Below are 288,358 nucleotides of genomic sequence, written 5' to 3'. Positions count from 1 at the left end.
GAATGACTTGCAGCAAATAGCAGCAGGTCTGTTTCGAACCCCGGGCCTCTGCGGGAAGCATTTGAATGTGGGTCGCCTGCTCTACCAGCTGCACCACCAGGGATGTGTAATGTACATGTTGGATGTACATTATTCTTTCAACAGATTTAGATTTGGTATCTTTACTTGCTCACAAGGAAGATGATGCTGGCGTGCATAAAAATTGTTTCGCTAGTTGACTGGCTCCATAATGATCCAATACAAACGCAATACCAACAACTCAACAGCAACAATGCATACTACGACAACAACAACCCACAAATTTGCGGTTATATAAAGTGTTGATTATGAGGGGGCTAAATTGCGGTTCGCTCCCCCTTATATTTCGAATCGCACGCCAAAATATGATTGAAAATAATAAAAATTAAAGTATTATCTCTGGTTCCGTTCTCTGGGAACAAATGTTAAAGTAAGCTGTCAACTGCTTGATAACTTCAGAGAGTTGCTAGGCGACAGGAGCGGCAAAATGTAGGGGCGTGAACAACTGGTGACGTACCAGGAAGTCCCCCGTAGACCGGACCGTCTCATTTCGTAGACCTGCTCGGTTCAGCCTTCGCGGAGAGGCTACGTCCTCCGAAGGCTGCAGCCCATCAATTGAGACACAGCCCTCATTTCAACAGAACTTAACTTTTCTGATTGAGGGTGATTTTGAACATTTTGAAACTAACGTTAAATAACACCTTTCATGCAGGTTACCTGCATCAGGGCAGCTTTTAGTATTATTTGTGCAAGATCTTATGCTTGCCTAACAATTGGTCATTTTTATTGAAACCCCCTTTATACACAGTTTCCTTATTATCAAAGAAAGCATTTGTTTATTATCAAAGAGGCATTTTATTATAAATGAAGAGACATTTTTCATTATTATTAAGGTGACATATTTTTCATTGTGAAGGAAATTGTGATATTTGTTTCTCCAAGTAAATATTTTTATCTAGTTTATCTTCTTCCCAATTAGCTGAAATCCAGGGAACCAGTACTGCCACATATTGCTTGTCTCGTTTTAAGGATGTCATCATCAATTATCGATGTGATTGTATCGGGTGTTTGAGATTTTGCTCCCCTTTTGATTTGTTGTTACAGCCTGTGGCTTTAGTGTAAACGATGTAAATGGCTATGATCGAAATGTTGTATCTCTGATCAACTCAGTGCTGACAAGATGCGGAAATTCTACTTTTTCTATAACTTCATGCAGCAAATCATCCAACACCAAGTCTAGAGGTCACTGAGACAAAGCCAACACTGGTATAATTTACAGGTAAAGCTGTGATGTATGGCGTTTCAGATGGTGATATGAACACAGGGCTGTATGTTAGAAACACCTCACCAGTCAGCACATCAGAGCTGGATGTGTCTCGTCCAGCGGCTTGCAGCTGTTGGTTCTCCCCACTGAGAATGACATGTGACTGGCAGAGCCCACTTTGCAACACATAGAGTAAATGATAGACCTACTATTATGTATGTTGAGTTTACCATACACAAGGTTATACATAATGAATCAAGTTAATATTGACCATGCGATTAAAAAATAAAGAATGACGACCATATTCTAGCTGCTGGAGACAAATAACTTCTATGTGACACAGTTGAGTCAACATGAACACTCCCAGCACTCAGTACTGAGATGTAATGGGATGGAAAGCTGCCTTTCATGCACTGCTATCCAGGCCACTGCCCTCACAGCCTGTGGTAGAAAGCCAGTTACTGTACTTTATTTAAAAAGGCAGAAAACACAGAGAGCCGGTTTTCCCCTGCAGTGGCATGTGTTTCTCACCTGATCCCTCCTCGCTCTTTTCCAAACTGCAGACGCCACAGATATTTGCATAACGTAACATTTAGACATTGACAAGGGTTTCTTTCACGGTCTAAAATCAAATTTGTTTGGCTTATTTTTAAGGACATTAACCTAATAAATGTCAGCTTTTCAGGGACAGGGAAGGAAAACAATCTTGTTTACAACTTCAACTTACAAACTGCAATGATGAAATGAACATTTCATGCCTAAAAGAATACCACAAAATGATGTCTCAGCTCGTCAAAAAAAAGTCTATGCAACAACAACAATGAACCTATTGAGAAGTATACACATCTACAATAAATTACAATAAACTGTGGTGTGTGTGTCCTTTGTGAAAGTGAGGTTGATATGTCAAAAGGTGCAACTCTCGGGTTCGGATGACTTCCTCACATTGATCATTCAGGTTTACATAAAGATGATGGAAGTTGCATTGGTTTAAAGTTCCATTAAAAAGTGACAATGAAACATCCCCTACAGGTGCAAACATTATAATAGCACATTTATGTACTGCTGGGTAGTTTCATCTATATCATTGCATTATATGCTATAAATGAATTATTTGTTTCGTATCTAAGTAACTAAATGCATCTACTCAAGTAGTGCATTCAAGTACAATTTTGAGGTACTTTAATTGAATATTTCCATTTTATGTAACTTTAATCCACAGAGGGATTACTCTTCTACTAAATGTATCTGTACATTACAGGTTGCTTTGCAGATTCAGATTAACACACAGCGTATAATCTATGTTCTAAAATCAACAAATAAAACATTATGCACTATAAATAACTAAATTGTCGGGTTGTATAAAGTAGTTAAAATAAAATTGAACAAACCTTAAGTAAATACATGTACATTGTGCTGATAATATTTATGCTTTTATAGTTAGGTAACATTTGAATTCAGGATTTTTATTGATTTGTTTTAATTTTTTACAGTGTGGAATTAATAGTAATAATTTTACTTTTACCAACATCATCATCAGAGAATAAGGCTGAGTTTTCTTAGGGCCTACTACTACTACTACTACTACTACTACTACTACTACTACTACTACTACTACTACCACTACTACTACTACTACTACTACTACTACCTACTACACTACTACTACCACTACCTACTACTACTACCACCACTACCACTACTACTGCTACTACTACTACTACTACTACACTACCACTACCACTACTACTACTACTACTACTACTACTACTACTACTACTACTACTACCACTACTACTACTACTACTACCACTACTACTACTACTACTACTACTACTACTACTACTACTACTACTACTACTACTACTACTACTACTACTACTACTACTACTACTACTACTACTACTATCACTACTACTACTACTACTACTACTACTACACTACTACTACTACTACTATTACTACTACTACTACTACCACTACTACTACTACTACTACTACTACTACTACTACTACTACTACTACTATTACTACTACTACTACTACTACTACTACTACTACTACTACTACTACTACCACTACTACTACTACTACTACTACTACTACTACTACTACTACTACTACTACTACTACTACTACTACTACTACTACTACTACTACTACTACTACTACTTACTACTACTACTACTACTACTACTATTACTACTACTACTACTACTACTACTACTACTACTACTACTACCACCACTACCACTACTACTACTACTACTACCACACCACTACTACTACTACTACTACTACTACTACTACTACTACTACCACTACCACTACTACTACCTACTACTACTACTACCACTACCACTACTACTACTACTACCACTACTACTACTACTACTACTACCACTACTACTACTACTACTACCACTACTACTACTACTACTACTACTACCACCACTACCACTACTACTACTACTACTACTACCACCACCACTACTACTACTACTACTACTACTACTACTACTACTACTACTACTACTACTAATAATAATAATAATAAACTATATTTCAATCTTATAAAATCTAAAATAAAGCACTTTCAATCAGTTTTTAAAGGAATGCTAAAGTTTTGTTGAGCAAATTAATGCAATTACATTATAATTTCTGTTTGAATTTGAACCAACAACCTTGATAAACCTGCAGCTCTGCTGTCTTCAGATAGATACTCGTCTCTGTGGTGCAGTTCCATTATTTATCAATACAGACTAAATGCTGGAGCTCCTGTGGGTATTAGACGCGGAGATCGCTGTAATCCATTTGGAAACGCGTGCAGAGAGGAGCTTTAGGACCCGGTTGATATGGGGTCGGGTAGGATTTTCCCTCGTGGAGTAGCAGCTGGACGCATGCGTCCCCCCTTCCCACTATTCTCCATCCACAGCACAGGAGCGAATAGAATGAACTTGTCGCGTTACCTGCTTAAAGGCGCCGCCGGTAGTGTGAACAGACCAACCTGCTCATGGGACAGGTAAATGCTTCTTCTGCAAAGTTTTAAAAAAGGGGAAATACGCGAAAGAGCAGGAGACATAACTAGGTGATTAATGAGGAGAAGAGTCTTTGAACGTAAAGCGGGCATTCAGGGAACGGATTAAATCCCATAGCGAGGAATCAGAGCGCGTGTTGTTGTCCAAGATGCGGAAACAACAGCAACAACAATCTGGATTTTGATCCATTGGGATATTTACACGCTCTCGCAGCAGCATGCCTTGGATCAGGAGAAGGGTGGAAATGCCCCAATTTGGAGTGACACTCAAACACCCCGAAGTTTTCCGATTGTTGGGACTATTTCTGTGCTATGCATCGGCTGGTTTTTACACCATTCCGCGGAACTAACGGGTTTGGTTTGGACCTGAGTCACTATGTCAAAAGTCATTCAGAAGAAGAACCACTGGATCACCAAAGTGAACGACTGCTTGGTTATCCGGGGCGCGTGCGCGGAGCTGAATGTGGATCTGTGCGGTGGAGCTGAGAATGGAGAGTTTCCTTATATCGGGCAAGTTAGGGAGGATGCTGTGGTGTACCAGGACGGTAAACTCTGTGAGGGGGAGCTGCTCCTGGAGGTGGAGGGGCTGCCTGTGTCTGGATTACCCCTCTATGACATTTTAAATGTTATTAAGTTCTGCAAAGATCCCGTCAGGTTGAAAACTGTGCGTCAAGGTAAGAGAAATATGAAATATAACTTGTACAAGTCCCCAGTACTGCATGTGTCTGTGCGTGTGAGATAAACACTCATGCACTAAACAGTCCCAGTGGGAGTTGTTTTGTAATTGCCATGTGGCACAGCAAATATGAGCACATAACAAAATGGTGATGTGTGTGATGTAGGGCAGAGGAGTGCCTGGTGCATGCTTGCTGCTCATCTTCTCTTCCACAGCAGCCTGGAGTTTTCAACAGGCTTTGACATGAAGCTGGCCTGACAGTCCTCCTGCCCTCATTTGTCTAACATTGCTAAAGCCACTCTGGGTCAGACCCACGGGGTCACAGATTAGGCCATTTACAGAGACTGCAAGCTCCAGAGCTTCATCTGCACACCCAACGCTTACAGCACACACCTTCTACTGCCACTTCTTTGACATGTGAACTTCTGATCTCTTACATTCTCTGCTTCAGGCTTTAAAGGCCACTGTCACATTATGTGGCTTGTTGTTTTATCTGCTGATAGTGATGTCCCATCTGCAGTTTAACAATTCACAGGGCTTTTTTCAAGGGTGGCAACTTTCATTATCGATGAATCTGTGTATACTTTTCTTCACTTAATTGACACATAAAAGCTCAAAAATGGCAATATCAACTTCACAAAGTCCAGTGACGTCTTCAACTGTCTTGTTTTTTCCAGCCAACAGTCCACACCCTGAAGATATTCAGTTTACTATGATATGGGACAAAAGGAAACCGCAAATCTTACCATTTGAGAAGCCAGAACCAGAACTCAATCAACTACTTGATTGATCAACTAATCGCTTCATCTCTACTTCTTCCCATAAAGTAATGTTGTTTGTTAACTGATGGATGCTTTGTTTGTGAGAGCGGGACACCACTCATGGGCAACTGGGGTTATTTCTGGAAGTGCTCCCTGTGTGTTGGATGAGCTTGACCCACTGCCCCTCGGGTCTGCTGCATCTGCATCTGTCTGAGACACGGCTAGAGGGAGAGGGAGAGGGATACAGCCACTGATTCAAACTTTCTTCTCCAGTGTACTGTGCATGCTTTTTGTTGTTCTTCCTGTTGGCCAAATCTGGATGTTCTGTGATGCCTGAGTGAATGTTGAAATACATATTTTTTAAATTTCAAATCAGAGGCATTTGTGTATTTCACCTCAAATGTGTCTTTTCCACACGCGCTCGCGTTCACTCCCCTCGCTCACACACTGGCACAATATTTGACAAAGCTTGCAGTCCTTCGTCTCTTGGGAAATCATTAACTGTGTTATATAACAGCGGTTTAGTTTCAGTGTAGCATCATTGCGTTTCTATTGTATTGTATGTCCATTTGTGGCTGCAGAGTGAACACTTGACCTCTGGATCTGAAGTCACGACACCTGGGACAAGAGCTCAGCACTAACACGGATTTGTGTTTGCAGAACAGGCGTTTGTTTGACATACGATCAGACCAGGCTTGCAGCATGGGAAAACAGTTTTCTAATAATTCTCCTTTGGAAGCACTTTCTACTTGTGAAGACTGCTGCAACACCTGGTATGTAGGCATAAAGTAGTCCCATGTCCTGAGCAGTCTTCATTGCTTTGTCATTAGTTTCTCACATAAGTCAGCAGATTGTCCTTGGCTGTAATTAAAGCAGGGGGATAATCTTCTATATATCTGAGTAGCTCACAAGACAAGACCTCCATTGTGCCTCACAGTCTGTTGGGCTTCCATGCAGAACCGGCCATGGATGGATCAGGTCTCTCTACTTCCCCCCCAAAGACCTGTGGGTCACATTACAGGAGGCCACATCACCTCAGTGGGTGGAAACTGTATCGGGGTGTGCAAGTAGGCAGGTCGTCGCTGTGGTATACTACAGCCCCACAGGTGTGTTGCTCCCACTGAGGAATGCAGAAAGAAAAAACACCTGAATGAAGTCTGGGCATTCCTGTGGTGGAAAGGTGGAATATTACACTCAGTGGTTTTGAGTAAACCCAGACTGTAAATAACACTTCAAATTGGGAAGGAATGACAGAAATGTGAGCGAGCTTGTTATATACAAAACAAATGATAAATTCAGTATTCATTTTGGAATTTTTTCAATAATCATCCCTGCAATGATTAGTTGACTGACAAATACTTGCCAACTATTTTTGATCTATTTAATAATTAAAGTAATATTTCATGGAAAGATTATGGAAAGTTTTATTCATTTGATTTTTGTAAGCTTTAGTGAAAGCAAAAGTAAACATTTTAGTCGAGTTTTCAGTTTTAAACTCACATTTTCAGTGACATTTGAGTTTAATTCTTCAACTTTTCTGTCCTCTGAGCATTTTAAAGGTTACAGCTGTTGCCATCTTTGTTGTGTACAGTTACCATTGTTACAGGTGTCGTTCTCATCTAATGCGATGCACTGTTTACTTCACACACACAGCGACCATGTGACTGCAGTGACACATCAGACTGACTCTGCTCAGTAAATACAGTTATCATTATAAACTCTGTTCCCCTGTTCTCTCCACGGATCATTCAGAAGCTGGATTCACTCACATGTTCACTTGTATATTTTCTTGGTTTTGGTTTAACATGAGAGGAGAAGCTAAAACGTAACATACTTATAAATTATTTGTTACGTTTGTTGTTTTTAGAACACCAGCATGCACCTGTTCCTTTCACCTCGTGAAATATCTTTGCTTCATCATGTCTCTCCCTCTGCACTCAGTTTAAAACCCTCTGGCTTATTCAAACGGAATATATATATATATATATATATATATACTCACAAAGTACACATTAACTGCAAACACACTCAATGACTGAAAGACATTCTCCTTTGTCCTCTCCAATGGGCTGGGGTCACTTCAAATGTAACAGCATAATTGTACTTTGTTTACAGAGGCCCAGGTGAATGATAAATAGCTTTAGGGAATGGCATCATTTCGAGGTTAAAGTACAAAGAGGGAGTACGTTAAGAGATACCAAGACTTTGACCTGCCAGTGTAGCTCTTACCGGTAATCATCAGTTCAATCCAGCTCACGGGTGAAAGGTTTTGTCTTTTTTTAATTTGAATGAATACCAGATAAAAGTGGTGTGCCTGTAAAGGTGCAAAGGTCGTGCATCAGGTCATATAATGTTGTTAGAAAGATACTTGTTTGTTTAAAGTAGAGCTAATTACAGTTTATGCTTTTGAGACTCAAATATGTCAAAAAACAGGTGTGAACAACACTGAGTTTTACAACTTGGACATTCTTCTTGGCATTAGAGTTTTTACCTTCTTAAGTGAACCACAAACCCCTCCAGCACCCAAATAGTCTCAGAGTTTATGGTGCTCTGATCATTTGGCCGGGTGTGTTTCTGATCTCTGGGACAAATGGCCCCTGGTCGCCTTAGATCTCGCCTTCACTTGAACCCAGCCAGAGAGAATCAGGGTTGCATGCTGGATGCCAAGCATTCCTGAGAGATGGGGCCAGGAGTTCACTGGTAAACCCTGATGAAACATCTACACTTGTATACCTCAAATTCTCCATTTTGTTACTGTTTCACGCCTCCTCTCAGGTCACTTCTGGCTTTACTCATCCCCCCGCTCACTCCTTGGCGACAGGTTTGTATAGTGATTAGGGAGACCATCTGTTTTATCATTCAAACCTTCAGGATAGTAAGCATCTGCTCTGCTGAAGTGTCCTTGAGCAAAACTTGGAATGCAACTCCAGGGTCACTATTAGCTGACCTACGTGTGGCCTCAGTGTAGGCAGCAAAAAGCAACTTCATGCAGTATCACAACACGGTTATCCTGTAGACAAGGAAAGGCAGTTAAACACAAATGTCACTCCCTTATTTAAAGTCGAATTGAAATTTGAATTCTACTTTCTCACTTTCTGTGTAAAGAAATATGAACCATTCTCTACCGTTATGCAAATATTAGCAGTTGAGCACATAAAGATGACCAGTTGTGGAAAACGTGATGGAGCAGCATTTAGCATTTATGATTGTTTAGTTTGAGGAGCGTTAAAGTATCCTTGTTGCTCCACACAGATCTGATGTTTTCTTCTGCTGCTATTCTAAGTCTCTTCAGTGAAGTTTGAGTCACATGCTTCATGTACATCATAATATTTTCATTAAGTCTCTTTCCATCGCACTTTGTTTTAATCGACACACCAACTTTTCCCCTTCAGGCAATTTTTTTTGATATTTTTAACTTACATTTTCTTTAGATGCACATGACAAAACAGGTGCATTGAAAAACACTTATTGTTGTGTTTGTCCCATATTACAAGCAAATACAAGCATTAGCTGTTTGTCTTTCATGGGTCCAGATGGCAATTAACCCGACAGTGAAAACTTAAAGCAACGAATATTCCTGTAACGTCAGTGCCTCGTATTTTACTCTGCGATACGAATCACTAGCTCTCTCTTACAGCTGACTCCGTTATGTAGAGATTGCAGTAAGTTGTGTTGCTGACATTGTGTCTCTGGTCTTTGCGCACGGTTAAGGAGGCTTACACACATCCAGTGGATGTAACGACTTTGTAGACACGCGTCTCTTCTGTTGTCCCAGAATGCATTTCTTTTATATTTTCTTAAGTGTCAAGACTTTGTGTCTTGATTTAGTGCAACCGACTGCATAACTATATCCCTAAAAAGCTTGTCAACGGCTTGCGACATGAATGCTGCGGATATCTCTTCTCCTCCTCTCTGCTTTTTACTTGTCCTTCTACATCACCGTCCCTTTATGAGCTCTGTGTTTCTGTTTTTTTTGCTATCAAATGTATGAACTCTGTGTGGCTTGTATGTTCTTATCTTTTGTTATGATCAACATTATTTGGCACAAACAGTGACAGAGTTTGACGTTGTTAGAAACTCTGGTATGGATGTCTTCAGAGGGAACTGTTTGTAAACATATATATATTTTTAAAGGTTTATACATTTACATATACATTTAGGAATTTTGCTTTGGTCTAGATCAGGGGTGCCCAAAAGGCCGAGTGTAGTACGGGTAGATCGCGCACTGTAAAAAAAAGAAATACATATATATTCCCCCAACAGAACTCTGCACCCCCTGAAATTCAAGTTTTTAGTTTTTTTCTTGCCTTGCGCATTCACATTCCCTCCTCAAATCTGTTTCGCTCCCGCACATACCTACAGTCAGAGACAGAGCGGAGGAAAGGAGAGGAGTGAACTACGCACCAGCATCCCCCTCCCCCCGTCACACAAACCTAGACAGGTAGATCACTTGGACCTGGTCATTTTAAAAGTAGCTCACACAAGCCAAAAAAGTGTGGGCACCCCTGGTCTAGATGGAGTGACTCGCTAACATTGCTAACAATGGCAGCATACCAGTGAAGGAGCAGTGACTCCACAAACAAGCAGCTCGTGTCATTTAAGCTTGAACAGACGGCTGTAATTCAGAGGTTTTGCCTCAGGTGTTTGTAACAATGAGGTTAGAATGGAACGCAGACCCGACGTGTAACAAGAAAAAAACATCAGTCCTGTGAATATAATACTCCAGCAGGCAGAGGCATTCATTGTTAATACTGCTTTCCATTCAGTTAACTGTAGCTTGTAACAGTGTTTGTTTTGTCACTTTTTTTTATTATCATACTCTATTTTGGCTGGGCATCAACATAGAGTATCAAACACAAAAACTGGCATCAAATGTCTGGTCAGATTTGTAATCTTGTTTACTTACTGTGAGATCAGATAGTTCCTGACTTAAATCAAAATTGTATTCTTTATTTCTATCCAAAGCTGTTTGTGCTTAGACATTTAACTGTCAGTGTTGTCAGATTGTGTATTTCTCATCATGCAGTTTGTTTATAAAAAAATCCTAAATGTGTGTAATGACTTCAGCTTTAAAGGAATGCTCCAGATGATAAAGGAGAGTCAATCAATGCCTGTGCAGTAGGTTCATGAAGAGAAACATTACTCCTCCACTGCATGCCAGTGACATTATCAGTATAAGCATGGACAGCCCTCAGGTCTTGTGTAGCTCACATGCATCATGTTTCACCTCTAACAGAGTCCTACATGTTCACCATGAAAGCGACAAATTGGCAGCACGTTACTTTACGTGGAAACGCTCGTCACTGACAGTATTTCGAAATGTGTTGTGTTGCAGCCCCAAAGGCATGTTGTTGCTCTACTTAAATGAAGTTCAGCTGAATTTATATCGTAATTGTCTGCCTACATGGCTCTCATTATGTGTTGATATTAAATACATAACACTGCTCTTGCTTTGAACTCGGATACCAGCATTTACCAAACTTGGAAATGCAAATGGGCTGCATTTATATAGGGCTTTTCACTGATCACTGAAAGCGCTTCATAACACATGTCAGCATTCACACACAGTGTCACACAGAGTCAGTGGCTACCATACAAGGTGCACATCAGCTCAGGATGTAGCGACATTCTCTCACGCTCACACACCGTCAGCCAGGCCATCGGGAGCAATTTGGGATACAATTTCTGGCCTCCGTCTTGAATGAGGTTTTATTGGGTATTCAGCTCATGTACATTGTTTGCATTGAATATTAATAAAAATTAAAATAACCTTTGTAGTTAATCTATCTACAGTGCCTCCACTACAGTGATGTGTGTGTGCATGTGCAATATGGATAAATAGTTGGCGCTAATTTCTTCTGTTGATCGACTAATTGATGAGTCGATCAATCGTGGCTTGCAGCTCTAAATTGAACTTGTCTCTCTAGCTCAATTTTTTCTTTTCATTCCTAACACCATGTAATATGAACAACCGAGTGAAACACTATAAATGAAAATGTGTAGTTACATCCTCATATTTTATTTAAACAATATTGCGTCACTTTTAAACACTTTTCTCTTCAGACGTGGTCGGACTACATGCCGAATGAACTAGTTCGTCCTGCCTGTCGTCTCCACCCAGCCGGCCTCATGATTGTTTGAATCCGGTGATCCAGAAAGAAAAGTATAGTGCTACAGCTTTAAGAACTCGCCATTGGATTCTCTCTCTCTCAGTCTATCTTACTCTGTCTCTCTCTGCTACACTAACATGCACGTGCAGTGACCTACACACACTCCTACTAAGTCAATCTCTCTCACACACACACACAGACACACACACTACAAGATAGTCTCATATAGCGGAGATAAATTGACATTTAAGCTGCGCTCCTCCTAGATTCACACATCTGGAAGGGATTACGCACCATTACGGGCTCCGTTTTATACACATGAATCAAGTTCTACTTTTAGTCTAGTTTCTTTGGTTTCATTGTGATTGTTGGGACCAGTAATTACACCTTCCCTAAGATGCAAATAGCAGAAACGTTCTAATTTTCTCGAAGGTCCTCTGTCATCATGCTGGATTTCACAGACTGAAGCAGGAGTTCATAATTTCTATAAACCTTGGTGTGTTGTTTAGCCGAGGTGAAAGGTTCGCAGATGATCCTTAGAGGATTTCTCATTCTGCTGATCTCTCTATCCCTCCTCCGCGGCCGTCAATCTCCAGAGATTCAGGTTGCTCATAAGCTCTTGAGAGGGCTGACCCGACCCTGCTCGGTTTACCAGTGTATAAAACGCTTTATGCACTATAGCCTGATATCCTGACACTAATAGTCACACTTTAATCTGAAAGCTTCTCACTGTATGTACTAGTAAAACATAAGAAGATGTATCAGTTTTATAACAAAATAAGTTGTACAGTAAAGCTAGAATAAGTTTGTGAGTAGCTCCAGCTTTAGCTTTACCCTTGTTGTACTTACTGACTCCACCAGTAGGTTGTGAAGGCTTTCTATTGGCAGGACGATACTTGTGAATATTTAATGAGTTATAGGGTTGCTAGTGAAATGTTGTAAGAGATTAATTCGCTCAGACTTTCTGTTTCTGTAATTGTTGTCCTGATGGGTCACACTTTATTTATCTTAACAGTGAGGAGGAAGATGAAGAGGGGTGGTTCATCTGAAATGTTTCTATGTGAAATACTTTTGCCAGAATATCCTCAAAGAGCTCATGTCTACTTCATTAAACAAAGTCCAGACTATTTGGTTTAGAAACTATGCAGCCTACAGTCCTGAGTGTACAAATACTTGCTGTTGGACAGTAAAGCAGTTTTGACTCAAACAGGTCTGTTTATCAGTCAATAACGGTGAATCAAAGCATGAAATATGATTTTATTAGACTGTGGTAAAGAGGCTGCATCTAATGATTTCTTTCAGTAACAATTAATCTGACGAATACTTTTTGGAAACGTCAGACAATAGTGAAAACGGCATCCAATTTGACGTCTTTTAGATGTCTTCATTGTCCGACCGACAGTCCAAAACACAAAGATATTCAGTTTACTGTGATATCACTCTAAAAGCATTTTACAACATTTCCTATTCTAGAGTGTAGAGAGCTTAAACATATTCATAGCATGTTGAGTCAATGGCATGTACTGTAAATGTAGTAGTCACTTTTGTTAAAAATAGAGATTCATATAGCTTTGTATATTATTCTGGTGGACTTTCTTATGTTTCCTTGGACATCTAAAAAGATGCATCTCTTCCTGTGCAGCAGAGGAAGTTCCCTAGCAAAGTGGGATAACCCTAATACTGTAGGTGTGTAGCACAGCAAATGTAAACACATTCATTAAATGTTCTTATGTTGGATCACTGTAATATGGCACCGGTTGGTAAGAGGGACACAGCTGGAGATGGTTGATATATTGCAGTAATGTGTCAAGTGAAGCTGTTGTCAATGCAGATGTAATGTCATGCACAGAGCCTTCATTATTTAGAGTATTTGTGAGTATAAAAATATGATGCTTAATCATGGTTTTTAGTCATATAGTTGCTTTGCGATAGTTCTGTTGGGGTTTAAAGAGGTGTAAACTTGACAGAGCAGTTCCACTTAACCTAAACCCGACCACATAAACAGTAGCTGGTGTCGGTAAGCAGAGCCACCTTTGATCTTTGAGGTTTGGAGGAACCCAACTAGTTTTCCCATGATCTGGTTCACAGAGTTTTCACCCTGGAAAATTTGAAACAGTTAAATCTGACAGGAGGAATGTGAGGACTGACAACTTCAGCAGGTGTAGAAGGTTCAAACACCTTCATGAGCCCTGTGTATCTGTTTGTACACAGTGTGTGTGTCCCAGCGTCCACATTATGTCCGACATTTCAGATCGTATATCTGCGTCTTGTGGCAGGTGGAAGGACGTCTCATCTAAATCAAAGCAGCTTTACAGGAACTTGCTTCCTCCATCTGATATTCTCATTACTGTCAAGAAACTTGTAGACTGTTCAGGTGTCGTGGTTTGTTAGTCACAGTAGCAGATAGACCACAACAATGAAGGTGATAAGTTGTTGTGAGGGAAGCCTCTCTGCTCTAGTGTGTCTGGCCCTGTAGCTTCTCAAAGGTGCACAAAGATGGTAGCTACTGGGGTAGTATAGTTAACAAAGCTTTAATATATGAAGAACAACATATATACTATAGTGTGTGTGTGTATATATATATATATATATATATATATATATATATATATATATATATATATATATATATATTTCATGTGTTTAGCAGCTTCCCACAGTCTGATTGATGTGTTGCATGTAAACAGCTGTGTGTGCATCTGTAACTCATCTGCATAAACCATTTCTCTGATGACTGGCACAGTGGGCTGATCAATCCTCAACCTGCCACTGTGACAGTTCTAGTTGTTTTCTCGAAAGAAAGCTGTTCTGTGGCATTTTCTGCTACACACAGGCTATACACTACCAATTGTTTCATCCCTACCATACTGTCAAATTGCTTGCGTAACCAAAGAATACATATAATCGTAAAATATACTCTGCCTCTAAATTACTTTGTTTATATTTTAAACTTGAAGGTCAGACTAAGCTGTATAATACAATAAGAAAAAACACAACACCTTTTTTTGATTCAGTCGATGTTCCAGATTTAATTTAGATAAAGTTTAAAAATACATTTTGTGAGACAGACTTCAGATTTGCTCAGACGATTTAAAAAACATCTTTAAAATAATTTTTTATCAGAAAATAATAATTTTTTATCAGAAAATAATAATTTTTTATCAGAAAATAATAATTTTTTATCAGAAAATAATAATTTTTTATCAGAAAATAATAATTTTTTATCAGAAAATAATAATTTTTTAGTGTTTTGTAAATTAATAGCTACTTTAAATAAGACAAGAGTCTACGGTCATGCTAGCGGCTCTGTCAGGCTGTACTTCAGCTAAATGCTAAAGTCAGTATGTTAACATGCTCACTGTGAAAAAGTTGTGAAACTTGATGTTTAACATGTTCACACTGTTAGTTTAGCATGTTAGCATTGTAACGTTAGCTAATTAGCTGTAACATCAATGTACCGCTGAGGGAATCTCATTAGTTTTAAAGGTATTTGGTCAAAGTGTTGGACAAATTGACATAAGATGAGAAGTCAGACGATCACCATTCATCCTGAGGGGGGCGTGTCTGTACCAAATTTCATGGTAATCCATCTGATAGTTATTCAGACATTTAGTTAAAAGGCACAATAGTGACCCTCATGGTCACACTAGAGGAAAAGTCAGAGGTCATCAAAGTCATATCCTCTGGGCACCACGGATATCTGAACCAAATGTCATGGCCATCCATCCATAGCTGTTAAGATATTTCAGTCTGGACGAAAGCGGCAGACTGACCAACCATCCCCAGAGCCAAGCCCGTAGTGTGAGAGTGCCAGAATAATGGCTGGAAATAAAAGTTGTTTTCATTATTAATAATCCGTCTCTAGAATGTGAGAAAACTGTAAAAAATCATAAATCCCCAGAACTCAAGATAACCGACAGTCTAACCCAAATATTTTCAATTTACATAAACATAAAACACAGAAGAGAATCAGAATTTGGAATTAGGTTTTCACATACAAGGAATTTACTTTGGTGCATTAATAAACACGATAAGAGAAATTAAAAATGTAAAAATAAGAGCGGATATTAAAAAAAAAAGATATTAGAAAAACTATTAGAAAATCAAAAATTGTGTACAAGCAAAATAAATATACATTAAAGGAAATACTATTAGAATATGACAAATTACTGTCAAAGAAGTACAGTATATCTGAATTTAAAAGTGGAAGCAAATATTTTTCCCTTTTACTTAAAAGATTAATTGATTTTCTTAATATTTGACTGACTTGTCGATTTAATAGACTAATCATTTCAGCATTAGTCACAATCTTCTTCTCTAACTAATTTAAAGCCTTTATAAAGAAATATCACGTCTTCCTCTCTATTTGCAGAGTCTGAGCTGTCCTGCTGTACATGTCTGACTTTCTGGTCAGGACCAAACCAACACATCACAGGATCCTTCCTAAAAACCCACATTTTCCTTCAGTCCTTTTGTCTGCTTTCACATACAAATCTACCACAATCTGACACATGTCTCCACCTATCATATCACTTGCTGTTTTTGTTCCAGCTGTGGCTCTAAATCACTTCCAGTGTAAATTTAGACTCTTGACAAAGCAGCATGATGATAGAAACATTTTTCCTGAGCTGTTGGTGACGGCTAAATTTACTTTGAACACTTAACTTGTGTAACTCGCTCTCTGTCTTATCTTGTCTTATGCTGCTTTTGTAAACCTGACCTGAAAGTGACTCAAATCTCATTGAGCTCTCAGCAGGAAAACAGTATTTTAATCTTTTATGTTTTCTCTGTTCTCAATATAGAGCTCCAGAGTGAGGTTATATATGGTAGCTGACGCTGTTTAATCAGTAAACCGTCACTGCAAATGCCATAAACTGACCGAAATGTCTTCGGATAATTGTTTTTAAATGAAGAGCAGAGACAGATGTGTATTTTTAAAACAGGCAAGATGATAAAAGGGAAATATCTGTTTCAATGAGGTATACATGGTAACTCAAACACAGTGCAGATTTGTTCTGGGACTGTTTGCAAGCTTCTGTCTGTCCGAGGGAGGGAGTGACCTTGGGCTGCAGCTGTTTGTCAGAAGTTGGCAGCATCTGGCTGCGCTGAGGGGTGGGGTGCAGCGGTGGGGAGATCGGGTGCACTGAGAAGAGAAATACTTTGTGCTGAGCAGGTCGGGCAGGGTTAGAGTGAGGACATGACTGTAATTTGGCAATAACTTGAACAGTCATTTGATTAGGCAGACCATTTAACACACTGAGAAAAAGCTAAAGCAAAGGTCATGATGATACATATGTTTTCCATTAAAAACTCTTTATATATTGTGTGTGTGTGTGTGTGTGTGTGTGTGTGTGTGTGTGTGTGTGTGTGTGTGTGCGCGCCTTGGTCTTCTGCTTTTTTTTGGGGGGGACTCTCATTTCCTCCGCTGTGTGTGTGTGTGTGTGTGTGTGTGTGTGTGTGTGTGTGTGTGTGTGTGTGTGTGTGTGAGCGAAGCCCCGCCCTTCGCAAAACAGAGTAGACAGTACACACTGAAATGTGCATATATATGTTTTTTTATTATCGTTACCTGTACCTGTTACACTGTGCCGATAGGTCTGATACTGATCAAAATCACTGGATTGAATATCGATAACTGTCATTAAGGTATAGACTGCATTGAGTGTTGAGTTTGATCCAGTATAAAATAATTGTAATTCCTTTTGTTATTCTCAATACTCAGATTTAAACTTCCTAAAGTTCCTCCACAGGTTCAAATATAAATCTGTTCACCTGACCTGTTTGCTACTGTAATGACATTTTTGGCAGTTTTGCTTGAAAGAAATGAGTCAAACAATAATTATTTTATCAATATAGTAAAATATAAAATGTTCTTTTAAACACTTTTTTTTTAGCTCTAAAAGATAATCAGTATGTTCGTGTTAAAATGTTACCACACACATAAGAAAGAAAAGCTTCTCCCTGTGGATCATACGTTTCTGGTTTACTATCTTGCATGATTTAACCAGGAAAAGGCACAAGGCCTTTACTATGTTTAGCCTGAATTAATACACATCCTTCCTTCTCGTAGGCCTTGAACTCATCACTGGCTTGAATGTGTCTGGGTAAGCGTTGGACATTGTCCAGTCCTATTGTCATCAGCTCTCCAGCTCCGGTGGATTTCTTTGTCATGAGTGTGAAAGACGTGGGAAGGAAGGAATAACTCATCGGGTTTTACCATTTATATGACAATAGCCTTGACTGTAGAGGGAGCTACAAAGAAGAAACACTGAATGAGAAATTGGATCCATTTTAATAACTTCAATGGAACCATGTTTATGTTGTCGTATCATTATACATCTGTTTGTATTGTAGTCCATCCTGATATATGGTCGCCACTGAAAGCAGGTTCTAAGAGGACAAGGACTTAACATATTGTCACATCCAACACAATGAATCGTTGCCTCATTAAAAAGCACAATTAAACCCTGCACAGGCAGAATTGCATCAAGTGGGAAGCAATGGTCAAACTCATTTTAGTAATCTCAACATTTTAATGTTAAGTGCGATGATGTAATAATTTCTGATCCATAGAATTTCTTTTCTTTTCTTTTATTCACGTTTCACATGTACAGCTTGTGCCACAGGATCCCGTTATGTAGGATTATGTCTGAGCGCAGAAATGGAAACTGTTTAAAGATGGAGACAGGGAGATGATAGTGGGGAGCTTAAAGCTTTGATCAAAATACTCAAGATATTCCTGTGTCGTCCTCGCACTCTTCCTTTCTCTTTTCTCTCTTTCAACTTTACATTACGGCTGCAACTAATGCTTACTTTTATTATCGATTTGGGTCTACAAATTGTTTTCTTGATATATAGTTTGGTCTATAAAATGGGATAATGGGTGATAAATAGCTTCCTTTTTTCCGACCAAAAGATTATCAATTTACTATCGTAGAAGACAAAGGTCACTTTCACACCTGTAGTCCGTTTTTCTTCTTTACATTTACATCACCTGTTACTTATCTCCTTATACTTCCATCTCAAATGTCTCGCAATCATCTTTGTGTTCAGTGCTATCCGGCTGTGAAGGAGAGTCTGCCGTATCCTACAGTCTGAAGGTCAGATATTTGATGGTTAGACGGAGAGCGTTTGTTAAGGATTCACAGTGTGTGACCGCAGTCCAACATCGCACACAGACACATATTCACATTTAATTTGAAGCAGTTCGACTGAATGCTCTAGTTTAGTCTCTTCACTGAGCACAATGAGGTGATCTTAGACACTCGCCATGCTTTGTGTCACTTGAAATGTCTTTCTTTTTTTAAAGGCACAATGAACATTTCGGAGAAATTGTCACAACCGTTTTATATTTTAGTCTTTGTCGTTGTGTCTTGTTAATATATAAATCCATGGTTATATTTTTTTAGGCTGCAGTTTGTCCATTTCTGCATGTTTATGTATGCACACAGTGCTTTCAAAAAAAGGACCATCTGTTATATTGTCACCCGTGGGAATAGTTGATTTACCCAAAGAATACATTTTGTTGCAAAAGTCAGAAGCAGTGTGTGGCACCCTGAGCTTCACCCTCGCAACATAACTTCAGTTTCTCTTGTTCACATACTGTGTGATTGATTGGTCGGGTGCTCTTTAAGGGTTTGATCAGAACTGTTTCCTTTTACTTGAAACTGTTTTCACTTAATGAGTAACTTGTCACTCGGTTTCTCTTTTGCCTTTTTCTTTGTGTTGTCTAAAAAAACGAAACACAACTTGTGTATGTAATGTGTCGTTACATGTTGCTGAGCATGATTAGTTTCGAAGAGGCAGGACTGCACCTATGAAGGTTTGCAGCATCATAACAACACGGCCGGCAGCTGAGATCCAAGGCCTCACTTTAGTCTTATCTCAGCTGTTGATCCCCAGCTGTCAGTCTGCTGTGTGTTATCTCTGCTCTCAGACACTTTTGATAGAGACTTAGACGTGTGCCTCGCTCTAGGTAAATATTATTTATTGCAGGTTTCTTGAACTCCACTTTAAAAACTGTAATTCGTAGCAATGTTGCCTCACTTTTCTTTAGCATATTAGTTAAATCCTCTAACAAACATGCCCAGATGGCACTTCTGAAATAGTGCTTCCTCTCAGCACAAAATTCTGGTAGCAGCATCCAGTGGGTAACTAACTGAGGAAATTCACATGACAGATTAATTTAATGAACCTCCCTGTGGGGCCTCTTCTCTGTCAGCTATCTCCCTACACACAGCTCTGCATATCTGATGGACAGCCCCTCGGTTAGAGCGGCTATTTTAGGAAACGTGGTTGTTCCATATATGTTAATTAATATTAGGTTTAACACAGCAGAGAAGTCAGATATATAGGTCACTGGATGTCCCGTCTTCGATTCTCCTTTAAGTTAACACAACTGGTTTGTTCGTGTGCCACATCAACTGCATAAGAAGCCCCTTCATTTACAACCCTCAAGGTAGAAATTAGTGGTTATCGCTCTGCTTCTCCTTTTCCACTCCTTCATGATGCATGTACGCTATAATTCAAGCCTAATGTGGTAATTTCTCGTCTTGTGTTTTATCATGAGTTTTATCATTTTAGCCGGCCGGCGATGACACACTCGTCCCTGTGGTGTGATGTGCTCCAGTCTGCTGCCGCAGCAGCCGAGGGAGGCAGGGAGGACGGGGACGTGTATCTCATCTCCGTCTCATTGCCCGTGGTCATCGGCTCCTGTGAAAGAGGGGACTTTAATCACAGAGGGGCCCTTTGTGTGCGACGGCCAGGCAGGCAATGACATTTAACAGAGGCAGCCAGTTAGAACTGATGGCATGCTCACATACCGACTGAAGCTTGATGCTTTCCATCAGCGACAGGGACGATTCAATGTCTTTACACGTGTTTCCCACGGGAGGACAAAATATACAATGGACACATAAAAATAGCTGCTTTGTGTGCAATTTAGAAACATGACACAAAGAAGTGTTTTTCTTTTACTTTAAAAATGAACCCAGGGGATAAAAATAGAGATCCTGCCATCTGGAGTCTGTTGAGTTTGGTATTCCAGTATTTCACAGGAATAGTTTCCATGTTTAGTCTTCGTTAGAATATTTTTGGGAGCAGAATTTATAAGCTGTATCTGTGTTTATCTGCGATAGAGTCCAAATCATTCAAGATTGACCCTCCTCTCAACCCTCTCCCCTCTAGCATTTACTCGTTTTGGTCTTTACAATCGCACCAACCTTTTTCTCCTCACTGCCTCTTTTTTCTTCCTCCATCCTTTGGCCTACTCAGCTATTAACACAGAGCAGAGGGAGCAGTAGGCCTGGGTTCCTCTGGTTATATTTAGCAAATGAACAGATGCAGCGCACTGGAGCGGAACATACCGCCTCTGCTCGTATGTGTGTGTGTGTGTGTGTGTGTGTGTGTGTGTGTGTGTGTGTGTGTGTGTGTGTGTGTGTGTGTGTGTGTGTGTGTGTGTGACTCTTCCTTCATACCAGTTCTCCCATCATGCACTGCTGACTCTGACTCAGCAGTACAGCACTGGAGAACTGGGTCAGAACTGGCCCGCCTGCCTCCTCACATTAAGCATCCATATGTTTCTGCATGTCCAATAGTCAAAACCAGAGGCTGCTTGTTTTAACAACCCAAATGTATTCAGTTCAATATCATAGAAGACGAAGGAGAACAGAAGTTTTCGCATTAATGAAGCTGAAACTGGAGAATTTATGGCACTTTTTTCTTTACGATCATTTCAATTATATGTTATATTTCCTTTATTGTGTCGCAGATTGTGGCAGCGTGGCCTTCATGTGCTGTGATGTTCCAAAACTAATTTCAAGAACACGGACACTGTGAAAAGTACATTGCAAAATTTGAAACTTTTTTGCATTGTAGTTAACTCTCAAGTTGTGAATTTGGATCTTAAATCATTTTTTGCTCCCCATAAGCACAAACATAGGAGAACCAAAACCCAAATAGAATAAAATAGAATAACCAGATAAAGGCATTCACCAACCTAAAAGCTGTGATACACTTTGAGATATGGTGAGCAGTCATGTAAAGTAGATTAAACTTGCACGTCCATTAATAAAATGATGCACTGACGGGAAGTTTTCTGATTCATATTGATTGATGTTTAGTCAAAAAAAGATTATTAAGAAAATACAGATGAGAAACACTTTTGCTGAACATGATGGTCTGATTCGGGGCTCCTGTCTGGTTTCTCTGAACACGGCTTTGGACTGGGAATAACATGAAAGCGGCTCTGGGTGTGGCTGGTTATGGAGGTAATTATAGAAGGAGTAGGCAGAGGACCGGTCCAGAGCTTTACAGCGGACCTCTCTGTGATTGTTGTTTTTTCCTCTCCACCCTACCACGCTGATTGCAGGGCTCATGGAAGGCGGCGACTTTAAGTGGTGAAAAGAAGCTAAACACACTGCTGTGTATCTGTGTGTGTGAGAGAAGAAGAAGGGATTGTGCATGTGTTTAATTGACATGAGAACAAAACAAGTGTGTCCCATGTTTAATATCATTATTATCACGTCTTCTGTATCGGCTGTCATGACCTCTCAGCCAGGATAATGGCTGTGTAATAGCTGGAGATTGCAGCTACCCTATCACACCAAGAAAGCTGAGTGAAACCCATCACTGAGAGCAGCACTATTTGATTAGTTTTGTTGCGTGTCTCCCGATGTTCACCTCTCTCAGACGGCCCCTCCTTATATTGCTGGATAATGTAGAGTTAAATGCTCTCATGTGTAACTGGAGTCCAGTGTTGACTGACGGGATGTCCTGAGACTCACAGGAAGCCGCTTAAACAATGGAATTTACTGTTTAAGAACCAGCATTTCCAGTTCCTACTCTGTGGCCATTATTTGGAATCGGCCAGAGGAAATACAATATTATTTGTCCTCTGGAGGAAATGCCTTCTCTTTGTGCTCTTTGAGCTCTGGGTTATGGGCCTTAGTTGGCTTTGGACAATGACTGTGAGGGCAATTTAAAGATTTAGAAGATGGCTTCAAATAAAACTGTAATTGATAGTCAGTGTGTGATATTGTGTTGTGTTTTAGTTTGTTGCTCCTCTTGTGCCACAGCACCACACCAGATACAAGCACGCAGACAGAGTGGAGCCGTCTTAATCAAAATGTGATAACGGACGAGCTTGTGAAATCCCCAACTGACCGCGTCTCCTCTAGTTCTGTACAATAATGCTTTTTGTAATATTGAGCACATCTGGATGCATTGTCTGCTGACTAATAGTGTTAAAGGAATAGTTTTACATTGTGGGAAATACATTTATTTGCCTTCTTGATTGATACCATTCTCATGAAGCTGTAGCCAGCAGTCAGTTAGCTTAGCTGAGCATAACGAATAGAAACGGAGGAAACCGCTAGCCTGGCTGTGTCTGCAGGTAACAAGATTACCAGCATCTCTAAAGCTCACTTAATATCTGGTTATATCTTTGTCCAATCTGTGTAAAAACTGTAACCACAACTCAGCTTTTATGCAGCGTAAAGACTGGAAACAGGAGGAAACGGCTTGTTTGTGTCAAGTGTTTGGGGGGTTGTTATGAGCCTGACAGTTTCTTGGATGGGACCAGTAACTTCTTCATCTGGTCCTGCCTAAGAAATAGGCTGACAATGCAATAACTTGCAATAACCCTGCAAAAAATGGCAAATGATTGTTTTTACGCTTAGTTTTTTGTTCAGATTTAACACATGTGGTATAATGTATGAATCAGTGAGCTTTAGAGGTGCTGTTGGGTGGATTATTTCAACCTTCGGGAAAAGACAGCCAAGCTGTTTCTCTTTACTTTCAGGCTTTATTCTTAGGCTGCTGCCTTCATACTGAACACACATCTTCTCATCTAACACTCGGCAAGAAAGAAAATATGCATTTCCCAGAATGTTGAACTACTCCTTGAAAGCATATCCTACATGTAGTCTGAAGTGCGCTGGGCAGTGCACCTGGCTGTTTCATGGCCAAACACCTTATCCCAACACCCTCTGGTGGGGATCGAGCTTGGGAGGGTGTCTTGTCTTGCACCATAATCCTCTCTGTCATCACTACAGGTGGTGTTTTGTTAGGTGTGTGTGTGTGTGTGTGTGTGTGTGTGTGTCTTTTAATTAGTGCAGGATTGTCTGCTGTCCTGCCTGTCATTTAACACCAAATCTATGCCAGCGGCGACAGTGTTGACCATCGCTGCACTGACCACGCATGCATGCAGACTCTTGGCTGGCATCTTTGTGCTCTTCCTCTCCTCTCTTTCACCAGCTCACTCCAGAAGCTGCTTTATGGACTTGCAGTAATTAGTCTCATACTAATTGTAGAGCATTAACTGTACAGCATTTTCCCAGAGAAAAGCTATAATTTAGGGTTGTGGCCAGTATAAACCGATATATCTATGCGTGGTCTGTTTCTTAAAAGAAAACAATTGTGTTGATAGTCTTATTTGTTACAGCTTAGTTGACAATTGTTTGTGTTTGCTATTCAACGGATGTTTACTGTCAGCAAGTGTGTTTGGTACTTTTATGTGCATTACAAACACCTGGGTGGCAGAGGTGGAAGTAGTACTCATATACTTAACTTAGGCTGGTGTAAATAAGAAAAATAATACTAAAAATACAAGTTAAAGTCTTTCATTGAAGATTTTACTAAAGTAAAAGTGCAGATATTATCAAAGAAAGGTACTTAAAATATCAAAAGGAAAAGTACTGGCCCCTTAATATTATCTTAATATTTAAATATTAGTATCACTGATGCGTAAGCAGCATTTTAATGTTACAGTTCATTGATTTAGAGATATTTGATCTATTTTATATTGGATAGTTTAATCTGCAACAACAAGTCATATTTTACAAATTCAGTAGATGTAGTTTGTTAAATTTTAATCTCAAAAGTGTCAAAGTATAAAGTTATGTTAATAGTACTTATAGTTGAGTAACTCAAAACTGTTCTTAAGGACGGTACTTTTCAGTTACAGGATTAAGATACACATCTTTGAAGTCACATTTATAGGTTTTTTCCCCCCAACCTCATAGACTTAAGATCCACCACTGGGGGGCAGCAGCCCATAATGACCACACATGGCTCATCTCATTCGCTGGTTGGCTCTGGGTTGCTGTGGTAACCGTGTCTGTGTGAAGCAGACTTTCAGTGGTGAGGCTCGGAGACACAGAGGGCAGTGTTGAGCTGGAGGACGGGAGATGAATCCCAATCAGCAGCTGAACAGAGCTACACACACACACACACACACACACACACACACACACACACACACACACACACACACACACACACACACACATACACACAGACGTTTTCTCCAATTAATGTTCACTCTCTACAAGCTTTTGATTTGATACTTGATGAAAAACACCCAAAACCACAACTGCTGTTTGGATGTCTCACACGCTGTTTTGAAATGTTTACCACCTGGCATGTTTATGTCCACAGGCATGATTGACAGGTAGTAGCAGTGACTTGTAGTGATGACAGCTGTTATGTGGTACTATAGGCTGCAGCTGCTTGGTAGTGTTTTGCTGATGTTCTAAGCAACCACTACCGTTTTTCGTTGAATCCTCTCCAAATGTCACTTGTTTTTAGAACATGTAGCATGTGATAAAAAAAAATCATCTAAACCTTTTAAACGAGCTTGCTTATATAGGATTTATTTTATTTTATTATTTAATCGTTTGGTCTATAAAATGTCAGAAAATAGTGAAACATGTCCATCCCAGTTTCTCAAAGTCCAAGGTGATGTCTTTAAATGTCTTGTTTTGTCAGTCCAAAACCAAAAATATATTATCTTTAATATGTTAAAACAGAGAAAAGCAGGAAATCTCCATATTTGAGAGGCTGAAAACGGCACTTTCTGACATTTTGCATGAAAAATTACTTCAACGATTAATCAATTATCAAAAATAGTTGAAGATCGATTAGTCAGATAATCATTTGCAGCTTTAAGCCACAAGATCACATCTTTAAAACACAGATTCATTTGTGTATGTGTATATCTATGTTTTCATATTTACAGACATATATGAGAAAATGTGTTAATCACTATCTCCTTAGATATTTGAGAACACCCCCCCCCCCCCCTCCCCCCACACAGTCCCCAAAATGAGACAGGAATGAATAACTAGATTTACGGTTATGTAATGCTGACTGGAAGCATGGAGGATGTGTATAATCCACTCTTATTTGGGTTAAACCCATCTCTCTGTCTCACTCTCTGTCTATCTGTAAAACGACAGGGGCCTCACATCCTCACACATCTCTGCTCTGCCTCATCCGGGGTTGAAAAGCACCGATCTCTGCCACACAGTCTTTTACCAGTCGCCTCCACAAACATATCAGCTCCCAGGAAACATCTCTCAACGTCTCTGGCGTCTCTGATTTTCCCTGATGGAGTGATTTCATTGTTGTGGAGAATCAAGAATATCTCCCCAAGCTCTCAATGAGCCATCTTATCATCTAGAGACTGAGTGATTGTTGGTTGTTTTCACTGTCAGACAGAAACATTTTTTTTTAGGCTGCAACTAACATTTATTTTCTCATCTTTCGGTCTATAACATGTAAAAAAAAAAACATATTAGTTGCTGGAAATTATTAAATTATGGCATTTTTGCTCCAAAAAATATATTTTTCTGTCGAATGACAGAATTGATCAGTTATCTGAACATTGTGGTTTTGTAAAGGAAAACAGGGAATAGTTGGAGTCGTTACTCCCTTAATATAAGCCTATTTTGTAAAAACCTCAGCACAGTTCAGACTATATTTAGGCGAAACGGAAAGCTATGCGTTAGCAGACAATATCCTGTATCGTATTGTATTCAAGACGAGGATCTCCATTCAATGCACATGCTGAATTGAACAATTCACTGTGTATTGTTCAAAATGTGTGGAACGCTGCAGCGCTGTGGAGCTGAGATAATATCTCCTATTTTCTCACCACATCTGGTTGTTTTTGTTGGATTTTAAAGCTTTGTTTTTCATTTTTTTTGTTCCATGCTGCTGGGAAACCACTCTAAGTGGGTCAAGAAAACAAACTATTGTTTTATTCCAAAATCTCACATACCATGTCATTCTTTCACAAAGCTGCACACAGTAATACATTGAAAGAAAATATACATTTGTTTTTTTCTGAGCTGAAAATGTATCTGTGTAACTGTGACACCACTGAAATGTTTCGTATCCAACCATAAACCTGCTGTTTGTACCTGAGAGCAATTTATTTTGTCAAACAGCTAAAACTAGTAGGGTTATATTTTTCAATTTGACTAAAGCGTGGTGTTAAATAACATCTGGTTATTTGTTTAGCGAAACAGCTATTGTGATTAAAAAATCACTTCAAAATCATTAAAAAGAAACTAAGTAAACAGTGAATGAACTGCACACACACAGTAGTGTGATTTGTAATCTCTGATCCACACGGCTTTAGTCCTCATAAATATTGAATATTTGATGACTTTCTCTTCGATGGAGCACGACACCTGGGCGGCCCGCCCTCTGCTAGCTGCACGTACCCGCAGGAGGGGGGTTGTTCCTGACAGCGGTCCTTATCTCAGGGAAAGCATCTTAGCCAGTAAAACTGACACGACGCTGAGTGCAAAACACTAATGTGTGTGTGTAACATTTTATTTTCGATGAGTTGCTGTTTATATAAATCAAAAGACCACAGACATGGAAGTGGAGCAGCAGAGGATGAATTGAGAGAATGCTTGCAAGTGTGCTGTTGTATCTGTTTTTCCTTTCACAATCTGACTGCTGCTTCCCTACCAGGGACCGTAATGATGGTCGTCAGCACTGGCTGGTTGCTAGGTTACAATTACCTGACTGTGCTTTGCTTGCACTGAATTACATAGTGGGCTGAGTGCAAATCTGTGTGTGTGTGTGTGTGTGTGTGTGTGCGTGTGCGTGCGTGTGTAACGGAAAAATACAGCAAGGTAGACTACCAACCAGTGTTTCCACTTCTGTGTAGAAAATGCCTCATACCAGAGTCAGAGTCATGGCTACGTATGAATGAATTCTTAGGATTATTATTATGTTGATATTACCACTGGGATGCAAATTTCTGTTTGTCAAATGTATCGGGAGGACAGATGCATTGTGGTCTCTCAGGCCTCAGATTTAATATTTGTTTGTCATCGTAGTATTAGATGTGTTGTTGTGTCTTTTGGGACTTCACATGATCAGTGTTACATGCTTCAGTATTTATAGTAATGTCCATGGGGGGACGAGATGGATGTGAAGCTGACAGAGGATGATGTCACCACAGGGCAGATGACGCTTTAAGACTATTTTCACTTTCTCAGTGATGCTTCAGATCTGTCTGTCTGTCCTTGTCCCTCACTCCAGTCTCTCAGCAGCAGCACTTCCTCTTAGACTGCAAGCACTTCCTGCCTCCTTCCTGCCGCATTTAGTGTGATTTTCACTCCCAAAGCTAAACCACAGCCCTAACTCTAACTTGGGAGGCAGTCAGACCCTCTATTGCTCTAAACTCAAAAGACGTTTTGGGGAAATAAGCTTATTTGTTTTCTTACTGAAGATTTACATCACTCTCATCTCTGTGCAGTGAATATGAAGACAGCAGTCAGTTAGCCTAACTTAATTTAAAGACTGGAGACTTGGTTTATAATTTTGTCGAGCCTCCGCTAGTTTCTGACCAAGAGACAGTCCAGCACATAACCACATGTAAATGGTCAAATTGATATTTTTACACTTAAATGTTGTACGAATTAAACAAACAAGACATGGGGTATTAATTAGTGAGCTTTAAAGGCGCTAGTAGGCTGATTTTGTTACCCTTGGACAGAGCCAGTCTAACTGTTCCCCCTGTTTCCAGTGTGCTAAGCTAAGCTAACAGTCTCCAGGTGAATATTTACAGTACATTTACCGGGTAGTATCAGTCTTCTCAATGAAAAATGCGAATAAGTGTTTTTTTTTTCCATTTTCAATGTCAAACTATTCCTTTAAACAATAAACTAAGCCTTTCATTGGACATTATCGCAGGGAACAAAAGAGTAAGCAATATTAGAAATGCAGAGTTTCAAGAAGACACAGTGACATGTATAATTTCTTCCTCACTTTTCACTTCCAGCACTTGGCTTTTATAAGTTATTGTAGCAGTGCAATATCTTAGTAGCAGGTTTGTGTCAGCTGGTAAACATTGGTTTCTCCCTTGTCCTTCTTCCCCTGATCTAACAATGCTGTTGAGAGATATGTGGGTGGAGGTTAAACGGTGTACTATAACACCATATCACTACGTATTTACAAAGCCACACCCACTTTGTAGTGTTCCAATCAAATCAGAAAAATAAATTCATGGAATTGTTTTTCTCCATGCCATGTATTCCTTTTCACACTGAATAGGCCACACTACCATATTAATGTAACTTTAAACCATGTAATAATTCCTATTAGTTTCCAAAATAAACTCTACCTCCCCAGTCAGCACACTGACCCTGCCATCTCAAAGCCCTGAGCCTCCGACAGCAGGCCATGGCACCTCCCCCAAGAACTGCTTGCCAGCTCCTCCCAGACATGAATGATATATTTGGAGATCATTAAATGGTCCTAAATGAGACCCTGGCGTGAGAGCGAGCTCTGACCATCTGGCCCCATTGTGAGCGTCGGGGCTCTGTTCAAACTCGGCCAGCAGCATCAGCACCTCCGATTGGATGGATGCTGAGTGAGACTAGGAATTCCAGCCAATCAGAAACTCTTTTAATTAATTACCCAAACCCACCTCAATCTCTAAGTTTCTCTTTAAATTAAGCATCCTGTTACATACTGTGTATCGTTCTCTGCTCTTCTCATGTGGTTTATTTCTTTGCAATTTGCCCCATAACCGTGTAATGAAACGGATAAAAGTTTGGAATAAATCAAATCTAGTAGGTTGAGGCTCTAAGGATGGCAGTGCCACTCTGTCGGCCTGTCGGTCAGTCCACCACTTTGGTCCAGAGGGAAATATCTCAAAAAGATATTGGATGGATTGCCATCTAATTGTGTACAGACATTCATCTTTCCCAGAAGATGAATCCAAATGACTTTGGTAATCCCCTTTCTTTACCTCTAGCGCCACCAGTAGGTTGAAGTTCTTTGGATTATAGTCAAATGGCTCAAAGACTATTTGAAGGATTCTCATGAAATTGTGTACAGACAGTCCTGGTGCCCAGATGATGAATCCTAGTGACTTTGGTGACGCACTGACTCTCTCTTCTTGCGCCACCATGAGGTTCACATTTGTTGTTTTGAGTTAAATGTCTGAACAACTATTGGATGGATGAATTTGGTACAGATATGTATTTCCCCCTCAGGATGAATTCTAATATGTTTGTGAAACCTTTTAACTTTCCATCTAGCGCTATCATCGGGTCAACATTTGTCTAAATATCTGTTAAATGAATGACATTCCCAATAGCCTCTGCTGTACTTTGTGTTTATTGTCATTAGCCAATGTTAATATGCTAACAAACTTACAAAGTTACTACAGAACCTCTGTTTTTCCAAATCACTCAGGATTGTAAACAAGGCCTGACTTGTGCTCTGTAAGTATCCAGGAGCATTTCAACAACGGAAATGTCATGACCTTTCATAACCTTACTTCTAGTCAAATGACAGCATGTAAGCAGCCAAGAGATGAACATTTCTCTTGATTTTAGAGGTTTGTTTACTTGAGCTGTTTTTGCCTGTCTGCTGTTTCCAGGTCACAAGCTCAACAAGGACCTGAAGCGCTATCTGAGCCTGAGGTTTCAGAAGTCTTCCCCCGACCACGAGTTGCAGAAGACCATCCGAGCCAATCTGTATCGCCATGCTGTGCCTTGTAAGTGAAAAGTATTATTAATGATGATAATGTGATGGTGGAGGCTTAAACCCGGACATCTGGCTGAAGAATTTAACCAGTCTTTAGCATCATTCCCTCATCTTTACTCCAATGACCCACTTTCTTTTGGCTTCTTTCTCATTTGTTTCATCTCCTCTTAATCTAATTCCTGCCTTTCAGTCACACATCATTTATTCCGTTACACTTAATTTCCCTTTCATCATTTACAATCTTCTCCAGCTCTGAAAACAGAAACAGACATACAATTTCCAAACACCGTCACTGTAGTTTTGGATACATATTACTGTCCATTAAAGCCACGTGTGTATTGGCCGTGCCAGAGCACCATTTTTGCAGCTGTCTCGCATAACTGTGAAATATACAAAAAGTGTGGCTCAAGCCAAACACCCAGCCCCCTGCCAGACTCCACAGCTGGGCTGGGTTGAGTTACATCACAACCAGTTGGATCTGAGGTTTGGTGATACAGTCCAGCTCTACTTGGTTCATGTTTCTACTGTACTCATGTCATGTTTTGCTTGAGTTGAGATGACTAAAATAAAACAGCACAGTAGTGTGTGTGTGTGTGTGTGTGTGTGTGTGTGTGTGTGTGTGTGTGTGTGTGTGTGTGTGTGTGTGTGTGTGTGTGTGTGTGCATGCGTGCGTGCGTGCGTGTGTGTGTGCGTGCGTGCGTTCCCCCCTGAGGAATTGTCTTGATTATCACACACAGTATGCATGGACGTGATTTAATCAAAAAAGGGATCATGATTCCACTTACTCCTGTTATTATGGACTGGGGCTTGGCTGTGTGTTAATTTGCATTGCTGCCTGGCTTTTAGACTAGATTCATGTATTTTTTTCCCCTGCCTCTCTGCCCTATCCCTGGCTGTCCTTCTCTTGCGCTCTGCCATGTGACCAGTAAATCTGCCTCTCTGAGCCTCCCCCGGTGCCCTGCATGGGATTATGATGTTCTGATATATTGAAAATAGATTCCTGCCTGATTATGTGATAAACATGTTGGGCTCTCGGAAAGATCACAGGACGATGGAAAGGCCTATGTGCACTGAGGACAGACAGCATTAACATCATCATTTTTCAATTATCATTGTCTATTTTTGTTGTTTTATTCATGCTATGTGAATCACTTTGGGCTGCACGTTTGTATGAAAAGTGCTTTATAAATAAAGTTCAGTTCATTTGAACATAGACAAAATAAAAATGCTAAATAAATTGTAAGGCCGTCTGAAGGGTCACTAGATTAAAGGGGGTTACATTTTAATTCTTAATTTCACAGATTTGCTTTTTTTCCTATGAAATACTGGATACATTTACCTCCTATTACCTCTATATGTACAGACTAAACGTTACATGATGGATACTTTCACCTCTTTGGGTCTGAAAGATCTCAAAATAAGTAAAATAGCTGATACTTCCACTTCGTCAACACCTGTAAAAGTCTTTCACATGAGACCAATGAAGACGAAAAAGATCCCTGCACACAATCCATAACCATTTAGGCCATAACTTGTGATGAGGATTCACAAATAGATCTCAGAAGACAAAAATGTTGGGAACCACATAAGGAATGTTGATTTTGACATTACTGTCAGGAGATTTAGTGACCCTCTTTTGCTGCTAATATTTTGCTTCTGCACTTTTACAAAAATGTTGAATAGTACTTATTTATGTAATGGAGCATTTTTACAGTTGCTACTTTTCCTTAAACCTAAACATCTGGATGCATCTTCAACCACTGACGCTTTAAAGCTAACAAATGTAAACAAAGGTTAACACTAACTTTTTCCTCAATGCTATTTATGGTGAGTGGTACCAGACTGTAGGACAAGTGGGTGCATGACGAATGTTAGAAGAGTACAATGTATAGACAACTTGATATCCTACTGTATTCTCACACCTGAGGAGGTCACTACTGAGACTATGGTTTTGGAGAAATACTGTATATATGTATAAGCAATTAAGGAAGACAATCTGTTGTCAGATTAGATTAGATGTATTTATTGCCAGGACAGTACAGGTACATTGCGTATCTCTGCATATCTTTAAGAAAAAAGGGCAAAGAAAGGCAGTTAAAAGAGCAGCGTAAAAAAATACACACTATATCAAAAATATCAATGTTTGTGTGTGTGTGGCACTCAGGCCTAAGGCCGTTTGTTCGTACTGAAGACAAGTCTAATATAAACGAGTCACAGAAGTATAGTTACTCAGAAAACGTGACTCGAACAGGAGTTAATAGTGTTTGTTGGGGACTATTTTCAGACATGAATCTGGTGCTTTAGGGAGTATTTACAGCAACAGGATGGTGTATGTGGGATTGATTTAAAATAAACTACAGTGCCCACGTTCATGTTGATAAAGGAACATGTCGTCCTGTGAAACAGTGTGGCCCACTGATGTTTTTTGTTGTTGTTTCTAAACAATAGCCCATGACACAGAGGAATAAGACGTATCAGGATTTGGCTTTACAGACAAAAAAGTATGAATAATTCTTTGTTGGTCTTTTCATGGAATCCTTTGACAATTAGAAAAAAATGTTTTATGACCACACTTATTCTGTATGAGGATTAATATTCTCTTTTAAGTAATGATGCAAAATATGTGTGTGTGTGTGTTTTGACAGTGTATTAGTCTTATATATTTTTTAGTAATGACTAAAATAAAGGCAAAAATGGGCCATACAACACAATGCTTGTCAGCCTAACACTGGAATGTTTATACTGTTCACCCCTCCTTCTCTCTCTCTCTTTCTTTCTTCCTGTCCCTCCCTCTCCCCTTTTCTTGGTGACCTACTATCGCTGCCACCTCCTGTTTATTCTCTCTCTCTCACACACACACATGCAAATATTTTCTTGGCATGACAAGGCAGAATGACAAAAGCAGTCAAATAAAAGCCACACTTCTCGGCCCTCTGTTTCCTTTGTCTCGGTGTCCCTCATGTGTCCTCCTCCCCCTCTCCTGAGCACATGTGTTGCTCCCTCTTGCTTGACTCGAACAGGTGCCTTTCCCTCCACCACTGGTCGAGGTGTTGTTTTTCTCCTTGAGGCATGTGTGTGAATGTGTGTTTATAGGATCCCCCCACCCCCTCTCTCTGTCATCCCATCCTCCTCGCCTCTCCTTCATAGCCCCGCTGCTACAGATGGCCATTGTTATCATGAACGGCAAATGTCACAATTGATAGAGAAGTCGCTCTCTCGTGGGATTCATTTCCCTCTCACGTCTACAGCTGCTGCTTGGGGATGAGTGTTATCTCGACGTTATCCCAGCATTTGAGGCCCCCCCCCACCTGATCTCTCCCTCGCTCTGTCTCTCCCTCTCTGCACTCTGCTCTGTCGTCCTCCTCTCTTCACTTCAAATCCTCCAGTGAGTGTCAGCGTCCCTGTGGCTCGGCGGTGACTGCTGCCTTCCTCTGTCTCTCTCTGTCACACTCTAGCTGCTCCCACTGTCTCCTTGCCTCTGCTGCTCTCACCCTCCATCTCCTCCTCTCTCTCTCGCTCTCTCGCTCTCTCTCTCTCTCTCTCTCTCTCTCTCTCCCTCCCCTACTGTCCTTCACTCCCTCGCTTCCTTGTTTTCCACTCCACTGCCGATCTCGGGGAAATCATTGTTGGAGACAAATTTCTCAGTTTGCTGCTCACACAAAGAAAGGGATTACGGCTCGATTTGTTGGCTCCAGGCTCGCTCTGCATCCAGGCAAGTGGCAGCTCCTTATTCTCTTCTCGTTTTCTCCTTCTTCTTTTTCTCCACTCTCACTGCCATCCGCCATCCGATGCCTGTGATGTATGCATGGCAGAGAGTGTGTGTATGTGGTTTGATGCTGTGTATATAGGCTAAGGGAATCAGGAAAGGTGGGGGTAGGGGTGGGAATTATGTGAGTGAAAGAGGGGGGCAGGCCCACTCGGAGCAGGCACGTCCAACCCAGAGGGACAGATGGCCAGTAGCCCTGGTGCTTTTTCCTCTTTTTCTAATTCCCCCTGCAGGCTTTGTGTAAGGCCCACTAGTACACAGACCTTCTTTTCAAGCAAGAGATGGCTGCTCTCCTTAGCTTGAAGAGGGGGGGGGGGTGAAGAACGGACAGGGTATAGGGAAGGAGAGGAGGAGGAGGGGGTGGTTTATTGTAGAAGCAGAGCAGGCTTTTAAGAGGAGGTTAGGATAGAAGAGGAGAGGAGAAGAGACGAGAAGCTGTGAGGGGGGTCATCAGCCTCGAATGCATGGAGGTCAGGTCCAGATGCTGCTCAAACAAAAGGGCTTCTCTGGGGGAACGGCAGGGGGAAGCGTGGCACTCGCCATTGTGTGTGTCGCTGCATTGCAGGGTGCTGCTGGGGAGCCTCATGCTAATGATGGCCATTCATTCTTGTAACGGATGAGTGGGCCCCTGCTTCTGTTTGCCTGCTTTTCACATACGCACGGTTCATATTTTGTTCATGTGACCAAATATCTGCTGTGTAAACACACGATTCGCTCTGAAAAAGACGAGGGAAGGAGAAAAACGATGGCTTCCAAGCTCATTGAGGAAGCAGGGCAAATATGTGTTTTTGCACAGTAAGTGTGTGTGTGTGTTGTGTGTGTGTGTGTGTGTGTGTGTGTGTGTGTGTGTGTGTGTGTGTGTGTGTGTGTTGTGTGTGTGTGTGTGTGTTGTGTGTGTGGTGTGTGTGTGTGTGTGAGAAGCTATATGTTTAATGCATATGTTGGTTTTTTCATTGCCATATTTAGCATATTTTAAAGATACAGTCACATACTGGCATCATTTGGTACCATTAGAATAAATTGCATCCAGGCCAAAAGGACTGCAGATCTTCCTTCTTGTTTTAGTGTAATTGGCAAGTGGGTGGAAGGTGGCACTGGAGGCTGTGGTCTCTGACGTTGTTTTTGTTATTGACAATTTACTCCAGGATCATTTCAAAGGCCTCTTATAAGATGTTATCTAGGAGAAACCATGCCAACAACACAACCTCTTTTTCTGATTCTGCACCTGCAGTTTTAAACAATCCATACCTTGAGTCTAATTTTAAATCAACTGAATCTATCCTGTTGAGAAACCCCTGTGATTGTGAACCTAAAGTGTAGCTCACAATAATATTCTTATTTAAAATCCTCATTCATGTTTCCTCACCAAGCTCATGTTAGACAATCATCCTTTGTTCTTATGAATACAGATACAGATGTGTTGACAGGATCCCCCCCAGAGTCAATTTAAAGTGATCAGTCCCTGATTAATGAGCCATTATCGTGTCCCACAACTGCAGAAATGCTTTATTTAGTCCTCTCTGTACGACTGGGGGACTGCAGTCCTTGCCTGCTCTGACCAGAGTGATGCTTCAGCCAAACTGGGAGTCCACATGGCAGAAAAACAGAGCTTGGGATTGTTGATTAAAGCAGGTGTGAATTCTCTTCACTACTTACAGATACTTCAGACCCGCAGGCTAGTGTGTCCATTTCTCTGGTAGTGAAGTAAGATGATGATAACCCTGTCTTTGATGTCAAGAAAATTAACTGTACTAATTCACTGACTGAACAAAGATTCTCTGTTAAGATCTTTTCGTCTTTCACAAAACGAATCTGTGTGCGAATGTCTTGTGATGGTTTGGATGGGGATCTGCTGTAGCCCAGATACTATAGCTCCCAAGTATTTGCGAGTCTCGATGCCTCTAAGCAGTGAGTCTGTTAATGCCAGATTGATCTGAAATCAGATACGCTTTAACTTTCTTCACTGGACTGTGTGCTCACGTGGCTGCTACCAGTACCTTGTGTTTCGACCATATTTACTTACATTGTCTTTTTCCATAACAAACCTACCAATCGACTTCAGGATTGCAGGTTTTACACTACTTCTTATGCAGTTTTTTCTTGATACCACTGTCATGTCGGTCCGCTAAATATGAAGAAACAGCCTGCAGACAGTTAGCTTATCTTAAAGACTGGAAGCAAGGGAAAACTGCTAGCATGTCATATTGGTTTGCGCCTTGTAGAACCTACAGAAAATCATCAATTTTACTCTTTGGGTTTTGCACAGGTAAAGAAAACAAAAGAAAACAACATAACATGTTAATTGGTTAGCTTTAAAGGTGCTGGCAGGCAGACTTTTTACCTTCAGACTGAGCCATGCTAGCTGTTTTCCACTGCTTCTAGTCAATATGCTAAACTAGGCTAATCTGATGGCTGTAGCTTCAAATTTAATGATACAAGAGTGTCTATGTGTATTTCAAAAAAGGTCGAAAGGCAGCTTTAAACAAAAGAATTCTGCATTATTATTTTACTGTCTAGGTTGACTACTTGTCAAACAGTTAACAGTCAATATTCACATTTTACAAATATACCAATATGAGCTAAATCTGATAAAGCATTGCACCAGTAAATTCTGCATAAATGAAAGCAGCCCACAATATGTGGAGTCTTCCCTTGTTTGTGTAATTGTGCATAAGGATGTTCTGTTGCTACAATCAGAGTTCAGCTTTGTTAATCCAACACAAACATATCCAACCTTGTTCTTCAGCTACTCAGTGGTAAAGTCTCACTTCAAATACTAACCTAGCTAAGTAGCATAAATACTCAATACCCACACAATGTCAGACATATTGCTTATCAAAACTGTATTTAGGTTATTTCAAGGTATAAAAAACAATTAATATTAATATTTTTGTTGAGTTACTTCAGAACTTTCGGTAAAGCGGAAGTTTTAGCTGTGGTACAATGAGGACATGCAGGTAGGATTGGACCATGTGAATCCAAACAGAAAGCTGCAGTCCTCTTCCCTCAGGGCAGCTCCTGGGTTTTGTGGTCAGGTTGCCTGGGCAGCCGTCCATGTCCATGCAGGTACAGGCCTGCACTGCCAGGTGGAAGCTTTCCTCTTGGGCTCTTAATCTCCAAAAATCCTAATGAAGTGCTGTAATCCGGTCAAAGCATAGTAAACAAATTTAACCTGCAACTAACTCTGCACTCTCTCATGTAAAACCAAAAACCCTGGTCATCATATTTACATTTATATCTTACCAAGCTGGTAACAACAGGAGCATATTTTTGCATTATGCGATACAGTACCCTCCTCCCATCTTCTTCTACATCCTGAATCTTTACCCTCATCTTTGTCCTGCTGCCCTCTACGCCCTGCCTTCACCCCTGGAGAGGTTTTCTCAGTCACGAGACCTGCCTAAAGCTGGCTGCTTATCAGGAGGCACCATGTGTTAGGTAATGTCAATCGTCTGTATTTATGGCTAAAATAGAAGGAGAAGGGAAGACAGAAGAGAGGAAAAGAGAGAGAGGGAGAGCACGAGTAAGAGGGAGGGAGGAAGAGTGGGCGGGAGTATGAAGGGGGCTGCAGCCATTGGCCTCAGACAGGAACTGGAGTGTGAATAGCTCACAATGGCTTAGCCTCTAAGCTGGGCTGGACCTCTAATTTGCTCTGCTTGTGGAGCTTTGAAGAAAAACGGCAGCTGCCTACTATCTGCCTGCCTGAATGAGCTCGCAAGCTGGGAACTAGCACTCGCTCACAGACAACTGGATGATCCATGGACGGTGTGGTTGGAGGAGGGAGAGCAGAATTCAGCCTGCTTGGATTTATCTTTTTAAATATTTCTGTGGAATAACGAGCGAAGAGGAGAGGAAAGCAGCGGTGGCGGTGTAGAGGTAAATCTGTGACATTTACTTCTCAACCTCGGAATGATGCCCTGGCTTCCAGGATTAGATTGGAGGAGATGTGGGTGGGGAGAATAAACAGATCCACAGAGGCAGAAATACAGAGGCAGGTGGATTTCTTTTGAGAGAGACCAGTGCTGATGCAGATTTTTGGTGTGGTATCGATGAACTAATGAGTTGTGTGTTGTGTGTTGTGTCTGTGATGATGACTGATCTGTGTGTGTGTGTGTGTGTTTGCATGTTTCTCTGCCACTTCTTTCTATCTTCCCCTCATTCTTACCTCCCTGAGTCACCCCTCCTTGTGCACTAGCTCTCTCCGCTCTGTCCCCCGTTTTTTTATCGCAGTTTTCTCCAATAAACAGTGGTTTCTTATATGTGAAAAAAACAAAACCCGCCGTCTTTTGTGCAATTTTTTTACAAGATTTCCAGCTAATGACGCTTCACATTGTATGTTCTTGCCCACTATTCATTTTCAGCCCCCCCACCCCTCCTCCCTCATTCTTCTCCCCCATATTGTAAGCGGAGAGATGGGGAGGGAGCAGGGGGAACAGCAGGAGAATAGCGGCTGGGACTCAGCTGTGAGGAGTGTTGTGGCGCGAGCTGAAAGAATGGCCTGTTGTGTTGGGCAGCAGCAGTATTGTGTGTGTCTCTCTCTCTCTCCCTCTGTCCTCTGTCCTCTGTCCTAATGGGTAACTGCATCATCCCTTTATTCAAACAATCACAGCGAGGATCCCGCAGTTCTTATAAAGAAAAAGAAAATAGACACTTTGATAAAGAAAGTAAGCCTTTCAATTCATTTAGGGCTGGGTGTTGTTTTAATGTTTTGATACCAAAGATAGCTAAACAGGATTTGTTAAGACTTTACTTTGAGAAATATAAGCATAATTTCTACTAAAAAGCTGAAACAATTAGTTGATTAATCGATCAAAATAAATCTATTTTGATAAACGGTTAATCGTTATTTTTTGCAAAACCCTCCAAATGTTACCTAGTTCAAGCTCTTCAGATGTCATGATCTGCACCTTTTTTGTCTTCTATGACTGTAAACTGAATAGTTTTGGAAACTGGACTGTTGGTCAGACAAATTAAAACATTTGAAGACATAATCTTTCACTATTTTCTGAAATTGTTTAGACAAAATGATTATTAGTTGTTTGACAACATAATCCGCATAATTAGTTGTAGCCTTAAACAAATAAACCAATGATCTTAAACAGTCAATGTTGCATAAATCCAGTCACAAGAGAATTTAGCCTAAACAAAAATAGTGTAAAGATAGCAACGTCGATAATGACATACATAAATGTGACCCGTTTTTTTGCAACACTGCAGAAAAACTTGTTCTCTTTAAAAGTGACTTGGGCTGTTTGAGGGCCTCCGCTACATTGATTCTCTCTCTGTTCCCCTTCATAAATCATTATTGGCCAGCAATCCCTTTATTGGGGGATGGAAGCGCTGATTGAACACAGCCCCAACACTCAGGACGTAATACTTACCTTGGTCTCCGGGTCAGCTGATCAGGACTGAGGAAACAGGTCCAGTACCTCAGCAGCTACAGACTTCTAAAGCCTTAAAGCATGAAGATGAAGTAACACATGTTTTTATCAAAATAACCCATGTTCAGACAAAATATTTTGTAATATTCAGTTCAGTCATATTAGCATCACTAAAAAGATTTGTCCCGCAGACACCATAATGAATGCAAATGGACATCTATCCATAGTTTGTGGTTGAGACACTTCCATCATCTGACCAGTGTATTAAGGGACTACTTGTGTAGATGAGGCCTTAAAGTGCTGCCTCAATCAATGCTGCTCGAGTAATTGGCTTACAGGCCCAAGAGAGTTTCCTGCTAACTCTCTATGTGACTGTTGGCTTTCTCTGCCCCTCCCCTGCTCTGTCTGCTCTGAGATATACACATCATTTTCTTCTCACGTCATCTCTCAGCCTCTGTTTTCATAACACACACAAATCAACACCAAGTGTGTGTTTATCCTGGAAACACACCTCAATTTACGCTGTAGCTACGGCTTCTCGTGTTGTGGACGGGTTATTTACAAGCATTGGTGGTAAGATTTAGTTTTTGAAGAATCTATTGTTTGATTTAACGTCATATTTGTACCTTAATTTAAAAATAATCCATTTACAGTTTTTTATTACTTGCTTAGAAAATACTATAGCATTGTTTGGAATTAAGTTTTGATAAAACACACATTTCCCGGCACAGTTTACAGTCCCACCATCGAGCTAATCTCACTCTCAGGTCAGTTGCTTGTTCTGTTGCCCCCCCCCCCCCATCAAGCTCACACTTGTAACCAGCGGGGGTTAAAAACAGCAGATGTTTGGCTGAAACGGTGTGTGTCTAAGTGTGTGTTTGTCTGTGTTAGACAATGAGTGGAAGCTCCCCAGACCATCAACAGCAGGAAGGTGATATTGAGGGTATCAGATGTCAAAGGGCCGTCAGCCCCACTGTCTTTTGTTAGTACACAGGAGGGCGGTTTTTTTCACCTGGATTTGTGTTTATGTGTGTGGACGGTTAGTTATCTGATGATATTTTACACACAAAATTAGCTTCCATGGTCTTTTATTGTGGATATAATCATAAGCGGTTTGTGTGTCTGATGACGACCTGCGGAGGAGTAAAGATCTGAGGAGTCAAACAGCAGCAGCATGTGGATACAGAGGTGTTCAGTTATCTTGGCCACAGGTAACAGTGAACCAAAGTGACCCAGGGGTCAGAACAGGACATCGTGCGAGTACTGCAGAGGATGTGGAGATATATCACCTTCAGTCTAACATCCTGCTCTTCAGTTGTGTGTTTGTTTGCACAATACAAGATGGACATATAAAAAGTCAAAAAGGAGAAAATGTTCAAACAACATTTAAGTTTCAGATTCTGAAGCATGCTCTAATATTGCACACAATAGAAATCCAGTGCTATCAACTGACTTTTATGTAAATAGAAAATGTGAAAAGTGTCAGCTGACACAATAATGTGAAACACAGTCTGCAGATATTCAAATGTCTGATTTAAGGTTTCTTTTTAGGCTATAAATAAAGATTGAGGTTATTGTAAGTCTGTGCAGAGTAAGTGAATATAGGAATGTGTTGTTGCTGCTTCAGCTAACTAAGGACCAAATTCAGTACATAGACAAGATACACCGTTAACATGTACTTGTTTTCACCTGATAATCAATATCAATTGTGTTCAATAGATATATACATAACAAGACTGAGAGTCTACAGCCATGCTAGCAGCTCTCTGCTCAGGCATGCTAACATAAAGGCTAAAATACTGATGTTAAGCAGATTTATGTTTATGATCTTAGTTTAGTGTGTTAGAATGCTAACATTTAGAAAATGACCAAATCCTTCAGCCTTCCCACTCATGTGCAGAAAAATCATGTTACATGTGGATATCCCGGGCAGGCTTGGGCCACTTTCAGATGATACAAACATTCACTCGGCTACATGAATGAAATATTTAGTCAGCCTCTACAGATAACAGCTTCCCTCTCAGGATGAACTCACATGACTTGCGTCAGCCCACCAGAAGAAGGACTGCAGTGCAACTTTGTTTCATGCAAAATTTTGATTTTACAGTGTACAGTATAAGACAATGTTTGCTACATAAACGTCTATTTGTGTTTGACCTTTATGCAAACACTCAGTGTAGTAGCATTTGAGTGGATCTATTTTAGCTCTGTATTTGTGATGACAAAATGCCAGATATATGAGGAAGAATATGATTATTTGGCTGCTAACCCTGCGGATTGTAAAAGATTCAGTAGCCAGATGGCCTCAGAATCTGCTTTTCTCTGGAGCTAGATAAAATGGCCTCTAAATGTTTGCCACTAATTCTAGCTCATTAACTGCACAGGAGAAGAAGCATTCAAAAACATTTCAGAAAATGCACCTATAGATCCAGACCATTTGAATAGTTTCTATTCACTGTACATGTTTTAATGAAGTTGGAAGTGAAATGTTACTCAAATGTGAAAGAACCAAAAACATATTGTGTCCCTATAGCATAATGTAAAACATCATCTCATGACACAAAACTGGTCTTTTCCATAGAAGAAAAACACTGTGTTTTTTATGTAACCAAGAGAGAACGTGGACAATTCAGTCGTTGTCTCTGTCATGACGTGAGTGTCAGGACATTGTTGCCATCTTGTAGTTAGAGAAGGCCAGCCAGTAGTAAAGACATCTTAGTCCGTGGTACCACGCTGAGAGATGTTCTTGCTATGCTGCACTTGAAGTTGTTCTCTTCGGGGATGTTCTTCTCATACAACTCTATAGTATTCTCAGAGACGAATACATTTATGTTATGTGGATGGATAGTCACCCTTTGTTTGTTTTTTTGTCTACATTGCAGATTAAAATAGCCAGGTTATATGAAAATGACCATTGTGATTCAAATACATAGAGTGCTTACTGTGAGGTGATAACATTTCTCCAAGGTCTGTAATTAATGACTTAGGATAGCTCGGATGCTCCTGCAGTTTGTGATGTGGCAGCAGTGAGTGAGTGGCCCAGTATTAGGATGTGGGTCATAGCAGCAACTCAAACAGGCCACTTCAGGGACACATGTCCCATGCTCCGGAGCTTTTTATGAACTGCCAGTGAGGACAAAAACTGGCTTCCACAACCTGCTATTTATAGTCCACACTCTGAATACACTGTATATGTGTTTACACACTTCTTCTTTCCTTTATCTGTGTCTCTCTATCTTGTGTGTCCGTGTGGTAATGTCAGTGTGGACGCACACAACTGCACATATGTGTGTGTGTTTACTTTAAATGTAATGCCATATACATACTGCAGTTAATGTAGAGCAGAGTACAGTGGGGGGTGAAAAGTAAGCAGACATGCAACACTATACTTAGGTTTGTACTCTAAGATTTGGCTCTTTATGCCCCTCCACTTTTTATTCAGGGGGGCATAATAACATGCCTGACTGTACAATAATCCTATACAGTGTAAATTAAAACAATTCCATCATTAATTAAGATCTCTCTCTCTCTCTCTCTCTCTCTCTCTCTCTCTCTCTCTCTCTCTCTCTCTCTCTCTCTCTCTCTCTTCATCTCTCTCTCTCTCTCTCTCTCTCTCTCTCTCTCTCTCTCTCTCTCTCTCTCTCTCTCTTCATCTCTCTCTTCATCTCTCTCTCTCTCTCAATATGGTGTCCACTTCCTGAATGTTGTAGTAATTAACAACAAATTGCTATTTTTAATTATGTATTAATCTCTGAATTATTTATGTGATTATTCTGCTCATTGTTTAGTCTATAAAGTGTCAGAAATAGTGACAAATGGCAATTACAATTCACCAGAGCCTAAATGAACATCTTCAATGTGCTTGTTTTGTTTTATCAACCGTCTAAAACCCAAATATACTCAGTTAATGGTATAAAACATATTAGAGCTGCAATGATTAGTCGATCAATCAGAAAATCCCAAAGACCACCAGATGTGAGAAGATGCTCGGTGTTGTAAGGCCCCAGGGTTGCATGATGGTGGAGAACCCTCCAATTACTTATGGCCGCACAAAGGGTGACATTGCCACCACGCTGGCCAGGGACTTCCACAATGGCTGTTGGCCAATTATGTTCCTGCCTCTCCTTCCCCTCTTCGTCAGATTGAACCCAGCTTCATCTAAATGTATGAATGAAAACATTTATTCATAGGCCCTTTACATAGAATCAAATTCAAACAATCTCTAACTGTTTTCTTCTCTGAATGCCCTTATGATGGTGGCCACAGAGAACCCACTCAAATGTGGTTGCACTCTTTGTCCTGCTTCCCTCATTGTCAAGCCATGAACAAGAACATGTCTGTGACCGTCGCCCGGATTGCATCTGAAATTATGGTTCTGGTTCTTCCTCGACCTTGATATCTTCCTCTTTGGCCCATCACCTCTTACTTGTACTCTTCCTCCTCTGCCTCTCAACATGTTTTCATCCATTGTCGGTATTCACATGTGCACTCTGAACTTGCTTATATAGTGTGTTAAATCGGTTGATAGAAACAAGTGTGTACAGTTTTGAGTCGTTGTGTTGAAACGATGACAACTGTGTTGTAGTTGTGTTCAACTTTTGCTGCCTGTGTTTTGCATTTTGCAACACATTTGCATCACAGTGGGAATTGTGTTTAGAGTTTTGCAAATAGTGTCTAACTACTTGAACTTGTTTAGGGTTTTGCTAAAAGAGTGGTTGATTCGACAAATGGGTTTAGGCAACTGATGATTTGGTTCAGAGAATGGGGTTTAGTGTTTTAGCAATTGTAAAAAACTGTAATCATTTAAGTCAATTATCAGGAACAATGCGAGGAAGTGTTGCTTTTTCTCTTATATGATTGTTAATAATCTTTAGCTTCAGCCCTAAAACAGATAAAAGGTTGATTAATTTTGTCTCCATCAACTAATCAGTTAATCTACACTAGTATGTTTTGCATTGTACAAAGTGTGCGATACGTATACCGGTGCAGTGACATCGACATAGAGACATTGTTGATGACGTGACAGAAGCGAGGATACGCTTGCCTGGACACCTTTATCCCTTTAGCAGTGCTTGGATCAATACCTCTCTCGCACAACCAGCTCCATCCTTGTGAGAAAGGGAGCGAGATGCTACTCACTCAATAACACGATGCCCAGACAATATGGGAGTGGAGATGTGAGGAGAAGCAGCGAAGGGAGTGTGACGCACAACAAGAGCCTTAGGTGCAGTATGTGTTTGTTTTTGGCTTGGTTGTTAGTTAGACAGTGAGAGGTGAGAATGAGGGAGAATGTGCGAGCTGTTGTGTTGTGCGAGGGATTGCACGTGCCCATTAGGTGATTGTTTTTTCCTGTTGTGTGTCATGTGTCTGCACCGCCCTCGTCCTCTTCCGCCTACTCCATCTTTCACCTTTCTGCCGTACCACCAATTGGCAGATGCCCACTGTGATAACAGCTCTGTACCTCATCTCTTCTTCTCCCTGTGGGGACGGACACAACCTGCTGATTGACGTTGTTGTGAAGAGAGAGATAGACACTCATTGGATGTTGTGTGTTTGGTTTCTAAACTCTCCAAAGTAGCAGGGACACCTCAACCCAGGAAGACAGAAATGGAGCACTTCCTTGCAGTGAGAAATGAAGATAAAAGAAGAGGAGGAACTAATTGTGAGGGAGAGAGCTTGTATAGCAGGAAAAATAAGGAGGAATAAAGAGAGTGACAGCTCATTTTTATTTTTTATTTTGAAAGCCATATTATGGATACAGTCCAGCTGACTGACTTGCATCATTGCCTGCAACAACAGCCTTATACAGCCAGAGAGATTAAAAGGATTGTAACCTTGGTATAAACAACGCAGCTAAATCTCTGATGGTAGACACATTTCTATGGTGTTACAGTATATACTGTATATCAGTCTATATATACACTGTATTATTGCACTATGACAGCCAATAGCTGCATAAATGTTTGACAACACCATGGCTGACTTTGTTGTAAAGGGACAGGGGGTTGTAATTTGGTTACACAAAGTATTCGTGAGCAACTACAGAACACATTACATCACGTGACTCTTAATCTACTACGGGTAGGTTTATTTGTGTCAAATCTTCCTTGTTGAATTGCAGTAGTACTGTTATCTCTCTGTAGTATTCCATAGTGTTTAGCCACGCTGGCAGCATGGTGCTTGGGATGGAGATGTTGATCTGTCTCTCGCTCCACCACTTTGGTCCAGACTGAAATCTCTTAACAACTATCAGATGGATTGCCATGACATTTTGTGCAGACATTAATTTTCCCCTAAGGATGCATTTCAGTGAGTGTCCAATACTTTGGTTTATGTCTACATGCTTGCAAAACTAATGGCATTCCCATTAGCCCCAGCTGTTCTTTACTTTACTTTATTGAGGATCCCCATAACGTATTATCACAGTAACAGCTATTCTTCCTTTGGTTCCACATGAAAGACATGCCAAGAAATTAAAACATCACATTCTTGACTATCCACAATATCTACAAAACAAAATGAAATAAGAGAAAGTAAATAGATCACATTTATAATGTCACCTCAACAGTACATGATTAAATCAAATAATAAACATATAGGCATATTAAAGTGTATATATAACTGCAAAAATACTACTACTACAGCTAAACATCATCTAAGTTAGCACCACACATATAATCAACCTTCACATACAGAGTATCATGTGTCTTTTTTAAACTGATCCTCCTGGAAATGTGAGTTAAATGTAGTGGTAGTTTATTCCAGTATGACACAGGCCTATACATTACAGTTTTCTCTAAAGCATAGGTCTTCAACAGACCTGACCTCCAGGGGGTCCACGGATGTATTGCAGGGGCGTCGTGAAAGTGTTTGTAGATATAGCAAAAAAAGAAAAATATATCATTTAAATATTTTTCTTTTCTTTTCTTGTACATTCACATCCTCGCCACTGGCATGCATCCCTTCCACACTGTTCCTCATTGAGCAGTGAAAACGTTTTGAGTGAGCTGGAACATATTGAGCTCTTGTTTTGGAACACTAGACCATATTGTTGGACAGTAATTGAGGTGGGATAACACTAAAGATTGTATTACGTGTTTAATTGTAAGTATGTTAGCAAGCCAACAAGCTAAATTAAGATGCCTAACGTGGCAAACATACCTGCTAAACATCAGCATGTATGTTTTTTGCACACATGCGTGGCTCTTAGTCTTTATAATGTTTTTGAAGAAGGGTTTTGGGTTGTGCACATGTTGGAAGCTGTTGCCTACAAGTTGAATTCACACATCCTGCTGCTCCTGAGGCGTATTATTTTGAAGCTCAACACCTTGGGAGCAGCACAAAGTGTCTGAACTATTCTGTTCTCAAAGTCTGTAGTCTTTGTTTAACCGCTGTCATGTTGAGATTTGGATTTGAATGTTTTTAGTTGTCTACTTGTTTTAAAGCCAAAATAACCTTGAATAAGTAATTGTGAAGAGTCGGGTTAAATTACTCCAATAGGGTTATGTTCTCTGTTAGAATACAATTGATGAATTTCCTCTTTTGTTCCTCTTTTGTTTGTATTAACTCCTGGAGTTGCCTCCTCAATGTTTAAACTGGTACTTAAATAACAGGTTTTTACCAAATTCAGTTCTGGTGTTAACATTTGGAGGATTTAAGACGAATACTTTGACCAGCGGTGAACACTCTCAAGATTAGTATGTTTGTGTTGCTGAGGAAGACTCTATCTGTAACAAGCTGTCGCAAAACAATCTGAGCCTATCACATAATACTTCCTCTCTGTGTATTGTTTGTTGAGTTATTTATGCATGACACACACAGTACATCGGATATGGTTTGAAAACATACAGAATCAATACCTTGTAACACCACTGTAAATACTTAGAAAAGACACACACACACACACACACACACACACACACACCCACACACACACACACACACACACACACACACAGAGGCAAGCTTGCACCATTTCTTGCAGCCACTGAAAATTGCTCATAGTGCTAAACAGTACATTTAAGCCAGTGTTAGTGCCGAATTAAAATTGCATCAGTAAAACCGATGAGAGATGTGTCTCTTAGTGCTTTTTTAAAAAAGAATATTTGATGCCTGAAGAAGTAGGCCCCGGCCTGTCACATTTGATTTTCTGAAGGCAAAACAAAGTACACAGCAGAACACAGAGATCTTAATTTCACCACAGTTCAAATAAATACGAGTCAAAACATCTTTCAGTTGTGATTCATTTATATAATCATTTTTTAGAATTGTATGGTGTTTAATGTTTTAATGTGTCTGAAATACGATACAAGAAATACAAGGAGTGGAAACGAATAATGTAATCCAATGCAATAGCCATGCAATAAATGAAGTTTATAATGTTTAGTTGTTTAGAAGTGACAGAGATGTTGCGTCAGCTCTTTGGTTATTTTTATACGGTGTGTTTGTGTTGTTGTTGTGTTGAATTGCATGCATTTTCCAAGTTGTTGTGCCCACCCTCTGTGCCTAGCCTTCCCTGTACAGCAAAGTTTGGACCAAAAATGAACTTTGCATTTTGTATGCTCTCTGGATGAATAAGCGTCCAACTTGTCTCTGAACAAAGATTGCTCTCTGCTTGGTTTGGTGGTATTTCAAAACTGAAGACGTTTGTGCTTGTGTTTAATTTTTCCATTCATGCATGCACTAGCTGGTTTCTCGCAGTGAAAGAATGGAGCACATTGATGAGTGGAAGTTAGTTCATCAGAGCTGAGCGCTGAGTATGGCCCAGTCATTGTTTCTGTGGCCAGATTATATGCATTATATGCACAGTAGCAAGGAGACGAGCCTGACCTCACTGTTGCTGTCGTACACCAAGAGCATTCTGTGAGTTCTGAAGACAAGCTGCCGGGTATTCAACAGGAATTCTCCAGAGTTTATGGAGGAAAATAGCCTCTTTAGACTTTGTTCCTTTAGCAATGATACATTTATTTAAATAGGCTTTAGCAGCAGTACCTTTTATTACACAGTATATCCGAAGAGATACAGGAAAGGGGAAAAGAGAGTGGATAACATGCAGCAAAGAGCTGCGGCTCGGACTCAACCTTTGTACATGAAAAGAATATTTTAGCATTTTGATGTATGCTTATCATCGCTCAGTTATAGAAGAATGTCTCTGCAATGGGGGTGAGCCATCTATCATTACATAATCTATACCATAACACAATATAGATTTGTCTGCTATCAGAAATGGTTTATGCCATGGTAACTATCCCTTTAATACATGTGGGTGTATCAGGCCATTGTGGAGACTGTTGCAATCAATTAGTAACAGATTAGTAACAGATTAGTAACAGATTTATCAATTAGTTGTTTGCTCTCTGAAAAATCTGAAATTTCTGTTTTGTTTTTTCCTCTCAGAAGAAGAGATGCTGCTCTTGTTTGGGATTAGGTTTAAAACATTCAGGGGTCTACAGAAGAATCCTGTGTTTCTGGTTAGATTAGTGTAGATCCTTCTTTACTACAATAATATATTTTATTTTAACATCAGTGTATTATAATTTCTGGATTTGAGAAACCGTATCATTATTTTCCTGTATGTGACAATTGTCTAAAGCTGGTGTCCCCACTTCATCTTCTCTTGTTTAAGTTCACTGTAGTTAATCATTTCCCAGTAACAATGTGAGATTCTGTTAGTGGTTCCAGCTGCTTCGGCACATACAGTATTGTATCCTTGGGCATCCATGGCTGTGACAATATAAAATACTTCTCAATGTGGCGACAGATCAATGATTGCTACCACGCAAGATGTCCTACTGTGCCGAAAATATTGCAGAAATTGTCAAATGGTTGCAGAGTTGTTCCCTGATGATGATAATAATAATAATAAACTCTGTACATTTGATGCAGTATCACTCAAGTCATCATGAGGGATAACAAATGTAAAAAGGAACATTCAGAGAAATTGTTTTATGCCAAACATATAATGACGTAACATAACAGAGGTGTTCAGCCTTCAATATTCTGTAATATAGGCACACCAGAATTAGTCATCCTATCAGAGCCCTCCACTGTGGGGAATAGCCTGGAATAACAGCTCCATTCCCTGCTCAGCAGACAGCGTCATCATAGCACACTGAGCCTCAGAAACATCTCCCACCATGGGACCACCTCGTCCTATGACTCAAACTCCCAGACAACTTCATTTTCATCTCATCCTGATCCACTGAGGCGAATACCAAGCAGCACTTTGCTTGTGTGCTGCTGCTGTAAACTGTCAGTTAGATGATGAATCATGTTGTTTCTCCTTTGTTTTGTTGCCCACATTCTGAGCACTACGTCTTGTCAACTAAATTGCCTCATCCTGTATCAATTCATCTTCAGAATTATTTTTTGAAATGGCAGGAACATAAGCCTTTGCAGTGCAGTGCAGTGCAGTGCAGGTGTAGGACTGAGCAGTGCGCAGTAAAGACTTGCTTATTATCAGGTGTTTGTGGGCTGGATGTACCCTGAGGGATGCAGAGTGAGCTCGCTGCATATTGGAGAGGCTCAGGTAAACACTCGAACAAGAAAGAGTCTTGTGTTAAACATGAGTTTTCCCACTCGTCTAGAATAGAACACAGTGATGATGTTAAAGTGGTTGAAGAACGATAAACTGTAATGTATCCTTTCAAGTGTTAACATTTTTAGCCATGTTCGAGGCACATACTTAAGGATGGTAATGTAGATCCACCACCAGACTGAAATATCTCAACAACTGTTGTATGGAGATGTTATTTTGAACAAATCATTGTTCATGTCCCAGAGGATGAATCGTAATGTCTTTGGTGATGCCCTGACTTTTCTTTAAGACACTTTTGGCTTTTACAGACCTTTTACAGAGGATGCATTCTAATAACTTTAGTGATCCGCTTTTCGTCGAGCACAACAAGCAAATTGACACTTGTGGTTCTGACTGAAATATCTCGACAACTGTTTGATGGATTGCGATGATATTCATGTCCCTTCAGGAGGAATTGTAATCACTTTGATGACCCTCTGACTTGTAATAATCATCATGTTGGGATCTTCATTTTTCTTTGACTTATAACCAAATATCTGCAAAACTAATTACAATTCCCATCATATTAAGCTGTAGTTGTGCATTAGTGCAGCTGTGCATTAGTGCAGCTGTGCATTAGTTAAGCCTCACAAAGCTGCTAGTATGACCGTCGACTCCCAAGTCTTGTTATATGGTAGTTGGAAGTTGCTGTACGTCTGTTTATCATCACTGAGACCCTACAATGCTTCTCTGCTGTTTGTATTACATGGAATTGATCTCGCTTTAGAGGGGTGTGAGAGTACATTGTACCCTATGTGTATGTGTGTGTGTGTATATGTACACACATATATACACATTTACATACAAACTTGCATATAGACACTCCTGTTCTGACCACAGATGGGGCACCACTTCGATCAACCATCTGGCCTGTCATCTCATCTTCTTTTTGTAAAGACAAAGACACAATAACCCCTGTCTCTATTGTTTGGTGTCAGTTTCCTCCTATAAAGTGTTCCCACTACAAAGTAAAAACACCGCAGACCGCAGATTAGTGAATCATTAACTCCAATAGGGGATCAGTCTCGGGGCAGCAAGGCCAGCAAGGAACATTTGACTGTGGTTTACCTTTTTAATGAAATTTGAAACCAAAGGGTTGATTGAGAGTCTCATATGATTTCCTTTCAGAATTATGTAAAATAACACGAGTTTCACTGCCCCATGTTTTCTCTGGTGCCTCAAAGGAATCAGTCCTGGTTTATATTGCCTCAGACTGAAAAGCTTTTATTGTATTACAGTTAAACCTAACAACACCTAGAATGCAGTAAGTATAGCTGTTCAGCTTTGCAGTCGTAACAGGGACAATGCAGCTTTAACAATCAACTAGAGACTGTGGCTCAGGAGGTAGAGCGGTCATCCACCAATCGGAAGGTTCCCTGGCCCCTGCAGTCTACTTGTCGTTGTGTCCTTGGTCAAGTAACTGAACCCCAAATGATCTGAGAGTGCGTCAATGTTTATCGCTCCTGATCAGATGGCACCTTATATTGTAGCCACCAGTATTAATGTCTGTGTGAATGCTGGCTTGTTTTGTAAAGCCCCTAATAGGTTTACCGTTCACCATGTTGCGACGGGTTCCAACCCCTGGTTACCTGAGTAAAAGAATTGGGCCAGGGGCATAAAGTTGGCTTGTGGGACTACCCCTCTACTTCCGGCACCCTTGCTTGGACCACACCCATCTTCGAACTCAGTCTTCATTTTGCTCTCAACTACAAACCTGTAAGGTTTCGTGACTGTATCTTGCACTACTATTGCAGTGACAAAATCTGTCCACAGACAGACAGACGGGCTATTGCTGCTGGTAACAGCAAGCAAATACTATTATGTTAGTGCATTTTACAATCCTAGACTCACCATGGATTGATAACAGAATCAGGACTATTCCTTAGGGGACCTTCTTTTATTTTATCTTCTGACTTAGCAGGCAGCAGTTCATTTCCTGGCATAATGTTCGTAGCCACTCACCAGTCTTCCAATCACAGCGATGAATTACAATCACACCCTTTTAATTTCAGAGCTCTCTCATTTACTGCTTCCCCTTGGCCGGTCATCAGCTCAAAAAGCTGAATGAATGTTGGGATGCTGACTGCATTTGAACACTAAAGATACGCTACTTTAACTATATTGAACATGTTGTGCCAGGAGGACAAATCAGATGTCACCTCTAATCAACTGAAGGCAACATGGCTTGAATTGTGTTATTGACAGCCACCTTAATTTTATTTGTTTGTTTCTTCCTGTCCTTAGGTACCACCCGCCCCCCTCGAGACGGAGAGGTCCCAGGGGTGGATTACAACTTCCTGTCTGTGGAGGACTTCCTAGAACTTGAGGATAGTGGCACACTACTGGAAATAGGAACATATGACGGTAAGGATAATGATCTTAACTGACACTCCATGCGACTCATGATAGCGCAGGTGTTCCTGATTCTCTACAGATATAATGAGCGTAGCAACAATATTTTTTCCTACATGCAGACGGGCTGTAAGACTATGCACTCAGTTGATTCTGATTAGACTGTGCATGATGGGGCAGATGCATTCAGGAGACAGCAGGTCACACCACATCTGCCCCTTTCACTCTGATTAGGGCAGTGTTGTGCAGCAGCTAAGTCTCGTACCAACACAAACCTGTGTGTGTAAACATGACTGTGTGGGTGGATGTGTGTTTATTTGCAAGCCTGTGTGTTGTGCAGGGCTAAATCTGATGTGTGTGCCCGTGTGTGTGTGTGTGTGTGTGCGCAACATTAATCTGCTTGGCACCGCTTCACCTGTGTGTTGGCACGTTTCTCCCTTTCACGCAGACAATGTCAAATACCTGTCCACAGGAGTCTGTGGCCACCCCGACAAGCACAGGAAGACAGGATTATTGATCATAACTACAGTAACTCTGGAGCTTTATGGAAATATGATTACAAAGAAACACCTTTGAATATATGTACCTTCTTCTAATTTCTCTCACAGTTTTGTTATGTATTTTTTTGAAGATTATATATTGAAACATTGAAACCCTGAACAAGTTTAAAGCTATGCTGAAATCTATTGAGTCCAGGACGTCTGTGTGCAAATGTTTTATCTGATCATTTAAAATCTATGTGCTTTTATGTTAATAGATGAAGCTCTGTGTTACTGCTATTCTTGGCCAGGTCTCTCTTGTAAAGGCCCTGTCACACATATCCGTATGACAGAAACGTATGCCGCCGCATACGAAATATCGGCAATAGGTTGATATAAATGAAGGGTATGTTGTGATCGTTTGAAGGACGCAGACGTTACGCCGAACACGCCAGACATACACCGTTCCGTACTGGCAGAAACATGCCGGCGTATATGAAAATTAGCTCAAAATGTGTCAGAGTCCAAATACGTCCAACTTTTCCACAGCGGTGTTGTAGCTGACGTATACATAACTAATTAGTATGCGTATGTCAAACATTGATAGCGTATCACTTACTTATTTAAAACGTATCAGAGCGTCTGGACAACGGAGCTGGAAAAGTGTCATCTGGTTCACGTCATGCTGATGCTGGAGAACGGCTAACATGCTGAACACTAGCTGTACTGTAGAAACACGTTTAATAAGTTACTCCATCATCAGGCATCATCTTAACATAGGGTAGGAATAGGGTTATCCACTCGTTATCAATACATTGGCTGTAGGATTCACCGTCAGCCGACGTAGCCTATATCTAACGTACCTCTAACGTAGTCACGTAGGTATTCACGTACTATATTTACGTAGGTAAATATTCACCTACGTATTCCGTATTCACGTATGTCTAACGTACCTATGTAACGTCTGCATATCTTATGAAGCACACGTCGGGTACGTCCGGTAATTTTCAAACATGCTCAAAACATCAGCGTTCAACAACGCACCCCAGCGTAACACAGTGAGCTCTTAACGAACACTACTTATACCTTACCTTATATCAACGTACACCAGCGTGTTGCTGATATTTTGTATACGCCATATTTTTGTATATCTTATGCATTTGTTGGGTATTCGTCTGATACATGTTGTATAAGTAAGCGATGCTCTATCAATAGGTTAGACATGCGTATCTGTATATGTTCACTTTTCCGATCCGATGAAAAGTTGGACGTATTTGGACTCTGACACATTTTTGTATGCGCTAGCATACGTTTCTGTCATACGAATATGTGTGACAGGGCCTTTAAAGAGATCTTTGATTGCAATGAGACAAAAATGATTGTAACCAGTAAAGAGTTGACAGGAAATGAGGAGAGATGACATGCAACACAGCTGAATTCAAAATGTTAAAGGAATAGTTTCGGCATTTAGGATATTATGACTGTTTTGCTTGACTGCTGAGAGTTAGACGAGATCAATACAACGTTTATGTCTGTACTGTAAATATGAAACTATAGCCGGAGATCGTTAACTTAGCATAGAATCAAAAATAAAACTGGAAACGGGGGTGTAGCCGCTAGCCTGGCTCGGTCTGAAGCAAACAAAATCTGCCTGCCAGCACCTCTAAAGCTCACTAATTAACACATAATATCTCGATTGACATCTCGTAGACATGCTAGCTGTTTCGCCCTGCTTCCAATCTTAATCATAAACTCAACTAATCGGCTGCTGCCTGTAACGAACACACATGAAAGTCGTATTGATCTAGAATATTCTTGCCAGGCAACCAGCAGAGAATCGGCCAATAAATAAATAAATCACATAATCCCTGTAAAACAGTCGTTTTTACACTTTATTTTTTGTACAGATTAAACACGAGACATAATGTATGACATTTGGAGGAGCTGGTAGGTGGATTTTGTTACCTAAGGACAGAGCTGGGTTATCTGTTTCCAGTCTTTATGCTAAGCTATGCTAACTGGTTGCTGGCTCGAGCTTCATATTGAACTGACACGTGGTATCAATCTTCTCATCCTGGCAGGGAAGCAACAAAGCCTTTTCCCAAAAAGAATTCCCAAAATGTTTAACTATTCCTTTAATGTTAGACCACTAGATCACCAGGTTACCTCTTTCGCTCATATTTGGAAAGAATATATAAATACATGATTTGTACCATAACAGAAAAAGACTTGATGAATAATTTGTTTGTGCCAATTAGTTTGTTTCAGTCAGAAAAAGCTGCTAAAACAAGCTGGCTGTTGTGAGCTGGTCCATTGTTTTTGCTCAGTATGCTTTCAGAGTCCAGACAATACAACTCTGCAGCCTCGAACACAAACTATAACTGCTCTGCTTTCCCACCAGCTGCTTATTTCCATGATTTGTGGTCACACAGTGATCCAGCTTTATGTCTTCTCTTCTCAGCGTAAGATTAAGAGAGTGTCCCCGCTCTGCCTGTTTTTATCCCTGGCTTCCTCTCTCTTTCTCGGTTTCTCCTTCTGTGTCTCTCTCAAGCATGCTAATGTCCTTCTTGTTGCCTAGGTAACTATTATGGGACCCCCAAGCCGCCAAGGCAGCCCATCAGTGGGACAGTGATTCTCAGTGATGCAGGCTCCCAGCAGTCCACCCCAAAGCGCACCAAGTCCTACAATGACATGCAAAACGCCCGAGTAGTGCCTGCTGACGACGACGATGACGACCAGGCCACGGAAATGAACAACAGTTTTACAGGTGAGGGCGTCGCTGCACCTCTCCAGCCTCCTTGAAGTTTCTGCAGCTCTCTTTGTCTGTGCATGTGTAGTTTTCTCCATCTGTGCTGTGTTGAGTGGATGCTTGTTTAGCAGTGTCTGTGTATGCATGTGTGTGCCCGAGATTAGAAACCCAGAAGGAGAGAGATAATGTGTGTATGTTTGTGAGTGTCTGGCGGTTACATCATGTCTTTGTGATGCTGATTCCTTTTTCTATGAGCTTCCAAACACTGCCATCTGCCTGTGAGGAGGGGTGTAGTGGGGACAGAAGTAGATTACAGGCTTGCACTCATTTCCCCTCCATGCTACAGGTCTCACAACCTTTCCTAACTGTATCTTATGTTTCCCCTTTTCTTGCTTTTGCTCATTAAATTCCTTCTAGCATATGCACATGTTCATCAAGTGTAAATATTTCTGCCTCAGGTGATAATGGTATTTTCATACCACATATTTCTCAACACATTTTAGCAGACTTGTCATCTGAATGTAAATCAATTCCCGAATATATGAATAAAAAAAAGAAAATAGGTGACAATATGAGATTTTTATGCTAAAGAGTCAGTGTTTGAAATCTTTTTCTCTCTACTTTAAGCTCTATCCTCTTTTTTGAGTGCAATATATTTCTTTTTCTCTCTTGATGCTGTGAATCTATGCCCTCTCTGTGTCCCCCTGCCTACACTGCCAGAGTGTTGAATTAGCATTTGATCAAATCCTGAAAGGCCCACGGAAGTGGTGGAGGACATTGGGCTAGAACTGGGGAGTGAGTGGAGCTGGGGGGTTGGGATAGCTAGCTTTAGGAGAAAGAGGCTTATGGGCAGAGAGGTAAAACAGGGTGGGGGTCAAAAAGAGTTTGGGAAAGACTGTTGCTGAAAGAATTAGCATATTCCTGGGGCCCTTTCAGTACACTAGAAATGAGCAGGGGGGCCAGATTTAAGATAGGGGGAAGGGGAAGTGGCTGGAAGTTTAGTGTGGTTAAAGTTGAATATGTGCTAAAGAGTATCCAGAGTGAGCATCTCTGCTTATTGCATCTGTTCTTTTCTTGCATGCACGAGACATAAACTGTGTTTTTTGTTCTTTTTTGTTGTTGTTGTCGTTCCGTGTTGTGCTCCTTGTGTTACCCAGGATCTTTAGTGCGTAGTCTCTTCCCCTCTCCTTTGTTGTGCACAGGTAACCCTAACGACCAGGACGAGAGCCGTGGCGGCATCCTCCGGCCGTACCCCGCACGTGACAATGCTCCTTCCTGTGGTCTGAACAATGCGGCCACCTCCACCGCAGAAAGTGGGCAGCAGACCCTCGCAGAACCGCAGGTCTCTCCGGAAGACCCACAGGGACCTCTGCCTGAAAACTGGGAGATGGCCTACACTGAGAGCGGAGAACTTTACTTCATAGAGTATGTATCAACAACCTGCAACATTTTACAGTTTGGTCTGCTGCAACACACTCTTTGCACTGCCTGAATAAGCATTTCTCACCGTAGTTCATACCCTAGTTGGTGTTTTCTGTATTTTACCTGCACAATTATCCCTTTTGTTCGTCCAGTGGCTTGTCTTCCCCCATGATTTGGTTTTTAGGCCTCCCCAGCCAACCTGCCCAGCCCCCTGGGTCCACTGCTTTCCTGTTAATCCCTGCATGTCCCGATCTCTAAAGGAGATCACATCCTGATCACCTGACTACCTCCACCTCTCTGTCCTCTCTGCAGCACGGCAAAGGCACACCACCAGGACATGGCTGTGTATTTTCAGAGCTTGTATGTTTATTTCTGCTATCACTGATTTACAGTATGTTCTTGTTTAACAATAGAGGGAAAAGTCAGGTCATTTATTGTTGATATCCTGCCTGTGTTGCTCTGTTATTCTCATTTCTCTCTGCAGCAGGCGCCTTCTGTCCTCTGTAAACTTGCTGAAGCGGTTCATTTTCTAATTCTTATTGATGCATTCATGCACCCCTACTGTGCTTTTATATGTCTGTTTGACGGCCTGTGTTGAATTATTCTGCTGTCTTGTTTGTTTCCTCTCAGCCACAACACAAAGACCACGTCATGGATGGATCCCCGGTGTAGAGACAAAGCCTCCAGGCCTCTGGAAGAGTGTGATGACGATGGTAAGCTGCTACACATCATTTACACAATAAAAGTGTATTTACATTTACAAGTGGTGCGTGAGGTCTCATACATTGTGTTGCTCTTGTTAACTGAGTGGCGACATTGTTAATTTGTCAGCAGCGCATTTATAAAACATTGCTATGAGTTCTACATTTGCTATACAGTAAATAGTTGATTTTGAATTCTTTCATAACTATTATAACATAAAAATGTAATTCCCAAATCAACAACACACTGTTTAATAAACTCCAAATGATAGTTGGTTGTGCAGAATTCAGAATACAGATTGCCAAATTGCACCATCAAGTGGTGAAATTGAAAGTGGCACGCTTCACTTCTCTACATTGCTCAGGATTGTTTAAAAGTTGTTTTATGCTGTTTATATACGTTTTGAAACTAAGGGGTTTCTGTTTCCCTGTTTGCCTTTCTCTGGTCTTTCACTTCATCCTTTATTTGCTCTCGTTTCCTCCGACCCACCTCTCCTCTGTTATCCATCCCCTTTTCTATTCTTTATTCTGTATTCTTTATTTCATCCTGCTTTCATTTTGGAGAAGAAGGAATACATACAGAGGAGCTGGAGACTGATCTAGGTAAGATTTTTTTTTGTTTAATGCAAAGGTTATGCAGAGGATAATTAAGTTTATTAGGTTAAATAACACCGTTATGACCGGTCCATCTTTGAAGTTTGACCATGTCTGAGATGTTTTCTTCTGTTGTTCATGTTGTTTGAAATCAAAGCTTCTGAATTCTTCTTCTTCTATGATTGTTGCAAGGAATTCAAGGAGCTATTGACCAAGACCTCAGCCTCAAACTAGGCCTTGAATGTTTGGCTTTGAGCCTTTATTAGTGCTGGCTGCTCGGATGCAGACAGTCTGCGATTTATTGATTGTGAAATCCAGTCTCTTATAAGAGTGTTTACTGGACTTGGGAGAAGCCCACAGTAATACAGTAACACAAGGCAGTAATGTCTTTGTCTGAAATCCAACATCTTAACGGGAATGTATCATTTTAATGGAGTTGGATTAGGTGTCTTTGGGTGTGTTGAAAGTGAGAGGAAATGTTGGGCTAACCAGAATAATATGGTAGTATTTAGTAAAATAATTACAAGCTGACAAATACAGACGTTAGCACTTGAACTTTTAAATGTTCAGACTTTAATTGTGTTTTGAGATCTTTTAGTTATAATAAAACTGGTTGTGGGCAACAGTAGAGAGGTTTTGGTAATAATTTAGGTATGCATGTCTGTTAACTAGATACTCATAAAACAACAAACACAAGTGCTACTGGCAGAGAGGAAATCCTCGGTACCTGACAGGGAACCAATCTGGGTTTAAAACGTACTTTTACAATTGTAATAAAACAGAAAAATTAAAGGAAGGATTGAATAAGTCCTTGGCAAGTATAAATCACAGCTGCAATTTAAGAAATACAATGAAACAAAGATGTTTTAAAATACATTTTGATTCCATTTGAACATTTATGGGAGAATGTAAAACAGCTGAATTCAGTGCCATAAAGAAAGCAAACCCTGATTATCCAGTTCCACGAGTATAACATACAAACAATAAGTCATGTTCAACTCTCTGGTGCCATAGTTAGAGATGTCAGGTAATATAGAGGAATGTGATCCAGTGAAATTGTGCATGCTATAGTAAGCTATGTTTGATATGCTGAATGTTATGGAGTCAATTCAACCACACGATATCACTCAGCTCTGCTAATGACCAAGGTGAAATTAGTATCGTGTTTAATGTTGCCTTCTGTATTTCAGAGCTGCCTCCAGGATGGGAAAGGATAGAAGACCCAGTGTACGGGGTGTACTATGTAGAGTAAGTTAATCCCCTTGTTGTCACAAATTGTCCATTGCTGAACCCTCACATTGATGAGCTTTTATATATACTGTAACTGTCTTGTTTTTTTCCTAATAAATCTTTACCCCTATTATCTTGTTTCTTCTCCCCCTCACTGTCTCAGCCATATAAACAGGAAGACCCAGTATGAGAACCCAGTGTTGGAGGCGCGGCGTCGGAAAATCCTGGAGCAGCAGCAGCCGCAGCCTCCAGAAGGTGAGCGGTATATTCGAGGTTCGTTTCCTGCCCTGGCACGGCACCATTTCTTTCTTTCTCCATGTCTGTGAGTGTCATGTCTTTCTAGTTTGTCCAGTGCTCTCCCGGGTTTTGGCCAGACTGCTATTCTTCTCTCTTTTGTGACTTTACTTCAATTCCTATCAAGACATAATGGAAAACATTGTCATTCACTAAATGAAAATTTTGATTCTCATAGGGGCCGAGTAATACTAAAATAGAGCTGGCCCAAGCCCTGGTGTCGTCTTTGGTGTTTAGGTTTTAATTTACGTGATTTAAAATCATAAATGCTGGAATTCATTCTGTATTTGATCATTTAATTTGATTTACCATGAAAATGTGAGGAAGAGATTTTTAGTTTAGCCCAGAGGTTTTCAAACTGTGAGGCACGCCTCCCCAGGGGAGGGTCGTGAGGCAAAGATACTGCGTGAGCTGAAAGGGACAGGTGCATGCTGGAGCGCTGAAAACAACAGGAAGTTAGTTATTGTAGTTTGGCCCGGTGATTCGGCCCATTCATCAACACAGTCAAGAGTTGGAGCTACAGCAGCTTTGACGCGCAGCTCAGCTCAGCAATTAGGGTACTTTACCGCAATTTCTGTCAAAAATAGTACTCCTTATCGGTGTCATAACAAATCTGACATGATACACATATTCTTAGATTCAGTGTCACTTGCACCCAAGGATATCATTATAAGACAAATAAGTTCCCATAAATCTGCTTAGAAATCATAAGGATGCTCCATATAACTCCTGAACCTGCCTGAGAATCATGTTCTTTAGTTTTCTTCAGAATCACAGTAATCCAGTGATGATTGTCTGAACATCCATGGGTACATTGCAATCAGGAACAAGTAATAGCTCGTATGGCATACTTTTAGTTTATTTTTAATCAAATACAAATATAGGCTAAAAATAAAAGACGAGGCTTAATTTATAGTCCAAAACTAAATCCATGGAAACATTATACTTCCTGTTAACATCCCCCAATGAACGTAGAACAAGATTAGCACCCAAATAGAATTAAGACAAAGACTAACTATACAAGTGATGACATCCATTAATATTAACTTTTTTCATGTTGCATTTTTCAATTTTCGTTGACTTTACTATGGCTCAGATTGTCCCATCACATTGTTTTGTACTCATATTCCTGGAATACTGACACTCTCCTCTATCCATTCATATACAGATGTTTGCCCCGTGTTGAAAACCTCTGGACATACAGGCGCACTTGTCTCGATTTTGTCTGGGTGGGGGGTGGGGGGGGGGGGGGGGGGGCACAGTGTTAGACTTTGAAAACCCTTGCTTTAGCCTGAGATGTCATAAAATGTAAACTGTTTTTTTGCAAGCAACATGTATAATTTATACTGAGATCAAATATATATTTGTTTTATACTGCAACACTTACAAAAGTATCTCACATTCAATAAATAACACTAGAAGCTGAGTTATATGAAGAGCTACTTACAACTGAGGGGTAAAAATGAATCAGATGGCAAGTATGTACTGTATGTGCTTAAAGCTCTGTGTGTCTATACGTGTGTTGCTGTTAAGTGTTTCTGTGTGTGCATGTGTGTGGCATGTAAATACATTTTTGTGTGGAGTGTGTGTTGACAATGTGTGTGTGATTGTGTCTGTACAGAGTGGATAGAGGAGCACTCGTCAGCAGTGGTTCCGTTAGCAAACTACGCTCCAAACCACCTGGAGACCTACAGGGACCCGCATGTCCCACCAACTCTACCTCCAATGCCTGCAGGAGCCAAACGTAAATCTTTGTTTAATACTGTACAGTATATGCTTTCATTTAATGTTTATTTGATAGGGACAAATACAGTATACATAGAGAATTGCACAACAATTATCCAATGCAATGTCTCACAGCATTTATAGCTGCTGCTCATTTCCAAAGCCCGTCCCTACTTCATTAGGGTTGATTGCTTGATTTTACTATCATGGGTTCTTAGCAGTGGCCCAAAGATAAATCATGTGGTTTACATGAGTAACAGGAACGTTTGTTTTAGTTTACTACATCTACATTGGAAATTCCACATGTGCTTTGATATTTTCCCTCCACTTTCTGGGATGAAAACCTTTTATTTCTGCTGATTTGTTTATCGTCTTTGGACGTGACGTTTGAAAATGACTAAATTACTAAATGTGTAAGTGACAAACGAATGCATGCAGACCAAATGTTGTTAGACACATGTCAAACTGTCCATGCATCAGCAAACACCACTTCTGATAACCAGACAAACCAATCTACAATTTCATAGCCTGTCACACCCCTTAATGGTGCCTAATTTGAAGAATCACTCTTTGTCTCGTCTTGCAGATTTGTCCACATACAAGAATGCAATCTACAAAGTATAATCCTGATCTGAGAGACAAAACTACTAAAAATCTTTATTCAGGAATTGTGAATGTAGAATATGTGGATGTACACAAAAATAAGAGTTGTTTCTCCGGTGCTCTGCAGGAGGGAAACCTTTCTTTACAAGAAACCCAGCAGAGCTGAAAGGAATCTTCATCAACACAAAGCTGAAGAAGAGTCGTCGCGGCTTCGGCTTCACTGTGGTCGGGGGGTGATGAGCCGGATGAGTTTCTACAGATCAAAAGTCTGGTGCTGGACGGGCCTGCAGCCGTGGATGGCAAAATGGAGACAGGTGCAGTACATAACCTCTATCCACAGGGGACACTGTTTTCATTCAACATACTTCCACCTTCACGCCATCTATCCAGTACTACTTATGAGCCCAGTCCCAGGCTGCGGTCGAATAGTCTTTATATTGCTTAGGAAGGTTTCAAACTAAGTGAAATGATGATAATTGTAATGCCCTGCAGTTCAGATGGGTTGCAGGTTGCAGATGGTTCGATCATGTCCCAGCACAACCCCGTTAGGTTGCCTACTGCAGACACTCTAGTGTTCTTTATTCATTACACAGAATAATGGAATTTCAAACAACAGGATAATAATACTAAATAACACCAACCGTGTTTAAAAGACAATAAACAATATACTATATATTTTTCTCCTTGGTGCAGGTGATGTGATAGTCAGTGTGAATGACACCATTGTGCTGGGCTACACGCACGCTCAAGTGGTGAAGATCTTCCAATCCATCCCCATCGGTTCCATGGTGGACCTGGCCTTATGCCGTGGCTACCCGCTGCCCTTTGACCCTGATGACCCCAATACCAGCCTGGTCACCTCAGTGGCGATCGTGGACAAGGAGCCTATCATCGTCAACGGACAGGAGGCGTTTGACTCGCCTTCCAACCAGGGCGGACCCATTAACGGCATGAGGGAGCTGCGGTCGCACAGCCCCTCGGCTGACTTGGCGTCTAACTGCTCGCACGGCTACTCCAGCGATGTGGTCAACCTGGCCTCGTCCATAGCCACCCAGCCTGAGCTGATCACCATCCACATGGAGAAGGGCGACAAGGGATTCGGCTTCACGATTGCAGACAGCCTGACGGGAGGAGGGCAACGGGTAAAGCAGATAGTGGACTACCCGCGTTGCCGTGGCCTCAAGGAGGGAGATATTCTGATGGAGGTCAACAAGAGAAATGTCCAGAATATGAGCCACAATCAGGTGGTGGACCTGCTGAGCAAATGTCCCCGAGGCAGTGAGGTCACCATGCTGGTGCAAAGAGGTATGTATTACATCTTGATGTCAGATATTTGGATAAATAGATGCAGGTACTGAAGTTTTGACATGAAAGGGTGTGTGATTAAGCGCACAAAAGAATGTAATGTTGTCTGCTGAACCAACAACAGCTTGAATAGTTGGCATCGAAAGAGTGACATAATGCGAAGGCAGCAGAGAAAAGTTAGGAAGAGAGTGGGTGGCAGGTTGAAACTGATCGGACTGGATGGGATGAAACGAGGAGAGGCAAAGAGACTATGGGCTGAGTTAGAATTGCAGTCGATGAGCAGATGAGTGTGGGAAGGAGTGGGAGGCTGGGTAAAGAGGCGAAATGGATGAATGAGAGGGGAGGGGAAGAGGAGCACATTAGGTTAGGGACTCGTATATGTTATGAATACGGATGCTGCTGAATTGGACCCCAGAGACTTTGTCGCTCTTCACAATTGATATTGTCTTATGTAGACTTAATGATAATTGGGTAATGTGAAGGGTGTAACTTTTAGTTTGAAAATACTGTACCTGAATTGAATAAGTGAGAGGAGATAATAGCATGTGATAATGAAAACAGGAAATGACTGAATGTTTTATTGATTTTGATAAAAAAAATCGAGTATTTAGTTAGCATATACAGTTAGTTTTTATGTTTGCTTATGTAGTTGCACTTTATTAATGTGGATTTTTAATGATGGATGCTAATTATTTCGGGATTCTCAGCCTGTTCACAGCCACACTGCGTTATTCACTTTCCTACACAGTACACTTTTAGCCTGGAATGATCCAGAAATAAATGTTTTTCTCATTGAAATGTCAAAACAAAACAAATTGTGTAAAGAATCCACGCAGACACTGAATGACATTGGAGATCCCTCATTTGTATCCAGTCTTTATTGTTGTTAAATTGCTGTCAATGCCGGCTGACCCAGATCTCTATTAGTGGCAGGTTGGGATATGCACCTCACATCAATTATGCCCTCTAATGAGTTGACCCTGTGAACTGATGCTGGAATAGCGCTGCTGTATTGTGTTAAATGTCACCATCATTATGGGCCTGTGTCTTGAGAGAGAAACTGATACGGATGCAGAGAGAGAGAGAGAGAGAGAGAGAGAGAGAGAGAGAGAGAGAGAGAGAGAGAGAGAGAGAGAGAGAGAGAGAGAGAGAGAGAGGGGTTCAAAGAGAGCAAGAGCAAGACTGAGAGAAAATGAAGGAGAGGATAATTGGGAAGGAGGCTACAGGCAGTCACTGGACCAGGCAATGCGACTGACAGCAGTGTAGATCATCTCTTTTAGGCTTTGACACCAGCCTGTCATTATTATGAGCTCAGGTGAGAGGCTAGGTGATGAGGGGCACACACAGGCAGCCAGGTGGTCGTTAGTTGGAGGAAGGCTGAGTATTGCTTGAAATTTAAAATGGTGCAATACAAAACAATGTTTCACATACTGATTTTTTTTTTGATATATTATTTTGGATAAAATCCTTCTTTCATTATTTACAAAAGAAGCGAATTTGCCTATTTGGAGCTACAATGATCAAAGAGAGCCTGTGGCAAAATTCTGATGACATCTGACAACCAAAAGATCAACACATAATGAAGCAGAATAGACACCGCAACACCGAAAGCACTATATTTGAATAAAAAATGTTAAAAAATGGGACTTTGGCAAAGAAGAAAACCTTTGCAGAGCTACATTTTTAAAACACAGGAGCGGTGCGGATGGATGATGCGAGCTGATGACTCGCACCTCTATTTTTTTTAAATCGTATCCACACATTCATCGCAAAATCTGACATGGCTGAATCGATCTGACACAGCTTGCGACCAAGATTGTATTAGACCCTTCTCGCACATTGTGACATGCAATAAACTTTACGATCGTTGTTGGCGGTGTAAAAACGCCTTTAGTGGATCAGGTAAAAATGCGAAACACTCACTGGTCCCATTCCTCAAATGTGAGGATTTGCTTCTTTTCCCTTTTATATTATAATTGTTGTAATCTTTGGGTTTAGGACCAAAATAAGCAATTTGAAGACGCCACCTTGGCTACTAGGAAATTGTGGGCAAACAACTTATGTGATGAATCCAAAATATACATCACAGATTAATCAACAGTAGAAATAATCATTAGTTGCAGCTGTACTGTTCTTGGGACTGAGGTGTGTGCTCGGCTTTCTGTCTGAGAATAATGTGGTAACCTTTCAAGTGATTGCTAGCAGCTAGCACATAATCATTCACAAACAATAATTATGGGAGCTAAGAGAAGCGGGGTAAGTCAGCTAAGAAGAGAGAGAGTTGAGGATGAGATATAGGAGGGCCAGGGATCATGTTTTGAGAAAGTGGAGGAGGAGGATTAGAGGAGAGAGTGTGAGATTTGCTGAACAGCACTGGAAGTTCAGCAAGAGAAGCATGTATGAGAGGATTGGTTTTGAAAAATATAGGCGGAGGAGAGGAGGAGGAACGAGGTGGACTTCAGCTGGAAGAGAAGAAGTTCATCTGTGACTCATCACCACTGTGACTCTGATTTTTTATAGAGGGCACAAAGCACAAGGTCAAACAAACACAACATCTAACAATCGTTTTCCACGGGAAATGTTTTCTCTTAAAACATGTTATTTTATGTTTCAGGTAGAAATTGTTATTCCTGTTTTGCATAGTGTCACATAAATGAGATGCAAATTATTATAAATCCTTATAGCACTGACAAAATGTATCATCAAATGTGCACGACAAAGAGAGAAAAACATCTCTTGCAATACTACGACAGTTTATCCCAGGGGACAGCGTTGCTCTGAACGCAACAGTGTCAGAGTGGTTTGCTTGTGGCTAATCTCAGATAGATGCACATCCAGTTCAGAAGCTTCTCAAGTAAAAACTATTCTTATGCGTTTTGTCACAGATCTTTCACAGAAGGCTCTTTCTTCCATTACCTTAATTCTCCTTGCAATGGCAGAACAGTGCGTCTGAAATGTATAATTATAATTCAATACTATATTTTAAAGATAACAGCTGGTGTTTTCACACGCAGAGCATCTTCTCCTGTAAACGAGGCCAGGCCAGCCATGAGTCCTCCATCTTGTCTTCCCACCGTTGTTGCCATGACAATCGTGCACATCGCTCCTGTCCCCTGAGAGACAGAGAGAAAATGAGAGAGGGGATATAAAATGTTGAGGAAATTAAGCTAGAGCAATGAAATATGATGATAACAAACGACAAGGAAGAGCGAGAGGAGAGAAGGGACTACCGGATAATAGGACGATCTTATAAGTTAAAGTAAAGCAAGGACACACACTTAGAGGTTTGGCTCAACAAAAGAGAATATTACTCATGTTGTACACCTTCTAACAACAATGTATATAGTGTATAGAAAACTTGAAGGAAGGACCATTCACTCATTTTGTGTGGGCTCTGCATAGACACACCAAGGCCACAGCTTCAACGTGCTGCAGATTCAGTTTGAATAGCTTCAGCTTTTTTCTTTCCGATGCTGTGGCTCCAGGATGAAAGAATGACCACCCCACACACACACTCACACATTTGTACCCACACAACTTTTCAGGAACACACATTCTTCTCCATTTTACTTAACTTGTGCTCCGTCGTTGCTGCTGTTTGCACGTGTGACTTCTCAAAACCAATCTCTATGTGACAAAGGCATGTTTTAAAACGCTGATCAAAAGATATGAAGCTGTGACCGAGGTCACAGCTTCATATCTTTTGATCAGCGTTTAAAATGGTTTAAAATAGGTCACTGAAATGTTCAGTGACCTATGGCAGGTCACTGAACATTTCTACTGGCCACTAAAAACATGTGTCTGCCACTTCTGAAATCTATGTAGCTTGTCATGTGACACTTAGTCAGTAGTCATAGTATAGTATGTCATAACAAATATCTTGTCCTATAGTATTCTAAAAAATTCTGTCAAAAAAAGTCAGCATGTATGCAATAAAAAGTCATATTTAAGTCATAGTATATTATGCCATGAAAAAGTCATATAGTATTCCATAGTATAAAATGTGTTATAGTATAGTTGGTCATTAAAAAGTCATAATATAGAATGTGTGACTCCTTTATCACCAGTACTTTCCTGTACACACAAATTATACAACCTATTGAGCAGAACCACTACGTAAGCGTACTGTCTACTGTAAAAGAAGTAAATGAAGCAGCCTCCTCCACACTGATGCTAAGAGCCAGCTTAGGTCACCAAACAACTGACTGCACTCACTTTCACTTCCAATTTGTTTACTTCCCCTCTCATTTGAATGATAATAGACACAGTCTTAGTCATTCTGGTAGGGTTTCCTCAGTAATAATAAAATCAGCCTCAGTGATCAAGTCTTTTAAAATGGAGCAGCATTCTGTTGTGGAATATTGAACAGAGCTTTGCTGTCATTCAGCAGAGGAAAAATATCAGGATTATGGCTTATAATGTAAATGCTACGTGCGTGCCTTCATACTCTGATGTTTAAGCTCTGTGCATAAATAAATGCTCACCGTCTTCCACACCTGCCCGGGCTTTTAATACACATGTATAGCATGCAAGCATTCATGGATGCTTCTACACAGTTGCGTGTGGGCAGAACATGCAATTCCAATATTTCTTTCACCAAGCTTTAGCTGCTCATAAATGTTACATTCAGCCTCACACATATGCATCAACCTCTCAATGCCAGAGAAAGTTAAGCAGATTGAAAAACTGCATCATGCATGAAGATGCATCTCACACCGTGCAGCATGTAAAGAAGCTGTTCCAGCTGACACAGCTCCAGTGGATGAATGTAGAGTTGGGGTCAAGCACTCAATCAGTTCTTCCAATGTATTAACCATATGACCATAGTTAAGTTCAATTTATATATGTTTGATGCTAATTATGTTGACCTCAGTGCCAATTTGTTTAGATTGTCAGAGGTTGTTTCAAAGTGAAAGGTTGTGTATATTCCAGGGCTCTGTGGTGTAATTGGAAACACTTCATACCTTCTGACGTGTGTCCTTCCTGGTTCAGATACACACAAGGAAAACATTAATCAGCAGCTGAGATGTTCCACTTCCACCAGTAACTGGCACCCCATAATCTGAGGGGGAGAGAGAAAGGGAGGGAGGGAGGATAAATTATGAATTGTGTAGAGAGAAAGGCTTTGCAGCAACAGAGAGTTTTAACATTTAATGATTTTTTGCCAATGCAGCAGAAAGAGCCTAAGATGGATGCTTGCATGTTGTTGCATGTATTAATGTCGTTCTATCAATACTTCCAGTAGATTTTTCTCGGTGCATGCTCGCTGTCAGGTGTTGCAGGAACAAATATGTTTTAATATGTGTGCCACTGCTACTGCTGCTTACACCTCATATTTAACAAAGTAGACGGCTGCCACTGCATACAGAACTAGTTGATTGCCTTGGCAACAGCAACTCTTTGTCCCAATGTCATTCATGCATTCATTTGTCTATTTTGGTCTCAACATGCTTTGCTGTAGTAAGTGGCAGGAAATGGAGCATCTGGATGGGAAAATAGTTTTCTTTAAAAGCGGTGGATACTCTGTGTGTGGGGATCAGGTGGAGTCTTAATAGGTTTGTGTTTCAGGTAGAGGAACCTACATGTTGGATGAATTGTTGGCATGTGATGGATATTAAAAAAAAGTGGTTTAATTGGGAGTGTAAAAGATTCCCTACACTGTTATGCTGTGACTCCTCTCCCCTGACAACTGGCTCCAAGTATTAATATTTCATTAGCACAAATGAGATTGATCTTCTTGGTGACTCTCTACAATATGTTAACTGGTATATGAGAGAGAGAGAGAAGAGAGAGAGAGAGAGAGAGAGAGAGAGAGAGGAGAGAGAGAGAGAGAGAAGAAGATGAGAGGATTGAGGAGAGAGAAGAAGAGGGGAGGGGGGGAGGTCCAGCTCGGGGGTCGTTTAGGGGAGAAGAGCGCTCAGCACTCCGCCCTTCTATGGGTCTAAGTCCTCGTTCCCCTTTTTTCCTTCGGTCTTCCTCTCTCGCTCTCTTCCTCCCTTCTTTTCTTTTTTCTCTCTCTCTCGCTCTCGCTCTTCTCTCATCTCTTCCTCCTTCTTTCTTTCTCTCTCTCTTTCTCCTCCTTTCTTTTTTTTCCTTTCTCTCTACTCTCTCTCTCTCTCTCTCTCTCCTCCTTCTCTTCTTGCTCGCTCTTCGCTCCTCTCTCTCTCTCTTCTCTTCTTCTCTTCTCTCTCTTTTTCGTCTCCTCCTGTCTCCTCTCTCTCTCTCCTCCTTTTTGGGGGGAGGGAAGAAGGGGAAGAAAAGGCAGAGGGGAGAAGATCAGCTTCTCGATGTAAGCCTTAAGCAAAGCAGAGGAGTGGAGAGGAGAGGAAACAGCTCTGTAGTTACTCAGAAGATGTGCATAGTAAGGCAGAAGCTCAAGCTTTCCTTTGATATGATTCTCGAGCGGCTGAGCTCCTTCTCAGTGGGTAATAGTTGAGATTCTGCTGGAGAGCTCGTTTTGGAGACAGCTGGGAAGGAGACTGGATGGGGCCGGTGGGGGTGTGGATCTGTGGCTGCTTGGGGAGACCTGTAGATTTGACCAGCAATCCAGGGCTGCTGCACCATAAGTCAGCCTGTCTAATGCAGATAGATCAGTTGCTCCTCTTCTAATAGCACGGGTGAGAGCACTGAGTGGAGCGGGATACAGCACAGGGGGAGGAGATCACTTAGATTAGCGAGCAGCCTAGCGCAGAGAGAAAGCAACAGAGAGGAGGAAGAAGAAGAGGAGGAGAGCAAGCAGGGCCAGTAGCGCTCTGCTCTGCAGCAGGAACCAGGGTCCATACGTTTGTCCTGGAGAGTTTTTGATCAGACGGGACAAGGGAAGAGCACAGTAGGTCATTCATGCTCTCTCTGTCTCTCTGCCGATGTTTTGCAGGAGTGGTGCCAGCCAAGAGGAGTCCAAAGCTGGTGGTAAGTACTATAATCTTCAGCTCTTTTGTGTGTGCATGTCAGTTGTACTGAGTGAAAGGAGTGCTATTTAAAGAACAAAAGACAGAAATTTAATATCCAACTCTTGCTCTTCTGTTCTGCATCCAGAACTGCCACTGTTCCTCTTTCTCAATCCGTCACTTTGACTTCTTTCTTTTATTGTTTTCCTCTTCTTGCTTTTCTTGCCTCTGTGTTGTCATTTCTCTTTGCTTCTATTTCTCTTGACATCCCTCCATTCCTGCCATGCTGCCATCCTGTGACTGATTAAGCATAGCCTAGGCAGAACAGTGCAACAGTGACCAGCTGTTATGGAGGGCAAACCTCCACAGCCGAGGGAAGATGGGAGAGCGGCATGAGGCAAAGATAGGAAAAAAGGATGTGGATGAGGGAGGGGAAGACCAATGGGGAGATGGTTTGTCCCACAACAGTGAATCACTATGATAGCCCACAGATACAGAGGACACACTGAGGCTATCAGACAGGGAAAAGGGGGGCAATGACGGCAGAGTGAGCTGGAAGCAAAGCAGAGGGAGATCGGGGAAGCTGGAGGAGAGATTGCAACAGATTGCAATGTGACCCGTAGTTGTGACGGATAAGAGAGGACGGGGAGAGAAGCAGAAAGACCTGTTCTGTGAGCAGCTCGAGGGTCTCTTAAGGGACAGTGCAGTTATTCAGGAGTTTAAAGAGCAAACGCCGCCTCATTTTTTACAACTCATCTCAACCTGATAAAAAAAGAATCAATACAAGCTCAGAAGAGACGCTAGTGCAGCTTAAAATTACTGTCCCCCTATATCACTTCTGGAGAGCCACCGAGTCATAGTAAAAGGTCGCTTCCTCTGGACAGGCTCATCAAAAGGACAGTGATGGGTTCAAGTCTGACAATTTGAGTGGAAGAAAACTTCGTCCTGAGTCTCTTGATTGGCATGAAAAGCCCCTTAGCTGGCTGGATATTAGCATTAGGATTATTTTTAAATGGTATCAATTAGGGCTGTGAGTGTTACCTATTCAGGTCACATATCACGGAGGATGAAGGATGAAGGATGGAAGAGGGGAGGGTGCTGTTAGAGGGTCGAGTGGAACCAATAGTGGCACTGCCTAACTGTCACTTTGGATTAGCTTCCCAGTGAGGAAAAAGCCAGTTTTCCCCTCTCTGTGTAATGTCAGTGAAATGTCACGCTGCACGCGACTTCGTGTCAGCCCAGAACAACCATTTTGCCTCCAGTTCAGACTCTAAATAAATGCTCACAGTAAACTCCCATATGCAAGAGAGACTGTGCTGTCGCAACTTATTACAGAAGTCTCCAGTGATCAGATGAGAAGTCAATTTTGCATGACTGTTGTCCTCATTAAGAAGCATTACTGGAATTTTTGACCCATCTTCTCATACAGCGTGAACAGTGAGAGACTGTGCCATGACTTCTCTATCATTTCATGGACGGGTTTATTATTCATACCAGATCAAAAATGATTCAGTTGTCATATTGGCGCTCTACAGTAATTTCATTTTCTCAGTAAGGCTCATTTTTCATAAAGTCTTTTGTAATGTGCATCTGCAAGTAATAACGTGGTAATATGTTTATTCTCTGGTTGCAGAATCAGAACACAAAGATTACAGAACACCATAAAAAGGTGCCTAACAGAACAATAGCAGGCCATAAGAAATCATGCTACTCTATATGGTCTAAGCGGGTGTTTAGACCAAAAACAGCCCTGTGTTAGAACAACGTAACAGGATTCATGGTGGGGGAGTGTTGGTTTGTGACACAATGAAAACGAATCAGGAAGTTCAGTTTGAGTAAGAGATCTGTAAATCTGAAGGCTTATTAGACGGCAAAACATTGGACAATGGTGCAAACTTTTTTTGACGGAGCCCCCTGTGTCGCCAGACTGAGGCTGTATTTGTACACACACAGCCAATGTTGGTCCAAACGCAGCGTAACACTCAAGATTAAATTTGAATATTTGAATAGTTAAACAAACAACAAAAATATTCACAATACCAATCTCCCACCAACATCCTTCCATGCAGTGCAGAGATTTTACAATTTGCTTTCATGCCAGATTTGACACATTGCTGCTTCGAGACCAACCTTGATTCTATGCATTTGTTTCCTTCTACAATAAAAAAAAGAGTCATGTTATTCATGAAAGGCAACATCTTTGTTCATTGAAATTCCTTCACATTTCAATCCGTCTTTGTCTCGCAACCATGGAAACCAAAGTAATTTCTTCTCACGCCAGCAGCAGTTTTTAAGTGAGAGAAATTCTACTGCAACATCTAAAAAGATGACCTTGGACACTTTGTTTTCTCTTTGTCCTCCATCAACACTTTTCTCACTCATCTCTTTCCCCTATATCTCGCCCTTATCACTGACTCACTTATCACTCTCACTTTTTCTCTCCTCTCTGCACTCTACCTCCATGTTCTGCTTATATCCACCCCCATCCCTTACACACACATACACCTCTCCCTCTGTTTTCTGTCCACACAGCACCAGTTAGAAAGAAAAGACAGCCAGAGCAGCTCCCAGCACAGTGTGTGCAGCCATCGCAGCACCCACACCGATTCTCCCAGCCACCCACCCTCTGCCATGCCCAGTGAGGCTGTGGCTCCCACTCCTGCAGCCCCCACCCAGCCTCTGCCAGGCCTGCCCCCTCAAGACCCTGCAGATGGCACCCTCACCCTCCAGAAGAAGCCAGACCCCTTTAAGATTTGGGCGCAGTCCAGGAGCATGTACGAGAGCCGACGTGAGTAGAATCCAGTTCTAACTTATTTTAGGAATTTGAAGGTTTTGCTGACTTTGGAGTTTAAACGCTCAGCGAGGTTTATCCTCTAGCGAAATTACAGACCTTTTAACTTTCTATAAGTGTGAATATGGCCTGAGATTAACCGGCAGGAGATGTTTGATGGCTTAGACTTAAGATAAAAGCTAAAAAAAAAAAGAAAAAGCTTTTATGTAACGCTTTTATGTAATGATTTAAAAGAATTTTCTGCCAGAGAGTTTGATGAGAAGATAGATACCACTATCGTGTTTGAACGGTAAATATGAATGCTACAGCCAGCCACAGGTTAGCTTAGCTTAGCATAAAGACTAAAAACGCAGGGAAACTGAAAGCCTGCCATTATCCAAATGAACAGTCAGCCAACCAGCACCTCCAAAGCTCACTAATTACTGTAACACATTACATCTTATCACGTTACGCTTATTTTTGGTAAAAACCACAATCCTTGTCATCTTCAGACAGAGCCAGACTAGCTGTTTCCTCCTATTTCTAGTCTTAATGATAAACTAAGCTAGGCAGCTGGACATGGAATTGGTATTGATCCTCTTGTCTAACTCTCTGCAAAAACTCCTCGTCTTAGCTTGTGTACTTTTTGATTTATATTCCATTTTAATCTGTTATTTATTCTGCTTTTCTATTTAGCATTTTGAGTTTAGTACTGTAAAACATTACTGTAGGATTTTGGGACTAAACATGGAGGCCAGGCAAAATATGATTCAACAGATTTTAAACTATAATGTCCACTGATTGGATAGTTCGACTCGTTTGATGAAGTGAAAAGATTAAAGAGACATTGATTGTAATGTATAATGTAATGATTGAAATGTATATATTTTTTTTTATTGTGGAGAAGTTGCATAGAGTAAAATAACCACAGCTGTGTATACAGTGTGAATCTCCGCCTTTGTGTGTTTGTGTCTGCTAAAGCTCTTTTTATGTTTGCATAAAAAACAATTAGCTTACTGAGTCACAACTGATCCTTTGAGAAAAGGTGCCTGCAAGAGGAAAGTGTCGTTAAAAACACACAAGTGCTAGCTGATGAGTTGTGTGGTGCTATGTTTGTGTGCATGTGTCAGTCGTACGCAAACTGTCCTTGGTTTGCACTGAAAAGAAAAAACAAAACAATGAATAGCATGCGTGGACTTCCCTGCACGTCACCCAATGAAGGGACAAGACGCACTTCACCTTATAAACCACGTTGAAAAAAACTGAACATATACATTATCAGCAGCCAAACAGAACGTCTTACGCCCCGTTTAGTCACTGGAAAAACAGAGTATCCAAAAATCCAAAACTGGAACACCAAAAGTAGGCAGCCTCTCTGTAAGTCTCCTCAATATCATTTGCAGTCATGGCCTACTGTTGCATTATTCATAGGGAAACACTGTAAGGGTATCAAACCACTTATTTTCTGTTTCTGACAGAAGAGCCTGTGAGAAAGGGGAAGGATCTTCCAAAATAATGGGTTCACTCAACTGTTCTAAATTACATTGTTCAGATCTCCTGTTCTTGTACCAGTGGTGATATTAAAAAGGGACAATAGGTCTGTTATGCTGTGAAATACATCTGTTGTTGTAAAAAAGAAAAGATTTCTTTGTGACGGTAGAGTGCTGTTAGCTTTTCGCACATTGTGTGATTTTTGCCAGCCACACGTGCGCCTGCCATCCCTTTGCAGTGTTGGTTAACAATCATGGCTGCTTGTAGAATCTAGGACTGCTGCTGATTAAATATTAACTAGGCCCGGAGAGGGCTGCTTTAAGCTGCGGCTGATTGGTGTATCTGTTTGATAACCCCTGAAGGAACTGCAGCCCCTTTTTGAATCGACGGGGGAGACACTGTGAAGCAAGAAAGAGAGAAGGAGACAAAGAATGACAAAGAGGCCCAGATTCTCTGTCTGTATTTTTATGTGCATGCTGCCACATACAAGTGCACACTCTTGAATTAGTGAGTAGGTGATTCCATGCGTCCATTGAGTGCAAATGAAAAGCGATATTTCAATGGCAGGGCAGTGTGACTGAAGGCAGAGCTTTTGGGAATTTTGCTTCCCTGAATGTTTCGCTTGTTGTGGCAAGCAGCCGTAGCTTGCACAGTTTACACTTTGATCACTACTTAATGGACATGGGTCAGAGGAGGGTTGCTTACTACACTAGTCTAACCGCAGCAGTTAAATTCACACCAAGCGAGTTATCAGGGGAAGTGGAGAGCTGAAGTTAATGGGTTCACTACTGGCCTTCCGTGGGAGCCGTGTAGACAGCAGGAAGAAACGGTCTGTGCCTCCTGTGCGGACTGGCTCTGTGGGTTGAACAGACAGGCACCAAACTGCCTGTGTCCGCCCCCACAGTCTGTCCATGGTGCGATGCAAATGCATAGGGAGTTGTGTGCGTTTGCGTGTTTTGTAATGTAATCAGGAGAGAAATGGGCGAAAGTGAAGCTACAAATCTATGTGAATAATGAAAGGTTCAGTTATAAACCGCGGCTAATAATAGGGATTGCCATTTGAGTAACTTTACAGATACAGGTCTGTGAGTATGATGAAGTCACAGCATGAGACTTTGCTGCCTAGTTTGTGGTCTACAAGTGAGCACAAAGAGCCAATCTGCTCACCGAGGTAGTGCTGAGGCGAGGGAAAGAGTAGCTGTTGACCTTGCTAGCTCTCATTCTGACGCTAATAGAACACCTTATTGATCGGCGATTACACAACTGAACGTTGATTTGTGGTAATGAGAAAAAACTTGTTGATTTAGAGCAACAAGCATTCAGTGATTAGCCTGCGTTGATGCTAATCGGTCAACGCTGAGTGGAGCCAGCAGGTTTTTTGCCAGATTTGGTGGTTGATCTCCATGGAGTCCCCTCACTGTTTCTCTTGTGTATTTCAGTGCCAGATTGCCAGGAGCAAGACATCTTCCTTTGGCGGAAGGACACGGGGTTTGGCTTCCGTATCCTGGGAGGGAATGAGCCTGGGGAGCCTGTAAGTATCCCTACACCTTCCCGTCTATAGTTTGTCACAATACATGATGAATACAAATATTTAAGTACACACACACGCACGCACACGCACACACACACACACGCACACACACACACACACACACACACACACACACACACACACACACACACACACACACACACACTATTGCTTATATTAAATGAATAAATCTCTCAATGCTTTGTCCTTTTTCTAAGTATGCTTCCCAGTTGTATAAGAGTTTCTCTGTTTCGTTAGTTTTCCCTTTTCCTCCTACTTCTGTGTTTAGTCTGCCTTTAAACCGCAGTAGCAGAAAGTCCTATCACTCTAACTGGAGCTATTGCTCTCTGGAGGATCATACAGACAGCTTGTTAAGAGAAGCAAAGGCCTTACCCACAATCCCTCTGGTTGTGCGCCATATATTTGTCTTAAAAGGAGGCAGTAAGAGGGAGACTGGAAGGCAGATATTGAGGAATAGAGGGAAATAAAATGGCAGCAGGCTTCAAGTCTACCCCACAGGAGTTCGTACTTGTTGTTTGTGCCAAAAGGTGTTGCATGGTAGTTGTGCGCTTGTTTCTGTCAGAGCTTTGTGTACACGCCCACACAATGCCTAAAGCACACAAGCTTCTCCGTGGCCCCAATATGCTTCATTGGCCTTCTTGATAACTTGAAGTAATGCAAGAGTGGATTTTAAAACGCTGCTTAAAATCAGAAGAAGATAAGTCACAATTAATCATCTGGCTCTCTTGGCTGGTAGTTTAATTGATTGCAGTTTAATGACTCTACTGTATTCACGTCACTCTGTTACGACAGTGTATTAGGGCCATTGTTGATTAAAGTTGTAAACAGTTGTTTTTTTCATTAGCTCATCCACTGCAGCCATAAGCCTGCATTCAATCCAAATCAGGCATTGCAGCCAAAACGCCAGTCCTCCCATCATTTCAATCTTGGCAGTTTGTTTGGGCTGCGGCTATTATCCCCCTCCCCCTCCCCCTCAGTTTTTATTTTTTTACCTACAATTGCCCTTATACGCCGTTGTACTGTTGACTGTTGTATTTAACAGAACTCCATTACATTGTGCATTGCGTGTGCTTTCCTTTTCCAGATCTACATAGGGCACATAGTGAAGTACGGGGCAGCAGATGAGGATGGGCGCCTGCGGTCGGGTGATGAGCTCATCTGTGTGGACGGCACGGCGGTGGTGGGCAAGTCTCACCAGCTTGTGGTGCAGCTGATGCAGCAAGCCGCCAAACAGGGCCATGTCAACCTCACTGTTAGACGCAAGTCACCCGGATATGGAGGTGATGAGAGTTTAACATAAAGCTTGTGCACTTCATACATGTGGCATGCAGTGTTACATGCACACTATCTAAATGGTAAATGGACTGCATTTATATAGCGTTTTTCCAGTCTTTGCGATCACTCAAAGCGCTTTACATGTCAGTATTTACCTATTCACACGCATTTATACAAGGTGCACATCATCTCGCCAGTAGGGTTAACCATTCACACACACTCACACACCGTTGTCCAGGCCATCGGGAGCAATTTGGGGTTCAGTATCTTGCCCAAGGACACTATGACATGCTGACTGCAGGGGCTGGGGATCGAACCACCGGCCCTCCGACCACTGGACGACCACTTTACCTCCTGAGGCACAGCATAATGCACACTGCTTGCTCTTTTATGCAGACCATCTTTAACCATGACAAGGTTCCTGACATAAAAACTTGACTCTAAAGCTAATGAAATGCATGAGTAAAGGCCGTGACACACTAAGCAGATTATCGGCCGTCAGTTAATGTCGGCCGTCTGTGAGCATCTGTCGGCCTAGTTTTTTGCCGTGTGCCCCGCGCCGTCTGCACTTTTCGGCCCTGCACAAGAAGAGAAACACACGTGAGGAAATCAAACAAACGACCAAAGTAAAGAGGGAACACAGTCTCTCTTCATTTTTCATCTTCATTTTTATCTAATCATTCATATACACGGATATTTTCGCAACAACATAGCCACCTGGAATGAAGTGTTCAGCGAGAATGGTGTGAAAATGGTTGGCAAACGCTGTATTCTTTTAATGGGTGTATCATAACAACACCTTGTGTATTTGCAGTCATAGGTCTTCTGGTTTACTTTTTCTAATGACGAATACAGACTACCGCCGCCTGCTGTTATTAAGAGTTACTTCCTCTCAGCAGGCGCAGAAAGTACGTGCTAGTTTGCCGTTGGCGGTAGTCTTTGTGGTGTGTCCAAATGCAACCTTTTGGCCAAGACGCCGATGCAACAGTCTTCTCTGTCGCCTAGTTCTCAGATGTCTGCTTGGTGTGTCTGGGCCTTAATACTTGTCTAACCAGTCTGTTTTCCTCCTCCTCATCCCCAGTGTCAAAAGGGGAAGGTGATGTTCCCCCGTCGCCGGCCTCCTCCCACCACAGCAGCACCCAGGCACCCAGCCTGACGGAGGGCAAGCGGACCCCGCAGGGGAGCCAGAACTCTCTCAACACAGTCAGCTCTGGTAGCGGATCTACCAGCGGCATAGGCAGCGGCGGCGGAGGTGGCAGCGGGAGTGCGGTGGTGCCTGCCTCCCTGCAGCCGTACGATGTGGAGATCCAGCGTGGAGAGAATGAGGGCTTTGGTTTCGTCATTGTGTCATCTGTTTCCAGGCCTGACGCCGGCACCACCTTTGGTAAGTGAGGCATGCTGACCTGGAGCTATATATAGTTGAGCTTGACAGTGACTTCAATTCAGTTTGACATTCAAATTTATTTAGTTTACTATATAGGCTGACAATGTAGACTTTAAAAGGACTCAACTGTTTGATTGTTTGGGAATTTGTAATTTGTATTGGTGCATGTTCAAAGATCATTATTTCTCTCTGTGATTTATTTACTCAAACAACTTTAAAACAGCAATGTTGGTCTCAAAGCAATATTCTTCAAAGGTTACTGCATAGCACTGAATGCTTTGTTGAAAACTATTTTAAACTATATCCCTGTTTGGTAATGTTTTTGCAGGGTTCACCAAGTATAATTGAAGAATTTTGAATACCACATAGAATGCAACTTAATACTCGTTTCACAATTGTTCTGTACTGTACTATGAAATTATGAGGGTAGACTAGTACAGATATTCATTATACCACTTCTTTTTAGTACTTCCCTGCAGTTTAAAACACATTCCCTACTGTTATATTTAATTTAATTTTACAAGAGCTGAACCAAAAGAACCAATTACAAATGATTACTTCATTTAACACTTTCCCATTATGAGACGATGATTCTAACTACTGTAGCTAGCAGTAGTGAAAGCACTTGCTACAGGTCTGATGGTGCTGAATAAAAATCCACCTATCCACTGTCTGAACAATCCTACTTTTAGTTTATAGGTGTCTCCCGACAGCCTACAATCAGAAACAACAACATTACTGCTTATGAAGAAAACATAAACTATTTAAGGCTTCAACTTTTCAAATTAAAACATGTCCTGTCAAGGCCTTTTTTTGATTAAACTACACGCAATGCTTTCTAAGCCTTTTCAAAACCTGCAGATCCCCTGAACAATTGGATCTCAAGAAACCTGAGATTTGGTGCATGAAACAGCCCAGTCGGCTATTTATACCTCCAGCAAAGAGTCATGTCCACAAAGACTAAATGAACCACTGAGTAAAATGATTGATGACATCTCCTGGCAGAACTAAAATATAAGAAATATACTCATACTTATTGAATTTCCTCCACTTGATGAATAGCAGGGGAGTGCCGTTTGACAGGAGTGCGCTTAACGCCACAGACCGAGGTCACAAACCTACTATGATGAGCTTAGGGATAAAGAAATCTCCTCATGTGCGGAACACACTCCCTCAGGATGACGCTGGCTGCAGCTTTATCTCAAACACCATCATCATGGACTCATGCCTCACAGCTCCCCTCACCAATTCATTCAGCATGTAATTGTAGTCTACTTAGCACACTCCATAGCTGTCCATACCATTTACATATCACAGGGAAGTAGCAGCAGTGCATATAATAAAGTTGCTCAGGAATTGATGAGGAATTGTAGATGTCCTCCTCTAACTAAATTTGGTATTAACCTCCGAGTGATGAATTTCCAACATCAGTGCTATGCCAAGGTCACTTGTATAGTAAGCCATTATGATGATGTACTGTGGTGTTTCACAGGCAACACACAAGAATGGGTGAGACGTTAGCCACACTGACTGACTGGGAAAATGTCATTGATCCCATGGGCTAATGGTGTTACTCTGCAAAATGCAAGAATTAATGTGTTATTTATAGTGACACCAATGACAGTGGAATTCAACAACCTTGTCTAAACATCTTCTAGCTCTTATGAGGTTCCAGTTTTTTTGCTACTGCTTCACTGCGCTCCCCTGCTCCATCACCATTTCTCTTGGGACGATGAGATGAATGGATTTAGTGCTTTCATGTGCTGATCTGGGATCGCACTATAGCATCCTGTGCTCGCTCTCCTAATGGATTCCATGTGGGACACAAACTGAAATCTCACAGAGGAATGTGTTTAACTAAAACAAAAAACACAACTTGGCTCTTTGGACTGACAACCATTCTGGAAGAATCCTGAGGAGAACAAAGCCATTTCAGCTGATTCAATCTCCCATCTTTCATGGATACATAAGCAAATGTTCATCAAGTCCAGCATGGCCCATCCCCCCTCTCATCCCCTCTTACTATGACCTGGGTTTGGGGTTGTGCTTAGCAGATTGAGTATTAAATCCTGGCTACTTGCCACTCCCTGCAATGTGCCACATCTCATTATTTAGATAGAGTGACAGGATACAAGCACATTTTTCAATCAAGACAGAAGGAGGGTAGCTGCAAAGTGAGGTGATGTAATAAATATGGATGATGCAAAAGTACTGGATGGAAGAGGGGAGCGCAGGGAGGAGCAGAGATAAAGGGAGTGAGATGGAAGGAGGGTGAGGAGAACTGGAGATCCCCAGGGTCTGTTTAGAGTTTCTGTGTAAACAAGATGTGCAGTATTGAACATTGTCACTCAGGTGCAGATTGTATTTCTCGCAGTTGACAACATGGCTTGCGCCATATATAAGCTGGTGGCTGCACATCTTATCTTGGACTGATCCTCTTTAGGAATCCTCATCATTTTCTGAGCTGGTCAAGATCCCACAGTTCAATTACCCCAAAGTCTTACACTGCAGCAGCAATAGTGATCCCTGGCGGGGAGGTGTAGTCATGATGCTGTGACTAGTGTGTCGAGAGGCTGTCGAGCGTTATCCACTGTGGACCCTGACCAGTGGCATATGATTCACAGCCCATTGATTAATACGTCAGACGATAGGGCAGAGGACAGATTCTGCATTTTTCCAATGAGCTCATGATTTGGTTCCTTACATTATACAGTTTTAACCCCACTTTCTAAGGCTTCTAGTGTTTTGCATGTGTACTGATTGCCACATGTTTTCTGAGGTTAAATTGAAATGTGGTGATTTGGATAATTAACCTTTCTGTTCGTCTCTTTCTCCCTGTCTCTTCCTTTTTCTGAAATATAAATCAATACAACCAATCAACACAAATCAATCAAATGATCACCACACATCATTTTAAACACACGCAAACAAACATGCATGTTAACATAAAAGCTGGAAATGCTTGTGTGGCCATGCCCCACAAAATAGGACGCATAATCGAGGGCAGCCCGGCGGACCGCTGCGGGAAGCTGAAAGTCGGGGACCGAATATTGGCTGTTAACTGCTGCTCCATCACCAACAAGTCACACTCTGACATCGTCAACCTGATCAAGGAAGCCGGAAACACAGTCTCGCTCAGGATCATCCCAGGTGATGGTAAGGCTTTTGGCTTCCAGCCTCACATGACTGTTTCATAATGCAGCATGATGTGACTTATTCATGGATGTGGTGGGAAGGAAAGGGCACTGCTGCTTTTCACAGGAAAGAGCACTTTTCATCAGGGTGTGAACCCTGGTATCTCGGAGAGTGAGTCATTGAGTAGGAGTAAGGTGAAGTTGCCCCCAGAAAATACTGAAGCACGTCTACAAGTCTTCTCTCTCTTTCTGCATTTTGTTTATTTTCTTCACTGAATATCTGTTGCTATATTTTGGTCAGTTTGAAAGGAATAAAAACACACATTTACATCACATTAAATCAAGTGCTTCCTGTTGATGTCCCCTCAGCTTAGTTTAGGATAGAAAAAAGAACTGCAGTAATATTGCAGCACAAGCCACCTAAAGCTCCACATTTTGGGTAAAATATGTCAAGTGCTGTAACAAGGTTCAGGGTGCTTGTTACCGGCTTAGCCACTGTTCAACCAATGAAAACACTTGCGCAGCACTGTACTGTTAAGCCCTCCATAGACACAGAAAATGAAGCTCAACCGGGGAGAGAGATGTGGGAGGGAAAAAATTCCCCCACACATGTACACTAACTCACAGGCTTGTGCGTGTAAATGCACGATGTAAAGGTTGCTGGTAGAAAAGATGGCACCGCCTTGTGTTATGTGAATGATGGCATTTATTGGTGCACCTTAATCTCATCTCAAATATCATGAAAGATGTGTGTGTGTGTGGCTACAGCAAACTGTTCGCCTCAAAAAGAAAGAGAGGTGGCCGTGAGGAAGTAATATTTTCTAGGAGTAATGAGGAGAGAGTAAGTAAAGGATCCTGAGACGAATGAGTCAGGCTGATGTTCTTGCTAAACACAGACAGAGCTGTACTCCGGCCAGTGTCGGTGGAGACTAATGTGTACTGCAGTGTTCTTGATGCTGATAAGATGGACCTATAAAAAGACAAGAAAAGACAGTTGTCCTCGTTTGGTCTCCCTCCTGAAAAGACAGATGAAACAAATGATGCAAGTTTTGAGGGTTTTTCCCCCTCTACTGCCGTTATTCTTTCATGCAGTTGGGGCCGATGTTGTCCATGAGCAAATATGACAACATCACAGGCCGTTAGCATCAGGTTGAATAGAGTAGCCTGTGGGCAGTTTCAGAGTCTTCTGGACAGTAACATTTGGTTCTCCAGAGTGTCTTTTGAAGACACAGCTATGGGCAAATGCATTTAACAAAAGCGGTCACTTCATTTTAGCTCAGTTGTTTCTTTTTTTATTTTAATTTGTCCGTGCTTCTTTGCAGAATCTTCCAATGCTTCTCTGCTGACTAACGCTGAGAAGATAGCTACCATCACCACCACACACACACCTCAACAGATCACAGAGTCCAGGTAGGTCATGATGCATCCATTGTTTTTTTATATGCATAAATGTAAATATCTTTCTAGAGTGTATTCTTTAATACAGCACAATATGTTTTCACATGAATTTCTCTTCTTTTTAAAGGAATAATTCAAAGTCGAAAGGAGCTCCTCCTCCCCCACCCATACAAACCCAGACAACACAGGTAAGAATAGAAGTTTTCCCTCCATAGTTAATGATCGTCTTGGTTTTACATCAATAACCAACTATCAGTCAGGTACCATAACACACACTATAACAGTAAACAGAGGAAAGCTACTGATCATAAGTCTATATAAAGCCTTTTTTATCTGAGTTTCAAAATAATGGCACATTGTCAGACTCTCCAGGAAGGCATTCATAGTGTTGCAGTCATTTGTTCACATGAATAGTGACAGGAATAGTTGTGTAAAGAATGTAAGAGAGCTAGAGAGATTGGTTCAATTATTCCCAATCATGACGTGAAGCGGGTGTCGGATCGTTGGTTTTGGAAAGTTACAGAAATTGTCTGACACGGCTCCTTCCAAATGCCAACGTTGGAAATGTGTAGGGGAAGAGGGTTTCTGGAGCTATTCAACCCTTCCAATAAGAAGTTTGGATGAAGCATGCTTAAATGTTAATTGTACATAATTGCTAAGATTTTCATACATGCAGGGATAACGATACAACGGATCGTGTTGCAAACGGTGCACTAAGTCTGAGAGCATCATCATAGACTTAAGAGAAGCTCAGTCCCATTGCAATTGAAATAAACAGTGTTTTAGTCTTCCTGCTCTTTTGTTTCATCAGTACGACAAAGTATCAATTTATGCCATCCTATAAAAGTAGGCAGTATCTTATCAAGCCACATAAGCACGACAGTTTTCAATGCAGCAAGTCAGAGCCGTGTCTGTAAGGGGCTGTAAGGTTTCTGCGTCAAACTGGGTATTAAAGTTCAAGATTAAGTTTGCACATACAGTGCCTGTAGAGTCCTACTTGTTTTGACATTTTAAACACAATTCTTATTTTATTTAAGCCTGTGTCATATCCTAAATAGTATCTCTATTTGTCTATTACATAGAGATATCTCCCACACAAGTGACCACATTCCCACTTATTTTACTTCATCTTGAACCATCATTGTTCCTTATAAGTCTCAGATGCTCGAAGTGCATGATATTAGCAATCTTATCCATACTTCTCACTTGAAGTAAAAGTGCTACATTGTATATTCAAATGAGTGTGTGGTTTGTATTATGTATACAGCTGGTTTTGGAAGAGACCATACTTCTGTTGGAATGGAGCTTTTAAGGAGTGTGGTAAGGTTTGGGCCCAGCCCTTGTGAGGCCCTTGCTTAGTGATCTGTACTCTGCTCACAGGCTCATGTGGCATTCATTATTCATGCATTACAGGGTATTGTACTGCCATTGACATTTTGTGAGTTTTTGTGAGACATGGCTTGATTAGTCCTGAAGTTTGGACTCACCTTTTGACTCCCCTGTGCACCATGGATTAGTCACTCCTTTCTGGGTCCTCTGTGACTTTCTCTTATCTCTCCTTTTCTGTCTCATAGGATGCTGAGTTCTACTCTGTGGACCTCGAGCGGGACAGTAAAGGTTTTGGCTTCAGCCTGAGAGGAGGACGGGAGTACAGCATGGACTTGTATGTGTTGAGACTAGCGGAGGATGGGGCTGCTGTCAGAAATGGCAAGATGAGGGTATGAAACCATTCAAATGTGTGACTACTAACTACTATACATCTTGGCAGGATACATTTCTTCTTTGCACACTATTGATGAAACAATACTATTAGCTATAACGCGGCCTCTCTGTTTTAGGTGGGAGATGAGATCCTGGAGATTAATGGTGAGAGCACAAAGAACATGAAGCATTCACGTGCCATTGAACTGATCAAGAACGGTGGTCGGAGGGCACGGCTCGTCCTCAAACGGGGAGATGGATCTGTACCTGAATATGGTAGGTTTAACAGGTTGCAATGTTTTTCTCTTCCTGTAAGTAACACCAGCCAGCATTTTAAATCATATTATTGTTCCAGCTGTACGCACCACAGTCTAGAATAAAGCCTCTTATCTGCTTAGTGCACCACAGGGACATTCATATTTTTTTTTATACATATTTAAAAAAATAATTGATATTCAAAAATTGCACTGTAAATGATAAACACTTTCTGATTCATGAATTTAAACCATTGTTTCAGCACAAGATTGAGCTGTCCAATATTATTGATCAGTGAAGGAATTGTTGCCACAAAAGCTTGTTCAATGATTTATACTCTATAGGATCTGTAGCACAGATGTTTTACAGCTGAAGAAATATTCCCTCCAGAGAGCTGTTTGCCCCGCTGATGGATTATTCCTCTCACAGTATTGTTGTGTTTCTCAGCATTATTTTCTGGGGCTTAATATTCTGATGCTTTTTCCCCTCTCATATGGATTTTGATACTGTATAAAGTGTAATATGTTCTTTCACAACAAACCCTTTCTTCTCTCTATTAAGATGCACTGTAAAACAGCCTCTTGTCTGTTTTATTTGTTTTCTCCTCTCTATTCCTCCTTTCTCTCTGATTGTCTCTTGTTGCTGGGCTCTTCCTCCTCTCTCCAGCGATGATGGCTCCTCATCTCGCTGTTGGTACAATGAGGAATGACAAGATGGGAGAGCCCTGTTTCTACCTAATGGGCCAAAATCAGACCACGGTTTGTAGCCAAAAGTCTGTCCCAACCCACTCGCCCTGTCATCTTTTTCCTTTCAATTTTATCCACCGTTCCTTCCAGCTCACCCCTACCTGAATCCCACTTTGTGTGTGTTTGCGCGCAGGTGTGTTTACATAGTGTGCATGCTTTATGTCGTGTCATGCCTGAATTCAATTTAATTTAACTTCTGTGAATCCGTACACACACACAAACCCTCCCCCTCCGCCAGCCCCACACCAGTTAATATTTGACTGGGACTAATTTAATGCCACCTCACATGCTGCTACCATAGCAACCTGTCTCTAATTTGGCAGACCTGCAGCCAAACACACTCTTGTTTTTTGCTTTGAGTTTGTTCTTCCCAATGATGCACACTGAGTTGTTCACCATTTTGTTTTGAATGATTTCCTAGGTGCCTGCTGTGCCATTGATAACCCCTGCCCTACACTTGCCGATCTGTTGCACCTGCTGTTGTTGCTGACATCACCTTGTGTCTCAACCCCGCAGCCCTATAGAGAAATCATATTGAAGTGATTTATCACTTCAATGCATTTTATGTTTATAGAGCAATTTAGATGAGCCTGATTGTTTCTCTGGATATATACAAAGTATATGAAAGAGCACATGTATGCATGATTTCCATAAATCTTTGCATTGACTTTTTATCACGTCAATGCGAGAGCTCACATGAACCGACAAGGAAAGTCATGTCTGCTGAACATGAATGTCACATATTATGGATGCATAAGTATTCCTCAACCTCATTCCTCTTATAAGGTATTCTAGTCAACAAGCTTCTCTTCCTTTCTCCTCTCCTGCAGACGGCAGCAGTGACGGGCACCCTCCCTCACCCGGGGCACAAAACACTCCGGAAGTGAGAACGCTGCCACCTAACAGCCGATATCACACCTCATTGGAGTCCAGTTATCCACCAGACCTTCACAAACCATCACGCCAGGAGGAGGCTGCGCGTGGCCGAGACAGGGACAGGGCTGGGTCAGATCAGACGGACTACCAAGGCCGGCAATTTAACCCCCACCATCATCACACCTGGAATAACAATCACAGTCAAAGCACCCCTAGACAGCAGTCTCCAGAAGGCAGTAACAGCAGTAGCAGTGACAACAAGAAGAGCCGAGGCCGCAAAGTCAAAAAGTCCGAGTCGGAGAGCGGCATCTCTAAACTCCTGAAGACTCTGAGGAAAGACAGCTCGGGGAAGAAGGCCGCAGCTGCCGAGAAACTGAGGGGTCGAGAGCTCTCCAACAGCAGTTCCACTTTGGATGGGAGGATTCGTCAGCAGCGCCGCGGCTCCCTTGACCGCTCACCAACACAAAAGCGTGCCTCATCTCCTGATCGTCGGCGGGCCAAGTCAATGGACCGCAGGGCAGAGCGAGCGCGTCGGGACCATACACCTGAGAGGGAGTACGATGATGGCGGGTTCCTCGCAGTCACCCCTGAACGCAAGTTCTACGAGCGGAGGCTCCTCAAGGACTCGCAGATGCCAAGGCAAGTCAGGGAGGCCACAACCCCCGAGCGCACCAACAACAACGGGGACTCCTCGTCTCTTTCCAGGGGCCGTACATGTGATAGATCCACAAAGAACGGCAACCTCCTGAGAGACTCTTCTTCAGAGAGGAGGCAGGAGAGTTATCTGATGAACGGAACACCGGAGCGACGATACCGAGTGGAGCGTGACTCTTCCCCTGACAGCAACTACAGCCGGGATGAGTTGAACTATGCAGCAGCACCCAGACTGAAGGATTACTACGGCATGATGAAGAACAATGCTGCACACAACAATGCTGCCTACAATAACACAGGCCATAACAATAACGCAGTAGGCCACAGCCCAAACCAGCTCCCTGAGCCCAAGAGAAGGCTGTACAAAGAAACCCCCAAAGACCTCAGCATCTAGAGCAGAGATCCCCCTCGCCACTCTCTCCTCTATCTGTGCAAACTATGTACCATACACTGGAATTGGACTTCTGAGGATACGAACTCTTGTGCTTCATTTGGTCGACTAGTTTATTTGAATGATTTGATTAACTTAACTACTTGTGATCCTATCCAGAGATTCATAAAACAGCAGGAGTACAATCCTTCCATCAGTTCATACTGGTTGTTTTGTCATTGTTATAGTTATTTTGAACATAACAGAGGTTGTTGTACTATAGTAAAGGTATTGTATGTGCCTGCATATGAAATCAGTGATATTGCTTTTTGTAGGCATTGCTGAATTTAAATATTTGTTCCCTCAGAGGTATGAAACATTCTTCCAGGTGTGGTATCTTCTAACTACTAAGCTTGTTTTCAACTTGTTTTTAGATGTCTGTTCCATTCCTGAATTGCTTTACTGAACAAACTATAGCACAAGACACTGATGGTTCACAAGAGCTGTGAAAGTCACATTGGACTTCAGGCAAACATCTACATTTAAGATCTGATGGTAAAAGTAGAGTGATAATTATATAAATAATATATGACTTTTTTGCATTTGCTCACTATTTATTTTTAATTTGGCACATATCTTGAGCAAGCTTAATTCCTTGAGGACCAAGGTAGAAGTGCACACTGTACCTGGGAAAGCATGCTGTACGCTTACTTGTGTTGCATCCTTGAAATGTGTGGCAGCTCACCCTCTTTTGCCTAAATACACCTACACACTTCCGAAATTAAGAAAAGAGATCAGACAACGTAGACAACAGTGTTATTAGTTTAACTCTTGGAGTAGGATTTAAAAAAATAACTTGAATACTCACTTTGTTCCTCAGTGTGTACTGATGTAGCAGGGAAGGAACCTGACTCACCTTTAACTAGAGGCAAAACTGTTCTGGTAGGATTCTGTTGCGGAAAAATTTATTAAGCTAAATTTGTTACTCAAAAAATGTTTTAAACTGTACTTTGGATGATTCTGCATTATGCCACAATACCAGCTTAAAGCTGCCATAAGATATGATTTTTCAGATATGCCAAAAAAAAATTCAAACAAATTAATGTGTAAATTATCCCTGTGCAAGATGCATGTGTAAATTTAAGTGTAGTTTAACCACTTTATCTGATTTGTCTGAGCGAGAATAATCGATAAGAAACATGCACTGTAATCCCACAGTAATTGTTAGCCCTGTCCTCATGTTGATGATAACCACATTTGCGCACTGACCACCTCCTGGGTCCTGACACAAAGAGCTGATGTGGTTTCTTGTGTTGGTAATATATGGAGAGTCCCGGTACAGGAGACGACCAATCTGCCATGCTGAGCCATGCTGTCACGCCACTGGAGTCTGACTGCTGCTTTATAACGTGTTTGTGTGTATTCTCCGTTTTATGTTTCATTAAAGAACTTAAATATATTGGATAAACCACAACAAATGCATTGTTTGATCACTGTTGTCGCCATGGTACTGTATTAACAAAAAAGAAAAAGAAAAGAAACACATTTAAGAAGTTAACATGTTGGCCATCACCTGTAAAGAATTTTTCCAATGTAACTATTAGGAACCTGTCAAGGAATAAAATGTTGCCTTTTTCTTGTACAAAAGAGAAATTTATGAAAAACCTCAGCAGTGAGGGATGTGATATTGTGTTTATATCTCTGAAATGGACCTGATGATTTATGGGAAATATGTTGATTTACTCTGGATCAGGTATGTAAAGACATTTTAAAATGAAAGACTGTATTCGGTCAATCAGAAACTGTTTGATGGTTTGAATCTCTCTCGATGGTTAGCCTGCCTTTGTATTATAAAGCACTTGTATGCAGTCTGTGTTCTTCAAGCATTATTTCTTGCAATGTGCTCCGGACATAATGCTGTCTCTGTGTTGATAAAAGCAGTACATGTATATGGGCCAATCTTTTTTATAAAACTATGCATATATAAATACTACATTGTTCATAGCTTTATTTGACCCATGAAGCTATACATAACATTAGTCTAAGTACAAGTAGATGTGGACATATCCAGCTTCTTTCCTTGAGATGGATTACAATGTATATGTAGCTATCAAAAGAAGTCTGTGAATGCTATTTTTATTATCAAATAAAGTTTTCCATACAAATTCAAAAGGATTTCATATTTCTGCACAGCCGTTTTTCAGTAATGTCTCTGGAGAGGCTTTTGAGTTTGTTTAATCTTTTTTGATCAAATCACTCTGGTGTGTCAGTCGTGGTCACACTACGTTTTAATATGCAGCTTTGAGACTTTGTTTTATTGAAGATTGACACTGAAGGAAAATGTACTATATTTAATAATGACTGTACCATGGATTACACTTAAATCCACAACAGCAACATGGAAATGGAACAGGATAAAAAAAATAGAAGTCTATCGTATGGGCTGTCAACTGCATGGCCTTCCTTGTCTACTTACTACAACACATAATAGTGCAGTACACAAAATGTTGAGACGTAGTACAAGCTTTACTGTCTCACTCCATACATTCGCAAAAGCATGCTTTTTTAAATTGTTAGAAGGTTACAGCCAGTGCTCCAATAACACTAATCATACTACTGATAAACATCAAATGGTACAACATAATAATGATATAGTAAAAATTGATTGACCATTTAACGGACACTATATATAACTAACTATTAATATATATATAACTGGTTGCAAAAAGCTAATGGTATTTTGCCTGTGTGAACAAACATTCATAAGGTTGCCATCTTTCCAATATTCTCCAAATACCTTTATTAAGATTTTAGAGCATGTCTTTTTCTTTTGTTACTGCTACACTAAAGCAGGGAGTGATTGATTATTATTTTCTTCCCCTTTAAGCTTGACTTCAGAAGGCTCAGTGAGTATATCTGTATTCCATGAAGGCTCCGCTGGTATGAGTGTTGCTATAGCTATGCATCAAGGTCATTATGAGGAGAGATCTTAGGATGTTTGTTTTTCAATAGTCTGGTATACAGCACAACCAAGAACTGAGGAGGAGGAATCACGTCATCACACGAGTTCCCGTCAGTTTTCTTACTGGTGCAACTCATCGTAACGTCTTTCCCAAGAGTAAAAAACAGGATCATTGTAAAACATTGAAGCTATAAACTTGTGTAGATATCAAGTAGGTCTAATTGATAAACAATCTGCAATATCTATCCTCTGTGAGGGGGTGCTGTCGGAGTTCTGTGCGAGGGGGGAGTGCTGTCGGAGATTCTCTAAATCTTGTTCTACCGAAAAATGTTGTATAACTTTCCCAATGATTCATCCTTCGGTTACACTTTTCTTTTAGTTCCCCTATTGAGCACTTATTAGCTGCCTGCATAAGAACCTTTCATAAATAATTTATAACGTACTACAGTACACAGCGATGAGGACATATTTCACTTAAATATTTGTTAATGTACACTATTTGTCAGCAATCATAACTGATAACACTTTACTTTAAGTCCTCCTGTTTAGCATTTATAAGCAATATACAAACATTTAATAAATGGTTTATAACGCAATATGTTATTAAAAAGAATCTCTAAAGTATGTATTAATGTAAAGTATTTGCTTATTATAAATTATATTGTATTATACAATTATAAATCCCCCTATGAAGACATATTTTGTAATTGTGTTTTACTGTATTGTCATTTATTATCTGTATATACATCAGCCCTCACGTATAGGTGTCCACAGGAGGAGTTATAGTTGTTAACAAATACATTAATAAACATTTATATTTGTTTACAACTACATTATACTGTGTTGTAAACTATTAATTGCATGTTAAAATACTGCTTAAAAATTCTGAAAGTTAAAGTGGTGTTAATAATTCTTCCTCTGACAATGGCTTTATTATAAGGTCTATATGGTTTGTGGCTGGTATTATGGAAGTAAGTTACAACAGTATTGTTTCCATTCCATAACCTTTGCATCAAGGTGTCTCTTGATAATACCGTTATCCAACAGGTCTTTATCAGATGACAAATATTAATCACATTAATTAAAGGTGAACAACAAAGACGAAGTTGGTGTTGTGTCATGTGTATATTCATCCCTGATTAATAATGTCATAATCCTTTAGGTAGGCCAATTTCAAAGTCCAAGGTGACCTGTGATTGAAGTGAGATTACAGTCGCAATGCAGATGCCTCTACAGAAGAAAATCAAATATTATTTTCAATTTTTTTGTATTTGTAATTGTTTGTACCATTCACATTTATTCATTTGATTAAATAAACTACAATTAATTTAACTTCACCACCCAAATTGTAAGTAAAACATGAACACGATGAGTCATTTGCAAAGTGCGTTTTATTTTACGTTTGCCTTGATTACATGCCTCTACATTCAAAAATAAGCCAGTATCATATAGTATCCAACTGTAAAAGATTAACATTTTTTTCTCTTTCCTCTCAGAAAAAAAAAACAATCTCATAGATTTTTAGGTTGGATATTCTGTACATACAGGAACAACTCTGTAATGGGCTGACCTTTCCTGCAACTGTCTTTAGGTTGAACCGTACACGTTTGTAAAAATACAAAAAGGAAGTTATTTCTGTAGACATTAGCCTTCAGTCGTTTCCCGGGGGGAGCAGAAGTCTTCTTCTTGGATAATGGATCATCATGGAGCCTGCGTTGATGGCCCTTTTATGCAGGGGACACAGAGCTGGTGGAGACAGAGGAGGCCTCGGTTTTAGTAGAGGATGCTCCCTCCTCTTCCTCAAAGGGATTCTTCCCGCAGCACAAGGTGGTGATCATGCAGTGGCGGAACTGCTTGTTCATGCAGATGTAGATCATTGGATTGTAGATAGCAGAACTCTTGGCAAAGAAAGCCGGGATAGTCATGAAGACTGGTCCAAATTCAGATCCCTGATTGGTGAAGATATACCAGGCCACACCGGCATAGGGACACCAACATACAATGAAGGCGACGACCATCATCACAACCATGCGGGAGACTTCCCTCTCAGCCCTCTGGGTGGTCTCAGACTCCTGCTGGGCAGCGGCAGCCTCCTTGACGGCGCAGAGCAGACGGCCGTAGCAGAAGAAAATGACAATCATTGGAGTCATGAAGTGGCAGACGAACATGTAGATAACAAAGGACTCATTGTTGAATCCTTCTGCACGTGTGTAGTAGTCAACTCCACATGAGCACTGCATGCCCTCAGGGATGTAACGAGACCAGCCGACAAGAGGGGGCACAGCACAAGCTGAGGCCATCACCCAGGAGAAGGCCAAACCCATGATTGCGTGATCTTCCCCGAAGCGGAAGTTGCTGATGGGCTTGCAGACAACCATCCACCTTTCAACAGCCAGAACAACCAGTGACCAGAGGGCTATCTCACCGCCCAGGGTAGCAAAGAATCCTTCCAAATTGCAGCCAAGGCGTCCTAGGACGAAGTAGCCATGCATTGAGGTGTACATTGTTGTGGTGAATCCTCCAAACACCATGAAAAGATTAGCCACGGCAAGGTTCAGCAGGATGTAGTTTAGAGGGGTTCGCAGCTTCTTGTGTTGGATGGTGACGAACAGAGTGAGGAAGTTGACGGGGAATCCAAGGAGAATGAGCAGGAACATGTAGGCACCCAGGGCAGCGTAAGCTGCTGGGTTGACAAGGTAGTACTGAGGGTAATCATAAGGACTCCGGACAATGCCGGTGGTGTTTATCATAGGAACATAGAAATATGGTCCCTCTGTGCCGTTCATGATTGCGGTTTGCGGTTGCAATCAGCCCTTCCGTATAATTTCTTCTGGCTGTTCACAAGAGTGATGGAGAGGTACCCTGCTACAAATGGACCCAGGTAGCAAGGACTGGCTTTTAAAAGGTACACCTTGGATTATAACTTTCCAAATCCGTCAGCACAAAGTGATTTAGGCCACAGTTAATAGCTAATCCAGCCGCCACTGCAAACATAAGTGACCACTCATCAAGATATTAAGGTAACACCTTCTCATGCCTATCATAGAGCTATTGAGAACTGCTTATTTTAAAACATGGTACCTCATGCAAATCTTTTCGTGTGAACTGAATTTAAATTATACTATTGATGGCGACAGTTTCTGTGCACAGGAAACCATGCATGTCTGGCCTTATTTATATGAATATCCTCCATGTGCTCCCAAAGCAAAAACGTCCAGGTGGAGAGGACTGTAGACGCTGATTTGCTCTGAGCAGGTGAAGGTGATGAATTAATATAAATTAATTTCATGACTTGTAACCCAAAGACCTTAATCCAACACTAAATGTACAGTATATTCATACATTGTAATAACTATAACATCAGATGACATTTATATTCTAACAACAAAGTCATCCCAAAGTCATGTGGTTTTAGTCCAATTCTGAAAACATTTTGTGAAATATCTGAAAATAAGTGTGTATTTTAGACAACTTCAGTGAGGGTGATCACAGGTGATTTAGAAAAATATGAATTCTATTTTGTACAAGACACCGAAATCACTCAAATATTCTGGAATTCATTTTACCCTTCTGAATAACAAACAATATGCCATAGTCTTCCTGAGGACAAATTGCTCTTGAGTAGACCTACAACGATTATCAATTTCATTATCAATTAATTTGCCTTTTATAATTATTATTTCTTGATAAATATATTAATTTAGTTTAGTTTGAAAATAAATGCCAATTACAATTTCTCCAAACCAACAGTGATGTCTTCAATTTGCTTGTCTTCATGTCTTCAACATGCCAGAACTTAATTTTACTGTCTATCTGCCAAAGAATGAGTCATGAAATCCTTGATTCCTTGATTATTTCTAAATGTTTAAATGTATTGTAGGCCAAAATTTGACCCAATGCAGGTGTGTCCTGGCCAAGATAGTAGCAGAAGATAACAGAATAAAATTAAAATATATTGTGTTCTCCTGTATTAATGTGTGGTAGGAGGTCAATGTTCTGTACTGTATTGCATGTAGAGCAGAGGCAGTGGTGTTACTGGAGCATCTTAGCTGTTGGTAAAGAGCTCAGCACTTTCCTAATGGATGTTGTATTTAAGAGATTTGGGACTTATGGATGCGTTACTCTCACATGCCTGTAATGGATTTAATGTCCCACGGGGTCATTATCGCTCAGTAGGTTGTTGCCATCTTCAGATGTGATCTACGCAGGTCTTTTTTTTTATTATTCAAAATGTTGTTTATGAATGGGTAACGTCAAAATAAAGCTTTGACAATCTTTGAAAGCACATTAAAGTGTCAGTAGCTTTTATTAATATTTACATCAGTAATTGTTAGGTGTACTTTAATGCTCTGTAAATTAGCTTTATTAATACACACTGTATTAATAACCTGGACACTGGACACTCGTTGAACAGGACAGTACACAGAGATTTGCAGACTGTTACAGAATGTTTCCTGAATGCTGTAGTGGGCACAACGTGTTGCGATGTGTGAAACAGTCGCTGCGATGAGTTTGGTGATGTATTACTTCAAGAATACTTGTTAACCTTTATAATATTTACTATTGTAGGCAAATGTTTCTGAAGTGGTTAGCAGTGTTGGGCGAACAAAGCTACTATACAAATATTTTGCATTTTTGTGTTTGAAATAAGGCTAATAGAGCATTTGGTGTCGAAAGCAGTAGAAAACAGCTCATCATAACTTTTAGAGCCCAAACGTCTTCAAATTGCCTGTTTTTGACAACCAACAGTCCAAAAGTACATTAATAAAACAATTGTCATATAAGATAGTAAACGGAATATATTTGGGTATAAATGATTGATCAAATTTTGTATTACATAGACAATCTAAGTCTGGTAGCAAGTGTATGTCAAATGATTCTGTGCATGGACCTACCACTGTTATAGAAAAGTACTAGCTCACTGTTGTGCAATATAATACTCAAGTTACAATGAGTTAAAGAACCGAACAAACTAGGACCAGTAGGATTTATTCATCCACATGCGTGAGGATTACCAGATCCAGGAGGATTTCAGGACAGACCTGTTGCTGAGCTGCAAAGCCTCCCTACTCGCCTGTGGCAGATTTGTAGGTGTTTTGCTGCCCTCCTCAGGAAGCCAAAGTAAGTACACTTTTACACAAGTCCGAGGGTCTATTTGCTATTGCTACCAGAAAATCATTGATTTATACATACACATTCCAGGTCCCAGATTTAATCTTGATTGGATTTTTGATTACTTCTATCAGTATAGAAACTAACAGTTGTGGAAAGGTACACATACTAAAGTACTGTACTTAGGTAGGTACTTTTCTGCTACTTCATGCTTCTTCTCCTCTAGAGTTCAGGGGGAAATTTTAACTTTTTACTCCACTATATTTATGTGTCAGCTGAAGTAATCAATCACTTTTCAGATTAAGATTTGAAATTTAAAACATACGATTATAAAATACACAACATTGGTAAAGATTAACACAGTGGTTCACAACCTTTTTGGCCTGTGGCCCCTCGGTTAGGAACACTTACTAAACTACGTAACTGGATATAAAGTAGTTAAAACACCTTGATTAACTACAACAGTAAAATGCTGCGTACACATAATGTGGTATATAATACTATATCAGTCACAGAAGGAGTACTTTTTACCTTTAATACTTTAAGTACTTTTATCTGATAATACTTCTGTACTTTTACTTAAGTAAACTTTGAATGCATGACCTTTACTTGTAATAGAGTATTTTTACATTGCCGTATAAGGATCTAAATACCTCTTCCACCACTGGAAATAAATGATCCCTTCTCAATTATGTTCATGTTTTCATGTCTGTCTAAATCTTTGAACCTCTAAACTGTAACTTTCTGAAAACAGTTAATCCTCTTTTATCTGATTCTTTTTTGCCATTGTATCCTACAGTAGCCTACATTAAGCAGGAACCCAAAAGGGATTACTGTGTTATACTTGTGAACCCTTAAATGAACCATCTACATGTATTAAAAAACGTTGTGTCTGACTCTCTTGTTATGTTGATAAATGTTGTATAAACAATGGTGTTGGTTATGGTTTCATTGTTTGGTGAACTGCTTGATTTCCACTGAACTGAAAACAGACAGTACTATAGTGTCTAAAAAGTATCCACCCTGAGTTTATAAGTGCTTCAGACAAGAACCTCTGCAATAAATAATCCACAAAGATTCGGCCTTATCCTTATAAATAGTGTATGACTTTCTCTCCGAAGAGAAACACATGGAAGCACAGGAGATGTGATGTTACTGGCTTGAGATGTGCTAATGTGTAAAGTATACACTGTAGGCCCTGTTTGAAATTCTATCCACACCATGTAAGAATAGTCCTGACATTAGATTCAACAGAGTAAACAGCTAGTTACTGTAATGTTACTAAACTTAATCTTCCTGGAAACAGATTAAGTGAATAAATGAGGACACATGTCAAGCATGTGACTTCAATGTTCACTGAAGCTTCTGCTTCTCCTCATCTCTCCACACAGATGTGACGCAACCATGTCACATTAACACATAAAACAAGCAGAAAAGTATTTTTTCCACATTGTCTCCCATGTTTGAAGGCTCAGTCCTTATTGCAGCTGCCCAGGTTCGTATTTCACAGCCCTTTGCTGTACGTCGTCCCCTCCCTCCCCCCCTTTCCTGTCTACCTTCAGTTGTACTGAACAGTTAAAAAGGGAAAAAGCCCCCAAAAATAAATCTTTAAAAAAATAAATCTTCTTTTAACTATGCCATCTTGTTGCACCCTCTTCTTTACTAGAACATTGGCACCACCTTCCCGTTTTTATCCAATGGACCAACTCCTAATAATTGTATAAACGCAGTGGATGGAAACATTTTCTTTTGCCAATTTACTCAAGATTTGGTTAAAATGTGAGATACATTTGGATGGAAACCTGGCTCATGTGTATTTTATAAAACTTGGGTCTCAAAACTCTTGTCTCCAGAGTTAGTGTTCAGTGTTTCAATCATCAGTTCTGTTTTCAATCCTAGCTACATTTAGACACAGTAATGACTTGACAGTAACATTTTCCATTACAAATAAAACTTGTTCCAACAGCCACAGCTTTGATTTCTGAATTCAGCGTTTTTTTTCTTTGCATATGAAGATGACTGTGTTTTTTAGAGGACAAATGTGTGGGCAGAGTGTGATGCTCTCTCACTCTGCCCACAGGAACTCTCTTGCCGAGTGACCCGTAGAGAAGAGGGAACACTGTGACCACGACATGGCACATTCCACACCACGAGCTCCCACATACATTTCACACTGAGGGTTAGACATCATCAGACCCTTAACAGCAAAAATAACATCAGCTGGTGCCGAGGATGTCAAGATGTCCAAACTATAAAAACTCTGTCACACACAAGTCTTAAAATAATCTTTGATGCCATTTGGTTTATGGATTAATCTGTTGTACAACTGCAACATTGGGTCAATTCATGTACAAGTCCATCGCATCTAATTATCGTTTTAGTAATATTTGCAGAAATACTTTCCTGGCTCGAGGTTCTCAAACTGAATATATTTGGGTTTTGGACTGTTGATTGGACCAAACAAAACATTTAAAGACATGTCCTTGGTCTGTGCGAAATTATAAGGGGCATTTTGCACCATTTCTTTCTGACATCTCATTGACAAAAATGATAAATGAATTAAAAAATAATAGAAAAAATAATCAATGATGACCAAATGTTTTGATGTTTGAAGTCTATCAAAACGAAAAATCACCAAAAGCCCAAGGTGATGTCTTCAAATATAATTTTTTGTCTGAATCATAGTACAAAATTATTTTCCATTTTCTGACATGAGACAAAAAGCACATCTTCACAAAACAAAAGCTCACAAACTTTCTGGTTGTAGCCTATTAAATTAGCATTTGTTTTGATAAATGCTTTTCTTTCACATTTTCTATGGGTGCGAGATGAAATATTAAAAATAGGACAGGTGTAGACAATCAGACCGTGTGAGTAATTGGTAGAAAGGGAGCAGAGGTCCAACAATTCTTATGATTGATTACTTTCTCAATGATCAAGTTATCTGTGATTGTGGACTAATAGTTTCAGTATTGATTTCAGCAATCATCTGGTGCTCTGCTGATGATCATGGGTCGGGTATAATCACAGATAAACAATCAAATACAAAAATCAATAGGCCAGTGTATATGGTAGATAATTAGTATATACATCTTGCCAACCCAGATAGAAAATAGAATCTCCTCTCCCTGCACTTCAAAGCTGAAAACAGGACAGTAAGGCCAAAGCTTCATGGACAAAAGGCAGTCGACTAGAAATCTCTGGTGCTGCACATGCTTTTAGGATGTTAGCCAGCAGTGGGAGCTGTTAAGCTTCACAATACAGCTTGACATGAAATCGTTCACATTCAATATTATTGTGGATTCTACAGCTATCGACTGAAGCAATATTTGCATCTTGTTGCTGAATTAGTAGCAGGCCGGCAGTGTTTGAGGCTGCCATGCTGCCTCTTTTAAATACATTATTCACATTATTGGTGACTGCAGTGCTTCTTTTGAATCCTGGTGCATCACAGCTGATGCATGCCCATGTTTTGTTTTTAACTAAATCACTGTCTTTTAGACCATCACTGCTATTATTCTGTGGCGGGGGATGTGTCAGCCCGCTCAGCAGGCATAACGCGCAGATAGAAACCTTCAGAACCTTCCCTCTTATCAAAGACTGCTATTTGTCAGGAAAAGCATCCAGACCCATTCAGTTACATTCAAGTGCTGAGAAGATTAGGTCAGAAGTGTTGTTACAGCTTCATTTAATGGAGACCTGCAGGAAATCATGTTATACAGCCTTGACACCATCCACTCTCACCTGCAATTATCAGGGGGTGTTTGTCACACCGGTGTGACAGGCATCTGAAATAGATTACTGCTTTGACGTGTATTTTTGCAATTGTACATAGCTATTGATCCCTAGTGTGCAATCACATGTGCAGAAGCGGAAATATTCATGCCATACACTTCTTCAAAGAGAGTGTGAGCATATAACTTCCCCTTATTTATTTAAAAATGCCTTGCCTATTTGTGTTGAGAAATAAATAAGAAAGCCTCTCCGGCAAGCTGATGAGGAGCTTACAGTATTTATTACTGGTCAGTCAGAAGTATAAACAGAAAGCAGTAAGTCACTCTCTCTCTTCTCTCCTTCTCTGACTATCATCCGTTCAGCCTTGATTTTGCTTCTCTTCCTTTGTGTCTCTTTATGGTCGTTTTTCAAGTTCACACAACACACACACGCACACACACACACACACACACACACACACACACACACACACACACACACACACACACACACACACACAACATTCTGTCTGTGGTGACGTTTCTGTGACTCCTTCTTATCACCCATTGTTCATGTTTGACAACTGCAAAGAAATTAGCAGTCTTTGGCATGATTCATCATCTTTCAATCGACTGGTTGCTAAGGTGATGAATCCACGGTGTATGTGCAGAGTGCTGAAATCCTGTAGTGTGTGTGTGGAGAGCGGTGTCCTCATTTTGACACACACACACACACACACACACACACACACACACACACACACACACACACACACACACACACACACACACACATACACACATACACCATGGATTCATCACCTTAGCACTGACTATTTGGTGGACTAAACTGCGGGCTGAGTTGGGTTCTTACCTCTCCTGGATTGATGTTTTAGGGTTTAGAGAAAGAAGCCCCAGATGCTGTCGGTTAAATTTCTCACTGTGTGCACAAATGTCACCCTCATCAGCAAACACTTCCAGACACACACATTCACACACAACACCTCCCACGCTCTCATCTGCACACAACAACTGCTTCAAAGCCACACATATTCATCAGCCCTCTCTAAACTCCTTTTATCATAACTCAATATCCATATGCTAAACAGCCACACAGATTTTGGGGTAGTAAACTAGAGCATGGTACAGAGTGAAGGGTCAGGTTTGATCAAAGCCTGTTGGCTTTTGTCATAATGTTGGACTTGTATAGACAAATGTTTTTCTTCCTTGCTCTGTTAAAGTGCCACTGTCAATGTTCCACCTGAATCTTTCTAATGTGGTGCGCACATGTAGCCAGAGAGCCACAGTTGACTTAAATCCAGTATTACTAAAACTCATGCCAGACTAATCTTGCCAAAATCAGCCAGGACGGGCTAAAACCCGGTCCAAAGCTACTACACACCCCCAAAACCTGAGCCAACCCTTCAAATGCAGACTATATCCCAATATGTGACTGATACAACTCGCATTTGGTCTTCTTCTGCCGAACAAAGCCAAATGCATCATTGCTCACACTATGTGTCCCACCTACGAGGCGGAACAAAATAAATATTACAAAAAAGGTCTAAAAAATCTGATGATGATGATGAAATAGCAACAGTAATTTTTTTTTAAATAAACACATAACGTGACCAAACTTTTTCTTTTAGCAACTATTTTGATAATTTATTGTTTTAGGTATTTTTCAGCAGAGGACTTGTTGCTTGTTTTTAAGTATTGTAAACTGAATATGTAAGCGTCACACAAGACGTCACCGTGGGCTCTAAGAACATTTTAACTACATTATTCTCCGTATTTCTTTCATTTTGTTTAATCAGGAAAAGGATCGGCAGATTAATTGGGGATTAAAATAATGGTTCAATGATGCCCGATATCCCTTAAATTAGTTATATACTGAGCGTAACATCAGCCAATATATTATATATATATTGAATATATATGCATATTATATCTAAATATTTAATGTGGTCCTCTCTAACACTGCACAAAACACTTCCAGCAGACTGCAGTGATCTCGCAGAAACTGCAGACTGTAGGTTCACTTGTGTATTTGCGTCTTCCAACCCTTTTAATCATCTTCTTTACTATAATTAGAGTCTAATATTACAACAGATGCATCTACCACTGCCATCAGCCACTGGTATCTCACTGCCTCCAAAGGGAAGATGCACAAAAATAGTTGGACGTGTTATTATTTAACTCCTTGTATGCATGCATACATGTTTCTTCAGGATCAGTGTAGAGACAATAGCCACATAATGTGCTGTCCTGTGTGCTTACTGCGAAAAACACATTAGTTTTTAATGCAGCTTGACCCTGCAGATGCATTCACCCTACAGACAAGCTTGTCATACTTATTACTTAGGATGTATTGTAGCTATTAGGGGCCTTCCTGGTAGCACAAGGGTGGATCCCACTCTTTGTTCTTGTGACATTGTTTATTCATTCAGTAGCCTTGACAAGAGAAACACAGATGACGTTTTTTATTTAATTTCTAGACATCACAGGTCAAAAGAAATGGGGGTTTTGTCAAGTCAAGGGCATGAATAATATTTAAAGCAGCTGGAGCGTTTGAAGCTGGCACATGCTCATCAGTGTAGATGCATTAATATTAATCATGTTTGTGTCCTATATGAGTGGAGCAGTAATCCATTATGTCACTGTATTAGTCATCTGCAACATTATTTTTAATTCAAAACAAAATTCTTATTCATGCATGACTTTTTAGAGCAACTCGCCACTGCTCGTTTCCACCACAGATTAGTTTTTGGTGAACCAACATGCTTTTAAGTTTTGTGGATATTAATCATTGGGCTCATAATGTGTCGTGAATAGAGGGAAGTGGGCGATGATTAACACATTCAACAAAAGATATGCATCAGTGGAGATGCCGCCCGAAAATTTGTCAAGTATGTCTTCAATTTAGAAGAAGTGAATGGGAGATAGAGTTTCAAACATCTCAGAGAATTAACACAATTACCAATTAAGGCTTTCATTTCCTTAATGAGAGGGAGGGACTAGTGCAGACTCGGAGACAGATCAGCAGATGATGGATTGGGCTCCTGACTGGTGTGAGTGGGAATAGGCTACAGAGGCTTTACAGCCCATCTGCTTTGCAACCTGATTTGACTTCTCTAGAGAAGACATGCCATTATATTAACTTGACGTATGAGTATTTTCCTGTAGGTATGTGTGAAAATTAAAAGTGTTAGGTAATACAAGAGATAACACTAGAAATGATTAAACCCTCTTTCCACGAAAAGAGGATTTTTTAGTTTTGCTAACTCACTGTTATGAAACCCTCAAGCAAATCTCTCAAGGCTGGAAAGTCTGACAACTATATTTGAGGAGCTTCAGCTACAGTCTGAGAGTTGATTGAAGTCTGATATTTAGCCAGAGATCCCTGTAGAAGCAGAAGGACCACAAGGCCTCAGGTCTGTTTACTGAATTACATGGGGGGTCTGATAATTGGCATAGCAACTGGCCTGCTGGGAAATTGACTTCGAGTGACTTTGTCCGCATGACCAGCTAATGTAGGTGAGGAAGAAGGCTAGAAATAGAGTTGATTATTATTTTTTAAAAGGTGTTACTTTTTTCCTGAATTTCCCTCGGGATAAATAAAGTATCTATCTATCTATCTATCTATCTATCTATCTATCTATCTATCTATCTATCTATCTATCTATCTATCTATCTATCTATCTATCTATCTATCTATCTATCTATCTATCCTATCTATCTATCTATCTATCTATCTATCTATCTATCTATCTATCTATCTATCTATCTATCTATCTATCTATCTATCTATCTATCTATCCATCCATCCATCCATCCATCTATCTATCTATCTATCTATCTATCTATCTATCTATCTATCTATCTATCTATCTATCTACTTTCCAAAAATAAATAAGCACTCTCAGGCACCTGTTGAACTTGCCTGGTGCTTCTCGCGTTAAACAAGACCTAAGAGTCTACAGTCATGCTAGGGCTTCTGTGAGGTTGTATTAGCTGAGTTTTGAGCTGAATGCTAATGTTAGCATGCTAAAAGTCTTGATGAATTCAAGTAAATGGGGTCCGCGTTTAACAACAGCAAAACTATATCAAAATATCAGTTTAAAAACTCTCAAAAGACTTGTGCAGTTTAATCTAAGTATCATGTATCCAGTTGTGTGCCCACTATTTCATACTTAAAGTTTTGCTGTTGTTAAACGCAGACCCCATTTACTTCAATTCATCAAGATTTTTCACCGTTTTTGGATTCTTCGTTCACTGTAGAGCAGGGGTGTCAAACATGCGGCCCGCGGGCCGGATTGGACCCTCTGGTGGGCCGGTTTTGGCCCGCGGGAGGACTTTGCAAAGTGTAAAGATTAGTTGTTTTGATCATGAAGTAAAATACTGTTCCAGATAATTGTGACAAAATGTTTTGTGCCTTTGTAGATGCACTGTGATCTGTAAGTTGTAATGCACATGTGCAAATGATAAATTGAGGCATAATATTGTTGAAAACGCACCTTTTTTTCTTAAGGAATTTCAGGTTGTTCATAATGTTTTGTAAAAATATAGAATTTTAACATTTTCAGAAAGTACGTGTACTTTTTTGCACTAAAACGAATGTTGTCGTTATTTACAGGTTATTATGCTGTGATTTTACTGGTCCGGCACACTTGAGATCAAATTGTGCTGTATGTTGCCCTTGAACTAAAATTAGTTTGACACCCCTGCTGTAGAGGCATGAGAGAAATATAAGTATTCCTTTTCGAGATGAGAGGGTTTGTTCTTGAGACTATACATTGTTTTTTAGGAAAATCTTACTCATTGTATCTTTAACTGAAATCAGAGATTGTTTGGTTTCTCGCAATTTCCCAAACCCTACTCCTTTTTGTGATTGTTTCCATTTGTGGGCGAAAACAGGCTGCAGGGGGACCATCTGGCATCATGCATACTACTGAGCATCAACTGGCCACCTCTGGGCGAGTTTCCCTATGACGATCCTTAGAGCTCTTCTGTAAACAAAACAAGAACAATTGAGTGCTCTCAGCCAGGCTTTGAACTATGCTGCTTCTAGCATTGGCTTTGAAAATCCAGTTTTGGTTGGGCTCTAAAAAATGATTTAATAAAGGTTTTATAAACATTGTTATTGATGGTTTGACCAAAGCAATTTGAGGAAAGCACTTGAGAAAATTGGGCAATTTTCAATATTTTCTGAAATGTTATTACAATCAATTATATATATATATATATATATCCCAAAATCACAAATTTGCCTCAAAGGACTTTACAATCTGTACAAGATATGACACCAGTCCTAAGTCTGTATTTATTAAAAAATAATTAAACAAGACGGATGAATCAATAATGAAAGTAATTGTTAGTTACAGTCCCACTACAATCAAGTAAATTTGGTGGTTTTAACAATCTGGCAGGCTCACACTCTGCTGGTCATTACTGCTGCTGTGTCTGGTTTTGCAGTTTGCGCTAGCTGCTGGTTACACCTCCTCCACTTCAACCTTCGGCCCCATGTTTTGATTTGTTATTAGTCATACATTCACTGGCATCTCTTGCCTTGTGCATTATGTATATGCCATCTACGTGATATATGTGTGCTGAGTTCTGTTCTGTTACTCTCTGCATTTTCTGCTGCTTGAATGCTGAGGGGAGCATCCTCCCCCCATCAAATACATGTAGAAATCCATTTGTAGCTATAAATGGCCCAGTCTCCTTTGACGCAAGAGTTTCCACACATCATGACTAATCTATGAATATATATAAATATGACATGTAATCAAAAGAAAAAGTATTAATAATAATTTTGTTAATTTATCAGTATGTTGTTTGGACAAAAATGTATGAGCAGAAAAGCAGCTGTTAATCCTGCATTAGACACAAGACAGATCAACATTTCCAACCCTTTTCACCAGACAATGAACGTGCACGTGCACACAGATGCGCACACAAACATGTGCTTGAATCACTCCTTGCCTTTTAGAACTGATTTTTTTTCTAACAAGGATGGCTGTAGTTTTCATTTTTTATTTATTTACATATGGTGGCTGATCAAAACTGGATCAGATGAATATGTATTTGTTATATGTCAGTGCGTCTGCCTGTGTCTTTGTGTGTGTTAGTGCATGCATGTGGACTGAAAGAGTCCCTCGTCATAAATGAAAGCGGCACAGCATCTTTTGATGTTCCTCATGATTATGTACAACCACTGATGTAAGCCTGCCATTTAAGACACAACACATACACTAATGCACTGTACACATGCACTCTCCCATCTTTTTCACTGTCTGACATATAAACACACATTTGTTTTACTTCTTTCTCATCCTACTCACTTACTTAATGACACGGCCAATATAAGATAATTCCTCGTAAGTGATGTTACCAAAAATATGATCATCAGTAATCCTATCAAGGCTTGGAATAGAACTGAATAACCCAAATGCTAACATGATCATCCAGTAGAGTACTTAGTTGCGTAAGTGTTGGTACACGCAAACACAGAGTGGTTAGGTACTGCCATACTTCACCCATGCTCTCCGATCTTCTGATTCTGCTGCGGCACAGTTTAATATCTTTATTTTCAGATCGGTTTGTTGCTTGTCTAGGAAGCTGCTGGCACGACATCTCCCCAAAGCTCGGTGCTCATCCAGGAGACAGAGCTCCTCACTGTCTGGTGAAATGACAGTGTCTTACAGATCATGGCCAAACCGTGTGCTCATGTTTGCTAAGCTCAGGGTCTTACGGAGTACCAGTCTGCCCAGTTTAATATTCCAGACACCCACCATATGAGCACTTGCCAGTAACACAGCCTTGATTCATGCCTTGTTCTGGCCTTATCCTGGCTTTCAACAGGCCTGCAACAACCAACGGAGGGTTTATGCAGCATGTTCAATGAGTTTCACTGTTTGTTTAGTTCCACCAAATATGAAAAAAGACAGAGCACAAGTGTTTGGCAGGGGAACACAGCAAAGGCACTGTGATAAATCATGAGACATGAGATCATAAAACACGGCACAACAATCAAAGGGTTCCTTCATCTATCACAACCATCTGATATAGTTAACATAATTATGTAAAGATTTCAAAGACTGCAAGAAAAGAAGACCAAAAGCTGCTTGTGGGTCTTAATAGCACTCTTTAATGTCTATATTAGCACACATGAAAACTGTACAGGTAAAGTAACCTCAAATTACAAATTCTCCTTCTCTTAATATTTGTGCTTCTTTTTTACTCTACGACTTTGGTCTCTGGAGCAAGCCTGTGTTAGAAATGTATCTGAAAGAATTTATCTCCACTTAAGCCATTCCCCATGGTGGCAGCCGCCTGGGCATCAGGGGTAGTACAGTCCTTTGAAGTCAACTAGCACAAAATAAAACATTTACTCAGCTACATCGAAATGTGTTTTTCAAGCACTCTAAACTAATTCTTAGAGATGCTGACGAACATGAGCGAAAGAGAGCGATATAATTTCATTAATGTACATTTTTAACATTTAACATTTAAATATGCTTTGGCAATATATCTCCGGATTTCTGAGCAAGAGCTGAAAAAAAATTAAAATAAAGAATCTACCTAAAGCCAAAAATAAGTTCCTCAATAAGATGCTTAAACGCACAAGTAAGCATTTCAAATTGGCTGTAATGAAATTATTCATTTTGATCTTGAATGTACGTTACTTTCCAAACAAAATAAAAATGTAAAACTTAGACAAATCCGACAAATAAATCTGACAAATAATAATAATAATAATAATAATAATAATAATAATAATAATAATAATAATAATAATAATAATAATAATAATAATAATAATAATAATAATAATAATAATACATTAGATTTGTATAGCGCTTTTCTAGAAACTCAAAGACGCTTGACAGAGTGGGTGACACAATGATAAATATATAAACGAACAAACGAAAAAAGAAGGGAGGATAAGGAGAAGAGACGGTCAGTGGTTGAAGGCAGTATTGAACAGGTGAGTCTTAAGTGATGTTTTGAATGTGGTGAGTGAGGAGGAGTCTCTGGTGGTTTGAGACAGAGAGTTCCAGAGGGTGGGAGCAGCGATGGAGAAGGCTCTGTCTCCCCAGGATCTGAGCTTGGTCCGGATGGGGGGGGGAGGTTAGCAGCAGCAGAGCAGAGTGTGTCTGTGGATGAGGTCAGTCAGGTAGGAGGGGACCAGGTTATGGAGGCTTTGTAGGTCATGAGGAGGATCTTGTACTGGATTCTCTGGGTGATGGGGAGCCAGTGGAGCTTGTAGAGGACGGGGGTGATGTGGTCACGGATCCGGGAGTGGGTGAGAAGACGGGCAGCAGAGTTCTGGATGTATTGGAGTTTATCGATGATTTTTGCGGGTGAGCCATAGAAGAGGCTGTTACAGTAGTCCAGACGGGAGGTGAAGAAGGCATGGATGAGGATTTCTGCAGCTGTGGAGGAGAGGGATGGACGGAGACGGGCGATGTTTTTAAGATGGAAGAAGTCTGTCTTGGTGAGCTGTTTCGTGTATTTGTTAAATGAGAGGGTTTGGTCAAAGATGATGCCAAGATTCCGGATTAGACCTAATAAAATAAAAATAAATCTGATAAATCCTTATGTCTATTTTACAAACTACTTTAAAGTGGTGTAGGCGGTAAAACTTAATAGATGTGCAGCATCTAGATTGGACACAAGATATTTATTTCAAGAATGTGTAGTGAGACAAGGCTGCTGTTTATCACCTGCACTGTTCACAAACATCTATATTAATAAATAGTCCACCGTCTTGGAAAAATCCACAGCATCTGGTCTCATACTTCACAACTCAGAGATGAAATTCCCAAGAAATCAATAAACTTGAGTATACAGAAAGTAGATGAAAGCCTTCAACAAAGCTTGAACCATGGACTGTATAAAATATGGACGTATTTGTTTGTTCATGTTCATAAAAGTACCCTGGTTTCCTTGTGAACAAAAACATGTTATTTTGAAGTTTCATACAATGTTAACAATATACACAATAGTTGTACAAGGCTACCATACCAATAAAGCAATTTGAATTTGAGAGAGTCATTGGTTGATCCGAAGCAGCTCACAGCAAATGTGTGGCTCTGGTGGCGAAATGTAATGCACCTTGATTAGTATAATATTTTACACAAGAAGCACTGAACCTTTAACTAACTGCAAAGCTAACCAAAATACAACCATGTACCCCAGTAAAAGAACAATGTCACGCTTGGTCCTTCATCCAATCCAAATTGTAAGCAATTACACTCTTTATCTATGTGCAACAGACCAATTATAATTAAGCGCTGGACAATATGGATCAAATTCTCCATTATGGTATATATGTCATTTGAAATCAAGGTTGTGCTGGATAAAATAACGAGAGAAACGTCTGTTTTTGGCTCATCCACAAAATAAAATATCTAAAAATATCAAATACACTTCATTCCATTATTTCCAAAATTATACAATTCAATAATTACATCATTACATCACAGTTCATCATAATCGGTCCTGTTTTTTGATCTGAAAGATTTCCCACGATGGCCCAATACAAGCAGAGATATTAAGAAAGTGGGCCTAACTTTAAGTCATAGACCATGGACACCACAGCGGGCGCCACATGCATACACACAGCAAATAACACAAAACACACAAATTCAACAGCAAGACAGCACATCACAAAAGCATGCAACATAAGCAACATATAAACTCAAGAGCAGGTGTAGTCTCTGAGCATGAGACTCTTGCACAGTTTTCACATGATTTATCGGTTTGTCTCACACAGTAACTTTATATGGAAAAACACAGCATGTTTTGCAAAATGTACACGGTTTTGAAGAATAAAGTGGAATTTAGTGTTATTATATACAATATATACAAAAATACAATTAGTAGAAAATAACATAATTACATAATTAATGTAAATAAACTTTAATTTGTATGAACCAGTTCAGTTTCGGTGACGAGCAGGCAGATATGTCACTTCCGGCTGCCATCTTTGTTTAACAAGTTTGCTACTCTCCACAAACACATTAACGAAAAATTTACCGTTCCTCCTCCGCCTCCGTTGTTAACGACGATGCAGGAAAAACAATCTTGAGTCCCCAATTTAGCCTTTTACTTTTTTGACCTATACTTTGACGCATATGCTGCGTCTGTTTTGAAGAAATCACGCTGCCTCCTTTCCAAACGTTACGTGTGTATCTGTTAGACGCGCGTTTCTGAGGGTGACGCTCCATTTGGTCCGTCTAAAGACCTGTGTATGCCGTGGTAAGTGTCCTCAATCTAGCACATACATAATGTAGAAATCTTTAACTTGATTCTGTTGTTGTGCTGATGCGATAATCACAATTTAATTTAAATTGAATCAATTAGAGTGTGGAAGTCATTAGCCTTGAAAATAGTAGTTTGACAAAAACAATTCAATTTACTAGCTTTTTCTGGGGCTTTGAACCACATCTGGCCGCCTCACTGGATGGAGATTGCTCGGTTTTCATGAAGGTTTCCATACATGGGGGAAGATCATAACATAAAATTGAATGATGGTGGCCTCCTTGATCTGTCAGCCATCAGTTTACTCCTGGTGGGTGATTTTGACCCCCTAAGTGATGCTAACCAGTTTTTGTCTGGTGTTCAGTTGAAATCTCCAGAAAAGCTAAGCATGTGGACCATGATGTAATTTTTTTGTCAGTTTATGTAATCAATATTTTGCTAATTATACGCTCATTATAGGAGCTCACAAGAGATTGTGAGAGAATGTGGCTAATCCTGCCTGTATAAATTCCTTCCCAAAAGAGTAAATTCAATCAAAAAGGGATATGATTAAGCAAATGGGACTGAGCTTTTCCCCGTCGACAGTATCATATGACCATTCTTGATCTAACTATGTTAGGGTGACCTGCCCCTCCCGTTTAATGAGGTAACATCTGAAGCCCTTAATCCACGACATTCATGGAGAAGCGCCTGAGAGCCGACAGAAATAGAAATGCAAATGGTGAGAGTTTCATAACTCCTCATATAGAAATCATTATTTTTATCTGTTAACATTCGATGTGCCACATCCATTCTTGCATTGCAGTGTAGAAAATGTACGGTTTCATCAATTCAGTGTGCCTTCATTATCCTATTTAATAGCTGAAAATGTACTGAATATACAGGCAAGTTATGTTGTATACAGGCCATATCATTCATTAAACCCTCCATTGTTTTTTTGTTTCTTTTTTTACTCCATATCATTCCACCGTGGGGACTTTGAGGGGTTGGAGTTGCAGTCTCTAAGCACATGCTGCATATGAGAACCAATTAGAGGTGATTTACTGCCCGCACAGAGCAGGCAAATGGCTATATGATAAAATAAGCAATCTGAACCCCAGATGTGACTTTCTCTTTTACTGTACTTTGCAACACAGAGGGTTTATTCAGCGTCACTTTGAGGTTTATAGTTATGTTAGTGTGGTTTTACAGTTTGATGGGCTAATTTTTGCATTTATAGTTTAAAGTTGAGGCTTTGTAGCTTTGCTTTTTTTTGGTTTTTAGATCTACTACTGACCTTGTGGCTAGAAATGAGAGTGGGAGGCCAACACAAATGTAATAGCCCCTTGTGTGTTTCTTGTGATTGTGGCATCCTGTGAAAATGGTAACAGATAGGTGGGATTAGAGGGCAGACTGCACACTGTGCCCATGTGGTTCCCATCTCATCTATTCAACGTGTTGTCATTAAGTGTCTTATCTAATTACTCCCATCCAAAGTGGATGTGGCAGATCCAGAAGGCTCGTCCTCTGGGCTCCACACTGTTGATGTAATGGCTTGATGCTAAATGCACAGGGACTTGTGTACACAGACTTTGTAATGTATGGTTGCAAATATGATTAGGCGCATAATGATAGTTAATGTTTTCCGTTGCATATATTCCAGTGCAGGAAAGGTGCACATGCAGTTAATATGTAATCATTTTGCAATCACCGTTAGATTTCACTGGAGGTTAAAAAAAAAGATCAAGTGGCTGCAGTTAGACTGAATCTTTTGAAATGTGGCAGATAGAAAGCAGCACAGGATGAAACAAGGATGCCTTCTCAAAGAAAATCCTTTGCCTATCATTCCTGCGCTTTTCATTTTGGTTCCTTGAATGAGAGATTTCCACATAAAGGTTTCTTTATGCCAAAGTCTCACAAAAAAACAGTTACTTTTATTATTATAATTTTCAAGCTAAGGGTATTAAACACAGCACAGTGTAAACTGCATGTTCAGCGCCTTGTATGTATTTTACTGCACACACGTATCTGTATTATCCCCTAGAGCAGGGGTGGGGAATCTCCGGCCTCCGGGCCATATATGGCCCGCAAGACCATTTGATCCGGCCCTCGAGGTAATTCATAAACACACGCAAAAACATCACACTAGAAAAAAACCCCAAAAGAATCTAGACGGCAATAGAATAAATCGGGTGAATGACAGCTCAGTACGTAGGGAGTTGCTATGGAGAAAGATAACATATAAAGATGTCTGCTGGATGACATCTTCTTCTCTACAACATTATAACATAAAATCCCTTTGCAGGAGGGCTGTTTGTCAGTCAGGTGCTTTAAAGGGAACAGGTGGACATGGGAATATGTGAAAGAGATGGATGAGAATAGATCAGATATGGTTGAAAGATGAGGAAATGGACAGGAAAGTAAACTGATGTTACCAGAGCAAGGAGATGAAAGCACATTACAGAGCGGTTTATTTCGCATGCATGTTAGCAACGTTTGTGTAGATGCACTGTGCATCCTTAGCTTTATCTACAGCCATATAATTCTACCTAAATCTTATTTTTGAATTGTATGTTGTGATCCAAATGCTTTTTCTGGCCCATGAAAGTGGATTATCTTTGCTGCGTGACTCTCCCTCTCCCATATTGTGGCTGTGCATTGAGCCACCAGAGAATCAATGGCTCATCTCCTGAAAGCTCTTAGAGGTTTTAAGAGTTATGACTTAGTGTTAACCCCTTGGGCACCTTCATTCAGACAAGATCCTCATAGCCTCAAATCAAACACCAAACAATGGTCAAAACGGCACATTTTTTATGCATAAATTCTTGAGTGAAATGTGAAAATTGAGGCGTGATAAGAAAAATGCTTTGTCTTGATTCTTCAAAATGTCCTAATACCAAAAGTCAGCACAACAACGGTTACTTTGCAACATTTACCACTGTGAATAGTCCCATTCCTGCAGTCTGGGTGAAAATAGATGCATCATATCCATACACTGCAACTTTCTCATTGTCCGTCATTTTGATGGACAGGGACGTAAAATCTCCGTCATAATATATTATTACCCATCTTTTTATTTTATGATAATAGGGCATATTTAACGCCAATAAATTAGGTTTCATTCATTTACATTTTAAAATAATTAATATACAGAACAAGCTTTGAGATTGTGCATTTATAAGGGCATGGAGAATAAAGATGAACAGAGACACCGATTGTGCGGTCACTTTTCATGACAAACATTTCTCCGAGGGAAGTTGGAAAGACTCTCTGAACGTGGGATTTGATTCACCAATTCTTAAAAAACTCGCTTCACCAGGAGGAAATTCGAGTGACGTCAAGATCGGAAAGTGGCTAATGGTATATCATTATCGTTCAGCAGCACATGCCGAGAGCTGTATGCCGCCCGTGTTGCACTGGCATACACCGTTTCCACTTGACGGTGGTATGCCCTTGTCAGAATGTCACACCAGTAATGTCCCCTGATACATATTTCTCATAAATTTATATTTTCTGTCTTTAATAAAGGATTGTATAACGTTCAGCCAGTCTGACTAATCGATAACAGAAATTTAGAGCCAACTAACTAAGCAATCTTGTTATGTTGCCATGTTTAATTGTAGCACACGATCACACATTAGGCTGTATTAACGTCACGGAACATCAACCAGGCATACGTGTGACATAATATTTATTATTCACCATACTTTGAATGAGTACTTCTTGCTATCATTGTAGCACTATCCGCTTTGGACACCGGCATATCACTCTGATCCAGGGGCATACACCGTTTGTTTTGTTTGTTTCATACCTGGTGTTGGGTGTAATCAGTACATACACACGTTGTCATATCAGACCATTTGAAAATGGATCATAGTGAGAAAATATCATATCATATCGCAGCTCATGCTACTATGATAGAAACAAGTAGGCTACTCATTTTAAATATTTATGGTGAATAATTAATATGCCATACGTTTGCCTTTTTAGTGTTGACATGCTGTATATAATGTGTGATCGCATACTAATATTAAACAAGCCAGAAATAGTATCACTATAAATGAGTTAGTTTGCTCTAAATAAAAAATAAAAAATAATTAGTCAGACTGGCTAACAACATCCATGTTAGACTAGAGAAACTGCGCTATGTTGCACAACTTTGTCAATTAAAACAGCAACCTCTGCAACGGACCTCATCTAATAAATGCATACAGTTAAAAGAATATTTAATAAACTGGTCAAATTATTTTCCTCAACTGGGTCTCTAATAGTATAACATGTAATAAAACTGTTTTGTTGTAGCTTTATTAGATTTCAGTGAAGAGGTTTATATTTCCAGGGGAAGAAACACAGACCTTTGTCAGCTAAAAGCAGGCATGGTAATTGGAAAAGGGACACTGGGACATAATCACTCCATCGCAGTGCTGGTATGGCTTGTAAATGTTCACACTTTGGTTGCTTGAAATAGTGTTACCTGGAAATGGGGATGTTTTGTTTATATGGAGGTCATCTATAAAAAGCAAGCCCTGACAAAACTGAACACAACATGTGTCTCAGGCCACTCTTCTACCGCAAAATGTGTTTTCACCCAGAGGAAATAAGTGTTTTTCATGTCTGCGTTTGTGTATGTTGTGATGTCTGTGAAGGAGATGGCAGTTCCTTCACCCTTAGTGTGAATTGTATCTGGCCTCTGCTGAATAGTTGCAGTTTTAAAGAGGGTATTTTTGTTCAAAGTGTTTGGGCTGTGTGGGCCCCGGGAACATGAATTGGACAAAATTATTTAATCATACGGCTCCTCTAAACTTTCCAAATGACTATGATTGTGTAAGTGGAAATTATTTTTGGGCCAGTATGTGTTTCGTAATGAACATGGAAGTTGCAATATCCAATGCGGCCACAACACCAAACACTTAACAGCCTAGTGCTGTTCCCGGGGGCTTGGTTAGAGCCAGTTGTTGTGATAATTGTAACATTTTACTTGACTAACAGTATAAGTATACATTTCTCAAATGTTTCAGCTCATTTAAACCTGAATGAACAGATTTCTGGTCACTTGGGGCCGTGCAACAAGTTGTGAAGACCTTATTAGGTTGATATGGTAAACACGTTTGCAAAAACATCAAAATCATTACATTTCTTACTTTGAGAAATATTAACATATTTGTTTACAATACTACGTATTTTGTTTGAATTTAGTCACTGCTTGTTGTGTTAAATGCTTCTGTTTTGGAGCGCGTCTGGATGTCGGGCCTCCCTGTCGCAGTGACAGTGACGGATGAGAGTCTTGTTTATCAGCCGGTAAAACTGGTTGTGTGATCAAATCAAAGGGCAAGATGGATGACACAGACTCTAATAGAAGCAACACATCACTGTCATCCTCATTATCTCCCTTCTCCATTGGCCTCATCACCTCAGTATCACTGCTCTCCCAGCACAATGGGTCATTAGTCTATTGAAAGTGTGAATAATTTTCCCACTGTGGAGCTGAATCTTACCTGCAGATACAGCTGACTGAAAATAATACAACACATATATGCAACATGTATATCTGCAGGCACGGAGTCATCGATGCGTTCTATCTCACTGAACACACATGTTCACCCACAAACTCCCACACGAGCACTGTACAGTTACACCTCTTTAAAATCCTTTAGGGTTGTGGCCTGACAGCTTTGTCATACCACAGTGATGAAGGACAGAAAATCCCATGTGCCTTACTAGCAGTCCCCCAGAGCAAAGAGATTTTTCAGTAACTGAAATGGAGTATGGCAGGACACAGCTCTCCTCTGCTCAGCATTTAACATCAGTATGCTGGCATCAGATGTGGAGGTCCTCAGGGGAGTCAAGGAAGGAAGTGGTGTTGTGGGTGAAAACATGTCAGAGACACAGACTAAGAGACAGAATTCCCAAATGGGATGTGAGTATCTTGACAAACTGGTCACTATAATGTCTGATTTGACCTTTTATCTTGTTTCTTTCTTGCTCGACAGGCGATCACCTTTATGTCTAGTTTCACTGACACGAAGTAGCTCTGCCTTTCTTTTCATGAACGTTGAATCGGCTCCCTTTTGACACACTAAATAATCACGGAAATTGTTGTAACGCCATCTTACTCGGGACAAAAATGACCAGGACGAAGGGTCGCATGATGTATTTAAAAATGCAATTGATCAGGCCACAGTGTGGAAGTAGCAAAGCCCAGTGGATATGATTGTGCTATTGTACGTGTATAATGGCCACTAATGAATACATGAATGTGAATAACGTTTTTTCTCGCTGCCTGTAGCACTGTGGTCTGTATGAAAGTATTAACGTTAGCTTCCTTTGATTAGTAGGAAGTCTTTCTAACACCTTTACTTTCCAACATGTCTTCAATTATATGTCAAAGAGAAAAAAAATGATATTAGGCAGTCCAGTGGGATGAGCAATGTCTTCACATCCCTGTTAATATTTTCCGACAGTTTCCGACATGCCAAACACAACGGCCGGCATGCCATCTATCACTCTCAGTTGGATACAGCTGCTTTAACAAGGTCCAGTGTTGCGAGAGAAGCAAAATATTGTATTTATTCAAATCCATGCACATCTCCAAAATATTTCTGAAATAAAGAGCTTGTGAGATTTGTTCTTAAAAGGTTTGATACACACCTTAAGTGAGATGTTTTATCAACATCAAGCCATTTATCGTGAACTAGAAGTCTAAAGAGAGCCGCTCCTGCGCTTTTTCATGTTTTTGTTTTAACCACATTTTGACAACCGTCTTATGGCCATTCTGCTTTTTGTGGCCAAACTAGGTCCAGTTTCCCAATATTTCACAAGAAAAGCAACAATTTCAGGAAAAATAAAAAATATATATACATTTGGGAAGCAGAACTTTATCTTAAATTTTTAAAACCCTCTTAATCATCTCATTGACCCCTCCAATTGATCTGAGTCCCTACATTAAGACTATTCGACTATTCTACCTAACTGTATATAAAATAGTTAAAAGTAGCTCCATTATTGACAATCTAATAATGTAATACAGTAAGTACTTTAACTTTTGATACCTAAAGTACATTTAGCTGATAATACCATATACCAGCAGTAGGATTTTGAATGCATATAAGGTATAAAAAGTATTTTAACATTGTTATATTTGTACATTTACTCAAGTAAAGGCTCATATTATGTTATTCTGTCACTGTAAATATTATTCCACTGTAAGTGTTTAAGTACTTTTTTTTATTATTTAATATTTTTTCACCAACCACACAATAAAAGCTAATACTGCAGCAATACATATTATATAGGCTTTCTAAATAAAGAAAGCAATCTCATTCGCACTGTTTGTTCTTCCCCTTTCTTTAAGTGTCTGATTTGCTGTACCAAGATGAATAAACTTTGCCCTCCATCCTAATAATTGTTCTGGAGATAAATACAATCTGAGGAGAAGAAATGGCACGTTAGGAATGAGTGCGGCTCAGCCGTATAATCATCATCTGATGGCAAATTCTATTTTTGGCCTGCAACAGAAATGTGTGGCGAGGAATGACTTTAACAGCTACACTGCAGCGTTCCTTTGAGTCATATGGAATAGGCTCAATTTTTTCTTCTCGCATGCTTCTTCTTTTCCTTTCAGACAATCAACTATTGATCCTTTTCCCTCATTGTCCCTCCTTTTCCCTCATTTCCTTATCTTCAAGCCCTTTGGCTTAAATCATATCTTCTGCTTCCCCAGAGATGAAAGAAATGAATTGGGATGTGTGACCCTGGCAATAGACCACCACAGTTTTGGGTCTACAGTCTTTTAAACAATTTCTGGTGGCCGTTATTGAGTTACATTTATTGCATTATGTGCCCCACGATTCACAGATGTCCCACACCTTATCTGATTTTCTCTAAGTCTCTTATCAAATTAAATCTTGTCTCGGCAATAAGTGCTGTTCACAATTGATTTCCAGTGTAACCCTTAAAAATAACCAATTTATTCAGCAAGCGGGATGTCGATCAAGATAAACAATGTTTGAAGATTTCAAATGAAACAGCCATCAATATTGTTAACTTATTTATAATGTCTTGCAGGGTGTGTTGTAAGTAAATAAAAACATTTTTAAAAACGGCCTGGTTGGCAGAGAGGAGCGATGAACTGCTTTGAGCTCACTGGTACATGGATGTTATGTTGACATTTACACTCAAGATCTTTCTAAATATGAAGATTTCTTGCAGTGGCATTATAAATAAAACATTTAAAAAGAATCAGGGCTGGAGGAGTTTTTAAAGAAGAACTTCACCTAGTTTTATGTCACTTGAGTCGGCATTTGACAACAAGACTACAAGTTTAACAATAAAGAGATATGGCGGTGTGGAGTCATCTTACCAGACCTCTGGAGCCCGTTCCTTATCTCCACTTGAGGCTAACGGCTCGAAGCTATGTTTTCCACCACTATTATAACGCTTCTGATTTTCAGATTGAACTGTCAGCAGGCACGTTGCATTGTGGGTAATGTACTCGTCAGGTTTTGACAAGGAAGAAGAATGTGTGCAATAAAAAAGATAATGGAATTTGAGAACTTTGTACTTAAGTTATGACTGCAAGGATAAACATCCTTCCTCTTAAATCTAGGGTGGGTAACAGTAGAAAACAGTAAGAGTAAACTCGATTTCTTTTAATTATCCAACTGAAAAACCCAGCCAAGTGTTAACAACTCTTTTCCAATTAAAGTAGCTAGCAGCACTAGCTCCAAAGCCACTCCCCCAAATTATCATGATAAATGTAAACATCGAACATGGCTATTGTCAGTACATCAGCAGAATAATATGAAATCTTAAAAGGAAACTACTCCATGCAGTGATGAAAAACTCTACAGGGTATCTTTTTAAGGTTACACATAAACAGTCCAAATAACTGGTGCTGACAGATGTGTAAGCTTTGTGATTCACTTTCTTACCACTATGCTCCTTGGTTATTGTAGTTGACTTCTATCCTCCAGGTTTTTCATATTCTTATTCCTTTTTAGTTTTCATCAGTGAGTCTTTTTTTTTTCCAGCACAGTTGCTCATTGTTTGTTCTGATGATTCAACCAGAGGAGCTTAATGTCCATTCAAGCCCTACTCCAAAATATTGTCTTCACAGAAAATGAACATAAATTTAACTTCTGGAACCCTGAACGCCCAAAATACCTCCTCCCACCTCACTACAGAGAAGGGCACTTATCATGCCAGGCGGAGTACGCAGCGCAGATCAGTGCGTAGTTACAGATTGCACAGTGCGGTAGTAGAGCAGTGACTTTGTGCTGTATTTTAGTACTCTACCTTAATTTTCCCAGGAAAATTACTGCAGGTCTGACCTTATTGTAATCCCATGTGGCTATAACCTTGATAGAATGAATCATATATACAGTGAGTCACAGCTCAAAAGTGATGCAGTGATGAATACTGTGCATTTATATTCATAGTTATATGGATATTATCATGCTGTATGCTTTGTAAGTGGTTAAAGGAGTTGTTAGACCAAAAACTCTCCTTTTTGGTCTCCTTGCTTACTAGACATTTGAAAATTGAGGAGAAAATGTTTTATCTAATAAAAAATAATAATAATCCTGTTGTGATTTTCTCCATATAGCACCTGATCTCCCCCACCCAGAGCAAAGTATGTCAAGCCCTACCAGACAATTCTCCATTTCATTTTCATCTCCTCAAAACAGGCATGCATAAATACTCCTGTTATTCTAATCGGAGGCTGTGTGCCGCCGTATGATTGGCCGACAGATGATGACTCACTTCAACAAGCTGGTGTGGGGCTGGCAAGAAGAGGGTGGGTGGATGGGTGGGTTGGTTAAGGTGGTGGTGAAAAAGGGGGAGCAGGAGGCGGAAGTAAAGCTCTCTCCCACAGCTTGTACGCTTGTGTGCGTTGTTGTTGTCAGAGCATGCTGGTTCTCATACACTAACACACAACATAAATGGAGTCAACTTAATCTCTATACACTTTCTCACTGTTGTTCTGCCTTTCCCCAGCCATGGCTGCCTGCCTGTAGCCAGACTTGAGGAGAAACACAGAGCCTGGAGAAGAGAGCAAAAGAGAGAGAGCGAGAGAGAGAGAGAGAGAGAGAGAGCGAGAGAGAGAGACTTGTGCTTGTGATCACAGAGGCTGCAGCCCCCAGCCTTCCCTCTGTTGCTGCTACAGTACGTGTGAAAGGCGGAGAGGGAGAGGCAGCAGATGCAGAGCTGGTGTTTGTCTCTGAGACTCGGAGGAAGGAGGAGAGCGCTGTGAACTGTGCAGAGCAGAGACAGTCAGTCCTCTGGTATGTGTCCAGTGTGAGCGACTCAATCCAGTCCCTGCGCACCTCTACCTTGCACACCAGGACTCTGACACCATCCACACAAACAGGTGAGTCTCAGGAGCCTCATGATGAACTCCTATGAATAGCATTTGACTTGACACTTTGATATGATTATGATTTGATAAAAATAAGAAAAATGTATTGATTTAACAAAGATTACTGAAAGTTCTGAGGAAATGAGGTGCATCCATCATTAGTTGCTGGTGCATAGGATGTGACGAGTGGGGGCGTTTTTTACACGTATGTTTTGCATGTGTGTTAGTTTGTGTGAAGGCTTAAAGACCTCTTTGACTGACAAGGGGAAAAGATCACAGGGACTTGGGGGTAAAAAAAAATCCTCTGATAGCAGTGGATCTGTCTGATTTTATCCCTGTTTCCCCATGTGTAAATCCATGTGTTCCTGAAAGAGAAAGTGGGTGGAGTGGGAACCGTTTCAGCTCTGCTACTGTTATCTCATCTTGTTTGGAAACAGAAAAAAGAAAAAGAAAAAACACGATGAAGACAGTGCCATCTCAGATGCTGCGATTTAGACGGACTACAGTATTTGATGAATGCAGATTGTGCATACATTTCAGTTCGTAGCGTTTGGGCACAGTCATTTTAACTGTCTGCAGCTGTTTACATAAAGATTCACACAGTTTTTCTTGAGCTTAGTGTGAGCCTTTTGTCTCAACTGCGCAAGAGAACTACTGCATCCATCCCTAATTGATGTAGCATTGGCAGGATGCGATCACTGGCATAAGATTGTATCAATATTACCAGATCAAAGTCTAATCCGTAACACAATAAGGTTTTACCATAGTGGAGTGATTTCCAAAATACAGCTGACATCGAATCATAGATCCATCTAATAAGAAAGATTATGCAAGGCTCTTTTGTAATATTATGTGCAAAGGACAATGTGTTGTTTATTTGATAAGAAGTAGATTCTGTTGCTCATATGTCCACTTATACATGGCATGTCTAAAATTGTCACAGTTTTAATTCATCATATTATTTAGATTTCTTTACTAATCGCTAATCGACATGAGCTCAAACTAAATGTATCTTTATTCTGATACAAAGATGTCTTTTAATCTAACATCTGAACCAAACATTGCAGAATTCAGCACCTTCTCCTCCTCCATGTTAGTGTGTGACACTTGTCGCTTGTACCGTTGCGTCCTGGAAATGTAATTTGTGTGTAATGGCAGCTCGTCAGTGTTTACCGCAGGGAATCAGCCGGTCGGTCCAGAATTATTTCCTCCAGTGCACCACTTGTTGAATCAACTTTAGTTCTTTTTGAAGTTTGCCTGTGAAGTCTTAATCTGCCATGATTTACTTCAAGCCAGTACAATTTGCGTATGGAGAGGACAGAGAAAAACGAGGCTTTGAATAGGACCATATGGCCGAATGAGATTTCACAGAGAGACATTGTCAGTGTCTAGATGGTTTAAACCCCTGAGCCATGACCGTGATCTGGGCTACCATTGAGAGTGAAAAATCCCCTCCGCGCTTCTCTCTCGCTCTGGATGCTGCTGTTGTTTGCCTCCGACTGTCAATCTGTCACAGACTGCGATGTTGAGGAATCATCCCCAGCTCCCCATTGACCCTGCCACAGCCCTTTATCACCCTATCCTTCAAAATATCTGTCCCCCCATCCATCCATCCATCCCTTCATGTTTCTCCCAACGGGTTTCAAATGTTTGTCTCTTCACTTTGACCGAGCACCTCCCTCCCACCCCCCTCCGCTCTGGTCGCCACAGAAACGGCTGATTCAGGAAGGGTGGGCGGGTGTCTCAGAGCTCTTGCTGCTCTGCCCCATGCGGTGCTTTCACAGTACATTTCTGCTTCTGTGCTGCTTTTATGGCCCTGATATGCTGACAGTTCAGGTGGCTCAGTCAGATGTTATACAATCGTATCAGCAGCACAAAGGCAGTTTGTTCGGTTCCCACAAAGGACATGTTTGCTATTGAGAGTTGCATTTCCATTCATGTACAGTTGGAACAAACAGGGAATCTCTTCACTGCTTCTCTTTTAAAGGTTTGCTGTGCGGAATTGGCAAAGACATCATTTTATGATTCTGACGTAAATGTCTGCCTCTCGACTTGTCTACTAATGAAGCGGTGGGTTGATCTGCAGGCCTCTTTTTTGCTTAAACATATATGACACCGGGGGTCGGAGGCACACTGTGTGTGTTTAGAGACGACACTGGGGTGATTAATAATGTAATATACTATGACCAAGTCATTTAATAATAGATATGCTATGACCTTTCTCTTATATAAGCTTGATGAAGCACACGTAGAGTGATGGCAACCAGGATTTAAATGAATAGTTTGAATTGAAAATAAATTTCCTGGATTAAATGACTCCCTTCCTAACCGTGTATTAGACCTCCCACTCAAAAGAAACAAAAACAAAACAGTCAGCGACAGATATAAGATTTGCTTCTGTAATTACAGATGAATTTCTCAGAAGTGGCTTTTTGTTTTTGTGTTGTGGTTTTATCCATTTTGTTGCATGTTTAGGATAGCTCTGGTTGCCATGGTGATAGTTTGTACTGTAGCTTAAAACGCTGCCTTTTCGAACAGGAAATGAAACCTGTGTGTTGCACCGCAGTCAATTCCAAACGGGACCTCATGAGCCCGTCCTGCTGTGCCTGATTAAATTAAAATGGGAATTTGTATCCACTGAGGGGGTAATGGGGGATCCCTACTTTTGATGTTTTTGTGTTTTATTGTACGAACACATTGTTGAGTCTTTTTACGGCTTGTTATCTCAGTTTAAATTAGCAGTGGCAAAAAGTTACCTGCTGTTAATATTATTAGATTTTTTACTGTTGTTTGAACGGGGATGAAGAGCAGCAACTAGTGAGTCTGACCAATATTGATCTTAACTTGCTCAAAGCACAATTTGATCTCATCTTATTTAGTGAAATTGATCGGATTTTGTGTTTCTTTTTAGTTTTTTGAGAACAAAAAGGTGTAAATGTATGCAGGCTGCAGGGGTTTCTCCACCCTGCAGTGTTCAGCCATTACAGTCAGTTGTGACGCAGCCTAGACTCACATGGCACACTGCAGACCCGTCACGAGACACAGCCAGAACAAAGCTTACACTGTCATCCAAGAGAAAAACTCAACATGGATGATAACACAGAAGCAGCCTTTTCACAGTACAAGGACTGTAGATTGGGGCATATAGCATGACGCTACATGAGACCCGAGTGCCTCATCCTACTACTTTTTTAGGATACTGTCCCAGGTACCACTGTGGCTCCAGACGCCTCAGGTGGTATGTGTGTATGTACCTATTCGCTGTTGCATGTTAATATGCATCGTTGTAAATATATAAGGGCGGTTCACAGATGACAACAACCGTAACGTCAGGCACGTTGATGATAAATATGAGACTGCAGCCTTACTTGATGCTTCCACACACCCATAACTAAACCACAAAGGTAAGTTTATAAAAGAGGAAATCAAGACGCATTCACAATGGTTAAAAGGAAAATGTAGACTGAAGGTTTTGATACATTTCTGTACACTCTGCAAAAGTAATGATTGTTCCTGTGATGGCTAATGGTAATCTTAATAAAGTGAAATACATTTTATTGCAGAGATTAAATGCAGAGTTCAAATTAACGATTAAATATGTAATTAAAATGGAATCAAGTGCTAGACTACACTAATATGGGAACCTCCCCCCACACGTGCAGGTGACACTGCAAAGACTCCCTGAAACATAAAAAAGGCATTTGTTTGGTACGTAAATCCACTAAATGTACATTAGAGGGTTCAGTGGTGGAGCACAACAATCCCTTCCCCTTTTAATACAGCCATTATCATGCCTGTATTTGTAGGGTGGTCAGTAATGAAGAGTTTGTAGAGCATTTAAGAAGGTATGCACAATATGAAATATTCAGCCCTCTTTTCACAACATACTGTAATTAAGTTGTGCAGCAAACACTTTGAGGAACTAGAACATTTTGTCATAGTTTTTAGGTCTTTATGTTTGTGAATATTACATTTCAAACGTATTTCAAAGGTTATTACTTGAGAAACATTGTTCTTTACAAGCATCTTTCAGTATAATATTGTATAATACTTATACAAGAGGAGAGGCTCTGTGTTATAGATATAGTCAAATATAGGAACTGGTCCAGCCCCACTGTCACACACTGCTTCATGAGCAACACGATAAAAAGAGAAGTTTAAGAAGCTGATTTGTCTTCAGAGGGTGTGACACAGCCCTATAAACTAACTAAAGCTACAACATGGATAGAGGCAGTAAAGAACGTTTGTGTGAAAACAGGCAAAATAAAACTGTCTGAGAAAGATCTACTGTGAGAGGGCGAAACAGCAGCAGGTATCCTGTTGGCTATAGCATCAACATGATTTACCATGATAATAAAGAGGCGCAATTATGCATAATAAAGTTAAACCCAAGCTTAAAACTGTCTACCTGGGATTTCAGTGTATGAATAAATCCCAAGCAAACAATCACAAGATCATTGGCCACAATTTATGCGCCTCCTAAAATGTATAGCAGTAAACTGTTCAAGGATAAGTGATATTTGAAGTAAATCCCATGAAGAGACCAAAAACTAGGTTATTCCTCTGTGTCATAGACCAACAGTGTTGATTAAAAACACATCAATGAGCCTCAGCGTTGCATTGAGTGACATGTTCCTGCATTTCCATGAACATCGGCAGCGCAGTTTATTTTGAAACAGTCCCACGTACCTCATTCTGCTGCCGTAAATACTCACTGCAGCACCAAATCTGAAAAACATCCCCAACTAATACACTATTTAGTCCTTTTTCTAAAAGTGGCCCAGCTACGAAAATTGTGTAGACTTATTTAAAAATGAAAGTATATATTAGTGAGCTATTTTACGTCTTCAGCTGTAACCAGTGCCTTTGGAGTGCGTGACAGAATAACACATTTTGGTATTTTAATAGAATTATTTGACAATAACACAAAGGCAGAATGTTTCCAGCCATATCCTGTTTCTGTAAGAAATCTGACTAGAATAATGTAGAACTGGAAGAGCGCAGACCTCCGCCAAGACCCTTTCCATACTGTAAGTGAAAAATAATGCGTACATCCGCCCCGTGATTCGTAAATTGAATGGGTTCTCCCTTGACCCATTCATGGAAATAGGTCCAGTGTTTTTTTCCAGTTATCCTGCCGACAAAACAAACTAAACTAACGGGAAACAGAACGTCCTTGGCGAGGTAATAAAGATGTTAAAACACTTAAAAGTTACTGAATAAGACCTGCGGCCTTTCTCAACAATATCTCCACCTAGAAAACACCTATTAGCTGAAGAGTGACAAAGTGCTAACTGAAAGAACATCTACCTCACATACAGTATGTGTTGTAGTAGTATTAGATGTGATGTGAGGGAGCAACAAATCCAGAATTGATTGTACTCATAAAAAAGATTTAAGAATATTAGCAGCAGAACTCACAGTTTATGCAGAGAGTCCTCTTTTGGTTTGGTGAGCAGAATAATGAGTATTGAGGGTTTCTTCCTTTATTGACTTTCTACACTCAGCCAAGATTGATTTTTTCAATAAGTTGGCCCTGTCTTTTAACTGAGAGATATACTGGTGGTGGATGGGGGTAATGACAGTGTTGAAGAATATATTAACAATGTTGCCACAAGGAATTAATGCAGATAACTCCTTTTTGTAATCTTGACTGTGGACAAGTGAAAAGCGTACGCTGCCCACCAGCTGAAAGGAGCATACAGTTCATAATACAACGAGAGGAAATCTGGTAAATCATGCTTTAAATAACGTTTGAGGTGCTGCTTGATTTAAATTCCACGAGAATTGAAAGGTGAATATTTAGCCTCCAACCGATCGTTCCTACAATCAAGCTCCTCTTGAAGTGGATCAGGATGATTCCCTGCGGCTTGCTGCTGTCGGATGACTAATGTTATCCCAAGCGCCATATTAAAGCCCCTTAATTGGTTAGAATAAACCAATCATTAACTTAGTCATTAAAGCTTATTGTAGTACTGAGCCCACTGACTCGATCTTAGCAAACTTCTGTAATTGTTCCCAAAGCAAAGTCGTGGTCTTGTCTGCGACTCATCAACAGCAACATCCTGACTCATTTCGGATCTTTAAAGATTCCTCGCCACTTAGTGTCAGGGTGATTCTGCGCTAACCTCGCTGTTCTGGCCAGAAATTCCCATCTGGACGCACTCTTCCTGCCATCTGCTGCTCTGCTCTCCTTTTGGCCGGTCCTTGGACAGTTGTGTGGCCTCTAGTTCGAAATAGCCCCCACACACACTTTTTTTTGGATGAAAAGACGAAAGGAGGTTAACTGGAAGAATAGTGGAGGAGGCTTCAGAGGCATAGAGATTCGTAAAACTCTGGGCTTAAACTCGATTCACCACAGTGCGTTTCTTTAGTGCCATGGCACTGTGCGTCTCAGCAGTTTCCTACCAATCTCTGTGTATCCTAGAAAGTGCTGACTGGCTTACGATAGGGATCACTAAGAGAACAATATGCAGTTTATGCTTAGTCAGAGGACTGATTCCCTTAAATTAAAAGTTACATCGAGAGAGGAGTTGAGAGAGACGGGGACAAAATGAAGCTGCAGGTGTATGGATTATTTTCCGGGCAGGGAGACAGTGTGATGTAAATGCTGCTGCAGGTGACGTTGGTGTCGATTTTGACTAGTTTGGCCTCACTGATGGATTTGAGGAAACTTAACTCTAGGGGATTCATCTGTGGTGCTGCAATGCCCTAAGCTTTAGTACTTACTCTATCCTCATACTAATGGCATCATTACTGGGTTTCTGAAATAGCATTTTTCTACTCACCAAAATGTGTACGCACGCACACACACAAGTACAACATCACCCATTCACATGTAACGAAAAACACAAACTTACTGATGCACATCAAATAAGGAAAGTTAGAAATGTATGTGTGCATGCATTTATGATTATTATTCTATTTTAAGTATTTTACTACCTCCATCTTACATCCATCTTCACAAGTGAGTATTGCATACAGAGTGAAATGTACAAAAGAAGTGTTTTTTTCTGTCATACTGACTGAAGTACTGAAGTATATAGCATGAGTTCTTCAATTTTTTCTCTCTGACCTATATTCCCTTACTCTCATCTAGATAACGGGTTCATCTGGTACAGGGATGATAGAAATGGATGGAGGAAGTAGCACAACATCCATCTGCCAAATAGAACATCATTTCGTGACATGTTTCACAGGCACACGGCAGGTGTGAAAATAACACACAGTACCCTATAGTTCCACATATACACAACTAATGGCTGCTATATACGTTTTTGTAGTTGAAAACGTTCCTACAAAAGGTTTAAGCACAGATGTGTGAATGAAGCCCATTATACATTGAGTCTACGATAGTGCAAAAATATTTGAAAAGAATCAACAACAAAAAAAAAGTTTAATTCTCGCTCCAAAAGGCATTTTACCAATTGGAATGTTGTTCGAGATGGCAGACCTCAATCGATTTCCAGGTCACAGAGAAATGAAAGGACAAGGATGCATAAATAAGCAGATGGAAAGAACCACGCATCACCCCGAAGTCCTGGATCCAAACCCAGGAGGGGCCTCTGCTATTTGTGTCATCTCCCTGGGTCTCTCTCTCTCTTCAGATATACTCTGGAATAAAAAAGTAAATTAAAATTACAGAAATAAAGGTTCATGATTTCCCAGTAGATAGATATTGCTTTGACTTGCATCATGATATAAACCCTTTTCTTTTTCAAATCACCAATATCTGTTTTTTCGCAGTTCCATCTTTTTCCTCAAATGACTCATGACTTCATCCGCAGCCCTCTTCAAATCTAATTCAGTTCAAAATGCATGAAAACAATGTGATGTGTATTTGGTCTTATATCTGAATGGGTATTCCATCTTGAGAAGCTATGGCCAGTAAAGCATCTCAATAAACTGTTTGTATGTCTGTGGTGGAGGAATAATCAGACAAGAAGTGAAATATTGTACCTGATGTTTGATTATAGTTGCCAGATTCAAGCAGCTATTTAATGCTGACATTATTGCTGTAATGAAATGCAGAGTCAACAGTCATGTTAGCGCGTCTGTGAAGCTAAATTTAGGCACAACGATGCTTTGAGCTAAATGTTAATGCCAGGATGCTAACATTAGCTAATTAGCACTAAACACAACATTTGACCTGATGATGTCGCTAGATGAAAAGTTACATCAAGTAGATAACCAAAGTTATTAGGAAACATCTTCTGGGGATATTGCATCTCTGAACAAAATGTCATGGCAATCCATCCCGGAGATGTGTCGATATTTCTGTCTGTACCAAAGTTGTGGACCGCCAGACAGACCTAGAGCGTTGCTAAAAAATAAATGAGTACAATCCCCAAAAATTAGAATCATCCTTTTTAAGGAAAGAGTTAGAGGCATTGCTATTCATAATTTACGTTGATTTAATTTCAAAAGTTTTAACAAGGCAACTTGTGTTATGTTTATAAGTGTAAATTACTGCACTCCAGAGATTATGTGAAAAAATCAACAATTACTGCTTGATCCATTAAATCATTCATTCCCATGAGGCTGCAGTGGAATTACTTCACAGACCAAAATCTTTGGTTTCCTCTGCGTCACTCTAAACGGCTTTGACAAGATGAGGATATGATGCGAGCAAAGCTGTTAACTATTACAGCTCCTTCATGGAAACCACACACACACACTCAAATACTTCTAACCAGCAGATCTTCTCCATTGCTGCACCACCTGCATCTCATTAACCCCCTCATCAAGCAGAATAAGATCGCTGTTAATCCACTCGTCTCAGCTCATGGCACACCAACAGCGCTCCCACTGCTGGGCTCAGCTGTTCCTCAGGGCTTCCTGGAAGCCAAAAGTAGACAAAGGTGCTCACAGCCTACACAGCCTGATTTTGTGTTATGCACACATGCATCTTTGCTCTGTACTTGTATTGTATTCTGTTTTAAGGTTAGTGGACATCACAAAGTCAGGCACAGACTTCCATTACGCTCCATTTTGTCAGAGATAAATATTGTACTTTTCACTCCACTGCAGTTATTTGAACACTATAGTTATGAATCATACAAAAAAGACATGATAGGATTTTAAAATACAGCACATTGTTAGGAATTAAATCAGTGATTCCCAAACTGTTTGGCTTTTGACCTTTTACAAAAAAGCAGTGTCTTGTGACATTTCAGATTGCCAAGAATTGTTAGCAGTTTAACCAAAAAGTAATTTCCTCTCTAAGCTTCTCAAATTGCCTCATAGGCCAAAAGAGGTCAATTTATCCAATATACAAACAGCAAAGATTAGAGAGAGGTCTAAAAACTGAATACAAATGTGTGTATCAGAACTTTGCCTTCTCCACCATCAATCAGCTCACGACCACTCAGATTTATCTTTTGACCCTTTGGAGGTTGGGAACCACTGGAGTAAACAACCTAACTGTATTTTAAGTAGTTAAAACCAGGTCCACTTTTACTTACAACAACAAAATGCTGCTTACACATTATTGCATCGGTATTAGCAATCCAATAATGTCATAACATATCAGCTGCATGAGCCTTTTTCCTGCAGAACAAGTACTTTTACTTTTCATGCTTTAAATACATTTAGCTGATAATACTTGTGCACTAGGTAGGGTGAGTAAAAACATTACTTTGACCTGTAATGGAGTATTTTTACATTGTTGTATTGATAATTTACTTAAGAAAAGGATACTTCTTCTTCCACTACAGATGTTTAGGTTTAATTCGAAGTGGAAACCTTTGTTTATTCTAAGATTGATCTGTATTTGTCTGCTCTCGCTAGCTCCCTAAATGTTTTCTGATTGTATTGTTCCATCGATGGCTGATCCTGAAGCCTGACTTCACAAAAGTCGGGGAGTTATGGGAATTATTTTGGCCTCAAAGTCCTCTAGAGGAGCATCAAGGGAGATCCAGTAACAAGGAGGTAATTGAATTTGAGGTTTCAGCTAATGATTTTTCCAACAGCGGGACGTTCCCCCCCTTCTCCTGAGCTCGCAGTGTCATGCATGGCTTGCTCAGAGCGTCGCTCTGGAAAGCCCTAAATCATCCAATAATGGCTTTGGAAAAGCTAAGTACCTCTTACACTTTTAACAGGAATTATTTAATAGCACTTATTAATCCAACAACATATACAGGGCTTTTCATGTTGTGTGTAGTCTTATAGGATTCACTGAACCGATGTTAAACAACTAGATTTATTGCTTTTGGACAAGAGCTTCATTCTTAAAAAACAATTAGGGGCTAATGAATCTCAATAAGATCAAGATACTATATTATAACTTCACATAGGATTTAATTTGTTGTCTTATTATTGTGCCTTTAACTCCTAAAGGAAGTTGATAACCAATCCACTGACATCCAGCGGTGGAGGAAGTATTCAGATCTCTTAGTTAAGTAAAATGAGCAATACCACAGATTATAAAAACACTGATTGATTCAAAAGTAATGACATCAAAATATACATAAACTACCACAAGTAAAAAGTACAGAATGATATTTATTATATTATTGGATAGTGATTATTGATGTCTTAATGTGCATCACTTTGCTGGTAATGGAGTTTTACATACTGATCTGTAGCTTGTGGTTTTCCCTCAGGGTAATTAAAGTATTATCTTAATCATTAATAATACATAATCATTTTGTCTTATTAATCTGAATATGCAGAGTAATTTACTTCAGGTACCAGTTAAATGTAGTGGAGTAAAAAGTACAATATTTCCCTCTCAAAATGTACAAGCGCATCCAAATTGTACTTGAGTAAACGTACTGACATCTATGTCAGTGTGCCCTGATAAGATCCTGAAGTTTGAAGTTCTCTAATTATCTATTACCAGGTCAGTGGCTTCAATGTTTGATCTTTCCTTTTTTAATTAATCTAACCCTAAAATGTCAGATACCAACGTCTCAACCTCAACATGTATAATTAGCTTTACCATCTATAAAACTAGATTGTAGTGACAGTATAAACTCTGCGAGACCTCATGCGGTCTTTTTGACACGGACACATTGACAGCGTAAATTTGAAACCTGGTCGACTTCAAGGCTGATTGGTCTCCATTTGTAGTTCAGTCAGGAACAGACACGTCTCCCCTTGGACCTCTTGTCTCCTCACCTCCGTTGTTATCCTTTTTATCCTTTTTATGTTGCTGCACATAATCTCCGTCTTGCTTTCTGTCTTTTTTTTCACCAAATCTTTTTTGGCTATCTACCCTCTATTAAGCTACTTAATATATTTATTTATCTTCCAAGCTTGGAAGGAGCTCTTATCACAAAATGAGTGGGTATCATAATTGTTCTTCTAATCCCACCTCGGCTCAGCACACACACACACACACACACACACACACACACACACACACACACACACTGAACACACACAGTCATCGTCTCTGTTGCTGTGCTGTAACCCGTTTAGGTGCGACATCTTGTTGTTGCCCTTCAGCTGCACAGACTCACCAGCTAATGGCCACCAGGTTTTTCTCATTAGTTAATTTTGTTTTGTGATCAAGTCTGTAGCTCTGAGCTGTTAGCTGAATGGCTTTTAGGCTAATGGTAATGATCACCTCTGCACACAGACCAAAATGTGCCTTTTATTTTGTTGCACTTGTTGCATTGTCATTATGCCATTCTTCATTCAGCCACGCAGACAAGCTGGTGTTTGTGTTGGTGAACTTGTCTGCAGCATCTTTTAGCACTATGAATGTTGGCAGAGGTCAGTGGGGAAAAAAGGCTCTATCAGAGATAATGGCGGCAGCCACTGATCTATATATAACCGTACTCGTACCGGTAGCTGCGCAATATAATTTCCCTCTCAGCCTGTAATTCCAGTTTTCCAGTCATGGAGGTGATAAGTAATTCACAGATTTGGTGGTAACACCTGCAGCAGCTTCAGACAGACGCATACATACACACACAGATTTGTCCCTCTCTGAACCTTTGTCTTGCTTTGACTTGATCTATTGCGATCTGATCGATGTGTCCCATGTCTGCTCCTTTTTGTACCATCATAGTTAATTTATGTTGCTTTGTTTGCTTCGGAACGACTCTGGCGTGAGTCATTACATTTCTGTTGTTGATTGCGTCGCTGAACAAAAGCTTTGGTTTACAAAAAAGGGCTATAACAATGACGGAGGGTGTTAAATGAATCATGCCTTCAGTGGCTACTCTCTCCGCTCTGTTAAATTTGGGTTGGTAACCAACTGTACATAGTCAGCATTGGATTCCCGAAGGCTTCAGAAGCAAACAAATGTTGGTGGTGGTGGATTTTCCAATGGAATACTCTTTATTTGTTCTTCCCCAGAGTATACCCTGTTTTTAAATGCACATTGATCTCTTTCCTGCACTTTTTGTTTACGGGACAATTATGTATGCACTTGTGGTGCCGCAGCAATGTTTAAAAGAGCTCTCAGACCGATTCAAACCTCTGGGGTACATCTTCCGTTACTTTGAACATTGTGTGTGTGTGTGTGTATATATATATATATATATATATATATATATATATATAAGACACTTCATTCTGCAGTGTACCACTTACACTACCTCGTCATTGCTTCACTGACAAAGTGGTCCAAGAGCAGGGAGACTCAGACAATGCATCTCCCTGCGACTGAACACAAAAAGATGTTTCTTTCATAGGCACAGGACTTTACACATGCATGGAGAGCAGTAAATGCTTCCCGTATGGCAGCATCCACACATTTATCAGCCCTTCTGCGTTGGTCTAAAAAAAAAAATAATATATTTGCTGCTAGTTCACTGCCAGTAAAAGAAAGATTATGGAAATATATCGAGATTTATAACATTTCTGTAGAGAGTGCTGATATTGTGAAACTCACAAAGTGCTGTCACATCGAAGCCAAGTTGTTATCATTCATGGCTGTCGCAAAAGAAAAAGGCTTAGCCCAAAAATAAATTACCGTATTTTTAGTGTATCACTATAGGAGTGTGTGGATCATACATGTGTGCCATTGTCAGTTCCCGTCAGGATAATGCAGTATTTGTTGTGCTGTGATGTACCGTGCTAGCTGCAAGTCAATAAAGTTCTCATGCAGTTTAATTAAGTTCTGGATAATTTATCTAAGGAGACTGTCCTCCCAAGAAAAACAACAACATTAGCATCATGTTTATGTTCCAGTGACAAATCCCTCTAGAGGCCGAAGGAATTATGACTTTAACACGAGAGACTGATGTTCGTTTTCTGCTTGGCACCAACCGTTGGTTTCTTTTAACCAGCACTGCGGTCGTTCTCATGTCTTTATTATTGTAACCATGATGCTCTAATGAAGTGCTATTTTTACCCCAAACCACGTTGTTTCCATAACCTGAACAAAGTAGCTTACTGTGTTTAACCCAAACCATGATCATGAAGATGTTTTGTGCCGAAAACTAACCAATCATAACATTTATTTATAACTGATTTGTAACGGTTCAGAAAGGCACTGACCTCAGATCAAAACATGTGTCCTTCTGGAGTGCATGGATGGACCAATTGTGTATTTTGTCATTTATTTTGGGTACTTGTTGCAAAGAAGTATAATCATATAAACTTGAGAAGTGACATTATTTAGTTTTATCTTTGTGGAAACCCCACACAATACTTTTTATTTACAGTAAGTGGGGGAAAGGAGAAAATTGTCAATTATGCACTTAGTTTTTGCCAAAGTCAAAAGTTACATAACATCCCATACAGCATGACACTTCCTCACAGGTTAGATTGCAAGATAACATAATGCTCTCAGCAGAGTCTTCCCCGAGAACCCATCGAAGTGATAGAGCAATCTGGCAAACCCACCAGCGAAAGGGGTTAATTAAAGCCCTTTTTCCTCACAGGATGAGACGGCCCAGGAATGTGCCCGACCTCTAACGCTACGCTGAGGCTATCAGGGCTTTTACTTCTAAGTGTTGTTGCATCACAGGGAAATGGCTCAGCTATATGTGTTCAGCTCCTCTCTGCCATGATGTTTCATGTGAAGAGACCAGTGGGAGGACGTGTAAAAATGCATAGCAACAGACTTTCTCTCCTGCTCTCTGTTCTTACACAAACTCACACGGGCACATTAACACGCACGCACATGCACAGACAAGTAAACACACGCTTGCACAGATATAGCACACATGTACCCCCCCCCCCCCCCCCCCCCCCCCCCCCAACACAAGGCTCTGTGGAATAATAATGGCCCCATATTAAAGATTACACCCTCAGGCAAGTGATGTAAATGGCACCAAACAACAGGAATTAGTTTGTGAATCACCAGCAGTAGTCGAGGGAGAGTATGTGCCGCTGTCCGCCCAGCTGCACATTTCTTGCACAGGTCATAGGACTCGGTCTGGAAACTGAGCCGCTGTGTGTGTTTGTGTGTGCCATTTCAGACTCTCCCTTAGCAGCCTGTCATCATACTGGATCACAGCTGTCTGTCAAATCATTTGTGGTAAAATTCCCACAAAGATGGGGAAGCTGATGAACACAGGCAGTTTCTATTTCCCTCACTGAGACGCAGGATGGTGCCCGTGCAGTGGTGTAGAGTGTCGATTTGCCTGTTGAAACCCTGCAATTCTATTTCAGGCCATCCCACACACAGTGGGAGAGGAGAAGAAATGTGTCACCATTTAATTACAGCTTTTCCAGGTCCTTGTGAAATTTTGTATATCTGTAGGTAAGAGAGTCCTACTTTAGATTTCAGGAACACACCTCCAGCAATTAGCACATCAGGGACATGAGCAGCAGTGTGCGTGCGTGTGTGTGTGTGTGTGTGTGTGTGTGTGTGTGTGTGTGTGTGTGTGTGTGTGTGTGTGTGTGTGTGTGTGTGGTGTGCTTTAATTGGTCTGATTTAAGCATTTTGGTTTATCTGCCCGTTCTTTTGGGATCCACAGCTTCAGCACATGAAAATGATGTCCTTCCAGCTATTGATGACAGGCCGTGTGAGTAATGCGGACGGCCAATTTGAGTGTGTGTTATGTTCCCAATTATATCACCAGCATTGTCACCCACTTTGAGCTTTTTCTGTCTGTTCTGTCAGCTGAACTGTGGAGCTTTATTCCTATAGGGTCAACCCCCTTTCAATTAATTTCTTGTTAGTCCTGATCCAAATAAGCTGCAGTAAGAATTTAATCCTCATAACTGGATTATGAGCTGATTGGCGCTACATGAGAGCTGTTTGTTATTGAAATGAAGGGTTACATAAATTCTGGATTTGATTGTGTCTTGACACTCAATCAGAAGCGATAGGTTGAACAGTTGCGTCGTTACAATCAGAATCTTTTCTCCACTGACAAGAGGAGGATTTCTGGTTCTTATCTGGAGATGTAACAGAGTATTGGCTTGTTTTCACCAGAGTCCTTGATAACGATTTTCCTCGCAGATCTCAGAGAGCCATTGAACACACAAACACACCTCCCCCTTCTGTGTGGATTAAGAAACAAAATGAAGCAATAAAGGACACTGAACTTGCTTGAACGATTGCATTTTGAAATTCGTTTCACTCTCCTTCTTAATCTGACAAGGACATTGCTTATCTTCAGTCGTCTATTCTATCTTCCATCCAAATCCACCGACACATGAACTACTTTGTCATCTCCTGAGGGTGTAATCCGAATAACATATTTCCTGTCATATCTCTCGCTCGGTTGCCATGCTGTTATTTTCCCTTTCATTTCCAGGTGTATATCTGGGGTAAGGGTTACTGTATTTACCAGCCTGACTCCATGGCGACCGGCTCCAGTGCCATTACGCTGTATAGAAGGTTACTGTGCTCCGTCACACTCGTTCCCTACCGAGGGAGATCATTCTCCCGTTATTGGAAGACGGGATATAAAAGCTGTAAGTTTGAGGATTGGCAGGTGTGTGTTGTGTGCATGTGTGTCTATAACCCTTTATTATTAATTCAGTGATAACTGTGAGTTCAGCAGGGAGGGGGGAAAAGGTCAAGGGTTGACATTTGAGGCTGTTGTAAGTCCAGTAGGGAGCCCAGCACACCGGCGTTAGTGGAGCAGTAGGTTACTGTTTCAGTCCTGCCCACATCGCTTTGTTGTGTCACTTTGAAGCTGTGAAAACACATTTAAATGTTTGTGAAAGGACATCACATTGACGCTGATTTCAACAACAATATTATCATCATGGTTTTTTTACCTTGCGATTTATCACACTACATTTATTTGTGTGTGTGTGTGTGTGTGTGTGTCTGGGAGTGTTATTGACACAGAACATCGATCCAAATTGTACCTGCTGAGCCATTCGAGAGCCATTTGCATCAGGACACTGGTTGAGGTGAAGAGAATGATACCAGATTTCATCCATCTGCTGTCCTAAAATTGATTATATCAGTCGATTATGTAAGTGAGGAATGAGATGAGCCAACAAATTAGTTTTATACTTTAGCACTGGAAGCCAGCACGGAGGATCCCACCATCAGTTGATGAAACCAATATTAATAAACATATCAAAACATATCAGTTTTATCAACCTGTTTTGTAAAAGCAAAACTATGATCTGATAAATATCCAAATCCTCTTGTTCCATTTCAAAACACCTCGAGGGTCTTTTATAGATGTGAGAGGCACTCAGATAATTAGCATTAGAAGTGCTCTAAGAATGATTTGAGGAATATCAGAGAGACAAAAGGTGCAGCGTTTAATGAATGAATGTTGAATGTTTTCTTCATCATGTAAGAGAGAGAGAGAGACAGAGAGAGAGAGAGAGAGAGAGAGAGAGAGAGAGAGAGAGAGAGAGAGAGAGAGAGAGAGAGAGAGAGAGAGAGAGAGAGAGAGAGAGAGAGAGAGAGAGAAGAGAGAGACAGAGAGAGACGAGAGAGAGAGAGAGAGGCTTGTCTTAACTGTTTCAGTGTTGGACACCAACAAATCATGAATGAATACATAAATGAGGCCTGGCTAAAGATGGGACACATGTGCTACAATCCATTAGAGGACAAAGCAAATTGTCCACTTCCTCAGTGTTTTGATGGTCCCATTGAGCTACAAAACACTGAAGCCTGCTTACCCCAAAAGAATTAGCATTTTTTTCAATTATTGACCTTTATGTACTTTGTTGCATTATATATTTGCCTGCCACAATTCTCCTTAGGGGCAAATTGTTGAAGTGTTTGATGTTTTACAGTTACAGACTTTGCAGAGGGGGCCTGGGTGCGAACCAAACCACTAGCACTGCTTTAACATAAGGAGTATGACTTTAACCACTCAACCACACACACACACACACACACACACACACACACACACACACACACACACACACACACACACAGAGGAACAGAGTGAGCAGAAAGCACTGTACTCTGGCTTTAATATTTAATCGAATGTGTTGAATCTTTGAGGATGTGACACTGTTGAAAGTAGTAAAGTGCTGTTGTTATGAAAAGTGAGGAGTGAGTATCATGATTTATATTATTTTCCATCAGATTTTAGTTGTTTAGTACATAGTAAATAGTTAACATAAGCATTCATAAATCCTGAACCGTTGTGTTTGCTACATTCCTGCAGCAGAGTCCACAACAGGCAGAGGATGATTAATTGCTGTGTGTTGGAATAATAATTCCAAACAGTGTTTGTTTACAGGGAAATAATTGCCGACATACAGCACTGAGATTAGCTGACAACCAAGAACCTGTTAAGACTATTAGTATCCTCCTTTGTTCGGCTTTTGTGTGTTAAAGGAGACGCTGGAGTGAGTACATTACATTTTTTCACATTGAATCCTTTAATATTTGGTGTTATTTAATAATTAATAATGATTAGAAATATCCAGGAAAAACCCATAGTGTAAGCCAATATCTCCATTTTTGTTTTGTTTTAAAGGGGGAAATTGTAAAAATAGAAAACTAATTTGTCAACCAATGGAAATTCTAATGACTGCTGATATATTGTATAGCGGTAATAGATAAGGAAATTAGCTTTACATTAGTCAGTGAGAGCCTCCAGTTTTGATTGGTGTTGCGCTCACTGTGAAGAGTTAATAGAGCCTTGGTCAGGCTCTGTGCTTCAGCCGAGCACCTCCTCTCATGTCAGCTTTTACATAAATAAGAGCTTTTTCTCTCCATCACTCCCTCTCCTTCTCTTTCTCTCATGCACACCCACACAGAGCCTGTCAGAGGCACATGAGGATGGGGAGGAGGGAGGTGGGTGAAGCATGACACGTGAAAAAGGAAAAGCGTTGCTCTTAACGCGGCATCTACAGCCCATCTATTGTTTCTCTGTGTTTCTCTCTTTCTCCTTCTGTTTTCAGCTACCGTATGTGCTCAACACTATTTTCTCTTTCTGAAAACTGAGCTATAGTGAGTTTATACGCAGAGCCTCGTGTCTTTGTTCTCAAAATTACCCAATTATCCAAGATCGTCTCTCCTCTGGCTCAGAGATGTTGATTAATCTCAGTTAATTTATGTGTAAATTAAGACGCTGTTAATTGGATCTAACTGAAGGAGAGGGAATTTATATAAAAAAAAAGATTCAGGGATTAGTTATGATCTTTAATGCATGATATGCCTACAGCAAATACATTAAGCATTATATAACCCTGGTTTGTAAGAAAAAGAACATTAAAATATTTATGCTTCCCAACAAAGATGGGTGTTTGAAATAAAAACACATTACATGTCTCTCTCTGCTTGTATTTTTATTGTTAAATCAATAAAATCATACATTTCTTCAGACACTAGTAAATGGATGTTGTTCAAGACTTTGCACACCAATCAGTTGCCACGGCAACTTGCAGCGTTTTTCCAACCTGCAGTTGGCTGACTGCTACCTCGCTGAGGTTCAGTCTGGATGTCTCGTCTTTTAGTCACTGCACCCGGTTAAAATAGTAATCTTTACTGTCAAGTACTTCATATAATTTTATAGAATGTATTATAAGAAAATAAAATCCATTCTCCAAAACTAAACCCATCACTTGATTGTAATTATTTCAGTGGTGTTAAGTAGGCACAGACTAATGACCGACCTAAAAGCGAAGTACTCCAAAAGCAGCAGACCAATTATAAATCAGTGTCTATAAAAATCATTCCCCCCTCCCTGGAAGTTTTCATATTTTATCATTTTACAACATTCAAAGTGAAAACAGATCTCTACAAAGTCTTAATTAATTACAAATATAATATATATAGTTCACCCCTCTCCTTTCCTCCGCTCTGTCTCTGACTGAAAGTGTGTGTGTCGGGAGCGAAGTCCCGCCCTTCGTGAAACACAGCGGAGGAGGGAATGTAAATGCACAAAGCAAAAAACCCCTGCAGTACATCGGGTTCGCAGACCCCCTGTTAAAGACCTTTAGGCGTTAGGTGTTCCAATTGGTATTTATTTTTGTTGCTGCTGTTGAAAAGACAACTGGATCGCTTTCCATTTTTATCAGTCTGGCAACTACCAAAAACACAGGACACACTGCAGTTTGTTTTCCACAGATACTTTGGTTGGTTCACCGTCTGCTACTAGGGATAGGAACTGTGATTTACTTACATTGATATTCTCTGGTAACTCGATATAGCTACCGATAGCTACCGGGGAAGACATAAGCACTATCCTCTTCCTGTTGTGGTTGTTGGTTGACACAGTTTATTTGTGCCATAAATCGAGCCTTCGTTTTCCCAGGAGATCTTACCCGGCGGCAAATATAATTGCTTAGTGAAAGTGAGGCTTATAGCGAACCAATATAAACACTGATGGTGTCATTATTCTACAGCCATTACATTGTACAATCATCATATACTTTTAAGTATAAGCAAAAAACGTACCCTATTGGAAGCTCTGACTTTGGGTGAGTCAGTATCATTACTTCAAGAGCAAAGGTAATGAATACAAAACAATTGCAAAACACCCTTTAATTTACAGTTGAATCATTAAGAAATGGAAAAAGTATAGCAAAGCTGTAATTCTGTCCTCAGAAAAGAGTGGCCGTACAACAAGGAGACTGAGTGAAGGAGTTCAACAAGACACCTACAATAACTCTGACGGTGAAGCTTCACTGTGCTTCAGCTGTCGCTTTATGGGAGAGTGACAAAGACAAAGACACTTTCTCCCTTTGACATTAAAGGTTGCTTTGTTAGTTGATCAGTGTAAAAAAAAAGCCTCATTAAATCTACTTGTGAAACAATAAAACATCAAAGCTTCTTATATAATACTTATTTTAAACAGTGAAGACTTGTTGGATCAGTGTGTGAATGTGAAGGCAGACAATGTGACAGCAGTAAGTTTTTGTAAATATTCATAGGGAAAGAGAAGAAGGATTATAAGATGTTTGTAATGATTATAAAACACATTTTCACCAGAGGGCCGACAGTCTGCAGCTTTTAATTCTGGCCCTTCACTCCTGCAGGGGATTTCTCTGATCAGCTCCTCGGTTGAAAGTGCATTGATCGGTTGGAAAGAGAAGGAGCTATCTCTTGGTCCTGCAAGGCACATAATTACCCATTTCAGCTGTAGACCTTTACATACTGTTAATTACAAGACCCTAATTCTTTCCCCAAACCCATCACTGAAGTAGGCGATTTGAGGAAGGAGAGGGGGGGATGCCATCACCCTTGTTAGCAAAATGACCAAAATGCATGACCCTTGTTAACCTGCCGTCCCCCCTTCTCCATCCCCTCGTAGCAGAGAGAGTGCAGGGGTGGAGAGGTGGTTTTGTCTGCCTGACTCATTGATCCTTTATCTGACTGAGATTTGTGCAAGTTACAATCTATGGCCCTGACCATGGCTATTGATAAATCCATGGGGCTGTCCGTGGTGCTGAAGTAGCAGACAGATTTGTAATTGCGACTTTTTTCTGAGTCCCACCCTTCTGTTAGTTTCGTCTTGGATCTATAACATTCCCGTTCCCCCTGTTATAAATTAACAAATTGCTTTCCAATAAAAGTTTTAATGCTTTTTTTCAGTATCTCCCATTCTGCCAAAGAAATATATTTAATTGAGGGCATTAAATTAAATAACTTGGTGATGATTTTTAAGTAGTTTCTCCAGTACTTCTCCTACTTTCTCTATTGAGAAAATCATTTTGAAACCATTTAACCACAGAGTGATTAACATCAACGGAGCACAATGTTCAACCATCAGAGGACAGCTTTGTTAACATTTACCTAAGCATGTCAATGTGGCTGCAATAAACAAGGGTTCACATCCAGGCAAGCAAATTACATAATAAGTAGAAAATTACAGAAGCGCTGAAACAATTCTCCCCAAATATATTACCAATTTTTCTTTCTAAGGCATGAATTACCCAAAAGTATGCCTCCTCCAGGAAACAGAAGTTCACATCTTGTGTCTCCTCTCTCCTTGTGTTGCTGGGGAAGAACAGAGAAATGTGTTATGACTAACCAGTCGGCCTGGAGTGAGTATTACGTCAAAAAAGTCACACACTCATCAGCAGCCTTCTGTACCAGCTGAATATGCATTCAGTCAAAAGTTAGGGTGTAAAGACGACTCATTACATTGAAACTGTTTGACACTTAAGTTGTGTCTTTGTTTAACAATGCACAGAGTACATCTTAATAAGTGGGGTGTGAAGGGAACATTAATTGACGCACTGGTGCATACAGGGACGCTGTCATTCCCTACATCTAACAGCGTGTGTGCAAAATAAATTTCTTCACGGTGGTTTTAGTAATAGAGACATGGAGGGTTATCCTATTTTACAACAAAACAACAAATTAGCTACTTTATTCTTAATATGAATTTGTAGTTACTCTACCATACTCCATACAGCATCACACATCATTTTTAAACTCACTAAAATAAGGTAGTGTCATCGCATAGCAGGTATAACTCATAACATTAATCATGACTCCATTTAATTTAAGTGCCCCAGTAAGCCGTGCCACAGAGTCAGCACGCACAACAGTGTTGTCCATTACACCTGTGATTTTCCAGCTGTGAAATGTCAAATTATATTCTGTAAAAGAAAAAGGCTTTTTGAAAAGGTTTTGGTCAAAGGCAAACTTAATTTATTTAAAGTAATATTCTGACATTATCAGAAATACAGTCTGTCTTGTTCACGAGGTAGAGGATGAGATCATGTCTGCGATCAGCTCTGTGACATGTTTAGCCTAGCTTAGCACAAACACTGAAAGCAGCAGGGAAACAACTGGCCTAGTTCCAACAAAAGTGCCTTCCCTTCAACAACATCTCCCAAGCTGTCATATGCACACATTGTATCTTGTGTATTCAACACTTGTAAACATAGAAAACAAGACATTGTTGTTTAACGAGCAGTTTGCTTATACAGATTGGAGCCATTTCTTAACGAAGAGCAGCTGTGCCAGTGAAAATAAGCAACCTATCTTATAGTGAGCTTGCCAGCTTTGTTCTCATATCTAAACATTACCCAGTTGTGTAATTGTGGCTAGCTTGTCAGTATACAAGATACAACATGTAAATAAGGTAATTTTACAGCAGCTGGAAGTCATATGTTTCCTGTTTTTGATAAAGGCTATGTGTTTCCAGCCTGGTATCAGCAAATGGTGTATGAATAACACGCACATTTTTTTAGTGATTTTGCGTGTTATCGCTACATATTTTTTTGCTTTTCGCTTGTCAATTCACTCTGCGGCTATATTAAACTCTCAGAGCAAGTGTTCCGGAAGTCAGGTGACTTAGTACAAAGAGGGAGAAAGTCCACGTAGGGATGAGGTCGGGGTTGATGGATGGGTCAAATAAAAACATGACTTTCACCCAGGAGACCGCTGTTGAGACCGGCTGCTGGCTGTAGCTTCATATTTAACGTGCAGACGAGAGTGGTATCAATCTTCTCATTAAATCATGGCCTTTAAGTCTGACGATGAAAACCTGAAGAGAATTTTAGCACTATAAAAGCTATACAATTAAAACAAATGCCAGTTGGGACATTGAAATGTATATCAATGCCAGAATGTAGTTAACATGTTAGTTTCTTTAGCAGTTTAATGATCTGATCTTCATTGCGCCAACATAGGTCATGTTTTAACTGATGTCTGACTGGTGCAACAGGCTGCAGGCTTCTCAGCAGGCCCACTCTCACTCAGCCTGCATGCACTAATGAATAGCAGCCTCGGGCCAGGCTAGAGGCTCAAGGTTACATACCTGTGATTTCTCCTCACAAAGAAATCAGCAGCACCCATCTTAGAGAGATAAACAGTACTCAGTCTGCTTGGATGGAGGCTGACTCACTGGCTCAGTCTGTGGAAATGTCTGCTGTTCCTTGGCTACTGCTTAAGCTCTGTTTTTCCTGTGATTTCTAATCTGCGGGAAATGGTGTTGCTGTCTGAAACTGCTTGAAAAGACTTGTCTTGTGCAATCATTTTGAAATCAGAAATGTCAAGACCTGTTAATACTTTCTTACCGACCAACATGCCGTGTTGTTTTTGTCAGTGAACTGCTATGACCTTGATACCTGACCTGCAAAAACAGAAACAAACCTCTCAGTTTTCTGTGCTGGCATGTTCACATTGGCCAGATTGTGTCCTCTGTTTACGTTACAACAAATCACACTGGATTTTTCAAATTCATATTTGGTTTTGACATTGTAAGAAACCACGTTTGTTTCCTTCCACTTACACTAATTGACTCTAATATCTCTCCCTTCATCAGCTTTCAAAATAACAAGCCATGAGATGTAAACAGAACTCATTCTTGCTCTCGGTGCTGGATCACTAAATATTCTACTTGCCTGTGAAATTAGTTGCATTTCATTTTTATATTTTGGTAGTGGAGGCGATACCTACTCCTGTTAATTATTCATGTGTCAGTAATGTGTGCAGCTGTTCTCTGAGACAGAAAGAGAGAGGAGGATACGATTGAATTGAATCTCTAATCTATTCATTCAAGTAAAGCAATGAATGCAGATACAGCGGTCTCTGCTGAAAACAATGTTTTGGGACTGCTTTGTTAGTATTGATTAGATTCAAATATTAAGTACTCTGATTTTACAGATTTCCGTGGCTATAGGGATGGCAGTGCTGGTCTGTCAGTCAGTCCATCACTTGGGTCCAGACTGACATTTCTTGACTTGGCTGGATTTTAATGAAAAATGTTGATTCAACAACTTAAGTGTTTCCATGACTTTACCTGTGACTGTAAGGTTATTACTTATCCAGTGACATATTTAAATATAAACACACATTGTTGTACAGATATTTGTGGTTTGGTGATCTCTTAACTTTTCATCCAGCACCATCAGCAGGCCAACATTTACATGTTTCACCTGCAAAACTAACAACATTCCCATTAGCCTTAGCTGTACTTTGTGTTGAATGCTATTTAGCCTGCTAGCACATTAAATTAAGGTGCATGTTAACCTACTGACTTATCATTTATAGTATTTACCGTAAAGTCCCACTGTGCCCAACTACAGCCTCACAGAACCTTGAATGCACTTTACAAGTCTGGAGAACTTTTTTTTTTGTCTGTGAAAATGCGAGACAGGGACGTACGCATGACAGATATTTTATATAACCCTATATATACTAATACTAATAAGAAGAATGTTAAAACTTTGCTACCTCCCAGTTCTTTCTGTCTTTGCTCACTCTCCTACTCTCTTTTTATTTGAATTTTCCTTTCTGCCTCCTTCTCACCGTCTTGTCTGCTTCCTCAACAGGAATACCTGTGTCCACTGAAGCGGTTTGTGTAGAAGAGCATGTTGTGACAGCCATGTCTCTGGAGATGGAAAAGACCATCACCAAGCTGATGTACGACTTCCAGAGGAACTCCACCTCTGATGATGACTCTGGATGTGCACTGGAGGAATACGCCTGGGTCCCCCCCGGCCTCAGTCCTGAGCAGGTACACAAGATATATAACTTGCACCGGAGACACCCCCTTCCCTGTCGCTCCTAAGTGCTTCATTAACTAATGCTTATTTTTCTTCGGCATAGCCCGACCGTATCGAATTAAACCAAATCGGTCAAGATGATTTAATTATTTGGACGATAATAATCCTGAGATTGAAAATTCACTGATCTAAAAACAAGACAATGTAGCATTACTGTTTTAAATCCCCTTCATGGTGTTGTATGTGTCTTAGTCTATTTGAGTTAAAGGGGGGGGGGGGGGGGGGGGCAGGGGAGACATACAAATCACTGAGACTTAGCTGTCAGGCGTTTCATGGAAGAATAACTGTAAGGACATTTTTCAGCTGTCAGTGTTAAACAAAGTGTAGAAACAAAGTTCACAGTCAGACAGAATGAAAACCATAAGATGAATTGAGCAAATGTTGTCTTAATCACTCTAAATATGCAATTATGTATGTTTGTATATACACATAGGGTTGTGTGGAGTCCCATTTCATATAAAACAATAAGCAATTTACATGATCACCACCAAGTAGATGATTATAACATTTCTCTTAAAAAGGTGAGAGAAACATTTCACTTTAGAACTGTATGCAAAGCTTCAATTTGTTTTGTAATTTAGTGTATCCTTGCACATTTAAACCCAGAGAAATGGAAGTAATTTGACTCAGTGAATGTTTGGATGAGTCTAATTGGAAATGTGTGGCAATGTGTTTATGCATCCAGGTTTCACAATTCCCTGTCTGGACTCATTTGCAGTTTAAATGCCTTTTAATTGCATGCATGACCAAGCTAATGTAATCAGAAGTGCACATCCAGAGGAAGATATTTCCGCATCATTTTGTATTTGTCCGGTTTTGTTTGTCAGTTCTGACATAAGATAAAAACAGTTGTGTTCAGCTATATTGGGTGTAAACACTTCTGTCTTCATATAGTAGGGGCAGCACTCCCAGGGCTCTGTTAACGGATGACAGGCTGGCCTTATGACAGTCCTTTTCTCTAGTCAGCCATCTTGACAGGAGGCTGAACGAGGCTGCATTCTCTCTCATCCAACAGGGGGTGCAGGCAATTGTAGCTGCCTGTTGCTTTTTGAATGCACTTTGAATATAATGATTTTTAAGCCTTTCACTTCGGGTTCCCCTCTGCATGTCATTATTGTGACTCACATTGTAAAATTCATTATCATTATTGTGCACAGTGCAGTTCATTGAGCTGTCAGAATTGACTACATTTTCTTTGACAATTAGGTTTGTTTGTGATTGACTGTACCTGTTTACAGTTTACTACTGACCGTCTCGGACCCGATTTCCAGCAGTTACTAACTGAATTAGTTGAAGATTATCCAAATAATACTTTATGTTATTTATAGAAGGTTTCCCTTCTTAATTTTTGAAAACTAAAACAATTTAAGAGCTTAAGAATACAAGATTTGGTGAGATAGAGCTTACCATCATTTGAAAAGAGTTGAAACTTTACATTACGCAGTAACAATTTTGATAGTCGATTAACCTTAAATCCTATTTTAAATAAAAATTCACTTGTTCCAGCTTCTCAAATGTGAATGGTTGCTGGTTTTCTTAGTCTTTTATTGAATTGAATATCTTTGGATTTTGGACTGTTGGCCCGACAAAATCAACAATAATAAAACGTCACCTTGGGCTCTGGGAAAGTGCAATGGCCATTTTTCACCAGACCAAAAACAATCATCGATCGATTAATCGATACCAAAAATAATCATTATTTGCAGCTCTACATACGATTCTCTTGTTTAAACTCAGAAGGCAAGTTAAACAGTTTTGTAGCCTCATAGACGACAACACAAAATGCAATATGAGAGTAAATATTCAATGATATATGCAGTGGTGGGCCGTGCATTTCACTGAATTATTCCACCTCTTAATACCATCATTATGACGCCATGGCTCTAGAAACTATACATTTAGACAGAAACGCAGTATAATCGGGCGTTGCATCACCTTAACAACAGAGTTATATTAATATTTACGAAACATTTAGTTGTAAATAGCAGGCATTCCCAGCAGTACAATGTGCAGTGCCTCTCGGAGGCTGTGAGCCGGGGGTACCGCTCGTAGTTAGTGATTTGAAAGTGTCGGACAAACCCTTTTCCCGGCTGTGATAGTCTCGCTAGCGTCGGGGTTGGCTGTTCTCTTCTCACGATGTCTATCTTTTCTTGAAAAGTTCGTCTTGAAAATGGCGTTGTAATTATATCTGCGACCAAATCGATCTCTTCTCCTCCTTCAGCCATTGTGGGTTGAAAAAAAACAGCTTGTAGAAATCGACACAAACTAGCTCGTTCAAAGTTTACTAGCTCTGCATAGCTCTGCCTCTCAATAGTGCGTATCCAATCAAAAGACGTGGACGTGCTGATGTTATCGTACGCCTGCTAGCTGGCCCCAGGTGTCCCCAACTCGAGATCTGATTGGCTAACATCACAGTTTTGTCTCCGTTCACTTTAAGCTACAGGCGCCCGCACTGTTGATCCTGAAGGCCTAAGGGCAGATTTCGTGGACCATGGCAACACATCATGGCTGAAATATGATTAGGATAAAAGCTCTAACATAAAGGCCAGACCTCCAAATCTCGATCTGAGGCTGGAAGCAGCGCAACCAAGAGCAAAGCTATGAAATGAAGAGAATAGACTATGGGGAATAATTTAATACATATTTGTGGAAAAAATATATCAAAATTAAATGTATATTCTGATGATGTTTAGGCCAGCAGAGAAGGCCTTGCTGGACGGCCCACCACTGGATATAGGTGTACTTGTCCTTTAAAGCTGATCTGTTTCCTTTTATTCTGAGATCATCTCACTTGAAGACGCAGATTCTGGAAAAAAAGTCACCCACATCAAATGACCCTGACTTGCAAACCTGGCATAAGGTTTGGTATCAGCCTCCACAGCATAGAATAAAACAAGTGGTTGGGTTATAGAGAATCTGAGGGGCAGCACTCACAGATGCACTTCCTTCCCTCTCGCTCTCCACCCAAATGATTATGTAAATTGGATTACAACAACCTCAGCAAAATACATCTTTACACCTGCACTGAATACTAGACCACTTTGTGTCAAAGGCTGTTTTGCTGAAAATCAGACACAAGTGACAAGATTGCTTTTCTTTCTTTGAGTGTTTACTTCTCAAACAGCAATCAAGGCTTTCTCTATTTCACCCGCTAACAAAAACAAAAGGAGGTTCAGGCCGCGGATACCAAGTAATACTGCATCGAGAATTCTCATTGCAATACCAGCATGGACATTTCCTTTAAGCAATGTGAATATTAGCTGTTGAAAATGTTATAGCACCTAATGCTGTTAAAGGTTGTGTCTGCAGCAGCACAGAGCCCAGTGTGCCACACTCCTCAGATCCCAGACACTAATTTCCAAGGGCAGTGAAGGTGGAGGGCAAAGCAAAAATTAATCTGAAAGTAATTTCAGATTAATTTAGGTGGGTTTGTTACCATAAAGTAGTTAAATAATTTAGATTGTGTAAACTAGTCTCGGCATAATGGACACATTACCACTGTGTAAGTCAGCTCTATATCATATACATTAAGTAGCTGTAATCAATATTCTTATATTAATAATGGATCACATGACTACTTCGTTGTGTCGTTGTGAACATCTTTCAGCTCATTGTTTGATTTTTCTGCCACAAATGACCTGTTTTGGTTGATTTTACTGCTTTCATCAGCTGTTTTCAGTGTAAAAGCTTAAATAAACCCACTGTACACTATGTGCCATAATGAAAACTTTGAGACTAGCATAGTGGAGCATTTAGCAGCTAAAGAGATGGATAGTTGGCTCGGGTTTGTGGTGAACAAAAACAGCTAAAAGGAGAGTGAATATTACCTTCATCACAGGGTCAAAAACACAACTTGAAATGAATGCTAATGCTAATTGCTTTTTACAGCTGGTTTCCGCTTCCCACAAGTGGCCAAAGCATCGGTGAATTCAGGTTTAATATTTGAATATCAACACATGTTTGATGTTATTTGTTTCAGGTGCATCAGTATTATAACTCCCTACCAGAAGAGAAGGTCCCCTATATAAACAGCCCTGGAGAGAAACATCGCATCAAACAGCTGCTTCACCAGTTGCCACCACATGACAATGAGGTAAAACATTTTTAGCAATACATCAAATTTCTCTTCTTTTTTTTACATGTTTATCTTTGTAGTGACTTCCAGAAGCATTGTAGTTTTTATGATGATGCCTGATGTTGAACCGTGTTGTTCAGGTGCGTTATTGTAACGCGTTGGACGAGGAGGAGAAACGAGAGCTTAAGCTCTTTAGCAACCAACGGAAGAAGGACAACTTGGGCAGAGGCAACATCCGTCCTTTCCCCCTAACCATCAATGGCGCCATCTGTGACAAGGTAAAATCAACAACTACCCGGCCTTCCTTTTGCCCTTCATTTTACTCATTGAATATATCAACGGACAACTCAACAACTTCTAAGGCTTCTTTCTGTCTCAAGAAATTGTATGTTCTATTATTTCTGTATAATTCAGCACATTTTTCAAATGATATAGTCGGTTTTCCTTGCCTGGGCTTCTTTTTCATGTTTCATCAGACAGACATCTTACAGTTTGTATTGATCTTTTTCTCTTCCTCTTCTCCCACCCCTACTTTATCCCTTTTCTTTCTTAACCTTTCCACTCGTCTCTCTTTTTCCTATTTCCTCTCATCTATTCTAATTTTCTTTCCTTTCTTTTCCTCTTCTCTCCTATTGTTGCCTCCCAACTCCATTGCTTTTCTCTCCACCCTTCCACTCTACCATTCTTTTCTTCCCTTTCCTCTCCTCTCCTCTCCTCTTGTTTCCTTTTCTCTCCTCTCCTACAGTGTGGTGGTCAAATAAATGGAGGGGACATTGTGGTTTTTGCTGCGAAGGCAGGTCATGGCAAATGCTGGCACCCGCATTGCTTTGTCTGCAGCATGTGTGAGGAACTGTTGGTGGATCTCATCTACTTCTACCAGGATGGCAAGATCTTCTGTGGCCGGCACCATGCCGAGAGGATGAAACCCCGCTGCTGTGCCTGTGATGAGGTGCGCCTGTCTGGGCCTCGAGCCTTTCAGGGTTGGAAATAACTGAATGGTTCATAGCTCAGAGACTTGGATGTGGTTGAAATTGGTCTGGAGAGAAAAGATGGCTCAGTATTCTTGCCATGTCTCTGAAAGTCTGCTTGTTTTCTAACCATAATGTGTGGCAAGCTGGTCTGACATAATAATATTAATAATATTAATAATAAGGCCACATTGCTTTGCACTAATTAAAGTCTGGTAAGGTTTGTTACCTTATTTGATTTTCCTAATCGTTCTGTACGACTGAGATCACGTTTGTCTGATATGACACCTGGATTTATGCCAGCTGGTGATATTGGAGGATTTTTTTCAACAATAATTTGGGATTTAATGGAAATTTAAAAATTAGCAACATACAGTATGCATGTCATAAATTACATGGAGTAATGTCCAGATCATCCATGTTATTGTATTAATAGAAAACTCAATGTTATCTCAGGGATATGTCGGAACCCCACCAATGGGTCACAAGATTAATCTGAGGGGTCGTGAGGTGATTAACAGGATAACAAAGAAGAACAAACTGTTCTGTTCCACCCTATAATACTTTTTATTTTCAGTTTTTCCTCTAATCTCTAAATTTTCCAAATAAAATAATCTGAGAGGGGAGACATAATACAGTAATTTGATGGAATTGCGAACAACTCCCTGACATATGCAACAAGTGACATGCAGTTGCAGAGAGGCAAAAAGGTTAAGAGACACTTTTAGGAGTAACATACAAATATTATGAAAATAATAATGAGCCAAGGATGGAGCCCTGAGGTATTCCACACTTCATCAGCGCCCAAGTTGAGTTTGCTTCTTCAACAGGATTAAAAGTAATATTTGAAGAAGGTGTAAATATGTTTAGAGCCTGTAAAAAAACTTCATTGAATGTCTGTGCAGATAATCTTTGCTGATGAATGCACTGAGGCAGAGGGCAGACACTGGCACATGAAGCACTTCCGTTGCTACGAGTGTGAGACCACCCTCGGCGGCCAGCGCTACATCATGAAGGACGGACGGCCACACTGCTGCAACTGCTTTGAGTCCCTTTATGCAGAGTACTGTGACGCATGTGGAGAACACATAGGTACAGCCATGTTTTATTCCTCATACATATATGATCTGTCACCAAAGCACATGGACATGTTCTTTCTTATACTAACATCATAGAAAACCTCTAACAGCCCTTTATTGTAAGTGTGAGTGTTATCCGCTCTGTGAGCCTTGTGTGCCACAGCTGTGAGGAGGCGGAGTCAGTGCAGTGAGATGTGGATGGTTATTATCATCCCAAGCTCAAGAAACAGTGAAAGAGTGTGCTTCAGAGGATGCTCCCATGCTGTATCCAGATGGAAGCTGTGAAAGATGATTACTTGGGGAGCAGAGCTGGTGAAATGTGTTCATTCAAATCGAGCGATCAAGTGTATGGGCGCAGAAATGTATTCCTTTAGAAGAGAAAAAACTCTGTTTATACCTTTTTTTTAAACTCCCTTTCAGCACTCACACAAATTAACTTAACTTACCTACTTACTACTTGCCTAATGTGGGCTGTCTTCATAGCCGCACAGACTTTGGAGAATACAATTTTTACAGCAATATTAGAGATGGTTGCCATCACATTACCATTTGTAAGCAGTTAAAGCTAGGCCGCTTTTATTGTTTTTACTAATAAACTTGCTTCTGGTATGTTATCTTATAAAATTATGTTTATTTTTCCCATCTTACCAAAGGCATTGACCAAGGCCAGATGACGTATGATGGGCAGCACTGGCACGCAACCGAGGAGTGCTTTTGCTGTGCCCGTTGCAAGCGCTCTCTATTGGGCCGCCCCTTCCTGCCAAAGCAAGGGCAGATCTTCTGCTCACGGTCCTGCAGCGCTGGACAGGTGGGTCACCAAAAATATGACTAGGGCCTATAATATAATACCGTTGTTGTATTTTTTTAAAGGGTCATTCAAATATAAGGTACAATGAGTAGGATTTTCCTAAAAAAACAAAACAATGTATAGACTCTAGAGGAGTATAAAAAGTAATCCCTCTCAATCATCATGACTCACTAGAAGTATGTTTCTACAGAGACATTGCCCTCTGCCTGTATTTTCTCTATTTAGGGACAGGGACATGTTAGGGACATTTCTGGGCGTCAACCTCTAGAAAAAATGTAGTGACATAATGTAAGCATTCAACAGCAACCCTTTAAATGTTGTGTTTACAAACCGCAACCGACAAATCCTACTCATTGTCCCTTAGTAGTAAGTTATATCATCTGCATATTAGAATTTAGACCATTTTACTAATGGGTTTTATTTGAACCAATCAGGATCCAGATGAGTCCGACTCCTCCGACTCGGCCTTCCAAAGCGCCCGTTCCCGTGAATCCCGCCACAGCACCAAGATTGGCAAAAAGGAGCGCAGGAATGCTGAGCGGAGTGCCGAGCCCCGCCAGTCAGCTCCTCCACCCATGCCTGACCGTCTGTCTGCTGAAATTGATCCCCTCTCTGGTCAGATGGACCGTTTGAGCCTCTCCTCTAGCCAGACCCCGAGCAGGACACCTAACCGCACGCCCAGCCGCACTCCGAGCCGTGCCCCGAGCCTTAACCAGGTGTGGATGAGCCGGGATGACCCCTACGTCCCTGCTGTGTATGAGGGCCCCCAGCTGGAACCCTCCCCGACACCCGCACCTATACATCTGCTGGGTCAGTGTAACCCCAGGCAGGGATACAATCCCAATGCAAACGTTCATCCTCCAGCTCAGACTGCTGCCAACCCAGGGAAGAGGCCTGACTCCTGGGGGAAGGAACAAGGCAACACCAAGAGGACTCCTATGGCTGCTTTGAGGGGCCACTCCTTTAATGAAAACTGGACCCACCACAGCCAGGATGAGTTCAGGCCTAACAAGCTACGCACCCAGATGAGCTTCAATGAGATGCCCAGCCAGAACCAGGGCTTCTCTGACAAGAGGAGCATCAGCCTGCATGGATTCCAGAGAGACGGCAGACCCCCGCTGACCAGGAGGAACCCCATCAATGCCATGAGCTTCAATGAGCCCCTCACTCCTCTAGAACAGACTCCTCGTGGATCCATGGACTCCCTCACTATGTCCAATGCTACAGGTACAGTGATGTAAATGATACAGTATAGTATGATAATATATAATACCAAATTATATAAAAATGTGACATGTGATTTATGGTTTTAGCAGGTAACTCTCTGGATGGGGTCAGTAAGCGTCAGGAGCATTTGTCCAGATTCTCCATGCCCGACCTGAGTAAAGACTCGGGAGTGAATGTGTCCGAAAAGAGCAACATGGGTACCTTCAGCTCCTCAGTCCAGTTCCACAGCACAGAGTCGCTGTCCTCCTCTCGCCCCTACAACAATAACATGTACGCTCCACTGAGAGTCGGCTACCCGCTGCAGTACTGGGATGGTCCACAGCCGTTGGGCTTTGACGGCAAAGGTCGTGTCGGGGTGATGGGCAGCAGTGGAAACCTGCGTATGGCTCCCATGAGCGACAGAATGCCCCGCCGACGCATCAATGGGCAGGAACCCGTGTCGCAGCAACAGCAGCCACAACCGAGACGCCGCAAACACCACCGTGGAAACCATGGTAACGGGCAGCACCGTAGTGGCCGTCACCACAAACGCTCTCGCCGCTCCCGCTCTGACAATGCCCTGCACCTGGTGGCAGACCGGCCCGCTCAAATGGTAGAGCTGCCGTACCGTCGTGTCCAGGAGGATTACGATCGCTTCCCCTCTGGTAATGCTGCTCGGGAGTTGTTTGGTCTTGAGCCCGGCGGGTACAGACAGCAGCCCCAACGGCCCTGCCCCCGCACCACTTCTGATCTTACCCTGCAGAATGCTGGCTGGCAACCTGCAGGGCTGGGTGGGCCATGCTGGGGCGATGGGTACAAGGAGGCTGCTGACCTCTGGTGCTCCAGCTGCTCCTCTTCCTCCGAGTCTGAGGCAGATGAAGGTTATTTCCTGGGTGAACCGATCCCTCGGCCCGTGCAGCTTTGCTACCTCAATAACGAGGAGCTGCGCCATCGTTACAGCCCCTCTGGGATAGCTGCCCACCACGGACCGATGCACGGACCGATTCATGGCCAGCTGCACACCCGCCAAAGGAGGAAGAGCAAAAACTGCATAATTTCTTAGATACAGAGCAAAGAAATGGTGAGGGATGAGCAGGAGAGTGAAAGAGATGAGAGAGAGGTAAGGAGATGGTTAAAGCAACAGAGAGGTGGAACAGAGGGAGTGGGAAGGTGAGAGTGAGACAGTTGTCAGGGAGAGTGAACAGAGAGAGTGTGTGTGTGTGTGTGTGTGTGTGTGTGTGTGTGTGTGTGTGTGTGTGTGTGTGTGTGTGTGTGTGTGTGTGTGTTGAGGAGAGAAAAGGCCTATTTTTTTGTGCTTGCGAGCTTACACAACTCTACACCGGGTAGTGTTTGTGTACACCTACACAGGATGATCTAATCATAAGAGGAAGCTCAGCTGGCTTACACAACAGAAATGTTTACAATGCTAGAGATCAACTCCTCTGATGGTAAAGGAAGGACTTTGACTACTAAATATACCGTGGTCAAGGTAAATAACACGATGTAAGTGCGCGTCTGTGCGTAAATCCATGGTACAGAGAGATTGAACATTTCCTTTACAGTTTGAAAAAGGGAAGTACAACTGGTCAAACTCCAGCGATTTGACTGTCCATGTCGCAGCTCAGTGATCCAAGCCCTGGGCTGTAAAACTTATTCTATGTGGACAAACCAGAAATTGTGATGGGATAGTGAAAGTTACGTGCTAGATTCCAAGCTATGTCATTGTTTACCTCAGTGGAATCCAAATGCTGCTGGAATATAGTGTTGGCTCGCTAGCCCTGTTATCACCTTGTACAAATAGTCTGTTGAACTTTGTGCTCTACATAGCCAGCTCTCCATGCTTTACCAAGGACAGAGCGCCGGACAGCCTCTGCTCCTTGACCATTCAGGCACAGTAACGTCAGGTATGGTCCCGTTTTCTCTTCTGCAACATGCTTTGTTTTTTGAGAGTTACCCTTAGATGATTAAGAATTATAATAATAATAATAATAATAATAATAATAATAATAATAATAATAATAATAATAATAATAATAATAATAATAATGATGCTAACAATAATCATAAAAATGCAAATAATAATTATGAGAATATTACAGAATAAAACCTGTTAAATGTATATATAGTAATAAACTTAATAAAGTAATGGATGTAGTAATGTAAATGTTCTGTACATATGGTCTTAAATATTTATATATTTTGTAACTAAAGAATCATTATTTGTATAACATGATGTAGAGATAGGGAGACTTGCATGTTGATTTGTTGTTGTTGTCTCATACTGAAAATAAAGTGTACTTCAATGAACAACCTGCAAGTTGTATCTATAAGTTGTTCTGATTGATCGGCTTGAGTGACACATTGGCTGTGCCCCGGATCCAAACTACAAACTACCTATAAGCAGGTTTTCTAATGGGCTCACACTGAAAGAAAATAAAAATAAGTCATCGTTACTTTGTACATTGTAAACCTTTTTTCATTGCAGACATTTTGACTTGACATAACAGGAAAAGCACAGATGAAACACATTTAATCAACACGTTGGCTAAGTTCCATCAGGTGTCCCAGTCAGCCAGCATGCACAACACCAGGAACCTGAAACTGGCTCACCTAAACGGAATGAAGTCGTTTTTTATTTGATCAATCACACCTGCTGCTTTTCCTGCCATGACATGCCAACATGTCTATTGTCCCACAATTAAATGCTTAAGGTAGATGGAGGAGCTGTTCACAGGTGCAAAAAAGAACTATCTGAAAAGTGCAGCTGAGGCTGATGAGAATGTCCTTACTTTCTCCTTATTCCTTTATTTGCTAGTATGTGGTCGTAAACCAAATATTGGACAAATTACAAATGTTGACCTGTTGACAAAGCTAGAGGAGATACCCTAGAGATACCAATCAAATATGATAGGATTCATCCTCTGGTTACAATTGATGTATGTACCACAATATATGGCAATTCATCTAATAGTTATTAGAAATAGATTTTTTAGTCTAGATCAGGGGTGGGGAACCTCCGGCCGCGAGACCATTTGATCCGGCCCTCGAGGTAATTCGTAAAACGCACGCAAACAAATCCACTAGCAAAAACAACTAGACGGCAATATTTTAAACGGCCGACTGACTATTTTTCCTGGCCAAGGTCAGGGTCCCTGATCAAAACACGAGCGCAACGTGTCATCACGTGGTCACGTCATGTCAAAAAACTTCTATTTTAAACGAGACGTCGTTGACATCAGTGAACGCAGCATGGCGAGTGTAAAACAGAGAAAGCTGGACGCGGTATGTCGCACTTTCCAGGCAAACGATTATTTCTTTGTGGAAGTAAAAGGCCAGTGTGTCTAATGTGCGGACGTACTTGCGGTGATGAAAAATAATCTCGACCGTCATTACTGCACGAAACATGCCGACCTACACGAGCTGAAAGGACGAGTGCGTTTGAACATACAAACATGGACAGATAGAGAGGTAGACCACCACACCAAGAACATACTGTTCCACCACTGCTGTGCAATTATCACTGCCATGTGCAATACTCACTTTATTTTCTATCAACCACTTGGTACTTATATTATTTTTTATTCTATTTAATTATTGTTTACTGCCTTTTTACTTCATATGTTCTTTTGCTGTGACAAGATACATTTCCCCGTTGTGGGACTAATAAAGGATTTCTGATTTCTGATAAAACAGAAAGAAACATGGATAAAAAAAGTTGCTTTTTTGCATTTAGCATAAAAGAAAGGTGAAATGAATGGGCTGTGTCTTAAAGAAAATGTGCAGAGGTTATGAGTTCAATAATTAATATGGCCCTAGAAGGATGTTGTAAAAAAAAAAAAATGGCCCTTGATAGGAAAAAGGTTCCCCACCCCTGGTCTAGATCAAAGTATTTTTTTTAGTAATATTTTAAAGGTATGTTCATAATATGGTACTTTAGGCCGCCATACACGTTATTGTACCCTTGGCCTGAAAAATGTTGAAGACCCCTACTTTATAGCACATAAATAGTATGGAGTTGGGTACTCCAGTGATTTTGCATGTCACTTCCATAAAGATGGGAGGCTCAGATTGAAAAGTAACAGTCAAAATTGAGGCCATAATATCCCAACTACCCTGGTATGGGTCAGGCTCTAAAAACACTTGGTCCTGTAATTTCCATAACGCAACTGGATAGCATTTGTTTCATTTGACCCTCCATGCCTGGCTAACACCCATCTTTCTCTCCACTCCTCCAGTTTCTAACGCAGGCTTTCTGTTATAAATATATAGTCACCAGGCCTGAACCGAGATGACGTCACTGTGACATCAACAGGGTTTGTTTTTTTTAGACTTCACAAAGCTCCTCCAGAGCCAAATAACAAATGATATAACAGTTTTTTATTTACTTTGTGTAAAAGTCATTTGAGTGCCCCTTTAGGAATTAGATATGTACAGAGCAGAATAAAGACACGAGACCTGAATAACCTCAAAACCTGTATCTGTCGGGCTTAAGGTCAGGCATCAAAAGGACTTCTTCATTCTACAAATACTTAGAACCTAAAAACCCTTAAATGCTTAAACCTAAACAACAATGTTTGGCCTACTCACCTGCAGACCCATTAATGTATTTCCTGCTTTGACTTGATTTGGCCTTGTCCATGAAGCCATGAATAAATCACAAAATATATTTTTAAACCACATCTTTAATATGCTGTAAATAAAATAAAAATAATTGAAAAGCAAGTTAAACAAAAAAATGTTTCTTCGTAAGGACACTTGAAGCAATACAACCAGTGTATTTATTCATCAAAAAACATCACATTCTCAAAATCAAATGTCTAAATCACAATCACAGTTTACTTTTCACCAGTCCTGCTTATCATAAGGCCGAGCACAGAAATAGGACTTTGTCGAAACAGGAGACAAGAATGTACCAACTTATTACTTCTACTGGCAAAATAAAACAACAAAAGTGGCTTTCAATCGCATAAAAAAATATTCTCAACAGTAGGCTCAATGCTAGGAAGAATGTGTGACTGATTAGTGAGACTCCCTGGAGTCATACTCCTCTATAAATTTCTCCATGCCCTCCACACAGCGCTTGCCGATGTCCCTAAGGTTCTCCTGCAGTGCGGACTGGATGGGCTGCTCCAGGGTCCGATCCTTTGCTATCAGCATCTTTGCCACGAGGCCAAACATTTCACATTCCTGAAAGTACACCTGCAAGACACACACACACACACACACACATCCATGGTTTTAGGGCAAATGGGATGAAGGAGCGAAAAGTGAGCGGGAACGGGAGAATGGACGAACAGAAGAAAAAGTGTTGGAGAGGAAGGAAGAGAGCCCAACAAATGATCTGAGTGAGAAGTCTTGTCATGCGTCTCCAATTACCACTGAATGGATTAACGATCTGCAGAAACGCTCACATGCAAACTGTTCACAAGTATTGTGTGTGCCTGTATGCTGAGTTTCGTGGACATTTTTGCATCAGCTACCTGTTGCCAGACTGGCTTTTCTCGCAATGCCTCTATACTCCTACAACCATGGAGATATGAAAAGAAAGAGACCATCTTTTCCATCAAGTGGGTGGAAACACACACACACACACACACACACACACACGCACACATGCACTCTCACACAAACACACTGCCGATGAGCAGCACATCATGAGATGTTTGTCACATTGAAGACAGAATTAAGGCACGTGTCGGAGCCTCTTTTGATGCAGGTGAGCCGAGATTAAACAGCATCATTTTGCCTTTTTGCTCAATTAGAAAACTTAAACGCCATCAATCACGTCAAACGATGAATAAGACCTTCTTTGTCGGGCTCAGCAAAGTGAAGACAATAATGACACTCTAGTTGCCTCAGGCTCAGCATTACAAAATGAATGTTTAGACTACAGAAAGAAAATCTTTTTTCTTGTTTCGTGTCTCCCGGCGCCTTCAAAGATCTTTCCTCTGTCACTCTCTCTAATCCCCACTTCTCTCATCTCTCCTCTTCTGTTTATAACTAACCCTTCTCGAAAGGTGTGAGGTGTGTGTTTATGTAATGACAATCCTCTACCTCATCTATCTCCTTCCTCTTCTGTTGGATGGCTCTGTCTCGTGTCGCCATCTGGCTCGCAGTTGAAGGGAGCTCCTCGTCTCTGCTTCGTTCTCTTTCTTTGCTTTTACTCCCCCTGTGATCTCTCTCCCTGCTTTGGCTCCTGTCGTTCTGACAAATCTGCAACAGAAAACGAGACAGGAGATGGACCGTAGTAATCAGACAGTTGGCCAAAATAATTGGTTCAAACACTGAAGATGACTAAAGTTAAGTTGTAACACAAGTTATTATAAATGCGGAATTTGTTCTGACTGCATATGTATTCACTGGCAATAGATGTAAATTAAATTAGGGTGTTAAGTAAGAAAAATTTAACCGGTACTACTTCTTAAAAACTCTTAGTTTACAATGGTTTTATGAATTAATAAGTCATATTAATGGTGTATAAATCGTTTGTTAATGATTTAGAGCTCAGGTTCTTTGTGGCGAGCCAAATAACCAAATGTATTTACCCATAAATGTTGTACCCACAACTCTTTATTAAAGCTGCTATAATTTATATTTGTACATTAACAATGGATCTAATGTGAACATTTAATGTGACAGTGAAGCATTTTTTCAGTTCATTGTTTTGGTTTTATGGCACGCAACTTCAGTTTTGAGTCATTCTGGCCCCTTTAACCAGTGTTGTTTCCAGATGCACTGGAACACACTGTAGACTACCTGCCAAGCAAAGGGGCACAGAGACTAGCGGGGGAACAAAGTAGCCAAAAACAGAGCTTAAAGGAGAGGGAATATTGGATTACAATCATCAGGCAACACGACTCAAAATGAATACTAATGTTGCTCTGTCTACTGGATGGGTAAAAAGGCAACTGTTTGCTAAAAAGTTTGCCATATTAATTCAAAAGGTGATAACATTGTGTTTACAGCTCATTTCCACTGGCCCCCAAGTGACCAAAAAACAGGTACTGCAGATTTAATGACTCTATTACTTACTCACCCTCTAATAAGCACCACGTTTACAGTTATAAGTGTTAATAAATCATTATTAAAAGCGGTATATGTTTCTTACTTCCTAATTAGCTATTAACATGAATTAAAGAGTTGGCTAAAAAGACAAAGTTACATTCAAAGACGGATGTCTCCCAACTTGGCAACCCAAAAGTTTGCTAATACTTACTACTGACTGAGCTACAAAGAATACATAAAGAAGCTCATTAGAAAGTAGCACCATAAAACATAAATGCTGCACATACATTTATTTATTTTCCTTAACATTTCAGTGTTAATAACATAGATTGTGCCTTAGCCTATGCTATCAACATCTCACATTTATCCACTGATTAATTTGAATATTCAAAATCTAAAACAAGCCAGTTATTCTTTGATTCGTTTTCCCTTCTTCACTTTTAACTTCACTGCAGCAGCGACCAGCGGGAATCCATCATGTGCTGCTCTGCTCCTCGCTGTGTTTGCATCAGCCAAGAAATGTATTCAATCATTTGACTTCAGCCCTTTTCTGCAGCACCTGGGCTTCTTCCATAACAGCAAAGTTGTTTTACCTCTTTTTTTTTTTAATGGGTATATAAATATTACTATAACAATTAGGGGATTAGTCGATATATCAAAAAACAGACACAGTCTGCAACTATTTTGATAATTGCTCAATTAATCTTTTCAAACAATATCACTAAAACATTTTTGGTTTCAGCTTGTCCAGTGTATGGATCTGCTGGATTTTCTCTTGGGAGACTAGCCTTGAGCTAAAAGAGATCCAAATAAATAAATCAGCAGACTAATCGATAATGAAAATATTCGCTAGTTGCAGCCCTTATGTCGACCATGTTTTATATTTAGTTTGTACATTTCACATGACAGAAAATCACCTTCAACAAAATGTTTTTATTTTCTAATTAGGATAATAAGCTCTTAGAAATCATATCATGATAACAATGTTCAGACTGTGCTGCCCTACATCGCATTGATATTTTGAAAGGAAGAATATTAATGTATATAAAAAGGTAATTTTTAAGGAGTAAGTGGAACACTATTAAAAACCGGAAAGGGAAAAGCAGAGCAGGTTTCCTGCTTGTGAACTTACAAACTGCATGTCCTTGTCTCTGCTGGAGGTGGATCTTGGTAAGAAAGATCTGGTAGCTGGAAAACAGAAAACCACAGGATCAACACAACAACATAGCAAGAGACTAGAGAGATGGCCACCTTTTTCTATTAACCATGCCTAGAAGTAGCAACAGCATCTACACGTGTATCTTTAGACCACCATTTATGGTTAAAGCCCTCTACTCATTCTCTAGTTCTCTCCAGCCTCCTGGAAGGTTTTTATGTTGTTGCAAGTATCGGGATCAAACAATCAACATATCTTTAAGCATAATCTGCAAATATTAGGGAATTTTGACTTATATTATTAGACTGCAGTATTCTTATGTGAAGCAATAGTTTTGTTATGGCTCATTACATACTGCTGGCTAGTCGCTCCCTCTCGCTCTCTCTCTCTCTCTCTCTCTCTCATACACACAAATCAGCGATGAGTCACCATCATCGCACCATCACTCAGGCACACAAAAAAACCTGTTCCACACTCACACATACACAAACACACACCTCCACAGTGCTGCAGTGTGCGCACAGATACAGTGCCTGGGTGCAAGAAAAGATAAAAACATACAGTACCAACAGCTCAGTCCTTAAAAACAACACAACACACCACTTTATAATGAGGAGAAGATCAACAAAAACAGTCACTGTTATGTGTTAAAACAAAGGGAACATGATTGTAACAAATGTAAAACCCCTCCTGTTTACTTCCAGACTCCCACTGCCAAATGACTCAAGTAGTAATTCTCAAGTAATAAATCTACCTGTTACTAAATTACAGTTTACATACTGAGACAAAGAACCTATAATATAATAATATAATAATAATCCATCTATTGAGTCCAGGAAAAGCTACTTGTTGGTCAACGTTATGTAACACTGGTTTGTTGCTACCAGAGTGTGACTACCTACCAACCGTCAGATACCACGATGAGCAAATGCCCTCCAAATATTTGTAATGCAAAGTGTCCATGAAAATGTGCATGAGTGGGCCTCTGCTTGCTTATACTGCCACCCAGTGGTCACTTAAGATTTGGAGGGATGAAACCCTCTTTTTAATGGTCACACATGCAGAGCACACAGCACACACAGTGACATTTGTTCTCTGCTTTTAACCCATCCTAGTACCAGGAGTCTAGTACTAGGAGCAGTGGGCAGCTCATGGGACAGCGCCTAGGGAGCAATGGGAGTGAGGGGGGAAGGGGGATGTCCGGTGCCTTGCTCAAGGGCACCACGGCAGGGCAGGAAGTGAACTGGGACCTCTCCAAGTAGCAGTCACACTCCATTTTTTAGGTGTGGTCGGTGACTTGAACCAGCAACCCTACGGCTCACAGTCCAAGCCCCTACTGACTGAGCCACTGCCGGACATATTAATATTTAATAAAGTGCACAATCATACTGTATAGCTTTTAAAGTACAATATTTAAACACACTATATGCATGCACAGGAGGTGGCAACAAAGACAAACATTTTCTACATTTTTTTTGTGGTGTGTGTGCTTGTGCTATTGTGTCTAACCACTGTAAGATGTACACTCACATGTATGTAAGAGAGGCCGAGCTTGTGCTTCTGTTAAGACTTTTACAGGATATAAATGTCTGTTGTATGGTCAGGATGGATGCAGTGCTTTGTAAGGTAACGCTGACAATAAACATCAACATCTCATTCCAAAAGGGCATTAAAGGAACAGTTTGACATTTTGGGAAATTCACTTATTCATTATTAAGGTATACAGTATTTAATTATTATACTTATTCTATTTTATATGTATATTTTTTTCTTATTCCTGCATTTGACCTGCACCATTATGTCTCTTGCACTATTTTATTTCTTTTTTATGTCTTAGGGATACTGTATGATGCACTGTTGAAGGAGGTTGGGACTTCACTCCACTGCAGCTGTTGTGCATATGGCAATATTGCCTTTGAATCTTCAATCTTGAATATTTATTGTCTTACTGAGATTTCAAAGTTCAAGTTCAAAAGTATCTCTAAACGCTGATGGACAACAACAAACAGGACGTAGTTAATAGACTGGTTCAGTCGGAAGTTCTTCAGAGTCCAGGTCAAAGTACAAGTAAAAAATCGAAGCAATCAAATGAGCAAAAGCCTGGTTTGAACTTTCATCGGTAATAATGTCGTGTAGCCTCACACATCGATCAACACCACAGGGAATCATAGTCTTTCAAACTAAATGAAGCTGATGTTTTACAGCAGCAGTTCTATGTATCTAAGATATGCCCTTGTGCATAAGAAATTATGCTGAGAAAACCTGATCTGTACGATCCTAGTTTGTAAAAGAGTGTGTTAGCAAGTGTGTGTCTTGCATTGATTATGCACCTAACTCAAGGTGAATGAGGCCTATAAAGAAATCATGCACTGGGGCTCGTCATTACAAGCTAATGCCATGAAACATTAGTGAGGTTATGCGGACACAGCGAATATAAAGATTAGCTGAGGCCATCATATGTATTGCCAAAGGTGTTGGATGGGGAGGTCAGGGGTCTGTGCAGGCCAGACACATTCTTCTACATCCCTCTCTGAAAACCATTTCTCTATTGACCTCACTTTGTGCACAGGGGGAGTTTTCATGTAAATTTTGGTCCCATAGTGAAAATGTTGAATGAGATGAAGGGAGGTGTTGTATTATGCTGCAGGCATAAACTTACTGTTGTTTTGTTTTGAAGGTGAACTTCCATCAGCGCTTTCCCTCTGCTGGTACCGCTCCTTCTCCATCCGTTTCCTCTCCCTCAGTGCGATGGGGTAAGGTTTAGGCTGGAAATGATCTTTCCGGTGGAAGGAACCCCGGGGATTAAAGTGGTGGTACCTCTGGTTGGCAAAGCCAGGTTTGGAGAATGATGGGTCATCCCTTGGAAAAATGCATCATGTGTGAGGGGGATAAAAAGATTTCAGAGCAGCCAGAATAGCCTTCAACCTCGTAACTCAGCAAAAAAGTCAACAAAATACAAAGTGCTCCCTGTTCTTGACCCGTCAGTCTTACCGAGGTTTGTAGAATCGCCCTCCAAACTTCTGTTTGTAAGAATTGGACAGCCATGCCCTCGGTCGGGATGGACTTCGCACCCTTCTGATCAGCCTGTTCTTATCCTGTATTGACACGGGTAAAACTGTGGTAATTTACAAAAGAGAACAGAACAATTATACAGTCTTAAAAGGGGAATTTTGAGACGAGACAGCTGAGAACAGGACGTACCGGAGTGGAAGACGAAGAGCCGTCCATAGGCCTCTTATCTAAAGACTCATCACTTTGTTCCCTGTGTCTCAACATGGAGCTCTGAGGAAATAAAACGTTAAATCGCAGTTATTATGGTGTTGCAGTACAGGAAGTGTATGAGTATTACTAGAGCAGACATAATAAAAGGTCATTAGAAAAATAATTAGCAGCTATTTTGATGATCAATTCATCATTTGTCCCTTTTCAAGCAAAAATGCTGTGTTGCATGTTCTAGCCGGTGAAATGTACACAAACTGTACACTGGAGGCTTAAATATATTGTTACAGAAATATAATTACATCTGGTTGGTGTAGACTCTGAGTATCAGCAGAATACAACACACTTTCTGTCATTATGCAGACTAAACTGAATAAAGTTGTAGTAAAATAAAATGTAATATTACTCAGTTTCTTGAAAATAAACATGTGTTCAGTGCTCAAAAGTATCCAGTGCCAAACCTTCATTAGTGTACAGCATTTCTATGATGTGTCTTTTAGTGTGTGATACTCAGTGGTGCCCTCGTGTGCTTCTAATGCCACTTTGTAATCTCGTGTTGTTATTTTGTACGTGCTCTGTTATATTGTCTGTATAAATGTGTTATATTTATCATGCAACAAGTCTAGTTAATGTCCTGTCCTGGTCCAGTGTTGATGATTCAGCTCTATTTTGAATGATTGAAAGTAGATATATTTGTGTTAGATCTGTGAGCACATGACGCACGTAAGACAACTGTCAGTATTGTTGCAGCTCTCCACTCCCGTGTTGTTTACCTTGCTTTGCTGTGGGTCCTGCGGGTGTGGATGATCCATTTCTGTCTGTTTGCAGCGTTGTTTGATCCGATGGATGACACGCTAACTTTATTTCTCTCTAGAAACTCCAACAAACCAGGAAGCGCGATTGACCTATCACATAATCTCTTCGTTACATCTGCAAAGTTAAATATTTACATGTCTGTGCCGCTGTTGCTTTGTGCTGAAAAAGTTTAAAGTTTAAAGTGTACCTTGTAGTTGAATGTCTCACATTGTCGACACACGACCTGCGTTTTCTCTGGTTTCCGCTGGAAAATAACCCAACATGTGTTTTACTTCCTTTAACTACAGCCACCCAATCAGGTTCAGACTGTGGTCATAAAGCATTATCAAAAACGAAAGAGGAATCAGGCTTTTCTCCACGCAGGCGCAGTCCACCTTACATGTTGTCACACCTGTTTACACCTTTGTTTTACACTCGCGTGACCGGTTGTACCCGTGTAATTTCACCAACTGATGGCGCACTTCGACGGCAAGTAGGAGTAGTTCAAACTTTGTGCTTCACCTATGATTGTTACCCAAACAATATGATGTAGACTGTTTGTGTTACACTCTCAGTAATGTAGCCCTACATCAAGCAGTCAACCTCATAACTCTTCCATAACACCCGTGAGTGAAACTGTAGTGAATTCAAACTGATTATTATTACTGAGTTTCTACAAGGACATCCTGATCCTCAGACCCCAGTTTGGGAACTTAATGTACTTTATTTCCATGTTTACTTAAAGACTTGCCTGTTGTGCATTTTTGTACAAATATGAATAAATCTTAACTATGACAAATACAGTATGGAGAATTTCCTTATTGTAACAAACGTATCAGGACATAAAAGGACAAAAAATAATCTTTTGTTTCATTTGTGGAAAGTGTTTTACATTTACAGATTACACATTTACACACGGATTGTTGATCTGTTCACACAAATAATATTGAATTTGTATTCGTAACTGAATTTGTTCGAAAGTCAAATCATCTCATCCCATATCACCACTGATGCACATAATTTATTTTACAAGATAACACCACAAGGATTTGAAAATACAATAAAGCACTGGATTGTACAGTCATAATGGCCTCACTACAAATAGACAAAGTAGGAATTCTTTCAACATTTTTGGTTGATTAGATTAGATTTAGATTTAGATTAGAGTTTTTTTCTCCACAAATTTAAATGTCTTTAAATACACATTAACGTGAATCCGACATATTGTAGCGAACGGATAAATGGAGTCAGAAGACGTTATCTTTCAGTCAGCAATGCACACATTCAGTGTTAATTGAATAGCTTAGTAGTGAATGCACAATAACAGGGTAGCTATGTTTATACATGGCACTAGGCCCAGTTTAAAAAACTATTTTATACAATATATATAGTAGGGGGTCCCTACTCCATCTCTCCATCAGTTTGGGGTCCTTAGCCTGAAAAACGCTGAAGACCCCTGAAACAAACCTTTGTATGACAACAGACTGATGCCACATGTCAGACGTAAATATGTGTTAAACAAGACACAAATGTCCACTGCACAGGTATTTAAAAAACGAGCTCCAGTCTCACATGGCTTCAGTTACAGTAACTTAACATTTTGTTTTTCCCAAGTGCGAAGAATGACACGGTGAGTACAAAGAATAGCTGAAGCCATCGTATACTGACACGAGGTTTAGTGTTCCTCTCTCCACCCACTGTCTCCACCCATCACACTTTCTCCTCCCCTGAGCGAGAGAGAGAGAGAGAGAGAGAGAGAGAGAGAGAGAGAGAGAGAGAGAGAGTGAGAGAGTGAGAGAGTGAGAGAGAGAGAGAGAGAGAGAGAGAGAGAGAGAGAGAGAGAGAGAGAGAGAGAGAGAGAGTATTATTAAAACCAGACAACCTAAGATGACTTGGAGCAGTGTAGTCATGTTCTCTTTCTCTTCAGGCATTCGACAGAGGCCCGTTTGGAAAGGTAATCCTGAAACAAACATACTGGAGCTGTTGGGACTCTCTGTTTTGTCCTTCTGCTGTTAGTGTTTGGTGTTAGAGCAGGTTTCCTTTCTCGTCGGGTCAGTTTTACTAATAGTGCCGTGGGAATGTTGGTCTGTGCTTGTTAAGTATGCCTTACTACTATAATAAGGAGGTGAAGTAAAGGTAGATTGGAATGTCTTGGTTGGATACAGAGAAAGCTGATCTCAACTACCTCTGTGGATAAATACATGCAAATACATTCGCACCTTGTGCGTTGGGAGGGTCTAAGGACAGAATGTGTCGTATGCTGTACAGTCTGTAAAGCCCACTGAGACACGTGTCATTTGTGATATTGGGCTATATAACACATTTGAATTGATTTGAAAAAAACTTCATTACATGTGTGACACAGCTGCTCTCATCTGCACAAAAGTGTTTTTCTCTCGTTTCACATACCTCTGTTCAGGAGGAAAACATGTTTAACATACAGGGGGAGGGGAAAACAAAAGGTAGACAATGTTCTCAGCTATTCAGTTTCAGTTTGCTTAATAAGTTACCCAATCATTTATTGATTTAAAATATATAAAAGTTGATTTCATGAGACAGGATTTGGTATCTTTCTCACAGCATCAACACTGAAATCATCCTGGCTTCATTCAACACCCTAAGTTCCAGCTACCTTTCTATTTAAAGTACGAGTTGACCACAAGAAAGACATGAGGTAAGGACACAATTCCATGTTGCATCCTGTAGAATATGCTTAAAGTATACGGCTGTTAGTTTTTGTCATTTTTAACAATATTTTCAACAAATCCCATGAAAAGACTAAAACCAACAATGTGCCAGTTGATGTCTAAATTCAAAATGTAAATGTAAATTCAGACAGGTACAGAGAATAAACATCATACACAACTGAAAGCACTTTCCATTTAAAACATTACATGATGAAGGCAGGATGTATAACAGTTCTAGGTGTACCTAATAAACTGCAACTGAGTTACTTCCTAATTTCCTAAAACAGCTGGGCACCGTTTTAAGCTGCAAAGTTAGTAGTGAGTGTTTATGACAGCATGATGGCGGATGTGAGAACAACCCAAAATAAATACTGTGTTTTTGTTCATTGTCATGGAGCAACATGTCAGCCAGTGAAACGCTGTGGCTTATTATTGTGTTTTCAATAACACAAAGAAAAAAGCTATATTAAGCTTTGGCCGCCTGGGGAAGTTTGATCTTTTCATTTGTTGACAATAAGAAAAATATAGAATAACAACAAACTTGTCCATATCTTCTGAGTGCATCAATGCTCTTAAAATGTTTTAATGTTACACAACGATGTCTCACAGGGTTCAAACTTTCTCAAGAGCGCAAATTCTGCAGGAGTTTCGCTTGCGATGCCAGGCGCACGCAGCCAATGACAACAGAGGCTTTAAACAAGAGTTTGAGGTAACTAGTGTGTTTTAAAATTGGATCTGATTTCTGTTTGTGAAGCTAGTAATTGACATGTGTGCTAACGTTTTTGACTTTTTGAAGGAGCTAGATTTAGTTGGCAAAGACCTCCCGACCAGAGCGGCTGACTTGGAGGTCAACAGAGAAAAGAACAGATACCCCTATATATTGCCATGTAAGTGCAAAATGTATCATACATATCGAACAGATTACAGCAAGTGTTTGTGGCAATGTATGAGACTCTTCTCCATCTGGTTATAGATGACCACTGTCGTGTGAGGCTGTCTGTCCAAAATTCCCAACCACACACTGACTACATCAACGCAAATTTTGTGCCTGTAAGAACTCATTCACCTCCTCTGTCATTTTCATTACTCTGTCCTCCTGCTTCACCATCTGTCTGCATCTGTTAGTGACTGTGTGTCTGTATTCAGGGAGGTGGATCAGAAAGAGACTTCATCTGCACTCAGGGTCCTTTGTACCACACCATGGCCGACTTCTGGAGGATGGTGTGGGAGCAAAACGTCGGGATAATTGTCATGGTGACAGCTCTGAAACATAAGGATACAGTGAGAAAGACACACTCAGTTGTGTGTGTGTGTGTGTGTGTGTGTGTGTGTGTGTGTGTGTGTGTGTGTGTGTGTGTGTGTGTGTGTGTGTCTGTTGCATGTCTGTTATCTGTATTTACCTCTAACTCCTGTGCTGTAATATATTTCCTTATTTTAAAGGAATTGTTAGATATTTTATGGAAAAGATTGATATTACTGGCTTCGGCCAGGGCATAGCTAGCTTAGCTTATCATAAAGACTGACTGTAGGGGGTAATAGCTAGCTTCGATAGCTTAAGTGGTTTCAGCAGATGCCCCAACACAAATCGTTAGCGAGCTATTGGACAGAGCCAAGTTAGCTGTTTCCAGTCTTTTTGCTAAGGTAAGCTAAGCTAACAGGCTGCGGACTGTAGCTTCATATTTACCGTGATGACATAAGAGAGGTATTAGTCTCCTCATTGAACTGTTGCAAAGAAAGTGAATAAGCGAATTTCCCAAATTGTCAAACTATTATTTTAATATACATAGCCTACTATTTGTAAATACCTTAGAAGTCCTTCAAATGTTTACCTTTTCCTTTATATCAATGTGTGCAGGTGTTGTGTGACAAGTATTGGCCTCTGGACAGAGGGACAGTTTATCATGGACTGATCCAAGTGACGACATTGACACGCAAACAAGGTCCAGATTATTTTATCACCACCATTAACCTCAGACAGGTGAGCAGAAGAAAATCTATCATCCTTTGGTACTGCTTTAAACTGCTGCTGTTGATTTCTGTGTGCACTGACCGCACCAGTAATCAATCAAGAAGAAGAAGACCTTGTGTTTGGATTGAAAGAAAGTGTTTGTGTTTCAGAGAGATTGTCCAACAGACAGGACAATCACACACTACTACTACCCTGCCTGGCCTGACCGGGGCGTCCCAAAAGACTTATTCTCACTCTGTGCCTTCACTGAGCATGTGCGGCAGAAATTGGAAGCGATTCCACGCCTGGGACCCGCCGTGGTGCACTGCAGGTGTGACCTCTGACCTCCAGTTTATCACCCTCTCCTTTAGGAAAACCATTACTCACTTACAGTATGTTAAAAATGTGCACCTTCAGTGTTAATCCTGTAGAGTTTTCAGATTATGTAATCAGATTTAAGAAATATTTGCAATTATAATCAGCATTCGAAATATGAAATTTATCTTGATTTGACCAACTGTAAATGCTGAATATGCAAAATGCATTTAATTTGCATTGAAAATATTTTACGATGTTTAATATATTAATTGTTTTGGTGGAACTCAAATATTTGTGGCTGCACCCATTTCTTTAATATACAGTACAATATTCTCAATGTTTGATTTTGAAGTAATCCAAAATAATTCACATTAGATTAGATTTTTTTGTTATTCAATGCCAACGTTACCAATTACAAAAACAAATTTCAAAGTAACCTGGCCCAACCCTGTCAATCAGATGGATCACAAGACGATGTTTAAAGTAAATCCTGTTTATGTATTTCAGTGCAGGTGTTGGCCGTTCTGGGACACTTGTGACGTTGTTGTGGCTGATGCAGCTGTGTGCGAGGGGCATCCAGCCTGATGTCCGGGCTGCTGTGGAGGACCTCCGGCTACATCGAATGTGGATGGTCCAAAATCTGGTTAGTCCAGTAGTGAGACTCACCTGCAGTAGTAGAAGTATTGAGATATTTTACTTAAGTAAATGTAGCAGTAACAACGTTAAAAAAAACAAGCAGCAAAATGCACTGTTTGTAGACACTTAAAGCTAATTTAAAATGTAATACTTTTCTGTGTAGTTTAATCTACAGTATTACAATGCTTCATATTTTATAAACTGACAATATGCTTTGTATGTACAATCATTTGCAAGAAACTATAGCTGTAAATGTTGTAGAAGTTTCCTGTCTACTGTAAGCAACATAAAATAGTAAAAGTATTTTAAAATTGTACTGTAATTGAAAAAGTACTTTGCGATGTTGTGTAGTGTTGAAATAATTGACAGTTTTAAGTATACTTAATTATAAAAGAACATTCAGAAGTATTTATACCACGATGTTAATGTATTTTATTACAAAGAAAGGGCTTTGCATTCAAAATCTTGCTTTCGAATGCAAAGCAAGCTGTACTGTAATTTTCTCATTATGCATACAGCGTTTATTTCTTTATGCTAAGCTAAGATGCTGGAAGTATGTAATAGTGTAGAGTGGTATCAATTTTCTAATGAACATAACCCAAAACTATTTATTTAATGTGCTGTATAACAACACATCAAACTCATATCCTCACCATGAGCTAATTCTCTTGATTATGAAGGAAACTAGTAAGTATAACTATTACATAGATGTAGTGTGGAACTTAATCATACAAACCTTGGTGTCATAATTCTGCTTATAAATAAAAATGTACCTAATATTCTGTTTAGTCAGGACACTAATGGGTAATCTGTCATCTCCATACTCATTAACAGTGTGTGCTCTTCCTTTGTGTGAACTCAGGAGCAGTACATATTTGTTCATCAGTGTCTGCTGCAGTGGCTCAGTGGAGGAGCCTCAGCACGGTGAGAATACAGCAACAAGCTTCCTATGAGCACCAACACACAAGCCAAATCAAATTTTCGCACAGGCAGCGTATAATTAGTCATTGTAATGAAAAATGACATTTTAATTAGGGGTCTTCTCTTTCCCAACAGGCCACAAATTCAGGGAGCCAGTTCAAATATTAACCACCACATTCAAGATCAACCCCACAGCTCCTCGGGACAGCGGAGCAGAGCAGGGAGGAGTAGACATCACCGTCATCGACAGACTGCTCCATCAGACCAACCACAGAACGCAATGCAGCAGATTTTAAACCCTGGGAAGCTACTGAGGTGGTTACTGCCTTCCTCGTCACCGTTTAATCCAGGCGCACACGCCTCCTGAACTCAAGCTGTAAAACTGGTAATAAAAAAAATAAGCTAGACTTGAAAAAAATTCTAACTCATACGTCTAAGAAGGAAACAGACTGCAAAAATAATGCTTGGCGTGCTTATGATGACAAGCCCTGCAGGTGTAAAAACCAGCCTGACAACATAAACAGCAAATAAATGCTGTTGCCTAAACCACAGATGCAGCAGTTCGTATCGCTACCAGAAAGAAAAAATAAGTAGGTAACTTGTCAGTCAGGTCAAACCTGTTTTGTGAATTACTTACCATGAGATTCACAAGCACAATGATAAAGCTGCTCCCTGTGCAGGTAAATCCTGAGGGTGTGTACTGTATGAAACTACCAACTACGTCTGGACAATTCTTTGTTTGTCTCCACTATTGATGAAATGATGCTGCAGGATTTCCTTTATTTAATTTGTTGTTGTTTTTAAATCATTGCGCATCATTTTATATCACACACTTAAGTACTTCAGGATGCATGTGCAGATTTGATAGCAGACTTGCTAGAAAGGCAGACACATGGTATACTGGCTGTACAAAAAAGGTCATGTTTCAAAAACACACAGGCACTGTCATTCTCCTTAGATGACTGAAACCCATTACAGTACATGAAGGAGCTAAGAGTATTATACAATATAGAACATAAAAGGGCTTACCCACTTTTTAGAGTCTTTCATTTGTCGTGTAATTAACATGTATTATACAATAGAACCCTCTTTGGGTGAGTTTTGTGATGGACAAGAGAAAGGAGGATCCAGTAGCAGTCGCATCCTTCGCCCTCCCTCTGCCACGTCTCCACCATGTGGCAAGTGCTAGTAGCTGCAGGGCGAGTGGCGACACTGTATTGCAATAAAGTCTGTGTCCAGAAGTGATTCAATGCTGCTGCGCTAGTCCAACGGCACTCAGCAATCGGTAACAAGCGCGTCATCTCCAGAGTTTGCTGTGACCGTGTGTGAACTCAGGCGAGTGACATACAAAGAAAAACGGAGAATTCACACAACTTTTAGCCTGTTTGGCTACATAATGCAGTCTTAATACCACTGAGGTATCTAGTGTGACACTGAACAGTGACTAAGGCAGATGAGGGGAAGTAGAGCAACAAAGAGGGATTTCTATGAAAAGCAGCATAGCGCAGGCCAACCCCAGTGAAAATATATAGGACATATATTACAGAATAAAACAAAACGGGGAATATAATTCCAGGCTATTGGTAAAGTGGACAAACAATTAAAATAACATTTACAATAGAGTTTAGGTCCAATTAAAAGATTAGACACTACATCCTTTGGCCAAACAAAGAGGGAAAAAAGATCCTAGCGAGGTTGAGAGATTGCCTCCATCAGACAAAGCTGTATTGGTTGTATGTACAGTCCGTGAATGTAAAATACACTGACACATAATGGACATAAACATATACATGCCACCCTTAAAGACCACAGGAGGGCGTCAGAATAGAAAACTACTGATAATGAGCAATCAAAGGCTGGATAAAGAGGAAGAGTCAAGTCCATCTATCAATCTCCGTTCCAACTAGTGCACACTCTCAGACAAGTTAATGACTTCCTGGATTTCACGGATGACGGTGATGCGGGCGAGCATCTGCTCCAGCTGTTCTTTTGGGATTGGTTGAGTAGAGTACCAGATGGGGCTGTTGGGAGCCACGACGGGCTCAGGAGTCAGGTAGAAAGTGTCATTGCGACCTTTAGCACTCTGCGGACTGACAGGGACACAGAGAACAGAGTGTGAGCACACTGCCAGGATGCACTCATATACCAGATGTCAAAGTCTCTGCCTACAACATAATATGTTACATAGAGAGCATTTGTGGAAAGGTTTGCTCTCATATCAAATTTATAGTCATTTAATAATCTTGCTCGTATTCTTTTAGTGTTTGCCACCGTTCTATTGACATTAGGGCTGCAACTAACAATTATTTTCATTATGGATGGGGCGATTATATTCTCCATTAATCATCTGTGTGATGTGTGAATGTACACAATGTCAAATAATTGTAAAAACAATGACAAAGCCAAAGACGACGTCTTCAATGGCAAGTTGTCTGACCAACAGTCCAAAACCATAAGATATAAAAAAGGATGTAAAACCATCACAATGGAAGAGCAGGAATTTTTGCTGCAACAATGAATCCATTATCGAAATAGATAAAACATGTTCTTTTTATTGACTAAATAATTCGATGATGATAATAATAATAATAATAATAATAATAATAATAATTTCAGCTTCTCCCGCCTGTTTACAAGTTGTGAAGGACGCCGACATTTTTATAGACAGCAAAGACGAAAGAAGTTAGTTTCCTTTATTTTCCTTTTGTAAATTGTTAAGAGGCAGAAAATATAAATATCTTTCAGCGTTTTAGAGAAAAATGAAGTTATTATAAAGCATCCATGTTTTTGACAGTTGCCCGGCAACAGTGTAACCACTTGAACTCTTGTGTGCAATGTGTACTCCACAACCTATGTCAATAACAAACACACGGTTCAGCAGCAGAAACTCTGGCTGTCCTCATGAATTGATAACCTTAACCTCGGCCAGAGTGAGAAACACCACATGACGGCACAAAGAAGCATTTTTAATCAGTTTTCTTCTGATAAAATACAGTTTAATAAGTGTTGACATAAAAACATATTTGCACCTCAAAAAAGATGATTTACAGTTAAATGTCCTGATAAATTACTTATATATTTACCATTTGAAGAGGTAGAAATCATAGAGCTTGATGGGGCATCGCAGCGGGTTCTCTGGGTCCTCCAGCTGCTCTGAGTACATGTCATCTGTGACTGAACAAAGAAAAACAGTATAAACCCTGATATCTTTCCTTAATATAGTGTTTCCTCTCAGACAGCACAAATCCAATTATTGTGCACTTATACCTTTCTGTCCTATGAACCTCTCTGTTGACTTAAGGTATCGGATACTGGTGCTCTTGTCTTTGGGGTTGTTGGGACTCTTCCTGGTGTGTCTCAGCACCTTAGAAAAGGCCACTTTGAGATGCTGATCCACCGTCCTCAGGTGGAAATACCTGTTAAAAGATTTACAGTAGACACATTAACTGAGTTGGTCAGTGTGTGTTGATTGGTAGCCCTAAGTGGGCAGAGGGGAGAGAAGGAATAATGGCAGGTGTCTTGTGTAGATTTGTATTTTGCTGACATGTAGGCTGAGAATTGTTAGTCTTAAAATGAGGATTTGCTCTTATGTACAGAGGTATATAACACACAACATGACTGCATGTCAATTAAAAACAGTACGGGGAAATTATTCATGGCTGATGACCGAAGTACACTCACTTGGTGTTGAAGAACATAAGAGTTGTGAGCAGCGTCGAGGGAGAATGAGCTCCCAGCTGTTTACATTCCCACAGCATCTCCTCAGACACATGACTGGGGATAATGTAACCTGGTAGGGGAGGTGAAGAGCACATTAGGAAGACCTGGCAGTTTATCAAATTGGCAAAGATACAAACAATTAATTACAAGGAGACAAAGCATCACTTCATCTGTAATGTTTAATCAATGACAACAGCTTTCTACAACAACACAACATTTTTCACATTTTGCTCTGAACATAACCATACACTGATACAAACACATACATTGCAGTCAGTAGGTTCATCTAAAGTAAAATGAGCTTTTTATTAACATTTCACAGACCGTTCATTTAAGTCAAACAAAATGTGGAAAACAATGTTTGTCCTCACCTAGTGGATGAATAGATGATCGCCAAGGCTCCAAGATCTGGTGCAGACTGTGAGCGAAGCGAGTGTAGTACTGATCTGAGAAAATGTCGTCCACACGACCATTATCAAACAGATACTGCAGGGGAAAATTGGAGAAAGAAATATGTGGTTAAACAGTGCCACATCAAAACTAAGAACCAACCGAGAAGGAACGGAGGAGTGTGTATGTGTGCGATTGTCTGCATAGTGAACTTACTTTTTGTATGCACAGAAATACATAGTAGAGAACATCAGCGTCGTAAGACTCCTCTTCCAGCCCCCGAGCTTCTGTTGTCATCATAGAGAGAGCCATGCAGAGCTCAGCTACGGCACATGACACCAAGTCCTCCTGGAAACGCAGTGCCTGGCGTCCTAAAACATACACAGACACAAATCAGTGATTGGATTGACTGAAGAGATAATGGCAATACAAACATGTGCATGAATAACAAAAACTATTGCCGTATCACTATAATAAACATTGTGTATATGCACTTACGGCCAATTGGGGCCAGTTTATGTTTGTCTGATTTTTCCAACTCTACGTTTTTCCGCTGAGCCCAAAGCCGCCACACCTCCAGCCCCTCCTCTGGCTTCAGAGTGGCAGGCAGCAGCAGCTCCTGCACTTGCACCTGCTGCTGGCCTTGGACATCTACCTCTGCTACCACCGTGTGACCCTGCACAGAAACAAACACTGTTACCTCAAGCAATCAAGAAACATTTCAAAATGTCTATCAGGCCAAAATAAATGCCCAAAATAGCAACATAACACCGGTGTTAGTACCTGCAGCTGCTGTGCATCCTGCGCTGACAGCCCCTGTGTGTGCAGCACCTGCTGTTGTGGATCCCATATAAGGGACTGTGTAGTGTTAGAGTAGCCCTGTACTGCCACTGGGATGTGGATGTTTCCATTCATCAGCTGGGCAGGGAACAGTGTGTTTGCAGCCAGTGTGTGCACCACTTCTTCCTGGCCAACCATCCCCCCGGAGCTTGTTATGCTGGAAACGGCCTGTACTGTCTGACTTTGACTTTTCAGCTTGTCATTTTCAACAGTAACTTGTGTTGGCATTGTAGTCATTGTTGTAGTGTTTGGACATGCAACCTGCACTGTTCCATAAGCTTCCTGGGGGATGGCAATGTGCGTGACCTGCTCACGGCCTCCGGAACCAGCAGGAGCAGAATAAACAGGGATTGTCCAGGTCTCGCCTGTGGGACTGGTGATAGTGCCTGTAGCACTGTAAAGGTGGGAGCTGTCCACAGTTAGGAGGTCCGGCCGCAGGGACACGTAACTTTGCTGCTGACCCTGTCCCTGAGGGATAGCCAGGACTGTGGCTACTTGCTGACCAGGTAGGGCATAGGACACAGTGATGGGCATGTCGACCTTGCGCTTCTTGGCTGGCTGGAGTACACCGGCTCCCTGTGATGTGGCAATAGTGGTTCCGAGCACCCTCCTCTCAATATTGTCCTGCTGCTGGGTGGGAGAGAGGGCCCCCACTGTCTGGATTTGGATCTGTTGTCCTCCAGCAACAGCTGCCACCAACTGGGCTTGCAGCTAAAACACATGAGAGGGAGATGATAACTTGTAACAAAATTCAAACTCTGGCTAATGACAAAATCTGAAAGTCTGCCATGATGTTGCTTGCGTTTTTGCTTAAGTGTACCTGTTGGTGCTGCTCCTCGGTGAGTTCCCCAGGCTGAATCAGCTGTGCAGTCACACCTTGAAGATGTTGATGGGAGCCAGAGGGCACTTGGAGGACCTGACCCAGCATCTGACCTTGCTGCTGACCGTGGATCTGCACCTGAAAATGGAGATAATAGGCCACATTTAGCGGACGAAGGATTACATGGAACAGGGTTAAATGATAAACACAACACAAAGATATAATAAATAGTACAAACCTGCACTATTTGCTGCTCTGTATTCTGTTGTACAGACTGGTGCTGAGACTCCTGTATCTGTATCTGTTGCTGCTGCGGCTGGACCTGCACCTGAACCTGCATTAGAAGACAGTGTCTGTCAGAGAGCTTTATTTCAAAGACAGACCTCTTTAACAGATTCCTTTGTGACCATTTAGTGCGGTGAATTACCGGACAAGCCAACTCCAACAATGACCCTGCCACTTCTGTGCTGTCTGTGTAGATGCAGTTAGCCTCTTGTTGGTAGACCATAGTGGTGGTGGTTGTAGTATCTCCACCTTGCTGGGTGAACTCTTGCAGGGCATCTGGGCCCTTGTTGGCCAAGGACTCCAGGAACTCCTTCATGCGATGCTGAGGGATGCTCCGAGCTTTTTGCCTCACAAGCTCCTCATAGGAGCCTGTACCATCCAGGGAGTTATTCATTGCTGCTGACAGTGTCTTATTCTATAGGCCGGATCAGAGGAAAGAAGTCTTTTAAATTAGTGGCAGACTTGGGTACATGCTATATCTGTATAAACAAAGAATGACCATGACTCATGTTTCAAAAAGCCTGTCAAAATGTACTCGCATTTGAAAAGTATAAAGACAGCTATATAGTTATTGATGTAACAACAAACGGACAAAGACGCTGCAGTTAAAACTTTACTGTGTTTACAAACAGAATCACAGATCACTGTCCAGTGGCGCCACTGACAGAGGGTAATACGAAAGGGTTAAATCTATCTGACTGTACGAGCAGGGACAAAAGCGCGGCCACTTTCCAAATCCGATGCAGTATTCAAAAGCAGCGACGGAAACTGCTGCACAATGAGAACATTCAGGTTTTGCACAACACTTAAGTTACATTTACGTGATTCGTACAGGTGATTACACAACAAGCTAGGTTAGCCAGGTACACGGCTAACTAGCCGCGTGTTGTTTGCAAAATAATATCAAGCCACAGCTGTGTTTGGCAAAGTGTAATAATGCGACCATGTGCAGGTTGTATCTAAACCGAGAGCACCGGAAACTGGGGCAAGTCAGGCCTGTCGGTAACGTAACACCGACTACATTTTGCTGTTATCTCCAAAGCTAGCATGCTAACGTTAGCAGGCGCGTTACCTCTCTTCCTCAAACGGGCCGAGGCTCGAGCCGCCCACAAGCCCTTCTCTGCCCTGCAAACACGGCGCTCGTCTTCCAACGAGCAGGGACGCGAAGTGCTACTGACGTCCCCCTGTGGCTGCTTTGTTATTTATTTTTCTTTAATTTCGTTAGATAGCAAGCTGTAGTTTTTCTTTTTCTTAACCACTCATATTTCGCAGGGCGCCATCTTACAACAGTGCCCTCAGACCAATAGGCAAGCGATTTGCAACTCTGTCGTGCTATCGCGGTATTTCCACCACATGATATCGCGGTTACTGGCGCTTGCAGGATAGTCAGTTAAAGGCGACACACACAGGAAAAATAGTCGTCAAGATAAGGTAGTTGTCAGTCCACCTTAAAACCCAGTTATACCAGAGAGACGCTCCTAGTGGTTCACTGGCTTCTGAATCTTTTAAGGTAGTCCCAAAGAGATGCGCTGAATATTTTGGTGGTGCTCAGGGAGCTCTGGGCAGTTGAGGGTTAATTCCCACGCATTACGTTTCAGCGTGGTCTGTATTTGCACATTTCTGCATAAAACTACCACTTCTAAAAACTGCACAGCTCTTTCAATTTAATTCAGACATAGTGTACACATTTGGTATTATATGTTATATATTATATGTTTCTTGATTAGAATACTGGCTTTTAATTTTGATTTCATTCACTACTTACTTTGTTTATGTTTTTCATAATGGGCCCCAATAACACCAAAGTATATTCCTTGTATGTAAAAACCTACATGGCAATAAACCTGATTCTGATTTCCCACAATGCTTTCTGTTTGGACCAAATATCTGCTTACAAATATCACTGGTAGGATAATATTCATATCAGCATCAGAAACTTAAAACAGAGACATTGCAGGGCTTTTCCTTTTACATATTTATTTTTGTCTCCTGTAAAAAGGACACATGTTCCCCCTTATGAGTCTTAAAAAAACATGATGGTTTGGCAGTGATTACTACCTTCATGTATAGAATTTGAGAGCATCTCCTTTGTGTAAAACCAGCTTAGAGCCAATATTAAATGTACATACATGAGGTCCTTGTTGAACAATGATTCCAGTTGCATACATTCAACAAAGAAGAAACACTATAAGTGCAAATATTATATTATATTATATTATTGCAGCAGTTATAGAAAAAGAGTCAAGAGGACACTGACACAGACTGACCGAGGTTGAGATTGAGCAAAGTGATACTGCAGTTGTTCTGTTTACACAGCCGACAATTAATAAATATAATTATACTTTCTAATTTAAGTGAGACAGATCCATGACAGAGAACTGTAGAAATGTGGACATGCAGTGCATCTGATTTGATTCAATCTCAGCCTGAGCAGTCTGTGCCCTCGCTGATAATACACATTAAGTGATGCAATCATTTTGGACATGTATCTATGGGCTCATGGGAAGCAGGCAGTGCGGCTTGATCTCAGTCAGTCAAATTTTCCCAGGGTCTTCCTTGAGGGTGACTGTTCTGTTGAAGACGAGCTGCAGTGAAAGAAAGATTACTGTTACACTTCATTCATTACGTGAGTGCCAAACCAGGAGTGTATTTCCAAATAAATTCTCAAATGAACAAAAAAAAGAAGAAGCTTTCATCAAAAACATTTGTAATATAAAAACACAACTGTTTCAAAGTTGTTTCTTCTTACTGTACCTTATCTGCTGTGCTGTCGGGGTCCAGTGAGAAGTAGCCAACTCTCTCAAACTGGAATCTGTCAAGAATCTTTGCTCCCTTCACAGACGTATCCACTAAGGCACTGCTGATCGTATGTAGCGAATGCTAAATGACAAAAGTTGAAAAAAATAAATAAACAATCACTTCTACGCCCATTGAAACATCTCAGTTGACCAGTTAAACAGGCCTTCTGTCACAGGAGTGCAGAGGTACTCACAGGATTGATGTCACTCAGGAAGCCATTGGGCACTTCAGACGGATCCTCTGGATATTTATGCAGGAATCTACAAAGACAGTGAGAAGTTTGGTTGATTGAGTTTCAATGTGGCAAATTGGTTTGCGATTCGTCGAGCTTGCAATCGGTTGACAGTGAGCGTTTTTTTGGACTTACAGTCTTTCATAAAGGCGCACTTCACACACCAATGGCTGGCTGACCCAGTGGATGAAGGCCTTTGGTTTCTCTGCGGTCTCAGAACTGCAACAGTTCACCTCCAGTTCGACCACTTTACCCTGAGCGTCCTGAGAAACAAAGGGGAAGTCAGCAGGACATGTGAGGACGTGGACCAGGAAGTAAAGACATCCACAGAGGGAAGCAAACACTGCTAAGAATGTATAATACTAATATCACACATGTTGATATTTCAGTGTATTTACAACTATATTCCTAATGTCTAAATATTTAGCATTTTTCCAAACATTCAAGATTTTGTGGAAACAATGCTAGCAAGAAGATTTCTCTTGAAAAATATGATCTGCTGCCTTACCTTGAGGACCTTCTTGACAGAGATGACATACCCAGCATGCCTCAGACCTACAGGCTGTTCTGGGGTCAAACGCTTGTAGCCCTTCTCCATCACCTGCAAAGAGGAAGAGTCCACCATCATCATCTTCTGTCCTCAATCCAACGATTGCACAAAGAAAGTCTGTTACTTATACTGTGAGGGTATTTTTGGGGGGGTTTTCACTCTGACCTCTCTGAAGTCACTCTCTTCAATGAAGATTGTGCGTGTAAACGGGACGGTGTGGCTGCCCTTGGCCTCGTTGGCAGGAAAGTCTGGCACTCGTATATCTGACTGAGACAGAAGAGGACAACAGCAGCTACATTCAGCACCCGAGTCCTCAGGGAGCAGTTTAGTGTGCAATGTCTGTGTTTGTAAGTCATGTACAAACCTTTGAGGTCTCAGGGAGGTTAGTGATAGTGACTTTGAGTGGTTCCAGCACCGCCATGGCTCTGGGTGCCCTGTCGTTCAGCACGTCCCTCACACACGACTCCAGAAGGTGCGGCTCTGTCGTCGTCTGGGAAACTGTGACTCCGACCTGCCAATCAGAGGCAACATATAATTACAGCACAATCCTCATGCTTTTAATTACTAGTTCCTCCGACCACCCATTCATCCTTCTGTCCATTCTGCATACCCGTGCACAGAAGTTGTTAATAGCCTCTGGTGGAAAACCTCTTCTCTTCAGCGCAGTGAGAGTGAAGAGTCGGGGGTCGTCCCAGTCTCTGTAATTAGAAAACGATATCTTCTACGGTTACCAAACAGATTCTATGTAGCACTGAAGAACGAAGTTGTGGTTAAAATGCGGCAAACCAAATCACAGTGAGAACTACATATGGTTTGAATTCACTCATTTCATATCTGTACAGTAGTAGGGCAAATTCCTCATCCTTCACACGTTTCTTCTAACCCCCCCCAAAAACAATTCTGATCACTGGTGAACAAATGCATTCTGTTAATTTAGTATTTTTACAACCCATTATTAACAAGACAGACTGTTCCGTAATGTAATATAAAATAAATACCTAACATATAGCAAACGGCTGTTTTACCTGACAACGCCAGTCTCTACCAGTTTGATGATTTTCCTCTTTGACACAACAGTGTAGGTGAGGTTCAAGCGTCCATATTCCCACTGAACAGGGCAGTACACATCCAGAGTGTTACACAGCCAGAAATATGATGAACGCCTGTCACAAACAAAAAGGGAACCACAGAGACAGTGAACATAACGATGCATTCATGTGCCTCCAATGAAGGATTATGATACAGTTGAGCTACGACAAATCACCAAACAATTCATGTATACCTGGCCTGAAACTCTTTGGTGCAGAGTGAGTGTGTGATATTTTCAATAGAGTCACACAGACAGTGGGTGTAGTCATAAGTGGGGTAGATGCACCTGCAGAGAAAGAGAAGACGATGTAGATACAATAAAAAATAAAAACGCAGCTTGTTGTGAGAGAGGATGTATTTGAATGAATCTTCCGGGTTCGGGTTTTCATACCACTCATCTCCTGTGCGATGATGCGGTGTGTATTTGATTCGGTACGCCACTGGGTCCATCTTCCCGTCCTCCATGACCATCTTCATCCTGAGTGTAGCCTCTCCCTCAGCAAACAGCCCCTTCTTCATCCTCTCAAACAACACCAGTGACTCCTCCGTGGGTCTGTCTCTCCAGGGTGATGCGGGAGCATTATGACCCTTCAGTTCCTCCCCTTTCTGATGGCATATGTACGCATGACCCCTGAAGGAAGACAAAGAAAAGAATCCAACATCATATTCTGGCTTGTGCACATTTACCAACATATGCACACATAGTTCTTACACTCACCTGCGAATGAGATCCACAGCGAGGACGTAGAGTTGCTGGAAGTTGTCGGATGCATGCGTGATCTCGTGAGGTTTGTAGCCTGTGTAATACAGTAACATTGATCTTCATGAATGTATGTTCATGAGTGTAACTGAAGCTTTCAACACATCACAAAAGGTGCGAGTCAAACTCACCAAGCCACTCCACCATGTCCTTGATAGCAGTGAAGTATTTTTCCTCCTCCTTCTCTGGATTTGTGTCATCGTACCTCAAGAAACAAATTCCGTTGTTTGCCTACAGGTAGATACAAGGTTTAAAAAATAAATAAATGCTGCAGCAGAGAGGATTAAACCGCTTATGTAGTGGTGAAAAGGGGACAGAAAGACACGCACCTTTGCATAACCAAAATTGAAGTTGATAGCTTTGGCGTGTCCAATGTGAAGGATACCGTTGGGCTCAGGAGGAAACCGAGTACGTATCTGTAGGAATTTGTGGAAAGGAGCAAAATCAATATACAGTCCTTCAAATTCAAGTTAACTTTTTATTTTACATATAAAGTTTGTACCTGTCCACCAGTGATCTCCATGTGCTTTTTAAGCAAGTCCATTGTATTGGGTGTGACCACATAGCCCTCAGTTGTATAGTTCTCTCCTGTATGATGGAAGGTAGGGATGATGCTCAGTAAGTGAATCCTTTAAAATGGCTCTAAATAGAGTGGAGAAAAAAGAGCAGCAAACAGAGATGCAACTGCTCAGGTGGTTCCTTCTCACCTGGTTTATGGAACTTGATTGCCTCTCCTCTGAGCTGCTCCATGAGCGATTTTCCCTCTCCAGTCTTCACCTCACCTAAAACAGCCAAAAAGCAGTTAAAAACAAACAAACGAACCGCCTGACACAAACAAAACATTTCATTCACGTCAACTTTACTAGCCGCTTACCATTCACTGCCGCCTCCTCTTTCTTCGCCTTTACCTCAATCTCTGCGACTTTAGCTTTCTGGGGCTGCAAAACAATTAGATATTATCCACAGATGAAATCTAAAGATTCAGAGCAGCGATTAACGGAAGAGTTAAACATTTTGGAAAATAGAGTTATTTGCTGAAAGTCTAATTAGAAGCTCAGTACCACTGTCATATGTGTTTGGTAAATGTGAAGCCAGTTAGCTTAGCTTATAATAAAGACTGGTAACAATGGGAAACAGCTAGCATGGCTCTGCCCAAAGGATAATAAAATATTAATACTAGCACCTCACTTATTAACATGTTACATCAAAAAGCTAAGTGTGCTTGTAGTGTAGTTGTGATTCTACAAGGAAGTTATGGGCACAGGAAAAAAACAAATGAGCAAATTTCCCAAACTACTCCTTCAAAAATAATGTGATGTGTTACCTTTGCTTTCTTCTCCAGGTCAGCCTCTGTCTTGGGTCCTAAGAGGTGTAGGACCTTTGAGATCAAAGTCAGAGTTAGTGAAGTTATACAGTGAGAATAACCGAACCTCAGGTACAAATCATGACAGACACAATACTTCTAACAATATTTTCTTTTTCAAAACACACCTGCAGGTCCACCTCATTTTTGATGACCTTTCCATCAGCCCATTTTAGGGCAGCACGTGCTTCTCCTGCAACACAAGAGCTGAGTAAGACATTATGTCAGTCTTTTAAGCTTTAATGGTATCAAATATATGTAACATACCCATTAGCAGTCCCATGTTGAAGTGGTACCTCTCCATTAACAGATGTTCCTTGTGCTTCTTCATCACCGACTCCACCTGCACAACATTCAGTGTCAGTGAACACAACACCCCAGTAAAGCTTGTAAAAAGGCATGTAAGCTCATGCACTTACTGCATCTTCGATCTGCTCTGGTGTTATGACCACGCCCACTCCACATGCCTTCTTCAAACTCCCTCTGGTTGATGGGGTCGTGAGGGTGACTCTTCACAAATTCAAGGGCAGCTGTACTTAAAAAAGAGGGAGGAGAAATTCATGGAGCAGGAAGGCACATAAGTAACTTTCTCCAGTCAGTCATGTCCACAAACCTATCTCATTAATTTAGGACCTCCATGGCACTCATTCATTTTGCCTTCTCCTATGCTGTCAATGCTACGATGAGAACTTGAATTAGGTATGGTGCATGGACATTTTTACACTGCATAATACATAAATCATCAAATGCATATCATGCTGAATCCTGACTGAGTTTGGGTTTATAAGACCCTATATGTTGAAAGCAGCTGTGGGTGAATGAATGCCATGCAATTCACTTCTAAGTGTCTTGTGTTAGGGATCTGAAAAATGACTCATGTTTACATTTTGTTCATGATCAGTCAGGTTACAGCATGGCAAGGATTCAGAAATTACCTGCTAGCTGTAGCTCTGTGCAGATTTTGCTCTGAACTATGCTGTCTGAAAGGAAAGCCACACGTTTGGAGTCTTTAAGACGAGATGCCATACTGTACAGCAGTGTGCCCATGGCTTTGTCAACTCCTGATGCCCCACGGACACGCTGGGCCTATTGAAACCAATGAGAAAAGACCAGAATTAATTGTTTTTTGCGTTCAAAATTAGTGTAAGTCAAGAGTGTATGGACTGTGTTATCTTGGTCCTGGGAGGACAGTCTGCAAACAGCATTATGAATGGGAAAAAGAAAGTAAGTTGACACTGCCACGACTACTACTCAAAAGTTATGAGAAACGTATTCAATAGTAGGTACTTCTGAACCCATATTTAGAGGAGCTTTACAAAGCGAAAGGAGATTTTACAGCTGTGCCTCCAGGAAGTTGAGTTCCCAATACACGTCGGGACATACCTGAATAATTGCATCCTTCAAGGTGGAACTCAGGGCTTCATTTTTCAGCGTTTCTTTCGCTTTCTGCTCACTGAGCCCTATGGAAGTGAAAAGTACCAACGAATCCGCCATTGTTCCACCTTATTCGCCGGTTGGATCTGAACCACTCTGACACGCCACCACCACACACTACTTTTCTTCTCGGAGAGACAGCGCGAGGGAGGGGGAGACTTCCTGTATACCGCAAGAAAAAACATTATGCACACAAATAATAGCCAATAGGACACCGCGGGCACGGATAGCATTGACCAATCGTGAATGAGCTTGATTGATATTACCGCCCACTATAAGCGAGAGAGCCAATCGGCAGGTGTGTTGACATCAGTGAGGGAGGGGCAACCGGAAACGGTGTAATGTTGCATCATATTGTCATTTGTCAGTTCAGTCTCAACTCCAATTATTTTTGGAAAGTCACGTATCCTAATTTAACAGGAATTTGGACTGAATTTAATAGATGTTTTTGTCCTCAAAAAAGTTAAATAAATTAATATATTAACATTTTACACAGATACCATCCCTTTATGTTCCTTCTGCAAAAGAAGATTACGTATGATTTTCATTTATATTATGCTCATTCAAAAAACTTAACATTTGATTATTAATTTAAATGTAGAGTCTAACAACAATAACATCGGTTACTTATTTACTTTAATTAACAAAAAAATGAGGTGTCTTTGTGTCTTACCTTAAAAACAAAACTTGAGAAACTCTGTGGAGAACATTGCTAAATCATTTTGGTTGGTTTGCAATATTGCTTTTTTTTTACTTTTTAAAGCTTTATCTCTTTTTTTTCTTCCTTAACTTCTGTATTATGTATACTTTTACAATTTTGCTTCGGGTTTATTTTGTTATTAGTTTATTAGTAATATTACTGTGTTGTAATAACGTTTGTGAAAAAAGATTGCAATTTCAACAATTTAGGATAATTATTAACATTAAGTTAGGACCATAAAAACTTCTCATTTGTATTGGATAACATTTTGTATTACAGATTACAAGCACCTTAACTCAAAATCTATTCGTCGCAGTTTTGCCTTTGCAACACACTGTAAGGTCTTTGTTGTCCATCATTATCGACGCTATCCAAAACAACTCCGCGAAAGGTTACACTGGCTGTTGTAAACATTAACCGCACATCGAAGTCATGATTGAAGTTGTAGCTCCCCGTAAACTAATTTTACATTAAGTTGTAGGGTTTGTTTTACGCTTCCACATACACTGGATAACACTGCAAGTTGTATAATGCTGGGACAGTGTGGTAGGCCAGTGTACTCTTACTTTAACCTCTAAATCGTCAGCAGGGTAACTGCTAGCATCACAACAGGAATGGCTAAACATGCAGTGCTGTCATCGGGGGCAAAAATGTGGAGATCTCTGGCCTGTGCAAAATCAGAACTGCGTCTGGATCTCACTCTTGCCTGCGGACAATCTTTCCGGTAAGGTTGTTCTAATTCAGCTGCAGTCTGTCAGCATCACGATCAACAGCAGAGTTGCTTGACAGACTTAGTGCAGTTTAAATCCTCATATGTGTCTTTGTATTAACACATTTCAACCCACAGCTGGAGAGAGACTGCAGAAGGCCACTGGACTGGAGTGATAGGAGGGCGAGTTTGGACTCTGACTCAGACAGATGACACTCTTTGGTACCACGTTTACAGAAAGTCATGACAATCAGGGGGAGGGAAGTGACATGAAGAAGATAGCTGGTGTTTCTCTCCAGCTGGAAAACATGTCAGAGAAGAGATTCAAAGGAACTTTGAAGAAGGAAGAAGAGGAGCCGGTGGCTGTGACTTCAGTGCAGCAGGACACTGATGAGGAAGAAGAGATACTGAGTGATTATTTCCAGCTGAATGTGAAGCTAGGGGATCTGTACAAGGAATGGGGAGCAGCAGACCCCCACTTCAAGCACATTGCAGACATCTTCTCAGGTCAGTGTGTGTGCATGCATCATACACGTATTACACTGTAAGTAATGACTGAGCCAATATTCGTTTTATGAAATAATATTACACTTTATTTGTATAGCACCTTTCATACAAGAAATGCAGCATAAAGTGCTTTACAATAAGGGAAAATAGACATAGAATGAACATTTAAAAAACGAGTTAAGTTATAAAAAAGTCTTACATATATTGTTTGGTCTCTCCCCAGGTGTGAGGATGCTGCGCCAGGACCCCACCGAATGCCTGTTTTCCTTCATTTGCACCTCCAACAACCACATCTCTCGTATCCAGGGTATGGTTGAGAGGCTGTGTCAGGCTCTGGGTGCCCCACTGTGCAAACTGGATCAAACCTCTTACTACAACTTTCCTTCCCTGTCTGCGCTTGCAGGTACTCCATTATTTCTCCACAGACCTACACCCCTGTTTATAATCTTTCTTGTGTGTATGGTTCACGACTACGTCAGGTCTCTTGGGTCCTCAATGTTATCGTCCCTTCAGTTTTGCAAGTGTGAGTGGCTCAATGGTAGAAAATATAACCAGGAGGCCTTGATTTTTATTCACACCAGTGACTCCTTCAGTCATGAGAAATGTCCTCACAACTTTTGCCTATCATTGCAAATCCACATTTCACGTGGCTTTGACTACTATCCAGCCTCTCTTTCATTAAAGTAGAATAATACGATCAGTGCTTTGGTTGGGAGCTGATTGGTACATAAATCATATTCCAGGCTCATGACAAACATGTTGCTACCTCTTTTTGTTTGTGTTTTTCTCTTCCTACTAGTGCAGAAATACATATTGTCTCCATGATTGTGTTGTTTTCTACATTGTAATTGTCAGACAACAGCGTAGAGGCCCGTCTCAGGGATCTCGGTTTTGGATACAGGGCTCGGTTCCTTCAGCAGAGCGCCAAGCAGATTTTGGTCACTCATGGGCTCACGTGGCTTGAAGGTCTACGCGGTGTCCCATATCTGCTGGCCCGCGATGCTCTGCGTACTCTCCCCGGTGTGGGCACCAAGGTAGCGTAACAATATTAACACACACACTTCCACAGTCTCTCGCAAACAAATAGAGAGCAAGTGTTCATTGTTTGCTGCTACTTTCTTGATTTTATGAATTGTACCTTTTTCTTTAAAATCTCATTATTACTTTGGTAATGCGTCTCCCTGTAGGTGGCAGACTGTGCATGTCTTATGTCCCTAGATAAGACAGAGGCCGTGCCCATAGACACACATGTGTGGCAGATTGCTAAACGTGACTACAACTATGCTTCTGGCAACGGACAAAAGAGCATCACTGATAAACTTCACCGAGATATTGGTTAGTGTTCATGCACATCATCTCGGCAGTGGTATATTTGCTCATTGTAAACACAGAATAATGGTTTTCTGTAATTGTTAACGCAATGTCCAATGTAATATTTCTGCACAGGGGATTTCTTCAGAAAACTGTGGGGTCCTTATGCTGGTTGGGCACAGTCGGTGAGTGTTATCAGTTATCTGTCCATGAGTTTCAGTCATGTCTCTTACAGTCCGTGTGCTATAACCACACACTGTCTTTATCTGTTTTAGGTGTTGTTCTGTGCTGACCTCAAGAAGTTCCAAAAGCTGAAAGAAATGACACATCTGAAGCGGCCGAAGAAAGAGGAAAATGATGAAGACGAACTAAGTGCAGCAAATGAGAAAACTAAAATTAAGAAAGAAGAAAATGGAACTTTGAAGAACAGGAAAACCAAGTCAGCACATCACAAGAAAGCAAAGACTTCTGTCTACAATGACGAAGGAATATGAGGTAAACAAGCTTCTTACATCAGGATTCACATCAGATTACGATACCACACATTTTTCACACACTTTGGCTATCTTAATTCAAAATAACTTTTGGAATGAAATATATAGACAGTATATTTGTAATGGTATGAAAAGTATTGAGATTCTCAGGGTTTTCATTTATGGTGTTTATGTTGTTTACATCTTCTATGTCTACTTTCCTATGCCTTCACTACTACAGTACAAATACAGCACACTGCTGGCTTTATTTTAAATAAAGACAAAACAACTTATGTGCTATGTTTTTGTGTATGTGTTTTGAGAGAAAATATTAACACTCATTAAGCCCACTGAAAAGCATCTCTGTTATAGTGGCTCCTGCTAAATGTTGCAAGAAGAGGCCACCAGGTGGCGGTATGCATTTTAAGATATTGCTCTGCAAGATAATATCACTAAGTGGGCCATTCAACCTGTTTTATTTTTATATTTTATAAATAGGAGAACAACATATTTCCCTATTTCCCCAGGTGAATACTTTCTGCCAAGCCCCCTGGTTACTATTACACTATGCACCATCACGCCATTGGCCTCTGTATGCATGTCTGAAAAGGTCATAAGACACCAAAATGATGTATTGTGTTTCTTCGTCGCATTCCTTGCATCAAAATTGTCTGCCTTTCTGTCAGATCATAAAAAGCTGTTTGACTGGGTGGCTCGGGGTGCCATGGCGTCTGTATGTTTATCTATAGGCGTTAGTTTACTGTGTCAGCTGGTCTTTTTATAGCAGGGATTGCAGTTATCTGCTGTCACTGCTTGGGGCTTGTGTGACTCTCTGGTGACAACATGAACATGTCTCTAGGGTTGTATGACCTATTAATGTCCCTGTACGGCAATGACTGAGCAATATTTTAATTTGTTTCAAATTTATGGAGAGAAATCATTCTAATAATGTGGCAGCTGCCTACCAAACCTCTTTCTTGCCCTTAGTTTGATAGGCATATTTTCTGACATGTGGGCATAAGAGAGCAGGTGCATCATGCATGTAGTTTTTGCATCTGTGTGTGTCTGAACGTGCATGTCTTACATCTATAGACGACGTTTATTTGTGGAAGGGAGTGCAGCCATGCGTGTTAATGAATATGTGTCAGCTTTCATCCCCACTCTCAGTTGAACCGGACAGAAGCTGGGGCCTTGCTTTAGGGCAGAGAGTCACAGTGAAGAAGGAAAACAGAGTAAAAATAGAGCGGAGACAACAGGAATATATGTTTTTTCTAAAAAGACAGGGAGAGGTGAAAGTGTGCTCGAGGTGGGGACATGCATTTGAAAGAAAAAGCCATTGTACGCACGAGTTGACATGCAAAGGCTGAAACAACACAACAGTGGCCTGCGCATTATGTAAGAGATGGGTCTCAGCTTGTATCACGCCCTCGGGAATTATTCAGTTGAAAGGACATCTCTCATCGTGTCTGCTTAATCTAAGAGGGCTTCATTACTTCCTGCAGGCACCAGGGGGCGCCATTTTTGGAGCTACAGAAAAAGGGAACAATCTCGATCTAGTTCCAGATGTGGAGCAGCAAGATTGAATTTGTTTTTCTCATGAGTGACAGAATGTGAGAGGTGGTAGCTGAGTTTGAGAATTGTGGGGGAAATATTGTTGTATGAGAGATAGATAGAAAGATATTTTAGTGTTTATTTGTTTTTTCCCTCCCTATTCCCTATATACATGAAGGGGCAGAATATTAGAAGCTCCGTATTATGCAGTCCAGTACAACACCACCCCTTACAATATTGAAAATTAGAATTGGTCACAGCGTTAAAAGAAGATCGTTATAGACTTTGTTTAAAAGTATGTAAAATATAGAAATGTATGTCCAGTAAGATATTGGTTATTAATAATAATAATAATAATAATAATAATAATAATAATAATAATAATAATAATAATATTAATACAATACACAGATATGGTTGTAATTTGAAAGTGTAAATCTCTGACTTTATATTTTGTCACAGTATAATCATGTTATGTTAAAGCTAACCATATATGTCAAACAGATACACTTTACAAAAATATTATTATTATTATGTCATTTGTCTTATCAATTATTTCAAAGAATTTAATACAGTTTTTTATATCCAGGCTCTGTGTAGGTTTGAACCCTAAAATGGTCTCTATGCACATCCACACTGCCTTCTACTTAAACTGATGGATGTTATTATTCCTGAATAGTAACAGATGATTTATATAACAGTATCTGATACAATCCCTAAGATGGATCAAATAGAGTTGTGTTGATTCACCTTAGATGTGGTGAAACCCAATGCTGCTGGAAGCTGCCTTGAGGGGAGCCTGAGGGACGGGGGAAGGCCGTCCCCACATGGAAGTCTGTCTTTGGAGCCCAGAGTTGGGGAGATTATTCTTTGGTGTCTAGACAACCATAGGGCGAAGGGAAAGCCACACAGAGAAAGACTGAGAGTACAGAGCTGGCAGAGGTATTTTAGATCTTAAGCTTTTCTGCCTCATGTGTGCGGATGGACGTTAGCATATGAAGGTCTAGGCTGTTCTTAATGAAATAAACTTATTTTGTGGAGAGAATTAATACTTTCTACCATCTGATAGGATCCCCACTTGGCTGGCAGTGATTAAGGTTCAATGCCTTTTATAGATAGGGAGGAAGAAACAGTTCCGTCTCCTTTCAGAGCCCCGACCAGGATCAATTGAAATTACTAAGTGGAATGTATTCACCACATTCCTGGACAAAGATGGTATAGAAACACTATCCTCAGTATATATGAGTTAGTGATTGCATGAGCCCCATATGTGGTTTTGTTGTATTTCTGTGTCAGTGCAGCTAACTCTCTCCTTTTTAAGAATTTGTTCATTTAGCACGCTTTAAATACTGCTCACCTCTCATTTTATTTTAAGCCTGCTAAAACTTCCCCGTATGAATCAAGAGCTGTCAGTCAAAGGCAATATACATGCAAGTTGACCTGCTTTGATTTAAATAAGTTGGACATGTAAGTAAACAAACACTAGTTTAGGTTTTCTTTCTCTCAGTTATAAGGATAATTTAAATTATTTAATTCAAAGTGAGAAAACGGGATATTTATAGAAAGTCAAGTTTAAAAATCGTAAAAAGATTGAGTTGACGCTTGAGGAGGACCTTGCCTGGTAAAGCTTCTCTGTCATAATGTACCTACTATATAATGCTTGCACTTGCCTTAACGCTAATTTGAAACAGTGTTGAAATCTGGGACAGGAGGACAAAGTCGCTTCATGCCACGACATTCATTTAAAAAAAAAAAAAAAGTCTAAATTTACTCAGTAAAACAACGTGGGACAACCAAAGTTCAAGTATCTCACTTATCTCCCCATTAATTTAAACACTGAGTTGATGGCACCTGTGCAATAGGGAAAGACTCATCAAGGTGTTTTTATATATAAATATAATTTGAGGATGTTAGATGAATCGGATCCCCCTCAGGTTCACCAGATTACAGTAATCTTATTAACATAACTGCATAACAATCAATTCATATGATAAACACTGCCCTCGGGAGGTGAGTAGCAGATAAGAGGTGCACGTACACACACAAATAACATGATATTTCTTGCAAAAAACTTGATCTAAACATCCATTCCCTGTTATTTCTCTATTTAGTGGCTCTATAAATACTGTATGTGGTGTGTTACATAAGTGATCAAATTATGTAAATATGTTGATCTCTTATCCCCCTACCTATATAAAATAAGTTATAATCCATGTGCGATAATGTGATCTTGAAGTGTCCTCGCTCTTCCTGTCCTAACCCTTCAGTGTCTCTCCTGCTGGCTCAGTAGTAATGTAATGGCATTAGGACAATCCTCTAAGCTGCACAGGTTATTTTAGGACTGTACAGTGCAGACAATCTAATGAGAGTGACAAGAGAGAAATAATGATACCGAGTAAGATGGTTGCTGCTGATATGAGAGTTCTGTATAGGCCTAGTTCAGGGGTCTGCAACCTGCGGCTCAGGGGTCTGCAACCTGCGGTTCAGGAGCCACATGCGGCTCTTTAACCCCTCTGTAGTGGCTCCCTGTAGCTTTGACAAAAAAAAAAACATGGAACATGTATTTTTTGTTGCACTGTGGACAATCTTTCAAAGGGAACACCTCTTATCTTGGAGTTCGAGGTGATATTGTGACACTGAAATAAAATATAAAAAAAAATATTTTGTCAACTAAAAAATGTGTCACATTCTCCTGCGTCTACGGGCGCGGTGCCTTTCCCTACAGGTGGCTTATCTTGAGTTGCAGACCCCCGCCTAACTCGGTATGCTAACCATGGATAAAACCAAAAAAAAGATAAGTTTCGGAGGGAAATTGTTTAATTCATGCGCGGACAGATACATTTGCTTTCCCTGTCAACAATGCTGGCTCACCTGTGTGCTTCATATGTGGCGAGAAACGAGCAAACAACAGAAAATGTGATGTTGAAAGACATTTTGTGGAACATTTGTGAGGCCAAAGAAATGATCACCACCTCCATGTGGATGAAAACACACTGAAGCGGACATAATTATATCATAATAATACAACTGGTTTACTCTTTTTAAGATATTAGGCTGCAGCTTTATGTTTTTTTCATTTCAAAGTGGGCTACTTTTTTTATTCATTTCATTTTTATATTGTATTTTTTATTGTTTTGTGCATTTTTATATTATATGCATTTTGTTTTAGTCAACACATATGGGGAGGACTCAAATAGGCCTGTATAGTTCTGTGTTTAATTTATTTCAAAGTGGGCCTCAACATGCCAGTGTATTTTTTCCTTCTCTTCAAAAGAGTTTGGTGTTTTCCTTTTGTTAAAACAGGTAAAAAATAGCAAAAGTTTATTTTATTGTCATTCTGTAATTTCATAAATGCAACAAATGTAGTATAACTATATATTAAATCTATAAGCTGTGTTATCAAATATGTGTTGCGGCTCCAGACAAATCTTATTTGGTGGAAGAGGGGCCAAATGGCTCTTTAGATAGTAAAGGTTGCCGACCCCTGGCCTAGTTAATGTTCTGCATTTGGGCTCAATCGAGTCAGAGCTGTGGTCTCCATGCCATATCCCAAAAAACTAGAATGTTGTGTTTGTATAAGACAGAGAGACAATCAGACGGGGGATGAAGGAGAGGGAGGCATTGAGCCAAGGTGCCGGGCCGCATGAGAAAATAGTATCATCTTGGCTCAGGCTGGCTTGCTCCCCCTCTACAAACCCTGGTTGGAGGGCAGGAGAGGCGAGGGAGGTAGAGTTTCATGCACAGCTCTGTTCCCAGCTCATTGTCCTCGCTGCTGCACAACTGAAATGTCAGGTGCCTCCTCACCTGTCGCCTCCACATGACACTCCTTTCACACTAACCGGCCACTTTGATAGCCCATTTAGGAGCTTATTTTCAGCTATAATCTGAAAAAAAGGGTTAGGGTTAGGGTTAGAGTCAAATTTTATGCATATAGCCCAAAATCACAAATCACATATTTGTCTTTACAATATGTACAGCATATGACAGCCTCTGACATTCATATATAAAAAAAAAAAAAAAAAACTTTTGACAGGTGGAAAAAACATCAGGAAGAGCAACTGAGGATGGATCCTTATCCCAGGATGGACAAACCAACATAATACAATTACAATACCCTTATAGCAAAATGATACATAGAATGTGAACATTTATGAAAAAATGGATACAGAAGGATGTAAAGCAGCTTCCAGGTGTTGCCAAACAGCTAGAGCCTGAGCCACACAGCCTCCTCTCCACCATGTAACCTGGGAAGAGGACAAGAAGCATAACTGAGGTACATCATTCACACAGATAGGAGAATGAAATAAACACAAGAGGGAGAGAGAGAGAGGGAGACATGAGGAGATGTGTACAGTGTATAGTGGCACTGCATGCTGTGTGTGATGATGTCAATGCCAGTGTCGTCATATTTCCACTGGCCACTGTCTGAGCAGGCTGCTTTCTAAATAAGCAGATGAAGGGTGCTCAGTGTGAAACTGCGTGCCGGACTGCTGTTGCGTAACATACTATAGGTTGGTAGGTAGGCAATCGTGTTTATCCGCTTGTGAGGAAAAAAATGAGAGGGAGGGAGCGATGTAGAGAGAGATGGAGCAGTCGGAGGGGGCGTTTATCTGCTCACTAGCTAATGGCTAGAGAGCTGGCAGTGGGACAAGGCTGCTGAACCTCAGTGTGTCGATAGAGCACCGTTTTTACTGTTTTCAGTTGAACCCAGCGGCTATTAGGCGTTTAACCTGGACTAACGTTACTCATTTCCTTTTGGCTAACTCGGTATGTCCTAGTCCTCATATCCTGCCGCAGAGGACGCCATCGGAGAGGATCCGCACAGACCTGCAGGTATGTGTGTGTTGATAACGAATGGATAACAGTGGTGGAGTGGCTGCTATGCGGCGATACTTTGCGCAGTGATCCACGCGTGACTGTGTCTCTACCTGAGCCGGTGCCGCGGTACCAGTCGTCGGTTCAGGTTTACAGGCTACTAATTTAACACACGTCGTACCTTCACATTTGACCTGTACCGTAGTATACTTGCATTGTGTACGTTGATATCGGGAAGAGTTCCCAATCGTGAGGAGTGCAGGACAAAACGGCAGTTTGGGGTTTTTTTGACCGTTGAAATGGCTGCAACTGACAAAAGCTTCGTGCCGTTAGGACGGTAACGTAGCAGTAACGACGTTACAGCTCTTCGTGACCAACGGTGAATAACGTCAGCCTGTGATTGTAATATACACAAACTAACTCTAGTTAATTGAGGATTAATTAAATGAAGAAACTCCTGACCCTAGACCAATTACAATAGCAATTTAGGACACATTATGGCTAACGTTTATCAACGTTACCAATTAGTTAAGTTGATCATTTAGCTTAATTGAAGTTAGCATACTAGCGTTAGGTTAACATTACAGTTGGCTACGGATACCGTACTTTATAATCACTTGTATCAAGGTGTAACGCAGCCACTAGGAGCCACATATAAAGGCAAATATACTTTTTAAATGCGCATTTGACGCAAAAAGTAGACCTCACTGGCACTATACTAGTCTGTGTGATACATAAAGCCCACCGGCCATGCGCTTCAACTAGCAGCTTCTCGCGTTGCAATAATTTGCATGTCAAACCTAAATGCCCAAATATCCCAGGAAATGGAAAAGGCGTGCCTCTCAAGAAAGTGGAACTAACTTTGGTAAAACAGCAACAAGTGGGGTACTATTTCTCCATTTGGCCACGGCTGGCAGGTGCGCAGCGTGTTTTGTCTCTGTGTGTGTGTGTGTGTGTGTTTACATGGTTGCCCTATTTACGGGGTTGTCCAGCTAACTCAACGTGTAGGCAGGGCTGCGGCAACAGAGGATCTGGATTCACCTGTTCCTCATCAATGTTTGAAGGGAGGCCGCGCCAATGCGCCTCTCACTTGAGAGACAGAGCTGCTCCAAAGTGGTACTGGATGTAACGCAGAGTCCTGCCATACGACTCCAATTCAAAAGAAAAACAGCACACCCTAAACCACTGACGAGAGGAAAAGGGTTCTATCCAATGTAATGCAGTTCAAGAGAGATTTACTGTCTGCTTTGGTAATGTGTTCACATAAAAGAGGGGGTTTTGAAAGGTTAAAAGGCCGTAAAAGTACACAGGATGATCCACGACTGTATGCCTCAGTATTGAGTAGTCTTTAAATGGCTTACTTTAATGGCTTATCTTGTAAAAAAGTTATTATTCACATATATGTTTGGGCCAGACGCTTTTAAACTGACAGTACAGTTAAATAATTTGCAGTTAACACAGACATAACACACTTCCTAGAACAAAAGGTCCTGAACTTCCAGGATAGTGGAAAATTTGGGCATAAATCAAACAAAAGTATATAAATTAGGCACAAACCCACTAAGCACTAGACATGATCTGTTCCTAAGCCTTTTTATGGCGCCACATCTTTTTGGCTGTCTACCAGGTATGCATTATTACATTTTTGTAAAGTTGTAAATTTGCACCAAGGACATCTATGTACAAGATAAAAATGTTATACATATAGAAATATACATACAATCTACCACTTAACACAGCAGTCGTTTTTTATTGCATCCAGCTGTAACAAAGTGAGTCTCTGGTTGAAGTGGAGCAGTGGTTTACTCCCTGTAGCAGGCAAACTGTAATCTCTTTTCCTGAAAGTGTTTTGTGGCTCGACGTGGATTAGCAGCTGTTTCAATCAGTCACCAGACTTTATATCTCTCAGGGTGTTTCCGGGAATGTGTGAGTGCTGATTTGAAGTTCTGAATAGACTTAATTCACAGTTATTTACTAAATCTGTGTAGACAATGTGTGTTTAAGAAGGTCAACTTTCTTTCCATTGTCACCTATTATTATTATTATATGTCAATATTTGTAGTCTGTGTTTTACCCCCTTGAGTGCAGTGTCTGTCAAGATATGTGTGTGTGTGTGTGTGTGTGTGTGTGTGTGTGTGTGTGTGTGTGTGTGTGTGTGTGTGTGTGTGTGTGGTGGAGTCATGGTGCAGTTAAAGTGACTCACCCTTTAAGGATGACCTTTGATCTGTTGCTCGCATGAAGACGGAACATCAGTCAAAAATGTTGAGGGGCTCTGCACTTTTAAACTGGACATCCACTCCGACTGGGGATCAAAAGCATCCTTGATTGGTTCAGGAGCCTCCTCTCTTCCTTTATCATGACCCTGCTGTGTGGTCGGTTGCACTGACGGAGTTCTGACACCCCCCGAGGCAGTGGAGCGCTATGAGAGCGGCATCGTTAACAGTCGTTGGTTTGTGTTAAGAGCTAAATGGACAGCTTTAGTATAAGGCAGATGTCTAGAAGTTGGATGACCGCCTGGAAAACTTCTTACAGTATCTATAATGCATTAGGAGAGTTTGTATATCCCCTCATATATAAATCAACGTCATTTAAACTGAATAGCAATAATATATTTTAATATGGTAGCCATAATTAAAATAAGCAAGAGAATATTGTGTGAGCTGTTTGCAATTCATATGTTATTTCAAGGTGTGGAATTTTTAACGGTCAATTCTACGACCTCCCCCACTACCAGCATACCAACATAACCGCACATACTCCCTCTCCCATTTCCCCCCCCTCACCCTTTTTCTCTTTCTGTCTTACGTACACACAAATTCACATATATACACTGCTTCTACAGTCTCACCTCGCTCTCTACACAGCGCGGTACAAACAAGTTACACATCTGTATAGCAAGTAATACTTAACTGCTCTGTTGGACTGAGGAACCGTTGCAATGCAGTGGTCCACAGTGACACACAGCTCTCTGCTGGTTTATTCCAGTCTATTTTTTTCTTTCTGTCCATCTTTACTTTTGCTGTCACTGCCGAATCCCTGTGACGGCACCTCTCACCCTGTAATCTGATCTATTTCTTGGTCTTGTTCTTTTTTGGAAAATTTGTATCTTTTCTAATTTTCTCCTGCCCCACTCAAGTTCTACCCTATCGTCCATTACCAAGCTCTTCTCATGTTATCAGTGACTTTGACTGTTAAATCCTGCTCATTAGAAAGCCACCTTGACATTGGATACTATGAGTCAACTCAGGTATTGGACACTCAGTCCATCTCATGCCCTGACACACAGCACAAGCAGGTGTCCACATATACTGATGGAGACTATGGCTGCAAGGGATGATGACAATGTTGGTCAGTCGTTGCACCACTTCGGTCGAGACTGAAATATCTCAACTACTGGATGGATTGCTATTAAATGTTTTACAGACATTCATGGTTCCCAAAGGATGGATCTTACTGACTTTAGTGATCGCCTGACTTTTCACCTAGCGGCACCATGAGGTTGCCATTTGTGGTTATGAGTGAAATGTCTCATCCACAATTAGAGATGTCATCTTGTTCTCAGAATGAATTGTAGAAACTCTGCTGATCACCTGACTTTCTATTTAGTGCCATAATCAGGCATCCCGTTTTTTTGACCATATACCTGCAAAATGAAAGCCTCAGCTGCACTTTGTGTTTAGTGCTAATTAACACCTTTTAGCATGCTAGCACTCTAAACTAATATGGTGAACATGGTAAACATAACCTGCTAAACATCAGTATGTTACCATTGTCAATGTTGGTATGTTAACAAGCCAATGTTAGCATTCAGCCCTGCTGTGCCTCACATTACAGAGCTGCTGGCAATACTGATGTAATACCTGAGTTTTGGTAGCGAAACCAAAACGTTACTTATTTCGATGCCTTACTTTGAGGAATATGAACATGTTTTTCGTCAAAACTCTTTATTTAATTTAACAAAAGAAGCCATAGTTCTCAAATGTTAATGTGTAAACACAAGCAGCCGTACAAGATCTATGTAAAATAATCAGTAACTATCTGATTAAATAATAAGAAAACAAGAGAACAAATCTCACCAGACATTCAATGCTATCTTTCAGTATTTGACAGTTTTCCATACAGATTTCAGTCATTACCAAAGTATTGAGGTATGTTACCCAGCCCTGATGGAGAGAGACAAATGTACATTGACCAGTCTTTGTTGAAAAGACACAGATTCTTCTGTCTACAAACAGACTTATGTTTGCCCCTGGAAATATTCACTCAAATGAATGGAAATGTTGCACTGCCAGACTGTCTGGAATCTGGCAGAGAAGAGAGAACATTTGCAAGAAAGATTCTCCAAAAATGCACTCCCTCTGGCTGGTTCCTCATGTAAAGTACGGACATTAGTTGGTCATATTAATACATAAGTTTAGACATGACATCAGCACTGCAACGATTAACCGATTAGTGACAGCTGCTGTTGAACTGAACTTGAACCGAATCGCTCATGTGATTGTATAACCAGTATGTCTATACTGTGGGCAAGGAGTTTATAGTAATCTCCATATTCTAACTGGCTGCTGTACTTTTAGATTTTATGTATGGGCATTTCCTGTTCTGGATAAAGAACGTATTGTGTTGGACAGAGTGACGACATCTACACAACATGCACACCCCAGTGAAAATGAAATGCAGAGTGATGTGTCCCTCTGCCCCGAGGGGTTAAAAATGATAAAAGTACTGCCTCCCTCCCCTGGATAGACACAGAGGGGCATGCTGTCTTATTTGTGAGTAAGTGTGTCTGCATTTTACTCCCTGTTAGAGGGGATGTGCTATGGTGGGCTGAGAGCATGCAGTTGAATATTCAAGCCAAACACCAAACCAGCTGATTACACTGATCTGGTCTTTGTAGTGTTACGTTAGAGAATGTATCCAACAACACACATGGTTGGCTGTTCCTGGCCTGTAATTCAGTCTGCTTAGAGGAGCTGCCAGTCAGCCTGAATTTACTCCATTCGTATTACTTCCAATGGAAACTTGTAGTCAAATTGTTTAAATCCAGTCAAGAAAAACATTTTGGCGAACCACTGCTGTGTGTGTGGGCAGCCCATGTGTGGAGATGAGATGAATGCTGACAGCGTTTCAAATACAGCAGCAGAATATTTCTATCTTCTCCCTGAAGCTTATTTGGTGAAATGTCTTTTGAGACTCATTAATCTCTACTACCTACCTTCATACCGAATGTTAATACCTTCATACCGTATGAAGGTAGGTAGTAGAGATTAATGAGTCTCAAAAGGTTATGAGTATGTGTATTACGCATGCACATAAAATGACGCATGCTGGATTATGTTGGACAAGATAGTAGTATGTTTACTAAAAGCCATTTCTCAATAGTCAGGTTGTTTATCTTCGGCTGCCAGAGACTGCGCACCTGCCAGTTAACCTCAGAGGAAAGGTGAAGCAGGCTCAGTTTCTCCGCATGCCTTCCTGGACATACTGCCACACAGTATCTGCGCTTTGACCATAATAAACCTGTTAATCCCAAAACAGTTTCCTCGTGACTCTTCTTTTCCTCAAATATTCTCCTTCTTAGTTTCTGTCAGTTTATATTAACTATCTATCTCTAAATGTACAGCCATCACCACTTCTCTCAGTCTTAATTTTGTCACAGAGCTCCTTAATTCTCCCCTCGAACTTCCTACTGTCAGCTTCACTACCTTCACCGGGCCTCCTCCATCTTCTGCGCCCCTTCCATCCCTGTCTTTCCCCTCCTGCCTATCCTTTCTGTGAGCGCACTCATTTTTCTTATCTCCACAATCTTACATCTACCTTATCTCCCTATCTTCAGGCCCTCTTTCAAACCTCATCCAGGAGCAGGATGTATGACTGTGTAGAAACAACTCCAGTTAAATGGGGGACAAGAGGAAAAGAAAGAAAGAGGAAAAACAGCGATTAATCAGAGGTTGGATTGGCCAACAGCCGACTAGACCGAGAGCAGAAGAGGTGGCTAAGACAGGAAAGAAAATAAACACTGAGGCTACTGTGAGTGGGTGGAGATTCAGATATACTACCACTTGTATTACTGTACTCCTGACCAGTTTTTCTCTCCAGCTGTTCTTGTGGAACAATTAGTAAACAGGGAGACCAGAAATTGTTGGACAATCTCAAAAGCAAGCTGAGATTGTATTGCAATATGATCTGTTACTTCCTGCTTAGTGTACACACACACACATACACACACACACACACACACACACACACACACGTTTTTTCCATACACTTACACACATTACTCACATCTTACATGAGCACGAAATGCACATGCCAACGGTGTGCGCAGCTGCAGTAATTTCTCAGACACACTGCAGCTGTGAATAGACCCTAGGTGAGTCATAAGCAGCAGTAGAATGAATTCTCCCATAGGCACTGATTTCTATTTTCTGTGCTTTTCCTCCTAATGTTACAGCTGAAGTTTCAGTATGATCCTTGCTGCTCCCCAAGGTTATCTCCCAAAGTGAGTCATAAGCAGAGACTGGTGTGAACGATGGAGGTTTATGTAAGTCAGAGGCTCAAATAGTAAAAGAAAAGGGGATATTTTTTGTGATAAGAAGTGCATGTGAGGGTATGCGACTGGCAGCTGTTTATCTAGATGACTCGTAGGATTGTGTAATCCTCAAGGGCCCGGGGGTCTCTCCGTGTCACTTGGCTCTCTGAGCTTCACCACAGTCGCCGCTACAGCTGTCAGCTCCTGCAATCTATGACTCAAACAGAACTGAAAAACTCCAAAACCAAAGACTTTGGAGGAGAAAGAAACTGATTATCATCCAAAGAACATTTTATGGCAGATATACGGTAGTGCGGAAAAAAGTGAAAGTGTCCATCTGCCACTGAATGAAACCATCTGTGACTCCTTTTAGTTTTTAGGTTTTTTTTGGCTTGAGCATTTTGACGGCGCAATGTGCTATATAAATTACAAGATGAACTCTTGCCTTTTGTTTGTGTCCGTGTGCGTCGACATATGCGCCATGTATTCTGAAACCATACACCTTACCACACCCTTTGTGTCCGCCGGTGTCATGCTGCTGAAACCTCGTGGGAGTTTCACTGACCTGCCCTCTGAATCAGCATTGCAAGGCTACAACATGCACTCCTCAAATTAGACATCATCGGAAAGTCTTGCTGATTTACTGAGTTAAATTAGCTAATCGACCATTGCTACTACTGTATATGGACAAGAATTCTGCAAATGCTGTTTTTTAATTACTGTATTTCTGCACCTGTGTGGTATCATATTTTGTATACTCACAGTGCTTTTTTGTGTTTGTGCTTGTGCAGTTAGTTTTATTTCAAGAAACTGTTTATCTCTTTCCACAGCAGCAGAGTGGAAGGATGGTGTGACACACAGACAGACAGCCAGAGGGACCAGTCACCGCTCACCACTCAGAGGCAGACCATGGCTCCCATGTCGCTCCTTTTCCTGGGCTTCGTCCTCTCCTTCCTTTATCCTTCAGATGCCCAGACCATCATTGGCTCCTCCATCTCATTCTCACCTCTGGACCTGCCTATTAATTCCTCTCCTCAAACAACTGCTAGATTCTGGCCTTCTTTGCCTCCCAGAGGGCGTAGTGATGTGCCTATCAGAGCTACAGTCCAGAATAGACTGGCAACTACGAACGCATTTCAACAGGGGCAAATAATCTCCCGTCCTACCGCACAGTCCAAGCCTCCTTTTATATCTGCCCTTTCTACGCAGAACCTCAGCCGTGGACCAATTTTAGGTCAACCGACTGCCTCCAGGCCCAGGACTGATACAGCTAGTTTAGCGTTCAGCAGGGCTTTTGCAAAGGGATATGCTACTACAAAAGCCACAACTCCACCTCTGCCCACTTTGCCTTCCACTGTTGTCACTGAGTCTGCAGGTGAAAAGCCAGTGACAGCAGGAAGTTCAGAGGAGGTGTCACTCAAAGAGACAGAGGATGATGATTTGCAGGGGTTTGGATCCGGTAGTATTCCAACAGTTCTGCCTGTGAAGGAGGAATCATCTGTTCCTCAGTCAACAGTTGGGGATGAAATGGCGCAGTATCAGCCACAAGCACAGACAGAGAAAGTTTTTGATGTAAAAACCCCACCAGAGGGAAGTCAGACTGTGAAGCCTCACCCCTCTGTGCTTACAACAGCCAGTAAAACCTCTACGACGCCACAGACTGAGACAAGAGCCACACCGTCCCCTGTGGTAACACAGGCAACTCCTTGGACTGTAGTGTTAACAGGTGAGAAATCAATTATTTTAGGTTTCATTTTTAATGACAGTAAGGTGCTGTTGAGGTCAAAATCTTTACACCATGCCACAAATGTGTCTTATCCACCCTTTTTTAGATAAACCGACAGAGAACACTCCCTCCACCGTCAGAGATGCTCCAAAGCAGGACTCTGCTGCTGCTGGTACATTACCCCAACCCACGACGACCACCATTGACTCCAAACAGTCACAGACTGCAGAACAAGTGACACATCAAGTGACAACCACATCTACAACTAGCATGCTTACTACTACACAGGAGGCTGTGAGAACATCCTCCAAAACAACTCATCAACCCAACAAAACAGCACAACTGGGAAGAAATACAGCTAGCACAACTGTACAGTCATCAAGGACAGGTAAGAAGCAGGGTCTTTTGCTCCATAGTTGACTAGTTTTAAAGAGTCCTTTATCCTTTTTATAATTTAAAATGGAATTATTTTTGCAGCTGGAACTTTTTTACTGGAAGAATCTGGAAAAGGCTTCAAGGGGGGGGGGGAGAGGCAAAGGCACTTTTCCATGGAAAGTGGGGTGGTATTTGTGTGGGGTAGACACAGCCAGGGAAGGAAGTATGAGCAGGAGGTGAGAGGGAGGGTTGAAGAGGGGGCTGGTAGAATCGCAGTCATGCAAAGAGATAGACAAGGGGAAAGTAGAGTCTGAAAAAGAGGCAGTTGGGAATACAGATGAGAGAGTAGATGGGGTGGGTGAAAGTGTGATGGGAGAAAGGTACAGGCATAGAAATGCAGGGAGTGTGGATGGTAATGAAAACCAGATGCACAGAGAAATGGATGAAGGGAGGAGAGTTGAGAAAAACGTAGATGGAAAAGGAAAAAGCATGACACACGGAGCGCATGAGCCAGTCTCTTAGATACCACGGGAACAACATATTAATGACTTTTAAACTCTCAAGCTCCCATGAGCACATTTAAAGTCTTCAAGTAGGTTCCTTGGCAGGTCATTTAAAAGATGAATGTCCTGCATCTACGACAATACCAGTTTGTACTGTGTATATATCGGTCCACTTTGTATCAGGGTCATAAACATATCATTGTGTCTCCTGTGGAACAGAATATTTATTTTTTAGTTCATTGCAACGTGTGGACATATCAAGCAGTGTAAGCAGTGTGTTAGAGACAAAACCTCAAGGGTAGGGGTAAGTGTATCCAGCTGTGAAATGTGATCAGCACATCTGGAATGTGTCTGGATCTTGCTCCTGTAAGACGAAAAAAAAAGGGTTTGAGGGAAGGAAGTAAAACATACCTTTATGTAAATAAAGAAGTGTGTCTGTGATCTGTATGCAGTGCTCGCCTGTGTGAGTCTGAAAGTGAAACATGTGTGTGATAGGAGGGACGGAGCGAGGGAGGGAACCAGGAAGTGAAACACATGTTGGAGTGAGTCATTAGTCAGTGTGTCAGCTTTATGGGTGTCTTCTACACGGCGAGGACAGGCTTAACGTCCTCTGTGTGGCTGACTGTTGTTGATCATGTTGTTACAACATCCATCAAGTTTAAAAGTTACATTTTACTTTAGAAATATATATAGATACCTTTAGCTACAACTGTTTCTTAGTTCCCCATCATTCACAGAGTCATTATATTGTGTGTGTTCTGTCTTCCTGTAAAAATGTATGTGGTCGTATTGTTTTCTGTATATTAATCGTGTGTTCTCTGTAATATTGTGAAATTCAAATCAGCCCAGTGAGTTTTCTGCCTTAAACTTAAAACCTTAAAAAGTTTTATTGTTATTATTCACATCAGTTTATGGTGCTCAGTATGTTTGTTTTTTTGGCTGTGCTTTATCTTTACATCTGAGTATTTCACACAGCGCTCGGTGATGAATGGCCCCATGATTATAATGCTGTTGGGTGTTTCCAGGGTTTTTCTGGAGGTTAAGGTGGAGTGCCTTGAACAAACAGAAGTATGTGTGTGCATAAACAAAATGAGAGAGAGACAGAGAGTTAATGAGATGCCACTTTGTCACTGTGTTGGCTTGTCACATGAGGTAGTTATGTATTGTATGACACTGCAAATTTGGCGAAAGAGTTATCGTGACTGCTTTGTGACACTGTTTGGTGTCACGTAATGTAGATGCTCTTGATAATTATATAATCTAATCCAATTAAACCACACAATTACTATAGAGTAATCCAGAGGAGTTTTGCTCAGCATATTGTCTTATGAATACAATGTGGATGATGAGGTGGCATAGTATTTGAATCATACTGAGATTTTTAGCATGTTATGATCTCTATTAAAATGACCTTCCCTTTTTTCAATACTTTGATTTAAATGACATAATTAGACTCTCCTCGCCCTGCATGCTAGTATTTTGGATTACACATGCAGTGTTGAGTATATTTACATGATGTGTCATGTGTACATTTCTGTATATATAATACATATATTATATATAGACCTGGGACAATGTGTTTGTGCAGAACCGATTAAGTTACAATGAAGAATTTAGAGATGGTGCTAGCTCATGACTCTGATGGTGAGCTACACCCCTCTAGTGGCCCTGAATAGTATTTCATGTGCATTGATACTATTGCTGTGCTAATCCCGATCAGATACATTACATTTTGAATTTCTTTTACTTTTAAAATTTTGTTTAAATATGTCTTTACAAAAGCTGTCTTTCTCTTTTTGTAGGGACCTCTTCCTTCCTTGCCCCCGGTGTCGTACCTGTCACACGAACAAGGTTAAGCCCCACATATCAGGCTGGTATTGGTCAGAGGAACCGCTCCATTCTCCTAGGATATCCTCACCAAGCTCCACACTCTACTTCTAATCCAGCCCCCTCTCCCAGCCACAGTCCCTCCTCTAATGGCACACTTCTCTACTGGGGTGATCTGAGCCGGACGCTGGCTTTCGCCTGGGAGCTGCATGTATACGGCTCAGCGAGCCTCTTCCTCCTTCTTTTTGCTGGAGCTGCTCTCGGCCTCACGCTGTCCCCTGGCGCAAACTGTCCTCATCGCGGGGCTCTTGCACTCGCCAATGCGCTATTGTTTCTTGCCGGAGGCCTTAGAGCAGCTCTCTTTCTAATAGACCCCTATGGCACACGGAAATTCCTCCCTCGCCCTGCAGTAACCGCCCTCTACAACTTGCCTCTACACCTGCTGGTGTGGACACAGGCTGCCCTGGCACTGCTGGCATTGAGGGTGGCAGGAGTAAGTGTGTTACCTTCCACTTTGGAGCGTCCGCCTCTGGTGGCTGTGTTGGCTGTTTTGCAGTGTACCCTACTGTTGGCAGCTGATCTGCTTTCCCCAGCCCTGTCCCCTGTGGTGCCCGTCACCCTACAGGTCCTGTCCCTGTGCTGGGGCCTGGCTCTCTGTCTGGGTTTCCTTTGCTATGTGTTTCCACGTATACGCTGCCCTTCCATTCCCCACCCTGGAGTCCCTGAAGAGGCCAGGACGAAGGCTTGGACAGGGAGCAGGAGGATAGGGGTGATCCTGGGGAGAGTGCTGGCAGTGTGTGCAGTTCTGGGGGCACTGTGCTGTGGGCTGCATGTCCATGCCACCTTATGGCTCTATGGACTGCTCGGGAACTGGACGCGCTTCAACTGGGGATGGTGGCTGGTGCACTTCTGGGCACGGCTCCTGGAGCTGGCATGGGGGTTCTCCCTCCTACTCCTCGGTTCGTGGGTGTTCTGGAGGCCTCAAGGTTGCCATGGCAGGGAGGAGGGTGGACAAGATGGCAGAGCAGCAGGAGACCTGCCGTCCCCTGGCCAATCTACAGACTCCACTCAAAGACATACCTGCTGGTCCAAGATAGTCCAGAGCCTGAGGGGGAAGCCCTGTAGAAAGTCTGACAGTAATGGGGTGGGAGGAGGAGGAGGAGGACCAGGAGGAGGACCAGGAGAGGTGCCTAACAACTGGGCTGGCCAGGAGCGTTCTGGAGCTGACATCAGCAAAAGTTTGATCAGGAACCACAACCACGAGCAGACCACTGCTCAGCCACGCTGTGTCAAAGACAGCAACCGGGGACGCAACCATAGGGGCCACTCCGCAGAACGAGGCATATCTGACGGCTCCACAGGCTCCCTGCTGAGACTGCAGGCGCTGGGCCGGCCTCCACAGCGCTCAGTGAGTGGCAGTCTGGATCAGGACACTACACTGTCTCTTTATGAGTTCGATCTGCGGCCCCCATCTCCTATAGACCTGACCCGCAGCATTGACGCGGCTCTGAACAGGGAACACCTGCTCGGTGGAGGAAGCTTGTTTCATCCTATGACCCAAACCTCACAGTCCCCCTCCCAGGGATCAGGGGTCAGCCAGGGACCCTGGCTCCGCAGGAACAGTGATCCTCAACTGCTTTCTGAGAGCAGCGATGCAACAGAGTCTTCCATGCCACTGGGGGGCAGCGTTCTCAGCAGTGTGCCCAGCAGGCAGGTGACTGCTCCCCCCACGCCCTCCCACCAGGGTAACAGGTGGCCTGGGAACGCGGTAGGAAGCGTCCCCTCATCAGTGTCCTGCCCTGTGTCACTTCGTCCCTCCAGAACATCAACGGGGAATCTGGAGGAGGATGGAGTGGACGACACGCGACCGTTCATCACCCCGGACTCAGAGAGGGTGAGGGGGAGGGCTGGGAGGCCGGTGGGGTCACGGAGTTACCTAGAGGTCAGCCGACATGACGACTCTGCCAGTGTCAGCAGTGAAATTATTGATCTATGAACCAAACCCAATCAAACACAACCATTTAACAAATACTTTTCCTGACCAAGACTTCATAAAAATTGGGAAAATTTGATCATTGAGCTGCCTGAAAATGAATTATTTTTAGAAGAGGGAAACTATTAAACGTGTCTCTTGGTGATGACCTTAAAGGATATCAGCTAGTTGCCTTTTATCTTGTTAAAGGGTTTAACAGCTCTGTTTGTTGTTTTTTACTCTGGGAGTAAAATTGAGAAATATAGCACAGATAAACACCACAGCACACTCAGAACTTTCCATCTCTTTCTTTTTTACACACACACACACACACGCACACACACACACACACACACACACACACACACACACACACACACACACACACACACACACACACACTTAATACAGTTCTCTTTCTTGTCCTGTTTTTCTCTCAATCACCCACCCACCTGCATAGCACTGGTATAACTTCAAGTACACTGGGACCATGCATAGATTTCAACAAGTCCTAATATGGCTCTTTAGCAGGTCCCTGCTTGTGATGGGTGTGAAATGTGTGATCAATAAGTTTGAAGGATAAAATACAAATGTGGCTCTAAGCCTCTGTAGCTTCCATTTCTATTCTTTCTGTAAAAGAAATGTCTGCATATCAACAAACCTGAATTTCATTGCTTTTTATAGAGTTTATTTGCTGTCTTCCATATTTCAAGTTGATTTGTGATGTAAAGATGTGCCATACATAACCTTGGTTGGTTCCGTGTTATTTTTATGGATCTATAAGCTCATTATTTGGGTTAACTCTCTATAGCCTCCTACCAGTATCATAGTGACTCAGCAACAGATTACTGCTCCTAAACTCTTAATCTGCTGCTGTTGTTGTTGTTGTTGTTGTTGTTGTCCAGTCTGCCTTGTATGTTATAAAGCTGGTTGCATAAAGAGGCAGGCAGTAAACAATGGCCTGAGACATGCGGTTGCATGCTTATATGTGAAACATACATTTCAACATTGCATTTTGTTATTTTGCTGTAGGAGAAAGCTTTTGCAATTCATAATTATGTACGATTAAAGCCTCTGACTGCATTTTTACGGGATTTGATGAAGAATATTAAACATAATCATCATCATCATCCTACCAGTTGCGTGGAATGAATTCAGTTTGATATGTAAACTAGTTAAAGCAGCAGTGTGTAGGATGTAGGGGGATCTATTTGCAGAAATGGAGGAGTTTTCATTAGTGTATAATCTCCAGAGACTAAGAATCTTTCTGTTTTTGTTAGTTTAGAATAAGCCTCTCATATCTACATCGGAAGCGTCAACATCCACGGAGTCCAACATGTTGCACTGTTCGTTTCTGCCAAGAAAAGAACCAAACACTGGCTCTGGAGAGGGCCTTTCACTTTTCTATGTTACCCCAAGGCCACCGTAGGTTCTTCTACACGCTTGGAAAGGCTGGGGTGAGCGGAGGGGTCTTCAGTTAGTTGTAATCTGCAACCTCTCCCCTAGATGCCACTACACCTTACACACTGCTCCCTTAAATGCTACACAGCTTCGCAGGGCTGCACCACAGGAGACTGGCTTGGCATGAAACTCAGATCTCTTATAATAGACCAAACTCAATAACAGAGCACTTAACTGTAAGCCTGAGCACTAGACTGAAGTATTTTACTACTCAAAGAGGAAAATATCTTTCAAATATATTATGTATAAGCAACAATGTAAATAATGTTATTTTTGATGTTCATGAATAAAGGTGTATTTGAGACATAGTTGTAGTTGCTACTGTGAAAGACAATCTAAAGTGGTATTGCTTATGTGTCTAAGCTGTGCAGACAGTTATGCTATTTTAACATCAGATTGTGACCCGTTCAGTTCATACTTCCCTGTGCTCAGGATTATAATGATGCCTGTCTGCAGGATTTTTAATCCTTCTTTGTTGTGAAAACATAGAACTATAATTAGATTATGAATTAACTTGAATATGTTTGGTGATCCTGAAAATGATTATGTGAATGTTATCTTGGGTTACGATGATATTTTCCAAAGTGGATAAACATTAACATGCCTCTGTTCCTGATGAGAGCCCGCCCATGACTTCCAGTTATCTCAAGGTGACTTACATTACCTCCCCGAGATGTAAGATGCTTGACTTTAGTATTTTAGCTTAGTATTTACAGTACAATGGCCTTGTGTTGTTGTCTACATTCCAATGAACCCGTAAGATTTCTCTGTATCAGTACTCGCTGTTACCCCTTTTACTTCATGACCAGGGTTGTACCTCCAGCACCTGTAGTGTTGTCCCCTCCACAAAGCAGTACGTGCCATAGAAAATACAATCAATGTGCCCCTTCCAGTCTGTAGTCACAGTGCAGAAGTACAGTGTTAGAATTATTCCTTTACTTTGCTTAACTTTTGTTCTTGTATTTCTTGCTGCATTTCATGTCTGGATTCAAATAAAAACGAGAAAACATACAATTATTGCTGTTAATTCTTCAACGTTTTTCGGGCCAAGGACCCCCAAACTGGTGTAGCGTGGTGCAGGGACCCCCTACTGTATATATTGTATAGAAGAGGCTTGAAGAGTTCTGTGCCCCCCCCCCCCCCCCCCCCCACCCCTGCAGTACCTCTGCGGACCCCCTGGGGGTCACTATTCACTGAAGGAATCAGGTTTCCATATAACAGTTGTGTAATCTATAAACTGGTGCCGGATGGCTCAAAATGGGCTGTGATACACGTCTCAAACTCAGATTTCAGGTGAGCAAAAATGCAATCATCATCTAACTGTATTTAGATTTTAATTGGCATTAAATTTGCAAAATGTGTCGGTACATTTTAGGTGTAGAATATTTCCCTGTATATTCATCTAGTAATCAATAATAGTTGTTTGCATCTGAAATGAAAAGGGCTTTGCGAGCATTCAATGATAATTGCAACATGCTTGTTGCTTGTCATAGGCTAGCTCCGTTTAGTCTTGTATATTTTCATTGATTCAGGATACTGTTAGCATCCTGCCACACTTTAATAATGTGTTCTGTCTGAGATACATATCTACCCATTAATGTAAATACAATTCCATCTAATTAACACAAACTAGTGACATAATCGTCTGAAGTCATCAAGCTTTGATTTTTGTAAATATTATTGCAAATTCTTTGACGATTTTATAACATCAGTTATAATTATCATTATAAGAAAAGATGTCTCACACTGATTAGACAATATTCTTGTCAATGAAATGTAACATTGGAATCAGTAACAACAACATTATTATCTATTTAATCGTCAGTTCAGAAATCTTCATTATTCACAGGCCTCTAAATTTCAGTGCGGAACTGCAGTGTAGGATTCTTCATCTTTTTCTTGTAGTCTTCATCAAAGTGTTCACTCTGGTCGACAGTGAAATGGTTCTTCCAGTCACCAACTTTCCCTGCAGAACCACAGAGAATAACTCAGGTATTTTTAGCTAAAAGTGAATATCTGATTGTGTTTTTCTTGTCACACACATGTAGTTATTTATTCATCAGTTTACCTTTTCTCATGAAAGGAGAAATTTTGGAATCGAAATTTTGACTGATAAATGGTTGACCATGCTGTTCCTTTTCATATCATCAAACTGCACTCTGCCTTTAATTCTTTCCTTCTCCTCGGCTGAAGGAGACAAACCAAGAAAGCAGCAGAGTTTGTCTATTTCCCGTCCAGTGTCCTGGAAACATGGGTTCAAGTATAAAGTATTACCACCTACAGCTGCGTTTTGAAAAAGTAACTTGAATAGTATGAGAACTCTAAATTACACACAAAGACAACTAAATGACCTCAATCAGATCTTCATAGAACATGTAATGGAGATTTTGATAACTCTGTTTCTTCTCCCACCAGCCGTTCACATGGTCGCACCAGGATCCAAACACCACTGAAGCAACGGCACAAGAAATGGAAGCACTTGATGAGTGTGGAAGAAATATGTGAATCTCCATTAGAAGCACCTTTATTAGAGGATTTCATACATACTCTTTCCATCCATGAATCTCTGGAGGTAGCTGCTCCAGTCTCCAGGCTCTGGGAAGATCGTTGTCATGCGTTCGAAATGGAAATAAGACACAGCAGTGTCCTTTGCATTGCGGGCCACATAGACTATCTACACAACAAGGAAACACTTACATTATCTGAAGATCTCTCGCATGAAATACCTAAGTGTTTATGAACGTCTGATCATAAATCAGCTGTACTTGTAGCTGGAAGTATCCATGCATCATATGTCACTGTTTCCTTTGGTCATCATTCAGCCTTCACATCAACTAAGAATACTATATGTTGCTTAAGTTGCTTTGCTGAAGTTTTATGTTATTTTTAATTGACATAATGACAAGAATGCAACAGTAAGAGAGACATAAACCTGCTAAAGATCTGTAGTCAGTTCTGGTCTAATTAAAGTTTTTAACCTGCATGATATACGTAACATTTGAATTATCTCCCTGGCTTTAAATTGTCTTTGTTTTCTTAACTTTGTATGACATTAAAATTTGGTTAAAAGAGTACAATTGTCAACTATTGTACTGTACATAAAAGGCACTTGTGACCTTGCAGTTTTTCTCCCAAAAGGATTTTGGTAGAAACTGGACTGGTAGATGAGTCCTGAGGATTCGAGGAGAGGTGGAGACGTTGTTCAGGATTTCTGTTCCTTTTATCATGGATAATCCTGTACATTATTAAAACAGTTTACATGTCAGTGAATCCTACAGGGTGGTAAATACAACACAACTACACACCAAATGTTTAGATACCATGATGAAGATAAATGCATCAATTATCATTACCTTATGGCACACTCCCTGGCACACAACACATTTACAATATACACAATCACATGTAATTCAACAATTTACTTTATACATTTCAGCAAAAGGCAGAATTATCACCATGGCATAAAAGTGTTTGTGACTTATACAATATAGTGAGTATGTAATTGTTAATTCTACCTGACTGCATAGCAGGCAAGGCAATCTCCAAGTTAATCACCCTTTCATAGAAAGGGACGGATGTGTCACGCTCTGGACATGTCTGACCAAAATGCAGCAGGTCAAGGATGTAGGAGACCCAGGTGTTTCCTTAAAGAAAGACGAAGGGAAGTAAAAAGGATGAGTATAAAACCTCTCACTTCTAAACACACATCTAATCCAGAGCTACAGTATAAAGCAGAGCACATCCCGTTCATGTTTGTGAACTGACCTGTTTTGGGGTATGTTGCAACAATTATATCATCTGGCCTGGCCTGAAAGTGTTGAATGTTCTCCCAGTTGTCTGTGAAAAAGTGAGTCATCGAGACTCCGTGGAAATCAAACAATTCTGGCCGAGAAAATGCATCCATCTTTTTTAAAACAAAAGAGAAAAGACTGAAAACATACAAAATAAATGTTAATTGTGAAATTAAGTCAGTTTGTCTTAGATATAAATATTTCAACAAAACAAATAGTTATAAAAGAAACTGGGAAAGAAAACAGCTATTTAAATGAATAGAAACAAGATGAGAAGAGCAAAAAAACATGTATCTCTAAATTTTTGTATTTAAAAAAAGAATTCTGATAAACTAAAGGACTTTAATATTAAATCCCTGGCAGGGAATGCTTTTCTGCATAATAAATCATTTGAGATTTGATACTTTCATCTGCTTTTAATATGTACATACCTTCAACTTGTACTGAAGTATCTTCAGTGTGGTATACTTTTACTTGAGTAAAGGATCTGAATACTTCTTCCTGCAATTGAGTCCATTTACAAAGGTTAGCTCCATGTTGCACTGGAAAGTTAGCATATGGAACATATAAAAACTGTGCATTACAGACATACAATTATGTGGAGACAAACCTTGTCCAGATTGCTGATGCCGTCCTCTGACTGTTCTTTCCTGGTTGTGTTTTTGTCTTCTCCAAGTGTGTTGTTCACTGTTTTAATAGTAACTGTTGTGGAATATTCTTCTATATTATAATAAAGTTCTCGGTGAGATGTTCAACAAAGTTACGGAAAACCAGGTTCGTCTTTGACAGAGTCACAAATCATACAGAGTAAAGTGTAGTCTGCAGGAGAGTGCTGGGGAGTGCCGAATACAGAGAGAAAACATGAAGCTTATAGCCAGGATGTGGTGACCTTGCAAAACATTAGTTGCCTTTGGGACATCTGTCCTGAGAAAGATGTTTTCTTACTGTTGCTCCGTCTCCGGCCTTGACCAGGATAACAGCCATGGCAGTTGGTAACATTATTTCAGATACAGACACATTCACAGCAGGTGCATGCGTTACACAGGGAAACACAACTTACAACATTTCCTTTTCTGTTAAAAGTGTTCCCAAATAAAACATGCGCTGAAATACACAAACGGCTTATTTTGTATTTAGTTCACTCCTGTATAATATTCTCCAGACTTTGGAGGTGAGAGCCAACATGTTTTAATCATTAATTCCATACAGTCAAACAGTTCAAATGGCACTCAAGCAATAATTTGCCAACTAGCTTTCGAATGAAGAGTCCACTCACCCTGCTGAGAATTTCCCAAAACAGTGGTTGTGTCTGAATTATTGTCAATTAATTGTGTAATAATCAGTGTGACATGCTGCACAACTTCCTGAAAGAATCAGGCGTTAACAAACTGACACGTTTCCTTTTATCAGCTTTAACTCTGACCGGTCAAACATGTATATTAAATCAGGGGTATAGTTTATGTCCTAAAAGAAGTCAGGTTAAACATTACCACGATTCAGATGGTTGAGTTCTTTATTACTTTGCTACAAGGTACCTCATAAAGATAGGAAAATACAATAATGGCAGACATAATAACAATAAAGAAGAAATGAGTACATTTGGCTTTATAACATTGATCCTGTTGTTTAATTTGTACAAAAAGCTGAAGCGTAAAAAAAAAACATTCACCAATTTAGGTTCAGTTTTTGTACAGATTAGACAAACAAGATACATACAATGTGTTATTAGTGAGCTTTAGAGGTGCTGGTAGGTGCATCTTGTTGGATCATTGGACAGTCTTTGTGCTAAGCCTACTGGCTGCTGGCTGTAGCCTTTTCAACGAACAGATAGTCGATACGACCTTGTCATCTAAGCGAATTTCCAAAAATGTCAAACTATTACCATCTACAGCAGCGTTTTGGAAAAATAACTTGAACAGTATGAGAACTCAATGTTACACAGTACACACACAAGAAACGAAAAAAACTCTCTTTCACCAGCCGTTCACATGGTCGTACCAGGATCCAAACACCAGTGAAGAAATCCTGAAATCACTTCAGAATTATGCATTTGTGCACCACTGACAACCACTTCCTTACACTATTTAAAGCATCCTCTTTCCCTCCATGAATCTCTGGAGGAAGCTGCTCCAGGCTCCGGGTGTTTTTCATGTGTTCAAAATGAAAATAAGACACCATGTTGTTTTTGGCATCGTTGGCCACGTAAATTATCTAAAATAACCACTTTAATTGTCTGAAGATAAACCTCAGATTAGAACATGATATACATTTTATTCACTAACAATTAATAATAAAGCGTGTGTATTCGTATTTGTGACTGTCGATTTGATTCAAATGTTTCATATGACCATATAGTTGCATAGGTGTAAAATAATATTCTTCATGCATATCAAGTGAGTGAATGTCCAAACATTAACTATCTTTGGGTTGCGGTCATTTACTCATCTGTTACAGACAAACATACAGCTATTACTGTAATGAGATGAACATGAACATGAGGTCAATCCATGTTATTTGCTGGGTGATAGAGTTTCTTGATTATTATTCCTTTGGCTGTGCTTTTGGTAATAACTGTGTGCTCGTCACAATGTCCTGTTAATCTGTGACCTTAAAACACCTCACTAATGTCACCTGATCAGCGTTACCTCAGACTGGGCACATACTGCCATCTTGTGGTCCAACGCTTAAGTCTATAACAACTATTTACGTTAAAAAAATAGAAATAAACATGCAAAATGGCTGGAGGCAGACATCCCTCAGATTTCACTGTTTCCCCTTGTCGCCCCTTGAGTTCTCAGCTGAGCTTCCCTGTCTAAATACAGGTTCAGCTACCTCATGGCATAAAAAGAAAATTTGTCCTGCAGTTTTACTCCCTAAAGAACTTTGGCACAAACTGGACTGGAATATCATTTATCTTTCTTTATTCATGAATAGAAAATGCCCTAAATAATCCGTTAATATCATTATTAACCCTCTTAAATTGACCTCATTCAAAGTTCAATGTCTATAATTTATCATTTTTTTATGATGATATATTTTCAATGTCCTGTACGCATTTTGTACGCATCAGTGTTCTTTGGGGTCAATTTGACCCCAGGCTGTTTTAGCTGTATTGTAACCGTCTTCACGTTTTCCCTGTTTAAGTATTCGTATTGCACTTTAATTTTGGTTCCTACATTTAAAGTACAAGTTCATAGAGGCGGAGCTAATATGCCGTGTTTGTGATCGCGGCTCCAGACCATTGCAGTACAGTGTGAGTTTCCGATGCGATGTCTTAGAGCAGCGGTCCCCAACCTTTTTTATGCCACGGACCGGTTTCATGCAAGACAATATGTTCGCTTGTATCTCTGCAACGAGCCGGTCCAATATAGGGGTATCAATTCTTCACCAATAGTAAAAGGTTTCTTCGCCTTAGCGACACGGTTAGTCACTAAGTATGACGCTCTCAGGAGCTGATAACCTTTCCACACAAGAGCCACAAGGGAGCCAAAGAATCTGCAAGTTAACGGAAAAGGGCCAAGAATTGCACACTGTTTCAGTTTGAGCTACAAGAAGTGGAAAGATATCACAAAGGAAGCCAAACAAGCGCTGAGTGGTCAATGCTCTAACGACCTGCTACATTAATACAAAACTAAAGTAAGCAATGTCTCAAGGTATGTGAGCATTGTTTATGAAGAGTTGAGGCTCATTGACATTCCCGACCATGACACACATTGCAGAGTAGACACATGTGAAGCAGTAACAAAGACAATCATTAAGACTGCAATAGACTGACTAAAAACAAGATGTATGCATGTCTGTATGCAAGTTTGCTGCCTCTGACAAGAGAAGTAACAGCTCTCACGGCACCAAGTCCTCTACTCATTCTTGTAGCAACTCGAGAGCTACATCAAGAAGTTCAATTCTCTCTCGCTTCAAAAGACAAGAAGCCACTGCTGAAATTGCTGCAAATGAAGCCACTTTAGAAGTACTGCTAGAGCAAGAACAACACATTGAAGAATTTGAAAGACTTGAATATGAAGCTGCTCAATCAAGAGCCAAACAGGAGACAAAAAATGCTGAGAGGAAACGAGAGCTAGAAGCCAAGCACAGACAACTAGAGCGTTTAGAGACAATAAAGAAGCTAAAGGCTGCAAAAGTGAGACATTAAGTATATGAACAAAGTGTATGCTCAGATGAAGAAATTAGCGAGCTGCTCCATCAACATGTTCCTTTGGTTGTAAAAGAAGTAAAACTTGAAAGCAGTCAGTTGCATCAACACTCTCCAACACAAGCTGTAGCACAACCGAAGCAAGAAGACAGTACATTAGCTCTTGTTAGAGCTCTCGCAGAGTCCATCAGTCAGCAAGTCGTCTACCTGTACCTGAACCTACAACGTTCAGTGGTGACCCGCTTAGGTTCAACAACTGGAAAGTCTCCTTTCATATACTCATTGACAGGAAAAACATACCAGCTGCAGAAAAGATATACTATCTACGAAGGTATGCGAGTGGACCCGCCAAGAGGGCCATAGAGAGCTACTTCATGCTAGGCACAGATACATCCTATCATGCTGCATGGACCATCCTAGAAGAGAGGTACGGTAATCCATTCCTCATCGCTAAGGTCTTCAGAGATAAGCTTGACGCATGGCCAAAGATAAGCTCCAAAGGCAGCGTAGAACTTCAAGAGCTCTCAGACTTCCTTCGCAGCTGTGAAGCTGCCATGTCACAGATCAGAGGACTTGAGGTCATAAACGACTGCAACGAAAACCAAAAGATGCTTGCTAAACTTCCGGACTGGTTGACCTCAAGATGGAACAGAAAGGTCGTAGAAATGGAAGAACAAAATCACACCTTCCCAACTTTCAGTCAGTTTGTTAAATTTCTCACACATGAAGCCAAAATCGCTTGTAACCCAATAACATCTCTCCACGCCCTAAAACCAAGTGAAAGCGAAAAGAACAACATTTCGAAGAAAAGAGGTCCTGGAACAAATGTATTGGCTACAGAATCAGATGAAAGAGCATATACCACAAGCTGTGTTTTCTGTGAAAAGGCAGGTCACAGTCTTCACAAATATCGCAAATTTATGGATGAGCGAGTAAAGTTTGTTCAAGAGAAGAAGTTGTGCTTCGGCTGTTTAAAATCTGGTCATCGCTTGAAGTAATGTTACAGAAAGATATGTGAGAAAAGACATCCAACTTGCCTCCACGATAATCGCACCAGAGAAGAAAGAATGACAACAAAATATGATGGTGCAAGAGAAAGGGATATGGAACGACCACACAATAAAGCAGCAACGTGAGGCAACCTCCAATAGAATCATTCAAAATGTTAAAGACACTCATACATCCACAATCATTCCAGTGTGGGTGTGTTAGAAAAATATTCCTAATAACACCACGAAGTCAGGATTCAAATCAAATAAAAGGGTTTAATCTATATTCTTGCAAGAAGGAGCTCGAGTTTATTCATACAATGGATGATCAAACTCACACATATACAGGTTTGTAAAGTCTGCTGTGTTGCTCACCGGAGCAACTCTCCCAGCCTCAGTATTTATACCCATTCAAAGGACAGGAAGCCATGAAGATCTACCAGGTCAGTCTTCCTTTGTCAACTCAGGTCCCACACGTGCTAATTCAAATCGACTCCGCTATCAGACGTGCTAATTCACTAGACTGAGGACTGTTCTTAGAAAGACAATCAGTATTTCCTGTATTTTCCTATCAGAGTGTGTTACGCCCCGGCTTGGCAAGGGAAAAGGGAGTAACATATAACCAGATGTTGAGGGTAAAATAAGATATATTTATTATATACGGTGGACAGTTTGACAAACAATTGCTTTTAAAGACACAACGAAGAACAAAAGGAGGGCTCTTAACACAAGAGCAATAAGGCATCAAAGCCAAACTAACAAAAAATAAACCCCAACTTAAACCAATTCTAAAACAAAACTCGGGGTGAAAACTGCATTAATACAAAATAAGAACAAAGCATAAATAGCACTGAAGCACCTAGCGATTACAACACATTGGATACAGAGCACGTAACTTTAACCGATGACATTCAATGCAACCGAATCTAGTATCCACACACACGAGTACAAGGAATATGGCTGTCAACACCAGCCGTCCCGACTGTCGAGCTGGCTAGGCATTTGTAGTCACCGGTCTCTCCAGTGCGCCTCGGATTGGAGAGCCGGAACAGGTGCACACCAATCACAGGCAGTCTTCGCCAAGGTGGGAGGAGAGGACCTGCGTGCTGCCAATCAAGCGGCCGGGGATCACACCATCCAATCTGCATACCCAATAGGGAAAACAACGGTGCAGACATCCACATAATAACCCCCACAGATAAATAAGGCCGTGGCCATAACAGGGTGTCAGCCACAAGTGAGCCACATTGTGAAATACTTGTGTATGCACTCCTCGACACAGAGCGACACAACCTTTATCCTTGAAGAAACAGCAAAGGCTCTCCGTACAAAGAATGAAGCAGTGCAGCTGAAGCTTTCCACAATGGCTTCAAGAAACACAGTTGTGTCATGTAAGAAGCTAACTGGTCTCCAAGTGAGAGGATTCTACTCAGACAGGATAATACCTCTGCCAGTACCCTACTCAAAGAATTCATCCTTGCAAAGAGAGACCATATTCCCACACCAGAGACTGCAAAGACATGGCCCCATCTTGAACACATCGCAGATGAGATCGCTCTTCAGCAAAGCTGTGATGTTGGCCTGTTAATTTGTTACAACTGTCCTCAATCCCTCTCCCAAGAGATGTGGTGCCTGGTGAAGAAAACCCTTTGCACAGAGAACGGACTTGGGCTGGAGTGTTGTCGGCTTTGGCAATCCATGTTTTGATATTGGAGATATGGTTGGAGTAAGCCACCAGGTAATTGTGAAGCAAGTGATGCCAAGTATCCAGTCTTCTTCAAACCTCACAAGAGAAGTGCACTATGTCTGTAAAACACAGATTGAAGAAGTCTCACCTGCAGATGTCATCAAGGTGCTGAAATCTGACTTTGTTGAAATCGCTTCTGAAGAGAACCCTGCAGATCACACCTCCAGAGGTCTCACAGCACAGCAACTTGTAACCACAAATTGGTTCACAGGCCCAGACCTTCTTTGGCAGAAAGAGCTACCAGGTGGAGAAGTCAAGGTGAGAGAGATGGTGAGTAGTGACCCAGAGCTTAAGAAGGCCCAGGTTAATGACACCCAGACAAAGGAAGTTATGTCGCTGAAGTTTAGGAGAGGCACTGAACAACAAAGGATGGCAGACCTCCCTGAAGAGCAAACAGAAGCAACCTCTCCATTCACTTACTGCGGCATGGACTGTTTCGAAGTGTACCCAGGAGGGGATGCAAGAGTTAGAAGGCTCAAGTTGCTTATCAGCGACTCTACCCTCGATGAAAAGGGAAGGCGCATCTCTAAAGCTGTCTACCTCGAAAGGCCTATCCACAAGACCGTTTTACTGTTGGAAGCAGACAAACTCTCACTCACTGTTTGCATTTCATAGGCTTATAGTTAAATACACATTTACATTTCATTATTATTATTATCTGTTATATACAGAACATTTGAGTTTCTAATTTTAAAAGTGATTTGGTGGGAGTGTAACTGTCTTCACGTTTTCCCTGTTTAAATATTCGTATTGCACTTCATTTAAGGTACAAGTTCATAGAGGCGGAGCTAATCTGCGGTGTTTGTGTAACACGGTTTATTTAATCGAGGTTCTTAGTGATCGCGGCTCCAAACCATTGCAGCACAGTGTGAGCTTGCGATGTCTCAGAGCAGGGGTGTCCAAACTACGGCCCTTGGTCCATTCTTAATTGGCCCGCAGAAAATTCTAAAAGTATAATGGAATATGGCCCAGATAGAAACTTGCGCTTGAATGTTTTGTACTTCTTAGTTCTAACACAGAAACACAGTTGACTTGTACCTCCAGCACCTGTAGTGTTGTCCCCTCCACAAAGCAGTACGTGCCATAGAAAATACAATCAATGTGCCCCTTCCAGTCTGTAGTCACAGTGCAGAAGTACAGTGTTAGAATTATTCCTTTACTTTGCTTAACTTTTGTTCTTGTATTTCTTGCTGCATTTCATGTCTGGATTCAAATAAAAACGAGAAAACATACAATTATTGCTGTTAATTCTTCAACGTTTTTCGGGCCAAGGACCCCCAAACTGGTGTAGCGTGGTGCAGGGACCCCCTACTGTATATATTGTATAGAAGAGGCTTGAAGAGTTCTGTGCCCCCCCCCCCCCCACCCCTGCAGTACCTCTGCGGACCCCCTGGGGGTCACTATTCACTGAAGGAATCAGGTTTCCATATAACAGTTGTGTAATCTATAAACTGGTGCCGGATGGCTCAAAATGGGCTGTGATACACGTCTCAAACTCAGATTTCAGGTGAGCAAAAATGCAATCATCATCTAACTGTATTTAGATTTTAATTGGCATTAAATTTGCAAAATGTGTCGGTACATTTTAGGTGTAGAATATTTCCCTGTATATTCATCTAGTAATCAATAATAGTTGTTTGCATCTGAAATGAAAAGGGCTTTGCGAGCATTCAATGATAATTGCAACATGCTTGTTGCTTGTCATAGGCTAGCTCCGTTTAGTCTTGTATATTTTCATTGATTCAGGATACTGTTAGCATCCTGCCACACTTTAATAATGTGTTCTGTCTGAGATACATATCTACCCATTAATGTAAATACAATTCCATCTAATTAACACAAACTAGTGACATAATTGTCAAAGTCTGAGTCATCAAGCTTTGATTTTTTTAAATATTATTGCACATTCTTTGACGATTTTATAACATCAGTTATAATTATCATTATAAGAAAAGATGTCTCACACTGATTAGACAATATTCTTGTCAATGAAATGTAACATTGGAATCAGTAACAACAACATTATTATCTATTTAATCGTCAGTTCAGAAATCTTCATTATTCACAGGCCTCTAAATTTCAGTACGGAACTGCAGTGTAGGATTCTTCATCTTTTTCTTGTAGTCTTCATCAAAGTGTTCACTCTGGTCGACAGTGAAATGGTTCTTCCAGTCACCAACTTTCCCTGCAGAACCACAAACAATAACTCAGGTATTTTTAGCTAAAAGTGAACATCTGATTGTGTTTTTCTTGTCACACACATGTTGCTATTTATTCATCAGTTTACCTTTTCTCATGAAAGGAGAAATTTTGGAATCGAAATTTTTGACTGATAAATGGTTGACCATGCTGTTCCTTTTCATATCATCAAACTGCACTCTGCCTTTAATTCTTTCCTTCTCCTCGGCTGAAGGAGACAAACCAAGAAAGCAGCAGAGTTTGTCTATTTCCCGTCCAGTGTCCTGGAAACATGGGGTCAAGTATAAAGTATTACCACCTACAGCTGCGTTTTGAAAAAGTAACTTGAATAGTATGAGAACTCTAAATTACACACAAAGACAACTAAATTACCTCAATCAGATCTTCATAGAACATGTAATGGAGATTTTGATAACTCTGTTTCTTCTCCCACCAGCCGTTCACATGGTCGCACCAGGATCCAAACACCACTGAAGCAACAGCACAAGAAATGGAAGCACTTGATGAGTGTGGAAGAAATATGTGAATCTCCATTAGAAGCACCTTTATTAGAGGATTTCATACATACTCTTTCCATCCATGAATCTCTGGAGGTAGCTGCTCCAGTCTCCAGGCTCTGGGAAGATCTTTGCCATGCGTTCGAAATGGAAATAAGACACAGCAGTGTCCTTTGCATTGCGGGCCACATAGACTATCTACACAACAAGGAAACACTTACATTATCTGAAGATCTCTCGCATGAAATACCTAAGTGTTTATGAACGTCTGATCATAAATCAGCTGTACTTGTAGCTGGAAGTATCCATGCATCATATGTCACTGTTTCCTTTGGTCATCATTCAGCCTTCACATCAAATAAGAATACTATATGTTGCTTAAGTTGCTTTGCTGAAGTTTTATGTTATTTTTAATTGACATAATGACAAGAATGCAACAGTAAGAGAGACATAAACCTGCTAAAGATCTGTAGTCAGTTCTGGTCTAATTAAAGTTTTTAACCTGCATGATATACGTAACATTTGAATTATCTCCCTGGCTTTAAATTGTCTTTGTTTTCTTAACTTTGTATGACATTAAAATTTGTACAGTACATAAAAGGCACTTGTGACCTTGCAGTTTTTCTCCCAAAAGGATTTTGGTAGAAACTGGACTGGTAGATGAGTCCTGATGAGTCGAGGAGAGGTGGAGACGTTGTCCAGGATTTCTGTTCCTTTTTTCATGGATAATCCTGTACATTATTAAAACAGTTTACATGTCAGTGAATCCTACAGGGTGGTAAATACAACACAACACACCAAACGTTTAGATACCATGATGAAGATAAATGCATCAATTATCATTACCTTATGGCACACTCCCTGGCACACAACACATTTACAATATACACAATCACATGTAATTCAACAATTTACTTTATACATTTCAGCAAAAGGCAGAATTATCACCATGGCATAAAAGTGTTTGTGACTTATAAAGTATGGTGAGTGTGTAATTGTTAATTCTACCTGGCTGCATAGCAGGCATGGCAATCTCCAAGTTAATCACCCTTTCATGGAGAGGGACGGATGTGTCACGCTCTGGACATGTCTGACCAAAATGCAGCAGGTCAAGGATGTAGGAGACCCAGGTGTTTCCTTAAAGAAAGACGAAGGGAAGTAAAAAGGATGAGTATAAAACCTCTCACCTCTAAACACACATCTAATCCAGAGCTACAGTATAAAGCAGAGCACATCCCGTTCATGTTTGTGAACTGACCTGTTTTGGGGTATGTTGCAACAATTATATCATCTGGCCTGGCCTGAAAGTTTTGAATGTTCTCCCAGTTGTCTGTGAAAAAGTGAGTCATCGAGACTCCGTGGAAATCAAACAATTCTGGCCGAGAAAATGCATCCATCTTTTTTAAAACAAAAGAGAAAAGACTGAAAACATACAAAATAAATGTTAATTGTGAAATTAAGTCAGTTTGTCTTCGAAAAATATTTCAACAAAACACTGTTCACTGTTTTAATAGTAAATCTTTAACCAATCACCTCTTGAGGAAGATGTGATTGACAGCCCCAGGCTAGACTTCTATTCTCAGGTTTATCCAGCGCTCACATGATATGTAGTGTGCCGTCCATTGTGTATGCATGTGTGCGTACAAGCAAAGTAAGAAATAAATGGTCTTTCTGCTCGTTCTGTTAGATTTGGAGTTCAACAGAAAGAAGTTGCTAATTACTCATTTCCAACATTGTTAAGGCCTAGACTGTGATGTTCACGTTGGTAAATTGACAACAGGTCAGGGTCAAGTGTCTATTTTAATTTGTTCAGGGTGTGTGATCGCAAATGGAATAAAATATTTTGTTGATTTTTTATGTAATTGCATTTGAGAGGAAGAAATGCTGTGTAAACACTTACATCACGTAAAATACTACAGTGAAATACTCTGTTAAAAGTAGTCATGCATTTTAAATGTTACTTAATTAAAAGTACAAAAGTCTTCCCATCAAATGTACTTAAAGTACAAAAAGTAAAATTCTTTTCTCCTCTTTCTCCCAACAAAAAATTAAATCTTCTTTCTCCAACCCCAAAAAACTCTTCTCTATCTTCTCCACCCTCCTTGATTCCCCCCAGTCCTCCACCTCCTTCTTATTCCCTCCTACTGTCCCATTTTGTCAACTACTTTGTAAAAAAGACATTTGACATACACTCTTAATTTTCCGACTTACCGACTGACATCAACTGTTCACCATTCACATAACTTCCCCCCACTTTAACTTCTCCTCCCTCTCTTCAAAAGATGTTCTATCCCTCGTTACCTCTGCCCACCCTACCACCTGCCCTCTGGGCCCTAACCCCTCTCATCTTCTCCAGTCTATTGCTCCTGACCACCTTCCTTTTCTCACCCTTTTCTCCTCTCATCAACACTTCCTTAACAGTTGGTTGCTTTCCTAACAATCTTAGGGAGACAAGAGTGAACCCTATATTATAGAAACCCTCACTCGACCCATGTCTCTCTTCTTTCATTTCTTTCCAAAACACTTGAGCGTGTAGTCTTTAATCAACTCTCGTCTTACCTTCACCAGAACAACCTTCTTGATCCGCACCAATCTGGTTTCAACGCAGGCCACTCAACTGAGACTGCACTCCTCACTGTCACTGAGGAACTTCACTGAAATACACAAACTGCTTTTTTTGTGTTCTAGTTCACTCCTGTATAATATTCTCCAGACTTTGGATGTGAGAGCCAACATGTTTTAATCAATAGTCCCAGACAATCAAACAGATAAGGCAGGGGTCGGGAACCTATGGCTCTTTCGATGACGAGATATGGCTCGCAGACAATTTTGAGCTGACATTTTTAAACATGATTAACAAGTAATATATACTTATACTGTGTCATTTAGAGTAAAACATTTAGCAGCGGATTTTGTTTTAGTTCTCCCCTCTCCTTTCCTCCACTCCGTCTCTGACTGTAACTGTGTGCGTGTGTGTATGTGTCTGTGCGTTTTGTGTGCGTGTCAGTGTGTGTAGGGGGCGGAGCCCTGCACTTTTCGAAACAGCAGAGGAGAAACTGCGCAAAGCAAGCAGTAGACCAGGGGTGTCAAACTCAATCACAGAGAGGGCCAACATTAAGGCATCGTTTCGGGGGTGAAGCTTGGAAACTGCAGCGCTCACAGAGTCACACTTTGCTTTGAGTGTGTCATTACACTGGAGGTCAACAAGCTCCATTTGGATGTTCACATGTGCTGTTTCCACGTCAACTGCAAACGGATTGCTGAGCAGTTCATGCGCAGTCGGGAACACAGCGGTGGAGATGGTTTGTCAGTGTTTGGAAACACGTAGTGACCAAAGTTTCCTGCTGCATCAGAGTCTCCCACAGGCAGCTCGGCTTGGAAAGCTCTCACTGCATCATACATGTCTGTGATCACACGGCCCTGAAGCTGCAGGTTTAACAGTGAGATGCTTCGCTATGTCGCACAAACAGGCCAGCTCACATCCACACTTTTCATCCCAGAGATCTGTGGTGAGCCATCGCACCGCCATGTTCAGAATGTATCTCCTCAGGAAAAGACTTACATTGACTCTTAGAAAGTTTCCTGTCTGTGTTACGGTGCTTATTACATGTTCCATCTCCAGAGCATCCTGGTGCTCTTTTCATCACATCGCAGGCTCTGTCTGTCGTCAGTCCCGGGGCAGTTTAATTTCTAACACATTTAGATACTTCCTCAAATATGTATTTTCCCGTGGTTGTGCCATGCATTGATTTAATTACCAAAACCAGCGGGCCAGTTATGATAGACATGATATTTTCTCGCGGCTGGATATAATTGTGGCCTTGAGTTTGACACCCGTGCAGTAGACACAGAAACGTGCACATAAATTAGATAAATGACATAAGCGGGGTTCCGTGGGGGGTTACAGACAATGGTAGGGGAAACACTGATAGCGCTTTTAGTACTCGGAGACGTGATATACTTAAAACTCAATTTCATTAAAAAATATGGCTCTCAAGGAAATACATTTAAAAATATTTGGCTTTTATGGCTCTCCATGCCAAAAAGGTTCCCGACCCCTGATATAAGGTTTGGTCATCATCAACTAGGTTCAGTTTTTGTACAGATTAGACAAACAAGATACATACAATGTGTTATTAGTGAGCTTTAGAGGTGCTGGTAGGTGCATCTTGTTGGATCATTGGACAGTCTTTGTGCTAAGCCTACTGGCTGCTGGCTGTAGCCTTTTCAACGGACAGATAGTCGATACGACCTTGTCATCTAAGCGAATTTCCAACAATGTCAAACTATTTCTTTAGGCAGTTTATGAGAAGATTTTAATTTTGTCTATTAAATGAACTATAAAGTATCAAACTATTACCATCTACAGCAGCGTTTTGGAAAAGTAACTTGAACAGTATGAGAACAGTTACACACAAATACAACCCGCAAAAGAAATGACCTCAATCAGATCTTTGTAGAACATTGCAACGTTGGCCACATAAATTATCTAAAATAACCACTTTAATTGTCTGAAGATAAGATTCAGATTAGACCATGATATAAGTTTTATTCATTAACAATTAATAATAAAGCGTGTGTATTCGTTTTTGTGACTGTCGATTTGATTCAAATGTTTTAATTACCATAGTTCCTTTGATAGGTGTAAAAGAAAGGTCTTCATGCATATCTAGTGAGTGAACCAAAACATCTTTGGGTCACGGTCATTTACTCATCTGTTAGACATATAAACAGCTATTACTGTAATGAGATGAACATGAGGTCAATCCATGTTATTTTCTGATTGATAGAGGGGCGGTTTCACAGACAGAGTTTAGATTAAGCCAGGAATAGGCCTTAATGTGGACTAGTTAATCTAAAACATTTAAGTCTCTAGCATAAAGGTGGCTTAAATTTGGTTTAGTTAGTCGCAGACTATAGAATCTTGGAGTAAGGTAAATAAGAGTAAACGAGAACACCTGGGTTAAGCCTCATTAGGTTAAGTATGAGCTCATAAAAACCTGGAATGGATTCAAAAACATCAATTGTGATGTGGATCTAGGGATAGAAGTATGGCAGATGCAAAAAGAATACGTTCCAATAACTTTAGTGAATATAAGAAAAACACTACTAAAGCAAATTGTGTCCAACCATCCAGTTATAGAAAGTAAAATCCATACTACTGCTACAGAGAAGAAAAAGAGTGGTTGATTTATATTTTCCAAAATCACATGTAGAATTATATCTGCCTTTATAGACTCTGTGGAAGAACCTTAAACTGGCTTTAAAAAGCTTGAGAGCGATTTAAGACTGGTGGAGGACCACCAGAAACAAACAAAGCCGATGAAATCAGTGACTTGCTGTCTGGAATTATAGAGCACCTGCGACCTCTGGGTGGTATTCCAGACGATGACCATGTAGAAAGTTCAGATGAAGACCTGAGCACTAATGGTAAATACACCACAGAAAGTTAATTAGTTACATTGTCAGGCAATTATAGTCCCCTGTCAGTCCATCTTTTTCAAAATCTTTAATGTTGCTTGCTGTGAAGCTTGCTGTGAAGCACAGTGGCACGCACACACACTGTACATACATTGACATAGGTATGTATTTGGTATTATACGAGTATGACTGTGGATCAGATGGTTATATTTGTGTTTCTAATGGTGTTATTTTCCCCAGAGGAAAGGAATCTAAACAGGCTTGAAGACTTGAATGAAAAGTTCCAGTTGTCAAAAACTTGGTGCGAAGTGGGTAAAAGCCTTCCTCTTTGAGACAAGGAGGAAAGGCTAGACCAGCGGGCCAAGGACCCCCAAACTGGTGTAGCATGGACCTCCTACTGCAGCTGTATTCAAACGAGAGGGGAGGTGCTGTTAGAGTTCAAAATATATATTTTTATAAAATAATATTTGCTTTATCTACAAACAGTTTTGCGACCCCCTGCAGTACCCAGGGGGTCGCGGACCCCCTGGGTACTGCAACAAGTATTCGTCCGGCCTCTGCTGTGCATGTTCATCTTCATTTAGCTATTCCAAGTATTCCATGCTGCCTCACAAACAAACAGTTGGATTTAGCCAGAGGTTAAACCTGCCTCCTTGAAGGATTAAGTTAGGATTCGATTTAGTCCTAGAGTAGCTTAGAATTGTAGATAGACAGGTTTATTTACCGCAACAGGCAGGTACAGGAAATCCCAGGACACATGCAGAGACCTAATGCAAAATGATAATTTCACACAGCAGAGGGTCTTACTCAGACATAAGTAACCCAGGTTCAGAGATGAGGAAACCGAGCTCGAGGTCGGGGACAGAAGGCTGGTGGGTATTCCGGGGATTTGACGAGGCGGGTAGTTCGGAGACAGGCAGGGTCGGTAACAGGAAATCAGTCCGGGGGTAATTGCTGGAAAGTCTGACATGAGTAGAGAACAATCTGGCACTGAGTGAGTGACTGGGAGAGGCTTAAATAAGGGCTTGAATAATTGGCAGCAGCCTGAGCCCAAGGTGAGGTGTTGAGGTGTGAGTGGCTGGCTGGTGAGGTGAGAAGGAGGCGGGGTGTGGAAAAGTACCGGACTGAGGTAGGAAGTACTGGAGCAGACTGTGACATACTTCTATCATTATACAGCATGTTGTAATTTGTTAAGCAACCAACATGAATAAACATGAGCATGAATGTCCAGCAGAGGTCAGAAAGAAAACATTTTCTTTTAAAGTATAAAATCAGACCATCCTCCTAAAAAAACGGACATTTAGGTTTAGGACGTAACAGATTATTAGGACCCATATTTACGTTTATTGTTAGGCGACGACCTCTCGTGGCCATTATGACATACGGTAATTATGACGCGAGCAAAGGAGGAAGTCAGGTGACTTCATTTCCCACTGGTATGGTCATCTACTGTAGGTTGCTTTTGGAGACATTGGCAAACAACCTATTCTGTCGTTTTGGTAAAGGACGTGGTGAATAAAACCTTCAGTGTATGAAGCATTTTCATCAGTTTTGATTGAGGGCAAGATTGATTATGTAGCACGGTCTAGACCATTTTGAAGATTAACAGCTCTCTTGTAAATAACCCACAAACAAACACATTGCAGCTCACCTTTAGCAGATCTTCATAAAACATGTAGTAAAGTTTTGAATAACTCTGTTTCTTCTCCCACCAGGTGCTCACATGGTCATACCAGGATCCAAACACCGCTGAAGTCACAGTATAATATATGACAAATGGACAGCAATTATATAGAACTTTTCTAGTCTTGGCGACCACTCAAAGCACTTTACAACACAAGTCCGCATTTACCCATTCACACACATTCATCCACTGGTGGCAGAGGCTACCATACAAGGTGCAACCTGCTCATCAGGAGCGATAAACATTGGTGGATGACTGCTGTACCTCCTTAGCCACATTTAGGAAATGACATGATATCATGCCTCCTTGAAACTAAAACAACTTTAAGCTCACCCTTTCCCTCCATGAAATGCTGTAGGAAGGTGCTCCAGTCTCCTGGTTCTGGCATGACATTGTTCATGCGGCCAAAATGGTAATAGGACACCGCATTGTCCTTCATTACGAGCCACATAGACTATCTACAGAAACAGAAACCACTACATTATAATATATCTGCATAATTAAGTGGGGTTCATGACTCACACATTTTACAGGCTACATACTGTATGTGCATGGCTTTTACCCAAATGTTCTGCTCCCAGAAGGACTTGGATTACAAACTGGACTGGTAAATTAGTTTTAATGAGACGAGGAGTGGTCGGGAGCTGGTCTGCCAAGTCTTTACCTTTGTGAAAAGAAGTATCCGTTAGTGACTGTTACGGCCACGGCCTTATTTATCTGCGGGGGATTACTTTGTGGATGCATGCACCTTGTGTCCCTATTTAGGTATGCAGATTTGGATGTGTAACCGCCGCCCGCTTGATTGGCTGCGGCGACACCTCCTCCTCCCACCTTGATGAAGACCGGCTGTGATTGGTGTGCACCTGTTCTGACTCTCCAATCCGAGGCGCACTGGAGAGACCGGTGACTACAAATGCCTAGCCAGCTCGATAGTCGGGGCTGCTGGTGTTGTCAGCCATATGCCTCGTACTTGGGTGGATACTAGAGTCTGTATGTCGTATATTGTCGGTTGAAATTCTGTGTTCCGGTATCCTAGGTGTTGGAACTAGGTTTACCTTTGGCTCGTTAATTGTTGAGAAGTTTGCAGCGTTTTCTGTTAGGCACTTTAGGGTGCCCCGGCGCTGTTTTATGTGTTCTTTTGTTATCAAGTTTTCACCCCGAGTTTGTTTGGTTAGTTTGGCTTTGATGCCTTATTTGCTCTTGTGTTAAGAGCCCTCCTTTTGTTCTTTGTGGTGTTGTTAAAAGCAATTGTTTGTCAAATTGTCCACCATATTTAATAAATATATCTTATTTTGCCATCAACATCTGGTTGTATGTTACTTCCTTTTCCCTCGCCGAGCCGGGGCGTAACAGTGACTAACTGCATGCATAGTTAGACTTGTTTACACATCAGACAACAACTTGGTTTTATGAATTTACACTAAACTTTTGAATGGGTGACATTAATATTAAAATCACACTAAAAGCAAGGATAACCAATAGTTTTATAATAATTACGTATCAATTGTGAATGTAAAAACCCACTGTACACCTCCTGATCAGCACCAAAGCGTAGACACACAAAGTGAGCAACTAGCTGGTGAACATCGTGGAGCATTTAGCAGCTAAAGAGCCAGATGTTTCATTCAGGAGTTGTTAGAGACCAAAAATGAAGAGTGAATATTGGATTTACAATATTTAAGTGGCCTGAAACACAACTGCAAATGAGTGATAATGTTGCTCTGTAACACCCGGATGTGTAAATAAGCAACTGTTTGATCACAAGTTCTTGACTTATAAAACGATGATATGTTGCAATTTAGCTCCCAATGGGCCAAAAACACATTGTTGCCCTTTAAATTGAACAGTTGCAAAACTGATCTGAGGTATTTGGTTGATACTATAGAGCTGTTTCAGGACTTTAGCCTATGTGTAAACAAAATCTCACTTGCCGTGATAATATGCACACAACAATCATAATGAAGAGATTATTATTACAAAAAATTATTACAGTTTAGAATTATCTGAGTGATCACATGATTCAACCTGTGGGTAGAGAAGGTTTGCTGATATGGCACTCTCTCATGAAGAGGGATGGACTCCTGACGCTCTGGACATGTCTTCCCAAAATACAGTAGATCCAGGATGTAACAGACCCATGTTGATCCTGAGATTAAACATAGACAGACATTCTGCTCGGTAGGAAAAACATCAATCCAGGTCAGTCATCAACATACATTGAGTTCTGTATCTCATCCCAGCTGTCAGTGAAGTATTTGGTCATGGAGACTCCGTGGAAGTCAAACAGTGTTGGCCGAGGTTGCAGCTCCATATGCAAAAATTACTTATTTTGAGTTTAAAATGCAAGTATGAATATCAGCCATGCTGCCAGGACTGACAAAAATGCAGAAACAAATTCATCCATCCAGTCTAGATAAGAAATGATCAAATAGGAACTGGTGACGTTATTTGCAATAACGATTAATAGTCAGTACAATACTATTTCATGTTAAGATAAAATGAGAAAAGACACATTATATTATTATATATATTATTGGATTATAATTAGAGAAGAATGACTGTGTAAGCATGACTTGCAGCTGGTAAAGGTGGGGATCATTTCAATTGATCACTGGATTGCTTAATCTACAAAAGGGAAAAAGACTAAACAAAAGTCTACTTAAATACAGTTCTTAGTAAATGTACTCTCCTACTTTCCATCACCGAATAAATTACGATACAGACTGCCAAAATGTGCATTATGTCCTTACACAGGGAAACACAAAACTTACAACATTTCCTTTTCAATTAAAAGAGTTCCCCAGTAAAACCAAATAAAACATGTGTTGAAACACACAAACTGCTTCTTTGTATCCTGTATAATATTGTCCAGAGTGTGGAGGTATGAGCCTACAATTTTTTATCATTAATCCCAGACAGTCAAACAGTCAAATATTTGCTGATATTAATCAACACTCAAGCAATAATTTGCCAACTAGCTTTTGAATGCAGCACGATTTTTAAAACATACATATTTAAAACCCTGTTTCTCATTGTGAGTTTTCCAGTTCAAAGTAGTCCACTCACCCTGCTGAGGATTTCTCAAAAGTGGTTGTGTCTGAATTATCCACAATAAAGAAGTCAGTTAATTGTGTAATATTCAGTGTGACATGCTGCACAACTTCCTGAAAGAATCAAGGCGTTAACAAACTGACAAGTTTCCTTTTATCAGCTTTAACTCTGACCGGTCAAACAAATATATCAAATCAGGGGTATAGTTCATGAAAGTCAGGTTAAACATTACCACGATTCAGATATTTGAGTTCTTTATTATTTTGCTGCAGTAAAAAGAATAAAATACAATAATGGCAGACATAACATTTATCCTGTTGTTTTATTTGTACAAAAAAACTTAAAAGCTTAAAAAAGCAAAATTCACCAATTTAGGCTCCGTTTTTGTACAGATTAGACAAACAAGATACATACAATGTGTTATTAGTGAACATCAGAGGTGCTGGTAGGTGCATCTTGTTGGATCATTGGACAGTCTCAGATTAGATCATGATATAAGTTTTATTAATTAACAATTAATAATAAAGCGTGTGTATTCATTTTTGTGACTGTCGATTTGATTAAACATTTTAAATTATCATAGTCCCTTTCATAGGTGTAAAAGAATGTTCTTCATGCATATCTAGTGAACATTAACTATCTTTGGGTCATGGTCATTTACTCATCTGTTACAGACAAACATACTGTAATGAGATGAACATGAACATGAGGTCAATCCATGTTATTTGCTGGTTGATAGAGTTTCTTGATTATTATTCCTTTGGCTGTGCTTTCGATAAGAACTGTGTGCTCGTCACAATGTCCTGTTAATCTGTGACCTTAAAACGCCTCACTAACGTCACCTGACCAGCGTTTTCCTCACAGACTGGGCACATATTGCCATCTTGTGGTCCAATGCTGTAGTCTATAACAACTGTTTGCAATCAAAAAATAGAAATAAACATGCAAAATGGCTGGAGGCAGACATCCCTCAGATTTCACTGTTTCCCCTTGTCACCCCTTGAGCTCTCAGCTAAATCAAATCAAATCAAATGTATTTATATAGCCCAATATCACAAATTACACATTTGTCTCAGTGGGCTTTACAGACTGTGCAGCATACGACACCCTCTGTCCTTAGACCCTCGCACGGCACAAGGAAAAACGTCCTAAAAGAAACCTTACAATTAAAGGGGGAAAAATGGAAGAAACCTCAGAGAGAGCAACTGAGGAGGGATCCCTCTCCCAGGACGGACAGACGTGCAATAGATGTCGTGTGTACAGGATAAACAACATAGTACAAATACAACATCCATTTGACAGAAATTATGTTGTGATCAAAAAAGAGAAAGTTTGGATGAATCCAGGATAATATCAAAAAGGCTTTCCGGTGTCCAGCAGGACCAGGGCAGCAGGCGCAGCCACAATTCCTGATCCTGACGTAAACTTTATCAGTGGAAACCTGCCACATGAGAGACACAGAAACTCCGGGGATGATGCCCCGGATGCTGAGTTAGTAACATACATTTACATAAATGCATACAGATAGAGAGGGAGAAGAAGAGAGGGAGGGGAGGAGAGAGGAAGAGAAGGAGGAGAGCAGGGAGGTGTCCCCCGGCAGTCTAAGCCTATAGCAGCATAACTAGGGGCTGATCCAAGGCAAGCCTGAGCCAGCCCTTTCTATAAGCTTTATCAAAAAGGAAAGTCTTTAGCCTGCTCTTAAATGTGGAGAGTGTGTCTGCCTCCTGAACACAAACTAGAAGCTGGTTCCACTGGAGAGGAACTTGATAGCTGAAGGCTCTGGCTCCCATTGTACGCTTAGGTACTCTAGGAACTACAAGTAACCCTGCAGTCTGGGAGCGCAATGCTATAGTTGGTTTATAAGGTACTATGAGATCTTTAAGATATGCTGGAGCTTGCTTTGTAAGTCAGGAGAAGGATTTTGAATTCTATTCTGTATTTTACCAGGAGCCAGTGTAGAGCAGCTAATACAGGAGCAATATGATCCCATTTCCTAGTTCTTGTCACTACACGTGCCGCTGCATTTTGGATCAACTGAAGAGTCTTAAGCAACCTTTTGGGATAACCTGATAACAATGAGTTGCAGTAATCCAGCCTTGAAGTACCAAATGCATGGACTAGTTTTTCTGCATAATTTTGAAACAGGATGTGTCTTAATTTTGAAATGTTACGTAGATGAAAGAAGGCAGTCCTTGAACTTTGTTTTATGTGGGAGTTAAAAGACAGATCCTGATCAAAGATAAGGCCAAGATTCCTTACGGTGGTGCTGGAGGCCAAATTAATGCCATCCAGAGCTTCTATGTCATTAAAAAATGCGTTTCGGAGGCGTTTGGGGCCAGGTATAACAACTCCAGTTTTGTCTGTGTTTAACATCAAAATGTTACTAGACATCCAAGTTTTTATGTCCTTAAGGCATGCTTGAAGTTTAGCTAATTGATTGGTTTCATCTGGTTTAATTGATAAATATAATTGGGTATCATCCGCATAACAATGAAAGTTTATAGAGTGGTTCCTTATAATATTGCCCAAAGGAAGCATATATAAGGTGAATAGAATCGGTCCAAGTATAGAACCTTGCGGGACTCCAAGACTGACTTTGGCTGTTATGGAGGATTTATCGTTAACACGTACAAACTGAGATCGCTCAGATAAATAGGACTTAAACCAGCTTAGTGCGGTTCCTTTTATGCCAACACAATGTTCCAGTCTCTGTAGTAGAATGTCATGATCAACAGTGTCGAAAGCAGCACTGAGGTCTAACAAGACAAGAACAGAGACAAGTCCTTTGTCTGATGCCAACAGAAGGTCATTGGTAACTTTCACCAGTGCCGTCTCTGTGCTATGATGAACTCTAAATCCAGATTGAAAAACCTCAAATATTATTATGTAAAAAAATTACACAACTGTTTTGCAACTGCTTTCTCAAGGATCTTAGCGAGAAAGGAAAGGTTAGATACCGGCCTATAGTTGGCTAAGACCTCTGGATCAAGACTTTTTAAGAAATGGTTTTACTACAGCTACTTTAAAGGATTGTGGTACGTAGCCAGATAATAGAGACAGGTTGATCATATTTAATAACGAGGTGTTAATTAAGGGTAAAACTTATTTAAACAGTTTAGTTGGAATCGGGTCTAAAGGACAGGTTGATGGCTTAGACCAGTGATTTTCAACCACTGTGAGAGATCGTCTTTGTTTTTTAAATAAATTTTCTCAGACGGCACTCGTACCGGAGCTCCGACATAATAATATATAATATGAATAAGTAATGAAATTTAATTTGTCTACATTATCAGACTTTGGCTGGTAAAACTTTAGGATCAATTAATTGCTGGTTTTGGTCTTTTCTTGGACTTGTTGACAAAAGAACATGTCAGCCTCATCTTTAAAGTTTTGAACAGCCAAACAGCAGCAGTTGGAGCATGATGCACTAACAAGAAGAAACTGAATTTCAACTAGACCGGAAGAAAATGAAATTCAAAACTCAGTGGAAGAATTTGGAATTTTGCATTATAACTTACAATTCTGACATAAGCCGCAGGTTCTTATATCCACGATCGGCCTCCGCTTAGTGGTGGCGAGGGGGGCTGTATCAAGTGCAATTTCATACCCCCCTATTCGTTTAACCTATTTTATGATCACTTTTGTTATTTAATGTCTCAGACACAGAAGAAAACAATACAAACAACATGAATGAGCTATTGTTGTTTAATTGAAAATATAGAAATATCATATACCAGTGGTAATTAAACATGAACAATGAGGACAACAACATCAATAATATGTCTAATATTACTTTTTCAATATCATGCTCAATATTACTGTTATTATTAGTTTACTTATTTTAATAAATGTATCTTACTTTATGGTTATTCTATTAGACCCTGGTGTTAGTATTACTTGGTATACACAACTCATATTTTTATGGATTGATCAGATAAAATTGTGTAGTGGTATTTGAAATCATTTTAGGTGGACACTAGGGACAACACATATCCATGCCTGATTTGGAGGTCTTACTTTCTAAAGGATGTCAGTAAAGAATGATAAATTCATCACAGACCCTGGTGGATAGAAGTTCAGAGGCTACTGACATAGGAAGGCTTGTTAGTCTGTTGATAGTAGCAGACAAGGCACATGCATTATTATTGTTTTTTGTAAAAATGTCAGAGAAGAAGGATTTCTCATTTACAAATTATATATGCAAAGTGTCTCTTTGTGGATTTCATAATTAACCTGGAGTTTTGTTTTTCACGGCATGTATCAAGAAGATAGACTCCACACTCGTACTAAACCATTAGAGCAGGTGTGTCAAACATGCGGCCCGGGGCCAAACCCGGCCGGCCAGAAGGTCCAATCCGGCCCAGGGGATGACTTTGCAAAGTGTAGAAATGTGTTGTTTTGATCATAAAGTAAACTACTGTTCCAGATACCTGTGATTAAATATTTTGTGCCTTTGTAGATACACTGTGATCTGTAAGTTGTAATGCACATGTGTAAATGATAAACGGAGGCATAATATTGTTGAAATTGCACCTTCTTTTCTTAAGAAACTTCAGGTTGTTCATCATTTTTTTTCAAAGAAAAAAAATGTGGCCCCTGAACTAAAATGAGTTTGACACCCCTGCATTAGAGGCAACTGTAACTTGATTGTTGCACAGAAATGCTACATGTCCAGTCAGTCATGGATGCACCCCCACATATACACAGCCTGTCCAGTCCTGTTCAAATTTCAGTGCGGAACTGCAGTGTAGGATTCTTCATCTTTTTCTTGTAGTCTTCATCAAAGTGTTCACTCTGGTCGACAGTGAAATGGTTCTTCCAGTCACCAACTTTCCCTGCAGAACCACAGAGAATAACTCAGGTATTTTAGCTAAAAGTGAACATCTGATTGTGTTTTTCTTGTCGCACATATGTAGCTATTTATTCATCAGTTTACCTTTTCTCATGAAAGGAGAAATTTTGAAATCCATAACTGGGTTTGTAGAATAGTTGGCCATGTTGTCCTTTTTCATATTATCAAACTGCACTCCCCCTGTAACTCTTTTCTTCTCCTCGGCTGAAGGAGACAAACCAAGAAAGCAGCAGAGTTTGTCTATTTCCCGTCCAGTGTCCTGGAAACACAGTGTTCAGATCATTTCAATGTTACCAGCTAAATGAGAAAAGTAGCCTGAATATCAACGCTCTCAATAACACCTAAATTACCTCAATTAGATCTTCATAGAACATGTAATGGAGTTTTTCATAACTCTGTTTCTTTTCCCACCAGCCGTTCACATGGTCGTACCAGGATCCAAACACCACTGAGCCCACAGGAGAACACGTGAAAGCACTTCAGTAATGTTCAGTAGAAATCTGTACATTTAATTCATACCTATTATTATTGTATTTCATACACACTCTTTCCCTCCATGAATCTGTGGATGTAGTTGCTCCAGTCTCCAGCCTCTGGCTGAGCTGAGTTCATGCGATCAAAGTGAAAATAAGACACCATGTTGTCTTTGGCGTTGCGTGCCACGTAGACCACCTGCAGAAGAAAACACTTAAATGATCTGAAGACCAACGCAACATGAGACATAATATACTTTTGTATGTTTGTTGTTGTAACTGGTGGAAAACATGACTACAATTCTACAGTTTCTCGTTGTTATCATTCAGTCTTTAAATAAAATATTCGTACTTAATGTTACTTAATCCTCAATTTCAGCACATTGTGATAATACATACATCAGGGGTCGGGAACCTTTTTGTAATGACACACTCAAAGCAAAGTGTGAGTCTGTGAGCGCTGCAGTTTCCAAGCTTCACCCCCGAAACGATGCCTTAATGTTGGCCCTCTCTGTGATTGAGTTTGACACCCCTGGTCTACTGCTTGCTTTGCGCAGTTTCTCCTCTGCTGTTTCGAAAAGTGCAGGGCTCCGCCCCCTACACACACTGACACGCACACAAAACGCACAGACACATACACACACGCACACAGTTACAGTCAGAGACGGAGTGGAGGAAAGGAGAGGGGAGAACTAAAACAAAATCCGCTGCTAAATGTTTTACTCTAAATGACACAGTATAATTATATATTACTTGTTAATCATGTTTAAAAATGTCAGCTCAAAATTGTCTGCGAGCCATATCTCGTCATCGAAAGAGCCATAGGTTCCCGACCCCTGACATACATGATATAATGCAAAAAACACACAAACTACTGACCCTGCAGTTTTGTTCCCAAAAGGACTTTGGCACAAACTGGACTGGAAAGTGAGTTTTAATGAGTCGAGGAGAGGTGGAGAGGTTGTCCACCATGTCTTTTCCTGTGTAAAGAAAGTTGGAGTGAACAAAGCCCTGATCATGTAAAGTGCTTAAATAGTTTCTTGACTGCTAAAGTGAGGTAGGCCTAAATACTGTGTGTGTGATATGAATAAAAGGCATATGAACATTTTACATGCAATGATAACGTTTACTGAAGTTTAAAAGTGCAACGTGTAATGCCTGGCCACATGCTCCAAAAAAATAAGCAGCATTTCATCTTTACTACTGGGTTCATACAATCTAGTCATCATCTATAAAACAAAAAAACAAAAAGATTCTAACTAACAGCAGGTCAAGAATACACAAATATCTATTAAACTGTTTAAACTCTAGAGGCCGGTCTAAATAACACTGCTATCTTACAATCTTCACATATGGCGTCAGCCTATAGTTTATGTTAGCCATCTGTGTGTTTGTGGCACTAACCCGGGGCTGTACGGTCCATGTTTGCTTTGATAGTTTGTTTTTTTTAACTAAATCCAAAATGCCAGAAACAAGGAAAAGAGCCGCACCATCGCATCGTGCTCCCTAAGGCCAGGAGACCGCCGGGAGGAGAGCGGGTGGCCCTCGGCAGCGGCCGCTGCAACTTGAATTCAGCCAGCACATACCCCAGGGCCGGGAGTCACAGCTGGTGCGCTGGGTCTAACCCAGTGGTTCCCAAAGTGGGGGGTGCAGAGCTATTGCAGGGGGGGCGCGGCAAGGCTTGGGCCCTGCTAGCATAACATGGACAAGTTTGTGACCGGGCTCCCAGGGGGGGCTCGAAAATATTCTTATATACCAAAGGAGGGCCCTGCAGAAAACGTTTGGGAACCACTGGTCTAACCTGTGTAACAGCAGCAACAGCAAGTTTGCTGGTCCGGCGAGGAATTGGGGCAGCAGTCACCTGGTATCAGCCTCTTAGTGCTGGGGCTTGCTCTGGCTGCTAAATGCTGACTGGGGGTCCACCACCTCCAGCAGCGGTAAGGACCAGACAAGTCTCGTTCTCATTTCTGCCACTTTGGATTTAATCCACAAAAATTTAGTGGATTGAATCCAAAGTTTAGTGACTAAACTATCAAAATGTACACAGACCATGGACCGACTCACAAATAAACAAATGGTATTACAAGACAGGACTAGTCAAATAAGATGCTAGTTTCAACACATTATCACATTCTGTTGATAATGCCAGTTCATTTTATGAATGTTTTAAACTAACATTGTGGCATACCTTACACGTTGCACCTTTAAGCAAAAGATAGAAAATCACCACACAGTATACTAAATAAAGGTCCAGTGTGTAGGTTTTGGGGGCTCCATTGGCAGATATGGAATATAATATTGATTATTATGTTTTAATAAGTGTTTTAATCAGTACTTGAAACTAATAATCATTGTGTTTTTGTTATCTTAGAAAGAGCCCTTCTTATCTACATAGGAAGCGGGACTTCAGGGAGTGCGCTAGGTTGGTTGCAAGCTGAATTTCACCGCTCCATGCCACTAAATCCTACACAATGGACCATTAAATAAGTGATTTATATGTTTGTGAAGCATGTATGTGAAATGTGGTGAGTATATTTGATCATCTGTTGAACCTGAACCAAAAGATGGGATGAAGAGCTCCAAGAAAGGCACTCTATCATAGATTGGGATGGATGTCTGATGCTCTGTCCGACCAAAATACAGCAGGTCAAGGATGTAGGAGACCCAGGTGGTTCCTAACATACAGACAGGCAGAGGGAAATACAATTATTCCAACCCCTTCACCTCTCTACACACATATTTTATGAGCTTTAAATCATTTATGCTGACCTGCTTTGGGGTATGTTGCAATAAGTATATCATCTGGCCTGGCCTGAAAGTTTTGAATGTTTTCCCAGTTGTCTGTGAAATAGTGGGTCATTTGGACTCCATGGAAGTCAAACATTTCTGGTCGAGGGGGTATCTCCATGTTTAAAGAAAGAAAGAAAGAAAAGAAAGGCAAATAATCAAAACATACTATACATATGATCCTTGTGTGTTGAGTAATTAAACTGCTGGAATTTGATTGTGTGGAAAAGAATGCAAACATTGTTCACTGTAAAAAAGTAACTTCTACTCTTAAAAGAAGGAAGGAAACAATAAATAGCCAGTCCAAAAGGACAGTAGTGTGCTCATAGATTCAGTATTAGAAAAAAACCCCACCCGTGCTGTGGAAGACAAAGGGGGTTGAATACTCAAATGTGTGAAAAAGAAGTTGAATACATGCAACTTTTGCATGCTTTTTACAATTCTTCTCTCTACAAATCTATTCTCATTTGATCAGCATTACATGTTAAACAAGAACATTAACCACACTTGACAGTAAAGCACAATGTAGTGCTTAGAAAAAATACTTTTAGACTTTAGAATCATTTAGAGAAATACCTTGTCCATGCTGAATGTTGCTCGTTACTCCGCTGTATTTCTGATACTTTTCTCTTCCTGTGCTGTAGTTTTCCCCTTCCTTTCCTTCCTCTTTACTCTTGAAACTTTCTCCATTGTTATTGGAGGCTCAGTCCTAGATCTGATATGGACTCCAGCCCCTCCCCTATCCTCTAGATAATAGTCAGCCACAGCAATTCTTAAAGGGATTTCACTGGCATACCTTCATTCAGTGGAGGAGGAGTTCCCCTTAGGTTGGGATTAGCCTCTCAAACAAGAACGCAAGGTATTTTAATCAAAGCACTAGAAAAACTGTCAATACTGTATATTTTTGTGGGGGACTCTTCTCTCTGTAACTAAGTTTTCTCAATATTCATTTTAAGTACACCTTGTTATCTTTAGTGTTTATGGGTATGTCTTAAATGGCATTACACAGTTTTACTTCTTTCAACACTCCTTACTTCTGGGTTTGGATCTGTCTAAGAGGTGAACATGTCTCGTCTCTGTGTTCACACTTGCACTCTCCTTCTCTCATGAGTATGATTAGTTTTTTAAAAAGTGAAAAAAGTCTGAATTCTTTTCCAAAAGCTTTGGGCTTGAACATACTGCATGCACATTTAAACAATGTCAGCCACTTGGGAATTGTTGGGTGCATGGGTTCAACTCAAAACATATGGCATTCCTTTTCCTTTAAAGTTAAAACCTCATGGGACAAAGCTTCTTTTATATATATATATATATATATATATATATATATATATATATATATATATATATATATATATATATATATATATAAACAGCTCTGTTCTGGAAGACACGCTATGTCCAAGAGAAAATAAATTCTTACGTAAGCACTTATCCAAAGGGCAATATAGAGCTGTGATCTTTTAGGGACATTTGTAAAATATTTAGAGAAAGGTGTTTACTGTATGGCATGTCATATTTAAACAACATGCACAATTGAATGTCTATCATACAGAGTAACAGAAAACAAGAAGTTGAGGCAGTGCTTTAGGGGAAGGAAACATGTCATCCAAAACATGTTGAGAAAGGATAAGTTACTGTAGGCCAGGGGTGTCACGTCCACGCCTTTTGCCATTTCTTGTGTTTTCCCTGGGTCGCCTGCTTGTTTCTCTCTCTGTATATGTGTCTGAGTTGTGGGCGTGTCGCCCCCCTTCACTCTCCCTTGTTTGCAGTTCAGTCAACTCACCTGCTCCAAGCCTCACTCCTGCCATTCAATAACTCATCAACCCAGCATATATATATATATATATATACATATATATATATGTATATATATGTATATGCATATGTATATGCATATGTATATATCATACATATATATATCATACATATATATATATCATACATACATATGATAAACTTATATAGTTCAATATAAACCTTGACCTGTGTTACTGAAGAAAGAAAGCTCAGCTGAGTCTGAGTGCAGTACTTGGAAACATATTTTGGGAAACCTTTTCATTAGCTGAAGTTTGTACAACAATATCCAATAATATAACTGTCAATATTATGACTCAAGGAATATGCCAGTGACATTTTTGCACCCTGGTGACCCTGCTAAAATGCTTACACTGAATTAAAGACTGAGTTTTCCCTTCCACACACACCATGTGAAATGTTTAGCATTCTAGAAATATTTTATATATATATTTTTTTTAGTATTGTAGGTTTTGTTTCATTATTTTTCTTTTTGAGTTTATTGACCTTGAAGCTAGTAATTTACCTTAATTTTATATTTCATAAATATGAATGCAGAAGAATATAATAGATTTTTTTGTAAGTTTTATGTTCTCTCTTTCCTGATTTTCAGTATAATGGTACCTCTATTGTTTATTATTTGTGTCATTGTTGATTGAATTATATCGATAGTATTTGTATATTAATTCCCTAACCTGTTTTCTACATTTTTTCCTTGAAGAAAGCACTAAATAAAAAATGTACATAAAAAAGATCGAAATATAAACTGTTTAGCCGGAAGTAACGTTTTCAGCAGCGATGTTACAGGAACTGAAAAACGTATACAACAAAGATGGCGTCTCCCGGCGAGGCAGTGGTGATTGATACACACGTGGGAAAAAAGAAGAAGGTAACTACGAATAAATAATTCGTAAGAGTGTCTAACTGTTGATATCGTCTGCTAAGTGAGACTAGGACGGTGCTTTTCAAACTGACACACACAATGTAGCATTAGCTTAGCTAGCATCACGCAGTTAAGGCAAGCAGAGCGTGTGTACGGGGTACTGGAGGAGGCGAGCTGACCTTTTTCTGTTTGCACAAATTAAAACACTAAACTCTCTGTATTGTTCTTAACGTCGCTGCTGCTAACCTGCAATCGTTTTGCTCTTTAACAGCCCCCAGCTCGATACTGGGATGAGCCGCAGGAGGAGGGCAAAGATGAAAACACAGTGGGAAAAGGATGTGAACAGACCGAACAGGCTGTGCAACAGAAACAGACACAGAAAGCAAAGAAAAGAAAGCAAGAAGAGGATCAAGGAGATGGAAAGATGTTCATATCAGGGGTAAGAGAATGATAAAGTAATAATAATAAACCTGTATTTATAAAGCACATTTCATACAGGTGTAAGTGATTTACAACAAAGTGAAGAAAAAAAAAAAACCAGGCATTTTATAGCAAGTGCAAATACTACGAGATAAAAGTAGTCAAATTCATAAAAAGTAAGTCTGGTAAAGAGAGCATTACAGTCTAATCTACTTGAAATGAATATAGCGTGGTTGTTGTGTCACTGGCATTCAGGGAAGATTTTTGATCATAATAATATATATTATATAACGTTATGGATCAGTCCAGGTGGGTTGCTTATAGATGTGTAGTTACAGTATAACATTTTGTTTTTTATGCATATTTAATCTGAACGAGTATTTATGAATGCTTCATTAAGGCATTATGTGTACATAGATAGTGTGCAAACACGTGACAAAACTGTGTGACGTATGCGTGCGACTCCATGTTGGTTGGATAACAAATCAACAATGGCGTCTAAAGCGAACAACAATACAACTCCGACTTCTTCAAAGTATTGTGACTCTCTGGAGTCTTCTGCAAAGGCAAGATTCAGAGGAAAAGTCCAAATTTGCGGCCGTGACCCGTACACGCTAAAGCCGTCGGATTATATTGAGGATTTAGATTCATTACCGCCGATTGAATATCCGGATATTGTGAACTACCTAGTGCTACAAATGTCGTGGGCAACCAACGCACAAATGAAGGCATACAAGAGCTTAGATGCTTATAATGTCTTTGTTTCTGGCTGGGTTGGTAGTCTTCTTACCAAACCAGTGAACGATGACAGGGTGCTCGTCCATGCCCGTGTAAATCACTCTGAACGAGCTTGAGATACACCGCTCAAGCCGTGGTTTGTGAGTGAGGTGAGGTCTTACAGTGTTCGGGTATATCATAAGCACAAATATTTAACGTAAACATTGAAAACATAGCTTTAGCATGAGCTCTTACCAGATATAAAGTGGACGCCACACACACACAGGTGAATTGTGCTTTTTCTTCTGTTAAATCCTCACGAGTTATGTTGCTAAACCAGCTTACGGCTTTCGGTAGACAGTAATTCATCCCTCTCTTGTGGATCGTTGTTTTTGATGATTGTAGGAAATCTAAAGAACCGTTTCTCTGGGTCACGAGTAGCGTCATGACCACAATTATACACTGCGCACACGATTGGCATTTTCTTTCCATCTTAGACGTTTAAATACAAAGAAAATGACGAAGCGTTGCATCAACTCACACGTGAACGGGCGCCGTCTTGGTTGTGTATATCATCCAACATGGCTGATTTACGGGTTGGGACGTAAGCGTGACGTCACATGCACACGATCTATAGAGTGAGTCACAAAGCAAATCTAATAAAGCAACATGCGAAATGCAAAGTTCACTCTTTCTTGTTTTTAGATGTAATTTGATAATGAAATAGTGTCTTTACCCGTAACCTGGTGTGTGCAGGACTTTTGATTTATTTGGGTTTACCGAGTGATGCTCTTCTGTTTTTTTTTTTATGGCTGCCCCGTTCCATCATTTAGAAATGGTGCTTCATTTTATACACATCTACCCAAATCCATCCTGATGTATTAAGTATGTTGGAACTGTTGAGATTTTTTTCAAATACAGCAACACAATATGCTTAACTGTATATTTTAGGTATAGTATAACATTCATCTGTATCAAAGTAGTAGTATATTTGTGACTGGAATGAAATATTTAGTTTTTACCAAACTGATATGTTGAATCAAGAGCCCTGGACTGAATGTGAAGCAGCCTGTCAGGCAGGAGAAGATGATATTCAAGCTATACCACACTCTTGAAATACCTAGAGTCCCTATCTATTTCCGTACTCAAGTATTGATAATATATCACCCAGCTTTACATTGATTTACTTTTATTTTAATGTTTCACAAAGTAAATCCAGTGAATTTCTCCTGATTATTGATCATACTCCCTCAGAAACCTGACCCTTTCCCTGGGCCTGCACCTATTCCAGAGGACAGGGTGCAGAAGTTCAAGAGGAGAGATAAAACTAAAAAGGTAAGCTCCCCTATGTATCTTGTTTACAATTTCTAGTGAACAAATGGAGTTATTTGTTCCCTCTAGCTAACATCTTGTTCCTTTTTCATTGTTCTCGTCCTAGTCTCACCGGCAGCATTACAAGCTGAAAGACATGATGTCTCGCTCAGAAGAAGTTTCAGAAATGGCCCAGAAACAAGCTGCTCGGATTGACCTCCTACTCCCAGAGGACGCAGGGTAATTTCACAGTGTATGATGTGACGGAGATTTAAATTAGGACAAATGACACATTAAGGCTTTGCTTAAAATCCTGGTTGTGACAAGTTTTCTTCTAATCTCAGGTTTCTGGAAGGAGATGACGATGAGGACACGTGTACGATCTCTCAGGAAGATATTTCAGATGCTGTGGATATAACAGCCGCAGCAAAGGTGGGACACTGACCGGACACCGGTGTAGATTTGGAAAGATTTGACTTCTGACATGTAATTGCTGGGAGCCTTTGTTATAACAAAACAACCTCTATTTTGAACTTGTTTAAGATCAACTATTACTTTAAATGTTGAAGCAAGGATAATACTGTGTGTTTAAGAGCTCACACGATTGTTTTAATTATGTGTTTATTTTTATGTTTCAAAATCACTTTTTTATATATATATATATATATATATATATATATATATATATATATATATATATATATATATATATATATATATGTTCCCAGTTCTGATGTTGTTCCCCAGGTTGTTTGCCTTTTCATTACATTTTTCTCCCTATTCCTCCTCAGTATTTTAACCTCAAACTGTCTCAGTTTGGACCATATCGACTGGATTACAGCAAGACTGGACGGTCAGTATCACAAACCAAACCATGTACAGTATAAAGTGTTTGTCTTGTGCTGCTACAGCTGATAATATGAGTCCGTTAGCTCAGCATTAGGACAAAATGAACTCCTTTTTTTTTACATTTAAACCTGCATTAATTTACTTTTTTCCTCTTTGGCCAAGAAGCTGTAAATCCAACACAGATATATTTACCTAATAATGTATATTTGTAGATTATGTTGGCTTTGACATCATGTGAAAACCCCTAAGAGACGGTGAAGGGCCTTTAAATGGGATGAAGAGACATCATTAACGTTATTTATTACATCCGACAAGTCAAAGAATATATTAGGAAACAAGTGGCTTATTCATACAACCAGCAGTCGCAAAGCAACGTTGTCCTTTATTAGGAGTTGTGCCAACCTGACGTATATTCACTGTCCTTTAAACTCTGTTTCTGGAAACATCTGGCTCCCTAGCTGCTAAATGCTCCATTGTGTTCACCAGATAGTGTTAACGTACTTGCTCATGTTGAGCAGCTAGTGCACAGTGGGTTTCCGGGAGCTTTTTCTTTTTAAACTGAAAACAACTACCATCTGTGCCTGAAGCCTGTTCTTATGAGAGGGTTGAGACTGAACCAGAACAGTTATATGGCGGGTAATAATGAAATGCTGAAAGACGACAATATTGCATATCTGTCCGTCCTGGGGGAGAGATCCGTCTTCTGCTCTTCCTGAGGTTTTCCTTTTCCCCCCTGTGAAATTGTTTTTGGGGATTTTTTTCCTGATCCAAATCGAGGGTCTTAGGACAGAGTGTGTCGTGTGCTGTACAGATTGCAAAGCCCCTTGAGGCAAATCTGTGTTATTGGGCTGTATAAATATACTAGACTTTGCTTGATGCTCAAATACTCCGTCAAGCTGAGGAGACTGCAGACTTTCTGTGGCTTTATCACCACAAGCGAGTCCTTCCACATTATATAGAAATATTGATTTAAATGTTTGAATTGTGGGCATTTTGTTAACTGCGTGTTTCTTCCTTTCAGTCAACTGCTGCTTGGTGGGAGGAGAGGCCATGTTGCTTGTATAGACTGGCAGTCCAAACAGCTCATGTGTGAGATAAACGTGATGGAGTCTGTCAATGATGTAAAGTAAGTTATCCAACCTTACATTGTGCAGACCTTTACACATTACAAACATGCTTCACCTACCAGCAACACAAATATCTGCCTTTATTTAGGTGGCTCCACAGTGAGGCCATGTATGCAGTGGCTCAGAAGAAGTGGCTGCATATCTATGACTCCAATGGAATAGAGCTTCACTGCATCCGCAAATTCAATGACGTCCTTCGAATGCAGTTCCTCCCCTACCACTTTTTGCTCGCAACAGTGGTGAGTTCATTAAACCCGTTCTTACAGGTTTTGTACACAATAAATGTAAAAGCAAACACCTGCTTGAGTTCACCAGCAGTAATCCTGTTTTCTCTCTTGTCCTCAGAGTGCTACCAGTTTCCTGCAGTACCTGGATGTGTCTGTGGGAAAGGAAGTGGCAGCCATCTGCACCAAGACAGGCCGGCTCGACTGTGATGTGCCAGAACCCTCATAATGCCGTCATCCACCTGGGCCACTCCAACGGCACAGTCACCCTCTGGTCGCCCAACCAGAAAGAAGCCCTCGTCAAGATGCTCTGTCACCAGGGCGCCTGTGCGCTCTGTCACCGTAGACAAGACGGGCACGTGAGTCACCGCACAACGTTACACTTCTTATGTTAAACAGCATGCATACTGGCATGGAGGCATGAAACTGTGGATAACTATGTATATTTTTAAAGTTTGTTCCACAGTAGTCCCGGTATAAACTTCATCATTAAAGGTTCTAGGCGTTGCCCTCCCTCCGCTTCCCCCTCAGGTTAACACTGTTAGCTCTGACAGTACTGTTGTTGTTGCTGTTTGCACTGCTTGCACTGTTAGGACCGTTATCTGTTATCCGCCAGCTCTGCCATTGCCATGTTTAGAGCCGTGTGCAGACAATCCCTCCTTCATTGATATGCTCTGAATTTTGTATTTAGCCCCTATACTATTTTACTTCAGTCTTTGAGAGTAATAGGTCCTTCAGGATTCAGTTTTATACTTGGCCATGCATTGTTCCTGGATTATTATTTTTATGACGTTCTATTTGAAAAGACTACAAACTAGGGCTGTACTGAATTAATACATTTTACATTTGAAGATCGAGGTTTGTGAATGAAGCTTCCTGTATCTGTCGTCGTATTTTATGACATCACCCAAAACAATCCTCTTGCGTTGTTGAGTGCCTCGCAAAAAACAACTCTGTGAGAATAAAAGCTCAACATCATTTGTCCAATTGGACCATGGATAAAAAGTCTCCCTTCTGGAGGTGCATTAATGCAGTACTTGAGATTTGGGGATAATTTATTTTCATTAATTTAAACTATACTAAAAACTATTAGGTCTCTTACTGTTCATGGCTTGTGTTAAACGTTAGCACTTGAATTCTTTGAATAGTATAATTCTAAATTGTTAATATTTAAGTATTATCAGCATTCGAATATTGATTTTAGAATGCAAATGTCAACGACAAGAGACTTTTCTATAAGTACATACAGCGTATCACCTGTTGTTCTTGTTGTTGTCGTTCTTCATTGTAGCGCCTTGAGATTGCTTTTAGCTTGGAAAGGCGCTTTACAAATAAAATGTATTATTATTATTATTATTATTATTATTAAAGCTTTCCGATGTAATGGTCTGTGAATTGTGCATAGCGGTAGTGACAATTTGTAGAAGAAATCCATAAATGATAAACAGCTTTATTGTCAGGTTGAATAACTATTTAATTTTCTGTTGTGAGCAGTAAACTGCAGTTTCTTAAATGTCCACCAGAGAGCAATATGTTGTTATGTTCTCCTCTTTACAGATACATGGTGACATCTGGTATGGATAAAAAGCTGAAGGTTTATGACATTCGAACCTTCAAGCCCCTCAAGTCCTACTTCCTCCCAGCTGGAGCTTCCTGTTTGTCACTGAGCCAGAGGGGACTGCTGTCTGCAGCCACAGGGGACATTGTTCAGGTCATTATCGCCTCCACACTGCACCATTCATGATTTGTCATTGAAAATCAATCTATCTGCGTGCACACAGGAAGTGTTTTGGAGAAATGGGTTATTATCAGTGAACACGTCGGGAAAACATTTTTTGTATACAAAATAAAAGGCAATCTCACACTCATTGAATATATTGATATTGACAAACAATCACAGTATTGCTGACATTACTGGATGGCAACACTCTGTTTTACACGTTCCAAATGTCCAAATACAGATATAGTAAGTTTCCTTTAAAGAGCTATGCAATAATCTGGAACTAATTATATGGAAAATGGAGACACAGTTCTGACAGATGCACAAGTAAATATTCATTCAGTTTTATTTATTGTTGGAAACTGTAATAAATAAAACGGTATATGTTAGTTGCGTGCTTGCCTGTGGATACATTTCCCATTTTTGACCTACTGGGCAGCTGAACGCTGTCTCTGTCTTCTGTATAATTAATACCATTAATAATCAACATCCTTTTTTTTTACGACTTCCATGTTAAGAGAATGACATGAAACTATGGCGCATGTAAAATAAAGTAATTTATGAGAAGTGAGCAGCATACATTTTTTCTTGTCATCATGGCACAAGCACAGGTGAAACAAAGTGTACTTGCTTTTCTGGTATCCCTGTATTACCTAATCTGCGACTGACATCTCTTCCTGCAGGTGTACAGAGACGTGTGGAGCACTCCAGTGACTAAACCCTACATGGCTCACAGAGTTCAAAGAACAGTTTGGGGGATGCACTTCTGTCCCTTTGAGGATGTACTTGGGGTGGGACATGGAGAGGGATTCACCAGCATGCTCATACCAGGTCACACTTGATTTCACATTACACCATATCTCAAAGTAAACTGAACATCAAGTCTCAAAATGAGGGCAAAGTGGTGGTTCAGCGTTTGTGTTTGGGTAAAACCATCCATACCAGCTGCCATCACTAAATTCCATATTCAGATGTTACAGTTTTCTGTGCATTAACACGGTTTCAATCTTTACCTCCGTCTTCCTCCATTTACATTCACAGGTGCTGGAGAGCCCAACTTTGATGGTCTGGATGCAAATCCTTACCGTAGTGCAAAGCAGAGGCAGGAGTGGGAGGTTAAAGCCCTGCTGGAGAAGATCCAGCCGGAGCTCATCAGCCTCGACCCCACCGAGCTGGGACAGGTTGATCACACCACCTTTGAGCAAAGGCACCAAGACAGGGTCCAAGCTCTGGTCAGTGTCTGGAAGCATCTTATTGGCACACACTTTATTTGAGGATACAGATCTGTACATTTTGAAATACAGATCATAATGGATACCGTTTACACTCTTCTAAATGCATTTTTTGTGTCTTCCCAGGGCTTTGACCCACTTGCCAAAGAAAAGTTTATTCCGAAGTATAAGAAAAAAGGTCGTAGTTCGGCTGGCAATGTTGAAAAGCGCAAGAGACAAGTGGCTCATGAGGACCTGCGGGTAAGTAATCCAAAAATATACGATGAAGAGTGATGCAATGGCTTTGTGATCTTTCTGCTATATCTGCAGTGTTTGGCTCATTTCTTTTTGACTTATTTCCCCCCCCCAGGAGGAAATCAGGATAACTGTGGAGGACAAAATGAAGATTGAAAAAGAGAGAAAGGAGAGGGAGAAGAAAGAGGCGGTGTTATCTAGCCAGAGATCTGCTCTGGACAGATTTGAAAAATAGAATGAAAGAGGACCCTTTGTCCAACCCAAAACCCAGTGACATTCTGTGGGAGAGATCTTTGAACTTCTTATAAAGGACACATTTTTATTTGGATACATTACTCCACCGTGGGAGCAAAACACGAACTGCAGAAATTCTGGATGTAGTCAGCAGATCGTCTGTAATCAATGTTGAGTGCAGTAAAACGGAAGTTCTGTTTAATGTCGGTCGTCTGAAGCACTTCCTGTCTAGATGGGTGGATAATGTGAGGTGCCATGAGTAACATGGGTGTCATCCAGAATTTGTGTCAAGTTGTATTTGCTTCTCTTCTGATAAACACATTTTTCACTCATCTTTGACAATGAGTGCTATTGTGGCTGAACTGACTGTGCGTATGTCAAATGTTTTATATAAATATGTTCTAAAAAATAAACAACATAATGCCACGCCTTTTGAATTCAGAGTGTTATTTGAGATCACAACTGACTGTAAAACATGCTAAAATATACACTGTCAGCACTCTGCTTAACTCATTATCCGAGGAAGACATGTGAAACTGTAGTTCCTGGATGTGACAACCAAACCGTTTTCATTGTCAAACTTTTGTCAACAATTTTAAAAGTTCCTCATACCAACTCTGGGAAGGTTTTCTGTAGCATATGATTAAAAACTTGACCAATGTGCCAAGTAAAACAAAGTTAGTGACAAGTGATTGATTCTTTCTCATTTGAAGAATATTAGAAACTAATCTAAAACACATTTTAAAACCTGCTCTACTGAGTATAGAAAATGAGATGACTCAAACCCGACTCTCACAAAGGACATGGGTTAAACTGTATGCATGTTGATAGGCTTAGAATTAACGTACACTTCTAAAAACTGTTATGTAGTCAAGTAATGACTAAAAAACAACGTTATGAAGAACGGAAACAAAAAGTCTTTATAAATGTGATCCCTTAATGTGTTTCTGCAAATCCCACTTTTTGAAAAGACGGAAGATGTGTTCTGTTGGTCACACCAGCGTCATGTGTGTGATCCGGACTAAAATACGCAGCATGCATGGTGTTTGAAAAAAAGTCTTCAGTGTCATGTCCCGCACAGAGGACAAAAATGAATTGCTGGGTATCAGGAGGATATATACGACATCTTTCTCTAAAACCTGATTGGCTGTTTGTGCAATCACTAGTAGCAATGGTTAGTTTATGATTTTAAAAGACCAAGAAAGATTTATGGCTCCTGAAATATGAAAGTGAGAAGGAATTTGGCAGACAAAAGATGTCATATCAGGAGACGTTTGTTACTCAATCACACCCTGATTATCTGTTGACCTACATAGTTAAATGTTCAATGTGTGATTTCAGTAGATATCTCTGCAACACAATGTCAACACTGTTACCTCTTCACATTCTGTTAATAATGTTAGTTAATCGTTTTAATGTTTTAAGTTTTTCTGGCAATTCTGGTATATCTTATCCATTGAACCTTTAAGCACAACTTGTTACTACTTGTTTGTGTTCTAACATTTACAACAGTTACTCATGGTGCTGTTATTAATCTCCTTCGCTTCAAACGTCATGGAGAAACCAATGTGAGAGGTGTGTGTGTGTGCGCGCGTGTGTGTTTCTCTTCTAAAAACGACATCAGGCAAATTTAACGTAAGATACAGAGCGGTTTATTGTTGACAGTATTTGATTCAAACATATTTCCTGAGTGTTAAAACACTGACTTTCTCTATGTTTACACTGCGGGTGGAGCAAGACATTCTGAAGCTTCATCCTGACACATCTTAAACCGTCTTTTAAAATGTACTCAGACTGAACTCAGTCCAGACACTCATTCACACTCTACCTAATGTTTAATCTCACTATTACAGAACAAGGTAATAAATACTACACAACAGTGGGATTACAGCTGTGTATCAAATCAGTCTCAGGGTTATATTTTTACATTTCAGCTGATATGACGCAGCAGAATCGCCGAGCTTTCAAAGAAGGAAGATCAAATTCCTCTGCTGTCTGTTCCCAGAACTGTCCGAATACACTGTCCCCCATTTCCACTGTCCAATTAACGGCATTATTATTACTTAAAAACACAATAATTAAATGTGGATACATCCCGTACTGAGGTGATTATTTTTCTGTTTTGAAAGTTTTAGCTAAATACATTAATGTATTTGTATTACTTCCTTCCTATATAACGCCTGTGGTTTGATATCTATTGTACTTTAGTTTGAAGCATCATGCATTTAGGCATCTTAATAGACTAACATTTACACTTGAAGTACCTGGTGATAGACTACACAGGTGTTATATGTATATATGAGGTAGTAGCCTATAGATGTCAGGTGTGTTTATAGAAATACTTGTTTCAATGTGTATTCATCACATAAGCGGCTGTATATCCTCACTGTAAACTACAGTATCAGCATGCCAGTGTTGTTTGTTCTACATCTATGTGTAAAAATGAAGGATGCTGTAACAGTCTAGCTCCAAGACTACTGTGCCAATTCTTCCTACCACCAGCTGATCGTCCTCTTTTCTGCAAAAAAAAGCCAGTACCTAATATTGTTTAAAAAAATAAAGCTATAAAAATAAAGTGACATTTTACAGCCTGAAGAGCACTTGTGCTGTTCACAGTATTGAAGCGAGGTAGAGCCCCAATAAGTCCAGTTTTCCGTCTTCTTATCAACCCTCACAAGCCCTGCTCCAGTCCCAGAGCTGACCCGAGCATCGCCCTGACTTTGCAAAGCCCCAGAGAAGCACGTAAACTCAGCCAGGAGCAGGGATGTGATGTATGGACATCAGCCCAGTAGTGCAGCATCTCCCTGGGTGGGATGTGGTGGATGGACACCATGGCCTGATAGCAGCAGCGCCCGTATGGCACACCTGGGCCACCAGAGAAGAGTGGGCAGTGTGAGGGCAGCACTCCAGCAGTCCGGGCACACAGACCAACAAACACATCCTCAGGGGGCAGAGGTGTGGATAAAGGTGATGCAGAGGCTGCCAGGGAAATCTTGAGCAGTGCAGTGCGGGACAGGACATAGGCTGTACCACTGCAATAGTCTGGAAAGACAGAAGGAGGGTAGGCCCCTGAAGGGAGGTAGTGCTTGCTATCCGGGTCACGGTCAGGGGCCACATGGAGATGCACCCTGCCAAGGTACAAGTCTCCTTGTTCGTATGGATTACGGCTCCTGTTCAGGAAGTGCAGGAGGGCGCTGGGATTGAACAGGACATCATCATCCACTTTGGCCATGAAGTGAGCCTGAGGACAGAACCTGCGGGCCCAGCCCAGCATGGACAGGGATTTCAGGGTGAGGTTGGAGTAGGTGTCCAGAAAACGCCCCTGAATCAGGTCCCCTCGCTCTCTAGCCTCCTCTATCAGCAGCTTGGCCAGTCCAGGGTCAGAAGCTGTACCCACCATGAAGAGGGTCATGACGCGCAGGCCCCTCACCTCCACCTCCCCTCCCCAGGTGTCCCTGATGGCTTGACGGGCCCTCTGGTTGACAGGAGCCGAGGTAACCATGGTGATGAGGTAAGGCTTGGCACGCTGGCACACGAGCGGGCTGGGCATGAGCAGGAACTCTTCGGGTCTGGTGGGAGGGACGCTCTGCGGGGGGATGATGCCTGCGTGCGGCTCCATCACCGTGTTCATGCTCATGGAGGTGACCCATGACTCGATGAAGTCCACAAACAGCAGAGCCAGCAGGGCTGCGCTCGCTATCACCGCGCACAGATAAGGCAAAACACCAAATCTGCTCCCTCGCTTTCCAAATCGGGGCTTACATACCCATAGTCCCCGTCCGACCATGACCTACCTCCACTACCGTTAGACAGCGCTGAAGACCGCTGTAACAGCTACAACTCGCCCCTCACCAGTCCTCCTTCCCTTGTCTCCACGACTAAAATACCTTTACTATCATTGCATGTGCTCCTCCCTTGTTGCTCCAAGGTGCCGCAACGCGCAGCAGCAGCTGTCGGTCAACGCTGCGGTAAAGGGAGCTGGTTGCCCACGCTTGTGTTGATGCTGCAGCCCAGTCAGTCTTTTTCAAAAGTGGGATATGCAGCTGCGCAAATGAAACGGTCGATTCGGCAGCAGCCCGGAGCTGTTTCTGCCCTGATTCTTTACAACAACGTGGAGCTACTCTGAGCTCTGTCAGCCTACGACAAATGGAAATTGTGGGAGATGATCAGAATAACCCTTATATGGTCAAACGCGTTCTGATGCTCCCGTCATGAGATGCTTTCTGCTTTTGATCAGTTTTCCGGTCATCAAGCTGAGCCCGTCCCATACATAGCCTAACTGTCCTGTGGGCAGAGCTGCTACTATAGACAGGGACATCCACATGCCGATTGGCTTTCATACCGTATTGACCATATTGACCTGATGAAGGATGTAAGATTTGTATGTTGTGCGCAGCATACTATTCGTCAAATAACACTTTTTAGCTATTAAAAAGCTATGCCAATTAAAATAAATCAGATTCTACTCATAGGGCTATTATATTTGGACTGTGGAGAAAATGTAGCCAGATGTACCATATTATTTACTAATAGCCTCAGATTTCGGTTATAGCTACAATAATGGCGACACATATTGGCTTCAGGGATGGAGATCTAAAAACAAATTAAATGATCAATGGTGTTGGCATTTGTGCAATCAGAGTCCGTAAACATTCAATCAAGTAGAAATAATACAGTGTACAGCCGAGAATATATCTATTTCATTATTAGGGTTATGTTCATCACGGTCATTAGGTCTATATATTTGTAAATCTTGCGCCTATTGTTCGCATGCACGTTCAGTCGTATCACACCCAGTGATGTAGGGGGACATCTGGTGGTCATTCAGAGGTACTTTATCTTTGCTGAGGTTGGACATTAACCCTTTAAAGTCCTAATTATTTCCATAAAATGGAGGGAGATGGTCATGTAAATGAAGGCAAATGGCTCATGCAAAGATGAAGGGATTCTGTACTGCAGAGATCCAACCACTGGAAAGACGGATAGACAGGTATTTGTGTATCCACTATATTATAGTTTATATATATATATATATATACCATCATCCCCATCATTGTTTACATTATGGGAACAATTAAACCTCAATTTTTAAAGTACAAAGATGTGTTAGAAATCTCAATATTAATAGGTAAACTGTTTTTCACATGTAAAAAAGATGAAAGAATAAAACAATGACAGATTTTTGTGACTAGGTGACATTTATTTAAAGACTCCCATTTATTTAAAGACAAATACTCAATATAAATAGAAAAGTACAATGATTGGTGTCTGACATGTTAAATCTTCACCTACTCTTTTTCCCTTGTTCACACAAATATGTTTTTATGTCTAAAGTTGAACTACTAATCACAAGATATTTCCTATGAATAAAAGCTATGGCATTCTGACCACATTTGCAAAGTATTTATGTTTCCTTCTGGCACAAATATTGACTAACAAATATACTTTGTGTGTTTGTTATACTATTATATGTTACACTTAGCTCTGTCTCTTAAAAACTGCATGGCATACATATGAAATACAAAGGTTGTGTGTGTTGTAGCATGTTTAGGTAAATGTCTTGTACATTAATTGTATAAAACCTTCAATTACAGCATGTAGAATAAAGGTGAGGAAACTAAGAAATGTTGGTGTTTTATTGCATAAATATCTTTAATTACAACCCTGTAACATACAGCTTTGTGTCCTGGTAATAACGTAACTTGACAACATTTTCAAAAGTCAACATAACCTAAACATTTCAATTGGAAGACATGACAACATAATAAACTATTTAAATTGCCAGGGGTCTTAACTACAAATTAAATGTCTTAAATGGTATATAAATTGTGTTTATATACAGTACAGTTCTTTAACAGTCAAAAGTGTTTGTGTCAAAAACTTGAAGAGCAGAAATACTTGAAACAGTGCTTGAGTCTCTCTCTTATATATATCTGTTAGTAGCCTACATTTTTTGTTTTATCATGTTAATTTTATAACACTCAACTTGACAACAAAGTCAGTCAGACATGATGACGTCAGTCCTGTCTGGCTCGCGCCAAGGGTGGGTGGGGGTGGGGGGCAGTTGGAAGCGCGCGGGGACGCGAGAGAGGAAGAAGAAAAAAAACCCTCCACCATCATCAACGTGCTGGCGGTGCGGGGTCACGAACTATGACCTTTAACAGAAGAAACCAAAACAAATATTTTATAAAATATCAAAGAGCCTGAAATCTGTGAGCACCAACCCCCAGAGGTAAGTCTCAGTCCCGATTTGAAAACCGTAGGAAGCTCTCTGAGATACTGGATGATAAAAGAGCGCAGCTAATCTTCCAGCTAGCTTGTTAGCTAGCCGATGCGGGGCTCCCTTCCTGCCCGACTCTGGCATCTCAGGATCTGGGCAAGGACCGTGAAGCGCAAGGCGGAGTCTGACTACGATGACATGCTGAACAGACCGTTAAACTAATTATTAATATGTGACACTACTGCCGGCTTAACCTGAACCGATCCCTGCATGCTACAATGACACATCCAGGGGGAGAGAGGTGCAGTCGGCTCTTGCTGCAGCCTTGGTTGCGTTTGCTAGTAGCTCTAACAGCTAACATAGGAAAGCTATAGTTGCTGCAGATGAACTCGACCCTTTTACCTTTGCCATCTCGGGAACATAATTGTGTTGTGATGACTATTACTTTATTCAACAACGCTGCATTTAAAAAAAAAAAAAAAAACATTTACTACCAGTACACACACAGTGGGCTGCTCTAATGTCTGGAAAGAAAATGCTCTAATATATTTATCATAAGGATTCGCCTCTAGTGTTATTGGCTGACTGCCAGATTGTCCATTTTGTTCTGTGTTGTGATGCGTTTGTGGACGGAGGTATTGATGGGTACTCTGTTCGACCAATCGGTGAAGAATATGAAGCAGCATGCTCCTCCCTCTGGCAGTGAACATATCATTGAGCTACTGCAGGCACATTCATCAGTTTCCCCTCATACTGTCAACTTGTATTATTTTGATTGGACATTCTTTATAAGGAATAACCCCTTGAGATACAGCCTACTCTCGCTTTCAAGGGGATCATAAGGGGACAAAACATTTAACAAAAAACTAAAATAACAAGACATATCAAGACGATATCAAGTGTGACAAAAACAAATAAATAAATAACGAGCAGAACATGAAAATGGATAATTAATTCATAGATTATAGAAAAAGTCCTAATGTCAGTGATATGCATAAGTAATAAAGTTATACAACATAATTCAGTTATAGGGGTATTGTTATGGACATGTATAATGTATTTTATTATAAGAAGTGGCCTTTTTGAACAAGTAGAAAGATGATATAGATAGATTATTATATAGCTTTAAACATAAAGGCTTTCTTAGCTATTATGTTCTTTATTATGCAATCCAAAATCAGCAAAGATGTCAAGTGCAAGGAGGTAATTGATGTAGAGTAGATGCTATTATTTAGCCTTATTCTGCCAAAGAAGATATTCAAATGCACTGTGGTGACAGTCACAGTTGTAAATACCAATAGACTGTATAGTTAGATTGTCTTTTTGACTATGTACCATTTGGTGTATTGCATTTAAATTGTACCAGTTTGTGGATAATACTTTATTACAGTGTTTCTCCGCTGATATGATGCAGTTCTGCTAACTGTGTTGAATGATTTGAGGTTCTTTTCACATAGAAAGCAAAACATTTAACAACAGTGGTGGTGGTCCAGTGGTTTAGTCTTCCAAATAGATTCAGTTCAATACCCTGAGCAAGGCACTTAACCCTGAGTTGTTCCAGGGGGACTGTCCCTGTAGTTAGTTCACTGTTCACTGCTCTGGATAAATGCGTCTGCTAAATGACAAATAATAATAGTTGCATGTTTCAGTTTTGACTCTGTAATCAGTATAAAGTCTCATGTAAAGGGACCCAGCAGGTTCGCTAACAATGAAAGCAAAGAGGTGGGACATTTTTCTGAAGGGACATCAGTTTTCTGCCTTTTTGTTACAGTGTCATATCGGACAATGTGAGGTTCCATCAGACTGCAGTGTAATCTTGTTATCAACGGTCTCTCAAATCTCACGTCTAGGTCGACTCAGAGGTCATAGACTCGGCTTGTGGTGACGTCACTGCGCTCATGCCAAGGCTGGATTTGTCCGACAAAATATTACCTGAGGTGTCTGAACATGAAGAATATTAAAGTAGGTGAGATGTGGAAGAAATCACCTGATGTTAATGACGGACAATACGGAACAGTAAAGTGATGTTATAAATATTTTGTTCATTTTATTTTCTCTTTTGTTTATCATAATTAAATGATTGCATGTGTGAACTTGAGATTTGATGTTCTAGGTTGAAAAATAGTTTTATATTTTGCTGTATTGAGGGATGTTGCTTTGTGACAGAAAAACTTAAATCCCAATGATGAATCCTCTGCGACAGCAGCCAGGTCATACAAATCAGACTAATTAACTTAATGAATAAGCATTCATCACGGATCAAAAGTTGTGTTTCAATACATGTCATCATGAGTCCTCTATGGTCCACAGGACAACATTATATTCATAAAGCTGTTGGCTGTTGTAGTGTTGGCCTGCTCTTCTGTGACGGTTTGCCCCTTTAATTGATTGATTTTATTTGATGATTAAAAAACTTTAAATAGCAGCTGGTGGGGTAACTATGTCAACATGTTCTTATGATCTTGGTAATAAAAAAACATTTTGTTAAATTGAATAGGCTACATCGTACTGTGTAAGCATTTCTCTAATGCCACTTTGTTCCTGCTCTGTGAAGGAATCAGCTTCAGATTAGTGGGTAGGTTATTCCACTTTACTGCTGCACTGTAGAGAAATGTGTTTTTGACCTTTTAGGTTATTAATTTGAAAGGTTTTGAAGTAGGTATGCTTGTCTCTGTAGCTTCTTTACAAGAGGAAACTTGACAGACTTCATTCCTTTTGGATTGTGATTTTGTGGTTGATCGTCTGTGGCATCTTTCCAAACAGACCTCACTAATGACCTTACATCAACATGACGACCAACCTGAATCTGCTCTCTCAGCAGAAAGTGGACTCTGAGCACGAGGCAGAGGTGAGGGAGACCTTTATGATGTACTGTTTACTGGCAGTCTGAGTCCTTCCATATAGCCCTTATAATGTTTTTGCTGTGCTGCTACTTTCTTTGTGTGGCTGCTGAATGCTACTTTTATTTGTTGTTGCCATAGAGACGTACCTTCTGCAGACAGTTCAGACTTTTATTCATGTAACAGTGTATAATAAAAAGATCTATTCCCTCCACAGACTCAACTAACATATATGTGTGTTGCAGACTTATTAATTATAACTTTTATGTGTTGAGTTTGTTGAAATATGTTTAAAATTCTAGGTGTCTTCCTCTCCTTCAGACTCAGTGTTAAGTGAGTCTCCACAGCGCTTTCAGGTCATCGCCACTGAGCCTGCCACAACACCACAGCGACTACAGGTAACTCTCAGCATTAGTTGGCTTCGAAGAATGTGACCCTGCTGCTACCTGTTGATGTGTTCCTCTTTCGGTGCATTAGCAGCAGCGACGAACAAGTTGATGTTACATCATGTGACTCATCTCTCCCACCTTCAATGTCACTCTGTTCCTTTTTCTTTTTTCTTCTTCAACCCTATTGGACCATGTTCATTTCCACCTCCCTCTCTTTCTGTCTCCCTCTTTCATCTCTAACACCCTCAGATTGTAACCGACCAGCAGACAGGTCAGAAGATCCAGATAGTGACAGCGATGAAGCCGTCCAGTGCTCCCAAACAGCAGTTCATACTGACAGACAGCTCAGGGGCAGGCAAGGTTATCCTGGCCTCATCGGACAGCCACAACACTAAGCAGCTCATCTTCACTGCTGCAGACAGCCTGATGCCAGGAAGGATACAGGTACAGTTTCCTCCCTAAGGTCCAGATTCATACACAAAGGTGATAAAGCCTTTCGCATTTAGAGCTCCTAGACCTAGGAATCACCTGCCTGAGGAGATCAGGGCTGCAAACTATCTCGTCTTTCTAATCACTTTTAAAAACCCACTTTAATTTTTAATTTACGTTTTTTTATATGTTTTTAACTCTTTGTCTTATGTGTTTAGTTTTTGGCTTTGAGGTTGTTGTAACTGTGTTTTGAAAGGTGCTTTATATCTTTTAATAGATTTGTGACACACACACACACACACACACACACACACACACACACACACACACACACACACACACACACACACACACACACACACACATACACATTTCAAGTGCCCAACTCTCATGGGTTTACAATCCACCAGAAATACAGTTGCCGAGATTGACATTGTATTAAGGTGAAACACAAGATTAATGGCCTGTGTTTGACTTTGCTTTTCAGATCGTCACAGATCCGGTGTCAATGGAACGGTTGTTAGGGCATTCAGGGGACCTGAGCCGACCGCAGCCAGTGGAGTACTGTGTGGTGTGTGGAGACAAGGCTTCAGGTACTAAAGCTTAAAGTCAGTTGCATTACCGGGTGATGTCAAGGTCATCTATCCTGATCTGACCAGTTTTCTCTGTGATCAGGGCGTCACTACGGAGCAGTCAGTTGTGAGGGATGTAAAGGCTTCTTCAAGAGGAGCGTGAGGAAGAGCCTGACCTACAGCTGCCGCAGTAAACAGGACTGCGTCATCAACAAACATCACCGCAATCGCTGCCAGTTCTGTCGGTTGAGGAAATGCCTTGACATGGGGATGAAGACTGACTGTGAGTTTGCATTCAAATCCAGGACACTATACAAAAACACTCAGAAACAAATCAGGTATTATAAGTTATTATCAGAGTATCTCCAGCTTTTGAAAAAATATTTTAAATAAAACATTCAGTTCCCTAAAAAAGAAAGCAAAGTCTGGAATGGGGCTGTACCGAATATATATATATATATATATATATATATATATATATATATATATTTTACATTCCTAGCTTCTATTGAGGTTTTAAAATGAAGCTTTGAAAAGTTCAACAAGACAAAACAAAAGAGCAACAACAATTTTGATTAAATTCAATTAAAGAGTCTTTTTTTATTAAATCAATGTAGAATTTAAATTTCTTCAACATCTTGTTAGTATGAGAGTGATGACGTCTGGATGCAACGGCAAGCGCATGCAGATACATTGTGTGACGACTGAAGTCATTTCAGACTAAATATATTTTTTTGTGATTGTATAAATGTAATTTATGATGGCGTGAAATTGCTGCTATAGCCTAATTTCTATCTGCAATTGTGCAGAAACACAGGGGTTTAAACAGAATCAATAGACATGCAAAAGTAAATTAAGCTTTGCAGCATTCAAATGTTCATCTAGAATTTGAATGTCAACTAGTTATACATTTTTCTTTTTGTTTATCCTCAGCTGTCCAGAGTGAGAGAAAGCCCATCGACGTAGTGCCCAGAGAGAAGCATGCCAACTGTGCTGCCTCCACCCAAAAGATTTACATTCGCAAGGACCTAAACAGTCCGCTCATCGCCACGCCAACCTTTATTTCCGATACAGAGACGGATGGCTCCAGGTCAGTGGGAATCAGACCTACAGACAAACTTCAGGCTCTGTTTTGTCTCTCAGCTGTAGATGTTGTTGTTATGTGAACTGGATTTTGATGATGCTCTGTGTCGTGTGCAGATCCAGCCTGCTGGAGCAGGGCATGCTGGTTAATATCCAGCAGCCGGTCATCCAGAGTGATGGAACTTTGCTGCTGGCCACGGACTCAAAGGTACAGCTGCTACAGCAGTTACCATAAATATATATATGTATCTATATATATCTATATAGATATATATATAGATGTATATACATCTGCCTGTCTGTTCTGCTGCTGTCTGTCTTCTTCTGCTCCTTGTATTAGAAGTGTGATCCCTCAGGTGGAGATGTTGGAAGGTTTTGTTGCTCTTGTATTGTGAGGCTGTTATATTTGGTGCTTAGTATTTTGGGGGTCAACAAAATAAAGAATTTTGAGCTTGAAAATCTGTAATGCTGTTTTTCCTTATTTTGTACTGTGTGTTAACTCACAGTACACGTTTCAGTCTGCCTTTGTGCCAGAACATACATATTTTATGTTCACACTGTATGTAAGTAAAGAACCCCCAGTCGCTTTTGTCCATTGAGAGTTCCAATAAAGTTTATTCAACCAAGATAACTGTGTCCTCAATGTTGACAAAAAGAGAGAAAGGCAGCATTACTTGCAATTCTACTATGAACATAAAGTAGGAAGAAAAAAAGAATAATGTAGAGCTGCAGATGGCTGGAAGGTGCAGAAAGTCTGAAGTTCAGTTTTATATCACTGAGTCAATACTACAGTTTTAGCCAGAACATGTAAAATACTACTCTAATAATATTTAGAAAAGTTCACTACAGTTTATAAGGGATCTTTAGACGGCAGCCATGAAGGAAATCAGGCCATGGAACTGCTCAAACTGCAGGAAAACTTACCAAGATCTCTGACCTGCCAGACATCCAACCGATCGTCCAAGAGTCATCTTGTTGATCGTTCAGGGACTTAATCAGGCTTCATGACTCTACTCAAACGGCACGTACTGGACGTACAAATCTGTCAGAAATGTACACCAAGGCTATAATGAAGCTTAATCTGTGCAGAATCTCCACAACAACCAATAGTTAAAGTAGTCTTCATTCATTCCTGTAATATGTTTTTAGAAGATTCTGTCATTCCTTTTTGTTGCAGGCAACACGTGTTTGTGCTTTGCTCCAGTTGAGGACACCCTATTGTGTGTCTGTAGAGGATCCCGGTTCAGATGACCTATTTGATGGAAAATAATCTGCATTGTTTCATTTGTCTTCAGATGGATCCTGGGCAGGGGGACTTGGGGACACTAGCCAATGTGGTGACATCACTTGCCAACCTGAGCGACTCACTAAGAGAAAATCTAAACAATGGTGATACCTCAGACAGCCAACATGAGGAACAATCTGCCAGCGAGATAACACGGTCAGTCAGCAGTGCACAGAGAGGGAGTTTGTTGTGAGAGGTATCTGAAACGTCACTTCAACAGGCCCTCCGTGAATTCTCATCTTTCGTTGGTCAGTCTTGGCACTAGGGCTGCAACTAACGATTATTTTCACGATCGATGAATTAATCTGCCTATTTGGTCTATAAAATGTCAGAAAATAGAGAAAGATGTCCATCCCAGCTCCTCCAAGGTCAAGGTGATGTATTCAAATGTCTTGTTTTGTCAGTCCAAAACCCGAAGATGTGTGTGTGTGTGTGTGTGTGTCTGCGTGTGTGTGCGTGTGCGTGCATGTGTGCGTGTGTGTGCAGTGCCTTTGACACCCTGGCCAAAGTTTTCAACCCCCATGAAGTAGGCGTTGGACAGAGTCTGGCAGATAAGTGTGTCAGTGGAACAACCATCCAGCTGATTGGTCGAGACCAGGAGACCCCCATCATTGAGGTGGAAGGACCACTGCTCACAGACAGCCATGTTGGCTTTAAGGTGGGTGGAGTCAACTCATACAGCTAAAGACCCAAATAACACACACACACTTGATATTAATTATTATTCATGATTTAGGGATTCAAGTTGACTCACTTGTCTACAAGACAGGGAAATGTCCCGTGTCATGACATTACTAAATAAAAGTGTTATTTACATGGCTACATTGTTAAAAAGGAGATCATTATTCATATGCATATTTTCCTTACAATCTTGAATTGTGTATCAGATGAAACTATATTCTGTTGAAACATATTGAAACATTTAAGTTGTGTTTCTTTCACTTTGGCATTTATCTCGTAAGTAATCATTCGTCAAATCTCTATTTATATTTTTCTCTCTTATGTCCTTCCCCTCTACCTTTTCCTCTTTGTCTAGCTGACCATGCCCAGCCCCATGCCCGAGTATCTGAATGTACACTACATCTGTGAGTCAGCATCCAGACTTCTCTTTCTCTCCATGCACTGGGCACGCTCCATCCCTGCTTTCTCAGCTCTTGGGTGAGATGCATTTGACACAGGAAGACTTGAATGATACAGTTTCACCCCTTTCAGGAATGCAGGGAATGTTTTTTTTGTACCTAGATTTAACCAGGAATATTCCCGTCGAGATTCAGAGTCTCTTTTACAAGGGAGTCCAAGACAGCAGCATAAAAAGTTTCACATAAAAGAAATACGCAACAGACTTAAAACAAGCAGGAAATAACATCAAACAATGGATTAGCAGTGTTCAGTAACAGGACATGTGCATTCAGCGGTCAAATAGTCCTTAATTCTAGTTGATCTAGATGATTTTGATCTAGTTTAAGGTGACTCTGTAATAATAATAATAATAAATTGAATTTATATAGCGCTTTTCGAGACCTCAAAGCTGTATTTACCAGGATAAGGGTGCAAAAGCTTTTAAACCACATTCACCAAATGAGGAATGACATACATCATTTGTCCGTGTAAACAAAGGTTGCATTATTGTCTATCTACACGCTCTCACTTATCTATTTCTCTGTCTCTTGTCTTTGTCAGTCAGGAGGCGAACACCAGTCTGGTGCGAGCCTGCTGGAACGAGCTGTTTACTCTGGGTCTTGCTCAGTGCGCTTATGAGATGAACCTGTCCACCATCCTCGCTGCCATCATCAACCACCTTCAAAGCAGCATCCAGGATGGTATGGACCACAGACCTCGTCATCATTTCTCAGTAGGACACACACTCACATGTAAACAGGAGTCAAGAATTGTGCTTTTTATTTATTATATTTATATTATAAGTTGTTTTCTTAACAAACTAGACCTAAAGTCTAGAAGAACTACTTAGGAGGACTGCAGTCTTCTCACATTGCTTCTTTCATTTCTCAAACACGTGCGGCATCGTATTTCTGTCTCTGTACACTCTATTGTTACACATACTTATGAGCCCCAGATGGTGCTGCATCATACTTGATAGCTCAGATACCACAGATTGAATTTAAGTGTAAATTGGAGAATTTATTTATCTTCTGCCAACAGCGCGGAGTCTCTCCTGCTCCTCCTGCGCCGTTCACAGGCAGTTTCTCCCTCGCTGCAACCGACACAACCTCTAAGCCATAAGCAAATATATGCGTCGCCAATATGCAAACTCATTATTCTATAGCCATTAGAGCAATCAACATTTACTTCATAACGATAAATGAAATAATAGGATTAACTAACAGTGATGAGGAATTACTATGGTAACCTAACATGGTATGTTTTGTTGGTGTGACTCTCCTGGTTAGATAAATCTCAAAGTTAATTATGAATCCTAATATATCAAATATTTTCTTCTCTCTCAGACAAGCTTTCGGGGGAGAGGGTGAAGCAGGTGATGGAGCATATTTGGAAGTTTCAGGAGTTCTGTAACAACATGACGAAGCTGGAGACGGACAGCTACGAATATGCCTACCTGAAAGCTATAGTGTTGTTCAGCCCTGGTGAGTGTTCTGCTTTTCTTAAACAAATGAGTAATACACATTCAAATTTGTATCAGGCAAATAAAAACGAATTCAATGGAAAAGAAAAAGAAAAAGTGATTTGAATAAATGATCTGTATTTGTATGTTGGAAATCAACTGGTGTGTGTTTTATTATCAGATCACCCCGGTGTGGACAGCAGCGGGCAGATCGAGAAGTTCCAGGAAAAAGCCTTGATGGAGCTGCAGGACTACGTGCAGAAAACGTACCCAGACGAAACCTACAGGTACATTCATACCTCCAGTCCAAACTCCCGTCTAGACTGCAAGCATGTCAGACACTGTTTTTACTTACACGTCTCACGCAACTGATACGCTCTCATGTTAATCCATGCAGCTGTCTGCACCAGCTCCGTGCAGGCTCACGTCTCAGGAGTGTAACCGCAACCTGAAGCGTTTATTTACGCGACAGGTGCCAAACTCCACAAATCCGATACACTGCAAAACTACAGGAGAGCTTTCACTGTCAGTGATAGGCTTAATCAGCATTGTGTGAACTCGTTGGGCAAGGGCTTGAATGTAACGGACGTTCATCTATATGTAAAAGTCCTGCGCTCTAGCTTTAATAGTGCTTAATATCATCCACTTTGAAAATACATTCAAATAAATACATTTTGTGCATGACGGGTGGTGTTGATGGGTGCTTGAGCTCATCTGATGGGGCTGTGGGAGTACATCAAACAAAGAAAATCAGTTTCAAAATCGGGGGAGAGGGAATGCATCGTGCGTATAAGATTGTGGGCGTTTTAAGAGCTCTGAATGAAGGACTCACTCCTCGGTAGAATTTAAAGGATCCTCGACCTTGGAATCAGTCCTTCAGCGGGATTCGATGACGTAGCGATCCTTCCTTAACATTGAGAAACACCCAAGATATCAAGAGGACTTTGCAGGAATTGTTGTGTGCTTGTTTCCCCAGGTTGACCCGCATCCTGACTCGTCTCCCGGCCCTTCGCCTCATGAACTCGGCCATCACAGAGGAGCTCTTCTTCACTGGCTTGATAGGTAATGTCTCTATTGACAGCATCATTCCCTACATCCTCAAGATGGAGACGGCTGAGTATAACAGCCAGGACTCTGACTCTACAGAATGACACGCCATCACTCCAGCACGCAGAACTGTCAAAGTGTAATAGCCACTTCAGGTACTCTTCTTTGTCTCTCGTGGGGATTCCCGCTGAACCCCAGTCTAAAATCCTGCGGCGGCCCCTTGTTTTGTAACGATGCATGGTGCAAAATCATTCAGGAATCCTTGTTAGATTAAGATAATCTGGGATTGGAAAACCAGGATGACACTTGGAATGTTTTCTGGAGCTGACGCAGTGTGGTAATCTTGAATTTCTGGCTCTAAAATCAGTCACTCTGAACTGAATGGAAAAGGAATCCCTCTGTAGCTGCAACTGTGCTCATCTCCTTTAATGTCTGAATGGCACCTCAAGCTAATTACATATGAACTTTAACTTCTGACCTAAGCCTTTCATATTGTTTTAGTCTTATCCAAGCCTTACAATGCTCCCATGATGATCACATACATCATTTAGCTTTAGCTTGCAGAAAACAGTGGAGCTGTATCAACAGAAATCTTACACATGTATGTGGAATCTCACCTATTTAAAAGTCTAAAGACTAAAGTAAATCTGAGTACTTACTTTAAAAGTGTACTTTGAAGCTGTAAAGTATTTGTTTATGTTGGTATTTGGGAACATTGGTGCAGTAAAAACTGATATTTTAATGACCTAGCTGTAAATTGAGAATTCAGGCTTTTACAAAGACTAAGTATGACTTTTCTGGAAATGAAACATGCTTTGTAATATATATATCTTTTTTTTCAGTTTTGAAATTGACACTATTTCCTCGAAGGTGTGAGACATTAGTGTACAGTTATTTACTTTGGATACATTTAAATAATAGTTGGAATGAGAACTCCAATCAGGTATGAAAACTAACTCAAACCTCAATTAATTAATCCTTATAATCTGTATTCATATGGACTGGCTTTCAAAGCATTTATTTACCACACAGTGCATTACAACATGACCAACGTCTGATTTCATTCAGTTTCTCTTTTAACTTAAATTCACAAAGTCACATTAGCCAAATTAGCCAATTAAACTGACCATGTGTCTTTTTTTAATACTAAATTACTTCTCAGAGATTTTTAGCTTCGGCAGTGTTTTTATGTTTAGGTAAAGTAATTTATAAATTATCATGAATATGTTGCTAATATAACCTGTGCAATCACCTCATCACTTTTCCCTTTACGACAATCAATAATATGTTATGTCATGGCAATTCTTCTCAAACTGCATTTTGTATGTGTATTTATCATTGGCAGTTATTTCTTTTAATGAATTATATTATCTTAAATATTTTTGGGTTCAGAAATGTTACTTATGTGTAGCTATGCTACTGTTTTTGTACATGTGTTTGCATTTGTACTCTGCTAAGTGCACATCAATCAGCTTTTGTGGCGTTCATGCTGACTAAAACTTTGTGTTTTGTATGTTTTCTAAAACTTTTCATTTGTTGTAAACAAATGTGCTTGTTGCATACTAAGTGTACTTAAAGTACTTTTGGGCAGGTTTCCCTCATTTAAAAAACAAAAAAAACAAGATGTTCTGGGAAGCCAGTCTCGAGTGCATTGACGTCTTGAAGACTTTACGGAGACATGCATTGGCTCCCCCGCTTGTATAATGGTTCAGAATACGCATCCACAGCAACATGAATGATGACGGAAATGAGGAAGAAGTCAACATGGATTGTGTCTTGTGAAATAAATGTCAATTGTAATATTTGTGGTTTAAAACCCATACAGACTGTAAAGGCCCTGTTGTGAAATGACCTTTGTACATGTAGTTTCATTAAAATGAGTGCATGTTGTTTTTAAACCGAGTTTTATAATCTTGTCGCTGTCTGCCCTTATGAGGAGCAATGTTAGACATTTTATAGTGCATTGCAGTGCATGAAGAAGTTGCTAAAGTGCATTTTATTAAATGCTGTATGAATAATGTTTATTTAAATGTTGTGGCTTTAAAATATTTAACATGAGCAGCTCCCACATTACAGGATATTAGATTAGAATTATTTTCTTCAGCTTTGTGGATCGAGTATCCTATGGTAAAATGTTATACAATGTAAATGTACTTTGTTTTTCTGCTCATGTAAAATGTATTTCTTCAAACATTGAGATTGAGAAACAAACATTCATGTTTTGCTCAAGTTTGTCAAAACCCCACATTTCTACCTCACACCAATGAAGATATAAAACATGTATAAACGACTGAGCTCCTGTATCAACATTCCAGTCTCTGAGGCTGGCTTCTCTGAAACCACACACTATAAAAGAAATAAACGATTCATTATGAAGTATGACATGACTGAGTCTGTTCATGCTGAAAGCTTCTGTCTGATGTTTGAAATACCTGGATATTACAGCTCAAGTGAAACTATGACCGGTGAGATTTGAAGTGTTTTTGCTAATATGCCCTCTCGTGTAACTTTTCTCACAGATGTGGACACTTAAGTAAAAGGAGCAACAATAGTATAGAAATACGAGCGGAGGTTGTGTGTGGAGGTGTGTTGAGGGAGGAGTTCCCTGAGGTACGGAGGAGCATTTCCATGTATGATGGGTGAGTAGGGAGATCCTGAATGCGACAGGAAGCCAGTGGAGAATGGGTGTTACGTGATGATATTTTCGCACCCTCGTCAGGTTGTTTTGTCTTTTATTAACTTATAATTATATGTATATTATGTGCTCCGTTTTCTAAAGAGCATACTAATTAATTAATACTAATATTAATGATTTTCTACTTTCTAATAAAGAAAAACACACAAACGTGACAACGACCTGTGACGTCATCAAAAGGCGCATCCCTGTGCTCTGCTTGTGCGACTTTAGGCGCAGGTTTCTTTCGAATGGTTTTTCGTAAATAAAAAGGACTTTAAAATGTCTATGAAAGGAAGATTTCCGATCAGGAGGACTCTTGAATACCTCCAGAAGGGAGACATCGTCTTCAAAAACAAAGTGAAGATCATGACGATCAATTACAACACACATGGAGAGCTCAGCGACGGAGCAAGGTCAGAGCTAACAACAGCTAACACACATTTAACATCACAGCTAAATCACATTTACAGCTGCAACACTGCAAATGTGTCTCAAAAGCGTGTACCACAACTGTTAGTATAGTGACATAAACAGACTGCATGCATAGCTTTGTGAATCTCAGATCCACATGATGATATTTAATGGAAAACATGCACATAGCTATTGTGTTATGATACTTGACATGCACTCAACGTGAAATGTCAATGCTGTGATTATGGGGCTGTTACTAATGATTAATTGCATTATAAATAATTTTATTGTCATTAAAATGTCAGAAAATATCAGATAAAATGTAGTATTAGAAGTGCCACAACTGTCACTTCTAATGTCAAGCACTAAAACAACCGAAATACTGTAGTAATAGTTACTTAATGAATGAAATAAAACAAACTTAATGAAACTAAACCCAACAATTACAATTTAATTACAAAAATACAAGTTAGATGGAAATAAAATACCAAAAAGACATTCACAAGATCACCCTTGTTGGAAATGTGCTTGCATTAATAAAAATAAATAAAAAAGGAATAGATTTAAAAGATGTTATTGATTCTGCAAGTCTAAGATGATTGAATGGTATTTCAATCCACTAATCTTTTCAGCTTCACTTTGTTTAGTGAACAAAACTAAATTTAGTGTTTAACCTCAGTTTAAGCCTTATATTTTTCTGTATTGCACTTCTAGTTTTACGCACAAGTACCAACACATGAATGCACTTTTGTACATGGTTCCTGATATAAATAAATGTAGTAAACTAGACGACTAATAATAAGAAAATAGTATGCTATATTTTGTTATTCGTTTAAACTGATTTGGTTTATTCAGAACCAAGAAGAATTTTTAACTTGGATTTTTTTTAAAGCACCACTTGTGTCTTGAAATGTACTATTTCAAGAAAGTCAGACCGCCTGTCATGTAAAGCTGTTATTAAATTGTGTACTTTCTCTCTGTTTTGCAGAAAGTTCGTGTTCTTCAATATTCCTCAGATTCAGTACAAAAACCAGTGGCTTCAACTAATGATGTTCAAAAATATGACGCCATCGCCGTTCTTGAAGTTCTACCTGGGTTTGTAGCCTTGCACTGTTGTTTGACCCGTAACAACAATATTATTATTATTATTATTATTTATTCTGTTTGGGTTAATATCCTCACTTTCTTTTGCAGACAATGGCGAGCAAGTTCTGGTGGATGTGGAAGGAAAGGACCACAAACAAATTTCCAAACATGTTAAGATGATTTTGGGCAAATCAGAGTAAGATATTTTATTCCGTTTACTCCGTTTTATTTAAGTGTCCCAGTAAGTCACGACAGTGTGAAGGGGAGCCAGCGTGCACAATACAGGAGCAACTAAATAGAATTTGGCCATCACTAGTTTCATTATTTGTGATTTCTTCTACAATGCCATGTCGAATGTTTTCTGTGAAAAAGTCCTATTCCTGCAGTGACCAGATATTCCAATAATATATTGATTTTTACTCCCTCTCGGTTTACAGAGAAGTGTTAGAAGCTGAGGCACAATCCAAGATGCAGGAATCCAACCCCGCAAACTTTGGGCCCAAAAAGTACTGCCTGAGGGAGTGCATCTGTCAGGTGGAGGGCCAGGTGCCGTGTCCGAGCACCACTCCTCTGCCCAAGGAGATGACGGGCAAATACCGCACCCTGATGGCAGCTGAGGAGAGCTGAGTACTGTAGATTCACTGGACAATATTATAGCATTGTGATGTTCTCTATGATTTTGTACGATTACGTGAAAGGACTACCGCATTGCATATTTTGCTGTAAATATGTGTAACCTATAGGGTCCCACTATGCTGTGCATTGTGAGAACGTTACTGTACAGAGACCCTCAAGTACACCATGAGCAGCAGGAACCTACCAACACATGGCATCGTTTGGGCAAAAACTTTGCTCTAGGTTTGGATAACTTGATATCCGTTTTTACGTGATGTGACCTAGTTGAAGAATCCACACATCCGGATGGGATTTTACATCCAGCCCAGTGTTTATACTGCAATGTAAACATTAAAAATAAAAATGATTTGCCTACGTGGCTGTAGTTGTCGCTCTGTGAAAAAACTCGAAAAATCTAAATCCTAAAGTAAGCACAACTACAATATTTGTATACATGTTCAACAGGTTTAAGACAAGAACGAGAAACATTTTGTAGAGACACATTTTCTTTTATTGGTGCTGAGATGGAATTTTCAAAGTTAATAAATTGTCTGTGTGTCTAAAACGTTTTAGCAAATTAGCTAAAATCAACTGAAAATACACATTCTCAAGTTATTCACACTGTCACAAAACATTTACAGTGACATGTTGTACTTAACACCTTCTGGGGACGTCACGGATAAGCAGTGCGAGATCAGACGACACAAAAAACGTTTTGCTTTTGTAGAGAAATATGGACATTCTGACCGACAGGAAAGCACTATGACGAATGAATAAGGATGTAGCAGCACTGTGAGTGATAATACTTGCTGGCATTCATGTAGTGTTAATTTATCTGACAAACAAACCTGTCTAAAATAGTGCGGTGAGTTAAGAATTAAGTTGATCTTATTAGTTAGTTATTAGTTGACTTGAAGATGCCTACGATGTGCCTTGGCAGATAGTGTTTAGTATGTTCATGTTCAGTGCTGGTTGGATGAACTTTGAATGAACTTCATAGAGGATACTACTGAACAGATAGCATGCTATACATACAGATGTTGACCGACAGCATGTTACAGGAGCTATGTTGAGAGATTTTAACAATATTTATAAAAACAAAATGAAAGTGTTGACCAGCTTTTGGCCTCAAGACAAGCGTCAAACAGCACGTCACAGAAACACAGACAAAAATCCTGCAACCCAAGTGCTCAGTTGGATCAGTAGTGCCACTGCTACCAGTAAGATCACAGCCTTTAGGGGTTGAACAGCAGGACGTGGAAAATGTTCTGTTCACTTGGCTCAATATGGCGTTTAAGATGCTTTAAAAAAACAAAAAAAACATCTAAATGCAACCAGGTCAAAGCCAACATGACAGATACGATGCACAACGATTACTGAACCGAATCTGCTTGAGTAAGACCATGCAGACAGGAAATGTCGCCTAACAGAGATAGGTTAACGTGTTCATTTGAAGTCATTGTTACAGAAAAAAGCAAAACACTGAAACAGAAATTAAACGGCTGTTAGAAAAAATACTTATTCATCCGGTCCTGGACAGTGTATCGCAGATGTACATGTGGTTATTTATAGTATGATTAAGGATTAAAAGCTTTTCCCTCTGATGTCATCATAGTCAGTATGAGTGACACTTAGCACAGGAGCAACAAGAATGGCTTCATTCTGCGAAATGTGTCTTTAACTTGCCTTATAAATCTATGACACAAAGTGGTCAGAGGCTCTGCAACAAGTGTGACTGAATTAGTAATTTAAGCCTATAATTGAATTTTAATATATAACAACGTATCTATTGATCAGTTTCCTTCAAACACCAGGCGGCCCAAGTGTGGTCATAAAGTCTAATTTAATTTGTTTCTAATTAAATTATCAAATGTCATTTTGTGTGGTTTTTGTAGTGTTGTTCGAAGGCCCAGTAAGAACAGCATGGTTTGGTTTTTTGGTATTGGTTGAATAAAGAGCAGGAATTTCAATTACCACAAATAAGCTCGAATTTTAGGTACAACATGATGGCACTAGTATCAATGGAATTAAAGAACTGCACTGATTTATAAGTAAATCAAATGTAAATCATACATCCTGACTTCCTACTCAACTCAAACAGTCTTCTGACTGTCCCGTTAAATAAATGTTAAAGTAGCATTCTTCTGTCTTCCATTGTTCATGTTGTCCCTGACACAACAGGTTTAATATCTTCAGCAACATGCGTGAACAAATGGATTTCTACTTGCAGTGCTTAAAAACTGTGCATGCTGGGATAGGCTCCAGCCCTCTGTGACCCTGTACAGGATAAGTGGTTTAGAAAGTTGTTTGGAAATGAATGGAGAGTCACTCCAGACTACTGATCTCTAGAACATATTTCATTTTGAGACTAACCTAGTCTTTTTGTGGCTCAGCAGACCTCACCCAAACTAAATTCAGTGGGCTCATTAGTCATGTAAAGTGAGCTAGCCTTGCAGGACTTGGTAAGTAGCAGGTAATCAGGGGGATTTTGTGGGAAAGGTGTTAGTGCTTCTTTTTCTTTTGTTCTAGTAGAGTGTGCTGTAGCTCTCTGAGGTTCTCCGACAGGAGCTCCACCTCGTCGAGACGGCCGCTGAGCTTGGCGTCAAAAATGTAGGCCCTTATGTTGTCAATCTGCTGCAGCAGCAGCTCCTCCTCTATCATGTCCACGTCGGGCAAAGCCTCATCATCATGCTCCCCTTCAAAGGGGTTAGTCGAGACTCCTGGCGAACTCCCAGACGCCTCCTGGAAAGGGTTACCTGTGTCTGTTTTGCCGTCTTCTTCAAAGGGGTTGCCCGGTATGGACTCAGCCCGTTTGTTCTCCTCCACCTCTTCACCCTCTTCACCCTCATCGAATGGGTTGTATTCTTTCTTCCCATTGCTTACCTCTTTGTGTTCCTTCTTTATGTCCTCAAAGAAGGGATTGGATGGATCCTCCTCAATGGGAGTAGAGTCCTCATCATCGAAAGGGTTAAGGGAGGTGGTGTTCTGTCCTTCACCACCAGGGGGGGTTACATGTCCCCCTAAGCTCCTCAACCTGGGAGGTGACTCCTCCTGGCTTGTGAGAGCAGGGAACGCTCTTACAGAGGATGGACTGCTCTCAGCTTTCGGAGTCAGCTCCTCTGCTTCAGTGTCTTCCTCTCCTTGGAAGCCCCCTGCCGGACTGATATCCAGAGACCTCTCCCATGTGAAGGAAGGCGGGGTGGAGCCCACTGTGGGGCCCCAGTGCTCCCTCTCATCCCTTTCCCGCGCTTCCAGGCGATTGAGCTCCCCCTGCTGCAAACTCTCCTCCTCGGCCAGCTTCTGGGAGAGCGCGATGGCCAGGCTGGTCTGCTGCTGATCGTATTCATCCTGCAGCTGACGCAAGTTCTCCTCCAACATGGCTACCTCGTCTGTCCTCTTGGCCTCCCGTGCCTGACGAACAAATGACTGTATGTTCTCAATCTGCTGCAGGAGGGGGTCCTCCAGCTCGCTGCGTGTATGGACGGAGTCTGCGGAGGGCAACCATCCCCCAGCTTTGGTCATGCGTGGAGCTCTCGGGGCCTGCGGCAGCTCTCCGTTAGTACTGGGAGGTGGACGGTTTTTCTCAGACTCCTGCCTCCTTTTCAGGGTCCCCTGGGTTACCTGTTGAGCAGGGAAATATATGAAGTACAAACATTTGTTATGAAGTAGAAAAATGAGAACTATCAGTACGCAATCTCACCAGTCTCTCTTGTTGGAGTCTCTTCTCTTGTTCCTGTTTCCTCTTTTCTTTCAGCTCTTCATATTTAGCCTTAGTGGGTAGAGACATGAGACCTAACAGCTTCTCCTAAAACAGGGAGGACATGAAGAATGGGTGAATTCAGGGAAAGAAAGGATCAAATTGGAAAGAAACATGTAGCAGGAACACTGTGTAAATGTAACGGATGATTGTAGCAACACTGTATAGCCCCGTTTGGAGTGAGCTCATGTCTTTAGTCATGCTGAGAATGTCCTGAACTTCACCTGGACAAACAGCGTGGCTGTATAGCGGATCATCCTCTGAAGCTGGAGGGCCTTTGGATGTGGTGGTGGATCATCTTTTGCTCTTAGTGTTAAAATCTTCTTACTGAGAAGAAAAACACAACTCCATTTGATTTTTTTTTTTAACTCTATATTTACAAAGAACACTTCTGTTGGGACTGACATCTACCTTAGGGCATCGATTAGTTGGTAGTATTTCTGCACCTCCAGTCTCAGTCCACCAGCAGTGTCAAGATTGTATGTGGTTTCTCCGGCACTGTGAACGCATACAGCCATGACGGTAAGCAAGCAGTCTCTCAAATCAAAGAAGATTTCTTACATCAGAAATACTTATTAAATAACTGCTTCTTAAAATGGGGCTTACTTGAGCGACTCAGCCATTCTGATGTATTCTGGAGCCTTTTCATCCACTTTCTCCATGCACATCCTCAGCCTCTGACAGGAAGACAAGTTTGGAGCAAGTGAACAACAGGAAACCCCAAAAGACAAACACTGAATGACGGGAAGGATACAACAGTGTAAACTCAAGACGGCTTGAAAAGAAAACACAGACTCAACTGCACTACTAGTGGGAATAAGAAAAGACAAAATTGTAAAAATCTGTAGTAAAAATCTGTAGTGATCCTTTTTTCCATTTTAACTATGAGATTGTTTGATGTTCCAACCTCGTAAAGTTTCACTACATCCGGCATGTGGTCCCTCTCTTCCAACTTCTGCTGTCTCTTCAGCAGCGTGTCCATACAGTGGTGACAGCAGCGAATCTTCTCATCGTCCTTTTCCTCGAGCATGGAGGTAACGCTGCTCAGGCTGCTGATGCTGCCTCTCCTGGAGCCCATCCCACTGCCGCCACCTCCTGCTGGGGGAGACTGAGTCTGAATGGGGCTGCCAGGTACACAAAGGGCCTCTCGCGTCCCACTGATCAGCTTGTCTGTGAACAGATAAAAAGGCAAACATTTCACAGCATTGAGACACATATGGCAAAGAAACTTGACTTCAACTCTTTATAGTTTGAAAGAGTTTTGTTCATACGTACGAGCCAAAGGTAAAGGGACAAACTCCATGCACTTCCTGCACATGATGGACCCGCAGAGACGACAGTGGTGGCGCCTGTTCCGGATGTTGAACTTGTTTCCACAGTCAGGACAGAACGGGACATCAGAGTCATTCACCCACGACACCACTGACTTCTCAATGGCTATAAAGAAGGATGAACACTCATTACATCATTCATGTTGACATATACATAGGAGTCACAGTTGTAATGAAAACATGTGGACAAACCTCGGATTTTGGCGGCATCAGAGTTGATCCTGTCAAACGACGTCAACTGAAACAACAGTTTTCATGGTAAGTTAGTTGCCACAGTTAAGCCCATCTTAAGTGTAATTTTAACAACAACTGGAAGAGATTTATGGTGTGAATGAGTCGTGATCTGTGCCATGGTAAGCATACTTTTTCCAGTCTAATGATGAGCTTGTTGACCTCAATGACATAGTGATCTATCCTGGCTGCTCGGTGTTTTTTAAAGAGGTCAAGGTGACTTCTGGTTGCTCCTACAAAAGCAAAGAGAAAGGAAACCGTAAGAGTTCAGCATGTGGCTGCTGCTTAAAAGCGTTATTAGTCATTCTCATCAAAGATTATCAAATTATATCCAAATGATATGCAAAGGGGAGTGGAGTGGGGATTTATTTCCACCCAGTTTTACAGTCTCACCCAGTTCCTGAGGCTCCCACATGTAGGGGTCCACTCCACCATAGTAGAAGGACTCATAACTGCCTGTATCCGGTCTGTCATCTCCATCCCGTTTCAACAGCTTGTCTTTGGCTTTCTTTGCCTTCTGAACCAAATCTGTGCACAAAGATAATGAGTACACAACAACCACCAAGTCCACAAAAAAATCCCCCTATTACCAAGTTCATTATCAATCCGAACAACTGCATACAAATCAGAGAGTTAACCCCCTAGCATGCCTCTGTTTCCAACCGACATTCTTCCTCTCTACATTTCATAGTTTTACCGTTTCATCTACTGTCCCTCCCTGCAGCACAATATGTTGCCAATTCATCCTGGCAACATTTCCCCCTAGTCAAACACTGCAGTGCCCTTATATCAAATTCAAATTGTAATCCCGTAACTGCTTTTTGAAGAAGCTCACACTGTCTTTTTGCTCAACTAGTCGGTTTTTGTTTCTTTAGACTCAAATGACAAGACTCAAATGGCATTGTGTCTGCAAGCAGAATCCACAGGAACAATCCACGGTACTCACTTTTGAGCTGTCCCCTAACATGGCGATCATCTCCAGAGTGCTCCTCTTCATAGTGGTCTTGGAGTTGGTAGAATGACTGCAGGTCCTTCAGGCACAGTGGGCAAAGAAAGCCCTCCTTCACATCACCCACCTCAAAGGGGGGTGGATAACTGGAGGCCATGACAGTGGCGGACTGTGTTTAGGAAGAAGATATGCAAGGTGGGAGATTCTTGCTTTGGTCCACATGTCATGGGGTGTGCATCCCACCCCATAATAGCTCCATCACGCCAGAGAAAATTCTGGTAAAAATGAAGAGCAGGGCAAAGCAGATTGAGGCTATAACTATTTAACAAAATCCATTCATTAAATTCCAGATACATGGGGGGATTTAAATGTTTGCTCTAACAGATTTAAAAACACATATGCTGGTTTGAATGTGCATTTCTCCACATTTGTATTCAGTTATACCAGGTAAGTCATTATGTCTTACTTGGTATAATTGAATACCAGTGTGGTTGTTACACCTGTACAAATTGAGGCCAATTATCCTGCAATATTGCTCTCATGGGTTAGGTAACAAAGGTTTAAATTTACAACCAGTTTTAGTCCACTTCAGAAAGCTGGAGCTAACATAACTGCAATCTTACACATCAAACATTTTACAACGATTACAGTGACTTAACATTACAGTTGTTTTATCGAGCCCATGCAAATAAACTAACCTAAATTAAGACTTTAAATGACGTGACTTAACCCACGCAGTCAGTGAAAAACAGTCCTAACTAACTTAAAAGATAAGTATTTGCTTTTCTGAATGTAAGCGAGCACCATTTTATTCAACATGTGATATTTGCATATTAACTATCTGGCAGCTAAAGGTACAGCCGTTGGCCGCCCTTATACTGAACAGAGATTGTAACGTTAGCTAACTTACAGCATGCTAACATCAGCTCTCGCTTTCTTCAGCCATCGTTTCTCTAATCGTATTGTTCAAAACACAGAGATGAATACCTTTAAATTCAATAAAAACAAGTACTCAGATTAATCAACACGATCGATCCGCTGTACTTACAAATGAATCCAATAGTTGTGTAGTTGACAGTTTGTATCCTCTCTGACAGCTCGACAACACCAGCTGCAGCAGCAGCAGCCCTGCCCGGTCATGTGATTAGCATTCATTTGGTAAGGGAAGAGAAGAGGGACAAACCGGACAAAACACACACACTTTTTTATTAAATGAAACTGACATAATACAGATTCAGGGATAGTATACAAAACAATTATAACAAAAGAGCGGTGTTTGGGAAGCTACTTTGAAAGCATAGCTTTGCAAGCCACCAAATACTTGCAACTGGAAGAAGTTCAACTACAGCATAGGGAGAAATCTAGTTTGGTTAACTAAAGCTACTTAGAAAATGTAGTTCAGTACTTTTCAAAAAAGGGATCAAATTGACAATGTACAAAAAACGACATGCCAGAAAAAAAGGCCATTCAATTGAGTTGATTACAAAAAGTTCCACTTGTTCACAGGTCAATACCTCGACTAATAATATATTTAACTTGTACTTTGACTGTTTGACCGACTTGAGCATTGGTCTATAGAAAAGGGCCTGTTGTCTTGCAGTTTTATAACATTGGACTTGTACAATCCTAAAATTTTAACTCTCATTCAATTTACACCTTTTTACACAGTATGAACAGCTTGAACACTGGTTTGCCTGATGCATGCATCAGTTCAATTACAGTAGAGAAACAATGGAAAAATAAAAATTCCTTTTCTTTTAGAGCCCACAATAGTAATTTGTAGTTTCAATAGTTAGCTACATATATAATGACAAATAAGTAGTTTAACTACTTGAATCACTATACAAATATGTTTGTAGTTAAACTACGTTCAAGTGTGGAAATCATGAATCTATCATCAAACTTAGTATCACTTGCTTAATCAGTAGATGTACACTGTACTTTTATATCTTGATTCACATTACTATGTATGTAAGTTGTTGTACTTTTATATCTTGATCCATGTGACATACACATTACTATGTATGTATATTGTTGTACATTTATACCTTGATTAATGTACCATACGCATTACTATGTATGATGTTGTATTCTTATACTTTTGATCAGAATTATATGCATGTCCAGATTGACAAGAGTACTCATACAGAGAGATTTGAGCTGTGGCGCACAGGGTGCAGGGAACTAGTTTTGTTTAGACTAAAACCAGATAAGGTAGGCGTGAGAAAAGACGCCCATTCCGCTATAATAGCAGGTGTTGTGTTGAACGGCAGTAACCCAAGGCATGAGAAGACCTTGAGAGTTCCTCGGACTGAGAAGATGTTATGGTAAAACTTTAGCACCCTGTGTCAGGCTCAGACACTGACCAGAGATTTACTATTCAGCATGTATACATAATGTAGTGTAAGTTCAAATAGGTATACTAAATGTAGTGTAAGTTCCCAATAAATGTAAACAGGTACCAAATCAGGACACCAAAGATGAAACTGTGTCAAGAGGCGTGGACATGCCTACCGCACCGACAAAGGCCACCATCCCATGGTGCAACGTCCAATAAGAGGAAGGGATACTCATATTTTGCTAGTGTGTATATACTGTATGTGAATGCTCATTCGGGCCTTTTTGTGAAACTGCGAGACAGCTAATTGCATTTCTGTGGTCTGTGGAACAGTGAAGCCGATTGGCCCTCATGAGTATAATTTGATGTTTTGTTGCACTTTTGATTTTAATAATTAACTTGATATTATAACCCAAAGATTCCTGGTCCATCTCTTTACAGATAGAACACGTAACACAAGCTTCTGCTAAATGTAGTTAAACTACTCCTCTTTGTCGCCAACACCGATTTCCCCTTCCTGTTTCAATACCACAGCTCACCTGTAGGCAGCGCTGTGAGCCTCTCCACACGTGCAATACCTTGTCTGTGCTTCCTCTCCACATTTTCCATATTCATGATTCCCTCAACAACTTACCTCCAACCTGATAAACGGGAATCTTGCAAATATTTCATATTTTCCTGATTCTGAGCTTCTGTTTAACTTCTGTCAAGATCATCCTAAAAGGAAACTCTCTCTGGTCCATTCAGGAAGCAGGTTCCCTGTGTGTCAGTTGGTTTTGCCAAATTGTTCAGGAATATGCATTAAAATATAACCTGAAATGCTAAGAGCCTTAAGGTTGAATCCTGCATTATTTCCTAACCCTGAGGCATGTAGTTTTAGGACCTTTGACTGATTCAGCCTCAGTTTATAGGGTTATAAGCATTATATTGTTTTAGCTTACAGCTCAGTTTCTGTGCTCTGTGATAAAACACAATGCATGTGCATGAGGTCAATGGGGGCCCAAAGCTCATGTTGGCCCCGAGACCTCCTAGTTAATTACAGGTCATAGTTAGTCATAATTGTTTGAACTGTTTTTAGCTGTTCTCAACATTGTGGTGGTCAGGAACATAAATCAAATGATGATTCAATGTATAGTGACAAAGTAATTCTGCTATATTATTTCAGATTTTTAGAAACATGGATAGTTTTAATTGTTTCATTACAACTACAAAACTCCTTCAAATGACCACTGAACTAGACTGTCAACAGAGTAAGTGTGTGTGTGTGTGTGTGTGTGTGTGTGTGTGTGTGTGTGTGTGTGTGTGTGTGTGTGTGTGTGTGCGTGTGCGTGTGTGTGTGTGTGTGTGTGTGCACTTTTAAAGACATTGCATTTCAGGTCTAAAATAGTTTGTGCATGAAATAAATATATAATAATACAGGATATTCATCTGAAATAGTTCATCCTGTAAATCTGATCATGTGCATTTTCTTCCTGCTTAATATTTTGCCAATCTACTGAAGCATTACTGCTGGATTTGAAAGTTGTGTGCACGCTTAAGTGGAGAGCCATCTATCCTCGTGTGCTAGATGAACAATTTGCATATTGATCAGGCCTGCGGGCAGCTGCTGTGATGGAATGAGCCCAATTAAAGTGAGCAGAGGATACGTGACACTCTGTCTGCTGTTGAATTGCATTAACCCTTAGATGAGGCGAAGGCAGAGGGACTGCTTTGTTGGACTACACACTTAGACCTGTTGGGTTGGATAAACAGTTTAATAGACTTTAATAGTGCTCCAAGGCATGAATTACGGCAACTAAAGAAAACCATACATTTGTACCAATGCGTTTTATTGTCCAACAAACAACATTGGTGGTTGACTGTAAGGCAAAGGTATAACTTTTAATTTACAACATTAAGTTAAATAAACTTAATCCATGCAATTATATGTAGAAAAATAACCAGTGACACTTTTTACTTGCGGTGGTATTCATTATAGTTTACATAAGTAAAAAAAAGAAAGAAACACAAATCAATCAATGAAGGGATTTCCTCTGCAAAGCTCTAAACGTTAGCCACTTTTATTGATCATATTGATCATATTTCAAGCATGTACTTTCCTGACAAGCGTGTGTTGCCTCACAGAGGCACCATCGCAACAGCCAGTATACTAATGCTGTCATTATTGGACTTGATGTTAGCATTATAGCCTAATTAACGGAATAAATACTAAATTATTATAATAATTAATTAACAAAGATCAACATAGGGCACGCACTGTAATGTAAACCATATTTACAGCGATATAGTCGGTTTTGGAGGACAATTACGCGCTCTCCAAAGAAACAAACCGCAGATAAATGTTTTGCGATGACGATACAGCAGCCAAAGAAAAACGGTGGTACAAGAGATTAAATGATGTAAATTCTTTTTTCATTTTTAATAATTCTTTATGGTCACTTCATTTACACATTTATTTGTTTACAATACAGCAGTACACGCACACCAGGCTTTTGTTTCACCTACTCCCCGTCCACTAAATCCTCCTCGGGTGCAAACCTTTTACCCGGGTGTTGTCTCTTCTCCTCCGCATGACTCTTGTTTATGTTGTCTAAAAAGTCGAGCAGCAAACTGGTCTTGCTGCAGCTCGTAGGGTCCAATACATCACACGGACTGTTTGTGCCTAAATCCGGACTGAAGTTATCCAAAAACCGTTTTCCGGGGTGCTGACGCTTTTCCAACTCGGCGATGTCTTCGTCTCCATCTGCATCCGCATCCCAATCCCCATCCTCGTCCTCATCCTCTGGGTGGCGCTTACCTGGGTGCTGGCGTTTGCTGTGCAGCACCAGGTAGCGCTTTCCCGGGTGCTGTCGTTTTGAAAGTTCACTCAGGAGCATTACGGGGTTTTCAGAAACGTGTTCCATCGTGAAGCGCTTTCCCGGGTGCTGCCTTTTATGGAGCTCCATGAATGAGTGCATTTCATCTTCGCGTTTGCCCGGGTGCTGTCTCTTTTCAACATCCAAGTACTGTTCATCCTCGTCTTCGTCTCTCCTCCCCGGATGCTGCCGCTTCTCCAAATCCTCGCTGTACCTTTTACCGGGATGCTGACGTTTTGTCACCCATTCCGTCTGAGAGGAAAATCCCTCTGAAAAAAGGAATGACATTTAGATTACTTCAAGTAGCCCTAAGCCTACATGAAATATCCCTTAACTGCAAAACCGTTTCTCCAACGTGTCTATGCCGTGCGTAACTTGCGCACACATGAGTGTAGATGGAGGTCCACATTCCTTGCATCATATTAAATTGGAAGAACGTTTTTCCGTCATTTTAACGTTTTAAAACACATTTTCAAACATTTTATTATGATTATTTACATGTATAACTGGAAATCAGTACACGCTTAGAACACGCTGCTTGGAACACGTATCCACTTTCGTTAAAGACTTTCAATATAAAACATGAGACAAATAGCCCAGATATCAATGTCATGGTAGTGGGGAATTGAATTGAATTGAATTGAATGACTTAAAATTGAATATTAAACATTTTAGGTACTTAAGGGCACTATTTCCCAACAAATCAATCGTTGAATCAATTGATCCAACACATATATATATATTTTACGCACCATTTCTGCCGTCTTCATCCTGCATCTTTCTGAGAATGGATTGTAACAGGAGACTTTCTGCTCTCTGTAGTATGATGTCGTCTATGGTCCTTCCGTCAGTCTCATCCTCAGTGGGGAGGTCCTGTCCTCCAGACACGGTCAAGTTGCAGACCACGAGAGAAGCCAAGATGAGCAGACATGTCGACTTCATTGCAATTTAGTTGCTCGTCAGATGGAGAAATAGATTATGATCTATGGGAAAGATCAAATTAAATAGATTAAATGAATGTGGAGCCAAGGCGAACTCTCTGAACATATAGCTACACTATATCTTTAAGCAATTTGATTCAATATTGAGACCAGCAGTCTTCTGAGACTTCGGATGACTAAAAAATTCTGGTGCAAATTGTAACTTGTTTCAGCTGTTAAAGCGGACTGCTCTCATTTAATTCGGAACAGTTACAAGTTAACAACTTATAAAACTTATAAAATCAAGACAATCAACAAAAAAAGAGCTAATCTGCATTGGAATAAATGCAAAAAAATCCCAATTTAAATTTATTTTACAAAAAGAAAATATGTAAACTGAACGTCATGCTGTCTAAGAAAAACTCCGAAATAAAGTTGAATAACGCATAGTAAATCTACCCAGATATGATGAAGCGGAGCCATTAACACAAACTATAGATATATTTACGTTGTTCTATAAGTGTTTATTCTAAAGTGCGCCAGACTCACCCTGGAAGTATCCAAAGTCTCGTCTTTCTCAGCCTCTGTTGAGCGCACAGTGATGATAGTTGCTCTCAGCCTCTCGCAGCAGTTGGTGACCCGTGGAGGCCGAGTCTGGAGGTCTGAGCAGAAAACTTTCCGTTCTCAGCATTTATACTTACCGGTCGCTGTCGTCATACCTCCACCAGAGTCATTTTTCAGGATCCCTCGTCCCCACTGATGTCACGAAGTCGTGCGCAACTGGATGTGCTGAATGATCGCCCTATAGGGGCCGCTGCCCAATTTGTCATTTGAAAAACAAATGAATATATGATATAGACAGCAGGCACTACTGCTATACTGGATAAGATAAATCAATGCGTAACATTTTTAGATTTTTAGACCATATTAGTCATTTATTCAAGTTCATTATTCGCTATCTTGAATAATCGTTTGGCGTGGATGCATATTGTTTTATTTATTCAGATGTTTTTATACAGAATATGAGTCTTCATACAAAAGGCTTCTATTTGATCTTATTGTTTGCCACTCAGATGAAACAATCCAAAGTTCTCCAATGTGGCGCCAGTAAGTGCTGCAGATAGATTCTTTCATATTTTTCAAAAATACCCTAAGGTCACAGGACTCAGGAGGGAGAGCTGAATCCATCTGGTTCTTCAGAGCACACATAATGCACTTTCTGGTCACGATGCAACACAGCTGAATGTATCAGAGG

The 288,358-nt window shown here is 40.6% G+C and overlaps 18 protein-coding genes and 1 pseudogene across 30 annotated transcripts; 8 read left to right on the top strand and 11 right to left on the bottom strand.

Moving 5' to 3' along the window:
* The first annotated feature begins 4,227 nt into the window (after positions 1-4,227).
* LOC115010483 (membrane-associated guanylate kinase, WW and PDZ domain-containing protein 1-like) lies at positions 4,228-90,321 on the top strand. Its single transcript, XM_029435053.1, is given in 24 exon segments — positions 4,228-4,993; positions 30,555-30,671; positions 52,629-52,748; positions 55,794-55,982; positions 57,167-57,389; positions 58,017-58,099; positions 58,655-58,690; positions 59,872-59,929; positions 60,075-60,166; positions 61,827-61,949; positions 62,661-62,761; positions 62,763-62,847; positions 63,227-63,838; positions 70,713-70,747; positions 73,258-73,513; positions 76,426-76,517; positions 77,623-77,818; positions 78,895-79,197; positions 82,150-82,353; positions 83,654-83,741; positions 83,857-83,917; positions 85,304-85,447; positions 85,568-85,706; positions 87,262-90,321. Coding segments are annotated over 24 exon segments (4,749 nt in total). The 5' UTR covers positions 4,228-4,695; the 3' UTR covers positions 88,356-90,321.
* Positions 90,322-93,020: 2,699 nt separating this feature from the next.
* On the bottom strand, positions 93,021-94,079 carry LOC115011108 (rhodopsin). The gene has a single exon (XM_029436071.1). It carries the CDS (start codon positions 94,077-94,079, stop codon positions 93,021-93,023), a length of 1,059 nt encoding a protein of 352 aa, XP_029291931.1.
* Positions 94,080-120,531: 26,452 nt separating this feature from the next.
* On the top strand, positions 120,532-154,881 carry LOC115010896 (prickle-like protein 2). 2 transcript variants are annotated; one of them, XM_029435788.1, is made up of 9 exons: positions 120,532-120,735; positions 145,300-145,484; positions 149,513-149,626; positions 149,749-149,886; positions 150,354-150,557; positions 151,482-151,668; positions 152,309-152,463; positions 152,898-153,690; positions 153,780-154,881. In XM_029435788.1, exons 2-9 carry the CDS (start codon positions 145,353-145,355, stop codon positions 154,730-154,732), a joined length of 2,676 nt encoding a protein of 891 aa, XP_029291648.1. In that variant the 5' UTR covers positions 120,532-120,735; positions 145,300-145,352; the 3' UTR covers positions 154,733-154,881. The 2 variants fall into 2 exon arrangements, with proteins under 2 accessions (XP_029291648.1, XP_029291647.1); XM_029435787.1 differs by having other exon boundaries at positions 153,777-154,881.
* A 3,452-nt stretch (positions 154,882-158,333) lies between these two features.
* LOC115010915 (periphilin-1-like) lies at positions 158,334-166,204 on the bottom strand. Of its 2 annotated transcripts, none has more exons than XM_029435824.1 (8): positions 166,053-166,204; positions 165,823-165,954; positions 165,032-165,112; positions 164,822-164,925; positions 164,490-164,689; positions 161,807-161,862; positions 159,724-159,882; positions 158,334-158,868 (listed from the first exon to the last, which is right to left on the bottom strand). In XM_029435824.1, the coding sequence occupies exons 2-8, from the start codon at positions 165,859-165,861 to the stop codon at positions 158,689-158,691; spliced, it is 819 nt and encodes a 272-aa protein (XP_029291684.1). In that variant the 5' UTR covers positions 165,862-165,954; positions 166,053-166,204; the 3' UTR covers positions 158,334-158,688. The 2 variants fall into 2 exon arrangements, with proteins under 2 accessions (XP_029291684.1, XP_029291685.1); XM_029435825.1 differs by having other exon boundaries at positions 165,823-165,979; positions 166,053-166,191.
* A 1,491-nt stretch (positions 166,205-167,695) lies between these two features.
* On the top strand, positions 167,696-172,900 carry LOC115010909 (receptor-type tyrosine-protein phosphatase V-like). Its single transcript, XM_029435814.1, has 11 exons — positions 167,696-167,798; positions 168,425-168,518; positions 169,141-169,240; positions 169,328-169,418; positions 169,505-169,581; positions 169,678-169,812; positions 170,387-170,509; positions 170,650-170,810; positions 171,305-171,440; positions 172,296-172,357; positions 172,490-172,900. The coding sequence occupies exons 2-11, from the start codon at positions 168,514-168,516 to the stop codon at positions 172,719-172,721; spliced, it is 1,122 nt and encodes a 373-aa protein (XP_029291674.1). The 5' UTR covers positions 167,696-167,798; positions 168,425-168,513; the 3' UTR covers positions 172,722-172,900.
* A 220-nt stretch (positions 172,901-173,120) lies between these two features.
* LOC115010900 (glutamine-rich protein 1-like) lies at positions 173,121-179,804 on the bottom strand. The gene is made up of 12 exons (XM_029435792.1): positions 179,482-179,804; positions 178,552-178,824; positions 178,363-178,458; positions 178,125-178,262; positions 177,248-178,015; positions 176,963-177,140; positions 176,681-176,835; positions 176,446-176,560; positions 176,036-176,144; positions 175,622-175,770; positions 175,438-175,528; positions 173,121-174,444 (listed from the first exon to the last, which is right to left on the bottom strand). The coding sequence occupies exons 2-12, from the start codon at positions 178,801-178,803 to the stop codon at positions 174,258-174,260; spliced, it is 2,238 nt and encodes a 745-aa protein (XP_029291652.1). The 5' UTR covers positions 178,804-178,824; positions 179,482-179,804; the 3' UTR covers positions 173,121-174,257.
* A 310-nt stretch (positions 179,805-180,114) lies between these two features.
* qars1 (glutaminyl-tRNA synthetase 1) lies at positions 180,115-186,789 on the bottom strand. The gene is given in 24 exon segments (XM_029435791.1): positions 180,115-180,994; positions 181,164-181,289; positions 181,402-181,468; positions 181,576-181,703; positions 181,949-182,041; positions 182,156-182,257; positions 182,355-182,501; positions 182,601-182,688; positions 183,016-183,153; positions 183,273-183,365; positions 183,471-183,710; positions 183,798-183,876; positions 183,971-184,070; positions 184,169-184,255; positions 184,342-184,427; positions 184,547-184,621; positions 184,714-184,777; positions 185,164-185,217; positions 185,331-185,395; positions 185,470-185,545; positions 185,622-185,672; positions 185,674-185,732; positions 186,138-186,288; positions 186,586-186,789. Coding segments are annotated over 24 exon segments (2,331 nt in total). The 5' UTR covers positions 186,697-186,789; the 3' UTR covers positions 180,115-180,943.
* Positions 186,790-187,474: 685 nt separating this feature from the next.
* Positions 187,475-190,623, top strand: ogg1 (8-oxoguanine DNA glycosylase). Its single transcript, XM_029435812.1, is given in 8 exon segments — positions 187,475-188,060; positions 188,184-188,280; positions 188,282-188,552; positions 188,776-188,955; positions 189,408-189,586; positions 189,740-189,887; positions 189,999-190,048; positions 190,139-190,623. Coding segments are annotated over 8 exon segments (1,254 nt in total). The 5' UTR covers positions 187,475-187,950; the 3' UTR covers positions 190,358-190,623.
* Positions 190,624-195,948: 5,325 nt separating this feature from the next.
* On the top strand, positions 195,949-212,107 carry LOC115010895 (proline-rich transmembrane protein 3). 3 transcript variants are annotated; one of them, XM_029435785.1, is made up of 4 exons: positions 195,949-196,160; positions 204,065-204,960; positions 205,067-205,348; positions 207,641-212,107. In XM_029435785.1, exons 2-4 carry the CDS (start codon positions 204,144-204,146, stop codon positions 209,659-209,661), a joined length of 3,120 nt encoding a protein of 1,039 aa, XP_029291645.1. In that variant the 5' UTR covers positions 195,949-196,160; positions 204,065-204,143; the 3' UTR covers positions 209,662-212,107. The 3 variants fall into 3 exon arrangements, with proteins under 3 accessions (XP_029291645.1, XP_029291646.1, XP_029291644.1); XM_029435786.1 differs by lacking the exon at positions 195,949-196,160 and adding an exon at positions 196,388-196,720 and having other exon boundaries at positions 204,068-204,960; XM_029435784.1 differs by lacking the exon at positions 195,949-196,160 and adding an exon at positions 196,388-196,720.
* A 357-nt stretch (positions 212,108-212,464) lies between these two features.
* LOC115010913 (cytosolic sulfotransferase 1-like) lies at positions 212,465-215,713 on the bottom strand. The gene is given in 10 exon segments (XM_029435822.1): positions 212,465-213,064; positions 213,167-213,205; positions 213,208-213,340; positions 213,450-213,547; positions 213,646-213,772; positions 214,215-214,333; positions 214,614-214,742; positions 214,864-215,002; positions 215,321-215,390; positions 215,500-215,713. Coding segments are annotated over 8 exon segments (897 nt in total). The 5' UTR covers positions 215,321-215,390; positions 215,500-215,713; the 3' UTR covers positions 212,465-212,951.
* Positions 215,714-223,693: 7,980 nt separating this feature from the next.
* LOC115010912 (cytosolic sulfotransferase 1-like) lies at positions 223,694-234,694 on the bottom strand. 3 transcript variants are annotated; one of them, XM_029435819.1, is made up of 9 exons: positions 234,643-234,694; positions 233,602-233,722; positions 225,730-225,868; positions 225,480-225,608; positions 225,084-225,202; positions 224,543-224,669; positions 224,347-224,444; positions 224,063-224,237; positions 223,694-223,960 (listed from the first exon to the last, which is right to left on the bottom strand). In XM_029435819.1, the coding sequence occupies exons 3-9, from the start codon at positions 225,866-225,868 to the stop codon at positions 223,848-223,850; spliced, it is 900 nt and encodes a 299-aa protein (XP_029291679.1). In that variant the 5' UTR covers positions 233,602-233,722; positions 234,643-234,694; the 3' UTR covers positions 223,694-223,847. The 3 variants fall into 3 exon arrangements, with proteins under 3 accessions (XP_029291679.1, XP_029291680.1, XP_029291678.1); XM_029435820.1 differs by lacking the exon at positions 234,643-234,694 and adding an exon at positions 234,587-234,635; XM_029435818.1 differs by lacking the exons at positions 233,602-233,722; positions 234,643-234,694 and having other exon boundaries at positions 225,730-226,527.
* LOC115010983 (cytosolic sulfotransferase 3-like) lies at positions 229,968-235,510 on the bottom strand (annotated as a pseudogene).
* A 3,621-nt stretch (positions 235,511-239,131) lies between these two features.
* LOC115010914 (cytosolic sulfotransferase 3-like) lies at positions 239,132-243,455 on the bottom strand. The gene is made up of 8 exons (XM_029435823.1): positions 243,316-243,455; positions 242,722-242,854; positions 242,505-242,627; positions 240,832-240,932; positions 240,025-240,151; positions 239,830-239,927; positions 239,564-239,738; positions 239,132-239,462 (listed from the first exon to the last, which is right to left on the bottom strand). Exons 1-8 carry the CDS (start codon positions 243,322-243,324, stop codon positions 239,350-239,352), a joined length of 879 nt encoding a protein of 292 aa, XP_029291683.1. The 5' UTR covers positions 243,325-243,455; the 3' UTR covers positions 239,132-239,349.
* Positions 243,456-245,316: 1,861 nt separating this feature from the next.
* On the top strand, positions 245,317-253,913 carry wdr46 (WD repeat domain 46). Its single transcript, XM_029435809.1, is given in 16 exon segments — positions 245,317-245,425; positions 245,691-245,858; positions 247,811-247,891; positions 247,995-248,107; positions 248,212-248,299; positions 248,659-248,720; positions 249,738-249,842; positions 249,932-250,082; positions 250,189-250,272; positions 250,274-250,393; positions 250,395-250,426; positions 251,625-251,778; positions 252,471-252,618; positions 252,829-253,019; positions 253,146-253,259; positions 253,369-253,913. Coding segments are annotated over 16 exon segments (1,788 nt in total). The 5' UTR covers positions 245,317-245,368; the 3' UTR covers positions 253,489-253,913.
* A 1,215-nt stretch (positions 253,914-255,128) lies between these two features.
* Positions 255,129-257,639, bottom strand: b3galt4 (UDP-Gal:betaGlcNAc beta 1,3-galactosyltransferase, polypeptide 4). The gene has a single exon (XM_029435815.1). The coding sequence runs from the start codon at positions 257,272-257,274 to the stop codon at positions 256,159-256,161; it is 1,116 nt and encodes a 371-aa protein (XP_029291675.1). The 5' UTR covers positions 257,275-257,639; the 3' UTR covers positions 255,129-256,158.
* Positions 257,640-259,559: 1,920 nt separating this feature from the next.
* Positions 259,560-272,309, top strand: nr2c2 (nuclear receptor subfamily 2, group C, member 2). 6 transcript variants are annotated; one of them, XM_029435806.1, is made up of 16 exons: positions 259,560-259,719; positions 261,558-261,669; positions 262,471-262,555; positions 262,869-262,945; positions 263,186-263,380; positions 263,853-263,958; positions 264,041-264,220; positions 264,871-265,027; positions 265,138-265,228; positions 266,316-266,461; positions 266,792-266,963; positions 267,342-267,463; positions 267,986-268,176; positions 268,771-268,908; positions 269,068-269,173; positions 269,863-272,309. In XM_029435806.1, the coding sequence occupies exons 5-16, from the start codon at positions 263,234-263,236 to the stop codon at positions 270,035-270,037; spliced, it is 1,731 nt and encodes a 576-aa protein (XP_029291666.1). In that variant the 5' UTR covers positions 259,560-259,719; positions 261,558-261,669; positions 262,471-262,555; positions 262,869-262,945; positions 263,186-263,233; the 3' UTR covers positions 270,038-272,309. The 6 variants fall into 6 exon arrangements, 5 of the variants coding, with proteins under 5 accessions (XP_029291666.1, XP_029291663.1, XP_029291667.1 ...); XM_029435803.1 differs by having other exon boundaries at positions 262,850-262,945; XM_029435807.1 differs by having other exon boundaries at positions 261,558-261,673.
* Positions 272,310-272,661: 352 nt separating this feature from the next.
* Positions 272,662-275,102, top strand: mrps25 (mitochondrial ribosomal protein S25). Its single transcript, XM_029435830.1, has 4 exons — positions 272,662-273,023; positions 274,010-274,116; positions 274,216-274,303; positions 274,545-275,102. The coding sequence occupies exons 1-4, from the start codon at positions 272,890-272,892 to the stop codon at positions 274,732-274,734; spliced, it is 519 nt and encodes a 172-aa protein (XP_029291690.1). The 5' UTR covers positions 272,662-272,889; the 3' UTR covers positions 274,735-275,102.
* A 108-nt stretch (positions 275,103-275,210) lies between these two features.
* rbsn (rabenosyn, RAB effector) lies at positions 275,211-282,148 on the bottom strand. 2 transcript variants are annotated; one of them, XM_029435789.1, is made up of 12 exons: positions 282,039-282,148; positions 280,988-281,265; positions 280,435-280,569; positions 280,174-280,274; positions 280,003-280,048; positions 279,755-279,916; positions 279,387-279,649; positions 279,086-279,156; positions 278,891-278,977; positions 278,704-278,806; positions 278,423-278,527; positions 275,211-278,343 (listed from the first exon to the last, which is right to left on the bottom strand). In XM_029435789.1, the coding sequence occupies exons 2-12, from the start codon at positions 281,145-281,147 to the stop codon at positions 277,225-277,227; spliced, it is 2,352 nt and encodes a 783-aa protein (XP_029291649.1). In that variant the 5' UTR covers positions 281,148-281,265; positions 282,039-282,148; the 3' UTR covers positions 275,211-277,224. The 2 variants fall into 2 exon arrangements, with proteins under 2 accessions (XP_029291649.1, XP_029291650.1); XM_029435790.1 differs by lacking the exon at positions 282,039-282,148 and adding an exon at positions 281,901-282,012.
* A 2,920-nt stretch (positions 282,149-285,068) lies between these two features.
* trh (thyrotropin-releasing hormone) lies at positions 285,069-287,783 on the bottom strand. The gene is made up of 3 exons (XM_029435826.1): positions 287,653-287,783; positions 286,936-287,166; positions 285,069-286,452 (listed from the first exon to the last, which is right to left on the bottom strand). Exons 2-3 carry the CDS (start codon positions 287,123-287,125, stop codon positions 285,830-285,832), a joined length of 813 nt encoding a protein of 270 aa, XP_029291686.1. The 5' UTR covers positions 287,126-287,166; positions 287,653-287,783; the 3' UTR covers positions 285,069-285,829.
* Positions 287,784-288,358: the final 575 nt, after the last annotated feature.

The sequence above is a fragment of the Cottoperca gobio genome, chromosome 7 (genome assembly GCF_900634415.1).
Source record: "Cottoperca gobio chromosome 7, fCotGob3.1, whole genome shotgun sequence".
Classification (NCBI taxonomy): domain Eukaryota; kingdom Metazoa; phylum Chordata; class Actinopteri; order Perciformes; family Bovichtidae; genus Cottoperca; species Cottoperca gobio.
The sequence above is the reverse complement of the archived record's forward strand: the minus strand, read 5'-3'. Positions and strand labels throughout refer to the sequence as shown.

Bases quoted from the DNA above. Each gene is read 5' to 3' on its own strand.
- trh (XM_029435826.1), bottom strand. From the start codon at position 287,125: ATGAAGTCGACATGTCTGCTCATCTTGGCTTCTCTCGTGGTCTGCAAC. The intron at 286,453-286,935 runs GTGCGTAAAATA...TCCTTTTTTCAG, and splicing joins GGATGAAGACGGCAGAAATG to AGGGATTTTCCTCTCAGACG.
- mrps25 (XM_029435830.1), top strand. From the start codon at position 272,890: ATGTCTATGAAAGGAAGATTTCCGATCAGGAGGACTCTTGAATACCTC. The intron at 274,117-274,215 runs GTTTGTAGCCTT...TTTCTTTTGCAG, and splicing joins GTTCTTGAAGTTCTACCTGG to ACAATGGCGAGCAAGTTCTG. The intron at 274,304-274,544 runs GTAAGATATTTT...CTCGGTTTACAG, and splicing joins ATGATTTTGGGCAAATCAGA to AGAAGTGTTAGAAGCTGAGG.
- LOC115011108 (XM_029436071.1), bottom strand. From the start codon at position 94,079: ATGAACGGCACAGAGGGACCATATTTCTATGTTCCTATGATAAACACC.
- LOC115010895 (XM_029435785.1), top strand. From the start codon at position 204,144: ATGGCTCCCATGTCGCTCCTTTTCCTGGGCTTCGTCCTCTCCTTCCTT. The intron at 204,961-205,066 runs GTGAGAAATCAA...ACCCTTTTTTAG, and splicing joins TTGGACTGTAGTGTTAACAG to ATAAACCGACAGAGAACACT. The intron at 205,349-207,640 runs GTAAGAAGCAGG...CTCTTTTTGTAG, and splicing joins TGTACAGTCATCAAGGACAG to GGACCTCTTCCTTCCTTGCC.
- LOC115010909 (XM_029435814.1), top strand. The intron at 169,582-169,677 runs GTAAGAACTCAT...GTCTGTATTCAG, and splicing joins TCAACGCAAATTTTGTGCCT to GGAGGTGGATCAGAAAGAGA. The intron at 171,441-172,295 runs GTTAGTCCAGTA...GTGTGAACTCAG, and splicing joins TGTGGATGGTCCAAAATCTG to GAGCAGTACATATTTGTTCA.
- LOC115010914 (XM_029435823.1), bottom strand. The intron at 239,928-240,024 runs GTGTGTATGAAA...CTGTGGGCTCAG, and splicing joins CAGATTCATGGAGGGAAAGA to TGGTGTTTGGATCCTGGTAC. The intron at 239,739-239,829 runs GTAATTTAGGTG...CTGTGTTTCCAG, and splicing joins TCTATGAAGATCTAATTGAG to GACACTGGACGGGAAATAGA.
- LOC115010915 (XM_029435824.1), bottom strand. From the start codon at position 165,861: ATGGATCATCCACACCCGCAGGACCCACAGCAAAGCAAG. The intron at 165,113-165,822 runs GTAAACAACACG...TTATTTCCTCAG, and splicing joins AGGACCCACAGCAAAGCAAG to AGCTCCATGTTGAGACACAG. The intron at 164,690-164,821 runs GTAAGACTGACG...CATTTTTCCAAG, and splicing joins GGGCGATTCTACAAACCTCG to GGATGACCCATCATTCTCCA.
- b3galt4 (XM_029435815.1), bottom strand. From the start codon at position 257,274: ATGGTCGGACGGGGACTATGGGTATGTAAGCCCCGATTTGGAAAGCGA.
- nr2c2 (XM_029435803.1), top strand. From the start codon at position 262,496: ATGACGACCAACCTGAATCTGCTCTCTCAGCAGAAAGTGGACTCTGAG. The intron at 266,964-267,341 runs GTGGGTGGAGTC...CTCTTTGTCTAG, and splicing joins ACAGCCATGTTGGCTTTAAG to CTGACCATGCCCAGCCCCAT. The intron at 268,177-268,770 runs GTAAACAGGAGT...CTTCTCTCTCAG, and splicing joins AGTAGGACACACACTCACAT to ACAAGCTTTCGGGGGAGAGG.
- LOC115010912 (XM_029435819.1), bottom strand. From the start codon at position 225,868: ATGGATGCATTTTCTCGGCCAGAATTGTTTGATTTCCACGGAGTCTCG. The intron at 225,203-225,479 runs GTAGAATTAACA...AATAATGTACAG, and splicing joins CATGCCTGCTATGCAGCCAG to GATTATCCATGAAAAAAGGA. The intron at 224,670-225,083 runs GTCACAAGTGCC...CTTGTTGTGTAG, and splicing joins TTTGGGAGAAAAACTGCAAG to ATAGTCTATGTGGCCCGCAA.
- rbsn (XM_029435789.1), bottom strand. From the start codon at position 281,147: ATGGCCTCCAGTTATCCACCCCCCTTTGAGGTGGGTGATGTGAAGGAG. The intron at 280,275-280,434 runs GTGAGACTGTAA...TTGCTTTTGTAG, and splicing joins GTGGGAGCCTCAGGAACTGG to GAGCAACCAGAAGTCACCTT. The intron at 279,650-279,754 runs GTACGTATGAAC...ATCTGTTCACAG, and splicing joins TGTCCCTTTACCTTTGGCTC to ACAAGCTGATCAGTGGGACG.
- LOC115010900 (XM_029435792.1), bottom strand. From the start codon at position 178,803: ATGAATAACTCCCTGGATGGTACAGGCTCCTATGAGGAGCTTGTGAGG. The intron at 178,263-178,362 runs GTTTGTACTATT...CTCCATTTTCAG, and splicing joins CAGAGCAGCAAATAGTGCAG to GTGCAGATCCACGGTCAGCA. The intron at 177,141-177,247 runs GTACTAACACCG...GTTTCTGTGCAG, and splicing joins AGGATGCACAGCAGCTGCAG to GGTCACACGGTGGTAGCAGA.
- LOC115010896 (XM_029435787.1), top strand. From the start codon at position 145,353: ATGTCTCTGGAGATGGAAAAGACCATCACCAAGCTGATGTACGACTTC. The intron at 145,485-149,512 runs GTACACAAGATA...TATTTGTTTCAG, and splicing joins CCGGCCTCAGTCCTGAGCAG to GTGCATCAGTATTATAACTC. The intron at 151,669-152,308 runs GTACAGCCATGT...ATCTTACCAAAG, and splicing joins CGCATGTGGAGAACACATAG to GCATTGACCAAGGCCAGATG.